We start from the raw sequence: 288,358 nt of genomic DNA, 5'->3' as shown, positions 1-288,358 counted from the left end.
CCAAAAGGAGCAGAACAACAGAAAAAAATCTGTGCATCTAGTTGTAGACGCAATTGTAAAAGTTTGGTTTTTATTGGTTTTTGGGGTTTGTTTTTCTAGCCATGGTTGATTGAATCCTCAGACACAGACCAGCAGTTAGAGAAGATTCACTGTATTGTCTTTTAAAAGGGTGTGTGTGTGTGTGTGTGTGTGTGTGTGTGTGTGTTCTCTAAAGGCAGCAATCTTCATTGTTATTTGACAGGACATATAAAAAGTAGTCTGAGTCATTTTTATCACTTTTTTCCTTTACTAAATGAGGACAAGATTCCTAGAGACAAGCAAGAACCTTCAACCAAACCAAACCCTTGCTGATGTCTTTCCACAGGCTATTCCCTCTTCCTAAATGCTGCTCCCCACTTTTCTCCTCATGTAGGGTCCTTAGATCATTCCAAATGACACCCGATATTCCATTGCAGAAAGCAGCTTTATTCTCAAGAAAAATTAGCATGCTGGGGCCCACCCAAAATGGCTTTGACCCTGGTGGAGGGTAAGGCAGCCCCTTTTAAGCCTGCCCAGGGGAAATCCAGCAGTGGTTAAGTGTACTTTGAAGTGATTGGGTATAGACCCTTATTGATACAGGAATCATTTTATGATTGGCTCACAACATCTGGTCAGCAAAGGTGGTTGCCATGTCAGGGGTCCGTCTGACAGAAAATAGCAAGAACAGTTCCTGCTTGTGGCTACCAGACTGGACATACTTCCTGAAGGTCTGGTTGAAGCCAGACAGGGGTCAACATAGGATGGTGGGGTAATATAGGGCAGAGGTCTTAGCACACTAGCCCCAGAAAAGAAAAAATATTGTCCCTGGTCCCTTCACTTACTAATTCCTATGAGTGATCAGCTTAAGTATCCTTGATGCAGAGACGTAGCCAGTGAACGTTCAAGAGAATTTTAGCTCTACTTTGTTATTTTCAGAGTTCTCTGTTCCTCTTCCCTCTTGCAGTGTTTCAGATGTTAGCTACACATGTCCCTGGGTCTTTTAGTTTAACACCAGTCTTTCCCACACAGCCCCTAAGTTCCTCGAGGGTACGGACCATATCTGTTTATTCACTGGCTAATGCCTGCCATGATGCTGAACCCTCAGAAACTGTGGAAAGAACAGGCGGGTGAGCAAAGGATGGAGAGGCTGCTGTGTAACGAGCGTTGGTCCAGAAGCCACACAAAACCCCACCTCTAGGTATCAATCTGTATAATGTAGCTCAAACAGCCAACTTCTCTCCCAGAGTCTGGATTTAGACTAACCCAATGTGGCTGACGACTTATTTAATCTTAGTTTCAGAGTGCACAGCTGTAAGGAATAATGCGCTCTATTTGAATCTTCATTGTGAGAAAAATAAAATAAAATCGATGCCAAAGGCCTGGTACTACTAGAATAGCAAAGGCCAATCTCTCTATTACTCTAAAATCTTATGTCTGGATGGGGTCAGTTGACAGTGTTCTCCTGGGGTGCCACCCTGAGGATTGTGGGTCTGCTCAGGTTCATTGCAAGCTTGTCATAACTCATCAGTAATGTCTGCCAAGGGCAAAGAAAAGAAAACAGGGAGAGGTATGCCCTGTACATGCCAGCTGGGGACTAGAAGATACAGACATTTAACAATTATTAGTTATTTTTCTTCTCTGCTATGTATTCTAGGTAAACCTGAAATGATTATTTCCACAAAAATATCTCAGGATCTAAAGCAAAGAAAAGGTGTTTGGTTTTGTTATTGCTGTTATTAAGATAAAATGAAAACATGCCTTGTAGAAGACAACTGTTTGTGAATTAAAACAAGATGAATTTGCAGAAGTCCAGGTACAATTCCGCCCAAGATGCCTGAATCCCTGAGAGTCAGCCTCCCTCACGCTCTGGACTGGTACAAATGACTCACAGGCGTTAGCACCCTCATTGTAAACAGCATCAATCTGGGCAGATGTCTTGTGACAAATAGAGCACAAAATCCCAAGGCTTTTAAGGGATTCTGCTTCCAAGAAGATAAGTGATGGGTTTTCCTAAGTAGGTTGGTAAGCAGCATGTTTGAACATGGCACAGGTGTTCTGTAAGGGTAGCAACTGAGCAGGCAGGAAAGGTCAGGAGAAAGGTATCGTTAGAAACACACACTCAGCCTGCTCGACAAAGAGCAGCCGAACACTGAGCCAGCATGAAGGACAAAGGCAGCTCACCGGAAGCCACAATGCCACAGCTTTCAAGGTGTTCCAGAGGGTTCCCAAAGGACCCCCGAACTGCACCAAGTTCCAGTGTGTTAAAACATTCTTACTTTTAGAAGTATGCTCTTCTAAAAAACTCAGTGTGAAAGAGGAGGGCTTTATTTGTCTCCCCTGAATCGCTCTGAGTATTTCCTGGGTTAATCACTAGGAAGCTGTGTCGTGACTGAGTGAGAACAATCACTGGGTTGTTTTGTTCCACGGGGAGAGCAGTACACAGCCACCCGAAGAAGACTCAGTCCACCCCACCATACTCAGGCAGCCCTGCCACCCTGTCTCTGTCCCAACACCACCCTCTGGAAAGCGGTTTTGGTGACTGAACCCTGCCCTTGATGACAGTGTCAGCACGGCAATCCAGTGCTCACTGTAACATTCTTACAGTGGCGGATGTAGACATGAGCTGAGGGAAAGTTGGTGAACAGCACCTCTACACCAAGCTGCTGATCTCCACTTGGTGAATGCATGAGGTCCCCACTCAGAAAATCCAACAGGGCTCTTCTCCACACCCGAGGTCTATCTAGCCGTGACTGAGTTTCTTGTCGCATTAACTTTACCTGGGGAGACATGAGCAAGCGTCTGCTCACCCTACGGAAGTCACCAACGACAGACCACAGAAAGGAGTCTGTCTACCAGCCTAGCTTGGTAGACCACTGAGTTTATTGGAGTTAGTTACAGGAACACGAGTAAGGGGTGGCCCAATTGGAGCATGGGGGAGATTATGGACAGATACATCATGGAAGAAAATGCTCCTTTCTAGAAATGGTGACAGCTTGTATATTCTTGGGGAGGGATGGTCTCACGTGATGTCTTGTGATTCCAATTCCCTCCACAAAAGCACGTTCATGGGTCATTTTTGTGAGAGTGTTCTGGGGGTAATCAGAGCCACTACTATTTCAAGGTAGCACTGGTCATATCGTGCCAGAGGGACAGAGTTCCACAACAGACCTCAGCACAAGATATCCCCCGCCCCATTCTACCCTCCTGCCACAATTGAGTTAGGAGGAGCAGGCAGCCTGCGGCTTCCAAGGAGCCACCTGCATTTCCAGCCCCACACTGCCATTGTCTAGACTGTCCCACACAAGTCGCTTCATCTCTCTGTTAATGAAAAGGTTAGGACAAGTTGATGTCCTAATGTCCCCTTGAAATGAGACACTCTCTATTCGATGAAGATTGATCCGGGTCTTCTGCTTCTTTCTTAACCTTTGAAGCATTCCCCAGCTTCCAGGAACTCAAGCTCGCTGCTATGTGTGTTCCTTAAAAGGCCACCCCTGACATGCTCCTAACTGGGTACCTTGGAAGAAACAACTCTGAATTTTTGGGGTGTGTGTGGCTTGGATTCCCGTCACTATAAGTATATCCAGAACCTTAGGGGGCTGTTCAGTAAACATGGAGAGGCTCTATCGTGCCTGATCTGCAAGCGTTCTTCCCAGGTCCCTGGCTTCGTACCTGTGCAGCATGCCGTCTTCGCATTAGAAGCTCCTATAACGTTCCTAAACATGCAGGGTTGCTGGGTTGATGACTAATGTCACTGAAAGGCCTTCTGAAAGGTCCCTTTGGGTTCAAGACACTCTAAAGACTTTATGAAGGTATCCCACATTGCATTAGTTTAGTGACCTGTGATAGAGCGATTTTAGTCCTAAACAAAGCTATAGTCTTAATGATTGTGTGGTCCACAATCCTATATACTACCCAAGGTCTTTCCCAATGGAAAACCAGAGGGAGGAACGACTGTGTGCTGTGTCTAGGTCCTAAGTGGCATCAGGTTCAGACAACATATGTATCAATTATACTTTGATATAGCCTAGCACCCTATGACACACAGATAGCAAATTAAGCACCCTTTAATTCCAAGATGGAGAGAATTGGTAAATAGTAGATTTCGTTTGCAATGATGGCTGGACATGGTGAGCTGCTTAAATTTGCTGCCGTTCCGATTCCCAGAAAGTTGCCGCACTAAGAAATGCATTCACATCCTGTTCCCAAACGCCTCAAGACAGGCAAATATTGAATCATCACATCTGACTGCGTGCACAGGAATCACAGCGCAGCCCTAGACAGCAGGAGGGCAGTAGTGTGGTGTAACCGCCGTGAAGAATGAAAGACGGTGGCCACTCAGCAGTATTTTCACAAGGCGGTCATTCTGCAGACGGGGCCAGGGTTCAGCAGTTGTCTCGTACTTTATGATGTCCTCACTTGAGAGCTGAAGATGTTCTCAACTGCTGAAGGGCTGTGCTGACCTCATCATGGCCTTTCTTGAATCTGCACACAGGTGTGTGTCTGGCTTCTGCTATTGATTGTCTTGGCGGACGTTCCTTTCTCAAGCCCTGTAGGAAGAGAAGCAGTGGTTGGCAGGAGTGAAGATGTGTGAGCCCGACCACCACCATGATCTGGTGATGACAGTGGTCACCGTGGCTGTTGTTTGATCTCCCTTCGCTTCAGGGACTCCTAAATCTTTGTCATATCCACACTGGCTGCGTGCTACATCTGTATTCCCGCGGCTTATGGGCTTTGCCCATGTCCTGCAGTCACACTGAAGCCGAGTCCTCTCTCCTAACCTGGATCTATCCTCCGGGCCAGTCATCATGGACTGTGCCATCGTGACTAGGCAGCTCAGTCGGCTCCCCCTCTCTCCTGACGTCACATCCAGTGAGTCACCACACCTGCAATCTGTCTGCAGCCTCTCCTCTAGCTGCCCCGCCCAGCCAGCCAGCCCTGCTGCAGCTGCATTCATCCTGACCACGTTCTTGCCTCTGATATAATCATTCTACCTCTGAGCTTATCTTTATTCGAGGATGACCTTTCTGGAATGCAGGTCTAATTCACCACCACTCCTCTGCTAGAAAATTCTCCCTGGTGGTCCATGTTGGATCAGCTCAACACTATTGAATTCGTCCATTGCTGACTCCTTCTATCAGCTCCTGCTCCCACACACTGCTGTAGTGTAGAAAGTGAAGAGCTTCACTTGACACATCGCTCCCAAACAAGGGGAAGAATTCATCCAGAGCTGCAACGCTACAGTGAATCTAAGAGGCTGGAGGTGCTGTTTCAAAGCCCAGGATGGGGTTTTTTATTTAATTATTTATTTTTGCATACCAACCACAGCTCCCTCCCCCCTCCTCCTATTCCTTCCCTCCAGCTTCCCACTGCCCCCCACCCCCACCCCACGTGCGTGCCAAATCCACCTCTCCTCCGTATTCACTCAGAAAGAGACAGGCCTCCCATGAGCATCAACAAAGCATGGCCTATCAAGCTCCCCTAAGACTAAGCAGCTCCCCCTGTGTTGGGGCTGGGCAAGGCAAACCAGAATGAGGAATAGGTTCCCAAGAGCCAGCCAAAGCACCAGGGACAGCCCCTGCTCCCACTGCCAGGAGTCCCACAAGTAGACCAAGCTACACAACTGTCACATATATGTAGAAGGCCTAGGTCAGTCCCATGTAGGCTCCCTCGTTGTTGGTTCAGACTCTGAGTTCCCAAGAGCCAGACTAGCCATTTCTGTGGGTTTTTCTGCAATATCCATGACCCTCCTGGCTCCTACAATCCCTCCTCCCCTCCACAGCTGGACTCCCTGAGCTCAGCCCAGTGTTTGCCCATGGGTCTCTGAATCTGCCTCCACCAGTCACTGGCTGAAGGCTTTCCAATGACAACCTGGGTAGTCAGCAATCCAGTCACAGGGGATGGCCAGCTCAGGCTGTGCACCAGCATGGAAGGTTTAAAGCTCTTCTCCTATTCATTGCCACTGGCCACCGGTGCTTAGTCAGTCTTCAGCTCTGGGAGCTAGTCATTCTGCCCTGTCCTCGAGGAATTTTCCACTAAGGAGGAGCAGAGGAAACAGCTGGGCTTGAAGGTCCCAGGCTGTGAAGGGTAGGAAGCTCTTATCACTGTGTGTGCTCACCCAAATGCAAATGCTATTGCCTCCAATAACAGCAGCTGATCGGGAGGGGTTTGCTCAAGGCTTCCTCTTTAATACTAACCTCTGCTGTGCTCACCCCCCACATTCTCTCTCTTACCCTGTATTTCCTGTTTCCCTACTCTACTCTCCAGAAGTACATCTGGAATCTTCCAGGTTTGGGATCAGCCTACACAATTAAATTAAGAAGCCCGTTGTTCATGCATTAACACTGGAATAAGGGATTCTAGGAAGGAAGGATGACATTGTGAGGGACAGATGGGTCACTCCAAACCCTTGGTACTGACATTTCCCCTTCTCTGGGAAAAACACACCCTATACCCTGTGGGCTAGCCAAGTCTTCAGCAGCCATTCTGAATCCAAGACTTTTACAACTGCCGGTAGCAGTGGGGCTTAGGAAGGCAGGAGGAGCCACCAGTCTCTCTCCTAGTCATGGTCAGACCTATTATTCTCTTCTTTTAAAAAACCACAAGTGGAGGTCAGGCTGAGGGTCAGCCCTGCGGCCACGCGCATGGCCAGACCTGACAGGGTCCATTTGCTAACACAACACACCTGCTATTTTGTTTCATCAGAGTTTGAACTCGAGAATCAAAACCCAAGCCATTAGTCATCTAGAATAGAAATGGAATTTCATGTTCCCATGACTGATTGGTCTTAATTTATGAAAACATAGGGACTCTGTGAGGACAAACAACAAGAATCAAATATATACCCTTGCCAGGGCTCATAAAGTGGGCTGTAATTGGTCTGGGCTTCTGCTCTCTCGGTGCTCTGAGCAATCTTAATATCTTTAAGAAACTAAAAGCTTCTTTTCTAAACCTGTTTGGGCTTAATTGATGATCTCAAGGTCAAATACAATGTATTTAGGTTTCATTTTTCCCTTTTGCAGACCAAACATCAATGTAAGCTCAAGCGCTCACACATATATTTAATGCCAGATTTATATATATATATCAATGTGTGACTGGGCAAAAGTCAAGTTCTCTGACATACACGTGCTCAGCAAAATGGGTCTAGGGCATTCACGTACGTAAATATGCATTTTCAATGTATTATTAAAATTGTCCTTAAACAAATGCGTCACAGAAATACGGTGTATCATCACTGAATCTGTAAAATGTATTTTCAAAATAGAAAATTAATATCAGTGCTAGGCAGTACCATGTGTACCAGAAAGACTATGTAGGTAAAAATAATCAACCTCCAGAAAATTATAGCTCCTTTCTACTCCATTTGGCTCCTCTTCACTACTCAGGAAATTGCTAGTGAGTGTCTTTATAGGTGAAGCACCAGCCAGCTAGAACAGTAGACAAAGCCATGTGACTGCTATTGCTGTGGAACTTCCATTCAAGTTACTACAATAGTGTGTGTGGGGGGGGGACTTAAAAAAAAAGCTTAAAAGAGCAAACAAATAGTCTCAGGTTATGACAGGTGCCTCAAAGAAATGGCTCAGACACCAGAAGCAACTTAAACATCACCCAGCCCTTCCCTAAGATCCGACAAAGAAACAGATCTCTAATGGTGATATGACTCTCCCAAGGACACACAGTGACCATCTTTTAGCAGATAAGGAAATGAATCAAAGCTATATTCCACTCAAATTCAGAATTTCAGCACAAACTCCTAGTCTTGATTTCTTTACACTGACATTCTTACATGAGTGTGACTACAGGACCAGAAATTCAGTCAGAGTCCTGGGCACTGCCATTGACTGCCTTTTAGGCCAATAGGCAGCTCCAGGCTTCTGCTTGTGGAAGTAAAAACCTGGTCTCCATAATGACCATCAAAAGTGTCAGACCTGACTAAGTGTGGTGGAGCTTATCTGTAATCCCTGCACTTAAAGTGGCAAGTTCAAGGCCAGTCTAGGTACAGAGAGACTCTGATTCAGAAAAATGAACAACAGAAAGACTAAAAGACCCTGAATACATCTAGCTGGTATGCGCAAGCACAGGCAGGCCCCACCCCTGCTGAGGATTTGAAAGAATCATCTGCAGCTGTAGAGTATCGATAACAGGAGGTACATGCCTACTATTTGTATATTGTTTTACAGTTCACATGTCACTTTCATACATCACTTCACAAGGACAGTGTTATCATTCCCAATTTACAGATGTGTAAGTAGATGCTCAGAATTGTTAACTAATTTACCCAAGTCAACAAATAAACAAGAGCCCAGGTCAGGATTAGAAACTAGAGCTTTAGATCTGTGTTTTCTCAGTACCAGTTACCCCTCAATAGTGGTTGTCTGGGGAACTGCCTCTAATACGACCTTAAAGAAAATTATTGTCATTAACTAGAGGTTGGGTTTTAGTCTAGGCTAGCTATCTTGCAGGTTGAAGGAGTGGATGACTGATAAAAATCAACATGAGAAACAGCAGCCAGAGGGAGCAATAGCAGTTAGAAGCTACCTGACTACATGTCCAGCATGGTGACCATGTGGTGTGGTAGGGACAGCATGCATGCAGGGTGAATGTCCATAATAATGGACCATTAGAAAGCATCTTTTTGTTAGCCCCCCTTCATTTCACATGCATTAATTCAAGTCTCTAGTACATATTCTTTACAGATGGAGAAAGGGAGGAATGCACAATTATCAGGTGCGTGGCTTCAGATATTTAAAGTGGGTTTTTTTCTTCCAGAGTCCTGATCTCAGTGGCTATCCTGCACGACTGTGGCACCACTACGTGAGAGGGTACCTCTTGGCCTCACTCCTCTGTAGCCATCTGTAGCTAGAGTTTTCCTGCCTTGCCCACGGTCAGGACAAATCTTTGTCACCCGCCAGTCCCACAGCCGCTCAGACCCAATCAAATAAACACAGAGACTTATATTGCATACAAACTGTATGGCCGTGGCAGGCTTCTTACTAACTGTTCTTACAGCTTAAATTAATCCATTTCCATAAATCTATACCTTGCTACCGGTGGCTGGTGGCTTACCGGCATCTTCACATGCTACTGGTCATGGTGGCAGCTGGCAGTGTCTCTCTGCCTCAGCCTTCTGCTTCCCAGAACTCTCCTCTCTCCTTGTCCCACCTACTTCCTGCCTGGCCACTGGCCAATCAGTGTTTTATTTATTGACCAATCAGAGCAACAGATTTGACATACAGACCATCCCACAGCACTTCCCCTTTTCTTTTTTTTTTTAAAAAGGAAGGTTTTAACTTTTATACATCTCCAAAGCCAGCTTGGTATATTTGGGAATTTGGGCGTAGCTTCTCTTACTACTTCCTGCTGGAGGGGGGCGCCATATCTTATGGGGACACAAAGAAAATTTTAGGATCATGGAGTAGTCCGTGAGACTGTATCGTCTGAGCCAGTTGCCTTGAAACAATTCTGGATTTTGGATCATCTGGGCCATGGTGTCATCGGAGACCTTTCAGGGGGTCTTGGCTGGTCAAACCTGATGTATCTTAATCTGGAACAAATCCATAGCCTCTGGCTTTCTGTAGAAACAAAAGCAGAGCCTCTTTTCCAAAGCAACATATCCTTATAGCCAAATTTTGAAGTCAAGGTACCTTTAAAATATACGTTTTGGCATAACTCAACAGCTTTTGCAATCAAATATTTTTCTTCAGTTACGAATATCAAAGAGAATATAATCCAGATTTTCTGTGTGGTAGCCATCTTTACATGGCTTATTTTTTATATTACCTTGAGCCTATTGCTTTAAACTGTAGCCTTTTAAGCCTGAAACGGCGCTGTGGCTGCTGGCTCCACCCACTTCAGCTTCCCAACATGGCAGTGGTACATTTTCCGCCAGCTCTGGGAGCCATTAATTTTCAGAAATAGTGGGTCTATGCTTCTTATCAAAGCAGCATGTAGCCCAGAAACCTCTTTTTTTTGTTTTGTACTAGCAAAGGTTAAATCCATCACGCAGCTTAATGTGCCACTTGCAAGGGCCTCATTCCCGCCATACTGCAGGTCAAGCACACACGCCAGGAACCCGCCAGTAACTCAAACCGGCAGCTGCTGCTCATTTGAGAGAGACAATTAGGAAGCTGTTTTTAGCTCCGTTTTAGAATCTTTTCTCAGGTTTTAGGTGGAAACACTTGCCCTCTCGTTGGGCGCCATTTGTAGCTAGAGTTTTCCTGCCTTGCCCACGGTCAGGACAAATCTTTGTCACCCGCCAGTCCCACAGCCGCTCAGACCCAATCAAGTAAACACAGAGACTTATATTGCATACAAACTGTATGGCCGTGGCAGGCTTCTTACTAACTGTTCTTACAGCTTAAATTAATCCATTTCCATAAATCTATACCTTGCCACCGGTGGCTGGTGGCTTACCGGCGTCTTCACATGCTACTGATCATGGTGGCAGCTGGCAGTGTCTCTCTGCCTCAGCCTTCTGCTTCCCAGAACTCTCCTCTCTCCTTGTCCCACCTACTTCCTGCCTGGCCACTGGCCAATCAGTGTTTTATTTATTGACCAATCAGAGCAACAGATTTGACATACAGACCATCCCACAGCAGCCATCTGTCTTCTGAGAATGGCATCACTTTGAGAAAAATCGCCTCTTTCATGTCTCAGATAGTCTTGATGAGCTTCCTATCAAGTTGTCCTCTAAAACTGAGTCAGTCTACTCCTCTCTCCCAAGAACTGAGTGAGGGAAAAAATCTCACTCAGCTCCAACAAGGCTCTGAGGGCACTCTTCCTGCCGCCTAGATCCAGGATCCTTTAGTCCAGCTGTCTCAGCTTGAGTCCTCAGACTCCCCTTGCTTCCAAGACTTTACCTCTAGTATAGTCTCTGGGTAGAAGCGAGTCAGACCCATTTCTATTGCTCACCACCAAACTCCAACATACTGTCGTCAGTCCCTGACCTGCTGCCAACTTATGAAAGACTCAAGTCTACCCTCTCAGTGTCCCAACTGCCTCAGCTAAGTAATTAAATCGGAAAGATCTCCACTTTATAATGGTTCCAAAAGTCTTTAATTTTATTCTATGACTCATGGGTCTCCCTGATTCTCACTGTGTCTATAACGCCCAGCCCCATGTGTAGGCAAAGACTTCTCTGCTTTCTCCTTCAGGCCCCAGAATGCTTTCCATAAAGACCTGATCCATCTGTGCTCACTTCTCTAGCCTCCAGGGTTGCTTTCCACAATAGCTACTCAGACTTTGTTCTTTCTCTTAACATTCCCACTCTTTTCCCAAGGGACGTTCTTACTTCCTGCTTTAGTAAGAATATTGAAATGATTCATGGTTTAGCCCACAGCCCGTTGTGTATTTTCATTCTCTCCACCTTACTCTCCTGTCACTGCTTGTATTGGCTACCTTCCGATTGCTGTGATAAAACACTATGACCAAGGCAACTTGAAGAGTTTGTCTGGGCTTACGGTTCCAGGGTGAGCGTCCCTGAGTGAAGGCATGGCGGGCGGCGGGAACAGCAAGCTAAGGGCTCACATCTTGAACCACAAGCACAAAGCAGAGAGAGTGGACTGGGAATAGTGCATGGCTTTGAAACTTCAGAGTTGTAATGTAGTTGTAATGTAATGCAGTGATGTAACTTCTCCAGCAAGGCCCTGTCTCCTAAACCTACCCAAACAAAGCCACCAAGTAGGGACCAAGTATTCAAATGCCTAGCGACAGGGACGATCTCCTTCAAACCACCACACTGTTTTGACTTTTCCCCTCTAAAGTATACCTCTTCCTGAGGATGCAAAATATAATCCAACAAACCGTGGCTTTCTTCTAAAACAAAATTAACACGTTTTATTAAGGCCTACTTGACAAGGAATCACACATTCGGTGGGGGTGGGTGCAATTGGTTTGAACATATGCAAACACTTGTAACATCACCGCAGCCAAGGTCACACACATATCCAACACCCTCCTAAGTAACCTTGTAGCTTTTCATTTTGATTTTTGATACCCCCCCCTCTCTCTCTCTGTGTGTGTGTGTGTGTGTGTGTGTGTGTGTGTGTGTGTGTGTACATGTGCAAAGGTATGTGGGTGCAATTGGTTTGAACATATGCAAACACTTGTGGTAACATCACCTCAATCAAGGTCACACACATATCCAACACCCTCCTAAGTAACCTTGTAGCTTTTTACTTTGATTTTTGAACTCTCTCTCTCTCTCTGTCTCTCTCTGTCTCTCTCTCGTGTGTGTACATGTGTGAAGGTATGTGGCATATGTACGCATATGTGTGCATGGGGGTGGGGTGCAGAGACCTCTGCAGCCTGAAAGCGGAAGAGGGAGGAAGGGGACCAGCAAGAGAAGTCAAGGGAGACCGGGAGGGTACAAAGTATACCGGGATACATGTACGGGAATGTCCTGATTAGGCCCATGATTTCGTTGACCTGAACTTCTTTACAAGCAGTTCAATTTTCCGAACGATTTCCTGTATGGTGTGCTGACATCAGGGACCACGTGTGTGCTTCTCGCCACTTTCTTCCTCCCTACACTCTTCGCTCTTGGTGCTGTTCACCAGCTGCCGTCTTCGTCTCTTTGTTCAGCCTCCTCGGAATAACACTGGTCCTTGGGTCATGATGGCTGTTTCTGCCTCTAACCCCCTAACCCATCCGATCCCGTGTTGTCAACTTCCCCTTTACGCGTGGGAAGTTTCCACACTGGTCCATGGTAATCATCACATTTCTACTCCAGCCCCCAATCTACTGCCTGCTGAGTACTCAACAGCTTAAAAAAAATGTATTTCATCCATGTCCAGTAGTTCATCCATCTCTGTTTCATGAGAGCAAAACAACAAAAAAACCATTGTGTTAATTTAGATTGTTTTCCTTTATAGCTTTTGTGTGGCATAAATATTTATAATCAATATATTTGCTTTTAATATTTGTTCAGGAGCTATTTTCATTTTTTAAAGGACTTTAAGTCTTATCACTGAGGGATTTACACATCTCTGCTCACTGTCGCATGATTCACAAAAGCCAGGAACTGGAAGTGTCTAGCTGTCTATCAGCAGATGAACGGATAAAGAAAAGATGGCACATATACACACTGAAGTTTTGCTCAGAAAAGGGAAAAATGAAACCACGACATTTGCAGGGGAATGAATGGACCTGGAAGTTATTAAGCAGGTTACCGAGGCTCAGAAAGACAAATACTGCATGTTTTTCCTCATGTGAAGACCATAGATTTTAGTTTTCAGACATGTATATATGTGTGGGTGGGTATGGATATAAGTTGTGAAACTAGAAAGGACCTGGACAAAGAAAAAGGATTCTTAATGAACGAAAGGGGGATGATAGAACATATGTAACAAGGCTACTTGGGTGGGGGAAGAGAAGCAGAGGAAGGGCAGAGGTGAGGGGAGTGGACGGCAGGGGGATCAAAGGAAGCACAGTATTCATGGAAATGCAATGATGAAACCCATTACTTTATATGCTAATTTAAAAAATAATCAATAGCAATGCCATATTTATTACCTTCCAACCAAAGTGACCTCCATCCTCCCATCCATGGGCTCTGAACGTTAGTTGTCTTCAAAGCCTGTTTCTCCTACATAATCACAGTCGTGTCCGAAGCCCTGCAACCTCTGCAGGGGTTCCCTTAGATTCCTCTCCTGCTTCCCTTGCCTCCACCTGCACTTTTTTGCCTGGTTTGCTCACCCTTCACCATTGGTGTTTCAGCCAAGTTGGTCTGTGTTCTGCCACAGCCAGTACCTCAAACTCCCATTGGCACACAGCACGAAAGTCCTTCCCTGCTCTCATGTAATGGTTGGGATCTGTGCTCTGTGTCTATCCACTCAGGAGCTACTAAGACTGAGGAAGAAGTCAAATCTGAGCATTTTAGTCTCCAGGTTAAGGGATAAGAGCTGCCAAGGATCTGGGCAGACAGGTAGTCATTTTTACCTGTAAATGATAGGCATCTGCTCATCATTAACCAGGACGGCCCACACAGCCTCCCTCACTACACAAGGAGGAAGTAGGGGCGTATGATGTTCATTGGTAATGGTGGAAACTGGAAACTTGGCAACAAGAACTAATATGTCCCAAACTACCCAGGCCTCTCGGTCACTGGACTTCATGTCACAAAAATTGAGCCCTGGTCCTAGGCCCATCTATTAGTTCAGGAACCATGGTCATTTCATCTCCTCAGTCTCAATTTTAAACGCTCTGTTCCCTACCTAGACTCCCAAGAATATATGAAAAAGTTGAAAGGGACTGTCGCTCACATTTACACTAATGAGTGGAGTGAGCCCAGTGTGACACTAATTTGGTGGCTGATTTATGAAGCTGGGGCATTCATAATGTCATTTATTTGGAGACACCTAAGATGCGCATATGTGAGAGGTGGAGGGACAGGGTCTCCACGGGGACATCTGCAATGCCCTAAGGCTCTTCCAGTGCGCTATCACAGGGTGTGGCTCCGATCCTGGCTTGGTCTCTTCCCACATGGACCAGCTCTGTGCCTCCCGTGTTCTGTCAACACCTCAGTATATCCTTCAAGGCAACACCCCCAGTAGCTAGTGACCTTCACCTGACCCCACTTCTGCTACCTCCAAATAATGCCGCAGGTTGGCAACCAAACCTTCCGCACCATTGGAGGAAATTAATCCATGCCATACCAGTACCGAACACATCCTTTACCTTTCAAATTCTCCCCTCTGTCCTTTTCTTGGCCACCACAGTCCATGCTGGGAAGTCAATTCTTCTCCCGTTGATGCCTGCATTGGGGCACGTCTTGCCTCCTTCCACTACACACATGGCTATTTTGCGTTCTCTAACAATTTTGATAGCAATTTCTAGCACATCCCATTTCTGAAGGCTGCTTTAATCTCCCCTCAGATAGAGAGGTTGACTAAAAAGACTTATGCATAGTCTGAGAAAGGGAATAATTACTTCAGTCCCTGAGCACAAAAGAAAAACTATTCAGGGGACCAGGCTGCTCACCCCTACAGGCAAGAGCATTTTAAGCATCACGCGTCATCCTGAAACTTAACCCAATAGCCACATCAAGTGAGTCATCTTTGAAATTCAAAGGAAAAGGCTAAGTTACTTCATGGGGTGCCAAGACCTTTTAAGCTCCACAATGGTTCCCAAAGGTCCTGACTGGGAGCAGCTACTCCTCCTCACCATTTCAAAGTTAGGCTTAAGGGACCGTGCATGTAACCCAGAGGCAGAGCACGTCTTCAGCACGTACAAGGCCCTGGATTCAATCCCCTAAGTAAATAACAAACATGACCACCAAGCACCCGCTTTAGTGTCCAAGCCCAGCACGAACACACACCACTGGGGGATGCCCTTGACTGCAGCGGTGTCACGTGACTACAGCAGCAGGCAGCGTGCTCATCTCAGCTGGAACTTGTTTAACAGTCTTCACTAAGACGCTGCAGAGATAGACAGGACATGCCTGGGGCCGAAGTCCCCAGTGCAATCGGCTCAGCTGGAGGAGCCACAGAGAATCATTGAGACCCATAATCGGATGGCACACCGTAGCATAACCAACACCCAGAATGCTGGAGGGTTTTTGCAGTCACCCAAATGAAAAGATGGAATGTGGTGGGGCATTGGCAGGGCCTCAGAGACACGTGAGCTTGCAGACCTTGCAAAAGGGGTATTTGATGTCAACTTTAGAGGCATTGGGTCCTCCATCTGAGGCCGATGTGCAGAAACTCACTCCATGTAAGGGAAGAGGAGAAACACACTCTGGTGATGGCTGGTTGTTTGAGGGGAAATGGAGCCCCCCCCTTCACTCCTTCCTACTTAATTCCCACTTAGCATCTGTGAGGCTCTCTGTGTCAGAGAGGAGGAGGGTGCTAGCATCAGCTCTGTGCTTCCTGGGCCGACAGCCTCACCAGGGAACCAACACACAGACACACCTTCTCAACAGCTGCCATCTCGGCTCGAAGGAAACTAAATAAGATGCTCTCTTGGACCTGACTCGATAAAACTCTTGCCTTCTTGTTTTTGTTATGTTTGGGGACACATTAGCAGTTTTTATTGATTATAACTATTCTAAGAAATTTATTTTAGGAAAGATTCAAATTTGGAGAAATTGAACCCCTCCCACACCCCCCACACCCCCCCACACATAACCTTTTTATGGTATTCTTTGTTGTTTGTTTTGTTGTTGTTGTTGTTGTTGTCTTGGTAACTGTACTTGAATTTTCTTTTCTCTTTTAATGTGCTGAAGTGAATTATGAGTTCTATACAAATCACTCAGCAAATATGTGCTGCATTGTGGTTGGTGGTTCATTAAAGAGGAATCATCAAAGAGCAGATTGGGAGAAAGCTAAGTAGAGCAAGTCCACACTTTCAGTTTCTAATCTTTCTTAAGGTAAAGGTTTAAAAACAGCATCATAAAGAGTTTTTGCTTCATGAATCCATCTTTCCAGTTCTGGTCCTCCAATTCTTTCCTTCTGTCTTAGGGTTTCCATGGCAGTTATAAAACACTATGACAGGAACTCAAGCAGGGCAGGAACCTGGAGGCAGGAGCTGATGCAGAAGCCATGGAGGGGAGCTGCCTACTAGCTTGTGCTCCTGGTTTGCCCAGTCTGCTTCTTATAGAACTCAGGACCACCAGCCCAGAGATGACATCACCCACAGTGGCTTGGGTCTCTTTCATCTCATCTAATTGAAAGAATGCCTTACAGGTCTGCCTACAATCTGGTCTTAGGGAGGCATTTTCTTAATTGAGGTACCCTTCTTTCAGGTGACTTTAACTTGTGTCAAGTTGACATAAAACTATGCAGCACACCATCTCAACTCACAAGTCATAAACACCCGATACATTTAGGTGCATTGTGGAGAGACATTTATAGGTAATAACTGGGCTTCTCGCCCATGAGCCACAGAAACACATGCAACACACACAATCCCAGGAAGACTCTCAACACTGAGGTGCTGTCTGAAAGGCGAAGACTTATTTTAGAAACAGTCCATCTGGCTCCACTCTGAGCTTTTAGTACTGACAGACAGGGACAGGCAGGCAGATGGTAACACAGGTAGATTTCCAACATCGTGAATCTTCCTAATTAAATGAAAATTTTACAGAAGCAATTTTAAAACTTAATGTAATGGCACACAATTACCTTAGGAACTGCATGCATGTAATAGTCCCTGATGTTCATTTTCATGTGTTTTTGTGGTACGACATTATTAACCAAGATCATGGAACACTTTAGGTACAACCATATAGTTTGATAACGTTAACAGAATGTGAATTGTCTATTATATGATTATGATATAGAGAAAATGCAATATAATCAAAATATCCCAGGCTAGACAATCAGGTGAATTGTGTATATGAGAAAACCTTAAAAAGCAGTGCTTACAGAAGATAATTTTCATATAAGGACAAGAAATTCGGAGTTTGGTGCTCTAGAGTCACTTGAGGACCAAGGCTCCGGTGCCTTCATCCCTAGTGTGTGGCTCCTTCCTCAAAGATGGCTACATGGGCGGCCCTATGCTCCCAGCAGAGGATGATGGGCAGTGCTAAGGTGAACACTTTCCCTCTAGATCAGTGCCCTTCACAAGTTCCAACCTCATTAGCCATCCCTGCCAGCAAGGAAAACTGAGAACCTTCTTCATTTTACTCAAAAGCATTCTTGCCTTCCAAAAAACCAATGAGAAAGCAAAACAGAGAGTTTGGGTTCATAAGAAATAACAAGGAGAAAGGATATCAGGGAGGCGACTGAAAGTTTCTGTCACGGAGTCAAAGAATCCCACACAGAGACATGCGCGGGGGGGGGGGGGGGGGCAGGCGAGCAGGACGACAGCCTGGCTCGTGCAGAATGAACAGTAGAAAGTCCAGGCAAGACCTCAAACAGGAGAGCGAAGGATTCTGAAGCTGGAGGGTCAGAAGATGCCGCAAAGAGAAGAAAAGGGCCATTCACTAGTTACTTGCTGTCATCTTTGTGACATCTAGAAAAATAAACCCTGGTTGTTGATGCTTAATCAACATCCACATCAGTATACACAACAGTAAAAGCATGAAGTCTCTACACCGAGTTAGAAATGTCAGCCAAGCGGGAGGACTCGGCAGCCCCATGCCTTCTTGAGAAGGCAAACCTTACAGAGCACGTGAAAGCATCTAGAATGGCCTAAAACAGGCACCTACCATCACATCCCTGTCTCCTGTACAACCGTTAGGCCTGCAGGGCTTTGTGTAGAAAGCAGAGCCCCGAGTCTCCCTATCTAGCAGACTCCAGTGGGTGGGCCTCTGCCTTTAGCATGTGTAACTCAAGAGGCTGGCAGGGGTGAGGGCTGGGTACTGTGGGAGGGGGCTAGAATAAGTTCATTCTACCACCAAGGAAGTTATGTCCTTCCCTGGAGTTGCCTGATGCCCTCAGGAAATGGGCAGATGCCCAAGAGAGTTAAGAATTACAGCATCTCCTAGCCAAATCCAGCAAAGAGAAAGAGAGGCCTGGAGTATCTAGACCACTCAGCCTTCCAGATCACAAGATAGGAATAGATCCGTGGGGCTTCATCACCACAAGGTGTTCGTTCATACTCTGAGGGGGATCTGCAGGTTTCAATGCAGACAGTGATCTGTGAAGAGATGAGAATGAAAACCCAGTGCAGACTGACTTCATCAACCTGGATCAGACCCGCAGAGTCTAATGCCAGGCCGTTCATTGTCACCATATTTAAAACAGTACAAATTTGAGGAAGAGTTTTCAGGCAACAATCATCCCCATTCCAGACTCACCATAAAGCTTAAGGTGTGACTACACAGAAACTCCTTTGCAAAGTACACGTGACCATGAGGGTGGGTGCTGTGGATGGTCTTTCTGTGCGCTGTGAATTTGTGTTGCTACCATGGGTTAATAAAGAAGCTGCTATGGCCTATGGCAAAACAGGTTATAGCCAGGCAGGAAATCCAAGGAGAGATACAGGAGAAGGAAGGCAGAGTCAGGGAGATGCTGAGAGCCACCACGGGGACAAGATGTCATACAACACAGGCAAAGTCACGAGACATGTGGCAAAACACAGCTTAATAGCAATGGGTTAAATTAAGATGAAAGAGCTACTAGCAAAAAGCCTGGGCTATAGACCAAACAGTTGGTAATTAATATTAAGCCTCTAGTGATTATTTTATAAGCTGCTGTGGGTCGGGCTGGACAGAAAATTTTCCAGCTACAAGTGGGTTCTGGCCTAGAATCTAGTGAGGTCTCTGACTGAGACAGCAAAGTAGTCAGCAGGCCATAAAGTATTTGTGACATCCCCCCTAAGGTTAGGTTCTATTAACTCTGGAGCTAAAAGATAACAGTCTAGGGAAGGACAGTCTGGAATAATCATTCTGGGGAATTTGGGTGAGGTCTGTCTCCACAGATAGCAGAAAGTTCACCAGGTAGTTAACAAAATCCACTCCCAGCTTTCTAGGAGGGAAAATGGGTATTTTATCTCCTCCACTGTGAAGCGGTCCTTGTGTATTTAAACATTTCTGGTTTCCCTAGTGGGCCCAAGGACATCTGTGGCCCCATCAATACTTTCTGCTGTTTGCTGCCTTGTTTTTTGATTTTGGTCTTGTGTGGTCTAGCTTGGCCTCAAACTCCTAATCCTACCTACCTTCATCTCTGAAGTTCTGAGATTGCAGGCATACGTCCCTGGCCCTCACGTTCAGAGCAGGAAGCTGGCTGATCACATTACATTTGCACACAGGAAGCAGAGAACCATGGCAGAATGTAGAACAAGGCAATACACCCTCAAAGCCTGCCTACAATGACATACTTCGAGAAAGGCTGCACCTCCTCAACATTCTATAACCTCCTTAAACAGCGCCACCTACTGGGGACCAAGTGTTCAAATACAGGAGCCTGTAGGGGTCATTTCTCACTCAAACCACCACAGATGGAGTTCAGTTAGGTCAAAAATTAGCAACTTTTATTTCTTTTTAAATAGAGATTTTTTTCTTATGAAGTTGAAACATATTAAATAGTTATGACTAAACTTCAGTAAGTGTCTTAGGGTTTCTATTGCTATGAAGAGATACCGTAAGCACGGCAACTCTTATCAGGGAAAACATTTAAGTGAGGTGGTGGCTTACAGTTTCAGAGGTTTAGTCCATTATCATCATGGCGGGGAACATGGTGGCTGGGAGCATGGTGGCTGAGAGCATGGCAGCATGCAGGCCCACGTGGTGCTGGAGAAGTAGCTGAGAACCCTATATCTTGATCTGAAGGCAACAGGAAGTGGTCTGTCTCACTGGGTGTGGCTTGAGAATATATGAGACCTCAAAGCCCGCCTCCACAGTGACACACTTCCTCCAACAAGGCCACACCCACTCCAAGGCCACACCTCCTAATAGTGCCACTCCCCTTGGGGGCCATTTTCTTTCAAACCAGCACAGTAAGTATGGTTATCTACTGAAATTAATTAAACTTAAAAAAAAAAAAGCTTGTAAGCAGGCAGAGGAAATAGATAAAAATAATTGTGATGGAAAAATTTGCATATCAGTCTCATCTTCAACAAACCAGGGGGGAAAAAAAACGTGCATAGAAGAATCAAATAATTAGAATCTTTCAATTGATAAATGCCTAAGCTTGAAGCCTAAAGAGAGCAAACCATTTATTCTAGAGTAAATTAAATTTTGTTAAAAAGCATATACCTCAAATACTGAGTGCTAAGGGCTACCTCCTTAAATTCCAGAGTACAGCACATTTAAATCACCCTTTCTTGTCACAGTAAAAGAATACTATAAATTGTTCTTCAGGAATCAAAATAAAGCAATCAAAATGAGCCCTGACTTCTATAAAACTATTTTTAAACACCGTGTGTATAACTGTTGATTCAAAAAGGAGACAGAACCTGTCACAGCAAAGCACTGATCCTCTGTAGCTGGTGGCAGTGGCCCTCGGCTACTCTGTTTTCATGGTGGGAACACAGAAGCTTGGGAGCTATGGAGAGCTGCAATGACCATAAGAGGACTGGAGGGGCCACTCCGACCAGTTACCACGTGTGCCCGTCCTCCTCCAGTCCATCAAGTTGGCGAAGTAGTGGAGAGGGGGGATTTCTGAATACAGATCACTGGATGGCAATTACAGAGCAGTGTCTCGTGAGCTTTGGAAGTGTGCAGGGGAGCGAATGAGATTTATTGACTGCATTCAGGAAGGGTAGTAATTCACCCAAGACCCATGGAAAACGGTCAGCTAAATACAGGTAAGGCCAGAAAGTGTTCAGCAGACAGAGCAGCAAACCAGGAAGAAAAGCAGAGAGGTGTGGCACTTAAAGAAGCTGGAACCAACCAGAGAACAGCATCCAAAGGAATGCCAAGAACTGTGTTCCCTGAGAGTGACGATGGGTCACATTCCCAGGACTGCAGGGCCAACATCTAACCTCCATCTCGCCTCTCACTCAATAGGACCCTTTTCCCAGAGACGCTGCTCTCTGGGCAATTGCTTCGTCATCCACAATAAGAGAAAGGAGGCGAGAGTAAAATGGCTTGGTGGTGAGTGGCACTCGCTGCTCTTGGAGAGGACCTGGGTTCGGTTCCCAGCACCTCCACAGCAGCTCACAAACCCTCGGTAACCCCGGTTCTAAGGGATCACGTACCCTCCTCTGGCTTCTGGCTTCTTCGTACTCATAAATTAAAATAAATAAATCCTTTTTAGTTCCTAAAAAAAGTAAATAAGAGAGGGAAGAGGGAGTGGGAGCAGAAAAGCACAAACCTGGGGGTGTCAGCTGCGTGAGGAACTACAGTCCACTACAGCACATGCACCCCTTTGCTGTTGACTGAGAGACGCAGATCGAAGCATTTTTAATTCTAATGCCTGGTGGACAGTGTTTCTTAAACAAGAGCAGGAACTAATGAGCCCCAGCCCTCCCAAAGAATGTCAGTTATGGATATCGTCACACCAGAAGGTTTTCAAAGAGACTGTTTCATTATCTAAATTCACGCTCTCACATGAATATTTTTAGAGAGTTTAGATGTTTTTTGATTGCTCCTTTGAGATCATTCTCCTTGGCAGAATTTGGCTGGACAGTTCTCTCTGTTGCTTACATGACATCAAGCTCTGAATTTCCTGGCGCGTTGTTAGCATCCAGAGCAGTAGCTCTGCCCTGGCTTCCCGTCACCATTTGTCCTTGTTCCTGTCTCGTTCGTAACAGAGAAGACTGTACTGACCGTCACAGTCTTGTATAACCCTATTCTTGCTTTGCCCTTTTTAAATTGTCAAATGGAGCATCCTAACACCATGGTTCCCTCTCCCAAGAAGACTCTCTTGGCTACTGTTGCTCCTGCCACCGGCTTGAAACTGTGAGTCAGAGTATCTCATATCTGGTGCCAGCTGTTCATGATGATGTCGGAAGTTCTTCCAGATTCACACTTGCAGCGGCTGGCATCATCCCTTGTGTGGGGGAGTGTGTGTGTGTGTGTGTGTGTGTGTGTGTGTGTGTGTGTGTGTATGTGTGTGTGTGTGCCTGTCATGTGCACCTTTCCCCCACACTGCATCACACCTGGATGACTGCAGTTACTGGATGAATTATTTAATTCTCTAACTATCACATGAATCTTCAGCAAACATCCTTTCTTCACCCAGCCCTCTGTTTTGAGTCTTCATTGTATTTCACTTAGCGATTGAATGAAATCCAACCTCATTACCCTCTTTTATGTGAGGGACTTTTTCTGGGAGACACACACACACACACACACACACACACACACACACACACACACACACACCTCATCTCAGAAAGGGAGCCCATGACAGATCAAAGTAGCAATCTTACCAAAGTCCGATTTTGATGAACCAATGAGTTTTTAGTGGGGCTGCTAACAGTATGGGTGAGGGCTTACTCACAGAAATGACTCGAAAGCATCACCCAATCCCACCTAAACAAGGATGACTATCCACAAAGCATCATTCCTGGAACCCGCGGAACAACTTGCAGGCAGCTAGACAGGCGGAGAAGCCTTCCTCTCAGCAGATTGGCTGGTCAGAGTCCCCGCCCCAGCACTGTTTTCTGTGTCCAGAACCCTGCGGAGGGGAGGGATGCCCTCTTGTGAGTTTCAGCTTCCCCTGTGCATGAGTTTGTTTGCCCAAGTCTCATGAGCCTGGCCCGGCGCCGGTGCCTGGGATGCTTTCCTTGGGAGTAAACTGCTACATAACACCCTGTACGCCTTGTTCATCAGAATCATTGTCATCTATCTACAAATCCTTAGTTTTCACTCACACTAATAGATACCAGTTTTTTTTTTTTGGGGGGGGGGCTGCCCACTTCACTTGAGAGCTGAGGAAACATCTCGAGGCAGACTGGATGAGGTCTGAGCGCAGTATCTCTTCTATAAATTAGAAGAAATGTATTTCAGCTTTAAAAAGCTGTCATGTACTCTGAAAATGAATAAAATAGCTAATCACTTGCCTACATTATAGATGGTCTTTCTTTAGGAACCATTGGCTCCCCAAAAATGACACAGGGACTTCTTATTAATCATAAAATCTTGACCTTTAGCTTAGGCTTGTTCCCAACTAGCTCTTATAACTTAAATTAACCTGTTTCTATTAATCTGCATTCTGCCATGTGGCTTTTTACCTCTCCTCCATTCTGTATATCTGATTTTCTCTGTGTCCTGTGCACCTAGATTCATAACCTCTCAAGTTCCTCCCTCCCGGGAAGCCCAGTCTACCCTCTCCTGCCTAGCTATTGGCCACTCAGCTCTTTATTAAACCAATCAGAGGGTGTCTTAGAAACAAGGTAAAACCGCAACACATCTTCACACAGTTTGCTCAAGTATCCCACGGTAACGGTAACAGATATTGCAGAAGTACTTCCTATGAACAGGAAGTCAAGAGTTTTTCAGCAAACCGTGCTGTGTTCTTTACAGCATGTACGGGTCTTGCCTATCTGGGTCTCTTGTCTTGAGGCCAGTTAAAGGTGGGGGCATCTTAGAGACTCTTGGCCTCTGCCTACTCCGTCTGTGCATGGACATACGTGTTGGTAGGTTAGAAGAGGATAGGCTATAAGGAAGAGAAGGAGGAAGAACATGAGACTTCAGTAAAAGATCCTTGTCTAAGGCAGGTTTAACTGAGAACATTGCTCGATTCCACAGTTCACACTGGACCACATGGCCAATGAAAGTTGTTACAAGCCTGCCAGAGACTTCGGCCTCCATTTTCTGTTTGTTTTGTTTCCTCATAGGCCCTCAGAGGCCGTCTGTATAGGTTCACTTTATGAGGCTGGAAAGAAAGATGCTCTACTAGCTGTAAAAGTTGAGTTCAGAAATACAGCTGAGGGTGATGTCAGTCCCAAGTCCAGTCATGAAATCACCTCACGGGCTCTGTAACTTCATACCTCTTCCCTGACCTCTGATGACAGGGCAGATTTGCTGGTATGAACTCCCCGTGGTGGTTTCTTGACCCGTGACTGTGTTAGTCCTGTGTTTGTCTTATTTAGGTAGAATTTCCTGTCGATTTCTCCTTGTAATCAGCTGCCTTTTGGTAAAACTTTTAAGGACATTCGTTGCTTATAGACACACCCCAGGTAAATAGAATGCACAAAAAAGGCAACAAAACCTGTGTGATTTGCCTTTTTTTTTTTTTTTTTTTTGAGGAACAATAACAAATCATCCAGCACTCCACCTGACAACACCTACGAGAACCATTTCCAGAGCCACGGTTCTGTCTCCCTGTGCCTCGTTATAGATGTCCCGGTGCTGACATCTGAGGTTAGAGTATGATGGCAAAGGTATCACCTCTGAGTCTGCCCTCCTACTAATTGGGGTACCACTGTGAGCTGCCATCGCTGCAGGACAGAGTGAAGATTAACGAGGCACTCTTGGAAAATTGGCCTCCACATCTGAAAGACAGCGAAAGAGGGAAGAGGGAAAGCTAGCAGACCCTTGTCACCAAGGAAACCCTTAAAAAAACCAAGTCTCTGTAAGTCTAGGTCCTGAACTAGTTAAACATTGAATGCACCGGGCTGAGATCTGCACCTGAGTAGAAATCTAAAACCCTGAGACCATTTCCGTTCCTCTGAGGGGACACTGTAGTACACCCTGATGCCTGTTGTTACACATGTTTTTCGTTTCTTTCTGCTTCTTCCTTATTAGATGGGCCCAAGGCAATTTTTTTTTTTTTTTTTGCATTTTTTTTCTGCACTGTATAGTGTTAAATTGCTCAGGTCTGTACTTTGACCACACCTTGCAAGTGTCCTAGCTGATCACCTCCTGCTGTCTTCATTGAGCCCCCCTGTAAAGGTGACAATCTAGATGATGCCTGACGACATTATACTAAGCTAAAGAAGCCAGCATGGGCAGATGCTGCTTGACTCCACTCACATGAGGCATCTGCAAGGGTCAAATTCACAAATGTAGAGAGCACAATGGGGTTACCAGGAAAGGAGGGGGCGGGAGGGGGGTACACAACGTCAGTGATGCGAAAGGTGGACAGCATTGTGCCTGCAATTCACAGTATGGGTCCACACATTTAAAACCTGTGAGCGTGGATTTCATGTCCATCGTTCTTACCATAATAATCCATATAATTCGTTTTAGCAAATACCAGCCCCAGGCACAAAGCTATAATTACTATAGCCACACACTCTGCCTTTCCTCTGTAACTATCTGTTTTCCCATGCACTGTGGCCCGTCCCCCTGTGCCTTGGTCCCAACACTTCCAGCCCTCGTCTTTTTTTTTTTCAGACTGTCCACTTCTTCTCTGTTGCTCTCTGCTGCCAGTGTGCAGGTGCTTCTAGGAATGCCTGTCTGAGTGTGTCTCCTGAAGGTTCAGGTGCTGGAAATTTGAGCGGGGGGGGGGGGGGGGTTGCCCTGTGAAGCAGAGCACAGCAGGATGTGGTTACATCACTGGGAAGTCACTTTGGAAGGTTTTTATGCGGTTCCTGCAGGACCCCAATTAAGACCTGTAAAAGGGTATTGTTTAAAAAAAAAAAAAAAAAAATACATGTCTTAAAGGCACAAGCATGAAGCCTGACCCCAGAATCCTTAGCATCAATCTAGCCATGTGCTGTCTTCCATACACTTCCTGCCATTATGACGCCATCTGCTGTGTGGTTCTCACCGGAAGTCAAACTGATGAAGCCACCCAGCCTCCGGCTCGAAACAGAGAGTAAATGAACTCCTGTCCTTTGTAATGTACCAGCTTTAGTTGTTTTTATAGCAGAAGAACACAGACTGAAACACTTCCCCCGGCATCCACTCTGTACAACATGAAAAAGCTCTCCTTTGACCCCACATTCTCCAACGAGGACCTGGGGGCCCTGTTATTTTCACAGCAGACATTTGTGCAGATCCTCTGTTCCTATCATCACTTCCTCGGCACACTTCAGTGTGGATTTTCTGCACTGATGTGAGTATAGTCTGCTTTAAGCTCCAGTAGTGATATATACACTTTTCACATACCCTGCTCTGGAAGGCAAAAACTGAGGCTTTTTGCTTTGTGTCCTTTATAATTCCAAGGTCTTCATTAATTTAGTGTGCAATGCTAAGCCCATCATCATTTACGATTCTCTTTCATAACTTTTGAGTTCTTGTGCTCAAATTGCAATGCAACTCACACCTGCACCTGCCTATTGGTGTTACTGCTCTCTAGCATGACAATTTTTTTCTATTATCACTTGCGATTTCAATCATGTTCAGCTTTCAGTGAACTGATGGGTGTGACAAATATATTTTTCAGAAAGAATGTGTAGGTGGTACATTCTCTAAATCTTGAAAACATGCCCAGTTGCCACCTTCATACACAAACCTGAATAACATGATGGTTTATGTAATCATTTTGTTTGTCCTGCAAAGTTTTGTAGAATTTCAGATCTACAGAGGTCACATCATCCTGCTTTCTGGTTTGATTAGATTAGTCAAGAATGACACTTACTCTTCTGTGATTTTCACAACACTCCACAAGTGACTTTGGGGTGAGGACAGTGTTGGGGCATTGTCCTAAGCAAGCTTCTAATTTTCCGATGTTTCTGGTGACCAAAGGTCTAAGCACAGCTTGGAGCTGTATCCTCCAAGAGACAGCTTCTCTTCTTGTCTGACTTGCCTGGGTTTAGATCTAAACCCTACCACTTGGTGTTGTATTGTGTGAAGCAGATGGAGAACCAAACGGTTTACTTTTTGTCTAAGTTACTGTTCCACTTCTGGAAGAGACACCATGGCCAAGGTAACTCATACAAGAAAATGTTTACTTAGGGCTTACCATTTCAGAGGGTTAGAGCCCATGATTCTTGTGGCAGAAGAATAGCTCCAGGCAAGCAGGCATGTGCTGGAACAGTAGCTAAGAGCTTACATCTTCATCCAAAAGCTTGCATCAAGAGTCAGCTGGGAAACCTCAAAGCCCATCCCAAGGATAAACCTCCTCCAACAAGGCCACACCTCCCACTCCTTCCAAACAGTTCCCAACTGGGGACCAAGCATTCAAACATATGAACATATGGAAGCTATTCTTATTCAAATCACCACACTTCTGTTTTATTCTATTGTAGAGAGTGGTCATGTTTAGTATCCATAACAGAAGAAAGGAATAATAATTCTTATACTTCACAAATTTCAACCAGACATATCCAATCATAGATCTCTTACTCTTATCTGGAGTATAGTAGTTGTGTTGTTTTGTTTTAGTGTTGAGACTGGTCTCACTTCATAGCATAGGCTGGCCTCGAATCTACTGCCTCCCAAGTGTTGGGACTACAGACATGAACCACCACATTCAATTTCAATCTTTATTTTCAAATTGGTTTTTGTAAATAAGGAGTTTTCTTCTATTACATCTTATATCTCAAATTCATTCTATTTTAATTAATCATGCATTACTCTCTGTCAAATGCACCATTCAATGACTAGGTCTTTGTAGAGGCCATCTACATGTCTCACCTCTCTCCATTTTCAATAGTCTGTATTCCAGGAGGACCTCCTCAGCTTTAGTCTCGACTCAGTGCTTTACAGAACTCTAAAGAAACAACAATGGAGGTTCTGGAGAACCCCAAGCCCACCATTTGGACCAAGGATGTAAGTGCAACCGAGAGCTTTCCGACCAGAAGTCTTTGTACTGTCTGCCATAGCATTTCGCTGCTGTGTCTTGTTTACCTGACTCCCTGCTGTGAACTTGTTCTGCCTGTGATGTGAGTTTTCACTCGACAGTGATGTCGACATTTCAATAAGCCTCTTCCTATAACTATATTATATATTATATATAATATATATGTATATTAATAATAACCACAAACAAACATGTTCTTTCTTCTAATTTTTACGGTAAATCTGATTTGTGTTTCCTTCTCTCCCCCATCTTTAAAACATCACTTGCGTCTTTAAATCCTGTAAGGATGTTTTCAGTTATTTACTTACCTATCCTTACCCAGGCTCCATCCTGGTGACAAATTGGAAGATACACTGTTAGCTGCACTCAACATAACCGTTTATTGTCCCTTCTAGAACTGGGAGACTCACAGACAGCATGGCCAGAGTTCCCTTACCCAGTCCACCATCAAAGGAAACAGTAGAAATTCCCCGTGGACAAGGGAATATATAGCCAATTCTTGGTCCTAATTGTTAGAGCAATTGCAAATTAAGGCATGAGCAACTTAAGAGAAGATTATGCTGAAATACACATTCCTAAAAACAGAACCAGCCATTCTACAACCCAAATAATTATGTTATCCATGTGTGTTCATAGGTGCTTAACAAGTATTTGGGGAAATCCAGTCAGAATGAGACAGATTACAATGAATGTGCTTAAAACTTTAATTCAAATAAGGTTAGTGTAAGTAAAAGCCAGGAAGCATGGAGAACTGCTTTCATTTGAAACCTTTTAGCACTACCCCAAGAACTGTGTAGAGCCAGAACCAAAAAATACAGTTACTCTTGTTGTTGTTGTTGTTGTTTTCATCTGCAATTAAAAATACTCCCTCCTAAATGCCCTTGGCAGGAATTCTTAGTTATCTAGTTAATGTTTGTTCTCTAGTTCCATTTCTGTCGCTGTGGTAAAGTATCCTGACGAAAAGCAACTTCAAGGAGAAAGAAGCTTATTCCATTGTATGATTCCAGGTTACAAAATCCACTGTCACAGGAGAGTCAAGGCAGGAACTAGCTAGTCTCATCAGACTCACAGTCAAGAGCAGAGATAAGTGAATGCATGCATGCATGCATGCTTGCTTGCTTGCTTGCTTATGTTCAGCTCAATTCCTTAGAAAAGTCTGCTCCCCCTGCCCAGGGAATGATGCCACCCACAGTGGGCTGGGTCTTCTCACATCAATGACCTTAATTAAGACATCTCCAGAGGCCAATCAAATGTAGATAATCCCTCCTTGAGAGTCTTCTCCCAGGTGAGTCTAGATTGTATCAACTTAACAATTAAAGCTAACCACCACGATTTCCAACCCCAAAAGTCCAGCTATGTTATGGGACTCTTACATAAAGCTACTGCTAGTCATCTGAACTTTCTTAACAGAGACTCACAGTTATCTCAAAAGACGAGCTTTTACTTTGTGTGTGAGAACAAATTCATACACATCAAAAACCATTCTGTATGTTATGATGCAATTTATTTTGAGAGCTTATGAATTTGTGGTACCAAGTTGGATAAATGCTCTTCATTCATCCATACAGGTCAAATAGCAGAAAATACTTTTTGATATACCTAGCCACCTCTTGGACCTGTCAAGCTGACACATAAAACTAACCATCACAGAACTTGTCAGTCTAATTCAGGAAACTATTACAGCGAGAGCTCCATTTCCTTCTCTAACTCAGCAGTCCCAGTGAGGAGAGATGCCTGGAAGAGAACTTGCTGAGCAATGATGGGACCCGAGTTCAGATCCCAGCACACACTTAACAAGCCAGGCTTCTCACAGATGCTTACCTCCAACTCCGGGCATCTAGCACCCTCTTTGTGTGTGCATGTGCACACACACACAGACATGCATACACACACAAACCACATACACACAAATGAAGAATAAATAAATGTTTTTCCAAAATGCTACGTGACACTCCTTTCCTCTCCCTTTGGCAACTTTGTCTTTTAGTTGATTAAAACCCACAGTGAAGGATGGCTTGTAGAGTTATCAAATTCCCTAAGATTGGCTCCTGTAAACTTTTTGACATGATACTTTCTCAGATTTCCGTGGTCCTTCCTCTTCCTGTCTTAAGATCCAAAGGGGAAGGAGCCACCTTGTTTACTCTCCATCTATTTGAAACTTCTTTTCTCCATTGTAGCTAGAGTTTTCCTGCCTGGCCACGGTCAGGACAAATCTCTGTCACCCGCCAGTCCCAGCCGCTCGGACCCAACCAAACACACAGAGACTTATATTGCTTTCAAACTGTATGGCCGTGGCAGGCTTCTTGCTAACTGTTCTTATATCTTAAATTAACTGATTTCTATAATCTATATCTTGCCATGTGGATCATGGCTTACCTGCATCTTCACATGCTGCTTGTCATGGCAGCGGCTGGCAGTGTCTCACTCACTCAGCCTTCCACTTCCCAGAATTCTCCTCTCTCCTGGTCCCACCTACTTCCCACTGGCCACTGGCCAATCAGTGTTTTATTTATTAACATATTTGTCCTACAGAACATCCCACAGCTCTCCATGGCCTGGCTCAACTCCAGCTATGCTTTCTGGAACTGCGGTGGAAATAAACACACATCTGAACACTGAGATGACAACCCATGCGGAGCCGGAGATCCTGGCTTCCGGTTTTTAGCTTTCTGCCCTGCAGTCAAACAATAACAAAACTAGCTCTTTGGCTTAGGGCACTGAATACATTCCTATTTCTCTGCAGAATATTTTGTAAAAGACCTAGAAGAGTTAAAGCGATACAATTAAAATGCTTCTATTTAATATTCTTATCAAAAGTCTTAATCAGAACCATCAGTCAAGTCTCCAGGCATCCCATTTTCAGGAAATAAAAAGGGGCTGAGGGAACAAGCTAAACATTCCAGGAAGAAATAGACCCAAAATCTACAGGGTAATCAAGCTTGATTCTTCAAAGAGAGAAGAGGCACATCTGAAAAATTAATGAGAAATAACCACCAAATGCAGTGTGTGATGCTAGCCTAGAACCTAATTACAAACAAGACAAAAAACAAAAAATCAAAAATGGCGGCAGTAAGGGAGAAAGACACAGAGGAGCCGGCGGGCATAAACAGTAACTGCAGCAGCTCCAGGTTCCTTTAGAGATTCATTTGGAAACAGCAGTGGAACACTGGAGCCGAAACTGGAGCTTAGTAATATTACAAACTCACAGTTTTCTTCTTAAAGGTCATTGTAAGACTAAAGCCTTAGTTTTACGGTTAGCCTCATTCTTAGGAGAAATACATGGAAGCATTGGGAAAGGCTATCAACACTCAACACTGACAAAACACGGCACGGAAAGACAAAGCAAATGCGGGGGCCTGGTGTCAGTCAGGTGCTGGCTTCTCAGGCAGGGATATGAACATTCACGACATACTTTTTTTAAAGTTTCTAGGTGCTGCAATTTTTCATAATAAAGTATTCAGAAAATGCGTGAGATCCAATTTATTTTTTGTCTGAATGTTCTGATCACCTGCACAATACATTAAGGAGCCTAGCAGAGTGGTGAGCAGTGATGGTCCAAATGTGGCATCCCCCTGCCTCACACTCTACAAGGTTGCTTAAGGTGAGTCCCACTGACTCCACAGCGTGGTGCCTCAACCTCCTTCCCAGCTTTGCTGAAATCCTGCCCCAGGTACCAGGAGCTGTTTCTATATCTGTCCAGGCCTCTTCTGAGTGAAGACATCCTCCTTCATCTTTGATTTTCTCATGGCTTTGATTGTGGTCAGAGGTGTTCAATAAGTCGCTGTGAGATGAGTCAGTGGTGTCTCTTTTCTTTAAATATCTTTAAATGCCAATTTGGAACAAGAACAGTGGCTCATTATGACTTGGTAATATAATTTAGCCATTTCTAAAACGTTTAAAAATGAAATTTATGAGGAGTGTCCTCATTTCACAAGCAGCCCAGTGCTCCACTCAGACTATTACCATTGTCACGCTGGCTCTATGGTCACCTGGGGAGCAGGGAGAACAGAACATGGAGCCGCTGGGAAATCGCATCACGCATGTCTTACTCCCCAGCTTTCCGAATTGAACTGTTCTATCCACAAACTGACCTCAGAGTAGACTTCCAAATTAGAATCTCAGTGTGAATCAAGCATTTCTCAGCCCTTAGTCAGTGAGGTCTAAACTATTTCCCCTCATTTTCCCTGGTGATTCTGGTGCCAACCTTCTCAGTGAATCATAGCCCAACTCAGCTACGGTCATTCATGCACCAACACACACACACACACACACACACACACACACACACACGTCAGCGTTCACCTCTGGCTTGATAGTGCTCATTTCCCCCATACACCCACGTTCCTTTCATGCCTCAATTTTGATCCTTTAATCTAGTGGTCAGCATCGCCCTTCTGTGCGCTCTCCACATGTGGGACTTGGCCACATCTGGGGTTGGGTGACTTTCCTAATGCCTCTGGTTTTTTTCCCCCAGAACTGCAGAGCTCACTCCAGCCTTCTTGGCTCCTTGAAGCAAGACAGGTCTCAATCACCAGTTCTCCATCCAGGGAAGAAAGGCATTTTAGGTCAAAGCCCATCAATAGCCTCCCGAAACTCCAGTCCAACGCACTGGGCCACAGGCAATCTAAGGCAGCAGGGGATTGTGTCTATGAGACCGGAGAGGTCCCTCCAGACAAACACAGTCCCAATTCCACTTTCTTTTCATTGCACAGGTAACAAACAAAGGTGACCTCGTTGTAAAATAAGTTAAAATAATTCAGGTGAGCTAAAGCTGCAGCATCTGATCTCCAGTCTCCTCCTCAGAAGGAATGAATAGCAAATGCGTTTTATACGCAGTTTACAGTATCTTCTATGTACAGCAAGATAAGCCAGTGCTTTTCACACTAGAGGATTTTTGTCCCTTGGGGTACATTTGGTGATGACTTTGAGACAATTTTGGATGTGATAACTTTAGATGATACTAGAATCTAGTGTACAGAGGCCAGAAATGCTACTACATATCCTAAGAGCACAAGATACCACACATCCATATCCAAAGAGTTATCTGTCCCAAATGCAGGAGTCCCAAGATTGAGAAGCCCTGAGTTCAACTGCACGATGTCATCAATGACTGACCAGTTTGGAAATTTAAAAAGGCAGTTTCTAACGGCACAAGTAAATGTATTTGTATACACGTGGAGACACACCATTGTGTCTGTGGCTGTTTTACACCAGTGTGCTACAGCAGTCCATGACTTGTTAGAAGATTCTCCATGTCAGAGGCCGGAGTGCCATGTGGCTTTTCTAACTGCTCTACAAATACTCTTGCTGAGAAGCCTCCCTGGGCCCTCTGTCCACTCCTTAGGGGTGACGTTGGAGAATTCCGGTCCTTCACTAGTGTGTATGAAATGCAGTGAACATCTGGACCCATTCCCTTTTTTTCCTGTGGCTACGGCCTTGGATGAGTCAAAAGGTGCCGGTACTGAGGATGAGAGAAGAAAGGGCCTGTGCTTTTGAGGGAAGCAGAGAGTCCTCTGCCCTGTCACTTCCCTGGCCCTCCTCAAGCAGGGGTTGCCTCTAGGTCACATCACTGCCTGTCTCCTTGCCTGACAGAGAGACACCTCTTGCCACAAACATTTACAACAGAGCACTGTGAGCTCCGAACTCACTTGCTGGGTTTTATCTCTGATTATTCTCCCAGGTTCTCTCTCTCCAGGGGTGTTTCTGCCTGCCATCCAGGCCTCCCCAGGGGCTGCTGGGAGTTCTGGCACACCTCTGTGAACCCTTTCAAATTTGGACACATCAGCACTCAGCCAAACAAACCCCCATTCTCAGCATTCAATATTGTTACAGTCAAAGATACAAAGTAAGAGAAGCCTTAGCTTTCCCATAGATGGCTTCAGGGTTTCAATTATCATGGAAAGCGGCCTGTAGACAAACCTGAGACAAAAGGACACCCCTCCCACATGTTCTGGAACGACAGCATGTTATCATCTGAGAGAGTAATTTATTCCCACATAATTGACTCTATAACGGGTATCTTCGGTTTCTAATTCCCTAAATAACTCGGACCCACTATGGCCAACGCTGACCCCGTGAGAGGGAGGAGAGCGTAATTAATTGACTCATTTATGGTTAATGCATTCCTGCCCTCCTTTGCTGCCGGTCCCCAAAGAGAAAATTGTCTAGCCCTCTGACTCCACTTCCAAGGAACTGATTCATGTAAAAGAAAGAAAGAAATCTGGTTGACAAGCAAGGAGTCGTTGTCCAGAGAAACTCCTTGGGCCTCACCTCTCCTGTGTGCCTGTCCATCTCAGGAACTCAGCTGAGGAAGTGCTTGCGGCTCTCAGCTGCAGGCCCGTAGTACACACCAGAAAAGCCTTGCTTTTTAAGTCAAGTCTTGTTTTGATTTTAGTTTCTGTGTGTTTGACCCTGTAGGTACCCAAGAAGGTGCATGAATAGACGGGAATTGAAGTGGGGAGCAAAGGGAAATTGGAAGAAAAAGCCCACAGAGCCGCTACTTCCCTACGCATTGAAGTTAACCTGGGTGTCATCTGCTTTATCCGAACTGCTCCAAGTGAGTGCTGGGGTCTGAACTCAGCGTCTCATGATAGACCAGGAAATGCTTTGACTTTAACCGGCCCAGCCCCACTCTGTTTTTAATGCAGAAAGACCGCAATGGGACACCACTTACCAACATCTTTTTTTTTCTGTTTGTTCATGGTGATTTGTGAATATTTGTGAATATGCGCTTTTTGAAGTGATCTTGTTTGAATATAAATTCATAGCAGGGAGTGACTTAATAACTCGGAACCCAAATAGTTCTCCCTACACCCAATGCCATTCCATAAACGAGATGCATACAGAAATCATGCATCTTTATGTTTCTTTATCAAGCTGTCTTCTGACTCCACTCCTCCTGTCTTACTAGATAATAGAATCCATGTATGAAGAACTGTGCTGCCCACACCTCCCCAGAGATGATCTATCTGCCACTTGCAAGTTAGATGATTACAAAGAGAGATAACAACTCGGTGTCTTTAACAGGGCATTCCAACAAATCCCCTCCACACTTGCTTTTCTACCCCCAGCCCCATTCCATTCCTCTCCCAACCCTGTCCTTTCCACATCTCTGATGGCTGTGTTGAACTCCTTGCTGTTTTGACTTGTTATATCCTGGACCACTCCAGCATGACCACAGGATCCCAGAAGCAGCCTACAGGGTCTTCTGTGTCCAAGTACTGGTTAGAGAAGCCCTTACAATAATGACAAACTCCTGTAAATCGTGGTTCATGTCTCAACTCACACCTATAGTAGCCAGTGAGAAAAAAATTCCGTGGAGAGGTCACCTACAATCTCTTTCAAGAAGTCTGTTAGCACACAGGAACCCATGTCCTGTCAGTGACACAAATTCACTGTTCATTCATCATAAAATCTCTAATTCTGTTTTGTTAACACTGATTCAGTAATAAAAATTCAAACAGGTGTCTCTTCAAGTCAAGGACAGTCAGCAAGAGCTATACCTCAAAGCCACAAGCTCTAAACTGATGATGTTGGAAAAAAAAAAAAAAGAACAAAAAAAAAAAAAAACCACAACAATGCAGGCATTCTCTAGAAGTCACTTAGAGAAATCTTCAGTACGTGTGGTTTCAAAGACCCAGGATCCTAGCAGATGCGCCAAATCGCTGGCAAAGCCATTGCCATCTCTCCACAGCCAAGTTGCAAACCCAGGCTCTCACAGGAGAATCATCAAGGGAGCTTTAACAAATACAAGTGTCCAGTGTGCGAGAGAGTGTGGTTTAGTCTGGGGTCGGGCCAGGCATCCGGGTTAGTTCAAAGCCTTTGGGTGGTTCTCATGGTTACCAGGCTAGAGGCCTCCATGGCTCATAGGTACCATTAATGGTCAGGGATGCTGTTTCCTCTCTCTCTTTTGCCTCTCCTGGGGCCATCTTCTCACGTCCCTTTTGACAGTTCTATGAAAGCCTTCAAAATCACCTTCTCAATCAATCAATCTGAGCTTTGGGACATGGCATTGACAGGATTATGGACAAAGGTGAATTTTGCATTACTATTGATCACTGAAAGATTATTTAGCACACACAATTTGCTGAAATGAAAGATTTTGAGACTGCCTATCTGGCTTTCAGCTGCTATGAGCACAGTTAGTCATGTGGTTTTTAGATGCCTCTGTTTAACTGTCTGTGAAGTTAATAGGTAGATGCAGTGCTGGTTCAACTCTGAACTCAATATAAAGCTTCTAAAGAAAAGAGCAATTGTCGCCTCAAAGATTGCAAAAATCCAATTAAGTATCACTTTCCCCTGCTGCTAGATAGAGTTAGACCCTGGAAGTAACGTTAACGACACGGCGTGAACATCCAGGACAGTCACCATGCCCCTTTACTGAAATCACACCCCAGACAGCAATTAAAAAGAAAGCACAAGAATTTAATACAACCCCCTGGCTTTTGGTTGTCAAACAAAAATACTACGAAAGGCAGGCAGGGCATGAAGAGGAACAGGAAATAACTTTTTTATTAAAGAAATGTAGCATTATTCTGTTGCATGTGTGCGTGTGTGTTTTCTTCAAAGACGAGGTATTCAAGGTCAGAGAGACAGATTACCCAGAGATTTTCCAAAGATGTATTATCTTGAGTCACTGCCCTGGTCTCTGTGCCCCTCCATGTGCTCTCCGATGTAATTAAGATATATGTTTGTCTCTGGGCTCCCGGGGCTGCTGACAGACAGCTCCGCTGCCAACCAAGTGCGAGTTGCCAAAGGCAGATGCTCAATGTTAGATGGTGCCCCAGGCAATGCTGAGCCCCGCCACTACACCTGAGACCCGTGCAGACTACAAAGCAGGGTGTTAAATTAAACAGCTTCCGGACACACAAGGGCTGGCCGCCTGACTTAGACCCTGCCTTTCCTTTAAACGACGGGCAAGAAAGGGCTCTGTCAAGATGGGGCAACTTCATCTGATTCCTGCTTGTCCCTGAAGCCCTCTGCAGGGAGCTTCGTCCTCCCCATACTGAAAACTGGCTGCTTTCTCCTCTGCCAAGCCCGACGACACACTGGGAGCCAAGGGAAACAAGGCCCGTGATGGACTGAAATCCGGTACCTCAGAATGTGACTGTTTGGGGACAAAGCCTTTAAAAGGAATGTTTACATGGCCATGAGGCCATCCATGGGTCTAACCAATCTGATGGGTGCCCTTAGAAGAGGAGGCGATGTGGATATGCAAAAGACCTAAAAGATGGATGGCATGCGAGAGAAGGCAGGATGGGATCACTCAGAAGGCAGCATCAGCAAGCCAAGGAGAGAGGCTGCAGGGGAAACCAAAGCTGTGGGTCCCTGCATCTTGAACTTGAAGCCTCCAAAACTGCAAGGAGCCACCAAGTCTGTGAAATTGTTATGACATCCCTAGCAAACAACAGTGGCCTCTGTATCAGTGTGAGCGAATGCTGTATTCATATGCAAAACTGCCCTCCAACTAGAACAACTGGCCCTGCATCAGTTCTGCAGGAACAGACTCAGCCAATCTTGCATCGAAAATATCCACAAAAAAAATCCCGCGTCTCTAATAAACATACACAGGGGATATTTTTCTTGTCATTATTCCCTGAGCGATTATAATCATTAGTTACACAGCATCTATGTTTAGTGGGCATATGTCATCTAAGATTAAAGTATATAAAAGTATGTGTGTATTTATATGCAATGACTCCACTTGGGGTAAGAGATTTGAGCATGCAGCATCCTCAGGGGGTCCTGGAACCAATCATATGGGTACACTTTCATATTCAAAGCCAGGCTAAGCTCAGGAGATGCTTCTAAAGAGCAATGGATCTGAGGAGAGCCGGCCTTCCTCAGTGACTCCTTGAGACACACCTCCACCATGTGTAAGGAAACTCAGCCAGCCTTGAACTGTGATCCTGGGAGTTTGCCAGATCCTGAAGGACTCAGGCTTAATCAAACAAAGTGACAGCATCACACAGGACCGGGCCTTTGATCAGCTACGAGGCTAAGAAGGTACCCCATGAAACTCACCTCACTACTGGTGAAACAAGATGTAGCTGAGGACTCTATGGTGGGGAAGCACTGTCAGAAGTCCGCTGTTATCCTGTGCCCAGGAGCAGCTGTGTGGGGTGACTGCACTACAAAGCCAGCCTAGTGAACTGGCTCCCCTGCTCAGAGGCATCACCAGGGGGTCTGGAGGAGGGGCCTGCAAGAGACCTGGCACCTCCAAGCCTGCCCAGATCCTACCTCCAGAGGGTCTGTTTCCTTAGACTCTAACCTCGATTCTGCAACACTGAAAGTTTCTCAGGAGACACTGGTCCTAGGAAGCAGCGTCTGGCTTGAATTTGCTAATATTTACCACCCAGAAAATATGCTACAGTCAAATGTATGTTCTGGAGACCAACCTCTGCCTCAGAGTCGGAGAGGTGAGGTAGGCAGAGGAGAAACTCTAACTAACGTCAGCTGACAGTGATCTCCCAAAGGTCGCACTGTTAAATTTGCATAAGGACTTCCACAATGACTTCCATTGGCTACAAGAAGCAAAACCAAGAACCGACCAGGTTCCCAGCTGGACAGCATCCTGCCAGTCTTTGTCTCTTGAGGACGCTGTAAGGAAGGACTACAGGCCAGGGACAGTGGTGCAGGCCTGTGAGCCTAGTACCTGGAAGACTGAGGCAGGAGGAGAGCTGGGCTGCACAGGAGACTGAGGTCAGTTAAAGGTGGGAGCTTAAGGAGTGTGACTTGTAGATAGCATAATTAATTGGTCATAGTTCTGGAGGCTAAGAAGTGCAAAACCAAGGCTTTGGTGGATTCAGTATCTAGTAAGAATGCTGCCTGTGGAATGGAGAGATGGCTTAGTGGTTAAGAGCATTGGCTGTGCTTCCAGGGGTTCTGAGTTCAATTCCCAACACCCACATGGCATCTTATAAGCATCTGCAAGTGGAGCCCCACAGGATCCCTGCTCACTTTTGGTGTGTAGACATGCATGCAGACAAAATACCCATATACAAAAAATAAATAAATCTTTAAAACAAACAAAAAAAAGAATGCTTCCTGCTCCATCAGCATGCCTTCTGTGGGCTCCCTTGGGCCTCTCATAAGGGCCTGCCAAGTGCTTCTCAGTGATAACAACTAAGGATAAACAGCTCCTATTGCTTAGCCTTCCCTACTGAAGTTGCATTAAAATATAATGTTTTGCAATGATTTTTCTTTCCTTTTTCCTTGGCTTCTAAACAACTGTAAAGACGATTACTCTTGGGCCAGCGACAACTCAGTGGGTAAAGGCATTTGCTGCCAACCCTGACAACGTTGAGTTTGGTCCCCAAGACCTACCTGATGGAAAGAGATAATCAACTCATGCGAGTTACCTTCTGATTTCTACACATGGGCACACATGTGAGTGTGTGCGTGCATACACAAATACAAGCAATACCTGTATTTAAATATGTATTAAAAATACTACCACTCTGGCTGATATGTAGAACTGAATGGTATTGTAAAATAAAATAAAAAAAAAAAATACTACCACTCTTAGTTTTGTCCATGTCCTCTTTGTTTACTTCTAAACTTCGGTTTTCAGATTCTAAATTCACAATACTACCTACCCCTTAAATAAGAAGGAAACGAATCTTGGAATAAATCAGAGAGGTCCTATTGGAAGGGTCCTTATAACTTACATTAAAGGCATCTTGACTTGGGAGACAGCTCAGTGGGGAAAGCACTTGTGTGCAAGTTGAGGATCTGAGTTCAAGTCCCCAGAACACACACAGCAGATGCAGCAGCATGAGACGGTCTCAAACCAAGTAGAAGGTGAGGGCCAACACTTGAGGCTGATCAAATGCTCATGCGGCACATCCATGAATGCATGCAAGCACACACATGCACATATACACACACTCACAAAAAAATTGAAGATGAGATCTGACAAAGTGTTTGAAGCCGTCTTATACTATTTCTGTTTGCACACATGTAGCTAGAGTTTTCCTGCCTTGCCCACAGTCAGGACAAATCTTTGTCACCCGCCAGTCCCACAGCTGCTCAGATCCAACCAAGTAAACACAGAGACTTATATTGCTTACAAACTGTATGGCCGTGGCAGGCTTCTTGCTAACTGGGTTTTTTTTGTTTGTTTGTTTGTTTGTTGTTTGTTTTGTTTTTTGTTGTTTGTTTGTTTTTTGAGACAGAGTTTCTCTGTGTAGCTTTGTGCCTTTCCTGGAAACTCACTTTGTAGCCCAGGCTGGCCTCGAACTCACAGAGATCCGCCTGCTCTGCCTCCCGAGTGCTGGGATTAAAGGCGTGCGCCACCACCGCCCGGCCGGCTAACTGTTCTTATAGCTTAAATTAATCCATTTCCATAAATCTATACCTTGCCACGTGGCTTGTGGCTTACCGGTGTCTTCACATGCGGCTTGTCATAGTGGCAGCTGGCAGTTTCTCTCTGCCTCAGCCTTCCACTTCCCAGAATTCTTTTCTCTCCTTGTTCCACCTACTTCCTGCCTGGCCACTGGCCAATCAGTGTTTTATTTATTGACCAATCAGAGCAATTTGACATACAGACCATCCCACAGCACACACACCCTGAACCCTGTGTGCCTTATGCCTCAGATGGAAAGCTGGGCTTTCTGTATCTAAGGGGTAGTGGTTCTTCACTGTCGGCCTGCCTGGTTTGGAATCACATAACACACACACACACACACACACACACACACACACACACACACACACACACCCCTCTGGGCATGTTTGTGAGGGCATTTCCAGAGAGGTTCAGCTAAGGAGAGAAAACTAATATGGACAGCATCATCCCCTGAGCACTTGGGGGTGGGGGTGGGGATGTCCCAGACTGAATAGAAAAGACAAGGAGGAGGGAGCCAGATGAGCACCCTGTCCTGCTTCCTGACAAAGGATGTAATGTGACAGCCACCCCATCCCATCACCACGGCTAGAGTCACTTTCAACACCTTGTCTTTCTTGTAATCTATGTACCCTAGATCTCCCAAAGAGACCATTGGTTGTTTAAGTTGCATGTGCAGTGTATTTCTTTAAAGCAGTGAGGAGAAAAGTAACCCACTGGGCCCTTTACTGTAAGAACCGTGTTTCCTTTTCAGCCTTCTCAGAAATTTACTCTTCTGGGAATATCCCATTTGGAGGATGGATAGTGTGATGGTTTAGATCTAAATGTCTCAAAAGACATCTGTGCCAAGAGCTTGGTCCCCAGCATATGCCGCTACTAGTTGGTGAGGAAACCTTTAGTGGGTAGTGCTGTGGGATGGTCTGTATGTCAAATTGCTCTGATTGGTCAATAAATAAAACACTGATTGGCCAGTGGCCAGGCAGGAAGTAGGTGGGACAAGGAGAGAGGAGAATTCTGGGAAGTGGAAGGCTGAGGCAGAGAGACACTGCCAGCCGCCATGACCAGCAGCATGTGAAGACGCCGGTAAGCCACCAGCCACGTGGCAAGGTATAGATTTATGGAAATGGATTAATTTAAGCTGTAAGAACAGTTAGCAAGAAGCCTGCCATGGCCATACAGTTTGTAAGCAATATAAATCTCTGTGTTTACTTGGTTGGGTCTGAGCGGCTGTGGGACTGGCGGGTGACAGAGATTTGTCCTGACTGTGGGCAAGGCAGGAAAACTCTAGCTACAGGGTAGGGACCAGTAGGAGGTTGTGTCATTGAGGGTTGCCCTGGGAGGTGATGTTGAGATCTCAAGCTGTGTCCTCTGCCTGGTTTTGGACTGCTGTAGGGGAACAGCTTTGCTCCTCTATAAACTCCCTGCCATTACAAACCACTTCCCCACAGCCAGAAACCATAGTGTCAACTGACCATAGACTTAAACCTCTCAATCTGTGAGCCCAGATGGTTCTTTCCTTTGTTATTGTTACTGTTGTCTCACAGGCTCTCTCCGTTCTGGAACTGGCTATCTAAATGACCCTGGCCTCAGACTCACAGAGAGCCACCTGCTTCTGCCTCCCAAGTGCTGGGATCCAAGGCATGGATCGCCATGCCTGGAATTCTTTCCTTGAGTTGATCAACTCTGATATTTTGTTACAGGAAATAGAAAGCTAACTAACGTGGACAGGGGGCACCTAAGTTCTTTGAGAAGCTTTTGACAGGCTTATAACTTTTTTTCAGGTTTATAATTTTTAATTCAAGTTCCATTTGTTTGCTTGTGGGAGCCACAGTGTGACACCTGACCCCTGAGTACTTCCTGGTTTTATCATTACTAACATAAGGTCTGGTGGCAAAGAGAGAAATTAAAATGTCACATAGTAGTATTCATCACACACTTGATCCAACTTACTCTTTTCTCTCTTAGCAAGAATCCTGGCAAATACTTCTCAAAGTCAGATGGCTTTTCCTCACAGATTTGTCTTCAGTTTCTGAAAATCTGTCCTTGATCTCCTGACAGCCCATCATTCCACTCCAGACAAAGCTGTATCAACAACTGTAACATACCTTGTTGTTTTAAATTTACATATGTATGGTTTTTAATTTCTTGAACTTTATTATGTAGTGCTGAGACATACAGAGGACTCAGCTCCCCCTAAGGGCACATGGCAAGGAATTAATCATTGTTAAGTAATGTCAAAAATGCTAATGTTCAGCCAGGCATGGTGATACACACCTGCAATCCAGATGAGGCAAGAAGACTGTGAACTTGACATCACCCTGTGCTACACAGCAAGTTCCAGGCTGACGTTCTGAGTTAATAATAGTTCTTTATTTTTAAATTTCTTGAAGAAATATTTTCCGTCATAGGTGTGTGGCTGTTTTACCTGCACATGTGTATGCGCCCTGGGAGGATGCCTCACCCCTGAGGAGGCCGGAAGGCGGCATCAGAGTCCCTGGAACTGGAGTTGAGAATAGCTGAAAGTCACCAGATAGGTGTTGGGAGCCAAGCCCAGGTCCTTTGCAAGAGCAGCAAGTGCTCTTGACCGCTGAGCATCCCTCCAGCCCCCAAGCTTTTAGTTCTGAAGGAGCCTCCATCCTGACCTCCACAGTAGTTAGAGCACTCCGTGTGCCCACCAACAGGGCGGCAGGGTAGTTTCCAGCTGCCTCCCTGACTGCATCTGTTGCTCTCTGTTTGTTTTCTGATAACCGTTCTGACTGGAGCTAGATGGAATCTCCATGCAGTTGTGATGGCTAGGGATGCTGAGCAGTTTTTCATGTATTTGTGTTCCATTTTCATTTCTTCTTATGTATGTATTTCCCATTTGGTAATTCTGTTGCCTTTATTACGCTGACATATGATTCTTCTATTCCTAGTTTCTTCAGGATGAAGTAATCCTGAATTCTATTAGACTGTGTCTACATCTAATAAGATGTCATGTGATTTTTGTGCTTAATTTTAATTATGTGATGTACCGTACTTTTTTAGTTTATGTGCACTGAACGACCTTTGAATCTCTAAAATAAAACCGACTTGATTGTGGTGCATTTTTTAATGTGTTGCTTATTTCAGTTTGCAGGCATTTGATTGGGATATTTTATTTCTTTGCATCCAGGCTATAGTTTCTCTTATGTTATATCCATGTCTAATTTGGATATCAAGGTAACGGTGGCTTCATAAAGTGAGTTCCTCCCCTTCTACGATGGTTTGACTGATGGTTGTCAGACCCATCTCTTGTGCCCAGTTAGTCGCCTTACAGGGCATCTTTCAACTGAGCAGAGCAGTCCCCACTTTTATCAACCAACCAGACCGCTGTCGCCGCATCCGGCTGCCTTGACCACCACAAGGACGCTTGGAGAAAGCCGCAGTCCAGCTGTAAAGACCCCTGCAACCACAGCTGGTGCTGAGATGCAAACCTCTGCACGGGAGCTCATGCTCCAGTCCCACCTGCTCCACTCAGCACCAGGACTGGAGAACTTCAGTTCACCCCTACCCTCGTGATGACCCTGCCAACAGCTGCTCTGGGCCTGGGAACAGCAGTCCTTAGCAAGGTTGGCCAGGAGGGCGAACACCACCTCTGTGTCCGTGATTGACCGAAAGGGGGTTTGTACCTGTGTGAGGTTTGAAATTGATCTTTTGTGAGGATGGTGACGGGTGGAACTGGAAGCTAAACACACAAGGCTGTGACTGGTGGAGTTACAATCCCAACGCTCGTGTGCCGGGCCCCTCTTCCAGCTAGCTAAGATGTCTGCCGCTCCTTCAGGGTTGGATGGGAGGTCTCAATACCACCCACGCCCACTGATGTTGTACCTCTAGGCCCAATGAAGTCTTTCCCTGAATGGTTTATCAGCTTGTGCTCTCTATCACGGGCTTGCTTGGCTGCACAAAGAGCACACGGGAAGCCAGAGTTTCTAGTCCCAGCAAAAGGAGCGGTGGCGGCAGCCAAGGGAACAGCTAAGATTTACAGAGAAGAGCAAGAGCTAGGGACCCTGAGTCCTTAATGCCAAGAAGCAAGTAAGAGCTTCAGAAAGCCACCAAGCCAAAGACCCCAGTAGCTGAAGCTCTAAGTTATACCCCCAGGAGGTAGCTGGAGAGCGCCCGAGAATGCCTCGGGACAGACCACAGAGGCTAAGCCTAGGACGAACAGAGGGGCTGCGAATAAGCAAAGATGGGGGCCCAGGCGACAAGGACTGCAAGCCTCACTCCTGTCTTTGAGAGAAAAGTCAGGGGTTAAAGCGCTGAGAGGCCCAAAGCCCCAAACTCAGAAGCCAGGGCGTGTCAGAGCTCCAATACCCAAGCAATAAGCCCCTTGCTCTGAAGTGTGGAGCCATAAGCCTCTGACTCTGAAGGTGTGGCACTCTAAGGCACCATATTTAGAAACCCTGTTTGTAAACCACAGGAAGTCAGGAGCTGCCCTTTGTCTGTGTGTGATTTCGGTGTGGACAGAACAAGAGAATCCTCAGCCAGCTATTTGTGACAATAGCAACAGATTTCCTATTTATCCGAGATATAAAATACTTTTATTTTCCTAAATATTTCCCAGTTATGACAATTTAGGCAAATAACATTAAGAAAAGAAAAAAAAACACCACTGTTAGAATTAATCTAGATGAAGTAACTCCCGGCTCACAAAAGTGAATTGAAGTCAGAATTCAAATCCAGGCAGGGGTGGAAAGCTTGAGCTGAAAACCACCAGCCTGGGGACCACAATCAGGACAGCCAGGGACATTTAAATGAGTAGATCGAGTGACTCTCGATGTGAGTCTCAATTTAAGCATGTAAGGCACCATCCATCCAGTCAAGGTGACCCAAGAGAGGCATGGCTGGACAGTGACTAGACAGCGAAAGTGACACACAGTGATTGCTTTGGGCTTTGTGAAGAAAGAATGGGCAGATGAAAAGCAGGTTACTGAATCAGTGTTGTCTATGGTAAGAAGTCTAAGAGCAGAGCACTGTCAGTGTGCAGTTGGAGCAGTCAGTAAGAGATACCCAGGTCCAGATCCAGGAGCGCACAGATTCTAAACCCTCGACATTATAGAACAGGAGTGCAGCCGGCATGTGCCAAGTGTAGACGTGCATGCACACAGGCATTCCATGCTGGCCAGGAGACATCTCACACCAAGCCCAACTACTGCAGCACTGGCCCAGAGACAGGGCAGGGCTACTGTGAGTGTCCTCAGAAACCAAAGCCAGGCACAGCTGGATACATCAGCCATACCCTTTCCCAGAGCAGTCACTCAGACTATCTCAGAAGTATGACTATCTCTAAATTAGTATAGAATTACCTAAGCTCACACAGGCAGAGAAAGCAGAAACGTATATGAGGGGCACATGCTTTTTACCCCCAGTACTGAGAATTGAACCAGGGCCTTAAGCAGGTAGGTAAGCAAGGTACCACCACTCAGCTCTGTCCACAGACCTATGGTTTAGTTGAGTGGTGTGGTGCATGTGTGCATGCGTGTGTGTGTGTGTGTGTGTGTGTGTGTGTGTGTGTGTCTGTGTGTGTTGTGTGGCTGCTGCTGTTGTTTTGATTGGTTTTTTACACAAGACTATGTGTTGCTTTTGAGGGAAATGAAATGTAAAATCTATGCCTTATTACAAGTTTTGTTTTTGAACTCTAGGCTGACCATGGTAGTGCATGTATATATCAGCACTTGGGAAGCAGAGGCAGGACAATCAACAATTCAAGGTCATCCTCAGCTATACAGTGAGAACAAGTTTAGGCCAGCCTGGGCTACATGAGACTCTAGCTCAAAAAAACTGAGAGGAGGCAAACAAAGAAACATTGTGTATTTTTGACATAACTCTTAAACTACTGTATTTCCTGTGGTGGTATTGTGTTCCCCAAAATATTGTGCACTCTAATAAACTTATCTGGGTCAGAGAATAGAAGAGCCACAATATTAACATAGAGGTTAGGCAGTGGTAGCACACACCTTTTAATCCTAGCATTCCAGAGGCAGAGATCTGTCTGGATTTCTGTGAGTTCAAGGCCACACTGAAAACATCCAGGCATTGTGACTCACGCTTTAATCCCAGGAAGTGATGGCAAGGAAGCAGAAAGGTATATAAGACATGAGATGAGGAACTAGAGCCTGGTTTAAGTTTTTAGGCTTTTGAGCAACAGTTTCAGCTGAGATTCATTCTAGATGAGGAACTGAGAGGCTTCCAGTCTGAGGAAACAGGATCAGCTGAGGAATTGGCAGGGTAAGGGAAGCTGTGGCTTGTAATGCTTCTCTGATCTTCCAGCGTTCACCCCAATACCTGGCTTCAGGTTTGATTTTATTAAGACCTTTTAAGATTTGTGCTACATCAGTGCTGTGGATATCACTCTGTATAAATAAAATGCTGATTGGCCAGTAGCCAGGCAGGAAGTATAGGTGGAACAAGCAAAGAAGAGAATTCTGGGAACAGGAAGGATGAGTGAGGAGATGCTGCCAGCCGCTGCATGAGTACCAACATGTAAGATACGGTAAGCCATGAGCCATGTGGTATAGATTTATAGAAATGGGTTTAATTTAAGATACAGTTTAAGAACAGCTAATTAGAAGCCTGAGTCATTAGGCGAAACAGTTTAAATAATATAAGAGTCTGTGTGTTTTATTTTATAAGTGGGCTGCGGGACTGCCAGGGCTTGGCAGGAGCTGGAGAGAAACTCTCCAGCTACTGTTTCCCAACCTCTTTGCTTTGCTTTCTTGGGCTTACAGGTTGTATACAGACTTCCCTGACTACATACTGACTTCCTGTAGGAGGATGGGACACCTGAGCTGTGTTTCTCAGATACTGTGGAGTTCTCTCTAAGCAGCTTTGGAGAGACAGGATTCTCCATTTCTTTGGTGCAGATTCACATCTAAAAAAACAATGTTTTGCCGGGCGGTGGTGGTTGCACGCCTTTAATTCCAGCACCCAGGAAGCAGAGACAGGCAGATCTCTGTGAGTTCAAGGCCAGCCTGGTCTACAAAGTGAGTTCCAGGAAAGGCACAAAACACAGAGAAACCCTGTCTCGAAAAAAAAAAGATAGATAGATAGATAGATAGATAGATAGATAGATAGATAGATAGAAGATAGATAGATAGATAGATAGATAGATAGATAGATAGATAGATAGATAGATAAAAATGTTATATCCAGTGTCATGGTGTCCTGTCCGGAGGACTGAACTCCTTGAAACCCAAAATGTTCCCTGAGAGCTTGGACTCTGGAGTCAAGGTCTCACCTGACCCAGCTGGTGAAGGAACCTTTTCTGTGCTTAAGTTCCTAAAAGTGTGAAGGAGGGTTGAGAAGAAAAGCCCCAGGCAGAGATAAGTCCCAGCAAGTTCAGTGGCTCTCACGGGAAGCTGTGTGATCAGGGACATATCTCAGCCTCTCGGAGCCTCAGTTGCCCTCAGTCCACCTCCGTCCTACAACTGAGGACTCAGAAACCTACCCTCTCCATTCCCGGTTAGGAAGACCAGCCAAGATGGTATGTGGAAACTCCAGGGGCTGTGCAAATGGCACTTCTTATGTTTACTGCGCTTTCTATTTTGTTCTGCAGGCCCAGGGCAGGGTTGTGCTGCCTCATTTTTAGGGAAGCAAAGAGGTTCAGAGCTTCCAACTACTTTTGACATTGTCAAAACCAAAGAGTGACTCTGGCAGCATTTCAGCCCCATGGTGTGTACTGAGCCCGAGAACTTGGCAAGGCACAGCCATCTGGGCTTGCCCCTGCCATGACTGCTGAACTCTGTGACCAGGCTGCAGCTGTAGGCTGGATGTAACTCCAAAACACTTGAGAGTTTTAAAATGCCATATTTTTACAGTTCTGGATCGAATAGAAACTGCTCTGCACATTCCCCCACCAGGTGTGAGCAGAAAAATGCCATCTCCGTCACCACAGCGACACCCTGCTTCCCTCCGTGGGTCTCACAAGATTCCCCGCTGGTGGAGCATCAACACATAGGTCACCTGCCCTGGTCCAAAGTAACTGTTGCTCTCTGCTGCTGCCATTAAGGCTGGCCCTCCAGCCTCCTGATGCCTGCTGTTCCGGGCAGCCTCAGAGAGTCCATGGCCTGGTGATGACGAACATAAGCCCACGGACTCAGAACTGTAAACAAACTTTGTTTTCTAAAACAAGCTGTACAGGGAAGACAGGAAATATTGGAGCCTTGATAGCAAAAGGCCAGGCAGCCACTACAAAGGGTTCCCTAGTAGACAGCACAGGAGCTGTCCTCAGTGCCAACCAGTATCAAGATTAAACTGAAAATGTGAACGACCCACCCTCCCGCCCTCCGACCTTACAAGTTAGCAAAGAAATGAACAGAAAACATAGTGCTTTCGAATATGATAAGTACCATACAAGGCCTGTAAGCATGCAACAAGGTAGTCAGTCTGGTCAGGTTGGATGTAAGCACCAGGATGGGGATACTTCATTTGGAGAGGTGTTTACTCCTGCAAAGACCTGAAATAAGTAGAGAAATGGACTCAGGGATCAGGATAGAAGAGGCCACTCCAGGAAAGGCAGCTGTATGCTCAGAGGGAGCCCACCTTGCCGGATCCAGAGGCAGCAGGTACACCAGGCAAGCAGGGCTCTGTCCATTATGGCTAAGATTTGAGGCATCATCCTAGGTGCAGTAGGAAGTCTCTAGAAGGGTTCATATGAGTGGGGTGTCTTTGAAAGAGCATTCCACCGCAGTAGAGAAGAGAACAGGATTAGAGCAGCACAGAGGACCAGCAGGTAAGAGGTTAAATATTCCAGTGAAGGCCAGGCCTGGCCAGGGCCACAGGAATGGGATGGAGAGAAGCAGGGGATTCAAGAGAACCTCAGGAAGAAGAATGAGTGCACACGGCTTGGTGACTGGCAGGCTAAAAGAAACAACAGGGACAAAGGCAGCTTGAGTTATTCTTTCCCTGTGCAAAACAATATTGTTATTTACTGAGAGCAGATACGTGAGCCAGCTTGAAGAGCATATGGTAAATTCTGTTTGGGCCATTTTCATAACCCATCCACGTAGAGAAGCCAAATACAGAAACTGGTAAACAAGGCTGGAGCTCACAATAGAGATCTGGACTCCACTGTTTCCTGGATGGTAAAGATAATCTATTTCAGGGATTCCAAGAGTGGTATTAATTGAACAGTCAGCATTTTGCTTTTAACTCAAGGTGGAGAGGTACAAAGGGCAAAGGGACTTAAAAAACACTGTGTCATCCCATATGCCCAACGACAAGCAGACAGTTCTCTGCTAACCCGGGGTCTCTACAGAAAATGCCTATGAAGCCAAATGCCAATGATTCATTTGGAGAACTGAATTGTGGCAGGCTGCCTTTGTTGCAGGCTCTTTTCAGTTACCTAGTGATCAACTCTGATCTAAAAATATTAAATGGAAAATTCCAGAAATAAACAATTCATATGTTAAATTGCAAGCTATTCTGAGTAGTGAATTGAAGTCTCATGTCGCTCATGACTCTCATCCAGGATGTGACCCTCCCTTAGTCCATGGTAAACACACTCCATACACTACCTCCCCATTAGTTACATAACAACAGTCTTGCTTCACCAACTATCCCAGAATATTGCAGTATTTTGTATTCAAGTGACCTTGATTTGTCTCATTATGGTCCCAAGGCACAGGCGTAGTGATGCTGGCAGGTCTAAAATGTCAGAGAAGCTATAAGGGAGCTCCTTTAAGGAAACAGATACAGGGCCATGACTTGATAAGAAAGAAAGCAAGGATGTGATGAATTTATAAATAATATGACAAAGAGTCCATATATGGAATTGTGAAGGGAAAAAATGATCTCATTTCCCTGCGGTACTTCAAATTGCAAAAGCCACACAGCGTGAGCGGTGCTAAGGAATGGCATTGTGAGTGGTGTACGTATTTACACACAAGTCAGTAATCGAAGGGGTTTTAGGAATCCACTGGGGCCATGGAAAATGGAGAGACAGTACTCAACAGCTTCTACATTTTGAAGCAATCGTATATAAAAGCCCCACGCATGCTACTGGTGATATCAGGACCACCATTGCCAGTAGCTGTGGATCAGCCTGCAGTTCAAGAGACTTATTTTCTGTTGTTATTGCTGTGTGTGACTTCACTCAATCCTCAAAAACAAGTCTAGGGATTAGACAGGATAATCATCCCATTTTTACACACAAAAACACTAAGCGTCAGAAATATGGAACACCAGCGCGGGTGTGGTGCTACATACTTTTAATCCCAGCAGAGCAGGTGGATCTCTGTGAGTTTGAGGTCAGCCTGAGCTACACAGCCTTCCAGACCGGCCAGGACTACATAGTGAGATCCTGTCTCAAAGGGGAAAAATCACCAATCCCAAGATCAACTGAGCAGGGAATGCCCTGATGCAAACCCAGGCTGTTTGGCTCCAAAATCCCACTTCCAATCTCCAGGCAGTGAGTTTCTAGGAAGTGACCACAACCTTTTCTTCCTGAGGTTTGGGAAGTAGGTTCCCAAGCAAAACAACTAATCACTCTGGCAAGGGCCCCATGATTCTGCCAATACTGTCAACTCATACTAAGAGATGGGGTCTAGAGAGATGCCATTCACAGAGAAAGTCTACTTTATGACTAGAGGGTAAAAGTGCCAAAAATTGCAATTTCTCCAGCACACTCTGCACACTGTGGAGCCCAGGCCAAAGACAAATCCATATGGTGCATCTTTCACACTTGCCCACATAGGAGCCGTTGTAGGACAACAGACAGTAGTCTCGGTTACCATAATGCGGGAAGTGGGAGAGTGCCCCTTCTTTGGTGTGTGTCCTGAGGCAGAGGACTTCATTTAAACCTTTGATTTTGTCGTTTGGCCAATGGGTCATTAGTGCTGTCACTCTGTACCAATAATGGTTGCCACGGGCCATACCATAAACTGGGGACGGCAGCAAAAGTGTTGCAGATAGTAATGCATTTCCCTCCTCGTGCCGCCTTGGCTGCACAGTAACTATGACGAGCCCATTTGACAGATCATTTCCCGTTCAACAACTTGCCCAAGGTCAAAACAGCCTGTAAAGGCAGAACTGAGACTCAAGTTGAAGCCATCTGAGAACAACTCACCCAGCGAACCTCCCCGCTTCTGTGTGGAGTGAGAATTAAAGGTGATGTATGCAAAGCCTGCCAGCACAGTGAGCGCATTCAGTTAATGCTATGGCATTAGTTTTATTATAGGTACCATTATCTAAACACTGAAGAAGATGATGACATTTAAAACCAAAGCACAACAGTACCACTCCGAAGAGTAGACTTCTGACCTTTTTTAGAACTGTCTCGTGAAAAAAAAACCCTATTTAGAAGACAGGATCTTACAGCTCAGCCGGCAGGATGGCGCCTTTTAAGCATCCATTGACGCAAGCAGCTCTGTAAATGCAAAGGGAGCTGAATGGCCTTGTAGACCAGCTGCTGAGGGAATTCCCATAAAAGTCCCTCACACCATTTAGATGCCGCCTCCAGGCTCCCTGGTACACGAATCCATGAGGTCTCTGCCTTCCTAGCAGATGAACTTAAATGCTACATCTTTTTGCAAAAGAGAAGAAAATAAATTTAATTAGAAAACTCACATTGCAATGTGAGTCCTACTTTTAATGCTAGAACCAGTCAGAAGAGGAAGGCAGGGCACAGAGACCATGGGTGGGGTTTTGGATGCTCGGTCCACCTCAGGCTCCCCCTCAAAACACAATCCCTAATTATCTCATGGAATTTATTTCAACACACACACACATACACATACACACACACACACACACACACACACACACACACACACACACACACCTCTATAGAAAAGCAAACGTCTTCATGAATCTAAGAGGCTCTAACGATACTCATAGATAAGACAAAAAATCATATACTTGGCAATTTATTTCCACAGTTCTCAAGGCTGAGAAGTTTAAGACCAAGGCATTGGCAACTCATGGTGAGGGTTTGATTCTCAGGGGTCATAGCCAGCCCCTCCTCTCTGTGTCCACACATGATAGAAAGGACAAAGCACTCCTTTCTGCTCTTCTCAAGGACACTGGTCATTCGCTAACGACATCTTCTCCCAATACCATCACCCTGGGGATGGGGATCTCAGCGCATGAATTGTGAAGAACATAAGCATTCAGACTACAATATCAAAGGTTCTATCTTGTTAATCATCATATCACACCACCCTAGATTCTCAATAAACACTGTTTGGATAAAAGAAAGACAGTGTCATCTCTATTAATAGCTTATCTAGAAAATCACCACCCTCTCTCTCTTTCACTGTCTCTACCCAGAAAGTCTACTCCTTTTTCAAGGTACCTTGTCATGTTCATGTCCCCAGTCTGCCTCATTTCTTGTATGTCTGTAGTTTAAGAGTTGTTACATTCCATTAGAAGAGAAGTCCTTGAGACAAAGACCCAAGGTCTTATAATAGCTGGCATATTATGGGCGCAGGGATCATGAATGAGCCAATGAGTGAGCCATTAGTACCACCCCTTCATTCATTGGACTGTCCTCCTAGAGGACAGAGACATACTCCACCAAGTGATCTCTACTACCTTCCCAAATTACGCAATAGTGGTAGGAGCACGTGGTGACCTCTGAGGGTCAAACCACAGGCTACGGAAATGTTTGTAACCTTCACAGAGGACTCAGTCCTAAGTGCTGCTGATGTACTCTTTTATCATTGAGGAAATTCTACATCTCAGTCAGAGAACACAAAGAAGAGGGCTCCTCACTCAACAAACTTCCCAGCTGCCCCTGAACTCTGTCCTTGGCATTTCCAGACCTCAGTTAAGAATCGCTCCTTCAGTGTGAGAATCCAGCCTCTCAACCTTGCTCCCTGTGAAGGTCTGAGAAGTTGGCAGAAGGCACATCAGTGTTCCTTTCCTGTCGCAGTCTGGGATGGGGAGGGCAGGTACCTCAAGGTTTGACATTCTATCCAGGCATCGTACACAAAAGGAAAAAGCATGTGCATCAGACGCACACCAGTTGGGCTCCATCATTTCCTAGCTCCATGATCTGTGCAAATATCAGCCTCACTGAACTCAAATGAACCTGTAAGAAAAGACAAAACTTCTGCATGACATCCTGGCTACAGGTCATGAATTTACCCAACCCTAGGGGCCACATACGCACTCAGTGCCGGTTACCTGCATGGCTGCCGTTTCTACCCACCCATCTCTGCCTCACCCACCTACTCTAACTACAGCTCCAGCCCCAGCAGTACTCCATACTAAAGTCCCCACATTTTCTAATGTTGGTTTCTTCCATCTCTGCTCCATACTCAGGCTTCTTCTGGGCTCGGCCAGCCCACAGACCCAGAGAGAAAAGGCTGGAATCACCCAAGCCTGAGTGGGCATGCAGATCTGCCAACAGGTGAGGCTGATCAGGTTGTCTCTGCCTCTGAGCTTCCCATTAACACAATCAGTACAGGCCTCTCTCTCAGTGCCACAGGGAGAATTGAGCAGACACATCCTTCTGTACAACCGCTGGTAGTTGTCTTCCTCAGACGTCTCTTCAGATGGAAATAAATGACCAAGGAAGGCATCACAGGAAAAGCCAACACTGAAAGAGAAAGAAACAGAGCAAGGGGCACGCTTTGTCACAAACAGCACTTTCTCCTTTCCTAGTTTTATTTCCTCCTAACAAACACCTATGTTTGAAACAATGAGATTTCCCAAAAAGCAGAGAATAAATGTTCTGTCCCATAGCCATGAGGTCCAATTGCTGGTGAGCTGGATTGCTGCCACTGCTTTGGAAAGAAAGAGGGGTCTTGAATGATCTGAAGGCCTTCCTGAGCATGTGACCTTCCTGGGCAATGTGGCCTCTCTGAGCAGTCCTGAAACCCAAGTGGGGTTTTGTGAGATTTTTAAAATTGTTTCCATAAAGAGAGACTGGGCCTCATAACTGTGACTGTCCTCCAACACACAGCCATCTCCTCAAAAGCTCCCCTCCTGCGGATCAGCGGTGCATTCTGGGACAAGAGAGGCCTTGGAATCAGCCAGCTCAGTCACTTGCCACCTGGATGGACTTCAACAGATCGATTTTTCTTTGAGCCTCAATCTTCCACATCGGTAAAAGAGAATTCTAACCGGGGGATTCTAAGGACCAGAAAGCCAATAGACCAAGCACCAGACACACAGGAGGGCCCTGCTAACACACAGGGGTTGTTATTTACCGCGGACCACAAAGTTGAGAGGAGGGGATGCCATCCGAAGAGGAAGATGCAAAGAAAGATGAAGCCACAAGCAAGAGAAGAAATCCAAAGGATGCCCTGCCTGCCAGGGAGATTTCAGCTTGTGCAGCACTGCCGTGAAGCGGATGGTGATGTGGAGATAATTAGAAGGTAATTTCATGTAATACAAAACCAACAGCTCCGTTTTTACAGAGCAGAGGGTGAGAGGTGACTTGCATGGGAGGCCAAATACAGTCATCACCCCAACTACTAGCAACAGCCTCTCCTCAGTCTCAGGGTATGACAACCCCAACACCTGGCTCACCAAGAGCCTCAGGCAGGGAAAGAAAGTCTGCTGGCCCATAAAGGCGACAATCAAAATGCCAGAGAAGAGGATGTCTCTTTGGTTATCAGGTTATTTAATTTTTCAATTTCCCTTCCCTGCCTTTTATGACCCAAACAGCCCCTACCTCAGCACAGACAGAATCCATTCATTGTTCATTAGCTGACCCATTTCTAAGTTCTATTTCCTGTATAGATGTGAATACGAGGCTGAGACACCAGTGGCAAGGGGAGGTCTGGTTTTGCTCTCGTGCTCCATCCAGGAGGCTCTTCTCCCTGAAGATACTAACAATAACCAGGTGTGTTCTGCCCACTCCTCACAGCCTGGTCCTCTCACCGTACACACTCCTTGTCTCCTCCCAGATAGCTAAGATGCCTATAGGGGCTCTGAGGAAACCAGACCTGTGGCCTCTAGAAACCGTGAAAGGGAAATATCGATGTGACACCAGTCTAGATCCTCAGGAAAGGGTGGCCCCTGGGTGTCCTTGCTGAACACCAGGCTCACGTGGCCCTAGCCTCATCTCTTGTCTCTTTTGCTCCATCCCTCAGAGCGGCACCCAGAGTTCCAGGCCCAGGTCTTCCTGTAGCTGTGTGATGTATCTGAGAATGTGGGCAAAGCGGAGCTTGAGTCATCACTGTGTGCTGTGACTTGGGCGATTCTGTCGTCTTCTCCGGCACTTAGTTTCCTAATGAGCAAATAAGACTTTCAGGGGATCACAGGGAGAGGAAAGGAGATGACAAATGTCCAGTGTCCTAATACCTGCCACCTGAATGAGGATAACTTCCACCAGATGCCCACACTGCCCACTAGGCTAGATGTGGGCAATAACAAGGGAGAAAGGGAGATACTCCAGCTTCAAAACATTTTTCTCCCGTGTTAATATACCAATAACAGATTCGCTTGTGTCAACAAGCGCTTATTACAAATGCAAATCACCCTGCAGCGTGCTTATCAATTCTCACCTAGTATGAATTATTTAAGTCAGATGAATGCTTTCAAGCCCGAGGTTTTCAGTCTTGTGATTATAGTGTAGAGAAAGGTTATTCAACGCCCTTTCTAGGAAGGAAGAGTTTCAGGGAGAAACACTGAGCAGCCAGAGCTTGGTAACTGGCAGGCTAGAAGTCAGTCCTGGGCTGCAGAGGGAGCAGAAGGGGAGAGGGAGGGGAAGAGCCCCAGGAAGTGAAGCAGAAGGCACTACATGCACTCAAGACCCACTCTGTCACTGTGCCTTTGGCTCTGGTGGCAGATGAAATGCCACTGACAACCAGCAGGCCAGCTGCCTTTGGCACATTGGCTCTGGACTGAGGCATCAAGGCACATTTGTCAGGCTGGCCTGTCAGACTTGCCTGGTTCAGCCAGATGTCTCAGTCTCAGACAGCCTCTTTCTGTCCCCATCCAGAGCAGGTACCTTCCCTACAGAATCCTGCTCTGTCCCCTGCTGAGATGACATAAAAAAAGGGACGAAAAGGAAGAGAGGGAAGGATCTAGTGAGATGAAGACATATCAAAGCAGGTCAGACTCCTATTCATTTCCTCCCACTCAGCCATCCTGCACCCACCCACCCCCCCCCGACTGACCGTATTTCACAGCCAGGGATGGTACGCTCACTCACCATTGCTATTTCCTCAGCATCCTGCATGGATGTGGCATTTGCTCTGTCTTCTTCCGAAAGCCATGGGATTTGAAACAACAGATGTATGGGCAGATTTCAAGCAGAACAGGCAGGGCCAACCCCAACTAGTACAATGAAGAGACAACGATCACAAAGAGTTTCACCCATCACAGATTCCAGTGGCTAGTGAGGACCCAGGCCTTAAGAACCAAAGTTCTCATCCTTCAATCCCAAGGCAGTGTGTTAGAACTCAAACCTTTTGAATTGTGTTTGTTTCTTTGTTGTGACAGTATCCTACTATGTAGTCCAGGACTGCAGAGATTCACAATCCCTGCCTCCCTATTTAAATGCAGAGATTACAAAGAATTGAGCCATCACAGGACTCAGATCTTACAACAAAACTTTAAGCGACTGTGGCAAATGTACTCCAAGCTGCGGGCAAGGATGCAGGAACGATGCTCGCAGCCCAGCCACTGCCAGTGACTCCTCAGGACGTTATTTTTTAGAACCATCCCTCTGTGTCCCTCTATTACCCCACTGTCAAACCAGGGGTGCGTGGACAGTCTTCCAACACATTGAGTGTATGTGTGCATGTGTGTGGCATGGAGGAAAGTTAGTGGGGAGGGGTGCCGGGGGGTAGGGGAGAATCCCTGAACCATCTCAGTCATCCACCGAAACATCCATCAAACGTCTGAGTCTCTGCGGACCCAAATAACTCCACTATGAGCTTTGCTGCTAGAAAACCTCGGGGAGGCCCTTCCTTCCTCATCCTAATCAGTGCTCTGTTTCCTGAGGATCAGTTCCTCCACTCTTAAAGGGCAAGTATCCCTGGCCACACTCAGCCATGGTACAGGCAAGCAGATGCCAACAGCAAGAGTCAAATACAAGGATGCCTTGGTGATTGGCTCAGGACCTCTTCTTGCAAGAATTTGGGCCTCAGAGTGCACAACTTAGCCTCAGAAGAAATGTATTCTCTAGGCAGGCACATAAGAAGAATTATTGCAGGAGGACCAGAGTGGGCCTTGAGAGCTGAGGCCAAGACTGCTGCTCAGGACCAAAGAGCTGTTTTGACTAAGATCCTTCTCTTCCTCTAAGCATCTGCTCTCTGTTCCTGATGCTGAGCATCAGGAACAGAGACTTCTTCACATAAAGTCCAAAATTAAAAAAGGCATGCATCATGTGACAATGATTCTCAAGCTGGTTGTTGTGAGCATTTCTTCCATTGCCTTAGAAGAAAAGGCATGGTTACAGGACATGGCCTGTTCTGGCTCCATAGCCTCCATTACAGGAGTCCTTGCCAGGGCCACCCTCATAGGTCCCAGGAAGTTGCCACTGCACTAGGTCTGCACAATGTCCCCCAGTTCTAGTTGTTTCTCCCCATACTCCCTCCCTCTGTCCCTCCCTCCTTCACCTGACCCCTCCTGTTCCCAACCCACCCATCACCAGTCCACCTGCAAAATCTATTTTATTTCCCTTCCCAGGGAGATCCATGTGTCCCCCCATTGTTGATGTAACCAACCATCTTATTAAATAAGAAACACAGAAACAATGTAAAAGAGAAAGCCAAGAGGTCAGAGCTCAGAGCTAAGATCTCACCCTTCCTCCTGCTGTGTCCCAGCTTTCCCAAAGAGAGCTATTTCCTTGTATGTCAGTCGTTTCAAAGTCATTCTGCCTTCTCATTGGCTGTAAACCAAACACGTGACTGCCTCGTCACTGTCTGTATGTACAGCCCTCTAGGTCTTAAAGGTATATGTCTCCAATGCTGGCTGTATCCCTGAACACACAGAGATCTATGGGATTAAAGGCGTGTGCCACCACTGCCATGCTCTTTCTATGGCTCTAATAGCTCTGACCCTGGGCAACTTTATTTATTAACTATACAATCAAAATCACATTTCAGTACAATTAGAATACTACCACATTTCCCCTTTTCTATTTTAATAAAAGAAAAAAAAAGCAAAAGGTTATAACTAACAAAAGAAAAACTATATACAAAAGTACAATAACTATATACAATATATACAAGTAATGAATACCTAAACAGGTATTGGACAAATCAGAGAAAGTAATTCCATTATCTATCCTATTTTGGGTAAATCCAAGATGTATCTAATGCACTTTCTATCCTAATTAATTTTCACTATAACTAACTAATTTTCAACCATAACTAACTAATCTTCAACTCCTCAGAGACCAAGAAGGAAATAATATTAGCTAACAAAAATAAAACAGGAAGTGCATGCAAGAAATTTCCAAAAATTTTGTGAGTTGACAGAAACAGCCAGCTGCCTGGGCAGTCACCTGAGGTTTTCTCCGCAGTGTTGGGGCATCATCTTCAGCTATAGGCTTAGCGTATCTGACAGACTCATTTGTGAAGTAGGATGTACACAGGTCAACAGTTCAACCTCACATTGGGTGAGAGCAGTCCATGTACCAGAAACGCCTGAATTCCACTAGTGTCCTGTCATGATTCAGGATTTTAAATTCTGGAAATTGTTGGCAGTTTTTGAGTTCAGCTGTCCATTCTTCTTGGCTGTGTATATATGGCTTCATCTCAGCATCCCTTCTTCTCCACATCCTCTATTAAATGCCAGTCTACTTTTGAGAGGCATGAGCTTTCAGCTGCTGTTCATTGCACACAGAAGCCATTGGCCTCTGCTGTTAAGCTGCCTTCGAGGAAAAGGGCACTGTACCTTTTCCGGATTGCGAAGGCACTTCAGGGATGGGGCCATATTGTCCTGGCCTCAGAAGATGCCTTTCGATAAAGCCATAAACCACGCTTGTTTTGGCAAGAATCAGTAGTCCTTTGTTTCGTGTTCTGTCTGTCCATTTTGTACTGTTGATTCAAGGATACTTTGTTGTCCAGTGGCTAACTTTTGCCACAATGAAGTTGACTCCATATGCAGTTTCTTCAATGCCATATTTCTCTGAAGTAGATTGGTACTGCCAGGAGCCAACATGTCTCAAAAAAGAAAAATTTTCTAAGTTATTAAAACATTTTAAATGCCATATTCTGTAGATCTCTGAAGGGTTTGAAGATGACCTGTCTAAAACATCTCTGCTCAATTTTTAAAACATATCTAATATGACTACAAGTTCCATTGTAATGTCTAACTACTAACTTTCATTTCTTTATATCCTAATAGTTGGTAATAATAACATTTCAAGGATCAGAAAATTGCATTACATTGTTAAATGAATGGTATAAATACAATTAGAAATATACATAAAGCATTTTCTAACAATATCAATTTCAAATTTGTTTACAATATAAAACAATCCAATCCAATGTAAAGTATTTAAAACTAGTTAATTGTCTTTTTCTTCTCTGAGCTCTGACTCTTGGCTTTCTCTTTCACATTGTTCTGTGTTTCTTATTTAATAAGACAGTTGGTTACATCAACAAATGGCGCCCAACGGCTCGAGTTTCCACCTTAAATCTGAGAATATTTAATAACCAATTCTAAACAGAGCAAAACCAGGTTCCTGCTTCTTGTCTCATACGGCAGCTAGACGCTGCAAAACGCGTGTTTGAACACTGGCGGGTTCTGGCGTGTGCATTTGACCAGCAGTATGGTGGAAATGACGTGTCTGCCAGCGGTACATTAAGCTGTGTGGTAGAGTTAGTCTTTAATAGTATTTAAAAAAAAAAAAAAAAAAAGAGGTTTCTGGGCTACACACTGCTTTGATAAAAGCTTAGACCCACTATTTCTGAGACTTGATGACTCCAGAGCTGGCGGAAAACGTACCACTGCCATGTTGGGAAGCTGAAGTGGGCGGAGCAGCAGCCACAGCACCTTTTCAGTCTTAGAATGGTGCAGTTTAAAGCAATAGGCTCAAGTAATATAAAAAGTAAGCCACGTAAAGATGGCTACCACACAGAGAATCTGGATTATGTTGTCTTTGATATTCGTAATTGAAGAAAAACATTTGATTACAAAAGCTGTTGAGTTATGCCAAAATGTATATTTTAAAGGTACCTTGACTTCAAAATTTGGATTTAAGGATATGTTGCTTTGGAAAAGAGGTTCTGCTTTTGTTTCCACAGAAAGCCAGAGGCTGTGGATTTGTTCAGATTAAGATACATGAGGTTTCACCAGCAAGACCCCCTGAAAGGTCTCCGATGATACCATGGCCCAGATGATCCAACATCCAGAGCGGTTTCAAGGCAACTGGTTCACACAATACAGCCCCACGGACTACCCCATAGGCCTAAAATTTTCTTTGCGTCCCATAAGATACAGCGCCCCCCTCCAGCAGGAAGTAGTAAGAGATGCTACGCCCAAATTCCCAAATATACCAAGCTGGCTTTAGAGATGGAATTGGCTCACTCCCCTCTAAACCCAGACATATTGCTTTAAAAAAAAAATGGTTAAGAGATCCTTGTGTCCCAAATCAGAAGAGCCCTCTGGTGTGGGACAGAGAAAAACCAATATTTTTATTTAAAACAGGTTGATTATAAATGTGATCTCTTTCTAAAAAAGAAAAGGGGATATGATATAGATATATAGGAGGATATGGAGATGATAAGATAAAAGGTAGATTAATGAACCTACTTTTAAAGAACAACTTGTTTAAAATGTTTTGCATTGTATAGATTTTAGTTTATGTTTAAAATGTTTTACATTGGTATAAATTTTAGTTTATTGATACAAACTTGAAGTTAATTTTGTTATACTGTACATATATATTTCTATTCTTGTTTGAGGTATTATGTTTATGTAACTCATTTAAAATTGTAATGGATAATTAAAAATAAATTAATAATTAGTCACCTATGATAATCATATCTGTAGCCATGTTAGTTAAGTCTTCTAGGTATACATAGATATATTTTAGATAGAAGAGGTAATCTTCAAACACTTCATAGACCTAGAGAATATGGCATTTAAATAACTTAAAATTCTGTTGACGTGAGACACAATTGCTCCTGGCTGCACCAATTGATCCCGAGAGAATGTTGGGCTTCTAAGACATTTCCATTTGGAAGTTTGTCTTTTTGGGCACAAAATGGCCTACTGGGCAAAGAACTGCCCTTGCCTTGACAGCTGACAGGACAAATGCAATGCTGTCCTTTCTGGACAAGCGGGACACAAGGAAAGTGACCACTGTATTCTGCCAAGACAGGGTAAGATGGTCTTTCAGAATTCCTGCTTCTGAAAAATGGTCTGTCAGATACTCTAGGCCTGTAGCCAATTTGTATGCACCAACAATGCTGAGAAACATGAGGTGACTGTCCAGGCTGCCAGCTGTCTTGGTCTTCTCTTGCAAGATTCCCGAAAGTTGCTTGCATCCATCTACCATTTCTCAGGTACCATTATGTTCCTTCTCAGGTCTTTGATGTGGCTAAAGACTAGATAGTTGTAATTTCCTCAGTTATGATAAAAGATAAGTTAGATATAAAACCTTAAACTCACAATATAAGATAGATAGGACATCTTTAATATTGTAACTATAATTCTTGCTCGGTAATTGTTTGTTATACGTAATTTTACCATGTTAAAGTTAAAACTTCCTTTTAAAAAAAAAAGAAAAAAAGGGGAAGTACTGTGGATATTGCTCTATATAAATAAAACACTGATGGCCAGTGACCAGGCAGGAAGTAGGTTGCAGGCAGGAAGTAGGTGAGACAAGGAGAGAGGAGAATTCTGGGAACGAAGGCTGAGGAGAGAGACACTGCAGCCACCGCCAGGATAAGCAGCATGTAGAGACTCTGGTAGCACCAGCCACGTGGCAAGGTATAGTTTTATAAAAATGGGTTAATTTAAGATAAAAGAACAGTTAGCAAGAAGCCTGCCACGGCCATACAGTTTATAAGTGATATAAGCGTCTGAGTGATTATTTTATAAGTGGATTGTGGGACTGCGGGCTTGGGGAACCTGGAGAGAAGCCTCCAGCAACACCCCATAGCTCTCCTTGTTACTTAGCCTCTCTGGGTCTGTGGATTGTAGTGTGATTATCCTTTACTTAACAGCTAATGTCCACTTATAAGTGAGTACATATCCATGTTTTTCTTTCTGGGTCTAGGTTGAACTCTCTCAGAATGATATTTTTCTAGTTCCATCCATTTGCCTGCAAATTTCATGATGTCATTTTTAAAAAAACAGCCAGATAATATTCTGTTGTGTAAATGTACTCTTTTTTAATCCATTCCTCATGCTGTGGTGGGTCTGGGAAACCAACTCAACCACAAAACCTTTGATCCAAAACCTGTCCTGCCTACAAGATGTGTTGAGGCAATGGTGGCTCAGAGCTTGTGGGAGTGGCCAACTAATGACTGGTCTAACTTTAGGTCCATACCATGAGGATCCATGTCCAGCACTGCCTGGATGGCCAGGAACAGGAAGCTGGATGGACCAGAGGCCTAGGGTAGAATCAAACATGACTGGCAGAAATAAAAAAAGTCAATGAAATTATTCCTAGTAATATTGTGCTATAATCATCATCAGAGAGGTTTCCCCAGCAGCTGATGGAGGCAGATGCAGAGGTCCACAGCCAATCCTTAGCGGAGCTCAGTGGACTTCACAGAGGACGGGGAGGGAGGATTGTAGGTGCCAGATGTCAGGTGTTCTGTGTTGTGTGGGTCAGTTAAAGAAAGAAGGTCATCCAAGACGAATTTTAGGATCTCTGTGGCAGCAGAGAGCCTCTGATGGACTGAACTGGAACAGCCATTCAAAGGCGTATTTATTGACGGTTACACAATGTTATTTTTTGGATAAACAAGTTCCTCATACCAAAGCCCTGTTCTAATCCGTATGTTCTTCTGAAGGAAAGCGCCACATGCCACCACTTTAGTCTTACTGGTACTGTTCAGTACTTACTGGGTACTGTTTGCAGTACCAGTGATTCAAGAGCTCCAGGTGTGCCAGGACCATCTTTATGACAAAAGTGTTAAAAAGGCTGAAAAGCTGCTTCAGAAAAAACAACTCTACAAATCACAGAAAATGATCACTGATCTCCACCATGATTTCTTCAAGGTCAAAATAATTCTAGAAATCAACTATTCATTCTGATGTTCACCTTAGATACAGTGAAAAGCACTATTCTGTTCTAGTGTTTCCCCTAGATACACTGCTCTGCTAGGTTCCTGTAACAACCACAGCATCAACTAAGCAGGGCTCACAGAGATGGAAGCGGCAACCACCAGCCTGTGTGGGTCTGCGCTAGGTCCTCTGCATGTATGTTTTGGTTGTGTATCTTGGTGTGCTTGTCCTGGACACTGACACTCCAAACAATGGGAGTGGGGGTGTCTCTGACTCTTCTGCCTGCACTTGGGACTCTTTTCCTCCTACTGGGTTGCCTCATCCAGCCTTGATATGAGGGCTTGTGCCTTGTCTTATTAAAACTTGTTATGCCATGTTGGGTTGATATCCCTGGGAGGCCTGCTTTTTTTTTTTAAGGGAGAAATGGAGGAGGAGCAGATCTAGGGGAGAGGAGAGGTGGGAGGGATACAGGGAAGAGAGGAGGGAGGGGAAACTGCAGTCAGTATGTAATGTATGAGATAAGAATAAATAAAAGAAAAATAAAATAAAATAAAGAAGAAAGGCATGTAATTCTCAAACATCATTTTTACAAATTTCAACCACAATTTAAAAGATAACTCACTTATAAACAATAGACAAAAGGTTGGGAGCAACTCAAATACAATAGATGAATGGATGAGCAAAATGAGGTATTATACACAATGAGATGGATACCCAAGCATGAAAAGGACTGTCATTCAGAACCTCTGGCTAAACCTTGAGAATATTATGCTAAGTGAAATAAACAGACACAAAGGATGAGTATGCTGTGATTCATTCAGACGAGTGACTAGGACAGGCAAAGTCAGGAACAGGAGTGGAAACTTCAGGAGGGAGAGTGCAGAAGTTGTTTAACAACGTGGTTTCTGCTCATGACACGGAAAAAGTTCTGGAATGCGATAGGTGATGGTAACACAATGGTGGTGTTCTGCCTGATGTCCTGAATGCACACTTAAATGACGAAAATGCTACCACTGTGTTATATGTGTTATGTGACTACAAACAATGAAGTGTCTGCAGCATTCCCAGGGCTTTATGGAGAAGAGTGATAAAGAAGAGAAGCAGGAGCCTGGCATCAAATCTCCAGGAACAGGGGCACTCCCAAAGTCTAGGGCACCTCTCTACGGGAAGTGGGACAGCATTCATTATTGCCAGAAGTCACTACTGTTCTCTGCCCTCCTCAATTGTACCATGTCTGTTCCAAAGGAGTCTGCATTTTAAATAAATTTGTAAGTCCTTCCTTTCTTCCTCCTTCATTCCATTCATTCATTTATGTATGTTATGTATGTATTATTGCTTTAGGGACAAGGTTTCACTGTGTAGTAGCCTTAGATGTCCTGGAACTCACACTGTAGACCAGGCTGGCTCAATCTCAGAGATCTGTCTGCTTCTGCCTCCGAGTGCTGGGATTAAAGGTGTGTGTCAGCATGGCCTGCAGTTCTTCTTTCTTGATCTGCACCCACAATACTCCAAGTAGAAGACAGATGCCAAATTAATTATCATCCCAAGGCAAGGTTAAACTAAGATTGGTTTCTAAGTCAGTCTGGACCACTGACACTCCTGGCTAGCAACTGAGCATTAAAACTGACCTTGGCGGGGAGGTTCTTTTTGGATTTCCAGATGTCATGGCTTCTGAACTGAACCTGACGTGCCACACTCATTGGCATCAGGTGCAGACTTTCCTCTGACTCTCAGAAATGACGACATTACAGATGGGGCTGCTGAGGCGGATGTCCTTGGCTGCTTTGAAACCGTCTCACATGACTTTTACCTAGGTCTTAACAGCTTGCAGCAGGGGAAATGAGGAGCTCGTCCAATTAATTTTTATCTCACTTATCTAGGCAGCCGCCTGAATTTCTAATCTTCCTTTGTCCGGGGAGATGCTCTGTGATTGGAGAAATCAGACATGGCAAGAAGAGGCTCCAGAACCTTCGTGAAATTGTCTGATCTGCTTCAGTAGCACCTGTGCCGTCTCCATGTCTGACTCTCACACTGTTCCCCAGAGTGTGTCATCTTCAGACCCACAGGACAGTGCCACCCGAGAAGTCACGGTGTGAGGTACCCCACAGTGTCTGAGACCCAGCTCAGACCACTGAGTCAACATCTCTCTTGCACACCCCCTCCCTGGAGATGTGTGTGTATCTCCCCCGAGGCTGCTGTAACAGGTTTCTACAAATTTGGTGGACATTTTAGAAGTCCAAAATCTGTCTCCCTGGGCCAGAATCAACAGAGGTGCTGAGCCACGGGCCTGGCTCTGTCTCTAAGGGAGAAGGTGACTCTCTTCTCCCCAGGGCTGCCGGAGCTTCATGCTCTGGCCGGATTCTGCCCTCAGTCACACACTAGCTTCTCTCTAAACTGACGGGTCTCAGCGCTTCTCTCTCTCTCTCTCTCTCTCTCTCTCTCTCCTCTTTCTCTCTCTCTCTCTCTCTCTCTCTCTCTGTGTCTGTCTGTCTCTCTCACTCCCCTTCCCCTCCCTCCCCCTCCTCTCTTCCTACTCAGGCCCCCCATTAAGCACTTTAGTGACTATATTTAGGACCCACCCAGTTAATCCAAAATAACCTGCTCACGATGGCCTTTATTCAAATCACATCAGCAAAGACCCTTTAGACGGCAGTAACTCGTCAGGTTGCAGGGCTTAGGGTGGGACCTTCCAGGCAGCCTTGCTCCTGTTGGTCACAGCTAGGCCTCTTAAAGGAAAGGAAGCCTGCTTTCACACACTGATCAGGAGATGACCAGTCTACACGGATGATCCCTATAGACACTACCTCCAGGAATGAATCAACCGGGACAAAACTGTCCTCCAAGACCTATTTTCAGCAAAGGAGCACTGACATTTCTGGCTGCTGTGTGAGCCAAAGCCTGTGGAGTTTTATACCACACTGACCCAGAAACACGCGAGCAGTCAAACATTCCGTTCTACTTCACCAGACGCTTGCACAGCGGTCTCAAAGGGTGTGTTGATCCATCTGATCCATTCCTCAAAAAAGGCAACTCCACTGAGATCACCCACATTGCGGAAGTGCCACCAAGGCCAATCATCCCCCCCCGCCGTGCCCCACCCCAATATACACTGTGATCATTCAAAGAAGTTTTTGAGAAGTACTCAGGCACAGATCCACCAGAACAATTCAATCCGATCCTCTGCTCGGCAGCCTTGAGAACTGTGCCCAGGGAAGTGAGCTACGAGGACATAACAGAGCGGGGTAAGCCACTCATTACACTCAGCCTGCCCTCACTGCTGCCCCGTTCACAGTGTGCTCAAGAGCCCCTTCACAGGATGGACCGCACCTGCAAAGCACCAGGTAATTATAAAAGGGTTGTGGAAAAACTGTCTCAAAAGAGTTCCAGTCCCCAACTGTGAGCACCCACACACAATCACAGCCTCTCATCCATGAGCATCTGCCACAGAGAACAAAGCCATGCTCCAGCCACCGCATCCGCCGCCACAAATCACATCCTGCCTCCTGAAGGCACACGCACTCTTCTTCTCTACCTTCAGCTCTGTTAGTACGCACCACACGTTTCCTTCAAGACCTGTAACTTCAAAGTAATAAAGTGGAAAGGGAAGAAAATCCAATGTATTTAATAAACTGAAATACTCGCTATTTCCTTGGCTTTAAATATTAAAAGGTTTGGGCATTTCCTCCGTGGCCTTGTCCCATGGTGATTAGGTTTTAGCTCAGAAGCCCAGAGGTGAAGTGGACACAAATCAACAGCTCTGCAGGAAAGAATAAGGGGCAGGCCCCACAAGAGGGGGGCCTTTCTCACTCAGGGAAATCGTGTTCCATGGAAATTACATCATCTATAGCATTATCAGATTCCGAACTACACAAGCTATTCTTCAGCTCTGCAAATAGCAGCTAACTGATAGCAATACAAAATAACCCTTGTCAAAGAGTAGACAAATTCTGTCCTGGTCATTAAAGACTCAAATTACTTTCCTTCCACTTAGTCGAAATGGGGGTTTGCCTTCATTTGCATATTGCCAACTTTACTCCATATAAATTTGTGCTTTTTAATTTTTTCTAAACCAGTTATAACATCATAATAAAATGTGAACCATATGCTCATTCTACAATGGTTCAAAATGTCATGACTTATGCTTTCAAAAGACGGTGACCGCTCTAATCCTCAACACCAGGAGTGACAGGTCAGAACAGACAGGTCTTCCAAAGCATCCCAGGTACCTATACCTGATTGTTCCTGGTTCCTTCCTCTCCCAAGGAAGCAGTTCAGTCCCTAAGACTCTAACTGCCTTGTGTCCACAAAGCTGAATTCAGATGCAGAATGTGTTAAGGGAGACAAATTCTCCTCCCTGGAACCCTGACTGAGAAGAGATCTGACTCCTCGAACCGATCTCTTCTACTAGGGCCTGTGGAGCCATTTATAAGCGCCCAGCACATCTGTGGGTTCAGGAAGGGCTGTCAGGAACAGCTGCAGTGACACTTTACGCAGAACCCCCAAAGACAATGAAAGTAACAGAGCAAAGGGAGGGCTCCCCAAATGAGAGGACAATGAACTATAGAGGAATTACAGAATTAACCTAAGTACGAACAATCACCTAGGTAAATTATAATGAAAACCTTTTGTTTATTAGCACCAATCTCTTGCCACTGAACTGTTTTATTATACATCTTTAATTAAAAGCTATATATGGGGCTGGGGCGATGGCTCAGAGGTTAAGAGCACTGACTGCTCTTCCAGAGCTCCTGAGTTCAATTCCCAGCACCCACATGGTGGCTCACAACCATCTATAATGAGATCTGGCACCTTCTTTCGTATAAATATAAAATAAATAAATCTTAAAAAAAAAAGCTATATATGTAACTCCACTGTTAGCACGTCTCTGCTACCATTTCCTTAAGGTGTTGAGCTTTTACTCTGTTCATGCTGGCTCAGTGACATGGTAGGTAGTATGGTTGTGGACCTGTTCACTTTAACATTGTAAAAAGCCTGAGTCAGATTTTAATATTGTAAAACCTTGGGTCAAATAATTCAAAGCCTTAATGCAGATGCAGTAGAATAAAGAAATGATAAAGAGCTGTTTGCATTTAAAACAACAAAAACTTGTGAAAATTGTAGAAGACCAGAATCATGTTCCAAGCTTGTTTGCCATAATTTTATTGAAAACATTATTCACTGCTGTTTTGAAGTATGGAAAATATCGGCCACTTAGGATTTCAGTTGGGGTGGTCAGAGCCTATACATCTGTGTCTGCTTCTTACACCACTGTTCTCTCGATGTTTGCATAATCATAAGGACCTCACACTTGAATACATAGTCTACAAATTATAGAGTAAAGCTGGTAGCCTGAAAATGTCAATGTGATATGTATCTGTAGATAAATATATATAGTGGTCTTTCAGGACTGTCACAGTTACACTTTATTTACAGAGTAATGTTTGTTCTAAATTTTCAGAACCTAGAGAGAGCTTTATACAATTACTGATTTGATTTCTCTAAAGTGTAATGTTTTTTGTATCTAGTTATATTATTTTAAAAGTGTTACTTTGTAAAATTGTACATAAAGTATTGTATAGTTTATACTGTTTTCATCTTGTGTGTGTTACTGCTAATGCTTTTCAAACTTGGAGCATTCACTATGATTAAATAAGGTCTCAAATGTAATTTTCTGTTAATAAAATTAAATATTTTAATGATTTTTTTTCTTAAAAAACTTGGTTCTATCAATCTTCTAATCACCAAAACTATAAGTAATTCATCAAATTAAAAGCGTTCAAAATTACTGTCTTGTCAAAACTATCTGTGCTCCTACACACTGTGTTTTAATTCTGTTTGTATGGTTGTGTTGACTTAATTCTCCGCCCTCTCTGAAGTTACTCTTACTGCTTTCATGACATGAGTTCTAGCCACGGCCTGGCCATCACTAACACAGTCAGCCCTGCAGCCAGCTAGTTCTTCAGTCTTTACCCCTCTTTCTGGTAAGAAGGAGAGAGGAGAGGAGAGAGGATTTAAGTTTAAGTAACACCACAGCACCTCCTTCAACACCCTCGGAATATCTACCATCTAGCTCTCTGCTTTCTCCTCAGTTATCACCTCCTTCCTGTCTGCCCGTCATCCCTTCCTTTTTATTATAGTTGTTTTATAAGAGTTTTCTTATGTTAATGGTGCTATGGTACCACAAAGCCAGTACCACCAAACCCTAATTTTTTTTAATCTTTGTGTGTTTATATACTCGTCTGGGCAGATGTTCTTGCCAGAAAGCTACATCAAGTGTCCTCCTCCTCTATCTATCCCCACCTAGTTTTTCAAACACCTCTCACTGAGCTTACAGATTCAGTCAGACTGCCTGGACAACAGGCCTTCAGGATCTGCCTGTCTGCTCCCCTCTTCTATAGTGGAATTACAGACACCCTCACCGTGAACAGCAGTGGAATTACAGACACACTCACCGTGAACAGCAGTGGAATTACAGACACTCTCACCATGACAGCAGTGGAATTACAGACACACTCACCGTGAACAGTAGTGGGTGAACAGCAGTGGAATTACAGACACACTCACCGTGAACAGCAGTGGAATTAACAGACACACTCACCGTGAACAGCAGTGGAATTACAGACACACTCACCGTGAACAGCAGTGGAATTACAGACACACTCACCGTGAACAGCAGTGGAATTACAACACACTCACCGTGACAGCAGTGGAATTACACACTCACCATGAACAGCAGTGAATTACAGACACACTCACATGAACAGCAGTGGAATTACAGACACACACGTGAACAGCACTAACAATCAAAACACAGGCCTTGTGTTTACACAGCAAACACTCTACCATTAAAGCCATCCCCTGTAGCTGGAGTTTTTCCTGTGTCCCACCTGGCCTGTAATCAGGACAAATCTCTCTCACCTGCCAGTCCTGCAGCCGCTTGGACCAAGTAAATACAGAGGCTTGTATTAATTAAAACTACTCGGCCATTAGCTCAGGCCTACCACTGACTAGCTCTACATTTAAACTAACCCATAATTCTTATTTATGTCTAACCACGTGGCTTGGTACCTTTTTTAGTTTTGCTTTCACATCTTGCTTCCTCTGTGTCTGGCTGGAGACTCCTGACTCAGCTTCCTGTTCCTCCCAATCCATTATTACTACTTTTAAAAAAACAGTTTTAAAACCATCCAATACTCCCTGCCCTCTGTCTTTTAATGCAATTATCTGGCAAAATTCACAACCCAGATGAACCTAATTAGCATTTTCTGCAGACTTACTTGGCTGACAGGAAAAGCCCAGACATAGCTGGACCAATTGATATCATCAAAAATCAGTGAAAGCCAGGCTCAAGGAGATGTTGGCTCCAGCTCTGTCAGCTTTACAGTATTTAGAACCATCGAAGAAACCAACCTCTGGACCTGTCTGTGAGGGCTTTATCTAGATTAGGTTGAGGTGGGGGAACTACTCTGTATGTGGGTGCTACTGTTGCATGGACTGACTCCCGGAGTGGATAAAAGAAGACAACTGGTTGCGTGCAGCATTTATCAGTAGCTGCTCCCTCACTGCAAAGGCAACGTGGCCAGCTGCCTTCTGCTTGGACCACCGTGCCTTCTGCCATGCCTTCAAAGAGCAGGCCAAAGTAAATCCTTCCTTCGTTATGTTGCTTCTTGTCAAGTATTTTGCCACAGAAGCAATACTGTTAGCTAATACGAGCCATAACCCATCCAGTGATAGTAGAAATTCCCTCCAGTTCTCATTCACTCAAATTTTCTCTCCTGTCACCTCTGACTCCACAACCTGCTGCTTGTTCTAAAAAGCCAATCACGTCCTTGAGGAAGCAGCTCTCTTCAGGTGGGAATGTCCTTACCTTCACACTCCCGAGTCTTCTTACTCACAGAGCTTTGTAGATTGCCTGCTCGTCTCTAAAGGCAATCACTGCACTGCTCCCGACTCCTGGCTCACTGAGGGCTGAGAACCAACAGTCAATGCTCTGTGCATCTGCATCTTTGACATCCTCAGATCCACCATGTCCTCCCGACAGTGAACAAACTTTCTTATGTTTTCTTATCTACTTAGACAGAGAAACAGGAGGGGCTGAAGAAATGACTCAATGGCTAAGGAAGGGAACTTGCTGCCCTTTCAGAAGACCTGGGTTCATTTCCCAAGACCTCAGGGCAGCTTCACAAGCACCTGTAATTTCAACTCAAAGCATCACTTTCTTTCTGACCTCTCGATACCGGACATGCACATGATCTACAAACATACATGCAGGCATTCCCGCTACACATAAAAATAAAGGTAAATAGTTTTAAACCGAAACAAGGAACTAGAATAGGGTCATCATGAAGTGTTTGCTGTGCAAACCTGACAGCCAGTGTTCAGAACCCAGCACCTGAGTAAAAACCACGTACAGTGGCCCCATCTTTAATCCCAGCACTGGGAGCCAGACTGAGGCAGATCCCTGGAGCTCAGTGACTAGACAGCCTACCTGAATTCATGGGTTCCAGTTCACTGAGACACCCTGGCTCAAAACATAAGGTGGAGAGCAATCAACGGAGACACCGGCATTGACTCAGCCCTCTACACACACACACACACACACACACACACACACACACACCACACACACACTCACACACACACACACACATACATATAAATAACAAAACAAAACCCTCATCACTCCGTCCTTCATCACTCCTCTTCCTAGCACAATCTGTTCCAATTCTCTTTTCTTGACTTGCCCAAGACGTCAATTTACCTAATTTCCTTCTCAGCTCATGGAGCTCCTCATCTCTCTCTTGGTCCTTATCTGTGAAATGTTCTCAGGGCTTCATGTCAAGCGATCTCCTTTCTCCTTTCTATTCCTTATCAATCCGTGACTCTGGCTCTGTCTACTCACACACTGATGACTCCTCAGTTTAGACTCCAGCTCTGACTGACCACCTCAAAGCTCTACTTCCAGCACCACCTCTGATCACTCTCCTTAAAATACCTTAGTCTCTGCTGGATATAGCTCAGTGGTAGAACACTTGCCTAGCATACTCATGGCCTAGGTTCCATCCCCTGCACCACACACAAATACAATAAAGGTGGCTTCCGGTCCCATATTAATGTGTCACAATCAATCTAGTTAAACAAAATAGAAAGTTTAAAGCTATCCCTGATACTTCCCTTCCTTCGATCTATTGATTTCATCCTGTATTTTCTTCCTCTTTATATGTCAAGTTAACCCACATATTTATATATTTATTGCCACTCATAGTCCAAGCTACAACCATGCCTTGCCTCAACTCTTTATGGATGGCCAAAGACTACACATCAATGCAAATAGCTCGTGTACAGTCACTGTACATGACAAATCATTCAAATATGAAATAAGGTGAGACCTCCTGGGTGGCCACTGTAAAAAGTCCATTCACTCAACAAATCTTCTAGTCTAGGCAGTGAACTGAGTATGGGAGAAGACTAAGGAATCCTTCCAAACCTGACGGTCTAGAAGGTGTTCACTCATCAACAACAATAATATGCAGCAGAAGGCAGAGCTCTATAAGCCAAGTTCCTGGGCAGAGAGATGATGGGTGTAATCCAAAGAGAGGATAAACCTCGTCCAGTTAGATGCCTGGGGAGAGCTTCCTGAGGGAGGCAGTGCCAATATCTGGAGACAGAGCCTCCGAGCATAAGTACTTCTAGGAGGAGGCAAGCTTCTAAGCAAAGAAATGACAGCCCCAGGATGTAGGGAGAAAAGAATCCCATCCCATTAGTTATGGACTAATGAGAGAAGGTGCTAGATGGAAGATTTATGAAATACATGAGAAGTTCACTGGAGATGGAGACGGCTTCAGATATACAGGATTCTCCTGCACAGCTTTGCTTTGTTGGTGATTTTCCTTTCAGGGCTTGCTACGGTTTAGAGATTGTTTGGATGTAATGTGTTCACCAAGGCTTTGTGTATTCAAGTTAACTTTTATTGTGAGATATTAATACAGTAGAGAAACCTACAACAATGTTGAGAAATAAGGATTTGAGAGATAGCTAGAAGTGAATAAAGCCATAAGGCAAAGGCCCTCATGGTTAAACCCTGACGATACTATGAGAAGGGGAGAAATCAGAACAACACACATTGCCTGGCTCCTGCCAGGTAACACCATGCTCCACCTGAGGAGTCTGCCAGCAAAAAGCTAATCACTGAATGTATCCTCTTGTCGTTGTAACCAAAAAGCTGGAAGTTCAAAAAATCCACTTTGTTTTGTAAATTTAGCTTGCCTAAAGTATTTCATTATTGTAATGAGAAATGGACCAACACAGTGACTTACCTTGAATGAGGGGGTACTTTAGGTCTCTACCTCTCCATGAAGATTTTGGAATGAATAGAGAAAAGGCCATTGTGGTGGTTTGAATAGAAATCCCCCCACCAAACATGCTGGGTCATTAGGGAGTGGTCCTACTTGACAGGAATTAGGAGTGACTTTCTTAGAGAAAGTGTGTCACTGGGGGTGGGCTTTGGGTGTTTGGATGCTCAAGCCAGGCCCAGTGGCTCTCTCTCTCTCTTCCTGCTGCCTGCTGATGGATGCAGAACTCTCAGTTGCCTCTCCAGCACATGTCTGTCTGCATGCTGCCATGTTTTCTGCCATGTCAATAATGGACTGAACCTCTGAAACTGTAAGCCAGTCCCAATTCAATGCTTTCCTTTATAAGAGTTGCCGTGGCCATGGTGTCTCTTCACAGCAATAGAACATTGACGAAGGCGGCCATATTGATGGCAACTAAGCAACCAATTCCTATCATTTCTCACAGTGCTCTTAAGGATATGCCTACAAAGACTGCCTTGCAGTCAGATTTACACACTGCTTGGTCTGCCCCCAAGCATCCGTTTATAATACCAAACAGGTCAGCATTACCTTTACATAAATAACTGTTACTGGCTTCTGTTATTGCTCTTTCTCAGACAGAAGAAAACACATTAAATTTCTCCATTAAAATGTCACAGACACACACTTGTTTAGCTGTCTATGTCACTGCAGAAAAGATATCCATCACAAGATCCAGACAGGAAAAGACAACAGGGTTAGCTGCACAGACGGTATTACTTGTGAGCTCACTCTCTGATCCAAACAGAGAATACAAAGAAAGGATTGCCACACAATACAGGGAGAAGGGCAGGGGATGGGAAGTACTTTATCATGTGACTTTTCTTAGCGAGACATAAATGCATGTCCACTCACTCCAGGTAGGGCATTAATGGCAGAAAAAGCAATCCCATCCAAATCTAGCTTGGAAAAGCCGTAGATCTACTGGAGTCACTTTCCAGGAAAGAGTCTGAGTGATTCAAGGCACCTGCATCTGAAAAGTTCACCCAGAACCAGTGTTAGCTCCGGCATCCCCAGAGCTCCATTTGAGACTTGCCATCAGCTCACCAGTCCCCTCCTCTCCTGAAATTGCTTACCGCATCTATGACTTCAGGTGGAGCCTTCTCAATTTTGTGAGTTTCCTGTGCTTTGTAAGCTTTGTTAGCTTCCTGCATGTTATGGGTCTCTTTCTCCATGAGGAATGTTTCATTTGAGGAAGTAGTTACACACAACTGAACAGCATTGCGCTACCACATCTACCCTGTGTCAGTGACGAATCATCAACCCTAACATCATTTCCTAAGAGCCCATATGGTCTCAAACTATTTCTCAATGTACCACGCCAAGTCCTAATGATAATCAATCAAAATTGGTCCTTCGAAAAACTATCTTTTTTTACTCTAGAATAATGATTTTAAAAAGAAGAAAGAAAGAAACCTAGAGTCTGTAGACCCGGGTTTAAGCCACAGAGCTATTAGCAAATTCCCAACTCTTGCCACAACCTTCAAGGCTGTGACTGGAGACCACGTCACTCCAACCACCTGCCAGGGTTGTACCAAGGCCAAAATGTGATAATCTGTAGAATTCTTTGAAACAACAGGACTCTGTTTGGTGGGTGGGGCTCTCTGGGTGGGGAAGCACACCAGGGTGCCCTGACCAGACTTCCCTTGCATGGGTTAATTGCCTCAGCATCACATGGGAAGAGAGGTAGCAGGAGGAACTCCGAAGCTCTCTGCTGATCCTGTGTCCTTTTTATCCACCTTTCTCCATCCAGGAGCAGAGAGCTCGGGCCCAGCAGTCTTGCCGCCTTCAGCACAATCCCCTGGCAACCCCGTATGGCCTCTGTCCAATCCTGTGTTTCCAGGAGCTAATACCAGCAGCTGTCTGGCTGAAGCCTGTCACTCCTTAGGGGTTTTATGACACAAATACAAAATGCAACCACAGCTATAGTGAAAGGAAACAATTTATAGTACATTAAACAATTAACATTTAGCTTCTGAATGTGCTTTTATAGATATATATATCTTGTAATGGTGCGGGAGCGATGGATGTTCTGGGCAGATAGCACCAGGGATCAGTCTAAAAGACAGTTTGTCTAGAACTGCTGAGGTTTTCCTTAGCAAGCTAGAGTCCAATGCCGTCAAAAGGCAGATGCTGGAATAATGTGCAGGAGCAGCCTTAGGAGATGCTGCCAGAGCACCCAAGGAGCCGCACCCGGAAGGCAGGGCCTGACTCTGCTCCCAGCACGGCAATATGCAGCTTCTTGCCATTTTGTCCTGTGGCGTGGAGAACGAACTATAGGGGAACTGAGGAAGCAGCCTGGTTAGATTACGAATGATTTGAATGATCCCAGTACGTGACAATGGTAGCTTCCACCAGAGCAGCAAAGGACAGGCATGGCTGGATCAGGGTGATTCTGGAAGCAGAACTGACCAGATTTAATGACGGTCTGATGCAGGAGGTGACTAGGAGGAAGGAGTGGAGAACTGCTCTAAGGCTTTCTTTGCTCGGATGGCTAGTCGGGTCCAGGTGGCGTGTTTGGTGGGACACGGGGAGCGTGCTGAGGAGCCCTGGTGCTGCCCAGTGTGGAGAAGCTTTTTCAGCCTGGTGGCAAATGTGTGGCGTCTTTTCTGACGCCACCTCTCCAGGCCCCCAATACAACCGAGTACCCTACAACTCAGCTCCATTCTGACAGTGACAGCGCAGGCTGGTAGACTCCCCAGATTAAGGCTCGCTCGGTTCCAGGAGGCCGCCCTCACTTCTGACGTCATCACCAGTGTCAGGTTGCCAGGGCTTCCGGGGATCAGGTTGTGAATCAGGGAGTCCCATTACTGCCTCCCGGATTCAATTTTTCCTTACATTTTCCATATATATTGTCAAGGATACAAATGCACAAGCAGGTAAAGAGGTGTGGACAACAGGCCTAAAAGAGTCTTCTGCCCGCTGTGCAGTCAGGGTGTGCCAAGCCCTACCTGGCACGTGGAAACTTTCACCGTCTCAGAAGCTCTGTGGACTGCTGTCATTCAGGGGATTTCACAGAAGACTCGTTAGGTAGGCGTGACTGATTAAGTCGTTACCATTGGTGTGGTGGTATTGTGTTCCCAAAATATTGTGTACTCTAATAAATTTATCTGGGGTCAGAGAACAGACAGCCACTAGATACAAAGGCTAGAAAATGGTGGCACTCACACCTTTAATCCTAGCATTCCAGAGATAGAAATCCCTCTGGAATCTCTGTGAGTTCAAGGCCACATTGGAAACAGCCAAGCATGGTGACACACGCCTTTAATCCAGAAAGCTAGCCTTTAATCCAGGGAGTGGTGGTAGAAAGCAGAAAGATATATAAGGCGTGAGGACCAGAAACTAGAAGCTTTTGGCTGGTTAAGCATTTGGCCTGGTTAAGCTTCAGGCTTTTGAGCAGTAATTCAGCTGAGACCCATTCCGGATGAGGACTCAGAGGCCTCCAGTCTGAGGAGACAAGACCAGTTGAGGATCGGCTAGGTGAGATAGCTGTGGCTTGTTCTGTCTCTCTGATCTACCAGCATGGACCCCAATAACTCGCCTCAGGTTTGATTTTATTAATAAGAACTTTTAAGATTCCTGCTACACATTGGGGCTGGCTCAGAGGTTAAAAGCACTTGCTGCTGCTCTTCCAGGGGATCTGAGTTCAGTTTCTAGTAACCACGTCAGGGGCTCACAACAACCTGTAACTCCATCTCCTGGGGGGATCTGATGCTCTCTTCTGGCTTCCACAGGGTGTTCTCTCTCTCTTAAATAAAAAACAAAAAATAAATACTATTTAAAAATTTGCCCATAAATAATTAACCAGTCTCTAGCTCCTCGTCCCTTGCAAAGCTGGGAACATTAGATAAATGTCCTAAGTTTATAATCAAGGTATGGTCTTTCTGGTGACTAACCCCACCCTGAAATTACCTAGGGCCTTGCCAAGAGTCACTCCATCAGAAAAAAGATGGTCTAAAATCATTGCTGCTCAAGACATTCAAGGGTTTGAGAAGCTATGTGCCAGGAGTCAGAGACAAGGACCAGGAACCTCTCAAGGATCTCATGGCCGTGTGCTATAGAAGCCATCACCACATCCCCTCAGGCAGGCTTTCCCACACAGAACCAGGGCGCAGGTGAGCCTGGGGTCTGAGTCAAGTCCTGTCTCTGCCACTATCTGGCTTCTATTAATCCCCCTCTCAATGCAAATGTGAATTGGATTGGTTTGCAGGCTCTCTAAAAATGAACATAATTAAAGTTACCAGTCAGTGGACAAATCTCCATTGTGCTCCTACTGTGTGCCAGGAAGACAGGGACAGAAGACGCAAACCTCCAGCCTGTGTAAATCAGCAGCTGCTGGAGAAGATGGCACTCAATAAAGAGGGAGAGAAAGCCCTGTCTTGTGGCTGATAGGAAAGTCTACAAAAAAAATTATCAGGAAAGAAAAGCGGTGTCTGTTGTCATTTTAAATAAAATGGTCCGAGAAAGCCTCACTAAATCAAAGACATGCGAGATCTAAGCAGGTAAGGGGCAGACCTCCGATGAAGAGCAATCCAGGGATCAGAATAACAAGAGCCTAGCCCGAGGGAAGTGTCCTGCCTTGTATGCCAAGTCCACCAAGGAGATAAGTATGGCCAGAAATGAACCTCTACACTGTGTGACTTTTCCTGCAGAGAAGTGGACAAATACTTATTCACCCCAGGTAGGTCGCTGACTGTGGTGGGGTGAATAAGAATGGCCCTATAGGTTCATAGACTTGAATGACTGACTGGTCATTAGGGAGTGGCCCTACTTGACAGGGATTAGGAGGCATGGCGGTGAGAAAGTGTGTCATTGGGGGGGGGAGGGCTTTGGGGTTTCAAATGCTCAAGCCAGGCCAGTCTCTCTCTCTCTCTCTCTCTCTCTCTCTCTCTCTCTCTCTCCCTCCCTCCCTCCATCCTCCCTCCTTCCTTTATCTCTTTCTCCCTCCCTTCCTCTCTCTGCTGCCTGAGGATACAAGTACAAAACTCTCAAGCTCCTTCTCCAGCACCACGTCTGCCTGCATGCCGCCATGCTTCCTGGCATGATGACAATGGACTAAACCTCTGAACTCTCAGCCAGGCCCAATTCAATGGTTTCTGTAAAGAGTTGCTGTGGTCATGGTGTCTCTTCACAGCCATAGAATAGTGACTAAGACACTGACAGAAGGAAAAGAAACCATCGCACCCAGCTTGTGGGTCACTGCGCAGGAGCAGGGGTGGTTCTGAAGCCGCCGTATCACCTAGAAACCCACCCAAACATCAGGGCAGCTCACCAAAGAGTCCCTTCTCCCCCTGCCCCCATTAACCATGTATATAACCTCCGTGAGGGGGTCTCGTAAACCTCTAAGTTCTGTGAGCATCCTTGGGAGCCTCCTTTCTCTAGGAGGGAATTCTGAACAAGTGGCTACACAACACCTCTGGAAACTACCAGCCCCGCTCCGGGCCCCAGCAGTACTTGCTCCCTGTCCGTCTCGCCTTCCGGCTGCACCTAAGGCTCCTACTTTTCAGATGTAGAAAGTGTAAGCTCCACATTTTTCCTGCATTACTCTACACTTGTTTGTCTTCATTTTTTTAAATGAATATTAAAATGAAACCCTAAAATACTTTCATATTGATATTACTGCTCCTCAGTCAAGTCCTTCAGATGCAGATCAATTATCAGCTAGAACTTACACATGCATGCATGCATGCGTGCATGCGTGCGTGCGTGCGTGCGTGCGTATGCACGTGCACACACACACACACACACACACACACACACAGAGAGAGAGAGAGAGAGAGAGAGAGAAGAGAGAGAGAGAGAGAATAATCAAATCACCAGCTCATCCAATTTGCTGAACTATTTGTCTCTTTGCATTAGTTTCCTCATCTCTTAGTGGATTAAATCATTTAAATTTATTATTATTGAAGACTCCTTGAGAAGGTACTCTTTATGCAGCAATCTTAATGAAGCCTGACTTTTCAGAAATTCCTTCAACATGGATTCTGTTTGTTTATGCTGCCTCACTGGCTGGCATAAACCCAATCAGAGTGAACCCAAGTCCCAGACACCTGAAGGCATTAGCAACGGTTCCTGTGTTGATCAGAAACATCTGTTGTCCCGGGGACTCCAATTAGAGGAGCAGGTTTCCAGAGGGCTAGAAATGCATGTAGAGAAAGAGCGTTTTAAAGCAGAAATTTGTCTTCACCATCGCTCGATGAGCGAAGAGCAGGCACCCCCAAAGAAAACCACCACTGCTACCCACTGCACACTTACTACTATTGGCCACACACTGGCTTAAAAGCTTTACTTGCCTGAGACAACCAAGTTAAACCCTCCCCAGTACTCTGCAAGGTAGGTATCTACACGTATTACCAGTATCACACTGCCGCTGAGCACCCAGAATTGGCAATAGCAAATGAAATGGAGAAGCAATGTAGATACAACAAGAGCTCTCTTAGGAGACTCGGGAGCCTTTTCCTGCAGGAGTGGAAGGCTTATCCTTACAGGTGGCCATGGAAAGCTATTGTGCCCAGTGCCCAGAATGTTAAGGACAAACATCCTGAAGGTCTGGCCCTTTCCACGGGACTGAATGAACAAAAAAGGGAGACTTCATTCCACCACCCTGAGCCCTTCCCCACACATTTCTGAGTGCCCCAAGTGGATGACAGAGAGCAATTTCATTGCTCACAGAAGATGACAGCATATGGGACAGCCAGATGAGCAATGTCATAGCAGCAGGGTTCGTAGACACGACTTAGAAGACGTTGTCAAGCAGTGGTTAGAACATTAGCAGAGGAATGGGCTGAAATTAGCATTGTTAAGTCAATCATTTCCTTTTTTGTTTTTAAACCTTTATCCAGTGGCCATTGCTACAGCTTCTTGATAGACAAATTGGGTGTTAGAGTTTGGATCTGATCGTGTGTTTCTATAGTTGGTCCCACAGGCTCATCAAGTGTTTGAATACTTGGTCCAGCTGCTGGTGCCATTTGGGAGAGGTTACAGAACCACTGGGGTAGGAAGTACAGCTGGCAGGGGTGCCTCATTAGGAAGGGGACTCTGAGGATTATTCCCCGGTCCTGGTTCCAGCCCAGCCTGCGTCCTGTCCACCATGATGTGAAAAAGTCACACTACATGGTCCCCCACCATGGACACAGCTGCTCCCACCTCATGCCTTCCCTGCCATGAAACGGTGAGCCCAAAACAAACATCTCTTAAGCTGCTTCTGTCAGGCGTTTCTGCCACGATGAATGAGAAAAGAAGCCAATATACAAAATCAGTATGAAAAACATGGTCACTGTTGTGAAAAGCCTAATGTGTGGCTCATAGGCCTGGCTTGTGGAGAAATGAGGAAGGTTTTGGAGGTGCAGACAGGCGAAGCATTCCAACTCAACAGAGAAAATGGGCCATTCTGCTGATTGTTCAGGAGACCAGATGACTATGAAGTTGAAGATAATGAAGGGCCAGCTCATGGAGTTCCAAAGGAGAATAAGGAATCTTTGGGAAATTAGGCTAAAGGTCAGTTTGCACTCTGGCAAAGAATCTTGTTATTTTTTCTCTCCATATCCTGAAACTTTGAGTGTAGCTGGATTCACACATAATGGTGGTGTGACTGGTAGAAGAAAACCATGATATTCAGGCTGTTGCATGGCTATAGCACACTGCTTTGAGACAAATTTATAGTGGGAATGCAGAGAAAAGGGGGTATAGAAGAAAGATGAGAAAATGTGTGGTTTGGTGAGAGAAGAGTCAGGGAAGAATTCAAAGTTGTAGGTAGATAGAAGTGAAGCCCATTAACTGTTAACGAGGCCAATGCCTGAGAAACTGGAGGCTTTGCACTGAGACAATGTGAAAGGTGCTTAAGAGCAGGATCTCACCCACCAAAGGCTTCAGGGTGTAAAAATAGAAAACAATATTTGAAAAATTTACCTTTCAAAAGAAAATGCTTTGGAAGATGGAGACTCTAGGTCACCCAGTTCAAGCAGGGCCACCTAGGAAAGCGCGCGCGCGCGCGCGCGCACACACACACACACACACACACACACACACACACACACACACACACAGTTCAGTTATGCAGCTGCCTGAAACCCCCTGAAGCTGGGGTACAGAGGCCAGTCAACATCTCCACCCGTTAACATCTATGTGATGCAGGTTGTGCATGCATGTGCCTGTTTCTGTGCTGTGTGCATGCATGCATGTTCATGTGACTCTGGAGACCAGAGGTAGATGTTGGTGTCTTCTGCTGCCCCTCCACACCTTATTTTTGGGGACAAATTCTCTCATTAAACCTGGATCTCACCAATTGAGTAGGCTAGCTGGGACTAGAGGTCTGAGGATCTCGATGTCTCTGTCTCACACCCTACCTACCCCAGCACTTGATTTATAGGCATGCACAACTACACCCATGTGCTGGGTAGTCTTATGTCAACTGGACACAGCTGGAGCATCTGAGAGGAGGGAACCTTGACTGGGAAAATGCCTCCATGAGACGGGGCTGTAGGCAGAACAACAGGGCATTTTCTTAAGTGGTGGTTGACGACACAGCGCCCAATCTATTGCAGGTGGGGTCACTCCTGGACTGGTGATCCTGAGCTACATAAGAAAGAAGGCAGCCGGGCGTTGGTGGCGCACGCCTTTAATCCCAGCACTCGGGAGGCAGAGCCAGGCAGATCTCTGTGAGTTCGAGGCCAGCCTGGGCTACCAAGTGAGCTCCAGGAAAGGCGCAAAGCTACACAGAGAAACCCTGTCTCAAAAAAAAAAAAAAAAAAAAAGAAGGCTAAGCCAGCCAGTAAGCAGCACTCCTCCATGGCCTCTGCATCACTTCCTGCATCCTGGTTCCTGCCTGTTCGAGTTCCTGTCCTGACTTCCTTTGATGATGAAGAGCAGAGAATGTAAGCCAATAAATCCTCCCTAAGTTGCTTTGGTCATGGTGTTTCATCACAGCAACAGTAACCCTAACTAGGACAACCCAGCTTTTATGTGGGTACTGGAAACCAAAATCCAGGTCCGCATGCTTATGTGGCAGGCCCTTCATTAACTGAGCCGTCTCTCCAGCCCATGATGAAAGTTTTACAGGATGCAGAATGGAGGAAGTCACTGAAACTTGCACCATGGTTCAGGAATAAGGCCCAGGCAATGTGTAGCAGGGCTGAAAGGATTCTCTGCATGGGGCTCCTGAGAGAGCTGTGCATGAGGCTGTGCAGGTGAATCCTAAATTTCTGTGGAGACTCGGGACTGGGAGATGCCAGGAAGATGAGTTATCTTCTGAGGAAAGGGCGGGCATCAAGTAGAGCGAGCCCAAGAAAGAGAGCACATGCTCCAGGCAACTGGGCCATGAGGAATTGGCTAACGCAGCCCATTGGATCCCAGAAGCCCATTGGATCCCAGATGGTGCTGCTCCAACTCCCAAGCAGACACAATCAAACCACTAAACTATACCAACCAAAAGAATAAATATCCTTGTGGTGGTCTGAAAGAAAATGGCCCCCAAAGGGAGTTGCACTGTTAGGAGGTGTGGTCTTGTGGAAGGAAGTGTGTTACTGTGGGGGCGGGCTTTAGGTCTCTTTTGCTCAAGTTTCCCTCAGTGTGACTGTCAGTTGACTTCCTGTTACCTGCAGATGTAGCACTCACAGCTCTAGCACCACATCTGCCTGCGTGTCACCATGCTCCCGTCATGATGATAATGGACTGGACCTCTGAAACTGTAAGTGACCCAGCCCCAGTTAAATGTTTTCTTTATAGAAATTGCTGTGGTCGTGGTATCTCTTTTTTGTTTGTTTGTTTGTTTTTTTTCCATCACAGGCAATTTATTTTGTTCTATTCATTCACAGTTAATACAGAAAATTCTTGGAAACATTTCCATATAATGTTTGACACAGAAATCATCAAATAGAAGTATACAATGTTGACAGGAGGCAGTACATTTATAATTTATAACCCCAAATATATTTATAAATTAGAGATGGAAAGATCTACAAATGAAATTATGAAGGTTCACCAAAGTCATTTAATCTGCCAGTTTCTCATTCATTTTTATGTCTTAATAATATTCTATTGTATTAATAAGCCACATTTTATTTCTCTCCAGTATTTGATAGCTATTTGAGTTATTTTAACTTTTTTACTATTAGCAACACACTGCTGTAAACCTTCATGTACATGTTTCATAGGTGCACATTTTCAGTAGTTTGAGGATATATTCCTAGGGGTAGAATTGTTGAGTAACAGAGTAACAATGTTTTGCATTTTGACCAACCACCAAACTGTTTTGCCAAAGTGGCACACCATTTTACAATCTCACCAGATCCTTGTTTTTAAGGCTCTGATTTTTGTACAAAAGCATTCAATCATTCTGTCAGACCAAACCAGGAAAAGTAAGCTATAGTTCAGAGCTGTTCTATTCCATTTACTATGCAAAGCCATTCTTGGCGTTTGCAACTCTCAGCCCTTTTGAGTATTCTTGCAGTGTTCACCTTTTCCTCCACCACTTTTTTTTTCTTCTTTTTTTCTGGTTTATTTCTATCTATTACAAATGTATAAAAGATCCTCCATCAACGCTGCTGATAGCAGCAGAACCTTGAGAAATATACCTTTGGTTTGCCTCAGAAAAGGAACACATATTGTACTGTAAAGTTTATAAAATTGGCGCAAAACATTGTGATAATGTTACAATACCAGTTTTAAGAGTTCAGTGACTAATGGGGAGCTGATGGGATACATGCAGAACTGTGAAAGCGATCTCACTTAGCCAGCTGTACACATAGACTGTAAATCTACATTCAGATCATTTCTGAACTAAGACTATCATCTCAGTTTATCTGTTGAGGTCAACCAGGAAACCCTAGAATATACCTTGATTTTTGCAAAAAACAAAATAGGGGAGGGTTTTCTTCAGCATTTCAGTCCACGAGTAACAGTATCCTAACAGGCAAAGTGTTCTCTCACTGTCAACATAGAATGAACTGCTGCTGGAGGTCAACTTGGGCTTTAATTTGCATTAGCACTTACATGCATAGTAGTCCAAGTTGTTGACCTCATGACTTTAAAAAGTAACTCTAAAAAAGTAAAATGGCCCTTCTTGGAAGACTAAAGAAAGACATCCAGCCATAGTTGTAAAAAGTCTCATCAAAACAATATACCCTTTTATGAATTACACCTCAATTAAAAAAAAAAGTAGCCCCAAATAAGAAGCAGCTCTGAAAAAGAAAATATAACTTAAGATATTTGAAAAAAACAAGGTGAATACAGGTTCAAAAATAATTAAGATACATTTTCTTAAGGCTACCTAGAATTAGGCTTTAAAGAATTCTACCATTTCAAGTTTACCACTAGTTACTAAATACCTATTTACAAACAAGATGTTCACCTTTTTTGTTCCTTTATCAAGAGAAAAATCTACCTTCAGACTATGAGGGTGGTGATGGGGAGGGACTAGAAAACTAGATTCAAACAATCCCATGCAAATGTCACATTTTTCAAATGGAAGAACTCCAAACTGCACTAGAAGATCCAATCACTAAGACACTTTCCATTGAAATGATTTAAGTACAACTACATGGCACCAAGGTTTAGGCCTAATATAGGCCTGACAACCAAGTCCTTGTTTTCTGGAAGAAAGACCTCAAAAGTCCCACTCAATTCCATATAACAATACTTCAAAGATCAATTAGGTTTTCCTTTCCTTAATATTTTTGTTTTTGACTTCTAATCTTAAAGACTAGATTAAAACTTAGCTCATTTCCCAGAAGGCATTGCTTCCCTTTGCTCTATGAAAGAGTCCACCAAGACCTCTTCCTCAAAACCATCTAGCCCCAGCCTCCAGCCTGTGCTTGTGATGCATCTTTCTCAACATTCTGAAAAGGTAATGTAGGTAAAATATGCTCATAAACATTAAAACTAGTTGTTAGAAAGACGTAACTAGCTTTATAATTTAAGTTTTAGAACATAAATACTTGCAGCTTAATCTGCACTGACAATGATTGTCGAAGCCTAGAATTCAACATTTACAAATTCTCATTCACACACACAAAACACACTATTATCACACAACTTGTGTCTTGAGAGAATCTTCTGCTTTTTAAATCTTTGGCCTCCCAGTCAATCCCAAGTTCAACCAACTTTTCCGAGTTCTGGTAGTTACCTGGACCACTGAGGCATTGCCACAGGACTTCTTCTCTTTTGAAACATCCTTTTTCTCTAGATATTAGGATAGCTACACCAGCTTGTTTCTTCTGTGGTGTATGTTGGTGTGGGATTATCTATTGCTTGATTTTTCATGGATGTGTTTAGCTTCTTTGGGTTGAATTTTCCCTTCTAGTGCTTTCTGTAGGGCTGGGTTTGTAGACAGGTATTGATTAAATCTGGTTTTATCCTGGAATATTTTGTTTACTCCGCCTATGGTGATTAAGAGTTTTGCTGGGTATAATAGTCTGGGTTGGCATCCGTGTTCTCTTAGTGTCTGCATGAGATTTGTCCATGATCTTCTCGCTTTCATAGTCTCTATTGAGTAGTCTGGTGTTATTCTGATGGGTTTACCTTTATATGTTACTTGGTCTTTTTCCTTTGCGGCTCTTAATATTTTTTCTTTGTTCTGTGTGTTTAGTGTTTTGATTATTATGTGGCGAGGGGACTTTTTTTTTTTGGATCCAGCCTATTCGGTGTTCTGTAAGCTTCTTGTATCTTCATAGGTATTTCTTTCTTTAGGTTAGAAAAGTTTTCTTCTATGATTTTGTTGAATATATTTTCTGTGCCTTTGAGTTGGTATTCTTCTCCTTCTTCTATCCCTATTATTCTTAGGTTTGGTCTTTTCATGGTGTCCCAAATTTCCTGGACGTTTTGTGTTACAACTTTTTTGTCTTTAGTATTTTCTTTGACTGATGAATCTATTTTCTCTATCGTGTCTTCAGTGTGAGAGATTCTCTGTTCCATCTCTTGCAATCGGTTGGTTATGCTTGTTTCTGTAGTTCCTGTTCATTTTGTCAGGATTTCTATTTCCAGCATTCCTCAGCATGTGTTTTCTTTATTGTCTCAAATTCATTTTTCAGATCTTGGAATGTTTCTTTCATCTGTTTAATTGCTTTTTCTTGGCTTGATTTGATTTCTTCCCATTTTTTGTTCGTTTTTTCTTCCATTTCTTTAAGGGAGTTTTTTATTTCCTCTTTAATGGAGTTTTTCATTTCCTCTTTAAGGGAAGTTTTTATATCCTCTTTAAGAGAGTTTTTCATTTCCTCTTTAAGGAAAGTTTTTATTTCCTCTTTAAGGTAGTTTTTCATTTCCTCTTTAAGGAAAGTTTTTATTTCCTCATTGAGGGAATGTTTTATTTCTTCTTTAAGGGCCTCTATCATCTTCTTAAAGTCATTTTTAGGGTTGATCTCTTCTGTTTCTTCTGTCATGGTATGTTTAGGTCTTGCAGGTATAGAATCACTAGGTTCTGATGTTGCCATATAGGTCTTTATGTTGTTGCCTGTATTTTTGCACTGGCGTTTACTCATCTTTTCCTCTGTGCGGTGCAGGTGGTGTCTGTGTCTGAGAGTGCCTCTCTTGTTCTAATTTTTAGTCTTGGTTTAGTAGGGGTTCTTGGTTAAATTGGTGCTATTGGGCTGTTTCTTCAGGGACAGCTGATTTCAGTCAGTGAATTATATACTTATGATTCTGGTGATCTGGTTTGGTGACTGGGTAGCGCCTTCTTCTGTGTTCCCAGGTCACGTTTTGTTCATTTGTCAACTCCTCAGCTGATCTTGTTTCTTCAGACTTCAAACTGTAGGCATCTGAATCCTCTCCCAGATGGGTTTCAGCTGAGCAGGGTAGTCTCACCAACACCTCCAAGTTGTTGGGTTTCACAGGATCAGCAGTTGGGCCCTGGGTTGTCCCCAGACGGAGTGCCCAGATTCGCCCTGGTTCTGACCCACGGAGATAGCCTCTTCCCCAGGTGTTGGGGCTAGGGGCGTCCCCGTTCCAAGCTGCGTCCGCCTGTCTCCGTCCCTGGGCCTGTCCACCCCTGTGGCCTGCTGCCACAGGCCCACCTGAGTCCACTTGTCTCCGCCGCCGGGCCTGTATGTCCCCCGTCAGCTGCCGCTGGGTCTGTCTGCCTCTGCAGGCAGCCAAAGGGCCTGTATATCTCTGCCGGCTGCCACCGCGGGCCTACCTACCTCTGCTTGTCACTGCTGCCGGGCCCATCCACCTCTGCGAACTGCCACCAGGCCTGTATGTCTCTGCCGGTTGCCGCTGGGCCTGTATGTCCCTGTCGGCCGCTGCCACCGGGCCCTTCCACCTTCGCGAGTCGCCGACTTGCGTCCGCCCGTCTCCGCCCCGGGGCCTGTCTACTTCTGTGGGCCGCCGCCGGGCCTGAATGTCTCTATCAACCGCCGCCGCCGGGCCCGTCCACCTCCGTCTGCTTATCTCCACCGCAGTGCCTGTCCACCTCTGTGGACCGCCGCTGGGCCTGAATGTCTCTGCCAGCTGCCACCGGGCCTAAATGTCCCTGTCGGCCACTGCCGCCGGACCCGTCTACCTCCGCGGGCCACTGCCACAGGCCTACCTGTGTCTGCTTGTCTCTGCCATCTTGTGGTATCTCTTCACAGCAATAAAAACCCAAACTAAGACAATCCTATTTCAGCCAAGCAAAGACAACTTTCACAGTTTATTGGCAACATTCACTTCAAGTGGAAGAGTTTGACTTCGGGTTGCATTAAACTTCCCTGCTTGCTTTAGAATAGCGCCCTGCCTGTGTCCTTGCGTAAGCAAAGGCCTACTGAAGAGCTGTGTGTGTTGTTACAGTGTTAGTCTGCCCTAAAAAGTCAGGACTGACTTCTGTCTCCGAGGGCCAGAAGAACTGCTGGCAGTTTGAATAACTCTTACCCACTGCCACTCCGGCTTCTCCCGGAGCTCCCTGCACAAATCCCGTTCCAGTCTCCAAGCAGGGAACAGACACAGAAGCTCCACGTGCCCTTCTGACAGTAACTGGATCTTTCCCTTCTAGGGTTCTGACAATATTTATTCATTTCCAATATACCCAAGAAGGTAACAGATTATGTTAGTATATATACCTTATAGATTCCACCTGAGAGCTTGATTCTGGAGAATATAAAAGACACAGAAAACATGGAGTTTGTAGACACATGGCAGGCTTTAACATTTGTATGTCTGAAATGCCTTTTATCTCTCGCTATGCAATACCTTACCTTAGTCCATTCTGGCTGCCGTCACAGACTGAACCATTTGTAAACAGAAGCAATGTATTGCTGACAGTTCAAGAGGTCAGGAAGCCCAGGAGTGCTTGTTGAGAGAGTCCTGGTCCTCATATATCACACCTTCTATGCCTCTTCACGTGGTGGGAAGGGTGAAAAGCCCCTTGGACTGATTTCACAGGGGTTCTGATCCCTAACCACCTCTGAAGGACCCTGTCGGTAAGCACTCTTGTGTTAGAGATGAGGTTTCAGCATCCACTTCAGGAGGGAACACATGGAGACGATACCTTCCACTGTCTATGGTACCTCCACCCTCACCTTCCAAAACAAGAAAATACTCTCTTAGGCCTGGAAAGAGAGGTAAAAAGACTCAAGAGGACCTGAGTTCAATCCCCAGAACCAACTTTGAAAAACCACATATGGCAATGTGTGCTTGCAATCCCAGCACTAGCAAGGTAGACCAGATCTCCAGCCTGAACCAGCTTGGTGAATTCCAGACCACTGAGAGACCCCGTCTCAAAGAACAAGATGGGAGGGATTGGTTCCTAAGGAATGACATCAGTGAATGTCCTCTGGCCTCTATATATACATACGCACTCACATGTGTACACAGAGACCCTAATGTGCCTATTTTCTTACTGATTATTATTCAGCTGCATGTGTCAGTGTCTGTTTCTAACTCCAGTCATATGTCACACTAAAATCTGCTTCTATTCTCCCCATTTGTCTCTCTACATTGGTTATATTCTACAGTTTGGGAGGAGCCATACGAAGAAGCCTAATGCTCGTTTCATTGACTGACTTAAAGAGCAGAAACACTGCCTTAAGTCACAGTGATTTCTGATCCTTGATGGGTTCTCGTTTGCTCTGTGCACAGTTGGGGTCAAGAGAGGCATCACCACACTATACACAAAATCCTTCCCCATAAATTCACTAGCCCTCCTGTAAGGGTTAGTTTTAGTTTTTTGTTTTTATCAGCTTTACACAAGCTAGAGCCATCTGAGAAGAAGAAACAACAACAACTGAGAACATGCCTCAGAATGAGCCACGGGCAAGCCTGGAGGGCATTTTCTTGATTCGTGATGTATATTTATTCATTCTATCAGTTCTGTCTCTCTAGAGAACTCTAACCACTACACCTTCCCAAGTTGCTTTTGATCATGGTGCTCATCACCACAGTAGAAAGCCAACTCGGACTCCTTCGCTATCAAGTCTATACATCTATGCACCACATGCATGCATACTTCAGTGTAGAGAAAATCTGAAAACCATGGGGAGCCAGGCATAGTGGCATACATCTTCAATCCCAGCACTGACTCAGACCTCTGAGTTCAAGGCCAGAGTGTTCTACAGAGTGAGTTCCAGGACAACATAGGGAAAGCCTGTCTTGAAAAATAAAAAAAAGGAAAGAAAAACTGTGTGCATATATATAGCACATATGCAGTTTCTGGCTATCATTTTGATACCTGCTGGAAAGAAAAAAAACACCTCAGTTTTCTATAATGCAAGCTGGTAGACTGCCTGCCTAGCATACATAAAGCCCTGGGTTTGGTCCTCAGAACTGTATAAACCAGATATGGTTTATCTATGCATACCTATAACACCTGCGCTCAAGAGGCAGAAAACAGGATCAGAAGTTCAAGGTCATCCTCAGCTACACAGGGAATTTGAGGCCAGCCTGGAATATATGAGACCCTGTCTCAAAACAGTAGGGGGGGGGAGTTTAAATCTTCAGAATAAATACTTATAGGTGTCTTATTTGGTGGGTCAGGAATTAATTAAACAGTTAGAAATTAAGCTGCCATTTTGTCTGGTATCAACAAGTCCTGTACCCTATCTGAAGTCTCCCTCCCAGAGAAGCAGCTATGCAGGGTCAGAAGTGGAGGGCTAAGAAAGACATGTCCAGGCTGAAAGTGAGCGAGTCACGTGTTTTGTGATTGTGTTCACGTGTGACAACCCAGATAGACAAACACTGGGGGAAACTGCAGGTAGAGAAAAGAAATTGCCATTTGGCGTTTTTTTATGCCTGGCACCCTCAAGGAGAAAAAGAGTCCATCCTTATTCCACACGCACTCCTGCTGCGGGCTCTTTATTTAGTTCTCTCTAAAGTTCAGCAGCATTCTAATTCTTTCTCAGATTCGCCAAAACTCTAAACCACTCCGTACGTGACAGATTTTTGAATTAGTCCTCAAGTTCTCAAAATATAAATAAACTCCCAAGCCCCAGCAGAAGCCCCAGCAGCTTTGACGGGAGCCCTTTCTCCTTGGCCTGTACCGAGTGAGACCCGAACACTGTTCTGGCAAAGTCAAAAGGTCACCAAGTGTGGAGTCACGGGACGTGGGGGCACATGCCTCTAATTCTAGCACTTAGGAGGCTGAGGCCAGAGAGTGCGAGTGCTAGGCCCAGCCAGGATGACAGTATGAGCCTGGTTCAGAATAAATATAAATAAATAAATAAATAAATAAATAAATAAATAAATAAATAAATAAAAATAAATAAATATAATAAATATAATAAATAAATATAAATAAATGAATATAATAAATAAATAAATAAATAAATAAATAAATAAATAAATAGTAAGTAATAAAATGCAAGAAGCCTTAGATCTGTGAGAAACTCTCGCAAACCTACTTCCCCGGGTCAGATGCAATGACACAGGAACCTAACAGATGTCATCTCTTCAAAGTATTTATATTAATGAGTTACTGAGAGCAACATAAAGTCATCAAGGCTAACCCAAACTAAAGCTTCCTGCTAATACAGATACCACGGTTATTTGGGGTAAAAATACAAAAGGCCTCAGTTACAACCGCTGGGAGGGACCTGGAATTTGGGGTCACCTTCTCAGTATGGATGGGTCCCCCCTACTCCTGCATGGCAGGGTCTTCAGCTGGAGACTGGATCAAAAAGCAGGGCTCTCGCTGAAGCAATGTCAAAATCATCTCTCCAGGGCTGAGGAAGGGGGTGACTCAGTCAATAAAGCTCTTACCTTGCAAGCATGAGTACCTAAGTTCAGGCCCCAAGATGCATGTTTTAAAGCCCGACAGCCCTCCCTGTTAACCAGTCTCTCGGGGTCTGTGGATGGTAGCATAGCTATCCTTTATTTAACAGCTGATATCCACTTATAAGTGAGTACACACCATGTTCGCCTTTCTGGGTCTGGGTTACCTCACTCAGGATGATTCTTTTCTAGTTCCATCCTAACAGAGTGACTATCTATTAAAAGAAGATTATTATATTGGCTTACAGGGTGCCATCAGGGTAGGCCAACAACGGCTGTCTCCTACTGGAGAGACTGAGAATTAATTCCATAGCTGCCCCATCCACACGGCTGGACATCATTCCTGGTCTAAAGAATTCCTGGAGAGAGCCGCTGGTCTTCAGTCTGGGTTGGAATTCTGAAGAGGATGTAGGGAAGGCAGGGGGACCAGATCAAGGCACAAACGCAGTGAGTCTCCTTAACGCCTGTTTTACTTGGAGCGCTGGAGGATAAAATCATGTTATGACTTGCTTTAGATGAAACCACAGTCAAGCAGCTCGGCTGTGGTGGTGGGGTGCTTGCTTAGGAAAGGTTCAGCTCTGGTGATGGAGTGCGCACTTAATAACGCGCTCAGCTTTGGGGACGGAGTGCGTGCTAAGTATCATTTGGGGATCTAAGGCTGATCCCTTGCACTAGAGCCGGAAAAACCAGAGTTGACAATCTGGTTTAGACAATCTCGTATAGGAAAAAACAGACAAATTGCAGCATGCCTTTCCTGCTCCTTCTTCTCACTTCCATATTGACAGATTTTGATATTTTTATTACTTCCACTTGTTATTTGGCAGTTTCCTACATTAATATAATGCATTCTGATTAGTAGCTAATTGTTCAATGAAAAAGTTGTCAGCTAGGAAGCGAGTCCATAACCTCCCAAATTTAATATGCTTTTAGTTTTAAAAAGTCACTTTATTTAATGGTTAACATGTAACCTAGAATCTTATTAGGATATGAAGGTTAAAGATCTACTTGAGGATATCCCAATTCTGGAGTGTTCCCATCATCAGCTCATCCCACAGACACCTGCTAGCAAGCTTGGCTTACTCCTTCAGATGGATGTATTATTATTATTATTATTATTATCATCATCATTATCATTATCACTATTATTTTGGGTTAATGCCTGCTTTGTGTGCTGCATGCTCTGAACAAGGGCATGGAACACTGGAAGTGGAATATGAACCTTCATGTCTGAAACCAAACTCCTCATCACCTAACTCAAACACACATCAGGCGTTCCTGGCCATTTATCTGTTTTCTGCTTGTAATGCCCCCTTACCTATGCAGCCCACATTTGAAACTGCAACGTCACCCTTGCCTCCTTCTCTGTCGTTGTTAAATCATAAGACGTTTTGGTTTTGACTATACCGCTGGACATTTGGAGCAAGGGAGGAAAAGACTTCTCATACACCCCAACAAATACGACAAATCAAACTTCCAAACGGAGACATATAAAACTGAATGGAGGGGGGCTGGAGAGATGGCTCGGTGGTTAAGAGCACAGGCTGTCCTTCCAGAGAACCTGGGTTCAATTCTGAGCACCTACATGGAGGCTTACAGCTGTCTGTACTCCAGTTCCAGGGGCTCTGACACCCCTTCGTGGCCTCTTTGGGCACCAGGCACACACGTGGTACACAGACATACAGGTTACACACCCATACACACAAGTCGTTTGTTTTAACTACAGGGTTTTATATAATCTGTTCTTAATATTTGAAAAAAAAAAAACCTTAAGATGATTTAAAAAATCAAAGTTGAATACATAACGATGTTCAGTGACACGTTTTGTTTTGTTTTTTTAATTAAATAAAAAATCTTTGAGGCTGAGGCAAGAGGCCTGCTGTCAAGTTTGAGGCTAGCCAGAGCTACATAAAGAATTTGAGACCAGCCCAAAAGGCAAACAAAAAATTAAATTAAGAACTTTTTAAAATATGGATTTATCACTGGCGGTTTCATGGTCTGACCCACTGCCCCTACCCAACCCTGGCTTGCAGTCACCTCCCTTTGCCTTGAGGAACTTTCCAGTGGACACTTTCAAGAAGGATGATTAACTCCTCGGTGTAGATTTTCAAAAATGCTGAATGACAGTATAAACAAAGGGGATCTCTGTGTGTTGTGTGAAATAGATTAAAAAAAAAAAAAAAAAAAAAAAAAAAAAAAACTCCAGCTCATCAAAACAGCATCCCCATGCTATAGTCTGTGCCCACAGCTTCCCACAACACGTCTGCAAAAGGAAACCCACATGCATATTCGCACAGAAGCACGCATGGCAAGTCAGCACGGCTTTGTGTGAGCTGATGATAAAGTGTGTCACCCACAGATGATGCGTGTGTCCTGGCTCACTGCAGCAAGCACCTCCGAGGATACGAAGATAAGTGAAATGTTATCCTCCCCTAGAGAAATCTGCCCGCGTGTAAGGCTCCACATACCAATTTCAAGTGACTTTCTACTGTGATAAATGCCTTAATCATGCCCCAGGAGCACAGACAGAAGCGAGTCCCTGCTCCTCCAGAGAAGGGTGATGAGGAGGCATCTCACATGAGACAGCGCGGGGCTCTCCATCCTCGGGATCTTAACGGCAAAGGGCCCTCCTTGGTGGAATCCAGATGTGCTCGCTAGCATTCCTTCGCTAAGCTAGCTCCTTCAAGCCTCTCCTCTGCCTGGACCCAAGTGTGTGAGCGCACGCATGCATGCACAGTCACTGTACCAAGCATTTATTGAACATCTATCCTGTGAAATCTTTCCCTTGCACAGTACTTAGCAAGAAATGTATTTTTCTATCCCTCCTCCATGATGTAGTCATGGCTATAGTCCAGGATGACAAGTTCCTGGCCCACGTCACAGCCAGGATGTGGTTGTGCTGAGTTTCTACTCCACACCCCTGCATCCACTCTGCCCTCTTAGAGAGCCAGCCGCCTGCAAGCGTCTGATACTGTGTCCATTCTTGTGCACGAAATATCAGTATCTACTCTGGCTAGTAAGATAACAGAGAAGAAAATCATTTCCTGATGATAGAATTGAGTGCTTTATACATTTCTCTTTCCACTTTTACATGTTTAAAATTGTTTTAGTGTGAACATGTATTATGTATAAAATGGGAACTGCAAATTCTTTATTTCTACTGAAAAAGCATACAGAAAAATGCATGCACCAGAGCAGTCAATGCAGACTCACAGCTGGCCAAAGTGCCCGAGACTAAGTGACTGTCGAATGCTTAGACACAAATGGGAAATTTATATTAATTCTTCACCCCCACAACTCAGGGAACATCCCAGAAAAAAACAGAACATGGGGCAGAAAGACTGTAAGAGCTGGAGGATGGGGAGGAATGCCGTGAAACATCATCTTCTGGACGTGATACAGCCATGGCTCTCATGACCTCACAGCGGTGTGGCTGTCTGCATAAGATCAAGACTCTCAACATTCTAACATTGATGGATAAGGGGAGGGGCTAGTGAGGTGCCACTCCTACCCGAGAAGTTATTAGCAGTTGATGGATGCTGACAAGGGTTAGGGCTGAAGTTATATTTATACTGGGGTGTGGCCCCCTGTTCCAATGTTCCTATGTAGGTTTCCCATATTCCAGGAGATGGCCTCTGTGGTGGTTTGAATGAAAATGGCCCCCTTAGGCTCATAGAGAGTGGCACTATTAGGAGGTGGAGCCTATTAGGAGGTGTAGCCTCGTTGGAGTAGGTGTGGCCTTGTTAGAGGAAGTGTGTCACTGGGGGGTGGGCTTTGAGGTTACAGATGCTCAAGCCAGGCCCAGTGTCTCTCTCTGCCTCACTGCCTGTGGATCATGATAGAAAATTCTTTGCTCCTTCTCCAGCACCATATCTGCCTGTGTGCCACCTTGCTTCCCACCATGACAATAACAGACTAAACCTCTGAACTGTAAGCCAGCCCCCATTAACTGTTTTCCTTTATAAAAGTTGCTATGGTCATGGCATCCCTTCACAGTAATAGAAATTCTAACTAAGACATCCCCACAGCCATGTGCATGCAAATAGCATTGTTTGGACCCTATGAGTTATAAAAGAGGAGGAGGAGGAGGAAGAGGAGGAGGAAGAGAGCCGACTTGTACACCCACTGCTCTCCCTGTACCTGGAGGCCCAGGGTGAGATTGGCCTTGACTTGTAAAGCTCGTATACAACTTTAGGCCAAAGTGGTGTGCCTGAAGCCAAGAACCAGGAAGCCATATCAAACCACCTTCCCCGGGCTAGATGCTTGCTCTGTACTGTGTGCCTAGAGGATGACAAGAGGCAGAACTTCCTGCCACTCTATCAAGGGGTGCTTCTCGGGGAGGAGCTGTCAGACTTTTCTTCAGAGTGCCCCTCCTCCAACCAGGAAGCTATCAGACACCATCTCAAGCTACAGGACCAGGAAACTCTGTCTGCAGTTTGCACCTCCCCCTTCGATTCCCACTCTATTTCTAAGTGCTCCTTTTCAAAACCTATGTGAGTTCATCAAATACTCTAGGACTATTCGAATTTGAAGAGGAAAGAAAAATCAGTAACTTGAGCAGGCAGTGGCATTCCTTTCTTATGCAATTGCCCCTTCAAAGGGCTGAGGTTTGGTCTTCCTCATCGTTTCCTGAGAGCTGGCTCTCACAAAGGAGAAGGATCTTATTTAAGGTGAAAAAATAAAATCCGGTAAACAGAGCAGTTTATGTTCCTAAGAAGCAGCAAATGCCAGAGGCAGCGTGCAGATAAGATTAGCTGAAGTAAGCGGGGTAGCTGTCCCCCCCCCCACCGGGCCACTTCGAACATTCTATCTGCTGATAAAGGACTGCGGTGACCGAGGACCTCAAGCTTGTGCATGCGCAGGAGGGAGGGTCAGTGGTGGGCTGACCCACAGGTGAGAGGGTAATTCAACATCCCAGGAAACAGCTGAAGAGAAAAAGCAGACGCTGTATCCACAAACAGGCGGCCACCAGCCAGCCCTGGGGCAGGGTGAAGCCCTCTGCCGAGCAGACTACAGCCTGAGCCTCAGGGGCTGGCAAAGTGGGTCCAACTCCCCATTCCCACCATGACGATCATGATGAGACACACCTCAGGAAGGAAGCACTGCACACAGGACTGTCTGTGTTCCTCTTCAATGACAGAGTTCAGTACCCACATTTCTAAAACATATTCTGGTTTTGTCGGGAGCAGGAAGGTGTATGTATGTGTTCATGGGGGTCATGAATATGTGCCTGTGCATGTGGAGGTATATGTATGTGTTCATGGGGGTCATGAATATGTGCCTGTGCATGTGGAGGTGTATGTATGTGTTCATGGGGGTCATGAATATGTGCCTGTGCATGTGGAGGTGTATGTATGTGTTCATGAGGGTCATGAGCATGTGCCTGTGCATGTGGAGGTGTATGTATGTGTTCATGGGGATCATGAATATGTGCCTGCGCATGTGGAGGTGTATGTATGTGTTCATGGGGGTCATGAATATGTGTCTGTGCATGTGGAGGTGTATGTATGTGTTCATGGGGGTCATGAATATGTGCCTGTGAATGTGGAGGTGTATGTATGTGTTCGTGGGGTACATGAATATGTGCCTGTGCATGTGGAGGTGTATGTATGTGTTCGTGGGGTACATGAATATGTGCCTGTGCATGTGGAGGTGTATGTATGTGTTCATGGGGATCATGAATATGTGCCTGCGTATGTGAGGGTATGTGTATGTGTTCATGGGGGTCATGAATATGTGCCTGTGCATGTGGAGGTGTATGTATGTGTTCATGGGGTACATGAATATGTGCCTGTGCATGTGGAGGTGTATGTATGTGTTCGTGGGGTACATGAATATATGCCTGTGCCTGTGGAGGCCAGCGGTGGACATCAAGTGACTTCAGCACTCTCCACCTAATTTTTTTTTGAGACAGGGTCTCTCACTGAACCTAAAGCTCACTGATTGGCTATAGTGTTGGCCAATGAGCTCCAGGGATCTGTCTGTCTGGGCCCCAAGCAGATCTGGGATTACAGACTGTACTGTCCCCAAGGACCAGTCATCACTCTGCTGTGTGGGACCTTGAAGCAGACAGAACGACAGCCCATGGACAGTTCCCATGAGCTCATGGTTGTGGGTGGCCCTGATAGCTCAAGCTGGCCCACAGAGAGGGGTGTGTTTCACCTTCAGCAGAGAAAAGCATTCCTATCTGGCTAGGGAGGCAGTTCACTCAAAATGGTGCTCACTGTGGAAGTATGAGGACCGGCATTCTGGTGCCCAGAGCCCATATAAAAAGGTGGGCATAGCAGTGCAAGCCTGTAACCCCAGCTCTGCTTGGGGTCCAGACTTGTCTTCCAGTTTTCTAACGTCTCTGTCTAGATCCCTCTTTTCTGCCTCTCCAGGTGGATATGCTGTCAAAAAGTGACCATATGGACAAATCTCACTGTGATGTGGCCTTTCTTCCAGGAAGCAGGTCTCCCATCACAGGAGACCATCTATGCACAACTCAAAACAGGGTACAATGCTTATGTGCCATGATTCCAAAGTTTTACCCATGCTGACTCAAAGTGGAGCAGAATGTGAAATCTGGCAATTGTGAGGTTTTCTACAACATGCACAGTCAAATGCATTTTATAAGAAAAAAAATCTGCAGCTAGAGAACAGCTGAACCGCTCACGTGGTCATTAGAGTGGCCAATTCATTCTCTGGGCTGTGCTTGATGACTGTGTGGGAGTCCAGCAGAGAAGCAAACAAGAAAATCTCAGGACTTCTATCACATCCCAGAAGACTGGAGCTCCATCCAGTTTCTCTCAGCTGACCAGTGTCCATGCTCAGAGATCCACAAAATAGAGCTGGAAGAATCCTTACAGGCAACATCAACTGTAAGTCTTGCGTATAAGTATGGAAATTGGACCCTCTTCACCCTTGCTGGCCCTTGGTCCCTTATTTCTGGCCTTCCTAAAAAAATCTTCAATTTCCTCCCAGCTACTCCCTCCAATCCCTTCTTCTTCTCTCTAGGATCTAGTCTCCCTTTTAGCAGAAGTGGACTGAGTTACTATTTATATCTTTATATTTATGTAAATTTGTATATTTATGTCACACAGTGTCTTCTCAGATGGATTTCAAGTGAATTACGCAAATCTTACAGGGCTGGGAAATGTGTTGACGCAAATCTTACAGGGCTTTTTTTTGGGGGGGTGGGGAGGCTCCTCCTTGGCTTTATCAAGAGCTCTAGGGCAGGACTCCAAACAAGGCTGTCACAGAAGTGTCCCAACAGGCCTGTCCATCCCCAGGTTCCACTGCCACCTCTGGACTAACGCACAGCAGCTTCAACAATGAACTTGTCTGCAACCTTCAGACTCTCTACTGTCTCTTGACTTCTTTCCGGAGTTCAGTGGGGTCTCTGGCCTGCGCCTCTTGTTCTGTCTCTACCTCTTGAGAGCAGCTGCTGTCTCCTCCATTGGCACCAGGTCCTCGTTCCTCACACTCATCACTGTCCTCCCCAGTCAGTGGGTAAAATACATGCCATACAAGTGAAAGGACATGAGTTCAAATCCCAGGACCTATTGAAAAGCCAAACACAGTAACACACACCTGCAATCCCAGTATTCCTACAGTGAGAATGTGGGGTGGTAGGGAGAAACAGGAGGATTCCTGGAAGCTCGGGGACCAGCTAGCCTGGAACATACATGAGCGAACAGCCAAGAGACCCTTGTGCTCCCATACATGAACAGGCACAAACACCAAGGTGAGGAAAAACTGGCAGATAACATTTCCTTGTTTCCACCAAGCTCATGAAAGTCAGTGTGGAAACATGGCGGAGAGTAAGACTGTAACAATCAACTGATGAAAGACTGATTGTTCCTTCTGATTGAAGAGACTTGGACAGAGCCGACCTTGAGACTGCAAAACTTAGGAGTCAGAAACAATTACCCTCAAGGCCTGGCAAGTTGTTTGATCTTTCTTAGCTTCCATTCCCTCATCTCTAAAATGGGAATAGTGATATATCTTTCAGAGTTATAAATGAAGCAATGAATATAAAGGAATGTAGCAAAAAATTTTTTTAAAGTTCTCTCTCCTTTCTTCCTCCTGATCAAAATACCAAGAGTTCTTCTGGTTTTGAAAGCAGAGAGATCCGCCTTTCACTGGGTATCCAAGACTCTGGGACTTTGCACACCAGCGTGACTTACTGTGTGGACAGTGGGTCCTAAGGCTATAGCGAGAGGACATGATGTGTAAGGAGGACAGAGAACCAGGTGAAAATGCCCACTCAGAATGGCTTACACCTCTTGCTGTCTGTGTTGATAGAAAAGCCCACTGGAACATTTAAAATCATCTCCTCTCTGAGGCAGTACATGAACTCTCCTCCCCTCTGATTCACTCATTTAAAAATAGTAATTAAGTGGCCTGTGAGACTTAAGGATGAAATGTTGGGAACACAGATCTGATCCCATCCTCCAGGAGTGCTCATGTGTCACTAGACACCAGAGTCAGGGACACCTCATTTGTCTCAAGCTCAGCTAGGAAGGATGAAAGAATGAATGGATGGATGGATGGATGGATGGATGCATGCATGCATGCATGCATGCATGCATGGTCAGTTTCAGTACTATGTAGACCTTGTGTTTTCCTAAAACAGACAAATCAGGTCTGACTTAACATTTTTTTCTTTTAAAAACTAACATGTTTGTTGCTAATACATCCCAGTGACTGACTCAGGCTGCTGTAACAAAATACCAGACTGGATGGCTGTTGACAGCATGATCTTCCTTCTCATTCTTCTGGAGGCCATGAAATAGAAACTCAAAGTTCGGTGTGGATCTGGTTTCCTCTTCCTGGTTTGACACGGAGCCTTCCCAGTGCCCCCTTCACTGTGGGGAGCCGGGGAGCTCTGGTCTGTCCTCCTCCTCAGGACTCTAATTAAATCACGAGTGTCCACCAATCCATCCTATCCTCTCATCTAAGCTCAAACACCTTCCAGAGACTCGGCATCCAAGCATCACACTGGAAGTTACAGCTTCTGTGTATAAATTTGGGGGGAACCCAGTCCTCGGCACAATGGCTCGTTACTCAATAAAGGACAAACTAAAAACCCCAGGGGAGTTTTTCTAATGATTGCATCACTTAGAATACTTTAGAAAAGAAAGGCTCCCAAAGGCAAAAAACTAAGCGAAAATGAGAGGAAGTTTCATGGAGAACTCAGAGCCAGGAGTGGCAAGTCCTAATAGCCGGCTCGAAGCAAACTCTGCTGGACCGGGGTCAGCACCTCAGGCCCTTGTTTCCGCCATGCCTGCATCCTCACGGCAGTAACCGCCGTGTGTTTTGAACAGAGGAGCAACGGGTCTGTGGCTCTGCCTGACAGAATCCCACACACACTGGGATGGGCGGGGCGGCCGGTTCACTCAAGGCTGCCCCGCCCATCCCGGAAGCCACGGTCCCCCCTCTGCCCCACCTCTGTCCTCTTCGCATAGGTGACCAGGACTGACTGACGCCTGCAGAGGTCTACTGTCGGCAACCTGTGCTCACCCCCGGTGATGGAAAGAAAAAAACAGAAATCAAACCCAAACTCTTCCATGGGGTACTTTGAGCTTGGAGGGGGGGGCGGGAAGCTAGCTACACTTATGTGGGGGGGGGGGGGGCTCCGGCGGGGTTTGCAAAGCCTTGGGCTAGAGAGGCGGCTCAGCAGTTAAGAGCACTGGCTGCTCTTCCTGAGGACCCGAGTTCAATTCCCATGGCCTACATGGTGGCTCACAACTGGCTCCAACTCCAGTTCCAGGAAATCCGATACCCACTTCTGGCCTCTGTGGGCACTGCGTGCATACTTTGCATAGACATGCATGCAGACAAAACACCCGAACATAAAGTACAAGCTGAAAGAAACTGAAAAAAAAAATTGTAGAGACTTATATTCAAGTCCAGAATGCAAGATGATAGCCCTCACGATCCAAACACTCCAACTTCTCAGTGTCTAACAAGACGGGCTGCTGTGGTGCTGCTCTTGATATACTCTGGGTTTTCTAGTTGGAATTCTGCAACCGAGTGTCTGCAGTCAGAGAGATGCACCCGCAGAATCCAGAGAACAGAAAGCCCTAGCGGGAGAATGTCTTTGTGGGATGTGTAGCGGCTGGCCCTGGTTCCTCTCTGTGCTGGTTGCAGATAACCTTGATCTCAGCCGGGGTTTTAATGGAGGTAGGCTGGTAATGGAGAGGAAAATAACTTCTCTTCCTCCCCCTGCTGTTTCCTATTAGCTGTGCATGAGGTTTTGTTACTCTCCGATGTTTACTTAAAAGAGATCGTAAATGTTAGCTGGAGACCAAAGCTAGCAAGAATGGCAGCCACAAGATAACGAAGAAGAGCCGGGATTAGACATCTGAGCAAAACAGTTTACCTAGGCCCATAGGCCAGTGCACACAGCAGCCAGCACCTTCCACTGCAAGGTGTACCAGGAAAGCATTGGGGATGCGAAGCCTTTTCCCTCTCGCTGTGAGGGCTACCGATGGTTCCTTTTTGCTAGTGTGTGAGAAACCTGTGAGTGGAGACTGTAGACCCAAAGGCAAAATTACAAGTGGCCTGCAAAGTGCAACCCTATAAAGCTGCCCATTCTTGAGCATCTACCACCCAGCACAGTCAGGCCTGGAGGCGCTACATGCCATCTCCTGCCACTCTCCTGGCACTGTGAAGGGCAGGCCGACCTCCAGCTTACAGGCCAGAGATCTCAGAGAGGTTAGGGTGTCTCTCCAAAGTCACTGCGTTGGTCTGCAACAGACACCAGGTGCTGATGGATTTCACGTTTGTCTCTCTACCCTGTAAACAGGGAGCCTAGGTACCGGCATAGATGCTGAGAGGCAGGAAGACAACCTCTGCTGGGTTCCGATTTGTGTATCCCCGACCCAATCCATACACTGAATCCCTAACCTCAGTGTGACTGTATATGGATACCAGGCTTTTGTGGAGGTAGGGTGGACTAACATGGAATAAGGGTACGTCTTAGTTAGGGTTTCTATTGCTGTGAAGAGACACCATGACCACGGCAACTCTTATAAAGAAAAACATTTAACTGGGGCTGGCTTAGAGTTCAGAGGTTTAGTCCATTACTGTCATGATGGGAAGCAAGGAGGCACACAGGCAGACATGGTGCTGGAGAAGGAGCAGAGAGTTCTACACTCTGATCCACAGGCAGCCGGGGGATACAGGGACACTGGGCCTGGCTTGAGCATTTGAAACCTCAAGGCTCACTCCCACTGACACACTTCTTCCAGCAAGGCCACCCCTCCTAATAGTGCCACTCCCTGTGAGCCTATGGGGGTCGTTTCAGTCAAAGTGCCACAGGGTGGCTGGGTCCAACAGGACCAGTGCCTTCACAAGAAGAGACACCAGGAGACACCAGAGAGTTTTGTATGGTCTCTGAGAGGAACACAAAGCAGAGATGGCATGAAGGCACTGAGGGAGGGCCACCAGCAGGCCAGGAAGACGGCCCTAACAGGAAACTGCTATCTCTGAGCAGACTATGCTCGGGCTCAAACACACACCAAGGTTGCTTACTTGCCGTCTCCCTGGCATGGCCTTGGGCTGCAGCTGTGTGCATCCAGATGCTGCAAGGAAAGCATGCACGTCACCCCGAAGTCTCAGATCATGAAGCAGCCTGCAACAGGAGTCTATCCACTGCCATGCCTATGGGATGCTCTTTTTTTATCTTATTTGGTTCCATGGCTGTGTATTAATTGTTTTTCTCTTCCATTTGCATATATTAATTACATATGATAAAGGCTTTCTTAGGAGTTTTCAAGAATACGGTATAATGCATTTTGATCAATCCACCTCCTGTCACCCTGTCTTGTCCCCCACCCATTCCTGCTGCCCCATTTCCTCTGCCCAGATACTCCCCTTTCCTATTTTCATGAGGGTGTTTTTTCTTTTGGGGTTTTCTTTTTGGTTTGGTTTGGTTTGGGTGGCCAATTGCATTTTTTTTTCTTTTTTCCATGTGCATGTGTATGAGGCACATATGAATCTGTGTATTCATGTTCACAGGTGTGTGTAGGGGCCATGCCCAAAGTTGACGTCAGAGGTCTTTCTCCATTGTTCTCCACTTTCAGTGAGGCAGGGTCCCTCTTCGAACCCAGACAATTCCTGGCTAGTCCTGACTTGTCCCCGGGAATTCCCCTTGTCTCTGTCTCCAGAGTTCTGAGGTTACAGGTGGCCACCACACTTGCCCAAAGTTACTTCTGGGGGAGATCCAAACTCGGGGCACAAACTTGTGCAAGGAGTGCTTTATCCACGGATCCACCTCCCCAGCCCCCTCTCCCCGCTGTGTTTTGTTAGGGTTTCTTACAAGATCCTGGCGAGGGATTGTTTACAAAAGCATAGGACTCTATGGATGGTATTCCACTGAAGAATTTGTTTCTCCCTCCTTAGCAATCATTTCAACTGCCCATTTAGACTCAGGGAGGGGTGGGGCTTCACGAGCCCTTCCTGCCTAGCTACCATTATCTACTTAGAACTTCTCAGGGAGGGGTTCAGGCCTCATGGGCCCATTTCCTCATTCCCACCCTCACATCAAGATACTGACATGCCTACTCGGTGCTAGTGAGACCTACTCTGTGCTAGTAAACAGACCCACTGTAAGATCCAGAAAGCAGCAGTACTGCCTAGCTCCTAAGACAGCATCCCACCTCACTCCACCCCTTCCCTCACTTCTTACATCCTTCTTGTCCCCTCCTCAGTGATGTCCCTGAGCCTTGGTAGAGGTGATGTCGACTCCCAAAGAGTTCCCCAAGCTAGAGATGGCTGAGATCATCCAAGCCCAGGCAATGCAGACATCTCCTTCCTGAGGTGGCTTGTGCACCATTGAGGGCGGGTGTGCCGTCACCAGGCACCATTCCCTGGTTCCTGGCTGGAGCACCAAGGTCAATCCCTGGTGCAGTGGTTGGAGGGCCCCTTCAATAAGACCGCTAGTGATGCAGTTTCTGTGGGAGATTCCTTGGAAGAGACACTCAAGGCTGGCCTCCTTAAAGCAAGGTCTAAGGGGCCTCCACAGCCAGCACCATGAGCAAAGGGCTTTCACTAAGCACACCTCAGATAATGTGCCATAGACAGGGAAGTCTCCCCCTTCCCCTCAGGTTTACTATCTCAGATGTGACACCTCCATTCTCCCTGTTGGTTTTCACTCCACTAAATAATCAGGAACACCATCAATTGTGGAGACCCACAGAGGTTTCCTACTGAGATCTGAGCTTGCTTTACCCAGCAGGGCTGCATTAGAGGATTGCTTGACCATGTGCGTGGTTGCCAGGTATTTGGAAAGGGTCTGCACTTGGCTGTGCTATGGGAAGGTCTTTTGCTCCTCCCCTTGGTATTCCAATAAAAATCCCTTTTGAAGAGACAGAAGGGGCCAGTGGATATTGATCCAGGCCTTCCTGGGGCTGTCAATATTTCTCCCTCCTCCCTCAAGAGTACCCTGGGGGAAAAGTGGGAGTGGTCTCCCGCAGAGAAATGGGTGGACCTCCCACAATCAGTTCCTTCCCTCTTTTTCTGATCCTAACCACCAGCAAGTTCTGTTGGCATTGCCTCCAAAATATATCCCGAACCTTCCCAACACCCCCACCACTTCTACTATCCTAGTGCCAAGTCACTCAGCAAAGTCCCGTTTACCTGCTGCTGCCCTACAAATAAATGGTGCCGTCTCCATAGAACAGGCGGAGGAATCTTTGCAATCACAGACAGGCTGTTGTCACTCCTCCATTTAAAACTTCAGTGTGTCTGTCTGTCACACAAAGAACAAAATTTAACCCCCTTTCCTTAACCACAGGTACTGCGGCGTCCAACCCCTTGCTACACAAAGTATAGCCAGAGCACCATTACAGGGAGCTATGTAGAAAGAAAGACACCTCCCCAGGCCGCCTCATAAGCCTAGAGAACTAGATTCTGTGTTTTAGAGAGACCCCAAGATGGCTGATGTGCACGGGAGTTTGGAAAGCAATGATAGCGCCCACCTCCGTGTTCTTCCCCAGTCCCGACCCCGGATGTTCCACTTCACTTGTCCTAGCTGGTCCCCAACAGGCCAACCACTTCCAGCTCTGTGCTCTTTTACTTAAAACCGTCCCTCCCTCCGAGACCTTTGCATGTTGACTCCGTGTCCCAGTTCTGGTCTTTTCTCTTTGTTACCCCCTCAAGACTTCTCTGGGTACCCCAAACGGCTCCCCACTCTCCTACCTAAGGCACACACTTATGGTGGTAATCTAATTGTACAGAATTATTATTTTGATTGTATGTTAATAAATAAAGTTGTCTGGGGGTCAGAGCTATTAGAGCCATAGCAAGAGTGTGGCGGTGGTGGCACACGCCTTTAATCCCATAGATATCTGTGTGTTCAGGGTCAGAGCTATTAGAGCCATAGCAAGAGTGTGGCGGTGGTGGCACACGCCTTTAATCCCATAAGATCTCTGTGTGTTCAGGGATACAGTCAGCATTGGAGACATATACCTTTAAGACCTAGGGGGCTGTACATTCAGACAGTGACGAGGCAGTCATGTGTTTGGGTTTACAACCAATGAGAAGGCAGAACAACATACTTTAAAAAAACTAACCGACAGGAAGTAGGTCTCTCTTTTTTCACGAAGCTGGGACAGCAGAAGGAAGGGTGAGATTTAGCTCTGAGCTCTGACCTCTCGACTTTCTCTTTTACATTGTTTCTGTGTTTCTTATTTAATAAGACGGTTGGTTACATCAATATCTGGCGCCCAACGTGACAAGAATCCATTAAAAACTGCTTGGCTTGGCGGCAGGTCCGCTTTCCCGCAAGGGCGGCAGGCGGCCCGCGGCGGCGGTGGCAGCGGCGGCGGCACGTGGCGGTTGGCGGCGATCGGCTTCTTAGTCCTTAGCCTGGGTCTAGTTCTGCTTGACCTCAGGCTGGACTATCGGTGAGCTGCTTGCTTAAATCCTGCTTGCTTAAAACCGGTGCTACAAACAACTCAGAGTTGCCCTGCCGAACAGGGCCCTGCCTGTAAAGCCAACGCACGTGGTCGGAGCTTAAGGAAGCCAGACCCAAGCCTTGACTCGGCACAAGAGGGAACACGTGGCTGCATTTAAACTTTAGCCAGCTACGCTTTCTTGCTCTCTCTCTCTCTCTCTCTCTCTCTCTCTCTCTCTCTCTCTCTCTTTCTCTTTGGATTTACACCTGGGACACTAGGTGGCTGTTTTGAAAATCCCCTCGGATTTCTACTGTTCTACGCAGATTTGGTAAGTCATAATATATCAGATATTTTAAAGGAAACTATCTAAAAGAGAATTTTTTTCCACATTAAAAAACAAATGGGTTTTATGTGTACATTGGAAGAAAATTGGTTTTTGTTCGAAATTTTAGGCAGTCTGGCAATGGAACAACTATATAATATTAGTATTGGTGGAATTATGCACCTTATCACTATAATAATCCACATTTTAATATTTAAAAAGATAGTCAATTTAAGTGCCAGGATAACAGCTTTAGAAGAACTTGTTAAACCTGTAAAAATTCAGACAGAAGAAATTAACAGTGAAGTTGTTTCAAGTCGGGATCATAAGGTTGCAGAAAGAAAGCCTGTTTTCACACAGTCACCCTTAATTTATCCTGTAACCGTACAGCAGATGCCTGATCAAATGGCTACACAAAATACTTGGGCTCCAATTGAAATGTTGGATTTAAAAAGGTTTAAGGAGGCAATAGTATCTTATGGCATGCATTCCCCATATGTAAAGCAAATGTTAAACTCTTGGTCAACATATAATAGGATAGTACCACAGGACTGGCGGGACCTCGCACAAGGTGTTCTGGAACCCAGCCAGAGACTTCAATTTCTGACTTGGTTTAAGGAGGAGGCTAAAAAACATAGAAAAACAATGGAGGGATAAAGGAATACAAGTTTGCCAGGATCAGCTTATGGGCGAAGGCCAATATGCTTCAGCACAAACACAATGTTTATATGATGTCCAAACCCTAATTTTATGTCGAACGGCAGCCTTGAATGCATGGGACAAAGTTGAGGAACCAGGAAAAAAATCTGAGTCATTTACAAAGGTGAGGCAAGGCCCAAAAGAGTCTTTTACAGATTTTTTACAAAGACTGGCTTCAGCAGTAAAGAGAATGGTCTCAGATTCAGAAGCTGGTAAGGCAATAATTGAATCTTTGGCCTTTGAGAATGCGAATGCAGCATGCAAAAGAATAATCAGGCCATTAAGGGCAAGATCTGCACCTATGGAAGATTGGATTAGAGAAACAATTAATGTTGAAGCTGATGAGCATGATGATACATGGGTAGGAGAAGTAATTTCAAAAGGTTTGAGGAGTGTTAGATGTTTTGGATGTGGAAAGCAAGGACATTTGAAAAGGGACTGTAGACAGGTCATTCCCAGAAACAATGTTTCTTCAAGGAACAATGGCAACAGAAGGCCCCTTCCTTCTGGAGTATGCAGAAGGTGTGGTAAGGGAAAACACTGGACCAACGAATGTAGATCAACAAAGGACAGACAGGGTAATCCTTTGCCTCAGTCTTCGGGAAACTCCCAGAGGGGCCTCGCGCAGGCCCCAGTGCAAATCCAGTTCAAACCTTTCCTGCAGCCATAGAGGAAATGCCTGCTCTGGAGAGCGATTAAATAACCAAATGCCTATTGGAATAAATCATGCTGGTCAGGATGATGAAACAGAGAGAATAGAAAATTCAGGAGAAAACATAAAGAAAATTTTTTGGCAAACTTCTATTAATGAACAAAGACCAAAATTAACGATAAAAATAAATGGTGTTTTGTTGTCTGGTCTGGTAGACACAGGTGCGGACGTTACCATAATTGCACCAGAATTTTGGCATCCAACTTGGCCTCTTCAGGAGGTAAACGTTCAACTGTTAGGAATTGGGACATTATCTCAGGTGAAACAGAGTGCAAGATGGCTCGAATGTATAGGTCCAGAAGGACAGAGAGGAAAATTAAAACCATATGTGGCTAACATAACTATGAACCTGTGGGGTCGAGACTTGTTGCAACAATGGAATACTCAGATTAACATCCCTCCAATCTCAGAAACAAATCATAAACTAGCACATGTTACTGAGAGAAATATTAGAAGATATTGTTCTAATGAGTGGTCACCAGCCATCCATATTATACAAGAACAGGGCACAATAACTGATGATCTTACAAAGACACCAACAGCTCTACCTTTAAAATGGTTAACAGACAAGCCTGTATGGGTCCAGCAATGGCCTTTAACAACAGAGAAACTCCAGGCTTTAGAAGAGCTGGTAGAAGAACAGTTAAATGCTCAGCATATTGAAGAATCAACCAGCCCTTGGAATTCTCCTGTATTTGTTATTAAAAAGAAATCTGGTAAATGGAGAATGGTAACAGACCTTAGAGCAATTAACAAAGTAATTCAGCCAATGGGCTCTCTACAATCTGGGATGCCTTTGCCTACTCTGTTACCAAAAGGATGGCCTCTCATAGTTATTGATTTAAAAGACTGTTTCTTTTCAATACCCTTACAAGAAAAAGACAAAGAAAGATTTGCTTTTACAGTGCCTACTTATAATAATTCTCAACCGGTTAAAAGATTTCAATGGAGGGTCCTCCCACAGGGAATGTTGAATAGCCCAACTCTGTGCCAATATTTTGTGCAACAGCCATTGGAAGTGATACGTAAAAAATTTTCTAAATCTATAATTTATCATTATATGGACGATATTTTACTAGCTGACTCAAATGCAGATACTTTAGAAATAATATTTGAAGAAGTAAAGAAAATATTGCCTTGCTGGGGATTACAAATTGCTCCTGAAAAGATACAAAGAGGAGATTCTATTAATTATTTAGGATATAAAATAGAGCTACAAAAAATTAGACCCCAAAAGGTGCAAATTCGGAGAGATAGACTACAGACTCTTAATGACTTTCAAAGATTATTTGGAGATATTTCTCATCTACGAACTATTGTTGGGGTAAAAAATGATGAACTGACTAATTTGTTCAGAACCTTAGAAGGTGACAAGGACTTAAATAGTCCAAGAGAATTATCACCTGAAGCTGAGAAAGAATTGGCCTTGGTAGAAAAGAAAGTGCATGAAGGACACGTGGATCGTATTGATCCAAAGCTGGATTGCATTTTGGTTATTTTACCTTCTAGGCGTTCTCCTACTGGAATATTAATGCAGAGGGAAGATATTATATTGGAATGGATATTTTTACCAAATAAACCAAATAAAAAATTAAAAACTTATGTGGAAAAAATCTCTGACTTGATTTACAAGGGAAAATTGAGACTTCGTCAATTAGCAGGCATAGACCCAGCAGAAATTGTCGTACCATTAACTAAGGAGGACATTGAAAAATTATGGACAGAAAGTGAACCTTGGCAAAGAGCTTGCAGTAATTTTTTGGGAGAAATTAACAGCAAATATCCCAAAAGCAATAGAATTGATCTTATAAAGAGAGCTGAATGGATCTTGCCTCGAATTGTACGGCAAAAACCCATATCTGGAGTTCGTACATTTTATACAGATGCCAACAAAGAAGGAAAGGCAGGTTACAAATCAGAAAATTTAAGTAAAGTGGTTCAAAGTCCGTATAATTCAGTTCAAAAATCAGAATTGTATGCTATTCTGTTGGTATTAATGGATTTTTCAGAACCTCTCAACATAGTAACTGACTCTCAGTATGCTGAAAGAGTGGTGTTACATATTGAGACTGCAGAATTTATCCCTGATGCTTCAGAATTAACTTCACTATTTATTCAATTACAAGATACAATCAGGAAAAGGGATCATCCTTTATATATAACTCACATTCGATCCCATACTGGTCTGCCAGGCCCTCTAGCACAAGGCAATGATGAGATTGATAAATTATTGATAGGAAATGTGCTGGAAGCCTCAGAATTTCATAAAAAACATCACGTCAATAGTAAAGGTTTAAAAAAGGATTTTTCCATAACCTGGCAACAAGCCAAAGAAATAGTAAAGAAATGTCCTACTTGTTCCGTCTACAATCAAATGCCATTACCAGCAGGATGTAACCCAAAGGGTACTCAGAGAAATGAAATCTGGCAGATGGACGTGTTTCACTTTGCAGAATTTGGAAAATTGAAATATGTACACCACACTATCGATACTTATTCAGGATTTCAATGGGCAACTGCTTTGAGTTCTGAAAAAGCTGATTCTGTAATCACTCATTTGCTAGAAGTTATGGCCATCATGGGTATACCTGCACAAATCAAAACTGACAATGCTCCATCATATGTCTCTGTTAAAATGAAACAGTTTTTTGCTTATTACAATATAAAGCATATTACAGGCATACCACATAATCCTACAGGTCAAGCAGTTATAGAAAGATCAAACAGAACTCTAAAGGATATGCTAAATAAACAGAAATGGGTAACAAAAACCCCCAGAAATAGACTGCATAATGCTCTTCTAACTTTGAATTTTCTGAATGCCAATGAGAAAGGAACAACAGCTGCAGAGAGACATTGGATAATAGAAAAAACTACAGAATTAAATCAGCCTATATACTTTAAGGATGTGCTGACCTCAGAATGGAAACCAGGGTATGTATTACATTGGGGACGTGGTTTTGCTTTTGTTTCTACAGGAGAAGATAAGCTGTGGGTACCATCAAAATTGATAAAGGTTCGATTTGAACAAGAGAGACCTCTTAATTGAGGAGGTGATAGTTCATCAACCAGCATGAACATCCAATTTAAACTAACTTGTATCAATAAAACATGCCTTTTCATTTAATCAGATAATAACTTGCCAAAAAGGAACATCCCCAAAATTAGTCTTGGGAAAGGTTTTTGTTTTTGTCTTTTAGGAAAATGAAGGTTAAGGAATCTGAAGAACACTGGACAAATGAGACAACTGAAGAAAAGGGACAAATCATCTATCCCAAGAAACAGAATGAAACGGTGTATGGGTATATATTATCTAAAAAATTTTATGTCTTCCTAAATGTTTGTTTCTGCTTTTCTCTAAAGATTTAACACTATTGGTTTTCTAATAGTCCCAGTTCAATTAAAATTTAAAGCTGACTTTGGAGTTGGAGAATGGCTCTCTCCTTCTTTAAAATCAAGCATGTTGTTAAAAGGTAAATGCAAACTCCCTGTATCATGCCAGAATAAGAGCCATCTTCTGCTATGGTACAGGACAAAAGCAAAATTAATTAAGGGACTATTCTATTACTAATCTCAACTCTTTGATTCTATTCTGATTCTTTAAACTTTTCTCAAAGTATAAATTTTATATCAAAATTTATAAGATTAATATATATATATACATTTTAAACTTTGTTAAGATATGAATGGTCACATAGAGTACTAACTAATTCTAGGAAAAAAGGCTAGCTGCATATATATGTTTTTGTGTTCGAGTCTCTTATCAGTTTTCTGCAGGAAATCACGGCCAGGCCTAACATCAACTGAAGTCTACAGAAAGAAGATGGGGCCCCACAACAACAAAAATTCCACGTGGACAATAATAATATCATTAAGCTGACAAACATCATCCACAGATCAGCTTTGAACTACAAGGTGCTCAGAGCAAATTTGAGATGACTAGCTGAGATGATCCAGTCTCAAAGACTACTTGAATAAGGACTTGAGATAAACCCTGAACTTTGGCATTATACACAGACTGGATAATGAAGGATATAGTTACCTCTCCTAGAATTTGACAATTAACCTAAAATCTTTCTTTCAGGATAAAGAAAACTTCGCCCATACCCAGCAGGAAGCAATTTTAAGAATACGACGCCCACATTCCCAAAGAGGTGGTGTGGGGCGGGTGGTTTTTTGGTCTTTTTAATGGGTTTTGGGTCTGGGATAATTTTCAGTATTTAGGGGGTTGGTTACAAGTTATTGTCAAGGGTTAGGAAAAAGGCTAAGCAAAGGAGATTAGAGTTAAGGTTCTTGTTTAAAAAAAAAAAAAAAAGAGAGAGAAAGAAAGAAAGAAAGAAAAGAAAAAGACAATTACTAATTTTAAATACTTTACATTGGATTGGATTGTTTTATATTGTATACAAATTTGAAACTGATATTGTTAGAAAATGCTATATGTATATTTCTAATTGTATTTATTCCATCCATTTAACAATGTAATGCAAATTTCTGATCCTTGAATGTTATTATTATCAACTATTAGGATATAAAGAAATGAAAGCTAGTAGTTAGACATTATCATAGAACTTGTAGTCAGATTAGATATGTTTTAAAAAATTAAGCAGAGATGTTTTAGACAGGTCATCTTCAAACCCTTCAGAGATCTACAGAATATGGCATTTAAAATGTTTTAATAACTTAGAAAATTTTTCTTTTTTGAGACATGTCAGCTCCTGGCAGTACTAATCTACTTCAGAGAAAATATGGGCATTGAAGAAACTGCATAAGGAGTCAACTTTCCTTGTGGCAAAAGTTAGCCACTGGACAACAAAGTATCCTCGAATCAACAGGACAAAATGGACAGACAGAACACGAAACAAGGGACTACTGATTCTTGCCAAAACAAGTGTGGTTATGGCTTTATCAAAAGGCATCTTCTGAGGCCAGGACAATACGGCCCCATCCCTGAAATGGCCTTCGCATCCGGAAAAGGTACGGTGCCCTTTTCTTCAAAGCAGCTTAACAGGCAGAGGGCCAATGGATTCTGTTGTACAATGGAACAGCAGCTGAAAGCTCATGCCTCTCGAAAGTAGACTGGCATTTAATAGAGGGATGTGGAGAAGAAGGGGATGCTGAGATGAAGCCATATATACACAGCCAAGAAGAATGGACAGCTGAATTAAAAAACTGTCAACAATTTCCAGAATTTAAAATCCTGAATCATGACAGGACACTAGTGGAATTCAGGTGTTTCTGGTACGTGGACTGCTCTCACCCAATGTGAGGTTGAACTGTTGACCTTGTGTACATCCTACTTCACAAATGAGTCTGTCAGATACACTAAGCCTATAGGCTGAAGATGATGCCCCAACACTGCGGAGAAACCTCAGGTGACTGCCCAGGCAGCTGGCTGTTTCTGTCAACTCACAAAATTTTTTGGAAGTTGCTTGCATGCACTTCCTGTTTTTATTTTTGTTAGCTAATATTATTCCCTTCTTGGGTCTCTGAGGGAGTTGAAGATTAGTTAGTTATGGTTGAAGATTAGTTAGTTATAGTTGAAAATTAATTAGGATAGAAAGTGCATTAGATACATCTTGGATTTACCAAAATAGGATAAATAATGGAATTATTTTCTCTGATTTGTCAAATACCTGTTTAGGTATTTATTACTTGTATATATTGTATATAGTTATTGTACTTTTGTATATAGTTTTTCTTTTGTTAGTTATAACCTTTTGCTTTCTTTTTCTTTTTATTAAAATAGAAAAGGGGAAATATGGTGGTAATCTAATTGTACAGAATTATTATTTTGATTGTATGTTAATAAATAAAGTTGTCTGGGGGTCAGAGCTATTAGAGCCATAGCAAGAGTGTGGCGGTGGTGGCACACGCCTTTAATCCCATAGATATCTGTGTGTTCAGGGTCAGAGCTATTAGAGCCATAGCAAGAGTGTGGCGGTGGTGGCACACGCCTTTAATCCCATAAGATCTCTGTGTGTTCAGGGATACAGTCAGCATTGGAGACATATACCTTTAAGACCTAGGGGGCTGTACATTCAGACAGTGACGAGGCAGTCATGTGTTTGGGTTTACAACCAATGAGAAGGCAGAACAACATACTTTAAAAAAACTAACCGACAGGAAGTAGGTCTCTCTTTTTTCACGAAGCTGGGACAGCAGAAGGAAGGGTGAGATTTAGCTCTGAGCTCTGACCTCTCGACTTTCTCTTTTACATTGTTTCTGTGTTTCTTATTTAATAAGACGGTTGGTTACATCAATACACACTGTCCTCACTTCCTGCTTTATTCTCTTAATGGTGTCTACAAGTTTCTGGATTTTTATTTATGTATGCATTGCCTGTTTTGCAAATAGGATATAAACTCCATATGGAAATGGTTTCATTCACTGTTATAATCCGGGTGCTTTAGAGCGTGCGGAGGTTACGGTAGGTACTGGATATTCTCTGAGTGAACCAGTGAGTGAAAAGATGAGATCATCAGGGAGCGTGCATCCCCTTCCTACTGAAACGGGCCGCTTTATCAGAAGTCAGCAACTCTGCAGAGACAACTCCAGCTTGCTCTACAACCAACGCTCTCTGCAAACACAGACCGAGGCGCCTCCGCCACGACTGCACACTTTTTCCCTCTCTCAGTTCGATAAAGTACACACCCAAACAGGCTGTAAGTTTGAAGAACCACCATAATTGGGAGGAAGAATCCTGAGCAAACTTTTACATATTGAGCTTCTACATTTCTCAACAAAATCTCCACCTTCTCATCCAACCTAGGTATCGATCTCAGGTCACAGCTTAAGTTTTTTCATCTTTAACAATTACCTTCGTTATTTGAGCAGCCATAGAATTGAAAATAATAGAGATATAAAAGGCATATAAATTAAAAAAAAATCTCCTCCTGGTTGCCCTCCCTGATTACACCCAATGCTATGCAGTTCTCAGAGAGACAGATGTTCCACAGAAGCACCTGTGTACACACGCATATGGTTTTATTCATTTTCTTACACAAACGGTAGAATACTGTAAGTCCACATCTGCATCTTAAGTTTCTTTTACTTTACGAGTTAACATGAAAGCCACTCAAAATCAGTAATAAAGAACAGTCGCCTTTTTAGCAGGTGTTGTGGTTTTTAAATGCATAGGTCTATCATGATTATTTACCAGTCAGTCCCCCTTTGTCAAACACTGTTGATCGAAGGACTTTTCGATTACAAACACAGCCTCAGCAAAAAGTCTTCGGTGGCATCTTCGTACGGCACTTACCGTCCACTGCATAAGGAGGGTGTCGGCGTGTTACACATCTTGTAGCCTTCCAAAGTCTTCCAGCCAGCCACCATTCTCCCCCTGTGTCCGTTTTCTTGTCATGTCACTGTTTTCCCTTGGCTTTCAGCCCCTCAGAGGCGGGCCTGCTTTGCCCAGCGCTGCCCACATCCCGGTTTGCACTGAGGAAGCATGCTGAGGGCTCCATTGCTCACATACAGCTTCAAAGCTATGGCTTAAAAAAAAAAAAAAAAAAAATACCAGCACAGTGAAGTGGGGAGCCTGAAGTGATGCGCACCCCGCTACTGTCTTCTGTCTGCTGAGGGAGGGCCCAGATCGAATGCAGCTTCGCCCCTGATCTGTGACATTTGGGGAGAAACGTGGGCAGAGGAGGTTCTATAACAGGAAAGACCTGCCTTCTCCTCAGAGAGGCCTGTGTTCTCAGAGCCTGGCGACAAGCGGATCGCAGCTGAATCAAATGAGTGGCATCCCTGGTTACTCCTCCCAGAAATGTATGGCTAACGTGTAATACAAACTAGAACCGGGCTTGAGTGCATCCCAACTATAAAAGCACAAATAACTCAAAGACCATTTGCTATAAAAGGACCAGCCTTAGGCAAGTAAAATGCCCCCGAGGGGGCCCCCCCGGCCAATACTACATACAGCACAGGGGGCTGAGGAACCAGAGTCCCTGAAATAGCAGCTTATACTTTCTCGATTCTTTTCAAGAAGGCAGAAAGCAATAACAACAGAAGTTCTTTGAGAACTTTGACTTTCCGGTCTTTTGACACTGCAACATGAGGTGGTCTACAAGTGCATCGGGCCACATTCGTAGCTCTCCTGGGGTACATGCAGCCTAGGAGAGGCAGCTTGGATCTGCTTTACACCTTCTCGTTTAATTAGCCAGCCTTTGGGTGGAGATTTTCATCCTCACGTCAGAGTTGAGAGCAGAGACCTTCAGCTATATGTCCAGGATTACAGCTAATCAAAGCCAGGCCTGAAGGATCCCCAAGTCCTCATTTCTTAGACCAGAGCACACACTCACTCTCTCTCTCCTGCCCCACTCCCTCCTACATTGTGATTAAACTGCTGAGCACTGAACTGGGAACCTAACTCCTGCTTTAGCATTATTTCCGCAGGAAGAGTAAGTGACCTGTGTCAAATAACTTATGTAGGAATCTGTAAAACCCGATCTGTTCGTTCCTTTTATAAAGCTGCTATCTCCTGATGTTTCTATTTTGGGCAGTGCTGAGGATCAAACCCATGGCCTTGCACATGCTAGACAAGGGCTCCAGCAACATCTCTAGCCCTCTGCTGCCTCTTAACAACCTGTGGAGCACTGTGCCAATTAAGAGGAAGGATTCTGTGGATATTTGTTGGATGTTAAGCCACTCTCCGTGTCTTGTCACGGTCCACGGCACTGTTGTCTTAGTCAGTGTTCTGTTGCTGTGAAGAGTCACCATGAGCACAGCAACTCTTGTAAAGGAAAGCATTGAATTGGAGTCTTTTCTACAGTTCAGAGGTTTAGTCCACTATCATCATGGCAGGGAGCATGGCAGCATGCAAGCAGACATGGTACTGGAGAGGCAGCTGAGAGTTCTACATCCAGCTCAAAGGCAGCAGGAAGAGAGAGTGTAGCTGAAGTTTTCCTGGTCCTGCCTGGCTCCTGTGGCCCTGCGGCCTCTTGGACCCAAGTAAACACAGAGAGGCTTATATTAATTAAAATTGCTCAGCCATTAGCTCAGGCTAACTAATGACTAGCTCTTACACTTAAATCAACCCATAATTCTTATTTATGTTTAGCCACTTGGCTTGGTACCTTTTCTCAGTTCTGCCTTCACCTCTTGCTTCCTCTTTGTCTGGCTGGCGACTCCTGACTCAGCCTTCCTGTTCCCAGAATTCTCCTCTCTGCTTATCCTGCCTATGCTATGCTTCCTGCCTGGCTACTGGCCAATCAGCATTTTATTTATCAACCAAACCAGAGCAACACACATTCACAGCATTCAGAAAGACATCCCCAACACTGGGCCTGACTTGAGAACTTGAACCTCAAAATCTACCCCCAGGGACACACTTCCTCCAACAATGCCACACCTCCTAATCCCTGCCAAGTAGCACACTTCCTAATGACCAAGTATTCAAATATATGAGCCTATGTGGGGCATCCCTATTCAAATCACCACAACCGTCTTACTACTCATTAGACTCCCATTTGGAGTAGATCCTTACGAATCAAGGCATCTTTGTCAATTATGTATCACTGAGAGCATTTTCTTCTACAACTCCGCTGGCAGAAGCTTCTGCTGCAGACGGGGCCAGACACACAGTAAGTACCGAAATGTCTGTCAACGAAAGAATGTGTAAATTAATGCATGTAGAATGTGGCTTACAAAAAGAACCACTCAACTTTGGCAAACCCATTTGCCCAGGGAATCAGAATTTGGAAACAGATCAATTTTTTAAAAGATAGTTTGACTCAATGAGCAATTTGCCAATACTATGGCGAACTGAAACAAGCTGGTGAATTTGGTCAATGGATGTGAATGAATCGGTTTATTAGGTAAATTGGTCACATTTTTTTTGAAAGCGCTCCTTGCGTAACAACTGGAACTTGATTCTAAAAGCAAGGATCCAGCCTGGACTCCCTCCGTACCTGCATCCCTCAGATGGAGTATGTGTCGAGGCCCATCTATTTACGTTGCCCTCATGCCCGCCGAGGTGGCCCTTCTCTTCCCTTCCTGCCCCTCTCCTCCTCAAGCTACTGCCTCCTGTCTGGACAAATCAGCCTCTCCCTCAGCTCTGGTATCCATCTCCATCATTCCTGTCAGGCCTACAGCTCTGGGCATAAACACTGAATATTCATGTGCTCTATGCCCAGCTTCTCACCCTGGTGGAGCCTCAGCCACCATCTATGTCATGAATTATCTGGGACAAATAATTGCATAGAGGAAAACTGTATATTTCAATATAAAACTGTGTGGTCTAGAGGATACCCCCAAGCCATCTGATTCTTCCCTTGCTAAGCAGTATCTACAGATGGCACACTCTGCCACACTATCTATTTCCAGCTCGGATCATTGTCGAAGAGTTGTCGAAGAACATGTGTTAGGATGTCTATTCTTTGAATTCTCTTTTGAACTAGTTAGAACATTTGCCAGTTTCCTTCACTTCGTAAGTGAAGTAAAGTCTTTAATACATATTCATTGTAACTGCATGAGAATCATGATTTACTCTTTTTAAAACATTGTGATTTAACACATTCTCTTCCCATAGCCTCCTTCCATCGCACAGTGCCATAAAAGGCAGTGCCTGGGTGCTGTCCATGACAGCCAGCATGCCTTGGCTCACTACTGTCTTTGACCAATGGCTTCTGGCACTCATGGTTTTTCTTTGTTCTTACTTTTCATCATAGTGAAAACACATATCTTTGTGAATTGTTGAACCATTAGTTATTTTAACAATTTTATATGTAATTTAATACGTAAGTTCACAAAACTTACCCATTAAAGTCATGACTCTTGGTTTTCAACATATTCACAGAGTTGTGCAGCCACCACTACAACCAGCTCTATAAGATTCTCATTCACAGCTGGGCGGTGGTGGCGCACGCCTTTAATCCCAGCACTCGGGAGGCAGAGGCAGGTGGATCTCAGTGAGTTCAAGGCCAGCCTGGTCTACAGAGCAAGTTCCAGGAAAGGCGCAGAACTACACAGAGAAACCCTGTCTTGAAAAACAAAAACAAAACAAAAAAATTCTCATTCACCCCAAAAGAAAGTCCTTTTAAATCTCTCCTCTGAGAACACACTTACCACCACCTACCCAGTCCTTGGAATGCACTAATCTACTTCCTGTCTCTAGGGAGCTCCTTATTATAGAGATGTCATACAAGGTGAATTATTCACGTCTTTAATTTAACATATTTTCAAAGTTAGTCCATGTTGTTATAAGTATGTGCCCCTCATTTCTTTTTATAACCAATTTAATCCCACTTATGGATATACTGCATTATTTAGTCACTAATCAATTGATGACTACTTGGGGTTTTCCACTATTTAGCCACTATGAGTAATGCTGATGTGGATATTCATACACAAATTTTTCTACAAATACTTTATTTCGCTTGGACATGTAGCTTCACTGCCAGGCTGCTTTCCAGGGTTACTGTTTATCTTTATTTTCACCACAAAAAAACGAGGGTTCTAATTTATCCATGTCTTTGTCAACACTTGTGATTATCTGCCTTTTTTATTACAGTCATTTTGGAGTTTTGTTGTGACTGGTGTTTTACAGTTTACATGACCAATTGAGTTTTCTTCCAACCATGACTTGTAAGCACAATTTTTGAACGCCTTCTGGAACATTTTGGGAAGGAAGTTGAAGGTGTTCTGGCACTCTTTGTGGTCATCCATGCTAGTGTCTGTCTTCCTTCCTTCCTGGCTTTTCATGAAGATGCCACCCTTAGTGATCGCACAGACTGGACCCTCCTTACACTCAGTCATAGCTTTCTATTATTTTTCTATTATTTGATGCAGTAACTTTCACTAAGGCAAATTTACTTCTTGTCTTGGTTGAAGCGTTTCGTGGATATTTTTCTTTCATGAGGACTTCCTTCAAAAGTGTTTTCCTATCTTCCAACATGACTAACAAACAAAATGACAGTAGTTTGGACACTGAGTGACCTAGCATATGTACTTGTTCGATTGGTTTCCTTGAGCCAGGGTCTTGCCTTGGATGATCTGGTACTAGATATGTAGACCATACATCACTTATGTGTACTGATAAATAAGATAGGAAGTCCTAGCAATCCTCCTGCCTTAGCCTCCAGAGAGCTCAATTTTCTGATGTGTGACACACACACTACACACACAAACACTACACACACGTGCACTACATATACACACATACTACACATTCACTACACACACACATACATATATGAGAAACCAACAAAGAGCAAGTCTAACATAATTTAATACCTCTTATTTGTCAATGTTTAAAGCAATATATAAATTACCAAATTTTCCTTTGTTGATTCTGTCAGCATCCTAACATTATCAAAAGTTCTATCTAGAAGTTCATTCTCAAATTCTAGGCTATGATGGTCTCCAGTGTCTCAGCTTCTTAAGTCACTGGGGGGTCAGTTGTCTCTGGTTTTCTTTTTTAGTATCAAGTCTCTCCACTCTCATAATGTTGGATTGTTTTAACAAAGGGCACACATCATTAGTGCCCCAAGTCCCTTCATAGCTGAGTAGCCATACATATAAAATGTATTTTCCCTACAGGTATACATGGACACACAATGTTAGAGTAAGACATTAGATTGGTGGGCTCTGTGGAAGATGAGCTCAAAGAAGATATAGCTTGCTCTAACTATCATGAGAAAACTGGGATGGAGCATCTAGCCAGTGACAAAAGTCACAGTCCATAATTGCTACACTGCATGATGGCCGATGCTCTCAAGTATGTAAACACAAAACATGTGATGCAGACAAAACCGTCGACAGTCCAATGGTATTGGTGAGGACTATGGTAATTACGGTACATATTTTCTACTTTTAACACTTTTTTAAAGATCTATTATTTATGCGTGTGTGTATATTGTGTGTGTGTGTGTGTGTGTGTGTGTGTGTGTGAGTTGTGTGTGTGCACATGTGAGTGCAAGTGTCTACGAAGGCCAGAAGGAGGCATCAGGTCCCTAGGAGACAGAGTCACAGGCAGTTGTGAGCTACTCAAAATGGGTGCTGGAAACCGAACTCCGATCCTCTGAAAGGGCAGCCAGTGCTCTTACCCACTGACCCTCCAGGACTACATTTGAAAACTTTTCTTTAAAACAAAACAAAACAAATTACACCCTTCAAATGTTCTGTCAAAATATTCCTCTTTTCAAAAGTTTCTGTCAAACACGAAGAACTAGGTAGCATGGGGTAAGACCCCTTTGGCCCCTGCATGTAACGATCCTTCTGTCCGTCCCTTTCCCTCGGCTCTGATAATGAAGAGTGTGAGAGAAAGCTAACGAACAGAATGGCAGTCCCCACTGTCCCTTGAATTGATGTAAGGGTTAATTGACTCGCTTTGGTTTTTTCCTCAGCCAGAACTGGAAAGTCCGTATTCCACGTTAAATTTATTTACTAGCTCTACAGAAATGGACCTAGCAACGGCCTTGGCCTGAAAAACTAGCTTCAGTTAGAAACTACTTCCATTAAAAGGACCATGTCTCCTAAATGCAGTATGTTAGCTTTGTGAAAATTAAACATGCACATATAAATTAACATTTATTTCCTCAAATGTGTAGTGAATATGCCAGTGATTCAAAACAAAAAAAAAAAAAAAAAAAAAAAAAAAAAAAAAACATCTTCCCAACTAAAAATAGCAGCATCTCACTTACCGAAGCAGCCAAACGGTCTGAGAGCCGAGACAGGAACAATCTGGGGTGCGGAGACGGGCCTTCCACACCACTTCAAAGCCTGGGGAAGTCTACATTTTCATCCTCACGGTCAGTCAACAGGCTTATACAGAAAGAGAGGAATCACACTTCACGGTGGACTCGCCCTCAACTGAGAAAGCTTCGGGGCGGGCTGATAGCTCCGAACCGCTCAGATTTCTGAGAGCGGCTGCTTGGGCACTGGCACACTTAGAAAGCAATGCCTGTGCCTTGTCTAGCATCACGCTGAAGGCTTCCCAGGATGAAGATCCATGAGCTTTGAGACTTCAGCATCCATCCTTATTCTATACATTATATTTTTTAAAGAAAGACTGTTTAAAATTTCTGTATTGTGTGTGTGCATGTGTGTGTGTGTGTGTGTGTGTGTGTGTGTGTGTGTGTGTATTCATGTATATGTGCCCATGTGTTCAAGTGCCATGGAGGACATAGAGGGAGCTGGATTTCTGGAAACAGAGTTATAGACAGTTAAAAGTCACCCAGTGTGGATTTCCTATATATACGTTGAATTATATACATAATTCCCAACATAACAAATGTGATCCATCCCAAGATTCTCTTATCTCAGGGCTGGAGAGATGGCTCAGCTGTTAAGATCCCTTGCTGCTCTTGCAGAGGACCCAGGTTCAGTTCCCAGCACCCACATGGTGGCTCACAACCATCTCTAGCTCCAGTTCGAGGGGATCCGATGTCCTCCCGGCCTCTGCAGGCCTGCACATGCATGGCACACTTACGTGCAATGGAGGCAAGACACATACACATAAAATAAACAGGTCTTAGAAGAGTCTTGTGTCTTATGCCTCGCTCCTCTTCCTCCGTGTAATAGAGAGCAGCAGTGGCACCTTGCTGAGCTGTTGTGACAAGTAGGTGACAAACTGCATGGGAAAGCCTGGTGTCCACCCCGTCTTGTACACCGGGCCACTCGAGTCTGTGCAACCTCAATTGGGAAGTAGAGAACAGCACAGACTTCATAAAGTTCTGACACTGAACGCACGAGACTAGGAGGAGACAGCTGACCAGAGGTGCCCTGTCCTTGACTCTGCCATGGATAGGAGCCAGGGAAGCAAAGGAAAAAGAACTCCAAGAAGAGCCCTGGGAGGAGTTGCTGAGATGAGCAAGTCAAGAGAGACAGCGTGAAGAGGCAGAAGGGCAGCCTAGAGAAGGAGCTTCGGCTAACCTCCTCAGCAGTCCATCCTGCCAGGAAAGGCTAAGCGAAAAGGCCACAGGGAACCCGCATCCAAGCAGCCGAGTCCAGGGGTGTGCCCTGGTCCTCACGGGCCTTCCGTCCACTTTGGGGACTGTCTGGTCTAGGAGTGACAGCCCTGCTGTAAACAAGGAACTCACACTGTGCTGCCCCCATTCCCACAAATCCAATCTGCAACAACAGCCACTGACAGACGGCACCTTACCTTAGGGGCCGGCGGCTGACCCTCCGATGTCATCAGAAGCCTTGGGGCAGTACGTGCCTCGCATGCAGAAGACACCCTTCCGCTTCCGGGACAAAGGCTACCATCACCATAAGCCTGAGTCATGCCTGCCCTTGTCCATTTGGAAGTAAGTGTCATCCCCCGGCCTCAGCTGGAACTGTAGTGGCCAGTGAAAGTCCCAGTTTCACTTGTACTTATCCATCAGGAGCTGGAGAAAGTCCCAGTTGTGTCCCACAGCCTGAGGGTGGTAACTGTCAACACTGCAAGCTTTGGCCCATCAGTGATTTCTTCTGTACATTCCCACCCACGCCAAAGGCACAGGACACAGCACGACCCACCCCCAAGGACCCCTGTCAAGCCTTGAAGAATGAAGAAGCTCCGGTGTAAGGTGGAATTTCTTCATAGAATTTCTATTCACCACCACCCCCTAGTGCCCTCTCCATGTCCTGGCCTCTCTGGCTGGTTACCTTCTCCGTGTGTGTGTGTGTGTGTGTGTGTGTGTGTGTGTGTGTGTGTGTGTGTATTAGCCTCTTTCCCCATCTCCCTTAAGATCGCTTCCTACCTCTCATGAGCCCCTGTCTAATTTTATGACCTATACACATGTATAAATATACACTTCTATATTCATGTACATATATAATTTTAACCCAGGTTCTGTACAGAAGAGAAAAGACTCCATATTTACCTGTGTCTGGTTTAACATGATGGAACTGCTGGCTGCCCTATTTAATTATTACAGATTATATACATGTATCAAGTTACCATAATGTAACCCACAAAGGTGCAGATATCATGTTCCTAAGTGGCTAAACTAACACCCTGGTTGATATATTTGCTTTGATTTTGTTTGTAGTTTGGCTGTCTGGTATGAGGATCAAACCCAGTTCTTTAAACATCCTAGACAAAGTACCACTGAGCATATCCCCAGCCTCCAGAGCACACTTTACAATCCGATATTGTATCAGAGCCCAGAGTCACTTCAGTCAAAGCTACCAATGGCTACCTGGGTTCAGATCCCCAGGGTATAAACTTTCCCAACTTGTAAAAATTCAATGAAATATTGTCAAGATCAGTAGTTAGTAATCAACTTGATAAACCCTCTAAGCATAACTTTAAACAAGTTGTAAAAACAGGGCAAAAGCAATTAATTAATGCAAGGATTATTGTTTAAAGTTTTCAGAATATTTCATAGCTGTCACCGGAAATTACTTAGGTTTTCTACTAAAACGAAGCATCATTCCATATTTATCACCATAGCCAAAGCTTAGGTGGGAGGTTAGAGAGGATGCAGTGGAAATAAGGTTTTGTGAATCACAAATCAGATTGCAGTTGATGAGGCACAAGCTGTGACTCAGGCGAGTGCCAGCATCACCACCAAGACCGCGCCTGCACTTCTCATATGCGGCTCGTCAAAGCAATTGTGATAGGCAGATACCAGCTGATTGCCATAAATGGAGCCGGTATCAGATAAAAGTGAATCAGGATGCTCACGGAAGGAAAAGCAAATAAATATCAAAACATTAATCTGCACCGTATCTGGAGAGTTATGAAAGCACGCTGCTAGTAAATGAAACTATATATCTCAGCATGAAGGTTTTCAAGAAATACTTTATGTCCCCAGAATACACGTTGTAACCAAAAATATTTTTCGGCAGCAATTTTCTCTAAAATAAGAAGATGACGTAGAAAGAGAGGAGGAGGAGGAGGAGGAGGAGGAGGAGGAGGAGGAGGGAGAGAGAATCCAGGAAGTGGAGACCCCGGATTCAGGAGGCAGGGACGGCAAACAGGCGATGCCTGACTCTGAAGGAAAGAGAATGCCTTCCCCACCACAGCCCTGCAGGCCATGTCTCTAGAGCCACAAACGCTGTAACTGCAGCAAAGCCGGGCAGGAATCCCGAGAGTCTCCAGGACTCTGAACTCACTGTCCACAGTTCTCTTCTGCAGAGCAGGAGAACTCCGGTGTGAGCTACTGTCTTCACCCCTGTCCTCTCACACACCACACTCTTCGGGAAAAGGATTTCTTCACCTTGGGCCCAAATCCCAAGAATGTTCACTGTGAGCTGCTCCATGCCACAGGAAACCCATTTCCATATACACCTGATCAAACATTTCTTCTTTAAACATGCCTGAAATTGGGCATTTCCCCCTCACAGTCATTCTAGTAGGTAGTCTTATTAACTGACCATACTGTTGGATTTTTCTCTGTTATTTTATTTTCCAAAAAGTAGGGGAAATTGAAAGATGGTGATATTCTAGTGTCAACTTTCTTTTAAAGGGAAAGAAAAAATGTTTTATTAAATTAGATTTTAAATGGCTAAATTCTACCTCCTTTAAAAAACAAAAACAAAACAACAACAAAAAACCTTTTTGTTTTTAAACATCCTGCTTGCACTGGTCCAATCTGGTGATCCCATCTGCTGTTCTCAACATCCAGCCTAGCCCGAGTTGCACATCCTGTGCTCTGGTCCAGAAAGATGATAAGTGTTGCTCTCACCCCTCATCAAGGAAACTTTTTTGGTGGCAGATGGGAACTATTCCAGAAAACCCCAACTGGTCAAAACACAGAGGACTACTGAGTGCGGTGTGCCTAACCCCACTGGATCCACGTGCAACAGAAGCCCTGACCTAAGGCTCTAGGAACACCGCACTTGAGGGAGTGAAAAGACTCTAAGAGGCAGAGGACCAGGACGTCTTCTGATACTGTTGTCTTCTACCTGTGACAGAGAAGCTGTGAAATCTCAACAGTACAGTTGCCTAAATAAGACCTAAACAAGGCTGACCCCAGCTGATGTGCTGACGTGACAAGATGGATGTGGAATCTCAAAGGGCCGAAGTCCTAGATGAAGAGTTACAGGCAGTAATGACCGGTCAAAGAGGGAGGATTAGTCTCCTTCAGAGACAAGCACCTCATTTGTTATCCAACCCCACGGTCAGCCCTAAAAACACATATATGCAGAAGACACTGGATGAACCCAGCAGGTTGTATTTATGTATTTATTTGTTCATATATAAAAAACAATATAATTAAAAGAGGCCATGAATTTTATGGGGAGGGGGAAACTATGAAAATACAATGCGCATATATGAAATTTTTAAATAAAATAAAAATAAAAACAACTATTTTTCACAACTAAAATAAAAAAATAAGTCTAAGGCCTATTTTTAAAGCATTAGCTTTATTAATTTGATGGTATAATCATTAAAATAAAATAAAGAAGGGACAAGATCATTCTTAAGGGCATTTACCAACTATTACAAAATAGTCTTTAGTCAAAGTCTCAAGTTATTCTTCCCACTTACTCATTAAAAAAAAAAAACTGTTACTGAATGCCTTCTTACAAACAGGCTCAACATCTTAACAGGCTTCACACTTACAGAGAGGGGGTTAATCATATAATCACACTAAAGAAAACTTAGTTGTAATGAGTTTTGAGTGTATAGAAAAATCTGAAACCTGCATGTCCATAACTAACCTAAATCTTCCTGAAAGTTTTAAAAACCTTTCTAAACAGTTACTAGCATACACGTGTTGCTGTATAACTTTTTAACCTTTCAGTAAGAAAGTCACCGTCAAGGCAAGAAACAGTCGTAGTGATTTTTGGACAATAAAGAAAATAGATAACCAATGAATGAATCCTTAGAGAGTCTTCCCAGGCACAGCATTTGATTCTGTATTCCTTTAGATCTTAATGAAGATCTAAAGTTTACTGCACTTGTCCTCCAACAAATAGATCAAGTCAGCTTTCACTCAAAAACCAGCTGCTTAAACACTCCCAGCCAGTACCAGGCACAGATACTACAGGTTTAGAGCGACATCTCGTGGCCGTGTGCAAACTCACACACACCCGTTCCACACCTCAACAAATGCTGTTGAGCAAAAATCTCTCAAAGAGATTAGCACATTAGAACTGAAGACATGGAGTAGCATTGAAGAACGGACGGCCAGTCTCTAGAGAATAATCTGCAGAAAGCTGGTAAGAGCTACCAGGAAAGCAATGGACACTCAAAAAAGAAAAAAAAAGTGGTGATGGTGCACTGTGTGTGTGTGTGTGTGTGTGTGTGTGTGTGTGTGTGTGTGTTGGGGGGGTGATGGCAGAGTAACTAGGGCAACACTGGCAATAGCAAAAGCTGGGAAAAACCCTTTCCACTTGGCCCCAGGTGCTCAGCACTGGCGAGCAACAGAAAAGATGCAAGACACCATTTCAAAAACATGGACGATATGTACCAAAGCCTGGTAAACAGATCTTGAGAGACTGCAGAAAAGCAACTCTGTAAGTTGAAAACCTGGTGGGAACCAAAATATAGATAGTAGCTCTCACAAGGACTCCAACAGCAAGCAAGACACGTGCTGCGTGGGCCCGCAGCAACCCAGTCTTTTAATTTTTTATGAATTTTATCTATATTTTATGTAAAAGTGCTCTACATGTATCCCTGCAGGCCAGAACAGGGCACCAGATCTCATTACAGATGGTTGTGAGCCACCATGTGACTGCTGGGAATTGAACTCAGGACCTCTGGAAGAGCAGCCAGTGCTCTTAACCACTGAGCCATCTCTTTGGTGGTCTAGTGGTTTGATTCGGAGCTCTCACTACAGCGCCCTGGGTTCAATACCCAGGCAACAACCCAATCTTAAAGGAAACCGCAAAGGCATGACCAGCAGCTGAGACTGCCTGCCAAGCACTGCCCATGAGCAAACACAGCACTGGTTTGTGCGTTTGTGTGTTTGTTTGTTTGTTTGTTTGTTTTCTGAGACAGGGTTTCTCTGGGTAGCCCTGGCTGTCCTGGAACAGCTTTGTAGACCAAGCTGGTCTCAAACTCATCGAGATCCGCCTGCCTCTGCCTCCCAAGTCCTGGGATAAAGGCGTGCGCCATCGCTGGTATCTGAACTAGGGAAGACACGGAGGGGAGAGCGGGACTCTGAGGAAGAGCCAGAGTTCTAGGAGGTTGGTTGGAATATGGGAGTCAGAAAAGAATGCAGCGACCAGGCCAGTCAGTTCCCATATCCTGCATCTCCACCCAGCTGTCTCCATCTGCACTTTATAGCCATTTCAGTAAGCTGCTTAGCGCTCTTATCACTCTATATTGCTCTTGCTTTCTTTTCCGGAAGAACGCAGTCTGGCCTGGCTTGCAGGGTCCTTTGCTGCGTTATCTGCTGGAACACCTTTACCTCTCTTTCAGTCTACCTTTAGCCTTGTCGTCCTGCTCTCTCCATAGATCAGAACTAATCATCAGTCTTCCTGTGTGGTCATCTCTCCACTCACACTCACAACTACTAATGCATCAGTGCACACGGTCCTATCAGTGTCCCTGTCCTGGCTGCAGTGGTCAGCACCGAAGGGGCACTGTCGTGGAGTTGACTGCCGCTCTTTTGCATAGTGGTTCAGCTTACTCCAGGATAGTGACTACTGCTGTTGCACGGCATTCTGCTCCCAGAGGAGGGCGGCGGATAGTGCCTCTGACCGGAACATCATCAGTTCAAGAGGAAAACGGAACCTCAACCCCATGACAGCCTAGTCCTTCCTGAACACTATAAATGTATCCACCAAGAGAGAGGCGACCTGTCTTAGGGTTTCTATTGCTGTGATGAAACACCATGACCAAAAGGCAAGTTGGAGAGGAAAGGGTTGATTTGGCTTACACTTCCATAATGCTGTTCATTACAGGGTAGGAACCCAAACAGGGCAGGAACCCAAAGGCAGGAGTTGATGCAGAGGCCATGAAGGGGAGCTGCTCACTGGCTTGCTCCTCATGGCTTGCTCAGCCCACCTTCTTATAGAACCCAGGACCAGCAGCCCAGAGATGGCACCACCTACCATGGGCTGGGCCCTCCCTCAATGATCACTAAATGAGAAAAAGCCTCACAGCTGGATCTCGTGGAGGCCTTTCCTCAGCTGATGCTCCTTCCTCTCTGACGACTCTAGCTTGTGTCAAGTTGACACACAAAACCAGCAGCACATGACCTACACACTTTTATCTTTTTAAAAGTCAACACACAGTCTCCGTCCTGATGTGCAAGCCCCAACAACAACAACAACAACAAAATGTAAGAAACATGTCTCCTTAAGAAGCTACTGATCCCATGGACTGAAGAGATGGGTTAAGCTCTGTGGCTAAGAACATAGACTGCTCTTGCAGAGGACCTAGGTTTGATTCCCAGCACCCTAACATGACAATTCACAACCTTCTGCAACTCCAATTTCAAGGGATCCGATGTTCTCATCTGGTCTTCCCAGGATCCAGGCACAGGCATGATCCACAGACGAACCGGCAGGTATAGACTCATACACATAAAATAGGAATTTTTCAAAACAAAAAGAAACTACTGATCCCAGAGTAATGATTCTCAATAAAAGGAAACTAGATGAAACTCTGAACCAAGAATTTAAAAGAATGGATATAAATATGTTAAAAAGAAAGAACACAAAACTTGAATGAATGCCATAAAAACACACACAGCTGAATGAAATAAGGGAGTCAGCCAGGCGACGGCGGCACACCTTTAATCCCAACACTTGGGAGACAGAATCAGGCAGATCTCTGTGAGTTCAAGGCCAGCCTGGTCTACAGAGTGAGATCCAGGACAGCCAAGGCTACACACAGAGAAACCCTGTCACAAAACCCACCCCCTGCAAAAGGTGTGGGGGGGGGGTAGTCAACACAGGAGATGAAAATAAATTCAATGAAGAGATAAAATACTGAGGGGAAAACAAACGGAAACGATGCAGGACATGAAAGTGTCACTGAGTCAAATAAAAAGCTCAGTGGGCAGCCTCATCAATAGAATGGATGTTCAGGACGGAACCCGGGCTTGAAAGGACAGGAAGAGGCACATTGGTTGAGGACCATGTTAACGTTTTTTTTAAAAGTACAAAGAGAATATGCAAAATCTTTGAGAAACAACTCAAGACCAAATCTTAGGAGTCAAAGACATAGACAATATTTTCAATGTAATCACAGCAGAAATTCCACCAAGTATAGGGACAGAGACACCAATCCAAATACAAGAAACACACAGAATATTAAATAGGACCAGGAAAGAAAATTCCCATTTCATCTTATAGTTAAAACATTACATACACAGAACAAAGACAAGGTGCTAACAGCTACAAGAGAGAAACGACAAGTCCCATCCCAGGGCAGGCCACCAGAGCCACCAGAGGAACAGATGATTTCACAGCAGATATGTGAAAAGCCAGAAGGGCATTCATGAAGTATTTCAAGTTCTGGAAGACTGTAACTACCAACCTGCACTGTTATACTCAGAAAAAAATGTCGTAACTGGTGGAGGAAGAAAAAAGTGTTTCATGATAAAATCAGACTAAAGCATTTATGACCACTAACACATTCCATAGAGGATGCTGGAAGGAATTCTTTGGACTCAAGAAAATAAGAAACACACCTAAGAGGGTACAGGGGGAAAAAAACAGTAGTCAAGCAAATACTACAAAATCAATTAAATGATAACAGTTAATAGACACTTTTCAATGTTCACTCTGAGCATTAATGGTCTCAATTCTGACATGGAAAGGCTCAGAAGAGCAGACCAGATTCAGAAACAGGATCCATCTATTTGCAGCTTCCAGAAAGCAGACTTCAATATCACCCTATCTTGGGATGAAAGGGCAAAAAAGGAGGTTAAAATAAAATGGAACTAGGGCACAAGATAAGACAGACTTCAAAACAAGTCAAAAGAGAAACAGAATGCCACTTCAGGCTTATTAGGGAAGCATCATCAAGAGGACACTACAAATCCCAACATAACATGTCTCCAATTCCATAAAACAAATACTGCATTTATAGACACAGATTAATCCCAATGCAGTAATAGTAGGTGACTTAAATATTTCACTTTGACCAACATACAGGTCATCCCAGCCAAAATATAAACAGAAAAACCTTGGAGTTAAATAACATCACAGGTCAAACAGACTGGACAGACCACTACAGAACATTTCACCCAAACACTGCAGAATACATGTTCTTCTCACAGCCCAAAGAACTTTCTCTAAAACGTATCATACATTAAGACACAAAGAAAGTCTCAGAAAACACAAGAAAGTTGGAATGTGTTACTGTATTCTGTCCAGCTATCGGCCAATCATCTTTTTATTAGCAAATGAGAATAATACATATTCATAGTGTAGAAAAGGATTGTTCCACAGCAATAGATATTAAGCATTTTTCATGTATCTGTTGTCCACATGTAAGTCTTTTGAACTGTGTCTGTTCAGATAATTTGTCCACTTTTAATTGGATTTTTGGGTTAAGTTTGAGTTCCTCCTAAGCCCTAGATATTAGTCTTGTGTCAGATACGTGGCAAATATTGTCTGTTATTTTGTAAGCTGTCGCTTCTACTTCAAGAGCTGTGCAGAAGATTTTTAGTTCAATATTGTTCACTTCTCGATTTGTGCTTTTGTTTACTGTGCATTAGGTCATGGCCAAGAAATCACTGCCTATAATAATAGAGCAAAGTGCTTCAAATATCTCTTTTCTTCTACTAATTTCATAGTTTCAAGTATTACACTTAGGTCTTCAACCCATTTTGAGTTCATTTGGTACAGCTGAGAAGGAACAGGTTTCAATCATTTACGTGTGGACATTTATTAGTTTTTCCAACACCACTGATTAAAGAGGCTAGTCATTCTTTGATGTATACTTCTGGATACTCTGTTACTGATCAGTTTGGTTATTTTTAAAATATTATTTCTATCAGCATGTATTAATTGTAAAAATTGACGGGTTTCACTATGACATTCTATGTGTATAAATAACATTTATACCATCTTCATTCACATACCCTACACATTATTAATCCCTATTCTTTCTTCTAGATTCCATACATGAGCAAAATTATGTAATATTTGTAAAAGTCTGACAAATTTTATTTTGCACAATCTTTGGATCCATCTATTTTCCTACAAATGACGTGTTTGTTCTTCCTATGGCTAAATAATGTTGCATACGCCTCATTTTCTTTATCTCTCGTCTATTGATGGGTATTGAGGCCGAGCCCATAACGTGGTGGCTGTGTTGATTACTGCTGAGAAAACATGAGTGTGCAGGCATTCCTATACACTGGCAGTCCTTCCAGTGTGCATCCATGAGTGGTGTAGCTGGAAGATCTGTCAGCTCTGTTCTAGATTCTCAGGAACCTGCATATGGGTTTCCATGGCGACTATACCACCATTCCCACCCAGAGCATTAAGGCTCCCTCCCTCACATGCACATTCTGGCCAGAATTTGTTGTTTTCCTTTATGACAGCCATCTTGTCTGAAGTTAGGGAATCTCAGCCTACTTTTGATTTACAGGCACTTCTTGGCTAAGGATGTGCAGCTGTTTTCCATACATTGATTGGCCATTTGTACTTTTTTTGAGAAACTTCTGTTTAATTCATCATTCCATTTTATTTATTGTCTTCTGGTATTATTATCAGGTTCTTTATATGCTCTGGGTATTACCCATCACGTGACTAGCTAGCTGGCAGGGGTAGTTTCCTGTTCTGTAAACTATCTCTTCACTCTGATTGTTTGCGTTGCTGAGCAGAAGCAAATCCTATCTGTTAGTTCTTGCCACTATTAGCTGTGCCTTTAAAGTCAAACAAACAACAGAAATTTCAAAAATCATTCAATAAATTGGGTTAAAAACAAACAAATGGATAAACAAAAAATAGTTGAAAATATCACCTATAAACTGGATCAAGTAGAAGAAAGAGTATCAGGTTGAAGATCTGGTTGAGAAGTATTATGTTCAAACAAGCAAAAACATGACCACAGCCTTAAAGACCTAGGACATGATCAAAAGACTAACTTTATAAATCTATAATGTAAGCCAGACATACTTTTAATCCCAGTACTTGTGAGTCATAGGTAGGTGTCTCTATGAGTTTGATGCCAGCCTGATCCACAATAGTGAGTTCTAGGCCATCTGGGGTTACATAGTAAAACTCTGTCAATAATAATAATAATAATAATAATAATAATAATAATAATAGTAAAGAAATTTATGGAGTAAAGAAGGAGCTGAGAAACTAAAGGAATAAAGACCTATTCAATGAAATAATAGCAGGGAATTTCTCAAATCTAGAAAAAGATATAGACACCAAAGTACCAAAGGTATTTAGAATGCCAAAGAAGATATGTCCAAAGAAGCTTCCCACATTATATTATATTATATTTAAAATACTAAGACTGCAAACCAAAGAAAGAATATTAGCTACAAAAGAAATATACCAACTGGTTTACAAAGGCAAGCTCATCAGAATGGCAAGAGACCTTTCAAAATAAATCCGAAAGCCAGGAAATGCACTGATGTGGTTCAAGCTCTCAAAGTAAATACCTGCCAGACAGTGTGGGAGCCCGTTCTCGGGTTCCTCATGGCTTTACCCAGCAGGTCCGCATAGAGAGGATGATTAGGACCACGGGCCTGAGTGCAGGTGTCTGAGATGGTCTGCACTTGGCTGTGCTGGGGGAGGAGGTCTTTTGCTCCACCCCCTTGGCGTCTCTATAAAAACCCTAGGGCAGAGACAGTCAGGGCTGGAAAAGGTTCCAGGCCCTCTCGAGGCTATCCTTTATTTTCTATCTGTTTATCTCTGCAATATAAATCCTTCTATCTAATATTTCCTGCTGCTCGCACTCAAAAAAACTCTGGGGAACTGTGGGGCTGGTGGGTAAATGCCCCACAGGCAAGATTTCTTTCTTTCTTTCTTTTTTTTTTTTTTTAAGACAAGGTTTCTCTGTATAGCTCTGGCTGTTCTGGAGCTCACTCTGTAGACCAGGCTGGCCTCAAACTCACAGAGATCCACCTGCCTCTGCCTCCCAAGTGTGCTGGAATTAAAGGCATATGCCACCACTGCCTGGCCAAAATTTCTATATTTAATTAAAAAAAATCTTTTAAAACCAGTAAAGATATAAGACCCTTCAAAGATAGAGGCAAGATAAAAACTAAAGCAATTCATGACCACAAGGCCAGCGATTGAGAACATGCCGAAAGAAATCCTGACACTCACAGGAGGGTGAAAGTCACAGACACAAGAGCTCAGGAAAGAAACCATTTCAGGAGAGGAAGAGGTGAACAAAATGAGGAATAGGAAAAGACCAGATGCGCTCACTTCAGTGAGGGAGGCCATTCTTAATGATGATGATTAAGGATGAAAAAGGAAAAGTACTCTTTGAATAACCACAAGAAAATCGCAAAAATCAGAACCCAAAATAACTGAATATGCACCATAGATGTTAATGGTCCACCTTTACTATTAACAGCGCTATTAACTAATAGGTTGGAAAACAAAGTCCAACTGTTTGTTGTTGGTGAGAAATCACCTTGTGACAAAGACACACACAGACGGAAAGAAGCACTAAGTAAAACGGTTTAACAAGGAGGTGGAGGTTGAAAGTGGTCAGAAGCTGACTCGTCTCTCACAAGGTAGACTTCAACCCAAAATTAGTCAAAAGAGATAAAGAGGGCTGCTACATACTGAGAAAAGGAACAATCCATATATGTTTACAATTTTTATATATTCTTGATGGGAAGACCCAGAAGTAAGCACACAATGTTACATCCTTATTATTCTTTTCTTTCCTGTGTCTACTTTATTTTTAATAGTTTCTTTTCCTTTTTTTTTTTTTTTTACATTTATTCTGTGTATGGGGACACATGCACGCTATCATGCACGTCTGGAGGCCAGAGGACAACTCTGGGCAATCAGTTCTCTCATTCCACTCTTAGAGTCACAGGCTGGCACTCAGGTGGCGAGCATCCTTCCCTCTGAGTTACCTCACCAGCCTCACTGTATCTACTCATTTCTTTGCAATGGTCAAAGCAAGTTTGGGAAAGGGGCTGGGCATGTCTCACACAGTAATTCCAGCACTGTGGCATCCATCCTACTCTTGAGAAAGGAGCCAAAACATACATTGGAGAAAAGACAACCTCTTGACAAACAATGCTGATAAAACTGGATATCCACGTGTAAAATAATGAAACTATATCCCTGTCTCTCGTCCTGTGCAAACATCAGTTCAAAGGGGATCAAAGTACTTGAAGTCAGAAACTTTGAAACGACTGATGGAAAGCGTAAGAAAAACACCTCGAATGTATACAAAGGTGATAACTTTCTGAAGAGGACTTTAATTGCTCAGGAAATACCAGCAAGAATTGGCAAACGGGGCTGTAACAGATTAAAAAGCACAGCACAAGAAACAATTACCAGAGTGAAGAGTCAGCCTGAAGAATGAGAGGGAAGCTTCGCCAGCTATTCATCTGAAAAAGGATCGATATCCAGAGCATACAAAGAACTCAAAACCAAACACCAAAACAAATAACTGAGCCAACAAATGAGCAAACGGATTAAAGCGACGGTTCTCAAAAGAAAAATAAGTGGGGCCTGAGGAAATGGCTCCCTCAGTGCAGTGGTTACTTCCTGTTGCTGGGATTAAAATGCCGGCGCCAAGGCAACTTATAGAGGGAAGCGTTTATCGAGGCTCACAGTGCAGAATGCTCAAAGTGCATCAAAGCAGGGAGGCACGCAGGCTGCAGGCATGGTGGCTGGAGCAGGAAGCCGGGCGATCACATCTTCCTCTTCAAACACCAAGCAAAGAGTGAGCCACAAGTCGGGCAAAGCTATGGACTCTCGAAGCCTCCTCCTCCAGTGGTGTGGTTCCTCCAGCAGGACCGTACCTCCTAGACCTCCCCAAATGGCATCAAAACTGTGGACCAAGGGTTGCCATGTGAGTTGTGTAAACATCTCTCATTCAAACCACCAGTTAGTAAAGCACCGGCCGGTCATGCAAGCAGGAGACAGACCGTGAGTCTGAATTCTCCGCACCTACGTAAAAAGCCAGGGGTAGGGAATATACTCCTGCAACCTCCACACAGGGGAAATGGAGGACAGAAGCCTGGAGCTCTCTGGCTAGCCAGCCTGAGCAAGTCAATGAGCATCAGGTTTAGTGAGTGACCCTGCCTCAAAAGTAAGTAAACAAAGAAATAAAGAAAGCAATTGAGGGGCTGGAGAGATGGCTCAGAGGTTAAGAGCACTGGCTGTTCTTCCAGAGGTCCTGAGTTCAATTCCCAGCAACCACATGGTGGCTCACAACCATCTGTAATGAGGTCTGGTGCCCTCTTCTGGCCAGAAGGGACACATCAAGCAGAACACTGTATACATAAATAAATAAATAAATAAATAAATCTTTAAAAAAAAAAAGAAAGAAAGCAATTGAGGAAGTACACCAGCTGTGAATGAACCTCAGGGTCTCCACACTTACAGGCAAATAGATAACACACACACACACACACACACACACACACACACACTACAAATGGCTAATAAACACATCTAAAATCTTTATCCATTAGCATATTCAAGTCACTTAAATTCCATCTTGCCACAGTCAGTATGGAAATCAATAAGCACTAACTCCACATTCTGGCCAAGATACTGGCGAAAGAAGCCTTCATACACAGTATTGGTGGGGATGTAAGCAGTCACTGTGGAAATCAGTATGGTGGTCCTTTAAAGCAAAAATAGAGCTTGCATGCAGTCTGCCTATACCAATGTACGCTGTATAGGCGGAGGATTCAAAGTGAGTATTTGGGGAAGGCCAAGAAATTAGCTGGGAGCCGAGCGGTGGTGGAGGACGCCTTTCTTTAATCCCAGCACTCAGGAGGCAGAGGCAGGCAGATCTCTGTGAGTTCAAGGCCAGCCTGGGCTACAGAGTAAGTTCAGGAAAGGCACAAAGCTACACAGAGAAACCCTGTCTCGAAAAACCAAAGAAAAAAGAAAAAGAAAGAAAAGAAAAAGAAATTCGCTGGGGCTGGGAAGAGGGTTCAGCTGTACAAGCCTAAGGACCTGAGATCAAACAGCCAGATCATAAGTAAAAAGTCAGTTGTGGCCTCATGTGTCTATGACCTATGACCTCTGTGTGGGGGAGACAGGAGAGTCACTAGAGCTTGATCCAGGTTCAGTGAGAGACCCCGGCTCAAGAAAATAGGACAATAGTATAGAGTAGGGCACCACAGGTCTGTCTCTTGCATCTACTACATGTGTGCATTGGTGTGTATACCCACACATATGTGCACATACACCACACACACAAACACATTTTAAATGAAAGAAATGCATATTTTTAAAACAAGTAAGTATAAAAAAAGAAATGTTTCCGAGGTTGACATTAAAACACATGCTAAGATGACGTAGTGGTGGCGCTATGATGTGGGCCAGAGGTTTCCCTTTGACGTAGTCAAAGATGTTTCAGAGTCTTAGTCCTCTCAGTGTCAAGACCCTGACCCCAAACTCTTGAACATTTCATCAATGATTTTAATAAAGTCTTCACGTTGAGTTTTCTTTATTTCTCCTTTTCTTCCAGCTTCCAACCAGCAGAATTTCACTGTGCTTCCCCATGGAGCACAATGTCTTTCCTTAACCTCTGATCCCTCTTCCGTGACTCCTCTGCTGGTGTCCTTACTGTGGAGGATTACACGCTCCGCCACACACAGACCACCCACATGAGAGTGGACACATCTGTTCACCTTTGCAGTGACAGACATTTGTGTCATAAAACAGGTGACTTCAAACCCAGCTTTCTTTCCACTACTCACTAATGCTGCCATTTTAAACATGAGATTAAGGACTGCAGAACTCAGTATCCCCCAAAAACTGATCTCCACCCTGATTTCACAGGGATAAGTTGCTAAATATTATGTGGGGAAACTCACACTTGGGCAAGCGTGAGCTAAGTAACATTGAACAAGCCTCTGTCCTGTGGCCCTTTTCATACTCTGTTCTGTCTGATGCTCAGTCTCAAGTTAACATTCGCTATTTCACATCTAACCCAAGGGTCCTGTGCTGTGCATTCCAAGGAACAGGTGTTCATGAAAACACACTGAGGAGATGACACTCCGGTTCTTTAAGTAGTAAGTACACATGAAGTGGTCTATTCTCACTCCATTTAACTGCCCAGCTTTGCTTTAAGTCTGTCTCCAGTTCCATTAGTAACAAATCAACTTAATTTAAAGTCAACTAAATAAAAATATCAAAAGTAGAAATGGCCCAAGTGTGTACCAATGGATCCCTTTTCTCATTTTCAGCTGATACCTTAAAAAGTTACGTCCTTATGGATGTCATGTACAGTGCTGCCCCAGGTCAACTTCAGGTCTATGAAGCTGCAGAAAGGGAGACACCATGCTGGGCCAGGCACGCAGGAGCTATTCTACTGCTTTACTCTACCTGTACTTGGTCACCAAGTCCAGAGCATGGCCCTTACTAATCTCACAAACACTCCCACAGGCTCCAGTCCACGACCACGACCCTACGATGGGCTTCTGCATCTCCCGACTCCTTTTCTCAGCCTCCCTATCCTCATGGGAAGGTAGAAATGGGTTTTCAGGGAGCTCAAGCTGCTGAAAATTCTTCAGTGAGTCCATGTTTCCCCCAAAGAAATTAGTTAAAGACATTTGACTTTATACAAAATTCTCCCCTACCATTCATCCCCTGCCTGGAACCTTATACTAAATAAAGCAGACCTTTTCTGTCCTCAGTGCGCTCAGGCTTTCCCTACTAAAGGTGCCCTTGCCTGGCTCCTCAGTGTTGCTCCCCATCCTTCCAGATGTGCTCAGGGCACAAGCAGGGGAAGGTGGGGTTGGCCAACATCCTTCAATGGTCCTCTCCCCTCATGGACACCAAGCTAGTCACACATCGGATTACCCTCACAAGAACTGAAGAAACCAGGTGGAAACCACAGTTCCTGCTCTAGTGTAACAGAATGAAAAGGCGAACTGAAGCATGCAGGAGAGTTGCCAGCACTGCCCCTCCCCCAACTCTGTGGACACACCTCCTGCTTGGGGAAGGGAAGATTGTGACTAGTCTGAAACCTGAAACCTGTTAGGAGGCCCAACAGGGTTAAATGTGGTGCGTGGCCAAGTCTCTGTCTGTTGTTGGTTTTTATTTTTACTCTTTATTTTTTTGGCTCTTTGTTCTTTGGGGGACCTGCCACCCAGCTCCCAAATAAACACACACAAAGATTTATTATTATTTATGAATGCCTGGCCTTAGCTTGGCTTATTTCTAGCCAGCTTTTCTTAACTTAAATTACCCCATCTACCTTTTGCCTCTGGGCTTTTATCTTTCTCTCTTCCTGTATACCTTTCTTTACTTCTTACTCTGTGGCATGCTGTGTAGCTGGTTGGTTGGCCCCTGATGTCCTCCTCTCCTCCTTTTTTTGCTCTCTAATCTTCTTTTCCCATATTTCTCCTCCTATTTATTCTCTCTGCCTGCCAGTCCCACTTAACGTTTCTCCTGCCTACCTATTGGCTGTTCAGCTCTTTACTAGACCAATCAAGTGTTTTAGGCAGGCAAAGTAACACAGCTTCACAGAGTTTAACAAATGCAACATAAAAGAATGCAACACATCTTTGCATCATTAGACAAATGTCCCACAGAACAAACAAATGTAACTCATCTTAAAATAATATCCCACAACACCTACCTACTTGGCCAATACCTAACACCAGAACTGTGCTATACAAAGTGGCTGTTTCTATCACCTTCCTCTAACCTTGGGCTGCAGAATCAGGAATAAAACCCTACCCACTCAAGAGCTGGACACAAAAACCAGAAAAGCATTCTGTCTGAAGAGCACAGTGGCAGGACTACCTTTCAGAGACCAAGCAACCAATAGGACCAAAGACCACATACACAGGTAAGAGCTAATATCGTAACCTCTCAGAGTTCCTCAGTGCAGGAAGACTGTCATAAACAGGGGACACTGTTTTATTCTAGTTCTCTGTGACCTCTGCCTCTTAAAATCTTTCCACTCTCTATCGCAGAATGGTCTCCCAGACTCAGAGGAGGTGTAATATAAACACCACATATGTGCCTGAGAACTCCATTGACACTTAGTCTCCAATGTTGACAGTTTAGAGTGTTCAGCACAACTCGCCACACTAAGTGACTTCTCTGATGAGGTCTGAGAGCTCAGTAACCTACGAGCATAGAGATGTGAATTCAGAGGGCAGTTCGATATGATCGTTTAACTAGTGATTGTGGTAGGATCACCCTGGCGGTCTGTGAGTTTGCCAGCCACAGATTATAGTCCAGATTTACAGTATGAAGCATGCTTTTACCCCTGTGGGTTGGATCTCATACCAATCAGAAAGTGTTTGGTTACTCTAATTTTTGTTTTGTTTTGTTTTTATGAGCAGGGGCCCATAAGATCAGATGCTTAAGAATTAGGTCACCAATTGGGCAATAGGATCTTACCATCAAGTTCTGTTGCACCATCAAATCAATGGCAATAGTCTGTAACAATGACCTTATGAAGTCGATAGCTACAGCACTAAAATTGTATTAATGTGGTTTCTCAAATTAATACCCACCTGAAGTAAGAAAATGAAGTAAAAATCTGGAGACAAAGGTGATATTACTTTTGTCCTCTACACCAAGTCAGAATAAAGTTATAGAACTGTATGTGATGAGTATGCATTTCAATGGAGTATCATAGACTAAGAAATCAACCAGAAGAAAAGGAAATAAGAAATAAATGTACTTTCTCAGTTCTGCAGGTGGAAAGATGAAGAGCCAGATGCCAGATCTGGAATCTCGTTTCTCACACACCTTGCTGTCGTCCTCTCACCTGGTGCATTGTAGAACAGTAGTGACCAATAAACACCATGTTGTCACATGGTACAAGGGAGCCAATTCATTCCAGCAGGCCCTTACTCTGGTGACGCCAGTCCTCCATGATGATGACAACACGAACATCTTCCCAGATGTTTGCTTCTCAATAGGACTGCCCTGGTGATCAAATGACCACCACATTTCTAACTGTGGGTACACGGAGGCCAGGGGTCCGGCACGGAAACACACACACGGATCTATAAGACACTTCAAAACCATGAAGGTTTGCACCTGGCCTCCAGCCTCCTACATTTACAGATCAGATGTTCCTGAAAGGAACTGAGGCACCCTGGCAGCCACCCCCAAGCCACTGGCCCTGGATCTCAGACCCTGGTGATTTCTGCTTAGAGGGCTGTGAGGGTGGTGCTCCCATGAGTGCTCCCTCCCTGGAGTTCACCAAGTGTCTCCAGGCTCCTCATCCCAGGGACTAACTGAACACATGTGGGCTGCAAAAAACGAGATGACCCAGGCCAGCGGCTTCTCTTGAACAGAAATTGTTTTCTCTCAGATCTGAAGGCTATTAGTCCAAGTTCAAGACCCTAAGTTTCCTGTCTGCTGAGAGCTTGTTCCTGGCTCGTGAGGGGAACACTCCAGGGGTGTTACTTTATCAGATCATTTATCATATTCATGATAGTGACCCCCCCAGAATGTGAATACCCCTAAAGAACCCAATTCAACATCTCTGGAGTTAGATCACAGCGTGTTTTCAAATAGAGCACAGGCCCAGTGTTTTAGAAACCATGAGTACAGCCTTTGCTCCTCTCCCTGGTTACTCTGTCCAGCAAACCTCAAGTTGTAAGAAACAGAGTAGTTTGCACCCTTCTAGATGGGGGACAAAGATGGGCCTCCTCAACCATAGATCTGAAGGGAGCTACAACCAGCACCACCTCACACTCTGTGGGAAACGAAATGGAGGAGAAACATACAACATACTGCAAGCCTCCTCTAATTTGCCTGGCTTTTTTCTCATATCAACCCAGGACAGCATGAAGAAGCCAGGGCTAGATTTGAAGCCTCCCATAGAAATGCTCTCTGGGAAACACTTGTGTGTGTAGACTCCAAGGTTGACCGCCAGCACACAGAGGTTTCAATAGACTAGACAAAATCCCCAGTACCAAGGAAAAGTTGCTGAGGGGCTAAACACCAGCTGATTAGGATTTGTGCCTGAAAAGTGAGTGTGGCCCAGATTAATGGCCAGAGTTCTCATATTCAAGAGAAGTCCCAGGTACCACCCAGGAGGTCAGACATGAACCCAGGATCCACTGGGCCAAAAACAACATGAACATATAGTAATGGAGAACTCCACAGTCCAGTGGGTGAGGTCAGGACTGTCAACGTTGTTTAAAAAAAAAAAAACCAACAACAACTCAAACTCAACAGAGTCTGAGCAGTGATCTGCTCACAGACTGGGCAAGGTCAGAGCTGGTCCTGGCCCCTGGCCCAGAGTGATCAGGAACAGCTGGAAGTGGGAGGAAAGCGAGGGTTAGAGGCTGGCTCCCTGGATGCTGGGGCTTCAGCTGGGCTAGCTCGACTCCACCTGCTGTTCATCACAACCTGGCCGAGTGGCTTCTCTCAGGTTCTGGACTATTAGGCTGCAGTTCACAGCTAAAGTCTGTGGATGCAGAAACAGCCGCAGGCCAGTTTGTTACACTCATCAGTGCCAGGGAATCTGAACAAGTCTCTTTTTCAACCTTTGTTTCAATTCAGTTGATTATATTTTAATTTATTACTGAGGATTTCCTAAAATGTATTTTGACCTATTTACTCCACATACCGCCCCCCTAACTCCTTCCAGGTCAACCATCAGCCACCTACCTCCCAGCTTTGTTTGTTCATTAGAAAGAAAAGAGCCAACCCATTGACTCTGGCTGGAGCCGCAGATACACTGCTGGGTTTGGGCCTCCCACTGAGCCACAGTAGATCTGCCTGGAGCTGCACCCTTACAGGAAACTGACTGCTTCAGCTGAAGCATCTACCTACAGCTCTTCAGACAGTGATTAGGACACTTGAGACCCTGGATCCTCTGTGCTGGAATGGTGACTGGCTTGATCTTGTACAGGTCTTGTACAGGCAGGTACAGCTGCTGGGAGTTCCTGACTGCAGCAGTCTGCTCATGTCCAGAAGATGCTGTTTCACTCTGGTCCTCTCTGACCTCTGGCTCTTACAACCTCTCTGCTCTTCTTTCCTGGTGGCCTCTGCTCATGGAGAAGGGAGGATAATAGAGATGTCCCTTTTATGGCTGTGCATTCCACTGGCATTTACTCTCAGCATTTTAAAATGTTGAGTTTCTCTGTTAACCACCCTGCACTGTACAAAAAAACTGATTAGGTTGGAACGCTGCACTAATTTATAGGAGTAAACATAGGAATTTGGAGGCAGTTTAATACTCTGTCCCTTTACATAATAGTAGCAGTTGCACACATCAAGAATGGAGCTTTTTAGTCGGGCAGTGGTGGCACACACCTTTAATCCCAGCACTTGGGAGGCAGAGGCAGGCAGATCTTGTGAGTTCGAGGCCAGCCTGGTCTACAAAGTGAGATCCTGGTCTACACAGCAAGATCCAGGAAAGGCACAAAGCTACACAGAGAAACCCTGTCTCAAAAAAAAAAAAAAAAAAAATGGAGCTTTTCCACAGGGACAAATAGCCAAACGAATGGAAACACATGAACTATGAACCAATAGCTGAGGAGCCCCCAACTGGATCAGGCCCTCTGGATAAGTGAGACAGTTGATTGGCTTGATCTGTTTGGGAGGCATCCAGGCAGTGGGACTGGGTCCTGTACTCAGTGAATGAGTTGGCTGTTTGAAACCTGGGGCTTATACAGGGACACTTGGCTCAGCCTGGGAGCAGGGGACTGGACCTGCCTGGACTGAGTCTACCAGGTTGATCACAGTCCTTGGGGGAGGCTTTGTCCTGGAGGAGATGGGGATGGGGGGCGGTGGGCTGGGGGAAGGGGGGCGGGAGGGGGAAGAACAAGGGAATTCGTGGCTGATATGTAAAATTAAATTAAATTATAAAATAAAATAAAATAAAATAAAAACAAAGAATGGAGCTTTTCAACATTGGACTCACTACCAGATTTATGGTACTTTATTTAACTTGAATTAATTTTCACTGATGACAGTAACAAAAATTGTATACATGAATGTACTGATATTTTTGAAAACAACATGGAAGCCCTTCAGAAAACAGACATAGTCACCATGAGATCCAGCTGTCACACTCTTGGGTACAGATCCAAAGGATACAGAGCCAGTGTGTCAGAAGTGTGCTCACATGCTCTCAGTAATGCCATTGACAATAGCCAAGAAATGGGAACCACCCAGTGCCTGTCAGCTGGTGAATAGGAAAGACATGGAACAGACACAGTGGGGAACTCCTCAGTCATCTCAACCTCCAGTTCCAAAATTAGACACAGGGCTGCATTTCAGCAACTACTGAACATTGGATATACATGAATAGCACTAAATTATAACTTATACTGTGCTTTCCAGTGATGTCCCTCTTATTCCTGTTCACCACAGTGATAACTATGCTGCATCTTCTGTCGGTTTTAATGCAGACGTGTGGGGTAAAATCTGGGTTCTTAATGAGATGGAAAAAGGTAGTGGGAGAGCTGAATCCCCACTAGGAACCAGAGTGCAAGGCTCACACTGTTGCTACTGTCAGAGACACAAAGCTACAGATCCTGGGACACATTAGGCTGGAGGAAGGATGACACTCATGTTCAGCTCACTAAGAAGCAGACTTACAGCAGTCATTTAACCCCAACCCACTTAAGTGTGAGCTTCAACATACAATTTACACACAAGTGTACCTTTTAATGCTAGTGCGGGTGACTTGAAAATGAACTCCACTCTAAGTTCTCATTCCAGGATTTTAATCAGGAATGGCCCACAAGAGATGGTGATACTTTGAAGAGAGGGGACAACTTCTCACAATAATGAATGACACAGGTCTCTCTGTGCCCAAATACTCTCAGATATAACTGGTGTTCCATCTCAGATGGCCAGCTACAGCCACGACGAGCCTGTGCAGGAGGGAGCCACATGGTGAGATTCAGGACCCAACTATGGCTACTCCTTCATCTGTTATAGAAGAAGCGTGTCCTTCCATCAGGTGATCTGACTTCACAAAATCTCCAAAAGACACCCAGAGATCCTCATGCTCATGAGTCATGCTACACAGGACACTATTTGAATGCAAATACACACAATGGGACTTCCTTAAAACGTCCTCATGCCAGAAGCTGGACATTCTGTCTCCAAAGATAGAGCCAGGCTAATTCAGGAAAAGATTTAAAGCTTTGCGTGATTATCCACTCAACTTTACAACATTCTGATTAACTACAGAGATTGCACAGTGGTCCCACATGTATGAGAGTCCAGCAATCTCCAGTGGTGGGTGTAAGTCTTGTTCTACATCCACCGTCCCTTCATGAGAAACACTGGAAACCTGGTGGTTGAGAGACTGCAGCTCCAGCGCAAGAAAATCATAAACTTGACAAAGAGTCCCTGGCCAGAGAAGGGCTAACAGAACTTGCTCCCAACACTGCATAACCTGCAAGGACTTGGAAGCAGTGGCTTAAAAGATACCTGGACAGAATGATCATTTACAGAGGTTTTCGGGTAGAAGGTCCACTGAGGATGGGACAAGTAAGAACATATGCTCCCAGGATTCTCTGCACCTCAAGCTGGGCTCTGCCGGTAATGGATTCTATTGTGATTCATGGATGCTCTTTATTTATTCATTATTTATCTATATATTTTCATACTGTTCCCTCTAAAACTAAGAGCCACTGGCCTTTCAGGCAAACACTCATCTAATAACCCACAGAGCACCTCAAGCTAGAAGCAATGGTGAACAGAGCTAAGGCAGGAAACAAGGTATGGTTACTTTTGGGGCCAGATCCCAGGGACAGAACGTGGCATATTGCAGGTGAGTGCCAGCAATAGACCATGATGCCTATGGAGAATCTGAGACAATGAGGCAGAGTGTGAGCTCAGACATTTAAGATGAGGAAGCAGCACTGTCAACTGTGTGCCTCCTCACAAGGATGAAGTTACCACAGAAAAGACTGAGGGCTGACACAAGATGTATGTCGGTGATTCCCAGGGAGCTGTCTCTGGAAAACACTTCTGTAAATGTAACCAACCATCTTATTAAATAAGAAACACAGAAACAATGTAAAAGAGAAAGCCAAGAGGTCAGAGCTCAGAGCTAAAATCTCACCCTTCCTCCTGCGGTGTCCCAGCTTCCCAAAAGAGAGCTATTTCCCTGTGTGTACGTCATTTCATAGTCATTCTGCCTTCTCATTGGTTGTAAACCCAAACACGTGACTGCCTCATCACTGTCTGTATGTACAGCCCTCTAGGTCTTAAAGGCATATGTCTCCAATGCTGGCTGTATCCCTGAACACACAGAGATCTATGGGATTAAAGGCGTGCACCACCACCACACTCTGTCTATGGCTCTAATAGTTCTGACCCCTGGGCAACTTTATTTATTAACATACAATCAAAATCACATTTCAGTACAATTAGAATACCACCACACACTTCCAGCTATTTCCCCAAATCTAAGGGTTTCCCAAAGATGCTTGACAGAGTATGGGAAAGAAGAAGGATGGACCAAGCTGGGAGGCCAGGATGCCCTTTAGGATTCTAAAAGTAAAGTGAGGTGAGGTCTCTTTGAACTCACAGGTAAATCCCTACCCCAGGAACAGCAGTGTTCTTTCTCTGAGAACCACACAGAGTCCACTAAGGAGGGTGGGAGTCAAAGCAGACCCAAGCGTCTGGCTAAGTTTGGACTGTTTTCTGGAAGGGACACTACCTGACATTCATCATGTAAGTAACTCACTCAGTGGGAGGCACTTCTTCATTGGGAACTTAAAAGGGGAGACTGAAACATAGTGAGGGACTTAAGATGCTCCTGACTGAGGACAGCTCATCCTAAAAAGAACTAGAAAGAGCAGGGATCTGATGACTCATAGCAGTGGGACTGGTCCCTCAAGACCACATGGAGAGAACCCCATCTTCAAAACAGGAAGAGAGGTCTTGGAATGAAGCAGGACAAGTATCTCTGGACCAGGACTCACCTTCCAGCCTAGGTAAGAAAGGACCATTGCTGATTGCACGTCCACATTAGACCATCACTCATAAACTTGTCCAGGGAAGGTAGGAAAGGCATCTGGGTACTAAGGTCTGCTTCCCCAAGGACTCCAGTCCCTGAAGTAGCAATGTTTTCATTTGTATTCAGATAGCTGACACAATAGGGGAACACACATAAATGTCACCATCAGAGGAAACACCATGACATCACTCTACCCTCTCATTCTGTATATATGCATGTTTTTACTTTGTGTGTGTGCTCCTATCTGCAGGTCCATGTCATATGTATGAAAGTGTATACAGATGACGCTGAATACTGTTACATATCTCCCCTAACAATATACACATTGTTATTGAGACAGGGTAATTTCATATTCAGGCGTTGTTAATAAAATGTTAACATCACCACATATACAACCTCCCATTTTGCTGAGACAGTGTGCTCAGCACAGTGTGGGAAAGCATCGTTGTTCCTCAAGCTACACTCAGATACTGAGGGAGAAGCTGGACAGATGTGTGGTCAGGCCTCTGTTACCTCATATAAGGTATCGCTAAGGTAAAGGTGTTAATGTGAGGGAATTCAGCGTCTACTGGGGTGGACTGGGATTCAGGAGGAATTGCAGGTAGGCAGTGAGGTTGGGCTATGTGCAGGGAGAAATACATACAGGATACCTGGGATGAAGGCCAAACTAGACCTCAGTGTGTTTTACTGGGAAGTTGGGATGATAAAGGATGTGAGGTACAATGTGGTCTCTGAGGTGCCCACTAACAGGTCCTAAAAAAAAATCAGTAAGTATTGTTGGGGTGTATGCCAAGGAACTTTCCAAACAAAGATTCAGGGGGATGACACCCACAACTCACCAGAGAATGTGGCCAAGGGCTGACCACACTCAAACTGTAACACTGACTAGTGCAGGATGAAGCTGTTGTGCCCTAAGCCTTGGTCAACAGTCAGGTATGGCAGCCCATAGTGTCCAGGGCAGGTAGGAAATGCTTCACAGACTCCTACTGTAGGGGTTCTGAAGAGCCTTTGCTTTTTCACTTCATTAATCTTGTCTTTCTACCTATTGGTTGTGCCCAGAATGAAGGACATTAGGGACACAATATGAAACAGAACTAAAGCCACCTTCCTAACAATGCACACTACCCACATTTAAATCTAAATGGTCTGGTGCATACCATGCATGATCTGGGTATATAAATACGTATGTGCATGTGCCTTCAGGTATTACAGCCATCCCAGTAGGTGTAGGAACAAAGCCCTGAATGCTGGTGGTGACGGGGCTCAAGGCAGTTCTTGAGGTATTCCTAATCTAACACAGCAGGAGTCCTGGTAAGGAGTCAAAAGAGCAGTAAAAACAAGCATGTCTGCAGAGTGACATGCCACACCACATCTTCAGGACAGGACACTAGACACATGTCAAGAAGAGACTCAGCAAGAAGACACTGCCAAGGAAACACCTAGTCTAAGACTCAAGGTTAGAACTTCTGTAGAAGTTAAAGATCCACAGCTTTCAGCAACAACCTATGGCAATCCCTTGGGGGCACAGTCAGCACAGGGGAGGTAGGAGGTGCTTCCCTGGGACTTTCTCTTGGGCTTCTCAAGACAAGAACCTTCCTGAAAACAACCATCCTTATTCAGCTCCTCCCTCCTCAGCCATACACAGTGATGTCACACTCTCCACATCGACTTTATAGACTGTATTTTATTTATGAACCTTGTGTTACTCTATCTGTGGGTGAATCTCTACATACATGTGCATGTGTGAGGGGATCCTGCCAGTTGTTTACTTCTACTAATTTCCACATGGATTTGTGAGAAAGTGTGACAACAGCTGAGGCAGAGCCACACCTGTCCCCTCAGGACTCCTGCTTCCAAACTTCCACATGAGGAAACTCTGTTGCTACTCTGTTCTCTGGTGAGTGACATCCTCAGAAGTCTTTGACTACCATGGCAGGGCTGGGTTGGGGAACGTCATGTCCTTCCAGCTGTGTTAATGGTGGTGAAGGGACAGGTTGCAGGACAAATTTAACAATCAGCTTGGTACCCAGGATCCAGCAGATGACACACTACAATTCAGATGTCTATACAAACTTGCTGATAATCTGAGCATCAGAAATGATAGTCCATGAATTACACTTGGCACATTGGGGCTGACTTTGGCTCATCCCCACTGGGATTGCTCTTCCCAGAGTGAAGTTCCCTAGAGGAGGAGGAGGACTAGATCTGAGCTTCTTCTCACTAAATGGTCATAAAAGGAGCCCTTCGATACTTCCCCTAAGTACCAGCTCAAAGGACAGCTGGGTGGGACAAGAAGGGCCTCCCCAGCTGTCTTTTTACTACACTTTCCATCATTCTATTGGTATAATGTATAATTTGTATCATCTTGAAAGTGGGGAACAGATGCCTGTGTCTGTGCATGTTTCCAATGACATGCCAGGAAAGAGCACCATTATTTTCCTCTACAAACTATCCATAAGTCTATTGTTTTGATGGTTCTCTTTTTCTTTTCAGAAATGCTGACCACATATGAACACTAATGTAAAAGTATCTTTTGACCTACAAGAACTCAAAATGATTCACTAGTTTAACTGTAAAGAAACTGGTATGTTTACCCTGAGGTTGGTCATACCCAAAGTGAGAAGATATGTAGGCATATCCCAGTGGCTCAATGATAGATGCCCTGGGAAATTCAAGAAAAGTGTGTGCCTGGGCTAAAACCTGACCCTGAAAGGCCAGGCACAATACAAAAAGCAATGTGGTACTGAGACAATCCCTAACAATGAAGAAGCCCATGCCTAAAATAAGAAGAGATGTGGGCCTGGGCCAATTCCTAATTCTGAAGAGGCCCAGGCCAAAAAAAAGAGGAGGACTGGACCTGGACCACTCCCTGACCCTGATAAAGCCCCAACCCAAATGGAGAAGACACGTGGCAGAGGTTAATTACCTCATCTGAAGATTCACCATTCTAAACAAGAAGAGATGTGGGCCTGAGCCTATCCCTGAAACTGAAGAGGCAAAGAGCCCCAGGAACGTTAAAAGAAGAGATGTGGGCCTGGGCCTATCCAGAACCACACAGAGGCTCAGGACAAAACAAGAAGGCATGTGGACCTGGGCCATTATGTAAACATGAAGAGGTATAGGTCCAGAGAAGAGATGTGGGCACCAGCCTATATCTTACCCTGAAGAGGGCTGGGCCCAATGAAGAAGAGATGTGGGCCTGCCTAACCATTATCTTGAAGAGGACTGGGTCCAATGAAGAAGAGATGTGGGCCTGGGCCTAAACCTTACCCTGAAGAGGCCTGGGCCCAATTAAGGAGAGATGTGGGCCTGGGCCTAACATTTATCCTGAAGAAGCCTAGGCCCAAATAAAGAAGAGATGTGGGCCTGGGCCAATCCCTTACCCTGAAGAGGCCTGGGCCCAATGAAGAACGAATGTGGTCCCAGGCATAACATTCATCCTGAAGAGGCCTGGGCCCAAATAAAGAAGAGATGTGGGCTTGGGCCAATCCCTTACCCTGAAGAGGCCTGGGCCCAATGAAGAACAAATGTGGTCCCAGGCATAACATTTATCCTGAAGAGGCCTGGGCCCAAATAAAGAAGAGATGTGGGCTTGGGCCAATCCCTTACCCTGAAGAGATAGGACCCTGGGAACAATCCCTGACCATGAAAGGCCTGGGCCCTAAGAAGGAAGAGATGTGGGCCTGAGTCTGTCACTAACCCTGAAGAGGCCCACACCAGAAAAAGAAGAGATATGGGCCTGGGCCAGTTCCTTACCTTGAGAAGTCCTGGAGCCAATGAAGACTAGATGTCAGCCTAGGACTGAAGAGGCTTTAACACAACAGAGAAGTAATGTGGGCCTCAGCCATTCCATAACCCTGCATAGCCCAGGCCCTAGGAAAGAGATGGGGGCCCGGGCCGGCCCCTTACCCTGAAGAGGCCTGGGCCCAAACAAGAGATATGGGCCTCGGCATATCCTTGATCCTAAAGAGTCCCAGGCCAAAACAAAGAGATATATGGACCTGGGCCAGTCCCTAAAAATGAAATAAACTGGGCTGGAAGAAAAAGAGAGATGTGGGTCTGGTCCTATCCCTAAACCCAGAGGCCCAGGCCAAAACAAGATGTGGGACTGGGCCTATCCCAGATCCTAAAGAGCCCACAGGCCAAACAAGAAGAAATGTGGGCCTAGGTCATTCCTGTCCCTGAAGATACTTGGGCCCAAAGAAGGGATGTGGGCCTGGGCCTATATGAGACACTGAAGAAGCCTGGGCTCTAAGAAGAAATGTAGACCTGGTCCATACCTTATCTGAAGGGGCTTGGGCTCACAGAAAGGAGAGATGTGGGCCTAGGCCTATTTCTAACACTGAAGAGGCCTTGGTCCTAAGAAGAAAAGATGTAGGCCTGTGCCTATCCCTAAAACTAGAGTCTCAGATCAAAAGAATAAGAGATGTGGGCCTGTATCATTCACTAACCCTGAAGAAGCCTGGGCCTGAATAAAAGAGAGACATGGGAGTGGGCATATCTGTGAAGAGGCCTGGGCTCAAACATGTAGAGATGTGAGCTTGGGCAAATCCCTAACCCTGAGGAGGCTTGGGCCCAAAGAAAATGGAGAGATGGTGGACCTGAGTCTATCCCTAACACTGCAGAGTCCTGGACTCAAAGCAAGAAGAGATGAGGTATAGGCCTATCCTTGAACTTGGAAAGGCATGGGCCCAAAAAAGAAGAGATGGTGGACCTGAGTCTATCCCTAACACTGCAGAGTCCTGGACTCAAAACAAGAAGAGATGAGGTATAGGCCTATCCTTGAACTTGGAAAGGCACGGGCCCAAAAAAGAAGAGATGTGGGCCTGGGCCTATCCCTGACCCTGAACGAGCCTGGGCCCAAAGCACAAAGACATGTGGGAAAGTAGAGAATGAGACAGGGCCAGGACAAACCAAACAAAAAGGAGTGTGTCAGGATATATCAGAACCTGAAATATCGGGGTCCTAGAACAAAAAGAGCTCTGGCCTGGGGCTTACTCCAATACTCAAGATGCCAGGGTCCAAAATGAGACCTGAAATGGGTCCAGGATAAACCAGGAAAAGGATTGTTCCTGGGCCAAACCCTGACACTCAGGAAGTCCATAACAAAATGCTACTGTACAATTAGCCAGATTCACTCTCACCCAAGAGCCCTGGGCCCAAACAAAGAAGAGTGCCCAAGACAAAACTAGTGTTTCAACATTGTGTTTAGACTGTGGACCAAGAGGAACTTGGATCCAAAGCCTTACTTTGAGTTTTAAAACCAATCAAGACTTCAATGCAGACTCATCCCAGCTTGTTGATCCATAATCTATGACCCGACTGCAATACTCCCTACGTGACCACTAATGTAAGCTGACATTCTGAGTAATAGGTATATGGATCACACATACATACTTCATTCAATGCAGACCACATGAACACATGTGAGCAAGGATGACACCATCTTCATAATGTGCCAAGGCCTCATTGAAATGTCCTAACTATGTAGACATATCCTACCATAAAGGATGTCATAATGTACCCTTTAGCTGTCTGAGACACAACTAATCTGGATTAAACTGATTTCTTTAGGAACAAACAGTGTTCAACTGTAACTCAGGCTACAGCCTGTTCTCCAAGAATCCAGGACTAACCCAGATTTGGGCTTATTCTAAATAACTGACATCAGGACAGATATATCCTCCAAGATTCAAATCTTGATGATGACCTAAAAACTTATGACCAGGGGCAAAACCACAAAAGAATCTTAAAGGAAACCTGGCAGCTCCTTAAACCCCAAGTAGCCTGACATCCTATCTTCAAGGGAGTGTGGGCCACACCCTCTTTCTATGCATCCCAGGACAAAATGCTACCAAAAAGGGGCCAGGCCCTGAAGGGACCAAACCTCACCTTAATGATCAAAGGAAACGGACACCCCAATAACCATGACCTGTTCTGAAACCAAGCATTATCTTTACATCAATATATTTTGTTGGACAAACCATAGCCTCATTTGTTACCCAGGCCATGCCAAGATCACCAAGACAATTGGAATCCTCACCAGAGAGTGACATTAGATCATAGGCCATGAACTCCAGTCACTAAAGAGTTGATCTGGAAGCTCCTCTTGGTTCCACTCTTGTTTGTGGGCTGTACCTGTGATTCTCCCAACACAGGCAACTATCTCACAACACATGTGTCAAGGCAATGCCATGGCTTTCAAGTAACCTGCACCATACATGATGTCAAATGACAGGGATAATAGCCTGGGATGAAGGATGTGTAAGCCGCACCCAGGTAACCCTCTGTGTCCAGGTCAAGAACAACAATTTGACCTTGGGTCTGACCCAGGTCATACACTCCTTCACTAAGGTTCTACACACTGTGACGCCATGAGGTGGTGGTCTGAGGAATTAACAAGGGCAAAGGCTAGAAAGTGACATCAATGGGGCCCTGCCAGCTCCCTGATTACCAGTACCCTGGGTCCAGCATAAATTCAAAGGTGTGTAGGCCACACCCTTTCTTCACATGACCCTGTACTTGCTCACACTAAGGGATTCAGGACCACAAACTATGGCTGTAAATAGGAGAAGGACCTACTCTGGTTAATGACTGGAAACATGGTCATGCCTTAATGTCAAGAATATTTCCATGGCACATGGCCCTCTAGTGACTTCACCTGATTTTTTTTTATCAGGCTTGACTCTATTCACCAAACATCTTAAATACATAAAGAAGCCTTCCTAAGCTGATGACTGACTGGAATCAATTGCAATATGAACTTGGCTCCCTTTCCACCAAGAAGCCTGGGTCAAATTTAAATTCAAGGGTTATGGGCCACATACTCTCTTCATGAAATGCAGGAAAGATGCTCACCACAAAGACCCATGACCCCAAAACATGGTCTTCATCATGTATGGGACACACCAGAGAAACAACTTGGGCAGATTTGGCATGATAGGTATGCGGGCTGCACCCAGGAGCTATTATATGCCCAAATGTCTTCAATAGCTCCAGGACAAGTGGTCTTGTATGAGTTGGCCAACACTACAGCCTCAGAAGCACCTGGAATCACCACAAGGATCAGGGCTGGTGTTCTGGTATGTGACATCACCCTCACAAATGTCCAGACTGTGGTCCAAACACACATGTCCTGATATCTCAGGTTCCTCACCCTCTCTTGGTGACTTAGGCCCTCAACCTGACCTGATTAGAAACATCATGGAACCCACTGGACTAAGAATGTTATGACCCAGGAATACAGACACAACTTTAATAAAAATGTGTAATAGAAACCCCAGGACTTCCTCCTCTGGAGGTATGTTTGTTGGCATGTTCAAAGACTAGACATGGGTTCCTAGGTTTCCTTAAACCCTCACAGGAGCCTATCTACAAGAAGCCAGAATTATAACCTGATTTCTATGGATCTCTTACAATGCAGATGTAAAGCCTTGCAGTGATCAGTCTTACTGTACATGTTTTGCCCTAACATTGTGTATATAATTGTTAATAAAATGACTGATCTACTACCATGGTTTCTCCTGGAATGTGCCCTGTCCCTATATTTCTAACATTGAACTACTTAAGAACAGGCTGTGATAGTTACTCACAAACAGGGAAGATAGGTAGGTTCAAGTATAGGGCACATGTCTGTATACACAGACCTCATCCTGAAGATCGGTGCACCTCTGTCCATAGTTTGTATCTTTGCCATTTTCTGGAATCTCTTATAAAGCAAAACAAAAAAAAAAAGTGAAAGGTGCCAAGTAGGCAGGAGCCCTCACCCAGTTGTAAAATCACTGGGATAAAACTTCAAAATTGGACAGACAGCTCCCAACCCCATGCAGTGAGAAAATCCTATTAGCACCAATCTTAGAGAGCTGTTGATGAAGGCTGAGAGGCAGAGGAGCAAAGGGAGGCTCAGTGGATCACTGACACCAGGCATTGGAAACTGTCTTCCAGTGAGACTCCACATGAGGATGAATGGACCTCCACTATTATCCTATATACGGTACCACAACAGTCAGGAACAGATTCATGTCCAAGGAAGAGTGAAATGTGCTGTGCTCCTTCACTTAGAGGAACTAGAGACTGACATGTTGCAACTCTGGTCTTTCCCCTCTTGATCCTGGGAAGCAGAGGTGGCAGTTTGTTGGTGTGTTCCATATTGATCCTCATAGCCACAGGGAGGATGTCTCCAAAAAGGACACGGAAGCTATACCCCTGAAACGACAAAATATGGAGCCAAAGTGGGACAGAAGCAAGGACAATACCATTAGCCATGCTCTTGTCAGTAAGGGAAACCCATGGAGGCAAAGAGCTACAGGTAACTAAGCACTGCTGATAGAGGGAGAATTAATGTAGATGAGTCCCCTACCTGGTTATCCAATACTTAGTATTCAGACCTAGTGTGTGTGTGTGTGTGTGTGTGTGTGTGTGTGTGTGTGTGTGTGTGTGTGATCATCACTGAGCAGTGCAGCCTATGGTCAGCATATATTTAGGCATTTATCTATAAGTGTGTATCAATAATAAAAACATGCCATGAATCTGAGAGAGGGAGTGAAAAGGAAAATAATGAGCTAGAGATGGAAGGATAATGCAAATGGTGAGCGTTTTTTTAATTCTACAAATTATAAATGTAAAATTTAAGAACCATTTAATGGAAGATTTTGTTCAGTTAGATATTCATATTATAATATGTATGAAGTGAATCACATTTCCTGTGTTTGTATTGTATTTCAACACTCCTGTCTCCACACCTAGATCTCTCTTCTCATAAGGAGACATGAACACAGACATTACAATATCATGTTCGACATGTAGTTTCCATGGTGACACTGAGCCCATACCTTGAGCCTTTATATCAGCAGACATCCCAGGGTATAATGCTCTATCCTGTCTTACAACCCCGTTCCGCCCACACGTTTCCCAAGCCCCGTCTCTCATATTAAATCCGTCCCTACTGTGCTGCCCTCATCTGGAAGGAGAGAAACACAGAAGAGAGGACTGTAAACATGCTCACTTCTCATGGGAGTAGCAGAACCCTGGGCGGCCTTTTGTTTCAGATTTATACAGGTACCTGAGTGTGTCAGACCCCAGAAAGTCAGGAATTAGCCTATAAATACTTTTTTAAATTTCCTATTTATATTTAGATACAAACTCAACATTTCCCCACACCTCAAATGTACTTACAATGCTTTTGTATCATCTCCATAAATATTAAAGCATTGTCCCTTTTTTTGGAATAACATGGATAGTTGAGTCAGGAACAAAGCTTTTGATATGTATGTAATTCTCTATGGAAAAACCAATGAAATGAGAGCTATGGCTACATAAAGAACTGGTTTATATTGTTACATCTTAAGTGTCATCTATTACTTTGAGTACCCAAATCAAGTAAGAGTTTTTAGTATGTAGTTTTCAATATCCAGAATATCCAACTCTTCCTTCAATCATTATCATGTCCAGTTCTAATATCTGGTTGGATTTTTGAGACCCCTTACTTCATGGGCAGGCTTGGTCTTGAACTCACATCACTCGTCTTTTCTCTGCCCTCAAATGATGAGACTCTGGGACCACCATCCTGGCTCTGTTCCTACCATCTGCAGCTAGAGCCACAGCTACAGATGGAAACACCTTAGCACAGAGGAATGCAATCTTCACACCTGATCTCAACGTGGAGGCTGGGAAAAGGTTCTGCAGTGACAGCAAGGTCAAGAATAAGTGGGACACACATCAATACATCCGGAACCAAGCTCCTCTGCCTATCGACCTAAAGGTTACACTGTGAGTGTTACCAATGTTGGACACTCCAGAAGGGTCAAACAGCAAGAATATTCATTACAATTTCATACAAAAATCGATGAAAATTAATACCTTATTCAGTTCTACCTAACACAGAAAAGAGCTTTTAAAATCATTTTGTAAAATTCATCTTCATTTTGCCTATATTTTCAGTAACTATACTGATTCTACAAGGAAGGCGGTCTCTATTTCTAATTTTGTGAATCTCATCACTCGGGGATATGGATGGTATTAGGACACTGTGGTGTAGGCTTTCTGCTCTCGCTGTGCCAAGAAGGTTTCACCTGAACAAATACAGGTGTCATTAGCACATGTGAGTGCTGTCAATAAGGACCACAGGGCAGAGAGAAGTAATAACAAATCTTAACTCTAAGTAACTGAGTCCCAAGACTTTCTATTATTCATGTTTTATTTAGGTATCAGGTACTGCATAGTTAAGGTATTTACTCTGAAAAATAGAAAATGAACGGGAAATTAACATTATTTTTTCTGCAAAGATGATGAAACATTTGTCCTAGGCCTTATTAATACACAAGGCAGTAAACATGATTGAAAAGCGTAATTGAGTGAACTGAGCCCACCCATCACCTGCCTCTGCAGCCAAAATCGTCTCCTCCAAAGCACATAGAGCTGAATTGCAGTGACAGTGACTTCCATTGCATATTCAGTGGCAGTGAATTCTCACACTTTCCCTTAAAACATAAAGTCTTCATAGAGATTTTAGCAGCATTAAACAATGCACTTTTAAATAATACAATTTAATTGATTCTTTGAGAGATAGTGAATTTTAAACATAGTCTCCTTTATTTTGCCAAATCCTCCATGATCTCACACTTAACTGCACCAATTTGGTGGTGTGTGTGTGTGTGTGTGTGTGTGTGTGTGTGTGTGTCCTATCTAAGGCAACATTTCATGCTCATATTCTCACGTGTGTAGGGCTATTCACCAAGTTTTGCTCAACCTACCGTTACATCATCACCATAAGAAAAACTGACTCTTCCTTCTCTAGAAGCCACCAACTGTCAACAGTTTTTCAGTTAGGGGCGGGGCCAGTGAGCTCCTTTCCCTTCCATGCTAGAATACTGACTGGCTTCATCATAGAGTTCCTAAAAAAAGCAGGACTCTCATGTCCAGAAGACAGTGCTTTATTGAAAATACCGTGACCTTTGGGTCTTAAAAATCTTCCCACCCCTCTTCTGGAAAGGGTTCTGAGACTCAGAGGAAGGTGTGATATAAATATCGCATTTATGACTACAAATTCCACAGATATTTCATCTCTGACTTTTCAGTTTCTAGTGTGAAACACAGATTCCTGCATTAAGAGACTTCTCTGATGAGGACTGAGAGCTCACTAACCTATGAGTAGAGAGCTGTGAATTCCAAGGTAGAGAGTTGTGAATTCAGAGGACAGTGTGATCTGATCATTTAACATAGTAATTGTGGTAGGATCACCTTGGGAGCCTGTGAGTTTGCCAGCCACAGGTTCTAGTCTAGATTTACAGTGTGAGCATGCTTTTAATCTTGTGGGTTGGATTTTAATTCCAATGAGAATGTGGCTCATTATGGCAGTGTTTGTTTTTCATGAGAATGGGCCCATAAGCTCCTATGCTTGAATAATTAGGTCACAGATTGCAAAACTCTGTGGGAAGGATTGGGAGGTGCGGCATTGTCAGAAGAGGTATGTTACTAGAGATGAACTTTCTCTCTGACCCATGCTGTTATCCCAAGATGTGGGCTCTCAACTGCTGCTCCAGCACCATGCCTGCCAGTCGGCTGTCATGATCTCTGCCTTGATGGCCATGGATTCATCCTCTGAATCTGTAAGGCCCTAATAACTTCTGCTTCTATTAATTTCCTTGGTCATTGTGTCTCTTTACAGCATATAAGACAGTCCCTCCCATGACATCCATCCACTATTACACCAACAGGTCTATCTTGTCACGCTGGTTGTCATTTATAGCTCACAGGAATACAGCTGGAGGAGACTCCTACTGGTCCCATCCATCAACCTCAATAGAACATTTCTGTACTATAACTCTAGTCAATATGGAGAAAACATCTTTTCATGACACCTTTGATTTCTCTGTGTCCTGTGAAGAATGCCTGTAGTGTTTCCAGTAGTGGGGTCTTAACCTCAAGTTCTGGTGCACCACCACCAAGACCAATGGCAATAGGTTATAACAATGAACTTGTAATGACAATAGCTATAGTAGTAAAATTCCATGCATGTAGTATAGACAAATATCAGCTTAACTCGGAACATAAAGGCTCTTCCTCTTAGAATAAGTTGGAGACAAATATGAAAGCTATTTTCTACCCTCTACCCCAGGTCAATATTTCAGAATAATGTTATGAGATTATATATGGTTGAGTATGTGTTTCAATAAATCATCATACATAGAAAAATTACAAAAAAAAAAGAACAAGAGGAAAGAGAGAAAAAGGAAGATGTACTTTCTCAGTTCTGCAGGTAGCAAGATGAAGAGCAAGACCCCAGCTCTTCTGGGAATGTGACTTCTCAGATAACTTGCTGTTGTCCTCTCACACGGTGAATGAAGAACAGAAGAGAGTGATAAACACCATATTTTTCCATGACACCCAGGTTGCATATTCACTGCAACAGGCCCTTATTGCAATGACACTATTCCTCCATGAGGATGAGAACATGCATTTCTCCCTGAAAGTTCACCTCCCAGTGCAAATGCCCTGGAGCAAACTGCAACTGCTGCCATACTGTGGATGCACGGAGGACATATTGTAAAGACTGGAACACACACAGGGATCTATAAAATGCCTTGAAATTTCAGAAGATTGCCACCTGCTGTGGTGATATTGTGTTCCCCAATATATTGTGAACACTAATAAACTTATCTGGGGTCAGAGAACAGAACAACCACTAGATACAGAGGCCAGAAAATGGTGGCACTCACACTTTTAATCCTAGCATTCCAGAGACAGAGATCCATTTGGATCTCTGTGAGTTCAAAGACACACTGGAAACAGCCAGGCATGGTGACACAGGCCTTTAATCCCGGGAAGTGATGGCAGGAAGCAGAAAGGTATATAAAGCATGAGGACCAGGAACTAGAGCCTGGTTAAGGTTTTAGGCTTTTGAGCAGCAGTTCAGCTGAGACCCATTCAGATGAGGACACAGAGGCTTCCGGTTTGAGGAAATGGGATCAGCTGAGGAATTGGCGAGGTGAGGTAGCTGTGGCTTGTTCTGCTTCTCTGATCTTTCAGCATTCACCCCAATATCTAGCTCTGGGTTTGTTTTCATTTATAAGACCGTTTAGCAATTCATCTACATCTGGAGTCCAACATGGGGTTCAACTTCGAGGAAAAGCTACTTGCATGTGGCCTTGCAGGCCCCAGTTCAGACCCAAGATACATGTTGCCGGTTGTGGTGGCACACTAGTTGGATTTACTAAAGGAGGCAGAGGCAGGAGGATCCCAAGTTTGAGGCCGGCCTAGGAGGCTTGCTAAGGAGAAGCTTCGGCCAGGGCTGAGCCACAAATGGTGGTGGTGGGACCATGGAGGCAGCAGCTGGTGCTCCCAGTTGCTGGCTGCCGGGAGGACGGCGGTGTAGATATGATAAGATAAAAAGGGGGATTATTGAATCTACCTTTAGAAGACAATTACCAGTTTTAAATACTTTACATTGGATTGGAGAGAGATCTAGGAGCCAGTGAAGGAGCAGCCAGAGAAGGAGGAGGACTCCAGGGGCCAGCCACCCAGCTACACACCAACAAGCTATGGAGTAGGAGTAAGATTAATGGAAGTAAGAGAACCAGAAAAGCTCAGAAGAAAAAGGAAAGCTGGCAAGAAACGAAGCCAAGATAAGGCTGGGAATTCATAAGCAGACTAAACCTCCAAGTGCGAATTTATTTGGGAGCTGGGTGGTGGGCTCCCCACAAAAGAAAAAAAAAACAAGTAACAACAACCTGGCTCCTGCTTCCTCTATCTCCAGGGTCAGTTGTTCCTGAAAGGGACTGAAGCTTACTGACATTCACCTCTAAGCATCATGGCTCTGGGGGCAAAGAAACCTGCTTGGTTTTGCCTTGAGAGCTGCAAAAGTGGTGCTTTCCTTCCCTGGGATTCTCAAAGCATCTCTTGTGATGCTGTTTTCTGGAACTATCTGAGCCCATGTGATTAAGCTCAACTTAATCAACGCTGGAGCTATAAGATCACAGCATGGGAATTAGGGGCCCATCATTTTCAAAGAGACCACCAGCCCATTGACTTAGAACCCAGAAACATGGCTTTTGCTCTTTGCAGGGTTACTCTACCCATGAAACCTCCACTTCTCAGTAACAGATACTCTGCACTGTGCTACAAGGAGGAAAAGATGAGCCTCCTCAAATCACAGAGATGTGAAGGGAGCTACAGCCGACACCACCTCTAACACTAAAGGGACAGACATACAACAAACTCCAAGCCTCCTCAAATTAGCCTGACTTTTGTCTCCTATAAACCAAGAAAGCAGGAAGGCTTCAGGGCTGGTGTTAGAATCTTTCCTTATAAGTGCTCCCTGAGATACACTTGGATGAATAGACACCTATGTTGACTATCAGCACACAGAGGATTCATTAGTCTAGACCAAACCTCCAAGTACCACAGAAAGACTGTCAGGAAAATAAACATGTAGAAGATGTTATTAGTTAAATGTGAAGTGGGCTGGGTGGCAGGTCCACACCTCTACTTCTGCCTCTCCAGATCTAAATTTCCCCAGTCTCATGCCCACCTCTGTCATCTGTGGTCTCCCTTTCCTCTCTCATCCCATTCCCAATGAATCACAAAGATCTTCTCCAACTCATCCCATTATCCTAGCTTCCAACACCGGCAGGCATAACCTGAGAAAACACCAGCTGAGCAGGACACAGACAATTTCCTACCAGACAACACACAGCCACTGCACTCCCTGCAAGTCCAGGGAAAAAGCAGAAACCAAGGAACAAAGCATTCATCCAACAGAGACAAACCAGCAGTGGACAGGTGCGGTGCCAGAATTAAGAGTGCTACAGCTTGCAGGCAACAGGAAGTCGACTGACTTACGGGGTGGTATCCTGAGCATAGGAAACCCCAAAGTCTGCCCCCAAAGTGACACAGGTCCTCTAACAAGGCCACACCCACTCCAACAAAGCCATACCTCCTAACAGTGCCACGCCCTATGAGAACATGAGATCCAATTACATTCAAGCTACCACAATTAGTAAGAAATCAACCTAATTTAAGCTCTACTAATAAAAATATAAAAAAGTAGCAATGGTTTGAATATGTACCAATGAATTTCCTTTTTTTATTTAACTGGTGTCTAAAATTTTACATATTTATTGATTTCATATTTTGACAAAACATACAAATTCTGTTAGGTTCAAGTGTGACTGTATCTGCTGAGATATTTATCATATCTTTACAATCAAACTTCCAAAATGCTCTTTATACTAGTGCAAGAGAGTTCTTAATTAACACAAACTAGAGTAAGCTAGGAAGAAGGACCCTCCCTAGAGGAACTGCCTCCATCAGGTTGACTTGTGGACATATTTGGGGGGATAGTTAATTAACTGATTAATTAATTAACTGTTACTTATGTGGGAGGGCATAGCCCACTGTATCTAGTGCTACCCCTGGGTAAGCCTGAGTAGCATAAAAAAGCAAGCTGAGTAAGCCGGTTTGCAGCTTTCCTCCATGGGTCCTGCCCTGAATTCACTCACTAACAGATAAAGTCCTGACAGTTGTGAGATGAAAAACCCCTTGCCTCACCTGAGTCGGTTTTGATCTGTGTTTTGTCACAGCAATAGAAAAGCAAGGCAGGACAAAACCTGTAAAGGAAATGATCGGTACATTATGTATAGCAATCCCACAGTTCAAGAGACACATAACTCCTAACCTTAACTTAATACCATTCACCACCCTCTTCCCGGCTCTTCCACTGTGTCCTTTACTATTCATCAGAGTCTTTAAAGGGCTTGTTAAAACTGACTGCTGGACTCACTGTCCAGACATTCTAATTCTTAGAAATTAGATGTCACAGATAAAACAAGTGCCTAAGTGAAGCTGATATCACTGGGACAAGAACTCTGCTTTAATGGGGGGACTTGGTCTCAAAAAAAAAAAGAAAAGAAAAGAAAAGAAAAGGGGAAGAAAAGAAAAGGAAAGGAAAAACAGAGTAGAAGAGAGCTTACAAAATGTTTATAGACACCACTTATAAATTATCATTTCAGTATCCTGATCCTTGAATACATTAGATGGCTTCCTGGCAGCAAGGAGGCAGCAAAGCCATGAGCCTCTCTCCCAGCCTCATTCCAGCTATTTATAAGCAGAATTGTGTGCACTCAGTCCAAACTCCTACCTCAATAGGAGCTATAATGAACTGTCTGAGAACTGGGCAGCCCCATGTCCACTGCTGAGGTCTATTAAGAATGCAGAAGGAAGGTAAGATCTTGGGAGCCTGGGCCCAGCATGCAGAAGCTGCTCTACTGTGGGATTCTCCTGCACTGTCACCCAGTCCAGAGCACGGCTCTGACCACTCAGAAACTCTTCCCCCAGGCTTCAGCTCCTTGTCCATTTCCCTACTACGTGCTCCAGGGTCTTCTTGCCTCTTTTCCTTTAGCCTCCCTACCCAGGCACTGGGTAGAAATGGGTTTTCAGGGAGCTCAAGCTGCTGAAAATTCTTCAGTGAGTCCATGTTTCCCCCAAAGAAATTAGTTAAAAACATTTGACTTTATACAAAATTCTCCCCTACCATTCATCTCCTGCCTGGAATCTTATACTAAATAAAACAGACCTTTTCTATCCTCAGTGCGCTCAGGCTTTCCCTACTAAAGGTGCCCTTGCCTGGCTCTTCAGTGTTGCTCCTCATCCTTCCAGATGTGCTCAGGGCACAAGCAGGGAAAGGTGGGGTTGGCAAACATCCTTCAATGGTCCTCTCCCCTCATGGACACCAAGCTAGTCACACATCGGATTACCCTCACAAGAACTGAAGAAACCAGGTGGAAACCACAGTTCCTGCTCTAGTGTAACAGAATGAAAAGGCGAACTGAAGCATGCAGGAGAGTTGCCAGCACTGCCCCTCCCCCAACTCTGTGGACACACCTCCTGCTTGGGGAAGGGAAGATTGTGACTAGTCTGAAACCTGAAACCTGTTAGTAGGCCCAACAGGGTTAAATGTGGTGCATGGCCAAGTCTCTGTCTTTTAAGTCAATAACTATGCACTGGTCCACCAGAACTACGTTAGACCAAATGGCTCTTTCTACCAATCTCTTCTAAGCTTGGGCTACAGACTCAGAAAAAAAGACCCATCCACTGAGGAGCAGGATGTGAGGATCACAAGTGTACAGTGGCAGGACCAATTTGCAGAGACCAAGTAACCAATAGGACCAAAGATCTTGTCCACATGTAAAAGCTAATAATCCTAAAACTCTAACCAGTGTGATCACCTGGATACTTTTCTGCTCCCCCCCCCTTCGTTTCTTTGTTTTCTTTTTCTATTGGTGAAATTATTTATATATTTATTATTTAGTTATTTAGTGTTGGGGAATATTACTTTAAGGTTGTATTACTTTTGTTTATGTTGCATTTGTTTAACTTGGTGAAGCTGGTGACTGTGTCTAAAACACCTGATGGTCTAATAAAAAGCTGAGCAGCCAATAGTGAGGCAGCAGAGAAAATCGGCAGGGCTGGCAGGCAGAGAAACTATATAGAAGGAGAAATCTGGGAGGAGAAAAGATCGAAGAAGTAGCCAGAGAAGGAGGGGGACACCAGAGGCCAACCACCCAGCTACACAGCAAGCCACAGAGTAAGACTAAGATTTACAGAAGTAAGAGAATGGGAAAAGCCCAGTGGCAAAAGGTAGACGGGATATTTTAAGTTAAGGAAAGCTGGCTAGAAACAAGAACAGCTGAGGCCAAGTATCTATAAGTAAGAATAAGTCTCCATGTATGACTTATTTGGGAGCTGGGCGGTGGGCACCACAAAAGAGAAAACAACAACAATTTAGTTATTTCTTTTTCATTGCAAATAGATTCCCTTCTCATACAGTAATTCCAGAGCATAGATTCCCCTCCCTCCACTCCTTCCAGTCTCCCCCATCCACTCTCCTTCTCCAGCACATCCACTCCCACTGTCTCCCTTCAGAAAAGAACAAACCTCCAAGAAACACCCAAACACGACAGAACAAATTCAATAATACACTCCAAATGCTCTTCTTACACAGAAGCTCAACAAGGTACCCCAACAGGAGGAAATTAGTGCAAACAGCAGGGGGAAAATTCAAAGATAAACCCCCTCCCACCCTTAGAGCCCTACAAAAACACCGAGTTAACAGTAACAGCATTGACATGGAGGTGGAGATCCGTAAAGTCCCCTCACGTCAGTCTCTCTGAGCCCATAGATGCTATGATTCAGTGAGGCTGTGTTCTCCTGCTGCCCTACAATCTTCCTACCCTCTCTTCTCTGGTATTCAATGAACCTGAGGGGAGGGATCCAGTGAAGAACTCCAATTTAGACTCTCTCTCCCCCTACGTCTGGCTGTAAGTATCTGATTCTGCTCCAATACAATGCCAGAGAAAGCCTCTATAATGACAATTGGACAGGACATGATCTGTAAGTATACAGAATTTCATTAGGAATCATTTCATTGCTTTTTTAAGACCAGTTGTATTTTATTCTACCCTAGAACTCTGGGGTATCCAGTCTCTAGTTCCTGGCCATCCAAGCACTGTTGAGTATGGTCTCCCACTCTTGGAGGGGCCTCAAGTGACATCAGACATTGGCTGTCCACTCACACAAGTTCTGAGCCTCCAGGCACAATTGTCCCAGCACATGCAGACAGGACAGATTCTAAGTCAAAGGTTTGGGGCTGGGTTGGTGTCCATGTTCCTCTCTCAGTAGTCTACAGAATACTTTCTTTCACCAAAGACATTAGGACATGGGGTGAAGGTTCCATGCAAGCATAAGCTTCACCTCTCCATGTTTAACAAGCCCAGTGGATGTTGTCCTCTTCAAGGGAGACACACTGTCACTGTACAGAGAGCAACCCTCAGTCTTAGCATCAGCCTGGGGTGTTTGGGCATATCCAGGGGACCCCCTCAGCCAACAACCGAAGCAAATGCAGTTCAGTCCCACTTCTGGGAGCCTTGACCAGCTACAAGAGATGGCCAGTTCAGACTCCATGTCCCCCATTACCAGGGTTTCTCAGGAGGATCACCCTCATAGAGATTCTTAAGGGAAAAAATAGCCAGCAGAATTGAAAACACAATAGGATGTATCATTGACAAACAAATGACACAAAAGAGTGAATATTTAGGTACCAGAGAACTTCATAGTTAAAGCATTGACTCCCCAAAATACAAAGAAAATGAAATGACAATTAACACTACCTTTCCTGCAAAGATGAAGAAACTTTTGTCAAAGGCTTCATTAAGATACATCAGGCAGCAGTTCACATTTCCTAAGAAAAAGAAAATTGTTGAAAAGCATAAATTGAGTGAACTGAGCCCACCCATCACCTGCCTCTACAACCAAAATCTTTTCCTCCAAAGCACATAGAGCTGAATTGCAGTACAGTGACTTCCATTGCATATTCAGTGACAGTGAATTCTCACACTTTCCCTTTAAAACATAAAAAGTCTTCATAGAGACTTTAGCAGCATTAAAACATGAAGTATTCAATATTTTAATTAATTCTTTGAGAATTTCATACATAAGTAGCTTATTTTTAACATAGTCCTCTTCATTCTTCCTATCATCCCTGATCTCAAACTCAACTGTACCAATTTTCTCTCTCCCTCTCCCTCTCCCTCTCCCTCCTCTCCCTCTCCCTCTCCCTCTCCCTCCTCTCCCTCTCCCTCTCCCTCTCCCTCTCCCTCTCCCTCTCCCTCTCCCTCTCTCTCTCTCTCTCTCTCTCTCTCTCTCTCTCTCTCTCTGTCTCCTATCTAAGGCAACATTTCATGCTCATTTTCTCACGTGTGTAGGGCTATTCACCAAGTTTTGCTCAACCTACTGTCACATCATCACCATAAGAAAAACTGACTCTTCCTTCTCTAGAAGCCACCACCAACTGTCAACAGCTTTTCAGTTAGGGGCGGGGCCAGTGAGCTCCTTTCCCTTCCATGTTAGAATACTGACTGGCTTCATCATAGAGTTCCTAAATGCAGCAGGACTCTCATGTCCAGAAGACAGTGCTTTATTGAAAATACCATGACCTCTGGATCTTAAAAATCTTCCCACCCCTCTTCTGGAAAGGGCTCTGAGACTCAGTGGAAGGTGTTGTAGAAATATCACAATTTTCTCGTGAACTCCTAAGACACTTCATCTCCTAAGACACTTCATCTGAGTTTTCACAGTTTCTAATGTGAAACACAGATTCCTGCATTAAGAGACTTCTCTGATGAGGACTGAGAGCTCACTAACCTATGAGTAAAGAGATATGAATTCCAAGGTATATAAATGTGAATTCAGAGGGCAGTGTGATCTGATCATTTAACATAGTAATTGTGGTAGGTTCACCCTGGGGCCTATGAGTTTGCCAGCCACTGGTTCTAGATTTACACTGTGACACATGGCTTTATTCTTGTGGGTTGGTAGCAGGAGCCAGCCCCAGTGGTGGGTGGGTCCCACAGAGGATGTAAGGAGTCCGCGGGAGAAGGAAGTGAACCAGGCCATGGTGGTCAGGATAATCTTGCAGCCTGAATGACTAGCAGCCAGTGTTTCTTATTTATACAGAATTTAGTTAGCAGGGATACATTCATGATGTTCCAAAACATAGATCATATCATTTTTGTTTCTAGACATGTGTTTCACTTCCTTTTGCTCATCTTTTAGTCATCATTAATAAACTATGACAGAACAGAGTTATCATCTCCAATCATTTTTCCTCAAGTTTTGACATCATTAATAAACAGAGTTATCATTCTTACTCATAAACCCCATAACCCAATTTTTGAGACTCTAGTGGCATATGACAGCCTGTGCTTTGGTTGCTTCAAGGACACTAGACCAAAACAAAATCTTCAACCACCCTGGACATTTTGCCATGTCTCAAGCAATGTATTATTAACTCTTAGTGGCCAGAGTGCCCAGGAAAAATCCTCAGGCTAAAGCTGCTGTAGTTATTATTCAAATTCAGACATAATATAATCAATGTTCACATTTATATCTTCATAGAATTTGTCTATATGTCCAATCCTGGCATTCTGCTGTTCCTTGGTCATATGACATTATAGTGGCTCTACATGAGCTAACTTCTAAGAGAGGGAGGTCTTAACACCTCATATTTTCATCATCTTTGCACTCCATACTTTGCTCACCATATGTCTTTATGTACGGCAGAGTTGTATGGCACGTAATTTTCTGACTGTACAATGGGAAGAGCTTGTAATCTGAACTGTGCCCAACTCCTCTAGCCCACCAGATCTTGTTGACCTTTTTAATTTTACTTTGTTTTGAATATCTTGTCCCTGTGTAAGTAGAGGGACAGATGTTTCAAGAATGTCTCATAGCCTCATAAAGAGACCTCTGGTTTCTTTATGTGTCACAACCTCCAAGGCATAAGGAAGACCTTCAAGTAGATAAGCATATCTCCCTCAAAGTGGGGGCCGGGAAACAGTATGTTCAGGACTATCCTGGATAAGCTTAGAAGTAGCATTCCTGGAAGAAGGCATAAATGATTCATAAGGAATTTTCCATCAATCCAATATTCTCAAATTGTACAAGTATTAAAAGTTCCTCAAGTATGCAACAGGTGGAGATGAAAAGGTGGCATGGCAGCCGTCATGTGACTCAGCTTTGCTGGATCTTTGTCAAGCAGCTTTGCTGGCTTTATGACTTCTGCCATTCCATTCAGTTATGGCTGTGCCAAGTTGGATTTTAATTACAAGGAGAATGTGGTTCATCACTGTGTTTTTTCATGAGAATGGGCTCATAAGCTCCTATGCTTGAATAATTAGGTCACAGATGGTAAAACTGTGGGCAAAGGTTTAGGAGGTGTGACATTGTAGGAAGAGGTGTGTCACTAGAGATAACTTTGAGGTTTCTCTCTGACTCATGCTGTTATCCCAAGATGTGGGCTCTCAACTGCCAGTTAGTTGTCATGATCTCTACCATGATGGCCATGGACTCATCCTCTGAATCTGTAAGGCCCTAATAACTTCTGCTTCTATTAATTTCCTTGGTCATTGTGTCTCTTTACAGCATATAAGACAGTCCCTCCCATGACATCCATCCACTATTACACCAACAGGTCTATCTTGTCACGCTGGTTGTCATTTATAGCTCACAGGAATACAGCTGGAGGAGACTCCTACTGGTCCCATCCATCAACCTCAATAGAACATTTCTGTACTATAACTCTAGTCAATATGGAGAAAACATCTTTTCATGACACCTTTGATTTCTCTGTGTCCTGTGAAGAATGCCTGTAGTGTTTCCAGTAGTGGGGTCTTAACCTCAAGTTCTGGTGCACCACCACCAAGACCAATGGCAATAGGCTATAACAATGAACTTGTAATGACAATAGCTATAGTAGTAAAATTCCATGCATGTAGTATAGACAAATATCAGCTTAACTCGGAACATAAAGGCTCTTCCTCTTAGAATAAGTTGGAGACAAATATGAAAGCTATTTTCTACCCTCTACCCCAGGTCAATATTTCAGAATAATGTTATGAGATTATATATGGTTGAGTATGTGTTTCAATAAATCATCATACATAGAAAAATTACAAAAAAAAAGAACAAGAGGAAAGAGAGAAAAAGGAAGATGTACTTTCTCAGTTCTGCAAGTAGCAAGATGAAGAGCAAGACCCCAGCTCTTCTGGGAATGTGACTTCTCAGATAACTTGCTGTTGTCCTCTCACACGGTGAATGAAGAACAGAAGAGAGTGATAAACACCATATTTTTACATGGCACTCAGGTTGCATATTCACTGCAACAGGCCCTTATTGCAATGACACTATTCCTCCATGAGGATGAGAACATGCATTTCTCCCTGAAAGTTCACCTCCCAGTGCGAATGCCCTGGAGCAAACTGCAACTGCTGCCATACTGTGGATGCACGGAGGACATATTGTAAAGACTGGAACACACACAAGGATCTATAAAATGCCTTGAAATCTCAGAAGATTGCCACCTGGCTCCTGCCTCCTCTATTTCCAGGGTCAGTTGTTCCTGAAAGGGACTGAAGCACACTGATAGTCACCTCCAAGCACCATTTGCTGCTGGGGCAAAGAAGCCTGCTTATTTTTGTATGGACAGCTGCTAAAGTGGTGCTTTCCTTCAGTTTTCCTTCCCTGGAATTCTCAAACTATCTCCTGTGATCCTTTTCTGGGAGGGTCTAGGCCCATGTGGGGCTGCTATAAAAAGACATTCCATCAATGGCAGTTTCCATGTCCGCTGAGGGCAACTTCCTATTTCATGATGGGAGCCTATCCAAGGTGTCCTTTTACCTGATCATTTATGATCTTCATGAGGATACTACCTTCATGATGTGATTACCTCCCAAAGCCTCAACTTCATCATCTCTGGAGGTATAAAATCACAGCATGGGAATCAGGGGCCTGCCATTTTCAAAAAGAGTAGGGGCCCACATCTTAGAAACCAGAAACATGGCTTTTGTTCTTCTGCAGGGTTACCACCCTTCAACCCTCCGGCTGTCAGAACAGATACTCTGCACTGTGCTACAAGGAGGGAAAGATGGGCCTCCTCAAATCACAGAGATGTGAAGGGAGCTGAAGCCGCCACCACCTCTAACACTATAGGGACAGACAGGAGGAGCTACATACAACAAACTCCAAACCTCCTCAAATCAGCCTGACTTTTGTCTCCTATAAACCAGGAAAGCATGAAGGCTCCAGGGCTGGTTTTAGACTCCTTCCTCATATGTGCTCCCATAGAAACACTTGGATGAATAGACACCTAGGTTGACCATCAGCACACAGAGGTTTAATTAGAGTACACAAAATCCCCATGTACCTAGGAAAAACTTCAGGGCAAATAAACATGTAGAAGATGTTATTAGTCAAATATGAAGGATTTCTGCCTGAGAAGTGATTGTGGCCCACATGAAAGTGGCCCACATGGCCAGACTTTCCACATTCCAGAGAAATCCCAGGCACCTCCCACGAGGTCAATACTGGAACCTGGGACACACTAGGCCCAAAGACAAGATACATCATAATATTGGTGACCTTCACAGTCCAGTGGGGAAGGTATCACCAAACATGTGTTAAAAGAACCAACTATTTAAACTTGAAAGAGTCTGTGCACCGATCTCACAGATGAGACAACCTTCAAAGCAGGTCCTGGACCCTGGCCTACAGTGAGTAGATTAGCAGTGGGAATGAAAAGGGAAGGATGTTGAGAAGCAGTCTCCCTCTCACTGGAGCTCAGATGGACTAACTGTGGTCCCGACAGCTCTTTATCACACATCCTAATGGATTCTGTCAGCCTCTGGACTATTACCCTGCAGTTCACATGTAAAGTACGTAAATGCAAAAGCAGCCACAGGCTAGTTGCTTATACTGAATCATTCATTCAATCTGAGCGTGTCTCTATTTCAAGTTTCTATTCAATTAAACTGATTTTTCAAAAATGTTATTATTAGCTCTCTATCCCTTAAGATGTAATTCCCTGGTCTCATCTCCACTTCCACAGTAGAACTCCTGTGGCAGCTGTCTGGGCCCCAGCACTCTCATTTCCTGTGGATCACACAGATCTTCCCCCTCTTACCTCCCTCTGACTCCTTGATTTGTCCCAGACCCCAACACCCCTGCTAACACAAAGGCCCCTCCTGCCAGGGTAACAAGTAGGCTGATGGCAGATCCACCCCTCTACTTCTGCTTTCCAGATCCAATTCTCCCCAGGCTCACGCCCACCTCTGTAGTCTCTGCTCTCCCTTTCCCAACTGATCACAAAGCTCTCTTCCAACCTTCCTTCCCTCAACTCATCCAATTATCCCAGTTTCCAACACTAGCAAGCATACCTGGAAAAACACCAGCTGAGCAGGACAAGGAAACAGATCCACAGAAAATTTCCTAACAGACAGCACACAGCCACCATACTCTCTGAAAGTTCAGGGAGGATCAGAAAACAAGGAACAAAACACTTACCCAAAAGAGACAAAACCAGGTATCATCACCCAGACCTGTACTCGTCCCAATTCCAGATACCTTGACATCAGCTTTAAAACACAATAACAGACAGGACAATGTCTCCACTGGAGCCCAGTAATTGTAACACAGCAGGCACTGAATATTCCAACATATTTAGGAAAAAGAACTAAATACAGCACGTATGAAGATCAGAGAGGCACTTAAAAAAGAAATGAAAAAAATCTCATTAAGAAATCCAGGAAAATACACACACCATGTAAGGGTATGAATAAACCCCTTTTTAAAAAATCCAAGAAAACACAAAGAGTGCAGGGAAGTCAATAAACTGTTCATTTCTGATAACAAAAGTAGAATTGATGAAGAAGATCCAAACTGAGGCAAATCAGAAAATTAAAAAAAAAATTGGGTTATTTGAACAGGAACTACAAAGGCAACTGTCACCAAGAGAATACAAGAGATAAATAAAAGAATCTGAGACATTGAGAAATATATACACTTGTCAAATGAAATGGTAAATCTAAAAATTTTCTGACACAAATGCTGTGGATATTGCTCTATATAAATAAAACACTGATGGCCAGTGACCAGGCAGGAAGTAGGTTGCCAGGCAGGAAGTAGGTGGGACAAGGAGAGAGGAGAATTCTGGAAAGCAGAAGGCTGAGGAGGGAGACACTGCAGCCACCGCCAGGACAAGCAGCATGTAAAGACTCTGGTAAGCCACCAGCCACGTGGCAAGGTATAGATTTATAAAAATGGGTTAATTTAAGATAAAAGAACAGTTAGCAAGAAGCCTGCCACGGCCATACAGTTTATAAGTGATATAAGCGTCTGAGTGATTATTTTATAAGTGGATTGTGGGACTGCGGGGCTTGGGGAACCTGGAGAGAAGCCCTCCAGCAACACACAAAACTTCCTGGAACTCTAGGCCATTATGAAAAGACCAAATCTAAGAAAACTGGAATAAAGGAAGCAGCAGAAACCAAGCTAAAGGACCAGAAAGTATCTTCAACAAAATCACGGAAGAAAATTATCCTAACCTAAAGATAGAGATGCCTGTAAAGGTACAAGGAGTATTCAGAATGTCAATCAATTGGACCAGAAACAAAGTCCCCTCGGCACACGATAATCAAAACACTAAATGTACAGAACAAAGAAAGAAGATTAAAAGTGGCAAGTAACGCCAGGCGGTGGTGGCGCACGCCTTTAATCCCAGCACTCGGGAGGCAGAGGCAGGCGATTCTCTGTGAGTTCGAGGCCAGCCTTGGCTACCAAGTGAGTTCCAGGAAATGCACAAAGCTACACGGAGAAACCCTGTCTCGAAAAACCAAAAAAAAAAAAAAAAGTGGCAAGTAACATGTAAAGGCAGACCTATTAGAATTACCTAAATTCTCAATGGAGACTGTAAAAGCCAGAAAGTCCTAGACAGATGTGCTAAAGACCCTAAGATACCACAGGTGGCAACCCATACTACTCTACTCCAGTCTCTAGTTCCTGGCTATCCAAGCACTGTTGAGTATGGTCTCCCACTCTTGGAGGGGCCTCAAGTGACATCAGACATTGGCTGTCCACTCACACAAGTTCTGAGCCTCCAGGCACAATTGTCCCAGCACATGCAGACAGGACAGATTCTAAGTCAAAGGTTTGGGGCTGGGTTGGTGTCCATGTTCCTCTCTCAGTAGTCTACAGAATACTTTCTTTCACCAAAGACATTAGGACATGGGGTGAAGGTTCCATGCAAGCATAAGCTTCACCTCTCCGTGTTTAACAAGCCCAGTGGATGTTGTCCTCTTCAAGGGAGACACACTGTCACTGTACAGAGAGCAACCCTCAGTCTTAGCATCAGCCTGGGGTGTTTGAGCATATCCAGGGGACCCCCTCAGCCAACAATTGAAGCAAATTCAGTTCAGTCCCACTTCTGGGAGCCTTGACCTGCTACAAGACATGGCCAGTTCAGACTCCATATCCCCCATTACCAGGGTTTCTCAGGAGGATCACCCTCATAGAGATTCTTAAGGGAAAAAATAGCCAGCAGAATTGAAAACACAATAGGATGTATCACTGACAAACAAATGACACAAAAGAGTGAGTTCAAAACCTGCCTGTTTGAAAATGCACAACTTGCCGGGCAGTGGTGGCGCACGCCTTGAATCCCAGCACTCGGGAGGCAGAGCCAGGCGGATCTCTGTGAGTTCGAGGCCAGCCTGGGCTACCAAGTGAGCTCCAGGAAAGGCGCAAAGCTACGCAGAGAAACCCCGTCTCGAAAAACCAAAAAAAAAGAAAATGCACAACTTGAATAGAGAGATAAATGAAGTGAGGAAAGCTGTCTTTTGGATGATACTAAAAGATCAAATATCCAGAATATTGCAACTTGAAAATGAAAGTAAAAATAACAGAAAACTTCCCACAACTGAAAATGGATACAAGTATCCAGTTACAGAAAGTGCAAAAGTTACCATTCAGACTATGCCAAGACACCTTCTGGCCCAACTCTCAAAGGTAAAACATAAAAGGTTCTCTGGGCCCCATGATAAAAGGAACAACCAATAAGAATGTCTCAACTTGACAACAACACATTTCTCAGCAATAACTTTATAGAGAGGAGTGGATAGCATTAGATTTTCACAGCTTTAAAGAAATTGTATCAAAACTTGGCAAAACAAGGCAGGACAGTCCTTCAAAATTCCTGCTTCATAAAAATATCTGCCAGACATTCTGCAGGACACACATTGAATTTTGCCAACATTAGGTGCGACAGTCCATCACAATTCCTGCTTTACTGAAATTCTACCAGAAATTCTAGGCACGTAGACAAAAGATTGGATGCCCCAACGTTACAGATGAATCTTGAGTGACTGTCCAGGCAGCCAGTTTCTCTGTCGTTTCTACAGTTTTAGAAGTGGTTTTACTGTATGTACTTCCTGCTTCTTCATATAATATCCTATCATTCTGGGGGTCTTTGATGGAGTTGAAGATTATATAGTCATAGTTATAGATTTCCTTAGTTATGATATAAAGTAAATTAGGTACAAAACTTTGGACTCATGAACATAGGATTAATAATGGAGTATTTTCTCTGAATTTGCCAAATACAAATGGACTGGATATTGTAAATGTAATTCTTACTTGATAACTGTTCTTATTATATATAGTATAACTATGTTAAAGTTAAAACCCCTTCTTTTGATTTAGACAAAAAGGGGGAAATGTTGTAAAATATTATAACTATGTAAAGGTGTGCTACATTAGTTTGTGCTACAGAATATTACTTTAACTGTGTATAGGTGAGTTTCTTTGGTTTTTGCTGCCTTTGTTAACGATTTAAAGATGTGTTACCTTTGTTTATTCTGCATTTCTTTAATTATGTAAAGATGTGCTACATTTGTTTCACCTTGCCTGCCTAAGGCACCTGATTGATATAATAAAAATCAGGATGGCCAATAGCTAGGCATGAGAGAGATAGGCAGAGCTGGCAGCAGAGAGAATACATGGGAGGAGAAATGAAGGCTTGAGAGAAGAGAGAAGAAGAGAATGGGGGAGAAAGAGAGCAACACACCCAGGGCCAGAAAGCAAGCAACTGTCAGCCAGACATGGAGACAGAATGAAATTAAGATATACAGAGTGGAAAAAGGAAGAAGCCCCAAGGCAAACATAGACAAAGAAATACAGATTAAACTAAGAACCAAGCTAAGGCCCAGCATTCAAAACTAATAATAAATCTCTGTGTCATGATTTTGGAGCTGGATGTTGGCCCAAGAGAAAGCCTGGAACAACCTTCAGTCTGGAGGCTGGGGCTCAGGAGCCAGGCATGAGAACCTACCCCTCTCCCAACACCTTTGGCCATCCCCCAGCCTCATGATGGTGACTTATCACCTAGACCTAGGAAAGTATTCCCCAAACCATGTGCTAGCCCTGTCAGTGGTCAGACATAGCAGAGGATGCAACAGGAGGGTTTAAGTGTAATATAAATTATGGTGATATTTTATTTGTACTGAAATGTGATTTTATTCGTATGTTAATAAGTAAAGTTGCCTGGGGGTCAGAGTTAATAGCAAGCCATAGCAGAAGTCTGGCAGTGGTACAACACACCCTTAATCCCGATCACATGACAAGCAGATCTCTGTGTGTTCAAGGATACAGCCAGCGTGGAGGCACATGCCTTTAATCTCAATACCAACCATAGAAGACCTGGAGGTCTGTATAGATGGGCAGTGATGAGGAGGTCATGTGGTTGGGTTTACAACCAATGAGAAGGCAGAACAGAAAGTCTATATAAAGACAGATAGATACACAGGAAGTAGCGCACTTGCTGAGGAGGATTGCTGCAGCAGTGAAGGGTAAGGTTTTTAGTGCTTAGCTATTACTCTGACCTCTTGGGCTTTCATCTCTGCATTGGCTCTGTTTCTTATTTAACAAGATGGTTACATCTACAATAAACTGTATTGGTTGTATCTGTTGTGGCTTAGCTTTGTATTCAAATAGCAAACAAAAAAGGAACTAAACTTGAAACTTCTTTGTTATCATAAAAATAATGCAACAAAATTAAAATATTTATTGCCATGCTAAAAGAGAGGGGGGGAGAATGAAAGTGAGAGAAAGACATTCTCAGATCAGCAAAAGCTGAAAGAATAAATTTCTACAAGATATATTCTACAAGAAACATGAAGGGTAACCTCACTAGCCACACTGGCCAGAGAAGCATGTAGGCTAACTGCAGATCTTCACCACTCTCTCCTTTCTCCAAATCCAATGACCCAAACTCACACCCAGTTCTGTAGCACAGCACCTGCTGAGGCCTCCCCTTCCTCTCTGCTCCCATCTCCAGCGGACCATGCAGATCTACCCCTCCAATCATCCTCTCCAATCATGCCCTTGTCTCAGGCCATAACTCCAGGAGGCATTTCCTGGACCTGCCAGCTCAGCCTGCCAGAGAAGCAAGGAGGCCAGTGAGCAGGTAGACAAGCTTCAAATCTTCACTCTCCCTCCTCTCCTCCAATCCAGGTCTCCAGTCTCATGTCCAGCTCTATAACAGTCACTTGTTGTGGCCTCTCCTCACTCTCTGCCCCAATTCTCAGGGGACAACGTAGATTCTGGTGAGTCCTCTGTTTTCCTACCTCCTGGAGATAACCTAACCACCCCCCAAACCTCTGCCTCTAGCTCATCCCCAATTCTAAGTGTCAGCTCCCAATTCCAAGAGGGACATTCTTGTCAGAAACCCTAGTCACCATTTCTAGCAGGATCCCAAAACAATTCCCTACCTGGCAATACCCATCTACCACATCCTTCTAAGAACCACAGAAGACAACAAAACATACACCCCCTCAAAGACAAGATAATAGCATCTAGAAGCTGAATCATCCCGAACCCAGATGCCACTGAAAAAACACACTCAGTAGCAACCAAAACAAGATGTCTCCACTAGAGCCCAGAACTCTACTATAGTTGGCCCTAACAAATGCACCATATATGAAACACAAGACAAGAATCTTCAAATAGCCTTTTTGAATAGGATAGAAGTGCTTAAAGAGGAAATGAATTAACATCTTAAAGAAATCTATAACACAGAAACAAGCAGTGGAAGGAAATGAATCAAAAGTGGAAATAGAATCCATAAAGAAAACTCAAACTCAAGGGAACCTGGAAATGATATTTTTAGGAACTCAGTAAGAACTGCAGAGGCAATCCTCTCAAACAGAATACATATGATGAGAGAAAGGAAATCTCAGACATTGAAGGCAAGACAGAAGTAATGGATACCTTGTCCAAAGAAAATGTTAAATCTAAAAAAAACTGGGCACAAAACTTCAACCTGAAGAGCTAACCACAACTAGGAAAGCAAAGGAATAAATAATCCTAGACAAACAAATCAGAAGTAGGGAAACACACACACACACACACACACAGTGATATTTTATTTGTGCTGAAATGTGATTTCATTTGTATGTTAATAAATAAAAGTGCTTGGAGGACAGAACTAATAGCAAGCCATAGCAGAAGTCTGGCAGTGGTAGCACACGCCCTTAATCCTGATCACATGATAGGCAGATCTCTGTGTGTTCAAGGACATAGTCAGCATGGAGACACATGCCTTTAATCTCAATATCAACCATAGAAGACCGAGAGGTCTGTATAGACAGGCAGTGACAAGGAGGTTATGTGGTTGGGTTTACAACCAATGAGAAGGCAGAACAGAAAGTCAATAAAAAGACAGATACACAGGAAGTAGGTCTCTTTCTGAGGGGAAGGACAGCAGCGGCAACAAAGGGTAAGAAGGCAGTTTTAAGTCTAGCTCTTAGCTACTGCTCTGACCTCTTGGGCTTTTAACTCTGCATTTGGCTCTGTGTTCCTTATTTAATAAGACCATTACATCTACACACACACACACACACACACACACAAAGAGCATTCTGAAGTTGTTCGTCAGGCATAGAGATGCCAAAAAAATATATAGGCTATTATTGTCTTTGCCCTTGGGTGCTCACCAGAACTTGATATTAAGATGCTATTATGGAAATTACAACACATCTTAGTTGCAGGACATGAAGAAATCAAGTTGGTACTAACCAGGAAGCTTCCTTCTTGCTATCTCTGGATATTTCTGTACTGCATTATCAAGATCTCTCTAAACTTTGAAATTTTTCAAACTGTGGGCCATATAAGTATAAAGGACATTTTAATTTATCTTTATGTTGCCAGAACTAGATACAAAACAGATGCCAAATATCCTTTGTTTCTAAAAACCTCAGCCTTTATCACTACCAACTAGCATATGTCAATAGACTTGTACTAACACTCTAATGACTTAATTTCAGTAAGTCCAAACAGAAACCCTTTCCATAACAATGCTAAGTTTGGCAAAATTTCAAAGAATATGAGTGATTTTCAGGCACAACCAAAACATTTTTTATTTTTTACAATCCAAATACAAAGATGCAATACAACTAGTTCTGGAACATTTACACACCTTTTTGTCTAGCAAACAAACAGAACAATGTTTTCAAAGGGACATGTACAGCAATAATAGAGAACTACTTGTCAGTCAAGGGTTGGTGTCAGCATTTCTTGTCTTTCTATGTATCTATCCAAGCTCTCCATCTTTGATTCATCTTCTTTGTTATGCTGAGCATACTCAATCTCTTTTTCTGGGTTTGGAATTGATTTCCCTTTTGAAAGCAAGAAACATTCAGCATTCAAAACCTGCTCAGCAGTCATTGAACTTCTGAAATATATCAAGCTACAGAGGAGGGATTTGACATTATCATCCTGCAAGGAAAGAGAAACATTTTTTAAAAGAATCCAAAACAAAACTAAGGGTAAAAAAAACAAATCTGTAATGATAAAAGATTCAATTTTTAAAAACCACTTTTCGTTACTGATATAGGCTAACATTAGTTTTTTATTTGGATTTTTATTGATTCTTTCCTAGCTCAGCTACATTTCATTGGAAAGAGATATCTACAGTAATAAATTTATTTACTGGGGAAATACCATCTCTATTTGCAAATGGTACAGAGCTATGTTAAAGCATTAAGAAATCCACTAAAATTATTAGAACTAATAGTTAAGAATAATTAAAATAGTTTCAAAGCATATACTTTGAAGACTACAAGATACAGTTGCAGGAAATCAAAGGTCTAGATAAATGAGAAAACATCCAACGTTTAATGGCTCAGAGGTTAAGAGCACTGACTGCTCTTCCAAAGGTCCTGAGTTCAATTCCCAGCAACCACATGGTGGCTCACAACCATCTGTAATGAGATCTGGCGCCCTCTTCTGTGTACATAATAAATAAATAAATCTGATAAATAAACACTGATAAGGGGCCAAAGCTTGAAAACAATCCTTATTGGATAATCAACTTCTTTGTAGACATTGACAAACTATCTCTGAATTTTACGAATCATAATAATAATCCTGACCCTCTTTAAAAAGAACAAAGTGTAACAATTCACATTTCCCAATTTCAAATCTCTATAGCAGTAATCAAGATAACATGATACCAGCAAAGGAACAGACACAAGCAGTCAGTCCTTGACTCCTGATGGTAGGACTTGTATTTTAGCAATACGTAGTATAACACTCTCATGGATGCTGGACATCCTCAGTGATCTGCACTCTAAATCAGTATGTGATCACTAAATCAGCTTGATCAAGATAATCAAACAATGTTCTGCAGTGCACTGTATACTAAGCTGTAAATTCTGCAGGTAATGTGGACCATATGCATTTTAAACTTACAATGGGTTTATAAGGACATAATCCTATCATAATTGAGGAGCATCTTTAAGACAGTGGCAGAAAATTCAGCATCTAGAAAGAAACCCACACAACAATCTACTGGTTTTGACAAGAATGACATGACCATTTAATGATTACAAAACAGTCTTTTCCACAAATGGTGCTGGGATAGATAGGCACAGGCAGAAGACTGAAACTGGAATATTACCTCTTAAAATAGACAACAATTTAATTCAAAATAGATCAAAGATCTAAATATAAAACCTTAAATTATATAAATGTAAGAAGAAAATATAGAGGTAAATCTTTACAATTTTATACTTGGCAAAGAACTCTTGAAAATAATCCCCAAAGTACAAGCAACAATAGAGAAAGTTGTACTTCATGAAAATTACAAACTCTTATGCTTCAAATGACACTATCAAGAAAATAAGAATACCACTCACAGGATGAGTTAAAATATTTGCAAACCACGTGCCCAACAAGTTATTTATTTCTAGAATACATAAGCAACCATTAATTTTTAAAAATCAAAGGGCAACCCAATTTTTAAAATGTAAAAAACAAAGTAAGAGTCTGCATAGGCAATTCTCTGAGGAAGATACCACAAATCTAAATGAAGACTGTGAGATAGTACTCCCATTATGATGGCTAGAATCAAAAAGTCTTATAGCCAGTGTTAATATAGAAAAACTGAAGCTCTCATATACTGCTACTACAAATGTAAAATAACTGCTTTGGAATCTAGGAAGTCTTCAAACTACTAAATAAACAGTTGCTACAAGACCCAGTAATTCTACTACTAGGTATATACCCAAGAGAAATGAAACATGTGCTCAAATGTTTATATATAAATATTTGTATCATTTTCTATAATAACCAAAAGGCATATATAACTCAATGTTCATAAATAGGAAGGTATCAATAAACTGTGGTAAATCTATCACTGGAATATTACTTATCCATGAAAGGGATGAAATACTAATATTAGAACGTGTATGAACCTTAAAAGCATGCTAAGTGAAAGCAAAGCACACTATACCCATTAATTATGATTCCATTAATATGAATGCCTAGAATAGCATAGTGGTTGATTAAGACTAAAGTCAAGAAATGCAGATACTTAGAGGTAGCACATACAATGTAGTGAGTTTATGGTGCTGGTCAGACACATAAGACTATACTAAAAACCATTAAGTTATACTCAGTGGATAAACTGTAAGGTTTGTTATCTCTTTTTAAAGCCATTTTTAAGTTTTTTAAAGTTTTAGTGGAAGATATGCCATATCTGCCTAAATCTGAAGACGCATCAAAAATTTAAGAAGATTTTTTGCCAACTATGAACGAACCATGATAAAAAAGACTTCAACTGAAAAATACCTCCTGAACCTTTCCTTTCTTAAATTGCTTCTTGGCATGTATTTGCTCACAGCAATGAAAAAGAGTAAAAAAGAAAATCAGTCCTGAAATCAGGAGCAATGCTGTGATAAACCTGACCCTGTGGTTCCTGGGTCTCTGGAACTGGTTCACAGGAAGGATGTGGAAGAGTTTAGAACTTGGTGTTTAAATCCCCTCGAGTGCTGAAAGCAGAGCATGCTGGGCTTCTAGTGGAGTTAAGAAGATAAGGAAAAGGAAATTGGACAGTGGCAGCTGGTCCGTGAGGTTTCAGAGGGGAACAGGATTCTTACTGTGAAGTGGGCTAGATGCCTGTGGTGGTTTGAAAGGAAATGGCCCCCAATAAGGAGTGGCACTATTAGAAGGTGTGGCTTTGTTAGAGTAGGTGTAGCCTTGTTAGAGGAAGTGTGTCACTGGGGGGAAGGCATGGAGGTCTCCTTTGCTCAAGCTATATCCAGTGTGGACACAGCTGCTTTTGCTGCCTGCGGATCAACATGTAGAATTCTCAGCTCCTTCTCCAGTACCATGTCTGGCTTCATGCCACCCACCATGATGACAATGAACTAAAGCTCTGGAACTGTAGGCCAGCCCCAATTAAATGGTTTCCTTTATAAGAATTGTCATGGTCACCGTGTCTCTTCACAGCAATAGAAACCCTAAGACAATGCCATCTATGTGACAGTCTAATAATAATAATAATCTGATACTTTCTGCCCATATCCTGAGAACCTGAGTGCAAGGAGAGTCCGAAATACAGGAGTGATGCACTAATGTATTTGGTGGAGGAAATCTCAAGAGAGAAGAGCATTCAAGCTGTGTGGAATGGCTACTGGTAACTTTTTTCATCCAGATCTACAATGCAAGAGAGCAAAAAAGCAAAGCAGAAAGATACCAAAAAAACAATTGTAGTTAGTCAAGAAAAAGAGCCTTGGCAAGATTACATTCACTTCCTGCTCCAATCTTGGTAGCCCTAGTAACTAGTTCAATTCCTGGTACCAGACAAGTGCTCAAAATAAGTTGGCTGAAAACATATATGGATGACAAAGCCCTATCAATGACATATATGAATTTCAAAGAAAAGATATAATTAGGCACTTACAAAAAAAGAGTAAAACACTCATTTCAAAACAAAATATCCTTGAAATATATAATAAGCACTATATTTTCTTATTATATAAATGATTTGTTAATTATCTGGCAGTAGCATAAGTAGGGTACTTAAATTTTCTTCAACACCTCATTACTAATGTTAATTTAAATTTTTGTAAAAATTGAGAACACTTTCAATCAAATACTTATAAATTTATATTATTACACATTTTAAATGAGTAAATAGCCAATGGAAACCTACCAAATGAAATTGATCCACTTTTGGGACTCCATCTTCATTTGTCTCAAACTCCTGACTTTGAACAGAAAGCTACAAAAGAACACAAAAGTAAGTAGACTCTAGAAGTATCTAAATCAGTGATTCTTAACCAAGGTTGAATATTAGATATTCTGCATATCAGATATTTACATTACAATTCCTAACAGTAGCAAATTTACAGTTATAAAGTAGCAACAAAATAATTTTATGGTTGGGGTTACCACAACATGAGGAAACCGTATTAAAGGGTCACAGCCTTAGGGAGGTTTAATTAGTGTTAAATACTAATCCTAGAGAGTCTACGCTGGATCACTTTCATATATAATCAACCAATAGCCCATTGCATATACCTTGGGATAACCAGGAATAAAATCCAACACTTTGTAGATTATAACATCATACCACAATGTCTAAAAACTAGATGCCACTAGATTCTGGTGAATAGAGAAAAGTTCATAAAAAAGCATATTTCTCATGTGGGATAAAAACACTTAGTAAAATTACTTGCAAAAATAACCAAATAGCTCCTGAGGCACCTACAATGTTGATTAGTTGATAGACATACCATAAATAAACACTGTAATACTTCCTTGCTTTCTAAGAAAATGTTCTAGGAGCTAGATGGGATCTATTCCCAGGACCCATATAGTGGTTCACACTCTAACTACAGTTCCAGCAAGCAGTGCCCTCTTCTGACTTCTACAGGACCACACACACACGGTGCATATCATACATGCAGGCAAAATACTCACTTGAAACAAAATGAGTAAGACTACTTTTTTTTTTTAACTTTTATCGGTTCTTTGTGGGTTTCACACCATGCGTTCCAATCCCATTTATCTCCCTGCCCCCTTGCATCTGCCCCCTGCCCTTGTAAACTCTCCCCAAAACAAAACCAAATTTAAAAGAAAAAACAAAAACAAAACAAAGATACAAAACAAAAAGAAAAAAAGAAAAGCAGAATCTTGTGGAAGCTGTAGTGGGGCCCATTGAGACACACAGTTTACCATTTAGTCCATTCATCTTTACTTGTAAGTTTTCATTGCACCACGTCTTTGGTCTGGCTGGAGCCCTCTGGTTTCTCCCACACCACCAATAATTTGCTCTCACTGGGGTTCCTCCCAGACATCCTGTCATTGTCCTGTGTCATGGAGATCCTGCTGTTTTGGATCTGTAGGTTGATCCCCTTCACATGCTCCAACAGTTCACAGATGGGGTGGATGTTGGGGTGGCCAACATCTACCCCATCTGGTTCTGGGCCTGGGTGGTAGTTGGGTTGGTCAGCTCTCTAGTTTTTACTCATCATCACTACCCTTTTTAATTTCTTGAGAGATCTAAAATAAATAAATTAATGATACACATTAAGGCCTTGGTGGGGAAAAAAAAAAAAAGAGCAAACTAAACCCAAAGTCAGTAATGTAAAGAAATAAAATCAAGCTAGGTGTGATGGTATTGCACACCTTTAATACCAGTACCTAGGAGGCAGAGGTAGGTGGAGCTCTGTGAGTTCTGGCCAGTATGGTCTAAATAGCAAGTTCCAGGCCAGACATGGCTACAAAGTGAGACCCTATCTCAAAAAAAAAAAGAAAGAGAGAGAGAGAGAGAGAGAGAGAGAGAGAGAGAAAGAAAGAAAGAAAGAAAGAAAGAAAGAAAGAAAGAAAGAAAGAAAAAGAAAGAGAGAGGAATAAGATCAAGTCTAAATGGAAACAAACAAAAAGCAATATAAATAATCAATGAAACAAAGAATTGGTTCTTTAAAACAATAAGTAAAAAAAAAAAACCCTCAACCAAACTAAAAGATAGAGAAGACCCAAATTAAGAAAATCAGAGATAAAAAGGGAACCATTACTAAAATTACTAATGAAATTCTTTAAAAATCATTAGACCATAATTTATGAACTTAAATTTCACCAAGTTGGAAAATCTCAAAGAAATCAATTTCTAGACACAAATTACCTACCAAAATTAAACCAAGATGACATAAATAATTTAAGCAGAACTATGATAACAAGAGTGAAGCCATAAAAAAAAAAAAAAAAAAAAAAAAAAAAAAAAAAACCCTCAGAACTCAAAGGGTCCAAACCCAGATGCATTCAGCACTGAAATCTACTTGTACACTTGGTTGTTGCCCACGGACAGAAGCACTTCTGGAGGACCTTCAAAAGGCTGATATCAATGCTTCTCAAACTATTCCATTAAAAATAAATGGAAGAGGTGATACACATTCTATTCATGAAGCTAGGATTAGCTGTACCCAAACCAAACAAGGCCACAACAACAAAAAAGAAAATTACACACCTAAAGAACATACATGCAAAAGTTAACGAAATATTTGCAAACCAAATTCAAGAATACATCAAGATCATTCACCATAGCTTTATTCCAGACATGCTAGCATGGTTCATCACTTTCAAATCAATAAATGTAATAAAAAGACTTAGACAGAAAACATATGATCATCTCAATGAATGCAGAAAAGGCTTCTGACAAAAACCCAACATTCTTTCAGGATAAAAGCCCTAAAGAGACTAAGAAGTAATATATGCCAACACAATTAAAGTGATATATGATAAGCCGATATTCAATATCATACTGAGGAAAAACGAAATGCATTTCCACTAAAATCAGAACAACACCAAGTATCCACTTCACCCACTCTTATTCAATACGGTGCTTAAGTCTTAGCAAGAGCACTATAAACAAAAGGGATACAAGTTGGAAAGGAAAAATACAAAGTGTATTTGCAGGCGATATGATTCTATACATACTAAAGAGACTCCAAATAATCCCCTAGAAAATTCTTAGATGTGATAAACACTGTCAACTAAGAGGCAGGATTTAAAAATTAACATGTAAGCCCAGTGGTGGTGACACACACCTGTAATCCCAGCACTCAAGAAGCAGAGGCAGACAGATCTCTGTGAGTTCGAGATCAGCCTGGTTTACAGAGAAAATTCCAGGACAGCCAGAGCTGTTACACAGAGAAACACTGTCTTGAAAAACAAACAAACAAACAAACATATAAACCCCTATATGCCTTTCATTCATATGTGTGTATGTATGTGTGAATAACAAGATAAGAAATAAGTCAAAAGATACAAATTTCATTCATAATTGAAAAAAAATCCTCTTTGGAGTAAACTGAACCAAAGAAGTAAATGAACTGTATAAAAATGTTAACTCTACAGAACACTCCCACACCTAAGGTTCAGTTAATATTGCAGAAGAGGGGCAATACAGCCTTGCCCAGCTATGACACCCTGAAGGTGCAATAGTGACACACACACACACACACACACATACACACACACACACACACACACACAAACAGCTCTCTAATTGAATTTAAGACCCACTCAACAAGGAACCATGCTTAGTATTGGAAACCTAGCTAACGACTCAGTGCTAGTACAGTCGCAACTGTTGGGAGAATCTACAGCTACTACTTAACTAGACCAGCATAATCCCCAACAACAACAATCTATACATATTTGTCCTTATACACACAGATAAGGTAGTCTTCACCCTCATCAAAAACAACTTCTGTTTGTAACAGATGGAGATCATTACAGAAAACCAGTGAATCAAAATGTAGAGTTGTAGAGCCCAATCCCAACAAATACATCTATCTACAAAACACTCCCATACCCAAGGCTCAGTTAATATTGCAAAAGAGGGGGCAAAAAGATCTAAGAGCCAAAGGATCAGAGAGTTTGCTGAGAGACTGTGTCTCTAGTAATGTCAGAAGCTACATCCAAAAAGTCTCACCAACATGACGACCCAAACATAAGCTGAACAAGGATAACACTAATGGGCGTGCCAAAGTAGGTAGGGAAAGTCCACAAGGCCTCTACCCTAAACAAAGAACTATAGGCAACTGAGGAAAGCTGTGAATAGGAGAGATGGTCTTCCCCAGGGAAAAGTACACCAAACTGGTTATCCAGTGCAAATGGCCAACCCTGAAAACACACATTTATAAGTAGCATTATATGGACTGAACAGGTTATATTTAAGAGAATATGTGTATACATGAATATACATATCTGCATGCAATAAGTAGTGAAGAAAGGAAGCCATGGATTTGAAGGAGAGTGTGAAGGGATAAGTGGGAGGGTTTGTAGAGTGGAAAGGGAATAGAGACATGCTGGAATTATAATCTCAAAAATAAAATAAGTAAGAATTTTAAAAAAGAAAATGTCATGTGCCAATTTTTGTTGGAAATCAGCTTTATAAAAAGTCTGTAGCTGGTTGTTGGTGGTACACGCCTTTAATCCCAGCACTCGGGAGGCAGAGGCAGGAGGTTCTCTGTGAGTTTGAGGCTAGCCTGGTCTACAGAGGGAGTTCCAGGACAAAGTTACACAAAGGGAAAGCCTGCATCAAGAAAAAAAAAAAAACCAAGAAGTCTGTAATAACTACATTAAAAATTTATATAAAATCAATTCAAGACAAACATGAAGACCAGAAACAAAAATAGTACAATTTTATAGGACAGAAATGCAGAAAACACTAAGCAGGGTTTGGTTTGGTTTTTAATCTAAAAAAAAAAATTATCATTCTTTATTGGTGAAAACATAAATCTAGGAATGCTCAGTCATACCACAAGGACACATGCTCAACTGTGTTCATAGCAGCATTATTCATAATAACCAGAACCTGGAAACAACCTAGATGCCCGTCAACTGAAGAATAGATAAAGAAAATGTGGTACATATACACAATCGAGTACTACTCAGCAGAGAAAAACAATGACAGCATGAAATTTGCAGGCAAATGGATGGAACTAGGAAATATCATCCTGAGTGAGGTAACCCAGACTCAGAAGGACAAACATGGTATGTACTCAATTATAAGTGGATACTAGATGTAAAGCAAAGGATAACCAGATTGCAATCCACAGCTCTAGGGAAGCTAGCAGGGAGGACCCTAGGAAGGACACATGGATTGCCCAGTGAAGGAGAAATAGATGAGATCTACATGAGCAAACTGGGGGTGAGGGGTGTAATGGAGGGCAAGGAATGGAGGTTAAGAACATAGGGGAATAAGAGGTTCAAGCTGGAACAGGGACAGAGTGGGAGATCAAGAAAAGAGATGCCATGATAAATGAGGACATCATGGGAATAGGGAGAAACAGAGTTCTAGGGAAGTTCCCAGGAATCCAAAGGATGAATCCACCATAGACTACTGGCAATAGTCGAGAGGTGCCACACCAACTCCAGTGTCGTCCGTGTGACATGAACAATTATGTCAATAATATTGGATGGGAGATACGTGTCCCACGGGACTAAGCTCCCTGGAGGTCCCTGGCGGAGTGCCCGCATTATACTTCCTTCTCAGAGATGTGCTTCACAGATCATGAGCTCCCTTGGCTATGGATTCTGTATATAATGTTCTAATTAATCTATGAAGCACAGCCAAAATTAATAAACGCTTGAGTTGTGAACTATGGAGGAAAAGGGGAAGCTGGATACGGATCTTAATCAGATATAGCAGAATGAGCTATTTCTTAAATACCCCAAGCCACTAGATAAAAAAAGTATAAAGGTTCAGGCACTTCTAGGGAATAAACATTCACCCACTAGGAATCCTTTAGGAATCCCAAGTAAAGTGATTTATGGTGGAAAAAAAAAAGTTATCTCATAGGAAACAGATGGTGGGCCCCTCTGTTGAGGAAGTTCAACATGGGAAACTTAAAGACAACAACAAAACCCCTTCCCCTTACAGGCGTAAAAGTACAAGAGTCCATATACCAACAGGTAAAAAGGTTTTATATTAAAAAAAGATATGTGGTAAAAAACTAAAGACTTAGAGAGGGTCTACAGCATCCAAATTGGCTAAGTGGGCCATGGGAACCAAAAAAGTAAAAATGTATAATAAACTAAAAAACTGCTGAGATAAGATAAAAGACACAGCTACAACCACAAGAAGTCTACACAAGTCTAGGGACTGTATTAAGTTTAAAAATCACAGACTGCTCTTTGGGTCATAAGTTCTTGTGGGTAAAGGGATATGTCTAGCGCCGATTAATTGTGTGCTTGCTGTTTTTTAAAGATGATGTAATTAAATTATTGCCAAGTTCTTGTTGTTCCTTGTATGACGCGAGTTTTCTTTTCTGTATATAAAATACTGATTTACAAAAGTAAAATTGCAGCAGATTCAAACCACTTCTGAGTGTGTTGTCTGTCTGTCATTCGCCAAACCCTTGCCTTCCTGACTACCCAAGGCCTGGTTCTCCTACGGTCGTGGTACCCCCAGTGGGCCAGTCCATGACAGAGAGGGTGTCTGAACTGGCCTACTCTGTTTATCAGGGGGCCTAATACCCTAACTGTCATCATAGAGCCCTCATCCAGTGACTGATGGAAGCAGATGCAGAGATACACGGCTGGATGTCAGGCCGAGCTCCAGGAGTCCAATCGATGAGAGAAAGGAGGGATTCTATGAGAAAGGGACATCAAGACCATGATGGGAAAAAGTACAGAGACAACTAGCCAAACTAGCGGAAACACATGAACTGTGGACCAGTAGCTGAGAAGCCACCATGGTACTGGACTAGGCTCTCTGGCTGGGCAAGACAATTGTTTAGCTTGAACTGTTTAGGGGGCCCCCAGGCAGTGGGAATGGGACCTGTCCCTAGTGCATGAGCCAGCATTTTGGAGCCTAGTGCCTATGGTGGGACACTCTGTGTAGCCTTGGTGCAGGGAGGAGGGGCTTGGGCCTGCCTCAACTGAATGTACCAGGCTCTGCTGACTCCCCATGGGAGACCTTGCTTTGGAGGAGGTGGAAATGGGAGGTAGATTGGGAGGGGAACACTGGGGGGCTGAAGGAGGGAGGACAGGGGAATCTGTGGTTGGTATGTAAAATGAATAGAAAAACTCTTAATAATAGTAATAAAATTAAAACAAATAAAGAATAATAAAAAATTATTCTTTAGTGATGAAAACATAAATCTAGGTATGACTGTTCTGCTGTCTATAGTAAGTGACTATATGTATATTCTTCTTTAAGAGTTTAGAAATGGAAAAGTATAAACAAATTTGACTATTTCTTGTAATCTATCATTGCTGCTTGTCATCAACACACCAGAATTTAAGACAAATACAACTGTTATCATCTGGAGTTCTTCATTTATTTTCACTGTACTTCATTTAGATTAGAAATACTCACTGCAGGTTTTTCCCTTTGGGGGAGGGGTGATTTGCCTATGTCTCCATGAATAATGAAATAAAGTATCAGGTTTATGGTTGCAAGGAGGGCAAGAGCATGGAAAGCACAGCAGTGCAGCATCGACAGCAGCTAGAAAGCAGGTCTGAAGAAGAAACAGGAACTCTAACACTGGGCACCAGGCAAGGCAGTGAGAAGAGAAAGGGAGACTGATCTTCAGTAGGGCTTTAAGCACAAAGGAAAAGGAAAGCTATGACAAGCTCCATGGGTACTCCATTTGGCCTTCTGTGAAATACAGATTAAAACAGGAGGTCAGTGACCTGTACAACAGACACTGGGCAAGAGCCTGTGTATTTTCTAAATTGCTCATCAGTGGTGTGGCTGGGTATTTATATTTTCAAGCCACAAAGGCCTTCCTCCATCTCCACTGCCTGAATAAGCAATCACAATGAGAAGTTGGGGACTCAGTAAACTGGTTTGGACTTGACAGACCTGGAACTCAGGTTTATGTGGTAGGAAATGTAATCATGCTGAAAGAAAAGCTGCCCAACCTCTGAGGAGGAGCCAAAGTGGCTTCTAAGACTGAGCAGGAAGGCTGAGGCAGAGAGCACACAGGACCACTCACTGTCTATGCCTTCCCTCTCAGCAGAGACTACTTTGGCCTGACTGTTTCCTACACTCCCAGAGTCCCAGGAACAACTGTAAAGGCCTATCCCCAGCATCTCCCACACCTACACATGCAGGGGGTAGAATGCTTCTGTTGACAGTGGATGTACACTGAGTGAATACACACTCAGCAAGTAGGAGCTAGAGGGTAGTTTCTACATTCAAAGAGTTCCAAATCTAACTGGGAAAAGCTGGCAAGAATTCAGCCTGGCAGTTGTCACCGAAGCCCTGGTAGGAAGGGCAGAGAAGAGCTCAGCTTGGCCATCGGAGAGAAAAATGGCTCACCAGTCAATCTCATAGCAAATAAACTGAAAATGACATGCCTGAGGAAAAGGCAGTGTCTCCATCCTCTACCTCCTCAGCAATGAGGATATAGTTAGACTGTTGTTTTTGTTGTTTTGTCTTCTACTGAATTTGCTTTGTTTTATTCTTTGTTTCTAGTTTTGTTTTTCTAAAAATAGGGTCTGACTGTGTAGCCCAGGCTGGTCTGGAGAGTCTGGCCAGAGTCTCTTGTATCTCCCTCCTAAGTGCTTACAACTTGCATGCACATACACACTCCATTTTTATATAATTTTCTGTACTTAGAGTTGTAAGTATACAACTCTTCAGCAAGCAGGCATGGGCTGATGTGGAACTGAAGTCCCACTCCAGCAATTCACCCTGATAGCAACATCAAAGAGAAATAACACAAAAGCTATGGGGCAAACCTAAGAGGAAATCTGTTACAGTAGGTTAAATAGTGAGATCATGTCACATGCATGAAAACTGATGGGACTTGGAAGATATTATTTGTTTGAAATCTTCTCAAATGAATGGACAAAGTTTCACAGGGTGGTGGAAGAATGTGTATTCTGTAGCTATTAGAATAGTCTATACTTATCTGAATATTTTGTACTTCTATATTTTATCTGATGTAATATTAAATCATTTTCTCTAAAATCAAGAAATAAGGATGTCTACTCACAACACTTTTATTCAATATAATGCTAAATTTGTAGTCAAAGAAAAAAAAGAAATAAAAGGGATACAAAAAAAAAACAGAGAAGTTAAATTATCCATTGGCAGATGATATGACCCCATATTTGAAAGCTCCTAAAGAACTCACTTGAAGACTCCAAGATCTGATCAAAGATTCAGCAAAGTATCAGGTTGAAAAATCACAAAAGAATCATAACATTGCTATACACCAATAAAACATTTACTGAATAAGATATTAGAAAAACAATCCCATTCATACTAGCTTAATACTTAGGTATACATATAACCAAAGATTATTAAGCATGTCTACAGGAGATTTTAAATGCTTTTTAAAAAAAATATTTGGAACACAACCCATTTAAAAACAGACAAAAGATATGAAGACACTTCATCAAGTATATAGAAAACAAATAAAATATGTTCATAATAATTATCCATTATGGAGATAAAAACTTAAACCATGATATGTCTACACTTCTAAGACCATGGTTAAAATAGAAGATAACAATACCAAGTGGTGACAATGATGTAGACAACTGAAACTCATTTATATGAGCAGAGTGAAAAAGGATGCTCACTCTGCAAAGTAGTTTGGCAGTTCTTTATAAAAATTATTCACGCCGGGCGGTGGTGGCGCACGCCTTTAATCCCAGCACTCGGGAGGCAGAGGCAGGCGTATCTTTGTGAGTTCGAGGCCAGCCTGGTCTACAGAGCGAGATCCAGGAAAGGCGCAAAGCTACACAGAGAAACCCTGTCTCAAAAAAGAAAAAAAATTATTCACACAATTATAATCTGACCCATTAGTCTCACTCAGAGATATTCACCCTAAAAAGACAATTTGTTTATAACAAAACCACACACAAAGCTGTTACAAGCAGCTTTACTTGTAATAACCAAAAGCTAGAACCATCCAAATATCCTTTAATGTGAACAAATTAACTTGGTACACTCATACAAAAACTACATTAGACAATATGCATGGGTTTTGAAAGCATTATACTGAAAGAAGATAGTCTCAAAAAGTCATTGTTTATTGTTTATTGTTTGTATGGTTGTGGTAGTTTGAATGAAATTGGTCCCCTTAAACTCACAGAGAGTGGCACTATTAGGAGGTATGGCTTTGTTGGTGTAGGTATGACCTTGGTGGAGGAAGTGTGTCACTGTGGGGGCAGGCTTTGAGGCTTCCTAATACCCAGTGTCTCAGTCCATTTCCTGTTGCCTACAAGATGTAGGACTCTCAGTTACCTCTCTAGTTCTGTGTCTGCCTGCACGCCATAATGCTTCCCACCATGATGATAATGGACTGAACCTCTAAAACTGTAAGTGAGCCACCTCAATTAAATGTTTTCTTTATAAGAGATGCCATGCTCATGGTGTCTCTTCACAGCAGTAAAAACCATAAACAGGATAGTGGCCTTCTTCAATAGACAAAATACAGGTGTTTTTAAAAAGAACAATGTTTATTAAGGGTGGAAGGATTACTCCTACACATGTGTCCAAACTAGGGCCACATGCCAATAATATCTATAAATTAGCGCAAAAATCACAGATTTACTTAAATCATTGTGAGATTCTGTGTGTGGTTTTGTTGCTGTTATTAACGAGACTGATGACAATGTCTTCCACAATGTAAAAAGGATGGACACATTTGAGTCAGAAAGAACTTGGCTACAAAAGGACAACACACATATATTTGAAGGGATTACAACATTGTTCTGGCTTAACAGTGGCAGCAGTTACTACACTGATGAATGATAATTGAATAACTGAAGAAATTAAGAAGGAAATAAAAAATTCCTCCTCCTGAATGAAAATGAAAATGTAACATACAAAATCCACAGACTGATATACACTGAAGGCATTCCTAAGAGGGAAGTCTACAGCACTAAGTATCAACGTCTAAAACTATAAGATCTCTAGTAATCTATGGATGCAGCTGAGGCCTTGGAAAAATAATAACAAATTAAATTAAATCCAAAGAGCAAACAGGAAAACACTAACAAAAATTAGGGCTAAAAATAATGAAATAGAGCCGGGCGTTGGTGGCGCACACCTTTAATCCCAGCACTCGGGAGGCAGAGCCAGGCGGATCTCTGTGAGTTCGAGGCCAGCCTGGGCTACCAAGTGAGCTCCAGGAAAGGCGCAAAGCTACACAGAGAAACCCTGTCTCGAAAAACCAAAAAAAAAAAAAAAAAAAAAAAAAAAAATGAAATAGAAATAAACAAAAAACCAAAAGCAATACAGAGAATCAAAGAAAGGAAGATTTGTTTCTCTAAAAAGCTACATGAAATTGACAAAGCTTTATCCAAATTAACCAAGAGAAGACCCAAACTAATAAAAATAGAAATAAAAAGGGAGACATTGGGCTGGAGAGATGGCTCAGAGGTTAAGAGCACTGACTGCTCTTCCAGAGGTCCTGAGTTCAATCCCCAGCAACCACATGGTGGCTCACAACCATCTATAATGAGATCTGATGCCCTCTTCTGGTGTGCAGACATACATACAAACAGAGCACTTTATACATAATAAATAAATCTTTAAAAAAAAAGGGGGGGGGGAGACATTACAACAGATACAAATGAAATTCAGAAAACCCTAAGAATATACTTTTAAAACCTCTGTTCCAAGAAATTTTAAAAAAAATCTAAAAAATGGATTTTCTCCTGTGTTTTCTACTTGAAGCTTTAGAGTTTTACACTTGGATCTAATAAACATTTCTTTTAATTTTTGAGCATAGTACAAGGAATTAATCAGAGTTTATTCTCCATATATGGATATCCATTGTTCCAGTACTCCATTCACTCAAATAACTAACTGCCTTGTCAAGAATCAACTGGTCATACATGAATAAGCTCTATTTCTACTACTGTCTCTACCATTGCTTTTCAACCTGTGGGTCACAACCCTACAGGGGTTGCATATCAGATATTTATGGTTTAATACAGTAGCAAAATTAGTTATGACGTGGCAACAAAATAATTTTATTGCTGGGGGTCACCACAATATGAGGAACTATATTAAAGGGTCACAGCTTTAAAAAGGTTAAGAACCACTGCTCTATACCATTCTCATCTCTTGTACGATAATTTTGTTTGTGTGCTGACAAATAAAGCTTGCCTGGAGATCAGAGGGCAGATCTAACCACTAGTTAACTATAGAACCAGGTGGTGGTGGCACAAGCCTTTGATGCCAGCACTTAGGAGGCACAAGCCTTTGATGCCAGCACTTGGAAGGATCATGCCTTTAATCCTAGCACTAGGGAGGTGGAGACAGGAATATAAGGTGGGTAGACAGGATCTTGACCCCATTTGGTCTGAGATTTCAAAGAGGCAAGAAGACTTTAGTGCCTGGCTGCTCTGATTCTCTGATCTCCAGGCAAGCTTTATTTGTCAGAATACAAACAAAATATCACATAACACTGGTTATTTGTATGTCTAACTTCACAATAATATCAGTCTGGTTTCATAAACTATGATTTTATTGTCTTGAAATCAGATCCTACAAGCCTTCCAATTTTTGCTTTCACAAAACTCTCTTGCTATCAATCCTATACATTTTATGCAAACTGTAACATTTATTATAATGCCTGATTATTGATTTCCACACACAAAAACAACTACCAGCATTTCAGCTGAAAGTGTTTTGAGTAGAACTTTCATAAAACATCAGGTTTTCCAGTCCATAAATATAGTGTATTTTTCTATCTGTAGCTTTAATTTTTCTTAGAAATGCTTTATAGTTTTCTATTTGTCTCATATATGTTTTTATTAAACTTGTCCAAAGTTTCATATATTGGTATTTTCGTGATTTTCTATGAGTGTGTAAGGGATTGCACAGGCCCATGTGCATATATTCATCAGGTGTCTTCCTCTATTCCTCTCTTCCTTATTCCCTGAACTAGAAGCTCCCCATTCTAGCTGGAGAACCAATGATGCTGGATTTACAGGCATAGCATGAAGCCATGCTTGGCTTTTTCATGGTTCTGGGGCTTCAAACCCAAGTCCTCATTTTCCACAGTAAGCCCTCACCCTCACTGAGCTATCTCCCCAGCTACTTTCATGACTTTGTCAATTCTTTCATGGGTTTTTTTTTTCCTGCGTGCATGTATGCATGTGTAAAATGTATGCCTGGTGCCTACTGAAGTCAAAATACAAGGTCAGATCCCCTAGAATATGAGTTATTCGTGGTTTGTGAGCCAACATATGGTTTCTTGGAACCAAACTCAGGTTCTCTGCAAGAGCAAGTGTTCTTAAGCACTGAACCCTGAACCATCTCTCTGAGCCTTTTTTTTTTTTTTTTTTTTTTTGGTTTTTCATGACAGATTTTCTCTATGTAATTTTGAAGCCTGTCCTGGATCTCACTCTGTAGACCAGGCTGGCCTCAAACTCACAGAGATCCACCTGGCTCTGCCTCCCGAGTGCTGAGATTAAAGGCGTGCACCACCACCACCTGGCAAGGGCCATATTTTTATAATTTTAAATTTCCTATTTTCTACTAGTAAACAAGAAAGATAATTACATTGCAATTAAAACTGTTACTTTGATAAATACATATTAGTTCTAGAAGATTTTATGTACATTCTTGAAAATACTCTACATTGTTAATCACGTTATCTGCAAATAAACACAGCTTCCTTTCTTTGCTTTTAAATTGAATGATTCTTCCTTTTGTTCATCTGTATGGCTAGAACAGGAATTAGCAAACTATGACCTCTGTACCAAATCAATGTTGCTATCTGCTTCTGTACAAACTGTAAGCCAAAAATTGTTCTCATGTTTTTAAGTATTTAAAGGAAAATCATAGAAATGCTATTTAATAAGATATGAAAGCTACATAAAATTCAAATTCAGTGTCCATTAATAAACTATTATTGGAACAGGTCACATTCACTTGTTTATGCTTTGGTGCTACAGCAGTAGAACTCTGTACCAAGAACACATACCATGCCATAGAACCTAAGAACACAATGAGCTGACACCTTATTGTGGTGATATAGTGTACCCTAATAAAATTTACCTGAAGATCAGAGAACAAAACAAGCCACTAGATTAAACATAGAGGCCAGGCAGTGATCGAACACACCTTTAATCCTAGCACTCAGGAGGCAGAGATCTAGACTGATCCCTGTGAGGTCAAAGCCACCCTGCACTACATGAGATTGACTCAGTCTAGGAGAGAAAACAGAGCCAGACAGTGGTGGCGCACACCTTTAATCCTAGTACTTGGGAATCACAGGCCTTTAATCCCAGGAAGTGATGGCTGGGCAGAGACAGGTATATAAGGCGTGAGGAGACAGGAACTAAAGGCTTTTCGGCAGAAGCGTCCCTTTCAGCTAGAGGCTTTTTCAGCTGGAGCCTTTTGGGTGAGGGCTCAGAGGATTTCAGTCCGAGGATTCATGGAGTTGATGAGGTGAGACACAGCATTGGCTTGTTCTTTTGTCTCTCTGATCTTTCAGCATTTACCCCAATATCTGGGTGTAATTAAGTGCTTGCCACCCACGCATGAGCTCCTGAGTTATATCCACAAAACCCATGTAAAAAAGGGGGAGGTGGGGACCTGCGCCTGGTTGCACATGCCTATCATCCCAGTGTGGGGAAGGCAGACAAGCAGAACTCTGTAACTCACTGGCCAGCCAGCCTGGCCTACTTGGTAAGCTCCAGGACAATGACAGACTCTGTCTCTACAAGCCAAGTAGATGACTCCTAAGTAACTCATCCAAAGTTGGTCTCTGGCCTCTACATGCATACACACAGGTGCATGTACACGTCCACACAAACACAATACACACACATCCACACACAAATTCTACTTTTAAAAAGTACACCATTATTCTTCATCAAGAAAAATGGCTGAAAATCACTACAATCATCCCTTTACATTCTGAAACATTTGTAAATTATTGATGATTTTTTAAAAAACAACATACCCATAATAAAAGGCAGCCATAAGCATATAAGTCTGAACTTGGAGAAGGAGGTTTTCCAATTTTCAATTCAGGTGATGTCAAACTTAATCCACCAACCATCATGTTCACTGAGGCTCGCTGACTCTACAAAAACAGTATTGTAAGCATTTTAGAGACAAAACAGTTAAGGGTTTTGTGCGAGAGCCTCTATTCTCAATTTAAAGGTCTTCTGAAATATTTCATTGTCTACCTCTCAAGTATCTAATTTTCTACTCTTACAAATTTTACTTTTGTTATACTCGGATTGTAGGTGTGGACTGAAAATGAATGACTCTGGATTCTTTGATCATGGACATTGTTTTGTGTATCTTAATTTTAATCTTACATGTACACATGCATATGCATGTTGGTGGGCATGTATGCTTGTGGATGGATGGATGAGCATGTGTGCCACTGAGCATATGTGGAGGTCAGAGAACAACTTCCTGAAGAAAACCTTCACCTTCCGCCTTGCTGAAACAGGGCCTTTCTTGCTCTTTCTGCTGCTATACTACCTACTCCAGGCAAACTGCCCAGAAAGCTTCGGATTCTCCTATCCCTACCTCCCATGTCACTGAAGAAGTGCTGGGATTACAGGTGTGTGCCACTGCATCAGGCTTCCTTGACTTTTTACATGGGTTCCAGGAATCAAACTCAGGTTATCAGGCTTACATGGATAGTACTTCACCCATAAAGCCATCCTGACTACTCCTGTTTGTGTATTTTAATAAACTCACAAAGCAGTACTATTTTCTAATTCTGAGCATTCTAAATACTTTAAATTAAATTGTACAAATCACTTTCTTTTCCTCATGACCATTTTCTAAATATACCATATTCTAAGAAATCAAAGGGCAATCAATGACAAATCATGACACCTAAATTCAGTCTGCTATTAGCTGCAATTCCAACTCTCACATTTATTTGCTGTGTGGTCTTAAATTTTAAGTTTTTCATGTCTAAACTAACTTTTAAAGTGGATAAAATATCTATATTATAGAGTTGTTATAAAGATAATGTTAGTTAGCACAGTCCCTACTACATATCCCTAAGTATTAATTATACATTTTCTCCATTTACTATCTTTAACCCAACTTCTCTAAGTATAATCTAAAACCCAGCAGCTAAGGCATCAACTGGGAATGTTAAATGAAAGATTAAAATAGCATTTTGGGGAAGAGTATCAGATGACAAATTAATATAAAAAGGAGTGATTCTCAGAACAGTCACATCTACAATTGTACCAATGATATGCTCAAAAATAAACTGACAGGAATCCTTAAAATTGAGGTTAGAAGTCCTTATTTTCTTGTGTTACCTTAGTTCTCAGATAAATTAATATGGGACAATAAATGTTTCAAAAAATTAGTCAATATAAAAATCCTGTACAATCCAAGTTTGTATTAGTTTCATATTCACTTTTTCATTCTTTTGAGCTATCATATGAAATCCACAAAGACTATATATGTACAGCATTATTCTAAAACTTGTAAACAACCAAATGACCGAAGTAGCAGTGATTGACAAGGATGTATGTGAAGAAACTGAATCCTTACATAAGGCTTATGAAGATGGAAAATAGTAGGTACTTCGAAAGTTTCTCAAGAAAGGCAAACAGTAGACTTGATATATTTATTGTAAACCTACCAGAATCAATAAAATTTTCTTAAATTTTTCATGTTTTTCACTGCTAGAAATAATTTAAAATCTGATTTTTAAAAATGGCCTAAGTTTGTCTCTTGAGAAAAGAATAGTATTCTTGTTCGCAGAATCCATGGTACCTTGAATAGATTTTTCATATAGCCAAAAACAAATTTCATTTTCTTTTTTTCTTTGTTTTAGGTTTTGTTGTTGGTGGTGTTGTTTTCTTTTTTTTTTTTTTTTTGAGACAAGGTTTCTCAGAATAACCCTGGCTGTCCTGGAACTCTGTAGACGAGGCTGGCCTCAACCTCACAGAGATCCACCTGCGTTTGCCTCTGAGTGCTAGGATTAAAGGTGTGAGCCACCACCACCCAGCTACAAGTTCCATTTTCCAACAGTTTTTGGCAATAAAAACTCCAGAAGTAGTGATCCTTAAAGATTTAGATTCTCTATACTGGAGCCCTTGAAATTTAGATGGAAAAAATTCAAGCAGAATTATCTACATTAGACGTAATCTTGCATGGTAGTTGATCAAAAATTCTTGCCACTTAAGACATTTTATGACTTTTTTCTAAGCCAGTTTTGTTTGCTTACAATGTGTTTTGAGATTGTGTGAACACCAATTATAATATAAACTATCACACATCCCTATTCATGACTGTGTTACTTGTTAAGTGCTCTATCAAACACTAAGAATTTTCAATAGGAAGGAAACCGAATTATATGACTCAGTAATTCCATTCCCCAAGGCAATGAGAATGTCTGTACAAAGAACTTGTATACTAATATTCATGAAAACCTAATTCATAATAACTGAAAAAACATAAGCCTAGAGCTAGACTTGAGAATACATACTTGTAATCTCAGCATGTCAAAGGCTGAGGCAGAAGGGCACTAGGAGTTCGAGACCTGTGCTACAAACAAAGTTCAAAGCCAGCATTTACTACCCAGTGAGAGACCCTGTCTCAAGTAAACAAAAAAAATGTAAATCCAAGTATCTATCCACTGATGGAAACACACACTAAAGTTTCACATATACATATAATTAAATACATTTGGTCATAAAAAAGAATTATGTCCTTAAACATTCAACAACATACATTAACTCTGCCAACTATTTGCATAATTTTACTTTTGGGAGATTACAGAATAAGAAAATCCAGGCCGGGCGGTGGTGGCGCACGCCTTTAATCCCAGCACTCGGGAGGCAGAGCCAGGCGGATCTCTGTGAGTTCGAGGCCAGCCTGGGCTACCAAGTGAGCTCAAGGAAAGGCACAAAGCTACGCAGAGAAACCCTGTCTCGAAAAACCAAAAAAAAAAAAAAAAGAAAAAGAAAATCCAGAAGTACAAAGTATATTTCTAGTTTCCAAGGCCTGAACAGAAGCAGAAATGAAAAGTAATGGCTAATCAGTGACTACTTTGGGATGTGATAAAAATTATCTCAATTAGATAGTGGTGATCAATACACCACTTTATGAACATGCTAAAAATGTATGAACTCTATCTCAATAAAGCTGTTGTATTTTAAATGAGAATTGTTCATAGAGCCACTTATATTATATACATATTTCAAAACAACAGGCTATATATGATAAACATATACATCTTTTTTGTAAATTAAAATAAACAAAGAGGAAATTTCTCCCTTGTGATCCATCTATAATCCTAGACTGCCTACTCCACAAATACACATAAAAATATCACATTCTCTTAATTGTCTAGACTTTGTCATCTCTCTCCTATTGGGAGACAATGAAGCACCAAGTTAAAAGTCATGTAGTTGAACCTAGTTAAAACAAAAACACCCATGGTTCTCAGGCTTCTAAAAAATGTACTATATTAATAATAGCAAAGCATATATATTTAAATTTAATCTATGAAAGAAAAGAGTACAGCAGAGGGAGGTTCTTACATGTTTCCTAGCAACTGTTTCCTAATGAGAAAAATAATGATCAATATTGTCAATGCCATTCAGTAAGTCAGATTGTTTCTGTACTTACAACAAAACCACACAATGCTCATCACAATCTAGATTGTTACGGATACTATTTGTACTACATGACCCCCTTAACTAAAAGTACAGATCTTCCAATAAATTACTATATTGTGTGGAAGTGCTGAACTACTTTATTAAGTGGTTTCTGTCCAGTAAAGCTATGATATTTTACCTCAGATTTGGTGAAGTCAAAATCTCCAACAATTCCTTGTTCACGATTTAAGGCAAATACGTTGTTCTGATGAAGTGATCCATGAATTATGTTAGCACTGTGCAATGTATGCAGTCCTTGGGCAACACCTTTCATGACTTTTAAAGCTTCCTACAAATAAGTACATGTGAAAGAGATGGAGTTTCAAAAACCGACAACTCATTTTAATGGATAAATTTTGTCTCCATTAAAAGACTGTCCCAGAACTGAAGTAAAGCTTCCTTCAAATTAAGGATATATCACAGACAGAGAATTAAAGGCTAGATAAAGCTTAACTATGTGTGGTTGTTTAAATAAGAATGGCCTCAATAGGCTGATGTTTGAATACTCATCCCTATTCAGTAGACCTATGTGGGAAGGATTAGGAGGACTGACTGACCTTATTGGAAGAGGTGTGTCACCCTGGGCAGACTTGCAGGTTTCAGAAGTCATTCCCCAGTGTGCTCTCTGACTCCTCCCTTCCTTTGAAGATAGGAGCTCTCAAACTGTTCCCAACACCACGCCTTACTCTGTCATCATGTACTCTCTGGAATTTTAAGTCCAATTAAATGCTTTCTTTTATGAATTGCCTTAGTCATGGTATTCTATGACAGCAATAGAAAGTTAAGTAATATTCTATGTAACTGGTAACATCATAAGTGCTCTTTGCACATGTGCAGGCACATAAGCACGCACGCGAACACGCGCGTGCGCACACACACACACACACACCCCTCTCTAAGGCAACTTAAATAACCACCACGTAAAGCAACTAGATAAGAATAAAATAATGTTACTAACTGGGAAGAATCAGAACCTCTTTTATTACTAATTCTAAATTTATAATGATAAAAGCTAAAACTACCACTTAAAATATCGACTATTAGGCCGGGCGTTGGTGGCGCACACCTTTATCCCAGCACTTGGGAGGCAGAGCCAGGCGGATCTCTGTGAGTTCGAGGCCAGCCTGGGCTACCAAGTGAGCTCCAGGAAAGGCGCAAAGCTACACAGAGAAACCCTGTCTCGAAAAACCAAAAAAAAAAAAAAATATCAACTATTATCACAGGCAGTTACATACAGCATAGTTTAATGGTGTAAGTCTGGGCTCTGGAACCAGAAAGACCTAATTTCAAGTTTCAGTTCTATTGGATGAAAAGGTTCTGTGCAAGTCACTTAATCCTTCTCAGCCTTGTTTTCTCATATGCACAGAGCTGATGCAACAATAAAACAGAATAACACAGACCAAATATTTGTACAGGACAGCATGTAGTATTGGGTGTTTACATATTAGATGTTAGCTTCTCGTGTAATACATCCCTGAAAATGATTTTTACTTACTTCTGAAGTTAAAGGCATACTGGCTTGAATTGAGCTCAGGTTTGCCTTAGGATAGTATGGGACCATCAGGTAGGCAACAGGATCAGACTAAGAAGCAAAATAGAAAATGTAACTCAAAGTGAAAAATTCACCAATATATTTGTATTGCACAGTGATTCTATAAGGTAACTGTTGTTTTATATTAAGAAGAAAAAATTACTACTTTAAAACTTACTTGCAATAAATAATTTCTACAATAGATTAGCTTGGGAACTTTACCTTACACAGAAACAGGAATATCAATGGCAGTAATCCAGACTCTTCCTTAGCATCTCCACAAGCTCTATGATAGGAGGCTGCTCTCTGAATCACCCTGCCTTCTGTGTCAACATCCACAGAATAGCCCTGAACAACAACAAAGGTATTGGTAATTTCAACTTTAAAAATTCCATTCTAATTTATTGTTCCAACTTAAATATAAGTTATTGTAAGTTAAATTACATTTATTTTTCTATTTTAAGTACTTCATCTGCATTGAATATATTCCCAAATATGTGGCAACTAAGGCCAACTTAACTAACCTCTCAAGTTCATTCAGTTTCAGCTCATAAGAAGAAATTAAGGGGCTAGAGAGATGATTAGTGGTTAAGAGCACTTGGTGCTCTTGTGAAAGATAGGAGTTTGGCTCCCAGCACCCACATGGCGTCTCACAACTGTATGAACTCCAGTTCCATGGGATCCAGTGCTCTCTTCTAACCTCCACAGGTACCAGACATGCATATGGAACAAAGATACATATGCAGACAAAACACATAAAATGAAATTTTTAAAAATTTCAAAGAAATTAAGGAGTACAAGCTTGTGTTGGCAACATAGCTAAGCTTTCAAGAAACATCTAGAAAAACAAGAATTTTTAAAGGCTATTGAACAAAATGTAGTAAGTGTACCCAAGAAAGAAAGTCAAGTAACCCTAGTACAGGCAGTACTCTTTAGGAAAATGAGAGAAACTTTAAAGTCAAAATTAGCTCAAACACAATCACCATGCCAGTCAACTTACATATTTTAGAAAGAGTGGGTTTGTTTTATTCCCTGAAAAATAACATCACTTTCTTTTTACTTCTGAAGCTTCCATAAATCAGAACTGAAAATTACCTTTAAGAGAACCGGCTGCCCGTTAACCTCAGAGCACACCAGAGGACGCTTGCTGCTAAGTTCCTTCATGGGTTCAGTGTCAAGAAGGTCTCGCTCTAAGCTCATAGTAAGAAGACCACCAGAATTCTAGGCACAAATTTTTACTATGTTTAGACAGTCAAAAAATTCCTTAGGGCTTTCAAATCACCAACATGATTAGGGGCATACTATAAAATGCAATGAAGATCATCAACCTAACTGAAAAATACAACAAAAATGTTTAAAGTTTGGATTCTTTTTAATCCCTCGCTCTTGACTTTCTCCTGCCTACTTTGCAATTACCAGACAGTCACTGCTGTGAATTTACAACAGACTGTAGAAGTGACTGAGGTTAATAAGAAGATATGCTTGCAAGAAACTCCAATACTTACTTGAAAAACCTCATATATGCCCTAAAAAATAAAATGAAGAAGTCAAAGTGGTTAGAGAACACTAATGAAAAAATCTAAAAATTATGACTGTTGCAAAGTAATCCTGACACCTCTATTCCTACTTAGTGTTCCTAAATATGAAAATGATTTTCAAAAATTTTAATTCTACCTTTTTTTATATTTTTATATTAAAACTAGATTTTGTTTTCTTTAGTAGATTTGTTTCCTTCCTTCCTTTCTTTGATTTTTGAGACAGGGTTTCTCTGTGTAGACCTGGCTGTTCTGGAACTTGCTCTGCAGACCAGGCTGGCCTTGAATTCGGAGATCTGCCTGCCCCTGCCTCCCAGTGCTGGGATTAAAGGCATGTACCACCACCACAGAGCTTGATTTTTTTATTTTTTAATTTCATAAATGTGTACTATATTTACAGCATGCCCCCTCCCTCCAAGCCTTCCCATATCTCCCCACTCTCAAATCCATGGCCTCATTAATTTTTGTTACACACACACACAAATACAACCTGCTGAGTTCATTTAGTGTTGCTCACATATATATGTTCTTAGTGCTGAGCAGTTGATAGTGAATAACAAATTAAGGGGCTTATCCCTAGGGAAGACTAATTTTCCCTAACTTACCAGCCTTTAATTACCTGTAGCTTTTTATCTAGGGAGGGGCCTTGTGAGATTTCCTCTAGCCACATTATGATGAAACTACTACTGCCACTTTCCAAACCATTCTAATTTGTAACTGTATTCTTAGTACTTATCCTTAAACCCACCAAAGAATAAGTGTAACTCTCGTCCTTCATTAACGGGTCTTCTTTGTGCAGCAGATGAAGACCATTACAGGCACCACAACTGGTCAAATGCAAAGAGCCACTGACCATGGGGTGCCCAGCTCTAGTAGATACATCTACAACACATTTCATACACCTGAGGCTCAGGGAACAACACGGAAAGTGGGGCAGAAATTTCCTAAGAGCCCAGAGGACCAGGAAGTTTGATGCAATATGGCTTAGTCTACATATGACAGTAGCTGACCTTCCCATGAACTCTCAACAATATAGATGCCTAAACAAGACCCAAACAATGACCAAGTTTTATTGCAGTGTAGTTTTAGGAGGCAAGGTTTTAGGATTGCTTTCTAGGTCTTGTGTTGTTAATAAATTTCAGCAATACGTAATCAGTTTACAAAGGATTTCTAGGATTATACCTCAAAATCATCTTAAACATAGTAAAGTCATTGGGAGACATCCACAAACCATGATCTGAATGTCTTATACTCTTCTACAATAAATAAAATAATTTCAACTTCATATAGCTATACACACACTCAGTCACCAGACACAAGACAGTCTCTAAAGCTAGAGCTACTAGCTTCAAGGAGGAATAAACTTTTTTTTTTTTTTTTTTTTTTTTTTTTACAGTTTTGGTTTTACCATGCCTTGGTGTTTGGGGGGTTGTTGTTATTGTTTTCTCTGGGATTTGTTTTTTCGGGTTTTTTGAGACAGGATTTCTCTGTGTAGCCTTGGCTGTCCTGGAACAAGCTCTGTAGATCAGGCTGGCCTCAAACTCACAAAGATCCACCTGACTCTGCCTCTCTAGTGCTAGGATTAGTGTCGACACCACCGGCCAGCTCGTGTTTGGGTTTTTAAGACAGGCTCTCACTTGGTATCCCAGGCTATCCTGGAACTCAGTACCCAAGTCAGGCTGGCCTCAAACTGAAAGCAATCCTCATGCCTCAGGTTCCTATTATAGGAAACTATAATAGTAAGTTGTGATACCCAATTCACACAGCATTTTTAAATACAGTATGAGAAGACTTTATAATAATTATTTGAAGAACTTTTTTTTATTTTTGTGGCACAGGGAATGGAACCCACGAAACTACACTACCAACTGTGATTCACAGAAATTTAATCTTATATATTTATGAAAATAAATTCACATATTTATACAAACATTTCTTTATAGATTATGTTTTAGCTATTATCATAACTTACTAACACTTTTTTTTGAGACTGAGTCTCATGTAGCCCAGGCTGGCCTTGAACTCTGATCCTCCTGCCTCCACCTCCAAAGTACTGAGACTGCAGATGTATGCCATTACATGTATGTTATGCACTGCTGGAAAACTGAAAGAATGGTTTATGCATGCCAAGTAAGCACTATACCTACTGAATTAAATCCCTGGCTATGCATTAATGACAATCTCAATAACTAAACACAATTGGCTTCTGTATCTGTGGATTCTGCTTCCTTGTATTCAATCGTTAAGCAGAAATATTCAAAATAAAATATCTGTGCCCAAAAAAGCATATTTTTGTTATGCATTTCCCTAAACATTGTATACTGATTATTATGTAACACTTATATTTTACTAGGTATTACAAGTATTCTAGATATGATTTAAAAGTATACTGGGAAAGCAGGATATGGTCACTCAAACATGTAATCCTAGACCTCACACCAGAGTTGAAGGAGAATGACAAGTTCAAGGTTATCCCAGACTGTGTCACAAGACCCCTTCTCAAAAACAAAAAACACATATTCAAATATTCCGCCACTGTTTTTTTTTTTTAAGATTTTATTATGTATACCGTGTTCTGACTGCATATATGCCTGTACAACAGAAGAGGGCACCAGATCTCATTATAGATGGTTGCGAGCCACCACCTAAGAGCCATCTCTCCAGTTCTATTCTGCCACTTTATGTTAGGAACTTGTACATGTGGACTGTGGAACCTAAGGGGTCTGGAAAGCAATTCTAAAACCCAGAAAACAATGGTGTTTCACCTAGCTCTCTATTGCCACCAGGCAATCTAAAACACTGGGGTATAAAGACTCTCCCCAGAGAGTCAATTTCCCAATTCCTCTTTGAGTCTGAAAGCCACAGTGGTAAAATGAAGGTGAAGGGCCCACCTGGGGACCCAAGGTGGGATCCTGAGGCCTCTCCAGTCTGCCAATGGTGCACTACCAGCCCATCTCGCCATAGTGCATGTGTTAGGACCTGAAAGATGGTGAACTATGCCTGGGCAGGGCAAAGCCAGAGGAAACTCTGGTGGAAGTCCTGATGTGCATATCAGTTGTCCGACCTGGGTATAAGGGTGAAAGACTAATCCAACTATATAGTAGCTGGTTGTGATCAATTAGTTGTAAACACCACTACCCTTGGAGTCCTGCTTGCCAAGAAAACCAAACTCACATCAATATCTCTACTCTAAACTACTTGGTTTAAGATAGTCCTAAGAAAAGGTTCTAATAATCCTTTTAAATATTTATCTGGAGTATTTTCATAAAAAAGATACTACAGATGTGACATGGATATGATCTGAACATCACTGTTTTTACAGTCTCTGCATGGTGGCAACTTTCAGAGGAAACAAAGCTTACCATGTATTTAAGTAATCCGATTTCAGGGTACAGCAGAGGCAGTTCAGGGAACCATTTCTGTGTCAAGCTATTCAGCTTCTCCTAGTTAAAGAGTATTTTTATTGTAGATCAATATGTATTCAATTGTAGCATGTTGCTCTTCAGGAAATATATTACCATCTGTTTCTTATATCTAATAAGATACATAATCCTTAATTTCTACTTCTACTTCAAGAACTATGAAGCAAAACATGAGTCACTTCATATTCAAAGTAAAATAAAAATATTGTAATAATAAACTGTCATTTCTCAACTTATTAAGAACATAGTAACGTTTTAAAATAATAATTTAACTTAGGAAGAAAATCATAAAAGTCAATCCTAGAAGCCTTATTTTTATTCAAAGATTCAAAGGTATACTATAGTTACATAAATTTAGTAAATAAGTTTGACACTTAAAATATCTATTATTTGCATAATATTTTTGCTTTAAACTGTCCCTTAAACTAACTCTTCCTTAATATCTCTCAGACACAAAATGAAACTGTCTTTCCATTGTGAAAAACAGTAGACTGGCTGATTTTTCTATGGCCACAGAATTTAGGAGTAGAGTGAAAACAAAGGTACAACTACTTTCTGGCTACATCCCTCAGGTGGATCAAGCTGCTCCATTCATGTTTTTATTGCTTGGTAAGCAAAAGGGTGTTTGTGTTAATCTGTGACAATCTTTATGCCTTAAATAAACAAACAAAAAAAACTATGCAGAACTGTGTGTAATCAAGCTCAATTCTAAAAACAAGCAGGAAAAAAAACTATAAAGAAGTTGAATTTAACTTACTACTTTTACCATTGAGAACATTGTGATTTTTTTTCTTCTTTATAATAATCTGAAATTTCCATATTGGCATAACTGTCATGAATGTTGTCATATTTTATTAATTTGCAAATTCATGTAAACATTACTGTGCCAATGATACCTCTAGTATATGATTATATTAAGTCTGTGTTTTTAAATTCAAATTCCTGAGTAAAATCTAATTTAAAATTTCAGAGAGTCAAATACTTACATATTCCTCCCTCTCATGATAAATCTCCTGAAAGACACTATTGCGCAACTGAGTTATTTCTTGCTTTATTTTCTCAATTTCCGTTCCATCGTGGTCATCAGACTTTATTGGAGAGAAAGAGTGGTCAACAGGCTTACTGCACTAGATGAAAACAAGTCTTCCTCTAAAAACTAGTGTGGTTTCCGTAGTAAACCATTCTGTGTGGTTCTCATGCATCCTTCAGGACCTAGTAGTATACCCACTACACAGCAGGTCTTCTAACATTAAATAAATCAGTTTATTCTAACACTAACTTTTCCCCAAAACTAAAAAAAAGGTATTTAAATATAAAAATGTACTGCATTTGTTTTAAGTTCCTATACATTTTCATGAATGTAAAAACAACTAACTTCAATCTTTTTTTAAGAACTTTTTTTTTAACTTTATTTTATGGGTATGGGTGTGAAGATGTCAGATCCCCTGGAACTGGAATTACAGACAGTTGTGAGCAGCCATGTGGGCGCTGGGAATTGAACCTCGGACCTCTGGAAGAGCAGCCAATGCTCTTAACCACTGAGCCATCTCTTCAGCCCCTAACTTTAATCTTAAAATAAACATTAAGAACAGCAATTGAATTGAAGTCTGTGAAATGTTTACTTGAAATCAGGTTTTTAAAAGCACATACAACAAAAAGATGAGTGAATATCTAAATTATCTACTATAAGAGAAGCTATGATTCAGAAATACTCCATTATGACTTAAATGGAGTTCTAGTAAATAAGGTGCCTTAAAAGGTATGACTACATTAAAAAGCTGCATCTACAATGTCTACAGTCCTACTACAATGAACGTGCCCAATCTCGTCAGATACATTTCTCCAGAAGTTGAAAAGACTGAAAAAGACTACCTTCTCCACAGCCTAGAATACAATAAAATTAGAAACCTCTTAAACTGAAATTAGTTCTAAAACAGCTCCCATTTTGCTTCCCATTTCATGTTAAGAAGAAGAGAGAGAATCACGTTGGATGAAGACATACTTTAGATCTCTTCTGTACATAAATCAAATCCTCAAGAAAGTTCAGAGAATTATTAGTTTATTCACAAAGTTTCAAGCCTAAGAAAGTGTAGTCAAAATTAGAAAATCCTAATCCTTCCAGTTCTATTAGCATGTGAAAACAATTTTTAAAACTTGCAAGAAATATTATAATCAGTGTTAAATTAAGTTTACAAAAGAGAGTATGATCTTTAAAAATACTTTGTCACAAAATTTGACCTTTGGAAATAGGAAGACGGCTCAGTCAGTAACATGCTTGCCTTGTAAGTAAAGGACCTAAATTTAATGTCCAGGAAAAAAAAAGCTTACAGTGTGAACCTTTAATTCCTATTCTAGGGAGGCAGAAACAGGGAGTCCTTGGAGCTCAGCCTAACTGCTCCAAGCCAGTAACATACTCTCTCCAAAAACACAAAAATAAAGGTGGACAGTGCCTGAGGAATAACACCCAAGGTTGTCCTCTGACCATCATGTGCATGTGAACACACATACACATGTGTGCACACACCAAAAAAAGAGATGGAGAGAGGGAGGGAAGGAGGGAGGGAGGGAGGGAGGGAGGGAGGGAGAGAAAGAGAAAGAAAGAAAGAAAGAAAGAAAGAAAGAAAGAAAGAAAGAAAGAAAGAAAGAAAGAAAGAAAGAAAGAAAGAAAGAGAAAAGAAACCCAACCATGGGAGAATATTCTACTACCTAAATGTACAGGTTTGTATAACAAGCATTATTAACTATTCATAGGGGAAGAAGGAGTTTTAAAATTTATTCTACAACTTTTGTTACTAAAAATCAAGGCAGCAATGTAAAACATTTAATTTTTTAAATACTTAATTACATGGGACACATGTTTTCAGTATGAATGTCATTTCAAATTTATGTCCATATACACAGATAAAAAGATTAAGTACTGGGGCCTGTGAGCCAAGTTCAGTTCTTGAGACCCACATGGTAGAAAGACCTAACTCTTAAAAGTTTTTTTTTCTGACAGTGGTATAGGCACATTCATATATACATACACATACACTAAATAATGTAATGAAAGTAAGTAAATTTTTTAAAAGATAAATGTATGTAACAAAAAATATGAATACAACAGTTCTCTGGTTTTAGAGAGTATTTATATATAGCTTTATGAAAGAGTTCAACCAAAACGAGAAACAAAAACATGTTAGCTACAAGCAAATTTTTCCTTACTTCTTCCAAATTACTCTTCTCAACCAATTTCCATCTCAGTTGAGCTTTTAAGCCTTTCAAAGTCTTCTTAATGGACAGCAAGTAATCCACACTGGGGCTCTTATTTAAGCAGTCAATGATCTGATTTTTAAACTATATGAGAGAAAGAATTACCATATTTTCAAACACAGAAGACAACAGTCACTGAACATCATTATTTTGCAAGTACCTGGGTTCAGAGTAAATATTAAGAAAATTCCATAACTTTCCACAAGGCAATGCTACCAACTGATTTCCTAATTGTTCACATTTCTGTTTAGAAGAATCTCAGGTTCAGTGCTCAAAGTACCAACGCAAACTCTTCAATTCAACAGAGACATTAAATTAGACACACAGTGCCAACATGATTACAAACAAATTTTTGCTAAGGGTCTAAGCTGAAATGATCCTTCTCAAAAGTGGTTTGACAATATGTATCAAGTTTCAATAATGTTCATTCCTTTTAACTTAAAAATTATAAATTATAGGAATCTGAAAAGATACATAAAGTTATGTTTCAAAGATATGTAAAGTATTACTTCTATGGTAAAAAAAAAAGTAACTTCAACATCCAACATATGATAAGGTTAAATAACATTATATATTTATGCAATAATGAAAATCATTCAAAAGGACAGTAAAGAATCATTGATCATATGGGAAAATGTTCATAACACACTAGAAAATTATGAAAATGCCTTCAAAAATGCTCACAAGACAATGAGATGCAAAGCACATGTGTATTATAGTGGATGAATATGCCTATTCACAGGGAATACTGTGTAACTATCTCTTACACTGATAGTATTAAAAACAATGTTTTTACTTCATAACTTTCTATATATAACAAATTTCCTACAGTAAATCTGCTGCACAGAAAATGATGACAAAGGTATCTTTATATTCATAAGAAATTCAATCATTCCAAGACTCACTGAAATACATATTATCAACAAAAATCACCATTCATATTTCATAGTGAAGTCAATTATACACCAAGCAATAATGGCTATACCATTTTTCTAGAAGTACTAATAAACACACTGAATATTAAACTACTTGAGAAAAATTCAACAAATAAAAAATACAAAGTAACAATTCCTAAGACCAATAAGAAAAAGCAAAATCCAACCTCAACACTGTCCTTGTACTTGGACAGTAGGGTGGCAATGAACCTTTCCTCAGAATGGATCTTCTGCAGCACTTGACTGTAGGTACTTAAAATAATCTCCTTGTCTACAACACCTTGCTCCTAGATGAAAGAATATGGTTAAAACCTTTCATAACAATGGATAGACTTCAAAATGAAAATGTCTTTGGAAACTGCTATATCCATTTCAAATTATTTCTCAAATCTTTTTCTAGACAGAATACTGGCATCAAAGATGCTCATAGGCAAAATACTATCCTAATTATGCTATAAATTATTTCTGAAGCTGTCTGAAAGGATATCAGGGCAAGCAATATTCTAAAGTAAAAGAACAAACTTTAACAACAAACTCAACACTGTAAGTTACTTTTAGAAACTATCTCTCACCAACAACTTCTAAAATCAAGTCTTATAAAGCCAACAAAATCTATTTAATAATAAAGAACTATAGTAAATCCTAACTTATTTTAATGCATTATCAATACAATTTCAAAAAAGAAAGAAAATGGAAAGCATTACCACTGAGACTGGAAAGCAGGCTGAAAAACTGGGTAAGTATCCTAGTACACAAAGCTGAAAGGTCTAGATTACAACACCTATGCTTACTGACATGGCAATTACAGACTGGGTAAAATAAGAGGGTCCTAGTGTATGTCTGTCCAGAGTTTGCCCAGATTTTACTTCATTTTCACAATATTTAATGAGTATTTTATTAAACACACTAGGTATGTTATACTCAGAAATCAGAAAGACAATCCATGTAAAGTAGTGAGAGGTCTCCTAGAATTAAACATTAGTCTTTCTTAGTGTGAAATGTCCTATTCAAATGAAAAAAGTATCCTGTGGAAGAATCAAGACACTGAATTTTAATGGATTGGACCTTGACAGTATAACTTATTCAAGCAGGCCTATAAAGAGGAAAGGGAAGGTCAGTCTTAATTCTATCTAACAAGAGAAATCATACTATTTTTTAACACAATCCAGCTAGCAAATGAAACTGCTGTCTCAAAGGAAACAACAGCAACATCATTACTCACAATGAGAGATATCTCCAGTTCTTTGCAAACACATGACTCAGTCTTCTCTAAAATTTCATCAATATTGTCAATCATGTCTTCTGAAGTTAGTGATTCACCCAAAGATAGATCAAAAACCTTATTTGCAAAAATAAAACCATAGTGCATCTCAATTAATTTACTTAGCATTCTTTGTACCTATATACCTGAAGTAAAGCATGAGGCTATACCATGGATGAAATAGAAAAAATAAAATTCAAGGAAAAGAACAAATGTAAAACTTACATAACAAAGATAAAAAACCTAAGCATAGTATGCTTAAAGAAAACTGGTGGTTAGCCGGGCGTGGTGGCGCACGCCTTTAATCCCAGCACTCGGGAGGCAGAGCCAGGCGGATCTCTGTGAGTTCGAGGCCAGCCTGGGCTACCAAGTGAGTTCCAGGAAAGGCGCAAAGCTACACAGAGAAACCCTGTCTCGAAAAGACAAAAAAAAAAAAAAAAAAAAAAAAAAAAAAAAAAAGAAAACTGGTGGTTAAGACAAATGATCAATTCAAATGAAAAGAGAAAAACAGAAACCATATCAACATGATTTTTAATATAATAAAACAGTTTAAGTCCAAAGTGGTGAAAAATCCTGACTGCTCAGTCTTAACTCTGAGAGCTACAAGTAGAAAATGTCAGCTATAGAACGACAAAAAGACAGAATGAGAACAAACACACAACCTCATTTCCTTCCACAAACAATCCTAATTGGGAGCTCGGCTTACCTTCTGACTGCTCTGGAACCACGCCACAAGATGCTGCAGAGAAGCCTCTGTCTCACTCCTAATACTGGCGAATTCTTCTCTTTTGCTACACTGCCAGTCATAAAACTTTCTAAGTATTTCTTCAGAGTCAGTTCCTTCTTTGGCCTTTCCATACACTTCTTCTAAAGAAGTTGATAAGTCCTAAAGACAGAAATATCCATTTGCTGACATAACTGACCAAATGTTAGGATTTAAGCACTGTGCTAGGATGCAAGAATCAGAATACCATAATGTTGAATCTCTACTCTTAAAAATAGTATAAATATAACTAAAAAGCAGAGAGAAAATATCCAAATTAACAAAACCAGAAATAAAAGGGGGGACATAACAACAGACACCAAGAAAATCCAGAGAATCAAAAGAACATACTTTAGAAATCTATACTTCACCAAATTGGAAAATGAAAAACAATAGATAATTTTCTCAATATGTACCACCTACTAATCAAGATCAGATAAGCAACTGAAACAGACTTATATCCCTAGGGAAATAGAAGCAGTCATTAAAAGTCTCCTAACCAAAAAATTCCCAAGGCCAGATGATTTTAGCATAGACCAGACTTTCAAAGAGTTAATGCCAATACTCCTAAAATTATTCCACAAAATAGAAACAGAAGGAACACTGCCCAACCCATTTTTATGAGGCCACAGTTACCCTCATGCCTAAACCACATGAAGACACAACAAAGAAAGAGTTACAGAGCAATTTCCCTTATGAACATAGATACAAAAATACTCAACAAAATCCTTGCAAACTGAATGAAAGAACACATAAAAAAAGTTATTTCACCATGATCATGTAAGGCTTCATCCCACAGATGCAGAAATAGTTCAACATATATAAATCAATAAAAGTAATCCACTATATAAACAAAACAGAAAGAAAAAAGTCATACGATCATTTCATTAGATGCAGAAAAGGCTTTTGACAAAATCCAACAGCCCTTCATGATAAAAAGTTCTGGAGATTAGGGATAAAAGAGACATACCTCAACATAATAAGGCAGTTTGCAGCAAGCCCATGACCAACATCAACTTAAATGGAAAGAAACTAAAGCAATTCCACTAAAATCAGGAACAAGACAAAGTCATCCACTATCTCCATACTTATTCAATATAGCACTTTAAGTCTTAGCTAGAGGATTAAGACAACTGAAGGAGATCAAGGAGGTACAAAAGAGAAAGGAAGAACTCAAAATATCTTTATTTACAGATAATATGATAGTATATACAAGCCACCCTAAAAATTCCACCAGGAAACACTTACAACTGATAAAAACTTTCAGCAAAGTGGCTAGGTACAAAATTAACTCACAAAAACCAGTAGCCCTCCTATATACAAATGACAAACAGACTGAAAAAGAAATCAGGAAATAACACCGTTTGCAAAAGCCTCAGATAATTTAAAACATCTTGGGCTCACTCTATTCAAACAAATGAAAGACTTTTATGATAAAAACTTTAAAACACTGGAGAAAGAAACTGAAGAAGGTATCAGAAGATGGAAAGATCTCCCACACTCATGGATTAGTAAGATTAGTATAGTAAAATGGCCATCCTACCAAAAGCAATATACAGATTCAATGCAATCCCCATCAAAATTCCAAGACAATTCTTCACAGATCTTAAAGAGACAGTTTTCAGCTTCATATGGAAACACACACACACACACAAACACACACACACAAAAAAAAAACAATCTGTATAATAAAAAAACTGCAGGAGGTAGCACTATCCCTTAGTATGAGAGAGCTATAGTAATAAAAAAACGCATATTATTGGCACAAAAACAGACACATTGATGAATAGAATAGAATTGAAGACAAAGACATAAGTATACACGGCTGCAGACATCTGATTTTTGACAAAGAAGCCAAAAATACACAATGAAGGAAAGATAGTGTGCTGATCAAACCACACAGTTGCATGTAGAAGAATGAAAATAGAACCACATTTATCACCTTCTATAAAATTCAACCTATGGACCAACCTATGAATCTGCCAGAATAAAGTAGAGAATAGACTGAGCTCATTGGTACAGGAAAAGACTTTCTGAACAGGACCAAGACTTCGGGAATAAAGGCCAAGAATTAATGAATAAAACTTCATCTAGCTTTTAAAAAAACTGTACACTAAGGGACACCTTCTAACAAAGCTTTACCTAAAAAAAAAATGGGAAAATATATTTACCAATTATAATCTGATAGAAATTTGTATCTAAAACATATAAAAAAGTAACACTGAATATCAATAAAACAAATAACCCAATTAGAAATGGGATATAGAACTTAACAGTTCGCAGAAAATGAAATGGCTGAGAAATACTTAAACAAAATGTTCAATGTCCTTAGACATAAGGGAAATACAAATTAAACGTGGCAAGGTATAGACTTATGGAAATGGATTAATTTAAGCTATAAGAAGAGTTAGCAAGAAGCCTGCCATGGCCATACAGTTTGTAAGCAATATAAGTCTCTGTGTTTACTTGGTTGGGTCTGAGTGGCTGTGGGACTGGCAGGTGACAAAGATTTGTCCTGACTGTGGGCAAGGCAGGGAAACTCTAGCTACAAATGGCGCCCAACGAGAGGGCAAGAGTTTCCACCTAAAACCTGAGAAAAGATTCTAAAATGGAGCTAAAAACAGCTTCCTAATTGTCTCTCTCAAATGAGCAGCAGCTGCCGGTTTGAGCTACTGGCGGGTTCCTAGCGTGTGAGCTCGGTCTGCAGTATGGCGGGAATGAGGCCTCTGCAAGTGGCACATTAAGCTGCATGGTGGATTTAGCCTTTGCTAGTAGAAAACAAAAAGAGGTTTCTGGGCTACACGCTGCTTTGATAAGAAGCATAGACCCACTATTTCTGAGAGTTGATGGCTCCCAGAGCTGGCGGAAAACGTACCACCGCCATGTTGGGAAGCTGAAGTGGGCGGAGCCAGCAGCCACAGTGCTAAGAAGGCTGCAGTTTAAAGCAATAGGCTCAAGGTAATATAAAACATAAGCCACATAAAGATGGCTACCACACAGAGAATCTGGATTATGTTCTCTTTGATATTTGTAACTGAAGAAAAACATTTGATTACAAAAGCTGTTGAGTTATGCCAAAATGTATATTTTAAAGGTACCTTGACTTCAAAATGTGGATGTAAGGATATGTTGCTTTGGAAAGGAGGCTCTGCTTTTGTTTCTACAGAAAGCCAGAGGCTATGGATTTGTTCCAGATTAAGATACATCAGGTTTGACCAGCCAAGACCACCTGAAAGGTCTCCGATGACACCATGGCCCAGATGATCCAACATCCAGAATCGTTTCAAGTCACGGACTACTCCATGATCCTAAAATTTTCTTTGTGTCCCCATAAGATACAGCGCCCCCCTCCAGCAGGAAGTAGTAAGAGAAGCTACGCCCAAATTCCCAAATATACCAAGCTGACTTTGGAGATGTGTAAAAGTTAAAACCTTCCTTTTAAAAAAAAAAAGAAAGGGGAAGTGCTGTGGGACGGTCTATATGTCAAATTGCTCTGATTGGTCAATAAATAAAACACTGGTTGGCCAGTGGCCAGGCAGGAAGTAGGTGGGACAAGGAGAGAGGAGAATTCTGGGAAGCAGAAGGCTGAGGCGGAGAGACACTGCAGCCGCCGCCATGACCAGCAGCATGTGAAGATGCCAGCAAGCCACCAGCCACGTGGCAAGGTATAGACTTATGGAAATGGATTAATTTAAGCTATAAGAAGAGTTAGCAAGAAGCCTGCCACGGCCATACAGTTTGTAAGCAAAAAAAAAAAAAAAAAAAAAAAAAAAAAACAACTTTGAAATTCCATCTTACCACAGTCAGAATAGCTAAAGTTAATAAAACAAATGACAGCAAATGCTGGTGAGGATGTGGGGAAAGAGGAACACTTCTCCACTGCTGACGGAAGAGCAAACTGGTATAAGCCACTATGGAAATAAGTGTGGAAGTTCCTCAAAAGGATGAAACAGATTTATTGTAAGATCCAAGGATACTACTCTTAGGCAAATACTCAAAAGACTCTGTTTCTTATCACAGAGATACTTGCTCAGCCATATTCCCTGCTGCTCTATTCATAATAGCCAGAAATTGGTAACAGCCTAGATGTCCATCAGCTGATGAATGGATGAGACTAGTTCATTTACGCAATGGAATATTATTCAACTGTTAAGAAAAATGAAATCAGCAGGACAGTGGTGGTGCACATCTCTAATCCCAGCACTCAGGAAGCAGAGGCAAGCACATCTCTGTGAGTTCGAGGCCCACCTGGGCTACAGAGTGAGTTCCAGGAAAGGTACAAAGCTACACAGAGAAACCCTGTCTCAAAAAACCAAAAAGAGAAAAAGAAAAAGAAAAATGAAGTCAGAGGAGGGAGGGGAAACTGTGGTCAAGATATAAAAGCAAAAAAGGGGGGGCTAATTATGGAATTTGCAGGTAAATTGATGAAGCTAGAATCAGTCATCTTGAGTGTGGTAATCCAGACCCAGAGAGACAAATAGTGCATGTTTTATCTTATATTTGGATGTTAGCTTTTAAGCTTTAGATATTTCATTTAGAACATCCACAGAGATTGGGTAGACCAATAACAAGAGGGGAGAAGGGGACCTTCCAAGGAAGGAAATTTAGAATATAATGTCATACAGGTATAAAGAGGAAACTAAATGGGAGGATTAAATATGAGGGAGAAGGATGGCAGGATAAAGGAGAGAATATGGACAGGAATAAAGGCCCTTTGAAAAGCCGTAAGTACTATTTCAGAAGCTTCCTAAAATATATGAAAGGAAATTTAATGGTGTTACCATATAATGGAAAAGGCAATGCCCCAACTCGGTATCATTATACCAAGTAAAACCCCTAATACCAGAATGTGTTACATCTTGCAGTCATTGGCCAAAGTGGTCCCACAGACCCCACAAGCATTATAGGCTATTGTTAATGTTATTGGTTGCCCTCCACAACATAATGGTAAGACCCTATTGCTGAAGATACCACTTACTTATGACATCAAACAGAGAGAAATCAAGATAGTGCCCAACTAGAAGCTTGACCACTACTAACTAGCATTCATGATACTGGAAGGTGTTATACATGCTACCAGACAAGGAAAATCATCACTAATCTCACCCAACAATGAACCCTATAACAGCAACTGGCCTGCAAGTTACACTGGTGCAACAATGGCACAATTGTGATGGGAATCATCAACTACTTTTTAGTTGTATTGAAGGCCTTCTCCGTAAGTGGAACTCACAGATGACACTGTTAATTAATGAAGCCAAGAACCAGAAACCAGAAAGAGCATGCATCCTGGGGAAAAACCTACTACATTCTACTAAATGAACATAACCATAAAGCAACTACTAATGACATATTTCTATCCCCATAGTTCATTGAATCATTCAACCCTCATTAGAGAAGCCTCTTCTTGCAGTAGATAGTTAACAGAGGCTCACAACTAGATAGTGTGCAGAAAGTGAGAGACCTTGGAACACTCAGCCCTAAATGGGATGTCTTATCAAACCCCTTACCTCAAGGCTCAATGATCTATTGAGAAGAAGCAAAAGACTGTAAGAGCCAGAGATGGTAAGTTACTTCAAGAAAACAGCATTTTCCAGACACAACAGGGCTGGTATACAATAGGAAGTCACAGAGACTGTGGCAGCATGCACAAGGCCTGCATAAATTCAAATCAGACAAAAATCCCAGCAGAGGAAGAGTGGGCACAAAATCCCACCTCTAACCAGTAAGTTACTTGCAACTGATACCTGCTGAGAGATAGAAAAGCAGTTTTCTCCAATGAAGTGACACTGCATATATGAACCACACTTCAGAGCAGGCCTCATGCTTAGGGACAGCTGACCAACATAAAACAATCTACATATATTCGTGTGTGCTTTTTTGGCTATGGTCTGTGGAGTTCTATCTTTTTTTAATTAACTTATTGTGCATTGTTGTTTTGCCTGTATAAGGGTGTTGAATCCCCTGAAACTGGAGTTGTAGACAGTTGTGAGATGAGAGGTGGGTGCTGGAAATTGAACCTGCGTCCTCCGGAAGACAGACAGTGCTCTTAACTGCTGAGCCATCTCTCCAGGCCTGTTTTTTTTTTTTTTTTTCTTTTTTTCAAGAGAAAAAACATTAAATTGAGTAGGGAGGGAGGGAGGGATCTGGGAGGACAGAGTGAGGGAGAATATGGATCAAAATGTATTGTGTAGAAAAAAAATAATAATAAAACAAGTTAATTTAAATTTTAATGCCATTAAAAACTGGAAATCAGCGAAGGAAAAGTTTTTACAATTATCAGTACTATCTAAAATCTCAATGTTAATACTGATTTAACCTCTCAAAGAATAAACTTAATTTTAGTGTATATTTAATATATTTTAATTCCAACCTGTAATGTTTTTAAGCGTTTATCAAGTGGTAATTCATCTACTTCCAGAATAAAAACATCTACAGCCACAAACAGCTTTTGTTGTACTTCATTTCTTTTGGCGATCAAAAGACTACCTTCATTCTGAAGAAAGGAAAATAGAATGGTCACTATTAGACACCAGGTATTTTCACACATTTACCTCTATGGACAATAGTAATTTCTAAAGCTTAATACCACACTTCAAATACACCATTTAAGCTCAACAATCCTGCTAAGCTCACTTTCCCTATTATCTCTGCCTTGATGAACGTGTTCCTTTGAACTTCCATCTTCATGCTCCTCCTTTCTTCACAGCCTCTCACACTGAGTCCAACTGTAGTAACATAAACATGTTACTCAGACCAAAACACGAGGTCCAGGTTAGCAGGTTTACAAGTTGCCCTAGTTAAAGCTTCATATGAGACCCTCAAAGCCAGTATTTCTGTTAACTCCTCTACAGGTTTAGCTTCTAGTAGCCCTGCAGGACATACCCAGTTGTAAGAATACTCATTAGGTGTTTTATAGTTCTTCCTAATGCAGATACAATTTACCATTCAGGAATATTTACCATAAACAATCTTGACTATTAACATGGTTGAAACATTTTATCAGATTTTCAGGGGAATAGAAAATTAGTTGAATATTAAATATGCACACTGAAGAGGAAAAGATTTTTGTTAACCATGTATCTAGTTGCCAATTACCTATCCTAACTTTCTCTTAAAGTATGACTAGAGTAGCAGACCCATTGCTTTCTCAAAAAATTCAACAGATTAAAATAAATAAATAAATAAATAAGTAAGTAAGTAAATAAACCAACACAGGAGAGAAAATTCTTAACCCACCTCATTGTGACAAGTTTGGATCTTCTCCTGAGCCACATTATATTCGGCCCAAATTTTTTCTAACTCATTCAAAGATTCTAGAGTAGTAAAGGAGCCTTCCTCCAGCACTTGCATAGCATCTGAAAGGTCATTACCAAAACGAATACTGATGTTAATGTGCCTATTTAAAAAAACAGAAAAAGAAGATGGGGAAACATCAAGAAATTGCAAAGTTCATATGAGGAAAATTCATTTAAAACATCTAAAAGTTACTATTTACAGCACTGGCCTATGACTAGGTACTTTTTAAAACTTTATGGAAAATCATATGTAACTACAGTACAAAGTTCTAATTAAAAATAAGAGAACTGGAGGGATGGCTCAATGGTTAAAAGACTTGCTTTTGTGAAGGACACGGGTTCAGTTCCTATTGGCACCCATATGGCAGGCAGCTCATAACTATCTGTAATGCCAGTTCTAGGGGAAGAGATGCCTTCTGACCTCCACAGGCATCATCACACTTGCAGGTGGTGCACATACATACATGCAGGCAAAACATCCATATGCATAACAAGTAAACCATTTAAAATGCATGGAACAAATAATTTCATATATATTTTGAGGTAAAATATTGCTGTCAGTCAGGTGTGGTGGTACATATCTTTAATCCCAGTACTCAAACAAAACGAAAACAAAAGATATTGCTGTGTTGCCCAGCTTGGCCTCAGAATTTCTAGGTCCAAGCATCTTCCTGCCTCAGCCTCCAATAGAACTGTTGCTGCTGACACATGCTACCATATCTAACAGAAAGAAACATTTTTTTAAACTTTGTATAGAAAGATGACTTCCAAAATCTGCAGAATTTAAAATGTCAAAAGGACCTTTAACTTAAATTCTATAATGAGATGTATAAATACTTATTTAAAAAATTTAGACATAGGCTGTCTCATTTATCAGAGCCATAGGCATTTATCAGAGCCATAGGCAAAGTCCTTCTACCTAGTATATGCTGCATTTTTTTAAATCTGTAAGCAAAGCAATCAGAGAGGTTAGGTAATAAACAAAACTAACAGGTTTCATCTATATTTTTTTCTAGCTCCCAACTAGACTGCCACCATTCTATTAGCACATTTTTTCCTCAAGAATGAATTAAAGTATATTGCCATTTTGGCTCAAGTCTGGCTCAGAGCTTTGCCAACGCAGCCACATGATTTTTAGTATTGTATCTAAAGTTAATTAGGCTCTGGGAGTCCAAATTACCCAACTCTTAAAAGATTTACAGACCAACCAGGCAGTGGTGGCACACGCCTTTAATCCCAACACTTGGAAGGCAGAGGCAGGCAGATCTCTGTGAGTTCGAAGCCAGCTTGGTCTACAGAGTGAGTTCCAGGACAGGCACCAAAACTACACAGAGAAACGCTGTCTCGAAAAACAAAACACAAAACCAAAAAACAAACAAACAAAAAAGATTTACAGATCACATACTGTGTGAGGATTTATACTGGAGAATATCAATTTCCACTGGGGGAAAGAAATCAACATGCAATGTATGCATCCATGATGACATCAAAGTATGGGTTAAAATGAGTCATTAAAGTCCAGAACATAGCATGAAAAAAGAATTAGGTTGTTTAACAACTAATTAATCCATGCATTAGAAAAGAGGGACAAGCTGGGCGGTGGTGGCGCACGCCTTTAATCCCAGCACTCGGGAGGCAGAGCCAGGCAGATCTCTGTGAGTTCGAGGCCAGCCTGGGCTACCAAGTGAGCTCCAGGAAAGGCGCAAAGCTACACAGAGAAATCCTGTCTCGAAAAACCAAAAAAAAAAGATTTGCTAATTAATTCCTTTTCTTCTTATTTTACAAATAAAATGTTTTAGAAAGAATATAATAAAAAAATTCCTATTAACAAAACGTCCAATGCACTCCTCTGGGCTCCACACTAGGACCCACAACCCTGGCAGACTTGTGTGCACGCGCGCGCGCACACACACACACACACACACACACACACACACACACACACACACACTGGCTCCATATCCTGGCCTACAACTACAGGAAAAGATTTCTGCTTTATTAGAGGCCAGGCCAGATTTAGGGACCTCAAACTGCACTCTCTCCCCGGGCTCCATATTCTGATTTACAACTTTGGAATAAGACTTCAGTTTTACCAGATGCCAGGCCAGATCTAGGGACCCTAAACCCCAAAAATCCCAGAAGAGACACCGTAGTGGACCAGAAGAATCACTAGTCACCAGAACTGTTGGTATTTAAACCAGAAGACCAGAGGAAAGATAAACCAAGGAACAAAACACCCATCCAACAAAGACAAACACAGGAATCAACACCTATACCTATAATCATCCCAAACCCAGATGCCTAAACGCCAGTATAAGAAACAATCAATAATAGAAAGGGCAACACAGTATCACCAAAGCCCAGTTATCCTGTGACAGCAGGAGCTGAACAATCCAGCACAGATGAATCATAAGAAAATGACCTTAAAAATTACTATGAAGATGATATAGGTCCTTAAAGAGGAAATGAAAAAACAAAAAAACCCTTAGAGAAACTGAGAAAAAGACAAAAAATTGGAAGAACTCAATAAATCCCTAAAAGAAAGTTAAAAAAAAATAGAACTGAGAATCAATCTACCATAAGACCCAGCTATGTCATTTTACTCTTGGGACTCTCAGGCGTATACCCAAAGGATGCTCAATCATGCCACCAGGACACTTGCTCAACTATGTAATAGCCAGAACCTGGAAACAACCTAGATGTCCCTCAACTGAGGAATGGATAAAGAACATGTGGCACATTTACACGATGGAGTATTACTCAGCTGTTAAAAACAAAGACACAGGGGTGGGGGGACTGGAAAGATGGCTCAGCAGTTAAAGAGCACTGGCTGCTTGCTCTTCCAGAGGACCTGGGTTCAAATCCTAGCACCCATATGGCAGCTCACAACTATCTGTGACTCCAATATCTGACATCCTCACACAGACATACATGCAGGCAAAACATCAATGCACATAAAATAATATAAATAAATAAATTTAAAAAAAAAAAGGACACCAGGATATTTGAAGGCAAATGGATGGAACTAGGAAAGAAGTCATCCTGAGTGAGGTAACCCAGACTGAGAAAGACAAACATGGTATGTACACACTTATAAATGGTTGTAAGCTGTAAAATAAAGGATAACTATTCTACAATCCACAGACCCCAAGAGACTGGTTAACAAGGAGGGTTCATGGAAAGACACCCAGATATCCCCAAGAACGGGAAAGAGAGATTTTGTGAATGGACTGAGGGCAGGTGGGGATGGAACATGAGCAATCAGGTTGGAGAGGCAGAGAGGGAGAATAATGAAAGAGATTATTGGAAAGGGGGGGGCATTTTGGGATCAGGTAAAAACCTGGCACAAGGGAATCTCCCAGGTATCTACAAGGATGACCCCAGCTAAGACTCTTAACAATAGCTGACACATAGCCTAAACTGGCCATCTCCTGTGACCAGGCAAGACATCAAGTGGAGGGAGTGGGAAACCAACCCAACCACACAACCTTTGACCTACAGTCTGTCTGGCCTATAGGATATGCTGGGGTAAGGATGGTCTGGAGATTGAGGGAGTGGCCAACCAATGAGCAGTCTAGCCTAAAAGCCATGCCACGAGAGTAAGTCCACTCCTGACACTGCCTGGAACACCAGGACCCATAGGCTAGATGAGCCAAAGACCTAGGATAGAACCAAACAGGACTGGAGGGGAAAAATGTCAATATAACGATGCTAAACATATCCGGCTATACACATACATAGATTGGTGCCTAGCCCAACTGTCATCAGAGAAGCTTCATCCAGCAACTGATAGAAACAGATGCAGACCCACAGCCAAACATCAGTCAGAGCTCGAGGAATCCTGAAGAAGAGGGGGAGAAAGGATTGTAGGAGCCAGAGGGGTCAAGGACACCACAAGAAAACTCAGAATCAACTAACCTGGGCTCACAGGGGCTCACAGAGACTGAACTGACAACCAGGGAGCCTGCATGGGACTGACCTAGGCACTCTGCACGTATGTGACAGTTGTGTAGCTTGGTCCTCTTGTGGGACTCCTAACAGTGGGAACAGGGGCTGTCTTTCTTTTACTGGCTTTTGGAACCCTACTCCTCATACTGAGTCTCCTTGTCCAGCCTTAATACACGGGGAAGAGCTTAGTCTTCCTGCAACTTGATACACTGTGTTTTGTTGATACTCGTGGAGAGCTGCCCTTTCCTAAACTGAAACAGAGGGGTAGTGGATTGGGGGGTGGGAACAGAGAGGGGTGGGGGAGGACTGGGAAGAGAGGAGGGAGGGAAACTGCGACTGGGATATAAAATAAATAAAATTAAAAAAAAAAACCTTCAGTTTCAGTAAACTGGAAAAAAAACCCTCAGATAGTACAGTTAAACATGCCGATTCCCCATCAAACCACCACTTAGAAGCTGAAGTGGGTAGGGGGTTGTTTCTAATTTCACTCTCAAATACGAACTTAAGACACTATGGCTTTAAGTACAAATAGAAAACTGACCAAAAGATTCTGTAAAATTAATCCTAGGTTTGGAACTTTCTCTTTTAAGTCATCAAAAGCCAAAGACTAAACTGAGAGAGTCAAACAAACACCATGACAGGCTCCTATGGCCTATCAGAAACCAGGCCTCAGTTTCAGTTTACTGGAACTGGACAGGCAGTTCTTGGAAAAACCACAACCCCATGGCAACCAATCAGCAAACACCCTTCTGCTAGCTAAAGACAGTTTCCCCCACCCTGCTCCTAGAAAGTCTCTAACCACTGGAGCCACCAACCAATCCTACAGCAACCCGAAAGCTTTTTGTTTAAACCCATCAATCAACCCCTAGACTAACCTCCCTCCCTGACGCTCCCCTTGCTATGCTCAAAAGGAGCCTGCGCGCTTCTCCCAGGGTCAACACTCTGTATGAATGGTAGACCCCTACATGCTGGAATTGTTCTGCTCTTGAAAAATAAACATTCATGCTGATTGCATATGTGTCTTGTGGTCTCTGGAGCGATTCACAGACCCTAACATAAATCTCAAAAGCAAAAACAGTATACACACAATTTTAGCAAAGCACCAACTAATTAGCAATTTTTACATTTATACACACACACACACACACACACACACACACACACACAATTGAAGGGGAGGGTCTGAAGAGATCAGTTGGGAAAGTGCTTGCCACAAAAGCATGGCGACCCAACTTGGATCCCCAGAACCCACATTGAAAGGCTAGGCCTAGGGGTGTACCATGTAATTAATCCCAGTGCTAAGGAGGTAGAGACTGGTGCATCCCTGGATCTAGGTGGCCAGACAGAACAGCCTACCTGGTGAGTACAGGATAGTGAGAAACTGTCTCAAGAAACAAGGAATGCACCTGGGGAATGATCTTGAAGTTGTGCTCTGGCCTCCACACATGCACCCACGCCCATGTATGCATACAAATACCATATATATATCCACATATAAAACATTCTTTGAAGCTGAAATTTTTGCTCAGTAGTAAAGAATCTGCCACAAGATTCTGGGTTCAATAACCAGAACTATATAAAAAAAAACACATATAATTTTTCTGTAAAGTACCTAATTTCTTTCAATAGCTCCACTTTAGCTGCCAGATTCTTCAGCCTGGTTCCTACACACGTTTTCAGAGTGTTTTCTAAGTGCTTAGTCAGATCCATGGTGGTAGTTTTCTCTTTCTGAAACATAAAAAGTAGACCTAAGATAGTGAGAACTAATTATGACAACATACTTCTAGCATTCAAATGACTTTTGGTTAGACTCAAGCAAAATGTTAAGAGTTTATATATATATATATATTTATATATATATATATATACACATATATGTGTGTGTGTGTATGTATGTATGTATGTTAGTGTCAGAACTGAACTGAATTGTTGGACATCTAGCTAATACCAGGTCTAGGACCCTAGTTGGAAGGGATAACTTTTAAGGACTCCATGAAGCAATATGGAAAATATGATATAAATGGCATTATGCAATTACTGCTTATTTTACTATGAACTACGTAGTATGATATAGTTTGGTTGGTTTTCAGTTGGGGAGGTTAGTTGGCTTTCAGTTGGGGAGGGCTGAGATCTAACCCAGGACACCTGTGCCTAGTAGTTGTTTGAAGAAGTGGAGGAGGTGGAGGTGATAGTGGTGGTGGAGGTGGTGGTACTGGTGGTGGTAGTGACAGGGTCTCACTGTGTAACCCTGGCCAGCCTAGAACTCACTATGTAGACCAGGCTGACCTCAAACTCATAGAGATCCACCCATATCTGCCTCCTGGGTGCTGGGATTAAAAATGCATGCACCACCATACTCAACTCTAGTTTCTTTAACATTTTCTTCTATTAGCAATATATATATTCATTTTTGTAGCCTTGGCTGGCCTGGAGATTGCCATATAGGCCAGGCTGGCATCAGACTCACTGACATCTGCCTGCCTTAGCCTCTCCAGTGCTGGAATTAAAGGTGTGAATGTACCACTATGCACAGAAATAGATGCATTCTTTTTTTTTAATAGATGCATTCTTAAGAATATGAAATACTATTAATGATGCTTGTTTTGAAACATTACATGATGTATAGATTTAACAAAGGACTAAAAAAAAACCAAAGACTGTAAAAAAATGGTTATGAACAATATAGGGATTAACTATGAACTCTCTCTTTCTGCAATGTTTTGAGATTTTTCCATAATTTACAAGCTTTAGGGGCTGTAAGTAAATGCTTGCCAAACAAGCATGAGGACCTGAGTGAGGTCCACACCTCCACATTAAAAAGCTAAGCACAGCAGTGGCACACATCTGTAATGCAGCAGTGGAGAGACAGAAAAAAGAAGGATCTTTGGGGCTTGCTGTCCAGGCAGTCCAGCCAAATTAGCATGCTCCAGGTTCAGTGAAAGACCTGCCTCAAAAACTAAAGTGGAAATGAGGAAAATATCTGACATCGACCTCTGGCCTCCACACACATGTTCAAACACAAGAAAATGCACCTGCACACAATGAACACGCACGCACACATACATACACACACACAAAATTAAAGAACATAAGATAAAATATAAATGAAAAATAATTATATTTCAAACAGCCAATGGAATATAAACATGGTTAGCTTGAAATATAAGAAAAAAATTCTCACATAAATATCAAGAGAGACTGGATGGACACAGCGTGACAAAATAACATGAAGGATCAGTAAGAGCAGAGATTTCACAGTGTAACTTTCTTTACCACAAGCCACTGACATACCTGCAGCTCTTGGGCAGTCTGTTCAACTTTCAATTCCAACGCCTTATAATTTTCTAGGAGGACCTCTTTCTCTGTTTTAAGCTTTTCATTCTCTTCTATAAGTTTCTGGTCCTGTTTAATTTTTGCCAAGCTGACATTAGACCCTAAATTAAAGTCACCAGCAGCCAAACTTTCCCTATTAAAAACAAATTCATTAATTTTTAAAAATATGCTAAGGTTGTTGGAACCCACAAAATGTAATTACCATAGGCTTTTTATAATACACTTTATAATTAATTGTGGCCACTAAAACTATGCCCTAGTTTAACATTAAAAATAATTTAAGCTGAGCATGTTAGCACAGGCCTGAAATCCCAGAATTTGGAAGGCCAAAGTAGCTGCACACAAAATCTGAGGCCACTTTCAGTGGAACAGACTACAAGAGCAGTCTGGGCTACAGTCAGACTGTATCAAAACATGAAAAACAGATTATTTTAATGCAAACTATGTTGTTTTAACTGGGGTACACATCAAAAACAATGCCTTCACTTTCTTATATTCCAAATTCCTCTTAACACTATCAACTCCAAAGAACAACATGAATAATAAATAAATAGTGCTGTATCAGTTTTTTCTATTCCCTCCTCCCTTACACCTTATTTGTTTAGTTCTTAAACCACCAGTAAAAATCGATCAAACTGCCATGATATCAATGCTTGGATCACCATAGATGAGAGAGAATACACTGGAGCTAGAGCACTGATTCTCAACTTGTGGGTTGCAATCCCTTGAGGATTCAACAACCCTTTCACAGGGGTCACCTAAGACATTATGATTCAAAACAGTAGCAAAATTAGTTATGAAGTAGCAACAAAAATAATTTTATCATTGGGAGTCAACACAACAAAAGGAACTGTATTAAACAGTTATAGCATTAGAAGGGCTGAGAACCACTGACCTAGAGAGATGCTCAGTGTTTAAGAGCACTGGCTGCTCTTGTAGAGGACCCTGGTTCAACTCCCTCCCAGAACCCACATGGCAGCTCACAACCTTCTGTAACTCCAGGTCCAGGATATCAAATGCTCTCTTCTGACCTCTGAGGGCACCAGACAATCATATGGTACAGAGACACACATGTAAACAAAATGCCAAACATAAAATAATGTTTTTAAATAATGTATTGGTATACATGAGTATCTAGTCTGGCTTTCTGCCTTGAGTAGATAATTGAAAATTATCTAAAAGGGTAGCTCAAATACATATACCTGAGGTGAGAGATATCTCACTTCCTCTGATCTTTTAGTTATATGGAATACATGAATCGAAACAACATACCATACATCAGAAGTATAAACAATTATTTGATCAGTTGAGAATTAAAAATATAGGTTGAGGGTGGAGATCAATTAGTAAAGTATATGGCTTGCAAGCATCAGGCCTTGGGTTTTACTTCCAGCACACACACACAAAAAAAAAAAGCCAAAAGAGTGTTTTTAAAGAAATGAAGTCCTTACAGAGCAAATAAATCTCACTACAAGCTTTCACACACAAAAATTCCTTAAACATGTGAAAATTTTTCTTATAGCTTTCACACACAAAAAATCCTTAAACATGTGAAAATTTTTCTTATAGCCAGAGGAAAAACATTCAATCTTTTTTCCCTTAAGAGGATGGGGATTATATCCAGAGCCTCATGTACGCCACTGAGCTAAACTCCAGCCCCAATTTCAAATCTTATTGTAAGTTCTGGGCTTTGTCTGAATAATTTCAATACTAGGGTATGTTTTTATTTTTTATAAAGACATTCAAAAGAATTGGAATGAAAAGTTGGCAAGGGAATTTTAATCAATTCAAGAACAATTTTATTTTCAAGGTTTTTAAGGAAAATATCCCTGCTAAAGATGAGAGACAGAAATTATGTAAGATCACAAAGTCATAGGTACAGTTAAGGATTCCAAAGTCCTAAGAACTGAGTTCTATAAAGGCTACTACCATAAATTTGAAATCAATTAAAATTTTAAAACAGCAGTTGCATTGGATGTTTTTGTGTCAACCTGACACAAGCTAGAATCATCAGAGAGAAAGGAGCCTCAGTTGAAGAAATGCCTCCATGAGATCCAACTGTAAGGCATTTTCTCAATTAGTAATCAATGGGGGAGGGCCCGGGGCCCAGCCCATTGTGGGTGATGGTCCTGGGTTCTCTAAGAAAGCAGGCTGAGCAAGCTGTGAGGAGCAGGCCAGTAGGCAGCACCCCTCCATGGCCTCTGCATCAGCTCCTGCCTCTGGGATCCTGCCCTGTTTGAGTTCCTGCCCTAACTTCCTCCCATAATGAATAGCAATATGGAAGTGGAAGCCAAATAAATCTTTCCTCCCCAACTTGCTTTTTGATCATGGTGTTTCATTGCAGCTATAGAAACCCTAAGTCAACCCCGTCTTACTTTGGAAATGTCACGTGATTTCCTGCATTAGTCTCATACTTCACATCAAGAGTCAACCTCCCGTTAAAATGCCCCTTTGGCCTGCTGAAAGTTGACTGGTTTGATCTGCGCCCCCACAAGGGGATAGGATTCTTGAGGTTCCTGAGAGCAAGCTGACTGGAGTCTGGTTTCTTTGCCTCACAGACGTCAACGCCAGAGGTCAGTCTGCACTTTTCTGCAAATCCTTTCTTTGCCACTTCTTCCCCTATATCGACAGTGCCATACTCAGCCTGAGCAATAACTGTTCCATCTTGATAGGTTGCTTTAATTCTCATTTTTATTTCTTTTTCAAAAATCAAGCTCCCCAAAAATGTTCTGCCCTAAGAAAGATAGGGGGAAAAAAACAAAATATAAACCATCCACATTAACATTTTCCTCTCTTACTTTGCTTCCACTCATATTTCTTTTTCCTAAAATCTGTATACATATATATTATATATTGACTTATGAAAATATATCTCTGCATGTGCATGAATTATTCCAATGTCTGTGAAAACCTTCTTTTCCAGAAGTAAAGTTCGTATTCAACCATATTTATAAATGGTTTTTTTTCTTTTTAAAAATGTATTTTTATTTTATGTGCATTAGTGTTTTGCCTGCATGTATGTCTATGTGAGGGTGTTGGGTACCCTGGAAATGGAGTTACAGACAGTTCTGAGCTGCCATGTGGGTGCTGGGAATAGAACCCAGGTCCTTTTGGAGAGAGTAGTCAGTGTTCTTAACCACTGAGCCATCTCTCCAGCACCATATTTATAAAATTTTAATGAATACTAATTATTTAATTACTGAATTAATAATTGAATTAATGAATACTAAATATTTAATAATCCTAGAATAATTTTTTAACCTAGCATATTGTTTTGTCTGTCTTGACTCCAACTAAATGTAATGATGTTTGTTTGGTTTTGGTTTGGTTGATTGAGACAGTGTTTCTCTGAGTAGCCCTGGCTGTCCTCAAAGTCTGCTCTGTAGACCAGGCTGGCCTCTGACTACCAAGGCCTGGGACTAAAGGCGTGAGCCAACACCACAGCTGTCATGATGTTCTAGTGAGCCCACCACAGCTGTAATGATGTTCAAAGGAGCTTTATTTTCAAAAAGGATTTCTGGTACCTATAAAAGGTACCATCAGCAACACTTAAAAATTATTTTAAAGGCAAAATCAGATACTTTGATTTTGAACTAAGACAAGAACAAAGACTAAAATAGAATCTCAAAGCACAAAACAGATGTTCACAATAACTCAGTGGGTTCAAGCCACATGGTGGAAGGAGAAAAATTCCCACAAGTTGTCCTCTGACTTCCACATATGCTACATGCATGCCCACACATGCACATATACACACAATAAATGTAAAAGAATTTCAAAGCACAAAATACCAGAGTCTTTTTTAAAATCAACAATTTTAAATTATAGACTATGAGACACTAGTAACTGTTTATTCAAAACTTAAAACTACCTTAAACAGAACTTTAAGGAGGCCATATCAGCACCATCATATGAGAGAAACCACACAAGAAACTAGGTACTTGCTAACTTTTAATTATTACCAACCCACCACACTGAGAAAAGATATAATAAAATATATTTGAGATTGCAAAGTATCTTAAGACTTCATTTTACCAGGAACTTTATTGCTGCTAAGAATTTTAATTCCTAAAACTACTTTGATACAATCTAAGTACTCTTTTCTTCTAGATGTCTCTAAATTCCTTTCCTGATTTTTCAGCCTACACTATAAATGAAATTACTAATTTTTCAGAATATATAAAGCATGAATTAAAAAGGTAAAATGAGTGATTACTGCTCTTTACAAGAAAAGTTTGGGTCTGTTATGTGGGTTTTATTTCTGTCCTCTATACTGTTACAGAGTTAGAGAAATAAAATAATTATCTGTACTAGTTTCATACAATTTTTTTGGATTTTGACTTTTTTTTAAGTGAGGTTAACTTATATTTTAGTTTTTGGTTTGGCTTTTGCATCCTCATTTTTATGATAGTTATTGACATAATTCTTACTTTGGTGGTGAGTGTTATGTAACAATTTCCTGAGAGATGGAAACATTCCATTCTGCAAGAAGATGCTCCTTAGGTAGAAAGGTAAACAACTCAAAAAGCTTCAGGATGTCCCTGAAACTGACCAGATTCTCTAAGCCCCCTCCCCCCTTCCAGAGTAAGCAATAAAAGCTGTAAGTCTCTCTCAGAAAAGCAAAGACTCTGAGATGAGATGAGCTGGCACGAAGACTCAGACAAGCTGAGCTACAAAGACGACTCTCAAGAGGGGGAAAAGGCTGCAAAATAGACTCTGACACCCCAACAGCTCCCTAGAAGCGGCAAAAACCAGCAAGCTGACTCAAAGAGGTTTAGACCAACTGAGGCACCTGGAAAGGACAGTCTCTAACCTGTTGAGCTGCCTGCAGGGTGTGCAGGTTCCCAGCTTTGTGAACTGTCACCCAGGCTGGGGTGGGCTTTGATAATGCAGCTGTCTTTGCGCCATTTCTGCTCCTGTAAGTAACCCCAATAAAATCCACTGGTTCATCAAGTTGGGTTTTAGTGGTATCCATACTTTGGTCTGTCATGGGATTCCTATCTGGCATGAGTAGACATATGGGCTGCATCTCCCCAGGAAAAGTAAACATGTGTTGCATCTCCCAGAAAAACAGGAGAGAAAAGGTTTATTTGCCTTACAAGTGCAAGTTACATTCATCACTGCAGGGAAGTTACACAGGCTGAAACAGCCAGCCACACCACATCCATGCTTAAAAGGAGAAAGAAACAAACATACCCATGCTGCCTGCTTGCTCTTCTCACCCAGCCATCTCCTGTACTATCTATATCATTCAAGAGACCCTGGCCAAGGAATGGTACTGCCCACAATGAATTGAGCCTTCCCAGGTCAATTAGCAATCAAAACAAGCCCTCACATACATGCCCACAGGCCAACCTTATCTAGATAATTCCTCATTTGAGATTTTCTTCCCAGGTTATTCTAGTTTGTGTCCAGCTACATTTAAAACTAGTCATCACATTGCCTAAAACATAAATCTGATTATTTCTAATACTAAAAATTTCAAACTACTGATATTTACAGACAAGGTTAAAGAGGGGTGCTCTAGAATCAATCCCCAGTACTGCCAAAACAGAAACAAACCCAATACTTTCACAAAAACAATGTTAACAGAATTTTTTATCATATAAAAGTCCCTTTAAATTTTTACAGAAGAAACCATTCACATTTACTTACTTATGTATATAAAATCACCTATTTGATCATTAAGAATGATTACCTACCAAATATGAGAACAAATATATAATTTTTTTATGTGTTTATGCTCATTTGTCTGTCTGTTGGGTAAGTTCGGTAAGATCAACCCCAGGGTCTGATTATACTAGGTAAGTGTTCTACCATAAACTGTATCATAACCCTGAATTATTTTATAATTCATATTTTCTACCAAAATATATAAGCTTTTACATTAAACAAAGCTAATGACATTTAACAGTGCATACGCCTTCATGTATATAGTTTCAAGTATAATACATTAAGAATTTAAATGTGTGACTTGCCTGGTCAAACTGGGTAACTTCTTGGCCAGAAGGAATCTGTAGTCCCCAAAGTCTATACTTCTTGGCAATACTAGAAAATTGCAGCTCTGGGGGAATTTCTACTATATCAGATCGGTTTAGAATTTCAGTATTTCCATAGTCAATGTACCTCACCAGGCACTAGAAAAAAATTGAAGGCAAACAGTAGTACTGAACCTAGATTATAAAATCTGTTAACTAACAAGAGCTATAAATGTTGCTTCAGATAACAAACGCCTTTAGAAACAGTTCTAATGACAACCTCAAAGTAAAGAAAATTCTGCATTTGGGAATAATTTCCAATAGTACCATTTGTCATTTGTCTTTTTTTTTTTTTTTTTTTTTTTTTTTTTTTTTTTTTTTTTGAGACAGGGTTTCTCTGTGTAGCTTTGCGCCTTTCCTGGAACTCGCTTTGGAGATCCGCCTGCCTATGCCTCCCCAGTGCTGGGATTAAAGGCGTGCGCCACCACCGCCCCGCATCATTTGTCTTTTTTAACCACTAGTATTTTTATACCAACATGAGTTTATAGCACTGTGACCCTTTCTAACCTCTTAATATTAAAATCAATCTACAGTCTTAAATTCAAATTGAAAACAGTAAAGCCTATTTTTTTCCCCACAGGAAAAAAAATTTCTTGCTGAGTAGTGGTGGTGCGCGCCTTTAATCCCAGCACTTGGAAGGCAGAGGCAGGCGGATCTCTGTTGAGTTCGAGGCCAGCCTGGGCTACAAAGCAAGTTCCAGGAAAGGTGCAAAGCTACACAGAGAAACCCTGTCTCAAAAAAATAAATAAATAAATAAAAATTCTTTAACAAAATTAAACCCACTCTGGCTAGACCTTGAAATTGGCCAAATTCACCCTTACTTCCAGCCCTGTATCTATTGTTTTTAATCTTTCTGGGGGCTGTAGGGATAGTGATTAAGTGATTAGTGATTAAGAACACTGGCTGTTCTTCCAGAAGACTCAGGTTCAGTTCTTGGCATCCATATAGTAGCTCACAACCATCTGTAACTTCAGTTCCAAGAAATCCAACACCTTCTGGCCTCTGTGGGCACTGCATACACATGGCACACATCCATACAAGCAGGAAGAGCTCCCATACACATATTTTTTTTAATTTTTAAAAACTTTCTAAAAGTATATTACAAAGTCAATCATCATCTCATGCCTTAATTTAAAACCTTAGTCAATCCAAAAGGCAAGCGCAAAATATTCTTCAACTGTCAAATTATGGAAAAAGTTATATTAAAAAATTCAGTTTCACAAAGATAAAACATTATCTATAGCAATATTAAATGATATTTTTAAAACACAAACCAACCATAGATATCATTAAACTTTTCTACTTAGCATTTTATTAATAAAAAATATTTACCAAACATAAACATTATGAAATATATTTTAAGTCTAGAAAACAGATGTAAAAAAGTCACTTATGGAACACCTGCAGAGATGTTTCCATGGTCCCACAATGTACATTTGCCCCCAAACAGCTCTGCAGAAAAATCTCATCTCCCTTAGGAGGGACGTTTATTATGAGGGAAAAAATGGGGTTGGGAAGAATTGGGAAAGGGAATAAGACAGAGTATTGGGGGGGGTGAATATTAACAAAGTTCATTTTTATATATGCAAGAAATTGTGAAATAGAAATATGTAAATAAATCTTCCACAATCTTTCAATGTAAGAAATAAAACAGCTTGACACAAAAGAACGTAATCACATTTAACTTAAGGATTAAAAGTGGAAAACCAATCTTTATTGCCAACAATATTTGACACCAAATACAAAATACATCTAACTTCAAGATCAAATAAATGTTCTTTTTCTATTCATCAATCTTAATAAAATGAACTTTAAAAGTTACTTATAACTTTTAAAGAATCATTAAGAGATAGGGCAGAAAGAGCCAACTAATCAGCAAAAATAACCCACAAATTTTCTCTTCTATTTCTTAGTTGTATTATTATTTATGTGCCTGGGTATGTTGCCAGCATGTATGTACGTGTCACACCTGTGTGCATGCTGCCTGAGGAGGCCCAGCAAGGGCACTGCCCTGGAACTAAGGTCACAGATGGTGGTAAAGCCATAACGTGGGTGTTAGAAACTGAGCCCAGGTCTTCAGGAAAAGCACCAGTGCTCTTAACAACCGTGCCATCTCTCCATTTCATAAATGTTAAGTTTGCTAATCTAGTCATTATCACTATGAATAAGCAATAACAGATTCTATACGCATCCTTTTAGAAACAAGGGCCAGCAAGATGGCTTAGTAGATGAGGATGCTCACTGTTAAAGCTGATGACCTGAGTTCAATCCCAGGACCCAGATGGTGGCAGGACAGAACCAACTCCCTCAGGCTGTCCTCAGGCCTCACAAATGCTGTACACTGAGGCACTCTTGTGCCCACATACATATGTATGCAGATACAAAATAAATAATTGTAAAAAATTTTAAAGTACATTTTTAAAAGGTTTTGGAACCAAGATAAACATTCCTTAAGCCCAAAATATGAATACAATTTCCTGCCTTATCATCACTGATGGTTTTCAGCACTTTGCATCTGTACCAACACTTATCTTCAGAAAATAATCCACCATAAATCTGTAGAAGAAAGAGAAACATTTGTCATTGTAATGAAAAACACACTAAATAGGCCAGGATATAAGTTAGTATTGTATACTACTGTATGTTAATAAATACAGTAGCTTATCTAACCCTCCTAACATGCCTATGAGGCAAGTACTTTGTGTATACCACTATGTATCCAAAGTCATAGCCTTGTCTTTAGCAGAACCAAGATTCAGACTTTGATTCTAGAGTCCATTATACTAATCTACCTCTCAAAAAGTAAATTTTAAAAAAAAGACCACCTTCTGGTCTTCTGGGAGAGGACAGTACTCAGCTACCACAATCATGTACTTCCAACAACCACACATGACTGTAATGAGTCTGTACAAGCACAGGCCCATGAAAAGCCAGGCATACATTAAAGAGAGGACAAGGGAAGCCTATATCATTACTGAACAATCTCTATGGTTCTATCAAGGAACAGTCATTGCCTTTCAGTTAGTTGTGTACCTACTAGTGATAACACCAGGCTCCAATGCTCATACAGAGTTCCCTGGTTAAACTAACTGGGCCACAAAAAAAAAACAAAAAACAAAAAACAAAAAAACAAGTCATGAATCTGGGAAAGGAGCAGGTAGGAAAGAAGTTGATAGGGATAGTATAGATAGAAAGTGACCAGAATGCATTTAAATGTATATATGAAATTGCCAACGAACTAAGTGAAATTTTAGGGGAACCTGCAGGACAAGAAAGGCCATGAAGGAATGCAGAAATCCAAGGTAACTACCACTGAAAGGTCTTACAATCACTCCTCCCCCACATGCCAGAACCCCAAGAACACTGAGGTTGCAGAGACAGTTCCGACTTGCCCCTCACATACCTTGAAGCCTGCTAAAGTCAGAGGAATCAGAAGACATAACCTTCAACTCAGCACAGCTGTGCCAGCAACTCTGCATAAGTATTCCTTTTATTTCTTATTCTCTATTATTTAATCTCCACTCTTGCATACACGTCTCATGATTTCCTTTTGTTCGTATATTGTTCAATAGGCTTCAGGACTGTTGTCCACCAGTCTAATATAAAGCAGTTTCTATACACTTTTCTCCCACATCTCAAATAACATCTCCTCTTATCCCTACATCTTCCGTTCATCTTTATTACCTCTTCTTTTTACTTCTTACTTACAACATTCCATAGATATAACAACCTCTATTATCTGTGGACCCTAACAGTACTCCAATTTTCACTTCCTAGTTACTTTACACACCTTGACTTTTTTTCTTTTCAAAATAAATCTAATACTGTGCTGACTAGATTTGTGTCAACTTGCCACAAACTGTAGTCATCTGGAGGAGGGAACCTCAATTGAGAAAATGTCTCCATAAGACAGTGGTTCTCAACCTTCCTTTGGTCCTTTGATAAAGTTCTTCATGCTTTGGTAACCCCTAACCATAAAATTATTTTCATTGCTACTTAATTTTGCTGTTATTAATCATATGTAAACATATGATATTTCCAATGGTCTTAGGTGATCCCTGTGAAAGGGTCGTTTGATCCCAAAGGAGTCGCAAACCACAGGCTGACCACTGCCATAAGATCAGGCTGTGGGCCAGCCACAGAGCTTTTTCTTAATTAATGATTGTGGGTGGTGCCAACCGTTGGCTGGTGTCCTAGGTTCTGTAAGAAAGCAGACTGATCAAGCCATGGTAAATAAACCAGTAAGCAGCACTCTTCCATGGCTTCTGCATCAGCTCCTGCCTCTGAGTTCCTACCACATTTGAGTTCTTGTCCTGACTCCTTTCAATGATGAATATGGAAGTATAAGCAGAATAAACTCTTTCCTCCCCATCTTTTTGGTCATGGTGTTTCATTACAGCAATAGAAACCCTAAGACAAATAATGAGTGTTTATCCTTACCCACTCTACCTCCCTACCACTACTAATTTTAATAACTAAAATCTGAGTACATTCCACACTACCCTTAGTTATTTATCCTCCAGCAATTATGGAAGCCAAAGGGACCACTGTCATTAACTAGCTAGTATAGTATTTCCATAATGATAATATCAAGTAGCTGTGATGATCTCAAAGTTGATATCCTGCTAAGAATATAAATACATAATTTATACCTAGCACACTGAGCTCTTAACTGAAGAACTATTTTTCTGAACTACACACTCAACTCTACCACATCCAAGTCCCACAGAAACATTGCAAATAGTTCAATTGAAAGAATACAGCTGATAAAAAATTATACCAAATGAAGAAATAACACTACATGCATAAATTCTAACCCAGTGACATAAGAAACACACACACACACACCATAATTCCTCCAAATTTTACTAATCCTACAGTAATGGTATCTAGTGAAAATGAGTTAAATGAAATCACAGAGAAAGAACTCAAAATAATGATTGTAATTATATCCAAGGAAATAAAAAACAAGCTCCTGATTGAGAATGCAAAACAGCTGAATAAAATGAGGAAGTTATGAAGAGGAAATTCAACAAAGGGAAATATGGAGGGAAAAAAAACAATGAAATGTTGCAAATAAAAAACCTAGCAAAGTCAAATAAAAAGCTCTATGAAAAGTCTCACTAAACAGAACAGATCAAGGAAAAGATAGACTATCTGTGCTTAAGGCAAGATCGAGGAACTGGAACAATCAAACAAGGCAAAGTTAAAATAATAAGGTAACAGAAGGAATTCCAAGTTATACCTGGCATTCTAAAAAGACTCAATCTATGAGTAGGCAAGGAAGATGGAAAAGAATCTAGTTCTAAAGGCACAGAAAACAGTTTTAAGAATCATAACAGAAACTCTCCCAGAGTTAAGAAAGGAGATGCCAATCCAGATGCGAGAGGCATTAACACCAAGACCAGAAAAGAACCCACATCATCAATATGATTAAATATACAGGGCCAAGAAAGTATACTGAAAGCAGCAAGAGAGAAACACCACGTCATAAATAAAGGCAGGCCCATCGAAATAACAGATTATTCAATGAAACTTTAAAAGCCAGGATAGCCTGGACAGGTGTATTTCAAGTTCTGAAAAACAACTGCCAACCCAGACCACTATACCTAGCAAAGCTACCTAGCATACTAAAAGGAAAAATAGTCTTCCCATGATAAAAACAGGCTAAAGGAATTTCTGACCACCACATCAGCTCCACAGAAAATACTTTGAACTGCAGAGAAAAACAAACCCATCTACAACGCCACAGGAAAGGCTAAACTATGCTATGAAATAACACACTGTTGAAAAACAACTCCATCCTTGAAGAAATAAAGAAGTGAATGAAAATAAATTACTAGAATCAAATGAAAATGAAAGCACAACATGCCAAGACCTATGGGATATAATGAAAGCAATCCTAAGGAGGAAAGAACTGTAGAGCTCTAGGTGCCTACATAAGAAATCAGAGAAACCTCAAATAAATAAGTAAATTATTCGCCTTAGGACCCTGGAAAAAGAACAATACATCAAATCACAATTCAGTAGGTGAAAAGAAATCATTAGGACATAAAATAAAAAGGAAAATACAAAGAATCAATTAAACAAATACTTGGTTCTTTGAAAAGATAATAAAACTGACAGACTCTTAGTCAAACTAACCAAAAGAAAAAAAGAAGACCTCAATTAATAAAATAAGTGGCAATAAGGGAGTCATTACAGCAGCTACCAATGAAATCAGAAAATCATTAGGTCTTACCTTGAAAACGTACATTCACTAAGTTAGAAATACTAAAAGAAACTTACAAATTCCTAGATGCAAATGACCTAACAAATTAAGCCAAAACAAGATAATTATTTAAACACATCTGTAACAAACAGTGAGTCTGAAGCAGTATTTTAAAATTTCCTAACTAAAATTCCAGGCCTAGATGGATTCACTGGTGAATTTTACCAAACCTTTAAAGAAAAAACACCACTAATTCTTCACAAACCTTACCATTAAAGAAAGAAGTAACATCACCCAATGCTTTTTTACTAAGCTGTTATTACCCTGATACCAAAAGCAAATAAAGAAACAATAACAATAAAAAGAAAATTAGAGACTCCCATGGTGAAATTACACACAAAAAAAAATTCTCAACAAAATAATTGCAAATTAAAGAGCACATCAAAAAGATTATCCTGATAGTATACATAAGTGACCCCAAAAACTCTACCAGGGAACTTCTACAGCTGATAAACTCCTTCAGTAAAGTGGCAGGATACAAGATCAACTCAAAAAAATCAGTAGCCCTCCTATACACAAATGATAAAAGGGCTGAGAAAGAAGTCAGAGAAACATCACCCTTTACAATAGCCACAAATAATATAAAATACCTTGGGATAACACTAACTAAACAAGTGAAAGACCTTTTTGATAAGAACTTTAAATCTCTAAAGAAAGAAATTGAAGAAGATATCAGAAAATGGAAGGATCTCCCATGCTCATGGATAGGTAGGATTAACATAGTAAAAATGGCAATCTTACCAAAAGCAATCTACAGATTCAATGCAATCCCATCAAAATCCCAACACAATTCTTCACAGACTTGGAAAGAAAAATACTCAACTTTATATGGAAAAACAAAAGACCCAGGATAGCTAAAAGAATCCTGTACGATAAAGCAACCCTTGGAGGCATCACCATCCGGACCTCAAACTCTACTATAGAGCTATAGTAATAAAAACAGCTTGGTACTGGTATAAAAACCGACATACGGACCAATGGAATCGAATTGAAGACCCTGACATTAATCCATGCACATATGAACACCTGGTTTTTGACAAAGGAGCCAAAACTATACAATGGAACAAAGAAAGTATCTTCAACAAATGGTGCTGGCATAACTGGATGTCAATATGTAAAAGATTACAAATAGATCCATATCTATCACCATGCACAAAACTCAAGTCCAAGTGGATCAAAGACCTAAACATAAATCCAGTTACACTAAACTTAATAGAAAAGAAAATAGGAAGCACTCTTGAACGCATTGGCACTGGAGACCATTTCCTAAATAAAACACCGACAGCACAGACCCTGAGCACAACCATTAATAAATGGGACCTCTCAAAACTGAGAAGCTTTTGCAGGGCAAAAGACACAGTCAATAAGACAAAAAGACAGCCAACAGATTGGGAAAAGATCTTCACCAACCCCACATCTGACAGAGGATTGATCTCCACAATATATAAAGAACTCAAGAAACTAGACATCAAAGCACTGAAGAGTCCAATTAAAAAATGGGCTAAAGAGCTAAACAGAGAATTCACAAAACAAGAACTACAAATGGCTGAAAGACATTTAAAGAAATGCTCAACATCCTTAATCATCAGAGAAATGCAAATCAAAACGACTCTGAGATACCACCTTACACCTGTTAGAATGGCTAAGATCAAAAACACCAATGACAACCAATGTTGGAGAGGATGTGGAGCAAAGAGAACACTCCTCCACTGTTGGTGGGAATGTAAACTTGTACAACCACTGTGGAAATCAGTATGGCGGTTTCTCAGAAAATTAGGAATCGAACTACCTCAAGACCCAGCCATACCACTCTTGGGCATATACCCAAAGAATGCTGATACATACCATAAAGATACATGCTCAGCTATGTTCATAGCAGCACTATTTGTAATAGCCAGAACCTGGAAACAACCTAGATGCCCATCAACGGAAGAATGGATGAAAAAAATGTGGTACATATACACAATGGAGTACTACTCAGCAGAGAAAAACAATGAAAGCATGAAATTTGCAGGCAAATGGATGGAACTAGAAAAAATCATCCTGAGTGAGGTAACCCAAACCCAGAAAGACAGTTATGGTATGTACTCACTCATTGGTGGATTCTAGATATAAAATGAACAATCAGACCACAACCCATAGAACCATAAAGGCTATATATATATATAGCATGGAGGTCCCTAGGACGACTGTGGCATATAATAAATTTCAGTTTTACTCAATTATTGAAAAAAAATAGCCAAATGAATGGAAACACATGAACTATGAACCAAAGGCTGAGGGGCTCCCAGCTGGATCAGGCCCTCTGAATAGGTGAGACAGTTGATTGGCTTGATCAGTTTGGGAGGCATCTGGGCAGTGGGACCAAGTCCTGTGCTCATTGCATGAATTGGCTGTTTGAAACCAGGAACTTATGCAGGGACACTTGGCTCAGTCTGGGAGGAAGGGACTGGACCTCCCTGGACTGAGTCTACCAGGTTGATCGCAGTCCTCGGGGGAGGACTTGTCCTGGAGGAGGTGGGAATGGAGGGTGGGCTGGGGGTAAGGGGAGGGCGTGGGAAGGGGGAGAATAGGGGAACCCATGGCTGATATGTAGAACTGAATGGTATTGTAAAATAAAAAATATATATCACAAAAAAAAAGAAAAAAAAAAACAGATTATCCACCATCACTAAGTTGTCTTTATTCCAGAGATGAAGGGATGGCTTAATAAACATAAATCAACACCCTATGACTAATCGGTCAAGAAAGCCCCCCAAAAAGCAAGGGCTACTGCACTGCTCTTGGCTCGTAATCATAACTAGATGGTGAGACTCTACTGCTGAAGACCCAACATACTTTGGTGGCAGGACACAGAGAAATCAAACTGCAACTTCTCTGAAAACTTCCTCCTTGCTTACTATCTTTCACAGTGCCATAATGTGCTATATAGGCCACTGGGTAAGAAAAGCCATTCATGGTACTACCTAGAAGTAAACCCTGGATACTACAATACTGTCCTACCGTAGGGCAAGATGTACCTACCCACTGGTGCAATAATGGTAATAACCAACCACTTTCTGACTGGGGGTGAGGTCTGCTCCTTAGAAGGAAGTTCATGTCTGGCACTGTTAACCTGGTCAAAGGCTATAACTTGGAAGGTCATAGGCCATAGAGGAGAACCTACTACTGCTCTTTTGCTAAATGGGCATGTTGTCAAACTGCCTTCTAAATATGTATGTCCTGGTTAGTTTTTTGTCAACTTGATATAAGCTAGAGTAATTCTGGAAGAGAGAACCTCAATTGGGAAAATGCCCCCACCAGACTGGCCTGTGGACAAACCTGTAGAACATTTTCTTGACAGATGGTTGACGTGGGAGGGCCCAGCTCACTGGAGGTTGGGCCACCCCTAGGCAGGTAGTCCTGAGCTATGTAAGAAAGTAGGCTGAGCAAGCCAGAAAGCAGTGTTCCTCCATGGTCTCTACTTCAGTTCCTGTCTCCAGGCTCCTGTCTTGAGTTCCTGCCCTGACCTTCCTTGACGTGATAGACTACAACTTGCAAGGTGAAATAAACTTTTCTTCCCAAGTTGCTTTTGGTCGTGGTGTTTGGCACAGCAATGGAAAGCAAACTAAGACAACTTACATTTATACCAACAGATTAGAGCTGCTTTCAACTTTGGCTAGAGAAGTGGTTTTCTATAGTGGGCAGCATTTAATGCAGCAACTTTATTAGTCAAAGTGCTAAGAGTAAGTGACTCCTGAGTACTCAGCTCTAGACAGAAGATCTCTATCAACCTCTAAGTGCAGAAAACATCATGGTAGAGAGGGCAGAAAGACTCTAAGAGCTGGAAGGTAGGGACAAGTACTGGGAAATGCATTCTCCTGGACATAACAGGGCCCGTGCACTCACCAACTCACTCCAGCAGTTACCTGCATCAGACTTAGCCACAATCAGTCAACGTTCTAGTAGGGGACACTAACTGGGCTCAGTGGGTTACAAAAAGACACAGAGAGAAAAAGCATAAAAATGATAGGAGAATTATAGGCTGTCTGGGAGGAGTGGGTAAAAGGTTTTGGGGCTAGATAGGATCTAGATGTAATGAACATATATGAGATTGTCAAGGAATAAATAAAGATATTCCAAAAGGGAAAAGAAACACCAGTAAAACAAATGAGTTAAGAAATAAATTTTAAAAAGGAATAAAAGAGGATATAAAGAAACAGAGTTTAAAAAGTATCCTGTTTTAATGTTTCAAACAGGTAAAATTTTTTTTGGTTTTTTGTTTGTTTGTTTGTTTGTTTTTATAAACAGGGTTTCTCTGTGTAGCTTTGCGCCTTTCCTGGATTTCGCTCTATAGACCAGGCTGGCCTCGAACTCACAAAGATCCGCCTGCTGGGATTAAAGGCGTGCGCCACCACCTCCCGGCTAGGTAAAATATTTTTATACCTAAATATGCCAATGTTGTTTGAATCTTAGATGGTCTTTTAATTAAAAAAAAAAAAAAAAAAAAAAAAAAAAAAAAAAAAAAAACCAGTACTAGCTGAAAGATCTGAGAGGCAGAGCAAGCCACAGCTACCAACTATTACCACACCAACTCCATGAATCCTCAGACTGAAAGCCTCTGAATCCTCACCTGAAAGGGTCTCAGTTAAAGTGCTTTAGTTCCTGTTTCCTCACGCCTTATATACCTTTCTCCTCCTTGCCATCACTTCCTGGGATTAAAGCTGTGTGCCACCACTGCCTGGCTCTGTTTCCAGTGTGGCCTTGAACTCACAGAGATCCAGACAGATTTCTCTCTGCTTCCCGAGTAATAGGATTAAGGATGTGTGCCACCACTGCCTGACCTCTATGTCTAATCTAGTGCTGGCTCTGTCCTCTGATCCTCTGGCAAGCTTTATTGGAGTACATACTATATCACCACATGCAAAGAATATTCTACTTGAGTCTAATCTTGAACCTGGTGGAATCCATATTTCCTATGAGTCAAGAAAAATTTTTATACTTTTTACTTTATATAATAACATTAGAAACATTTTTACAGAAAAAAAAAAACGAAAACTCTCTAGTTTCTGTGTTCTTAGTTAACTTCAAAGCCACTAATAATTTTGGAGACCAATGCATTATCAGCTTTGCTGTGCATTTGCCTCTGTTGTGAGAGTATAAGTAACAGTCACTTGTCAAGGACTTGAAGGCCACTTTTGATGGAAGCACTGATTCTCCATTGGGCCTACAAATGTCTAATTCATGACCTGAACCAGAATGAAAGGCTTGACATCTCTGTCTGTATCTTTTAAGACTTTAACCTTTTAGTTATATGTGAAAATACCAGACCACAGAAGACACAGAAAAACATAACACCTAAGTTCTTCAAAGATTTGTACCTATTCACAGAAAAGACAAATACTTCTTCCTGGTCTCTCTTGCTCATTATTCCTGTACTGTAACTCCTCAGTTTCCTGGAGTTGAGAGGCTAAACTGCAAGCAGAGACTTCATTTCTCCATTTTTTTGGCCAATAAATAAAGTTCTCTTTTCGTTTATCACTGTCTCTTGAATCACTGTTTAATCAAGCAACAGCAAAATCAAATGTTTTTGGCTACATGATTAACTGATTTTAGACAGTATTATTAATACCAAATTTATACTTTAGTTTAATGACATTTGATAAAAGAACAAAAAATTACACTATGAATCCTGCTCCCGCCTCCGCTCTACTGACGTTTGTGACTGGTTCTTGATTTGGAGGTGAAGAGCTGCACAGGCTGTCTGCCATCCACATCTCTCAGCAGATGCCAGGACCCTTCCAGCTGTGCCAACCAAAAGCAAGCTCCTTCCATTGTTAAGTGTCGCTTAAAAGTTGAAATGGAAGACACAAAACTCACTCCAGGGTGATAACCACTTAAAAACATAACATCCTCAGTTGATACAATATTGTCTCCATGGAAACAAAAAGTAGATTTGGAGGAATGCAGTACTAGGAAATCTTAGTTATTACAATGATTCATGGCTCTGCTAAGTCCCACCCTACCTGACAACATATACAATTTATCAATAGTATGATATTATAATGTCTTGTTGGAGAAGCCCCACTAAGAAAAAGATTAGTCCAAAATGCTTCTTAGGAAGAAATAATGAAAAAAGCCAGCAAGCTCAACCAAAACAATTGAGCCCCAGCTTCAATGACAGACCCTGTCTCAAAGGAGTAAAGTGGAGAGCAGGAGAAAAAGACACAGCCTATCTCTGGCCTCCACAGCACAATCTCTCCCTTCCTCTCCCTTCCCCTCCCCCTCATTCCCTCATTCTCTCTCCCTCTCCCCCTCCTCTCCTTCCCTCTCCCTCACTCTCTCCCCCTTTCCTTCCCTCTCCCTCTATCCCCTTTTCCTCCTTCCTCTCCTCTTCTCTTCTATCCTCTCCTTCCTCCCTAATCCCCCCATCCCTCTGTAAGTGAAGAGTTGAAGCAGGAAAGAGAAATCACATACCAAAAAAGAAAATATTAATATAGATAAGATTTCAAATGATATCCAGAAGGTAATCAAGTTAGCCACAGACTAGGAGCAGGCATTAGCCATACATACATAAGACAAAAGACGTACATCAATCTAGAGGTATGAAGATGCAGCTCTGTCGGTAGACGGCTCACCTAACATGCGCTAGACCCCACACTTGATCTAAAGCCATCCATATTGTAGTTTACATCAGAATTACTGTCCACAGTTACTTTTTTTTTAAGTAAATTTATTTTACAACATTATTTAGTTCAACATAATAGCCACAGATTCCCCTGTTCTCCCACTCTCGCCTCCCCTCCCCCTCCCCCCGCCCCACCCCCCATTCCCACCTCCTCCAGATCAAGGTCTCCCCCGAGGACCGGATCGACCTGGTAGACTCAGTCCAGGCAGGTCCAGTCGCCCCCTCCCAGACCGAGCCAAGTGTCCCTGCATAGGTCCCAGGATTCAAACAGCCAACTCATGCAACAAGCCCAGGACCCGGCACCAACACACAGCTGCCTCCCAAACAGATCAAGCCAAATGACTGTCTCACCCGTTCAGGGGGCCTGATCCAGTTGGGAGCCCCTCAGCCTTTGGTTCATAAATCCTGTGCTTCCATTCATTTGGTTATTTGTCCCTGTGCTTTATCCAACCCTGGCTTCAACAATTCTCGCTCATATAAACCCTCTTCTTTCTCACTAATTAGACTCCCAGTGTTCCACCAGGGGCCCAGCCGTGGATGTCTGCATCCAGATTCCTCAGACCTTCCTTGGATGGGGTTTATGGCACAACTAACAGGGTATCTGGCCATCCCATCACCGGAGTAGGTCAGTTCCTGCCGTCTCTCGACCATTGCCAGCAGTCTTTTGTGGGGGTATCTTTGTGGATCTCCATGGGCCTCCCTAGCTCTCTGCTTCCTCCCCTTCTCATTACAGTTACTTTTAATAAATAAATTTACTATGACTGTAGTTTATAGAAATTCTAAAAATCTGTCTTTTCTGTTCAATAGGCCGCAAATTCCAAAATCTATAAATTCTAAAATGTAGAAAAGCAGACATGCAAGAAGAAATGATTATAACCAGGAATAAAGCTTACCTTCTTAGGATCAAGATTTCCAAAAACTGAATTAGCATGAGGACAAACTTCAGATAGTGAGCAACCGATCTTCATAATGTCCTTATTTTTACTAACATTCTAAGAAGAAAACAGAAAGAGTATGAGATTCAATAAATTCTGATGGTATTATATATAATTGAGGGTTCTACTAAGTGTAACACTTAAAGTACTTTGGTGTACTGGGAATTAGATCAAATTCTTGTGTTATGATTTCCATAATTCAAATGAGTTCTTAGAAGAAATTATAGTAAGCTACATGAAGCTTACGGTCACTTACATAGACTTCAAATAAAGTGCCAAATATTATTAAATTATACTAAGCAGGTTCCTTATAGACTGGGTAATTCCAGGGCTGGTGGTGACAGCAAATAAGAAAAAGAAGAAGAAGACATGTTTAGAAGACATGGAACTAACCTATCATTTTGGCCAATTTCTGTTCCATTGGCCAGAGATGAAGAATTCAAACAGCAAAAATAAATAATAACAGCAATGACTTACAACCTGTGACATATCCACTAGTCTATAGTCACATAAGTTAAATTACTGAACAATTAAGTGGCAGAGAAGAAACTCTTCCTTACAGAAGAACAATTAATAAATGCAGCAGGAATAAAAAAAGAAACTGAAAGGCCAGTACAATACCAGGAAAAAATTAAAAAATTACAAGTGAAAAGTTAAAAAAGGAACAAAACTAGTTAATCCAATGTATCTCTCTCTAAAGCATTTGTTAATTATAAAAGAAAAATATTATTTACATTTTTTAAAAAATGAACATCTCAACCAGGTAGATTAAAGCTAACATACCCAAAAAGACATAATATCAGGAACCCCAATATAATGCACAATGAACACACATCATCTTTTGGGTATTTTGGCCAATTTATGAGAAATCATCATATAAACCCTTTTTTTTTTTTTTTTTTTTTTTTTTGGTTTTTCAAGACAGGGTTTCTCTGTGTAGCTTTGCGCCTTTCCTGGAACTCACTTGGTAGCCCAGGCTGGCCTTGAACTCACAGAGATCCGCCTGGCTCTGCCTCCCGAGTGCTGGGATTAAAGGCATGCGCCACCACTGCCCCCGGCCTTTATAAACCCTTATTAAAGATACTCTATAAAAATACTAGGATTCAGCCAGGTGGTGGTGGCACACACCTTTAATCCCAGCACTTGGGAGGCAGAGCCAGGCAGATCTCTGTGAATTCGAGGCCAGTCTGGTCTACAGAGCAAGATCCAGAAAAGGCACCAAAAAAAAAAAAAAAGGATTTGCCCAGCAATGGCGGTGCATGCCTTTAATACCAGCACGGGGGGGGGGTGGGGGGGGTGGGGGGGGTGGGGGGGGGTGGGAGGGGGAGCAGAGGAAGGCAGATCTCTGCTGAGTTTGAGGCCAGCCTGGTCTACAGAGTGAGTTTCAGGACAATCAGGACTGTTACATAAAGAAAACCTTGTCTCAAAAAACTAAAAACAAAACAACAACAAAAAAAAAATAGAAAAGAAACAAAAAGAACCCTAGGATTCTTCCAGAATATCTAAAGTCAGGATATCTGACAAAGTATCAAAGGTTAGAGGACTCTTAAAGATACAATGGGGATCTTAGAATGGATGCTGGAGCAGCAGGGGGGTGGGGTGGGTAAAATTTGAAATAAAGGCTAATACATAGTTCAATTAACAGTACTGTGCCAATATTAATTTCCGGGCTTTTGTCACTGTGCTATGGTTATACAAGAAATTAGCATTAATAGAAGCTGAGTGAGAAGTACATAAAAAGCCTTTCTACTATTTCAAAGTAGAAGAAATGAAATATGAGCCGGGAGTGGCACTGCACACCTGCAACCCCGGCACTTGAGAGGCAGGAATGCAGGGCATCGTGAGTTTGAAGCCGGCCTGACGCTATGGGTGACACTCCACCTCAACAACAAAATAAAATCAAGTATCACCAGACACGCCAACCTTTATAGAAACACAAGAATAAAATAGTCAATGAACCCATAATGTCTGGAGATAGAAAACCTCTCAAAGAGCAGTTCTAAGACATCATGATGAATGCCAATGTCATCATTCAAAAAAAAATGGGAAATAAGAGCTTTGGTAATAGCACAGCTGGTAGAACATTTGCCTAGTCTGCATGAGGCCCTGGGTACAAAAGAAAACACTAAATTTAAACTGATCCCAGGAAGTATTTGAAGCAGTCCTTGAAATCTGTAAATAAAATTCAGAGTACATCAAAATATTCCAGTTATTCCTGTCAATACACAGACTACATAATGGAAGTTCCTTTCAAAGAAAAAAAAAAAAAACAAGTAGGTGTGGGAAATGACAGCACACATCTTTAATTCCAGCACTCAGAGGCAGAGGTTAGGCAGTCTACATAGTGAGTTCCAAGTCAGCCAGCACTACACAATGAGACCCTGTCTCAAAAATACACACACACACACACACACACACACACACACACACACACATACACACCACGACCAACACCACCACCACCACAAAAAGAAGGAAGGAAAGAGTTGCCATTCAGCTAAGAATACCAACAATCCTGAAGTATTCTCTTTTAAGTGACTTATCTGGCAGAAATCAGGCAGGGGAAGCCAACAATAGATCTTCACTCTGGCTTGCCTCTGTTTCCAAATCTCTACTTACACGTCTCTGACCTCATCTCACCTTATGATTTACATCTTGGAATAGGCATTAGATGTATAGAAATAGCACCCGTAGTTTTAATCTTCTTAATGTATTCATCTAAGGAATATTTCCTAACTTTTTATACTTTGTGTTTCTGAAGGAGCCTCAAGTTGATGACTGAAGAAAGAAGTGGGTAAATTAACCGACCTGTTTCGGTGAACAGACTTTATTGGGTCACAACTACATACTTTCTTTCACACGCTTTTATACTGCAATGGTAGAGTTACAGATTAAGAGTTACAACAGAGAATGTATGACCCATTAATTGTGCAATATTTACTATCTGGTCATTACACAAAGTTCTCTGACTCCAAATTTAGATAATAGCTCATTTTTAATTTTTTTAATTTATTTTATTCGTGTGTATGTGTCTCTGTCTGTTAGTGTTAGCAGGAGCCAGAAGAGGCTATTAGATCCCCTGAAGCTAGAGTTAGAGGCAACTGTGAGCTGCCTGACATGGGATTTGAACTAGCATCCTCTGGAGAGCAACAAGAGTAATAATTTTAACCACTAAGCCATCTCTCCAGTCCAAAATTATTTTTGTTTTACGGCTATGAGGGTTCTGCCTGCACGTATCTCTGTGCACCATATGTGCTCGGTGCCAAGGAGGCCAAAAGGAGGCATCGAATACCCTGGAACTGGAATTATAGAGGGTGTAAGCGGTCACACAGGTGCTAGATATAGACTACAGGTCCTCTGGAAGAAGAACAAGCGCTCTTAACCCCTAAGCCATATCTCTAGCCCCATAACTCCAAATTTAACCAACTAATGACTAAGAGCAATGGAAATCAAAGTCTAGAAGTAAATTAACAGATAAATAGCAATACTCACTTGAAATGTGACAAGTCTGACTCAGTGCATAGTATAAACCTACACACTGGGATTCCAAAGATGTAATAAGGCTGAGGGGTACACAACTTTACTAATCCTAGCACTCGGGAGGCAGAGGCAATCTCTTGAGTTTAAGGCCAGCCTGGTCTATAGAGAGCTAGTTCCAGGACAGCTAGAGCTACACAAAGAAAAAAAAAACATAAAAGATGTAATATAAAAAGAGGAATACAAAGTATCTTGCTCATATTTTATACCAATTGTGAGTGTACTTTCTTCTGGCATTGGAAATGGAAGCCATGGTCTTCCCTCACATATACTAGGCAAATACTATACAACTAAACCACAAACCCAGCCCTTATTTTATTGCACAGGAGCTAACTAAATTTTTCAAGCCAGCTGCAAACTCAAGGTCCTCTTGGTTCAGCCCTACAAGTAGCTGAGATTACTATGCCTACCTTGCTGACTAGATTTTGAAACAATATTTTGGATATATTACATTAAATAAAAACATATATTAAAATTAATTTTTACCTATTCCTTTTACTTGCGCCAATGTGGCTGCTGAAACTAGAAATAATTACTCATAGGGTTCACATTGCATTTCTACAGTGACAGCACTGATCTAGGAAGTATTATTTAATTTAGTACATATATAATTTGTCATTCAGTGTCAGGCACCAAGTGGCACACAAACCCACAACATGTGAACACCATTTAAAAAGTATGTACAATTAATTGGAAAGATGGCTCAGCTGTTAAGCGCTTCCAAAAGAACCAGGTTCAATTCCTAGTACCTACAGGGCAACTCACAATTGTCTGTAACTCTAGTTCCAGGAATCCAATGCCCTCTTCTGACCACGATGGACACCAGGTACACAAGTTGTGGACAGACACAAATACAGGCAAAACACATATACACATGACATTAAAAAATAAAAAGGTTGTGCTTAAGTATACAATTTACCACAAATTCAAACTTTTCTATGGTTTATAAGAACTTTTTGTTAAAGATTCGTTTATTTATTTATTATGTATACAATGTTCAGGCTGCATGTATACCTGCATGCCAGAAGGCACCAGATCTCATTATAGACAGTTGTGAGCTGCCATGTAGGTGCTGGGAATTGAACTCAGGACCTCTGGAAGAACAGCCAGTGCTCTTAACCTCTGAGCCATCCCTCCAGCCTTGTTTTTAAGAACTTTAAATCACATTCTTCTGTAGCTCCTTATAACTTCTATTTACACACTGTACACTTCATCAAGAAAGAGTTCCCAAGTCCTGGGAAGTGTATGTAAATGCAATTTTCTTCCCTCCTTTATCATGTATAGTTTGCAAAATCAAAAAATCATTAGTAATGGTACATTAGAGAGTCACCTCTTAAAATCTGAAACCCAAGAACTTTGGTGCTTAATTTTGTTTTGCTGAGAAAAGGTCTCTGGGCATAGGCCTAGCTGTCCATGGACTGAGATCTGCCTGCTTGTGCCTCTCAAGTGCTGGGATAAAAGGGGTATACCACCACGCCCTGTTTAACTTTGTATTTAAAACTGAATATACTTACCTAATTTTCAATCTATCATTGAAATCAGAAATATTTCATTAATCTCCAAATTTCATAATTACATAAACACTTATCTTACATTAAAATGTAGGCCATTAGAAAAAAAATGAACAGAGTTTTCTTTTTCATCTCCCAGTGTCTATAGAGTATGGAGCTTATCCTCTCCCTATCTTTATTATCTACTGCCATATGATATGCAAGAAGCTTTCAAGAAATTTTTTTGAAATGGCACGAGTATTCAGAATGTTTGACATATCATCTGAGCTTCCCCACAATGTAACTTCTAACAAAACAATGCAGTCCCAAATCCCAACTTGGAAGAGTGGTGTCAACGTGAAAGTCCCACCCCTGGCAAAGAAGCTACTCAAAATTGATAGCTTCTGGGAAAGAGGAAATCAGTAATTTTAATGGAGTGATACTGGATACATCAATTACATTCCTAAGCATGCCTCATGCTCAGGAGTACTCAACCAATACAAATTGAATACAAGGGGCTTTTGTTTTGTTTTTAAGAAAGAGAAAGAACATGAAATTCCGTAGGTATTTAGTAATAAGGAAAAAATGCTTGTTTTCAGGAAACAATCTTACAAAAGACCTCTAGATGGGGCTATAACTTCACAAATAAAACAGTGTTTGGCTTCCTGATCCTATTGAACATAATTTTGAAGTCCTAATCTTGATACTTTTCATGTTGCATTCAGCTGTATTGCAAGTATATTATTCAACTTAGGAAAACTTCAAGTTGTGGTCATCTGTCTTTTAATTATGTCTGTGCTACATGATTTCATCAAGATTAGGTACTGAGAATGACAACAAAACTATATTCTTAGATTTTTATTTGGTTTTTGTTGGGAAAGGCTCAGGTTAGGAAACCAGAAGGTAGAAAAGGGAAACCAACCAAGCTTCCATTTACCTGGGCCCAAAACGTTACGGCATCTTCTACATGACTTCCAACAACATCTTCAACTAAAATAAAATCACGATGCAAAAAGAAATTAGGATTTAATCAGTATCATTAAGCTCTTACCACCCCCCAATAATATTTAACACCAGTACCTTTATTGTAATGTGTATCTTCATCCATTTGGACAAGTTCTGAAAAACTAACAATTCAACACCTTGAATTAGGTTTTATATCTATTAACAATGAAAAAAATCTAAACCACATTATGTTCAAATTCTTAAAAGTGTTTGTCCTAATGGGGTTATCAAAACTCAAACTCTATACTAAAAATTGCCTTCCATGTATTTTCTCATGATTGTTTCTTCTATCTGTTCTGAAGAGATTGTGGTTTTCAATGTCAAAATGTATCATCTCTATCCCTATCATTATCTTTAGCCAAACTTTTACAGATTTACATGTAAGATAACTCACACACATTTTGACCACCTTTATAAATCAACACTTTGGAACTACATGCATATTCTTGTGCATGCGAGGGAGCGAGTGTATGGCTGTTTTGCCTGCATGTATGTCTGTGGAGCACATGCATGCAGTGCATGCTGAGGCCATAAGTGGGCTTCAGATCCCCTGGGATTGGCGTTACAGCCGGTTATAAACTGCCAAGTTAGTGCTTCTAGAGAACTAAGGTCCAACTTCTAACAAAACCACACCATCCCAAAACTCAGCATGGAGGAGGGGAAGTGAACCCCGGTCCTCTAGAAAAGCAATCAGTGCTCTTAACTGCTGAGCTCTCTAGCCCTCATGTTCTTAAAAAAAGAATACCCTCTCAAACAAGAGAAATTACTCCACAATAAAACAAAGAGAAATGCTACAAATGTCTGAGACTGGCTATCTTTAGTTTTGTTTTTAATACTCTGAAATTAAAAACTAAAATATATCAAAATTTTTACTTCAAAAATCATTTCATTACATAATATTTTAACTGAAAAATATTTCAAAAGAAGTCTACTACTTTACAATTTTATGCTCAACACACCAGAAATCACACTTTCCACTCGTGAATTTATGTAAATTCACGTAAAAGTAGTAAAAGTGTATTTCACTATTCAATTCCAACTGATTTTATTTCTTTCTCAAAAAGGCACAGAAGGTATATATCAACAGCCTCCACCCTCCAAAGCTGCTGGGTTTGAGGGGGCAGTGGGAGCAAGATTAGTTTGTCCTTCAACTTAAGATAAACCTTCTATACATTATAATACACAGGGAAATTTTTTTCACAAAATTGCCTTTAAAACATAGGGTACATGTCATATTTTGAAGCACATTTTTTGAGAGCTTTTTAATTTTTCAAGAACACCTACATCAAAGTTTCAAATGCTCCCAACTATGAAAAGAGAAATTAACTCATCACAGAAAATAATGGGGCTTATTTATAAAAATTTAAAACTTTCCATTTTTGTCTAGCTTAAGTTTTTTTTTTTTTTTTTTTTCCAAATAGTATCACAGAAACATCTTCAAATCCGGGATCCTTTACTATAAGTCAAAGGGAGTGTTAAAATTCAACTTAACTGTTCTGAGTAGCTGTAAAACAAAATTGGAATCTGTTTAGGGATTCTCTGGAAAATACTGCCGTATTTTGTTTTGCTTGGTTTTTGTTGTTAATTGTGAGTTTTCTTTTGGTTCTTCGAGACAGGGTTTCTCTGTGTAGCCCTAGCTGTCCTAGAACTCACAGAGATCCGCCTGCCTCTGCCTCCCGAGTGCTGGGATTAAAGGCGTGTGCCACCACCACCGCCGCCTGGCCACTGCCATGTTCTTCGTAAAAATTAAAAGTTTACTTTGAAAATTCTGGCACTTGTTTCAAGAAACTGTTTCCTAGAACTATTTTAAACTGGTTTTTAGTCGGGCGGTGGTGGCGCACACCTTTAATCCCAGCACTCGGGAGGCAGAGGCAGGAGGATCTCTGTGAGTTCGAGGCCAGCCTGGGCTACAGAGCGAGTTCCAGGAAAGGCGCAAAGCTACACAGAGAAACCCTGTCTCGAAAAACCTAAATAAATAAATAAATATTAATAAACAAATAGTTTTTAGCGGAGGTGGATGGCCGCATGGTGGGGATAACTCGCGCCTCGAAAGGAGACCAGGAAGAAACGGAAGGAAGCCCCTCCACGCCTGCTTCCTGGGTGGGGGGGGGCGGAGGCGTGGAAGGCTAACCCACACAACCCACCAGAAGGGGAAGACCGACTCCACGCAGCCGGGGGTGCCGTCGAGCTCGCTGCGGCAGGCGGCTCGAGGGCGGCGGGAGGCCGGAGGGTGGGGGGTGGGAAATAGGCCTCAGCCAGGACCACGAACCCTCGAAGTGCGAGCTGCGTGGACGCCGGACGACGACGCCCTGGAGACGGCTGCCCCCTCCCGCTCCCCGCCAGGCCGGAGACTAACCTCACACTTTCCGCCTCCGCCATACCAGCAAAAAGCCGCTGGCCCCACATGCCCGGGGCTCCGCCCGCCCAGCCGCCGCCCTCGCAGCCCGGCCCTCCCTCGGCGGCCGCCGCCCAGGCGCACTTGCAGACGCTTACCGCGCGAGCTTCCGCACCTCGGGGCCCGCACTGCGCCTGCGCGCCGCCGGGCGCTGCGCCATGGCGGCTGCCGCGCGTGCGCAGTCGTCACGTGGCCGGGCCGCCGCGAGGCCTCGAGCGCCGCGAGGCCTTCGAGGCCGCGCACTCCGCCCGCCCTGCATGCGGGCTCCGGAGAAGAATGCGGCGCGGCCCGCGCTGGGAATTTATAGGACGGCTCCCCTCCGCCCCCGTCGGCCAATGGCCGCCTCCTTTCCCCGGGCGTCAGTGACGTAAGGCCGTGGCGTGGGGTCGCGTGGGGCCTCCTCGTTTATGCACGAGGGGATTTAAACTACAAAAGAAAGAGAAAAAAAAAGCCCAAAATTGGGAGAAACCGGATGTCCTTTTCCCAAGGTGGACAAAGAGAATAACTTGCTAAGGGACGGTGTCTTTTTGGAGATCTGTCCATTGCTTTACGCACCTCTCTCCCCGAACCTTCGCGGCCACGGCTAACATGGTGGGGGAGCGGGAGAGTCTTTTTTTTTTTTCCTCAGGACATCAAGAGGGGAAGGGAATGGATGTGGCTGAGTTATCCGGTTACGGGCAAGTAATCCATGTGGCACAAATTGTGCACAGCTGAAAACCATCTCTAGTTGATTTGTTTTGCCAACCTGGGAATTAAACCCAAATCCTCCCGCAAGATCAAACCACTGAGCTACCCCCCCCCCAGCCCTCCAACTAATTGCTAAAGTTTGAAGTAGAATTAGCATAAACTATAGGTATCAGTATTTAATGTTAATAGTTTTGTGTATCGTTGAAGTCATCCCCACGATGAAACATTTCCTTCAGCTTCGAAAGTTTCCTCAAGCCCATTTACAGTAACTTGGCTCTCCTTCCTGTGTCTGGATACTGGTTTCGTTTTCTGAAAGTGTTAACTGGATCATATATAATGATCATTTTATCTGCCTCCTTCAAATGGCATGAGTATTTTAGGGTAATTTCATCTGTTTTCTTCTATGTATCACTAGGTTGTAACATTTTATTCCCATGTACTGGTCTACTGTGGATGCATAACAGTTTTTCTACATTTCTGTGGCTGTAGGGATTGTTTCCACTTTAGAATTGTTTCAGACAAAGTTGCTATGGTCTGCAAGTCTTTGTGTGGACATATGTTTTTCATTTCTTTTGGGTTAATGTCCCCTAGGGGATGTCTAAACGGAATAAGTGTGTAGAAGACATTGCCAGACTGTTTAACAAAGAAGCCACACTAATTTATAATACCACCATCAAAGCGTGATGGCCCCTGTCACAAGTTCCTCTTCCTGCCCTGCTCTGACTGTGACCTCATAAGGATTTTCGAGGGATAGTGAGGATCCTTCCTGTACTGGGTGGTTTTGCATGTCAACCCGACACCAGCTGTAAGGCATTTTCTCATTTAGTGATCAATGGGGGAGGGCCCAGCCTATCTATGGTGGGTGGTGCCATCCCTGGGCTGCTGGTCCTGGGTTCTATAAAAAAGGTGAGCTGAACAAGCCATGGGAAGCAAGCCAGTAAGCAGCTCCCCTCCATGGCCTCAGCATCAGCTCCTGCCTCCAGGCCTGCCCTGTTTGAGTTCCTGTCCTGGCTTCCTTCAGTGGTGGACTGCCATGTGGAAGTGTAAGCCAAATAAATACTTTCCTCCCGGACTTGCTTTATGGTCATGGTGTTTTGTCACAGCAATAGGAACCCTAACTAAGACACTTCCTGTAAGGGATCTGGAATCTCCCTTCCTCCTAGAACCAAGACTGAACTGCCTTGAAACTGGTAAGTAGGTAAGAAACTGTGGAGGTTGGTTGGTTGGTTGGTTGGTTGGTTGTTGTTTTTTCTGTATTCGTTACCAGGACTTATGTGAGCTTTCTGCATGCCATTTACCACAGTTTGGGATTTGGGTTTGTTGTATTATATTTGTTGTGTTTGAGAGATGAGGCAGGAGTAGTTACAAACCTCAAACATCTTGTCTTTCTGTCTTTCCCTTTGGATCATGAACTTAAATTTAATCAGACTCATTCATGCCTTGTTGCCCATTTAGTACTTTAAGCCTCTTGCAGTCAAATTCCACAACTTGATATTCCATTATCAATCTGCTCTGACAGAGTCTAGGACAATGGCTGTATCTTCCACTAATTCTAAATCTGTAGTGGTCAGACCCGATGAGTTCTGTTTCCAGGACATTCTTGGCCATTGCTTGTCTTAAGACCTTAGTGATATCATCCAGGCCTTCCTAGGGAAAATGCAGACTATAGCTTCTCCAGAATTTTTTTTCCAACATACTATTTTTATTATTTGGGAATTTCACACAATGCATCCCAATCACACTTACTTCCCAGTCCCCCTAGACTCACCCTCCCACCCTTGGGCCCTCCCCAATAAAAGAAAAAATACACCAAGTCCAATTTGTGTTGCCCATATACTCATTGGAAAATGTTCAAACTCCCAGTGGCCAGCCCCTTAAAGATAACTGAGTCCTTCCCCAGCCCCAACCCACCCCCACCAGAAATCATCAGCTGTGAAGAGCTATACTTCAGGATCCCTATCACAATTTCTAAGAACTCTCTTCAATGGCTTCCTGTCTAGATGGTGGTGGTGGTGTTGGGTTGGGGTTTTGTTTGTTTGTTCTTTTGGTGGGGGGAGCTGTCACAGAAGCCTTTAATGTCTCTCATTCTCAAGCCTTCTTCAGTCATTGATACCACTGCAAAAGAAGCTTCCTTGCCCATAACAGCCAGCAGCAGCAACATGGACCACAGACAACTCAGCCTCCAGCAGCAGCACAAACCATGGAGGTCTTTCCAGGAGACCCAGTCCAGAAAAGAACCATTCTCCATCTCAGACATCCTGCCATTCCTTGCTCGGAGCCAGGGAAATGGTGTGACTGGGCAGCACTTGCCTGAGCTCCAGGCTGCTGCACACCACCCTGCCAGCTAGCGCTACTCAGCACCAGCGTGCCATGTTCCCACACCTGAGGCCACCGCTGTGTCTGTAGTGCTGCCTCTTCCCACCTGGCATCTTTTCCACCTCCCCATCCATCATTTATTCACTGAAGTGGAACTGCAAAGTGCAGTGTGTCACACAGTGTATATATTTACCCAAAGAACTGTACATGCAAATACTTACTGCAGTGAGTCATTGGTCTGGTTCCAGGTTTCTGGTTTCCGAAGCACCATGTATACTGGACTATCACTGAGACTCATCTCAGATATCCTGTTCTTGCCCAGAGTCAGGGTGACCTTGCAGGGTCAGCACCTTGAGGTTGGTTGGTCCTTGCCTCCTGGCAGGCAGAGAACTGGCCTTACTCAGCAGTGACAAGTTCTTTGTCCACAACAGCCATGCTGCTCCTCCTGTTTTTAACACTCTCCCACCCCTGAGTTTCTGACCCCTTTATTCGGTATTATGCCAAATAACTTCTGGAACTCCATACAGATATTCTATATCCTCTGCACACCATCCCTACAGTCTCTTAGGACCAGTTGCAGGCACTTTTGTCAGAGTTCAGATGGCGTATCGGTATGAGAGCTTCCACCTCATCCTTTCCTACCAAACTTCATGTTCCTTTTTCCTCCTACTCTTTGATCCAGCATAGTCTCAAGATCTGCTCTCAGACATGTTTCCTGGGTTCCAGCCAACATCCTTAGACCAGAATCTGCAGTCCATTCAGGCCGTAACTACTCTCCTGTGGAAAGACTATTTCCTGGTGGGGTATACTAAGACCTGATCCTGATTATTAATTTGGAGTCAGTGAAAGGTAGCAGGAGTGGATTTTGAGAATGACAAGTGTCACTTTGTCATGCAACTGCCTTGGGTTATTTTTTAATTAAATTTTTACTACATTTAGGTGTATGTATGTATGTGTATATATGTGCTATAACAGTAGGTGTCCAATACATTTATACACAATGGGCAACTTGGTAAGACAATGTAAAAAAATCAAGTGATTTTATTAGAAAGAGGCTTATAATTTTAAAATATAATTTTTAGTTAAAAACATAAGTTAACATTCCAAAGCTTAAAAAGTAAAAACTAATGGTTTTAACTTTCCATTTTGAATGAAAATCTGACCCATATGTATTTGTTTAAAGCCTATAATAATACCCTTAATTTTTAAGATAGCCTATGAAAGTTAAATTATGATAAACTAAAAATATCTATTGTACTTTCAGGGTTTTAATCATATGAAAATAACATTATAACTCACTGAGAGAGAGGAAAGGCGTACACATGCTGAGGCAGCAGGACTATGACTTCAAAGCCAGGCTAGGCTACACGGTGGACTATTTAAAAAGCATTGAAAGTGCTAAGTCGTGAATTCTGACAAATTTCATTTCACTTGTTTCAATAAGCTAAGCAAAATTCAAAAGACATATGTATACATTAGAAATTGCATAGGCTGAGAGAAAATAAATTTAAATAAGTAGAAGATGCGTCCGGATGGCGGCTTCAATCTGTCCGACAGTCTTCAAGAAGGCTTTGTACCTGCTGGCGACAGAGCTTTTCCTTTCCGCTTAGCAGCTTTTTCCATTTTTAGCTGTAAATTTAAAACATTTACTGATGAAATTTTTAAATTATCCTAAATAAAGGCTGTACATACCTCATTAGTCATGCCTTATTTAGCATAGCCACACCAAAGTTATTAACTGCTGAACACTAACGCATTCTTTAAATGATTGGCTTTAGCTTTTCAGGAGTTTGATAAGAGGAATATTATATAAGTGAATATTGCCTTGGATAAAAATAAATTTGAATGTCACTGAAGTATTTCTAAATGCTTAAAATCTTGATGGTACTTCCGGCCTATGCTTCTTCCCTGCAGTTACAGAATAAACCTAATTCAGCAGGATCATCTGTCAACACCAGCACCGTTAAGGGTGAGTTCCTAGGATTCCAAAGCAGGGGACCATAAGTGGCAGCTGTCTAACTTGGAGAAACACGAGCCTTTCCATGACAGTAGGAACTCTGGGACTCCCCATAACACAGGCACACCTACTTCTTCGTCATCACCATTCACAACAACTCCCAGGCACAATATCTGCCTCAAACTTTCAAGGAGACAAAAAATAAAGGGCCCAAAGTGGAAACAGGACCTTGAGCTTAAGTGACAGAAGTCATATCAAGAAGCCAAGGGGAAATGGAACAGGGATAAATATGGTCAAGTAAATTATATACATGTATGAAATTCTCAAAGAATAAAAAAATTAAGGAAACCAGAAAAAAAGTCAGGAAGAAGGTGTTGCTGAGCGGCACAGCATGGGGCTAGCAAGTACCAAGACTTGGGTATGATTTCCAGCAGAAAGGAGGGGACGAGAAAGAGCAGAACAGAACAGGAGGTACAGAAGGGGAGGAGGAAGGAGGGAAGAAAAGGGGCGTGAGGGAGAGAAACTAGCTGGAACCCAGTGAAACCAGTTTACCGTATCTGTCAAATTACAAGTGATAAATTGCCAGTAGTAAAGTCCAGGTAACCCATCTTCCCTTTCCCCTTCATCCTCTTTGGTTGACACCTCACTCAGACACCACACCCTCTTATCACTCACACCATCAGGTCATTTGAAGGGCTCTGAAGAATGCCCCATTCAAAGGCAACATTATAGGAACTTTTCAGTGGGGGGGGGGCAGTAAGAAGGAGTTGGTTTGGTTTGGTTTGGATTTGGGTTTTCAAGACAGGGTTTCTCTAGCAGCCCTGGCTGTCCTGTCCTGGAACTCACTCTGCAGCCCAGGCTTGCCGAGAACTCAGATATCCGCCCGCCTCTGCCTCCCAAATTCTGAGATTAAAGGCTAGTTTTGGTTGGTTGGTTGGTTTTTAATTCTCAAAGTCATAGGCTTCATAATGGCGTTTTGCATGTGTATTTTGTTTATCCTTCTCCCCATCCCTGTCTCCCCTCCTGCTGGGCCCCTTCCTCCCCAGTAACCCCTCTGCTTTAATGTCACCTGTATTCACCCTCTTTCTGGTTCTCTTGTTCTAAACAGAACATTTGAATCCTACCTCTTTCTTTTCATTTGTTTTGTTTCTTTAACCACAGTACAGATACTTCTCAGGATTCTTCAAAGGTTTAAGTAAAATCAAATATATAGATGAGTATTTCCTAAGCACTCGGTAAGGTAGGTGTGGTGGTTTGAATGAAAGTTCCCAGGAGTCTCAGGCATTTGAGTCCTGTTTGGGGAAGATTAGGAGGTGTGGCCTTGCTTGTGGAAGTGTGTCACTGGGGACGGGCTTTAAGGATTCACAGCATTTTGCGTTAGCTCTCTCTGCCCCCTGCTCGCAGTTGGCGGTGTGAGCTCTCAGCTGCTCCTGCCACCCTGCCTTCACTCCCTATAATGGGCGCCACCCTCTAGAACTCAGGTGAGCCCAGTTACTTTCTGTTAAATCGCCTTGGTCATGATGTTTTATCACAGCAATAAAAAGAATGATACTACACGAGGCATGTGGCATATACCTACAGTTCCAGAACTTGGGGAACGGAGGCAGGAGGATGGCAGTTCAAGGTCAGTCTCTCAAATGTACTGAGTTTGATGTCACACTGAGCTACCTAATACCCTGGTCCTCCACCCCTCCCCAAAAATCAATCTGTAGATAAGTGCTCAACAACTGCTAGACTTTTTTTTTTCATTTCATTTAAGGCTAAGTGTTCGATTCTTAGTGATATGGGGGTGGGGGCTCATTTGAAATACTATTTCACAAAGCCAGGCAAAGTGGCACACACAGAACTCCCAGCACACTAGAGGCTGAGGCCAGATGACTCTAAGTTCACAGCATTAGCATGTAGAAGACGCTGCTCAAAACAAATTAAACTTAAGAAAGTTGTTGAAAGACAAACAGTACTTATCAGCTATCCATGCAGTAAGCTAAAAGGCAAGCTATCTCTTTCCCAGACCCTGCCCTGCTTTTCTAAATGCCCCAACACGAACAAAGTGTCTTGCCCCTAGCAGACTTTGGTACTAGTTTCCTAAGTAAAATTCTTTCTTGGGGAAAAGAGACCAAGTCTTATCAAAACAGAAGAAAATGATTTAACCTGATGCATAAAGTAAATACCTTACCAATAATCTCCAAAAGCAGGCAGTAAACCATGTTCGCACAAAAGCTTCGACTGTCAAAGCCAACTCCTACTAACCATTAAGAGTCCCCATATCAGTGTTGCAAATAGCGAAGGACAGAGGCAACACATAGCCTTGCCCTTGAACGAGGCCCTGAAACATCCAACCCAGCTTCCTACTCATCCCTTTTGTTCAGTGGTTTTGGAGTACAGAGTAAGTACTAACCACATGCATGGTTCATGCCAGCTCAAAGGAAAGCATTCAATGTGGACTTCTTACTTTCATTATTCCATTAATTACATTGCAAAGTGTTTAAAAACTGTGTCAGGAAACAATTCATCACATGGGCTTAGAGAACTCCATCTCTACCTGCCAGCAAACAAATACCACTGGCATGCTTTCAACACAGCCAACACTATTCAGGCCCATTTGGGGGGGTGGGGCACAAAAGGAGTTTTAGAACCCAGAAAAACTAAAATTAACCTGTAAGTGTGGGTCCCCATAATGAAGACTGATTGGATTGTAAGTCCTGCCCCTAATGGTACTACAAAAGCCGCCTTTTAATTCCAACTCGCCTCTCAGGGCTTCAGCTATGTGTTTCCCTTTGCTATGCCCCCAAGTGTTTGAACCCCTGCCCAACTCACGTGCTGAACCCGGTCACTGATGACAGCGGGGGAGTGTGAACTTGCGGCGGTAGGCTGGTTATGAAGGTAAGTACTCAGGAGCACAGTTGGTGTCAGTGAAAACGATGCCAGAGAGCTGCCTTACCTCGTTCACGGCCACACGGCAAGAAGGTACCAACTATGGACCAGAAGGCAGCCCTCACAGGACACCCAATCTGCAAGCACCTTGATCTCAGACTTCCTGGCCTCAAAAACTTGGTAAGCTTCTACTGTTTAGAAGCTACTTAGTTTATGGCATTTTGTTAAAGCAGCACGAACAGAGCTTTCCAAAAGGACTTTCTACAATGACGAAAAGGATTTATTTCTTTGCAGTCCAGGTAGAGGTTGCCAGACACTGGTTACTGAGCACGTAAGCCATGGCTAGTGTGACTGAGGAACATTTAAACTTACACAGTCACGTGTGGTTAAGTGATTATGGCACAGACAGAGACAGTTTCTGTCACTACACAATGTCCCACCATTTACCTCTGCCTTCACTGTGTCCAGGACACCCCTTCCCAACTTCAGAGGCTACACTGTGTCCAGAGTGCCCCTTCCCAACTTCAGAGGCCTACACTGTGTCCAGGACACCCCTTCCCGACTTCAGAGGCTACACTGTGTCCAGGACACCCCTTCCCGACTTCAGAGGCTACACTGTGTCCAGGATACCCTTTCCCGACTTCAGAGGCTACACTGTGTCCAGGACACCCCTTCCCCGACTTCAGAGGCCTACACTGTGTCCAGAGTGCCCCTTCCCAACTTCAGAGGCTACACTGTGTCCAGAGTGCCCCTTCCCAACTTCAGAGGCTACACTGTGTCCAGGACACCCCTTCCCGACTTCAGAGGCTACACTGTGTCCAGGGTGCCCCTTCCCGACTTCAGAACCCCCCATCCCCATCTTCAGGATTCCTCATGGGCCAGCTGAGATAATCCTGTTTCTCTTTTCACTTCCTGTGCTCTTGCATGGAGAATTTGTTGACCATTCTACTTCTACATCCTCCCTTACACAGTGAGCTTAGCGAGGCGTCACGTGAGGGACAAGAGAAAGGCAAAGGAGAGTCTTACCTCTGTGCAGTTTCAGTATACTGTGTACACTGACGAGGTACAGTGTGGGTCACCATCAGCCTGAGACGCACGATGATTCCACTAAGGAGTTAGCATATCTATCACCTGTACCATCTACCACTTCTTTGTTTTAAAGCCCTTCAAATCCTCTCTGCTCGCCTCTTCGAAGTACCCTGGTGTGCTACAGAGCATCAGAATGTGTCCCTCCTAACCAGCTGCACTCCTGCACCCATTAACCAGCCTCTCCCCTGACAATTACTTCTTTAAAAAATCCTTAAATCGTGTATAAAAAATTCAAGATACACATACCTTAAAAATATACAGATGGTTGATGTTTATTTTACTTCTGTATTTAATCAATATTTATGAATTTCATGAATCAAATGGTAGATTAGTCCTATTTACCTATCAGTGCTATTTCTATCTGAATTGTTCTAAGGACACTTCAAAGCCTGATACCAGCTATGAGTTAAACCTTTACAGACTATTTTCAGGATGCTGCACATACAAGATCTAATCTTTCAGTGGTGTCGATGCTTCAAGTAAAACCTGATGCAAGTAAATTTCCGCAAACACTTACCTTTTCCTGGTATCGCCTTTCAAAGTAGGCCATATCATCCTCGTCAGGTTTCCTTAAGGAAGAATTCTGAGTGCTTGGACCTGCTAATATGAGGGGAAAAAAATCCAAGTTGTGCATTTAAAACATTACATGTCCCCCAAAAGAAGGTGGAGAGGAGGCAGAACTCCTTTATACCTAGTTTATTATTCAAGTAATAATAGTTTATTATTCAAACCAGAAATGACCTAATGGTCCTCATATTAAATTCTTTCTTAGCAAGAATTCCATCACAAAACAAAAGTAATTTCCAGTGGCAAACATTCTCCAAATATTCAACTGGCTCTTATTAAATAAAACCACACAGGTATTCCATATGAGTAACCTAGAGTTAAGCACTGAGAGGCAGAGGTAGGAAGAGTTAAAACTGGAGGCAAGCCTAGGCTACCTATATAGCAAGTTCCAGGCTAGCCTAGGCTACAACACAGTATCAGAAAGTAAAACAAAGGGACAACAGATGGTTTGATCCTCCACATACACACACACACACACACACACACACACACACACACACACAGAGCAAGTAGTCCTCTGACCTCCAAATCTACAACTACCACTACTACCACACAAACACACACACAGGCATGTACGCACACACCCAAGCACACAAATACACTTATTTCCCAACTATTTTTTAGAATGTAACTAGAAATCCATGTTATACTTTATGAGATAATATACAGGACTGTACACTATTGAGGCTGTCTATAGGCAACCATAGAAATGATACTAACTGCTTTGGAAAGTTCCAGAACTAAAATAGTTTTAGCCATCTCTCATCGTGTTTATTTTGTAAAATTAACCAATAGCTGCTTTATGTTCTGAAAGGAATTTAAACTTGTTTTTGTGTATGTCTGGGCGATCGCTAGGGGTTGGGTGGGACTCTCTGCACAGCCCCCAGGTTCCTCAGAATTGCAACATTCCCTCCAAATTGAAACATTGCCGGTAGGAGGGAGGGGGAGGCTTTTCCTCTACACCCTCAGAGGAAAATAAGAGGTAAACAAAAGGTCACCAGTGGGGGAAAATAAGAATTCCCAAGACTCTCCCAGCAGTGGAAAAAAGGAGGAAACAGTTGCTCCGGACAGAGGCAGGCCAGCTGTGGAAAGAGATTCCCGGGTGTGTGCAGCTTTTCAGAGCTGAGGTCTCTCTGGAAATGCAACTGCTTCTGAGTTATCCCTGCTCCTCACCACAATCCTGTTAGTAACCCCAGTAAAAACTCATGAGTTCACTAAATTGGACACTGGTGCAATCCTTACTCTGGTCTGTTGCCTGGGTAGCAAATCAAAGTTCTATATTGTTACTACACCCAAAAATACTTGTTGTAACTTCATTACCATCTGTTAGTGTTTCTGGAGAAGAAGTAGATGGCATTTGCCAGGCTCTTAGGAATGGGTGGTCCATGGCTGAAACTGGAGCATTCAAAACTTCAGCTGAGGGTGCACCTGGAAACAGAGGATATGGAGAATGGAGATCAAATCTCTATTCATGAGGATACAAGCAATTCATCTCTTCTACTGTGAAGTAGATCAGAACATCAGCAGATTTGTTAGGGAAAAGTCCGGTGCATTTTAGCTGGCTACAGTAGTACACGCCTATAATCCCATACTTAGGTAGTGAGACATTAGACCTGTTTGAAGAGCACATTGAGACCTCAACTCAAAAACAAAAAAACAAACAAACAAACAAAAAAAAGCAACACCACCAAATGCAAATAAGTAAACAAACAGGAATCTTTATTTTAAATTATTTTTATTTTCAGTGTATGGGTGTTTTGCTTGCATGTACGTCTGTCTAATGTGTATGCCTGGTGCCCAGGCGTTACAAACAGTTGTGAGCTGCCATGTGGATTCTGGGAATCAAACCCAGGTCCTCTGAAAGAGCAACCAGTGCTCTTAAACACTCAGCCATTTCTCCAGACGAAGGAATTTTTATTTTAAAATTTTTATTTGCCACACAAAGAAAAACATCGCTTTAAAAAAGTGTTTTTGCATTTCTCAGAAATTTTTGCCCTGAAGGAAAAAATGTTAGTTGCTACTGTAACTATATCAGGAAAGAAGTATCAGACCTAATGCAGTCATGAAACACTAAACCAAAGCTGAGCTTCTGACCCACTCCTGGCTAGAGAACCAGTGAGCTGCCCAGTGTTTGTCAACTGGACACAAACCAGAGTCCTCGAGAAGAGGGAGCATCTCCTGAGGATTGCCTCCATCACACTGTCCTGGGGGCACGTCTGCGCAATGCTTCCTAATTAGAATGATTGATGGGGCTGGAGAGATGGCTCAGTGCTTATGAGCATTGCTCTTCCAGAGGATAAGCTCAATTCCCAGAACCCATATCAGGTAGTTCATAAAAGCCTGCTAACACCAGCTCCAGGGAATCTAAGGCCCTCTCCTGGCCTCCAAAGGTACCTGTATGCTGACACACACATACACCAAAAATTTTTTTTTTTTTTTGGTTTTTTGAGACAGGGTTTCTCTGTGTAGCTTTGCGCCTTTCCTGGAACTCACTCTGTAGCCCAGGCTGGCCTCGAACTCACAGAGATCCGCCTGCCTCTGCCTCCCAAGTGCTGGGATTAAAGGTGTGCGCCACCATCACCTGGCTTACCAGCTTAAATTTATTTTTTAAAAAAAAGAAATGATTGGCTGGGCAGTGGTGATGCTCACCTTCAATTCCAGCACTCGGAACGGAGAGGCAGGTGAATCTCTGAGTTCAAGGCTAGCCTGGTCTACAGAGCAAGTTCCAGGACAGCCAGAGATGCAGAGAAATCTTGTCTCAAAAAGAGAGAAATAAAAAATGATTGGTGTGCGAGAGCCCAGCCCACTGTGGGTGGTGTCACCCCTGGGCAATGTCCTGGGTTGGTTATGTATTTGGAGGTTTTTTGGTTTGATTTTGTTAAATGGGGGGGGGGTGTCTATGTAGTCCTGGCTGTCCTGGAACTCACTATGGAGATTAGGTTGTCCTCAAACTCACAGAGATCCCCCTGCCTCTTCCACTCCAGTGCTAGGATTAAAGGCGTGCATCCTCCTACTCGAAGGTCCTGGGTTGTAAAAGGTAGATCGAGCCATGGGAAGCAAGCCAGGAAGGCATTCTTCCAGCCTCCGCTTCAGTTCCTGCCTCGAGGTTCCAGGGTGGCCTCATTCGAGGATGGATTATCACCTGCAGCCCTTCCCTCCCCAAGTTGTTTGGGGGCAATGTTTTGTGAGAGTTGACAGAAAAGCAAAGCAGGACAACCAAGTATGAAAAAGGAAGGAAGTTCTTTCTTCAATGAACAAGGAAACATACACTACCCTCAAACTACAAAGACCAACTGCTAAGGGCATTAACTCTTCAACCAAAAAGAAGGAAGCTACAGAGAAATATATAAAACCATCCTATCTCCCTCACAAACCACCTCCTTGGAAATGAACTTTCAATCTAACTGGCTGACAAGCTAGTCTTAATCTCCTCAAGTGCACAGCACAGAAAAACTGCTCATTCTTCCAATTCCTTCCCCTGCCTGTCTCCACCACTGCCTCCTGCGACTCTGGGGACACGAGAGGCTTAGTCGAGTTGGGCCTGTCCATCCTCAATGGCTGCATGGGTTCCTGGTCTCCAGCATTAATGGCTGGCCTCGTTGGTAATTTGGTCTGGTCCTGGTGGTCTCCCATTTGCTCTCATTGCAAGTGCAGATTCTACCATGCTCCGACACCTGTCGCTTCCCATCCCGAATCCACCTCCAGCTATGCTCAGGGTCACCTGAGTCCCACTACAATAGACTGCATGGCAGACCCATCTCACAGCTCAGCTGTCTGCCAAGCCCTCCTGAGAGCTGGAAATTATGGACTGCTTCCACATCATAAAGGAATCAAGTCCCAGCCAGAGAGCGGCGTTATCTAGAACTCTACATGGCTCAGAGCAGAAGCCTCTCTATCCCTGGGTTCTCCTTCAAACAGGACAGAACCTTCTGCATCTCCTCTCCTCACACACCTCTCCTTACCACCCCCTTCCCTCATGGGGTCTGGGGGTTTGAGTAAGAATGGATCATGTTTGAACATGTGTCCCCGGTTGATGAAACTGTTTGGGAAATATTAGGAGGTGTGATCTTATTGGAAGAGGTCTGTCACTGGGAATGGGCTTTGAGGTTTCAAAAGGCCATGACATCCCCAGTTAGCTCTCTGCCTCCTAGCTGTGGCTCTAGATGTGAGCGCTCATCTATTCCTACAGCCAGGCCTTTACTCCCCCACCATGGACTCTAACCCTCTGGAACCATAAGCCTGAATTAAACTTTCTTTCGTAAGTTGCCTAGGAAATCGTGTTGTATCACAGCAACAGAAAAGTAGGACAAGGGCCAAGATGAAAGGTTTTCTTTCTTTACACTGCAGTGACTTGAGGGGTAAATATTAGAAAGGCCAAGATGCCAGTTCACCACCACTATTCAGATGGTTGGAAAACTACTAATAAAAGGATTGGAAACAGTTGGGCGGGGGGCGGGGGGGGGGGATCATTATTTGCACACTATACTGAAAATCTATCTAAAACTCCCAAGTTTGGGATCCCACAGGATAGTAGGACTCCAAAAAGTTGTCTGGGCTCCACATGTGCTCTCATACAAAAACACACATGCCTACATATACATACACACAATACATAAATGTAATTGTTAAAAATTTTTAAAGATTAAATAGAAATCATAAGAATCGTGTGGGCCTTTTAAAAAGTAATTTCAGAATTCCACTTGTCTGTAAAGAAAGGCAAAAATAAATGAAGATAAAATATTATAAATTACCAGTTCTTTCTATAGTAATCTGCACATTCAATGTGCTATTAATTAAAATATTGCAATGTTTTTATTTTAAAAATTGGGCCAAATTTCTGAAAAATTTTAAAATTAGGCCAGGAATATTCTGAAATAGTAAGATTAAATCATAGATGAATTCATTTATTTACTGGGCCTACAATAACGGAGATAATATGGTCATACAGAAAGAGACAAGAATGAGGCAGACCTAGGAGTACAGAGCAATCACAAGGCTGCACCCAGTCCTCGCTGGTGAGGAAGAGCAGCAGATGTAACGTCTCCACTCCTCACGCGGATGACGGGAAAGGCCGCTTTCCCCCACCCCCAGCCCTGCTATAACAGAACACATGGGATCCTGAGAAGTGGTTGGGACAACGCAGAGCCGTGCAAAGAAAGCGTCAACCTTCATCATCGTCGTTGCTGCACTTGCAGTTGGGTTTTCTGAAGCTGTTACAGGAACCTAAGAAAATCCTGTACGTTCAATCTACAGAAAAATTATGACTATATAAAATAAAAAATACATAAAAGGATCATAATTTTGACAGATGAACACAAACAGGAGGAATGTTAAATATCAAAGCCTACCGTGACACAATAAAAAACTGAGTATACATGATACAGGCACACAACAAGTACGGACAGACTATGACAGCATCTCTGATCATTTGAGGAAGAATGGCAGCCATCAATTTGAACAAAAACTGAGTTAGCACCGGAGACCATTTCCTAAATAAAACACCGACAGCACAGACCCTGAGCACAACCATTAATAAATGGGACCTCTCGAAACTGAGAAGCTTTTGCAGGGCAAAAGACACAGTCAATAAGACAAAAAGACAGCCAACAGATTGGAAAAAGATCTTCACCAACCCCACATCTGACAGAGGATTGATCTCCACAATATATAAAGAACTCAAGAAACTAGACATCAAAACACTGAACAGTCCAATTAAAAAATGGGCTAAAGAGCTAAACAGAGAATTCACAAAACAAGAACTACAAATGGCTGAAAGACATTTAAAGAAATGCTCAACATCCTTAATCATCAGAGAAATGCAAATCAAAACGACTCTGAGATACCACCTTACACCTGTTAGAATGGCTACAATCAAAAACACCAATGACAACCAATGTTGGAGAGGATGTGGAGCAAAGGGAACACTCCTCCACTGTTGGTGGGAATGTAAACTTGTACAACCACTGTGGAAATCAGTATGGCCGTTTCTCAGAAAATTAGGAATCGAACTACCTCAAGACCCAGCCATCCCACTCTTGGGCATCTACCCAAGGAATGCTGATTTATACCATAAAGATACATGCTCAGCTATGTTCATAGCAGCACTATTTGTAATAGCCAGAACCTGGAAACAACCTAGATGCCCATCAACGGAAGAATGGATGAAAAAAATGTGGTACATATACACAATGGAGTACTACTCAGCAGAGAAAAACAATGAAAGCATGAAATTTGCAGGCAAATGGATGGAACTAGAAAAAATCATCCTGAGTGAGGTAACCCAAACCCAGAAAGACAGTAATGGTATGTACTCACTCATTGGTGGATTCTAGATATAAAATAAAGAACAATCAGACCACAACCCATAGAACCATAGAGGCTATATATATATATATATATAGCATGGAGGTCCCTAGGACGACTGTGGCATATAATAAATTTCAGTTTTACTCAATTATTGAAAAAAATAGCCAAATGAATGGAAACACATGAACTATGAACCAAAGGCTGAGGGCTCCCAGCTGGATCAGGCCCTCTGAATAGGTGAGACAGTTGATTGGCTTGATCAGTTTGGGAGGCAACTAGGCAGTGGGACCAAGTCCTGTGCTCATTGCATGAGTTGGCTGTCTGAAACCTGGAACTTATGCAGGGACACTTGGCTTAGTCTGGGAGGAAGGGACTGGACCTCCCTGGACTGAGTCTACCAAGTTGATCACAGTCCTCGGGGGAGGACTTGTCCTGGAGGAGGTGGGAATGGAGGGTGGGCTGGGGTAAGGGGAGGGCGTGGGAGGGGGAGAATAGGGGAACCCATGGCTGATATGTAGGACTGAATGATATTGTAAAATAAAAAATATATATCCAAAAAAAAAAACTGAGTTAGATGTAATATCTCACATGTTCATAAGAAGAAATTCCAGATTCATGAAAAAAAGAAACTATACATTAAGATAAAGTGAAGAGATGTACATTTATAAAAATCAAAATGAGGCCAGGCGGCGGTGGCGCACGCCTTTAATCCCAGCACTTGGGAAGCAGAGGTGGGCAGATCTCTGAGTTTGAGGCCAGCCTGGTCTACAGAGCGAGACCCAGGACAGGCTCCAAAGCTACACAGAGAAACTCTGTCTCAGAAAATAATAATAATAATAAAAATAAAAATGGGGAAAAATGGAACAGGAAAACCTAGTTACAAGCTTTAAAAAAAAATCTTAACATCAGGAGCTGGGGAGATGGTTCCTGTCAGAGAGCAAGAGCCTACTGCTCTTCCAAAGGATGTGAGCCCTGTCCCCAACACCAAGTCAGCTGGCTCACAGCTGCCTGTGACTGCAGCTCCCGGGGATCTGTCACCTTCTTCTGGCCCCCACAGGCACGCTCACGGACATATACACACAAACACACCAACACATAAATAAGAATAAAATCATATCCTTAATGTGGAAATCAAATGGTAAATGACAGTGGAGAAAAATATCGGCAGAATAAATAAAAGATTATTAGTGACATTAACATTTAAAGGACTTGATGTAGGTCAGTGAGAGAAGATGGAAAAGGAAAGAGAAGGAAAAATGGAGCAGGGAGAGGAGAAAGAGCAGGAGCGTTACAATAGCAGGTCGAACACAACAGAGTAACAAGTAACTGTATCATATCAAACAAGTGTCATCCAGCTACTTCAGTAAATAGGGGCATGGACTCAGGTTTGGATTAAGTATTGCACACACAATCATCTTTTCTTTGATGCTGTATAGGTTTTTTATATAACAATATGTTGTATAGTGCAACAGATTTTTAAAAATAAAAACCAAATAAGGGAACTTTTTCTGGAAAAACAAAAAACAAAAAATATGACTATAAAATGCTAACTAAGGCCCAGCAACTGTGGCCCAGGCCTTTAATCCCAGCCCTCGGGAGGTTCAAGTCCAGCATGGTCTACTGAGTGAGTTCCAGGACAGCCAGAGCTGTTACACAGAGAAACCCCGTCTCAAAAAACCAAAACAAAGGGGTATCGTTACTGTTGGCATGTGCACCTCGTGCCAAGCTCACACTCCAGTGTTTTCACTTACCAATGCCGCTGTCATCCAAGCGCATGTAGCCTTCTGCCAATGAGCTGAAACCCGTCAGGCCTCCCATGGCTGCGTAAGGAACATCCTGCCCCACTGGTTTTCCCTGAGCCAGCCTTTCTTGCCGGGTTTCCACCACCGTGTCATGGGCGTACGCGGGCTGGCCACAGGGGCAAGTGAAGCAGCTGCGGAAGCCTGAACACTTGAAGCCTGAATTAAGGCACAAAGGGGCACAATGTCAAGAATAAACGCTAAACCGCCCACCCTGAGACATTCATCTTAGCCAAAGCCAGCCAAGGGTAGGTCCTCGGACCCTGGACCTCTTATCTCGGGCCACTGCTACTGTTACAGATGCTGCAGTGGTCCAGGGGGTGCACACTGAAGCGGGGGGGGGGTGTCAAAAACCAACTGGGCCCAAAGGACACTGAGGTTAAAAACTGGAGTGCCAGAAAATACAGACCCTCTCCTCAAAAGCTACATTAGAGCTGAGCACTGTGGTAAATTCCTGGAAGCTAAGCACCCTGAAGGCTGAGACAGGAGGATCACAACTCTCAGGCCAGACTAGTCTACACAGCAAAACCCTGCCTCTAAAAAAATGAAATAAATAAAGGCTGGAGAGATGGTTCAGTGGATTAAAAGCACATACTGTTCTTGCAGAAGACCTGGGTTCAGTTCTCAAGACCTATATGGTGGCTCACAACTGCCTGTAACTCCAATTCCAGGGAATCAAATGCCCTCTTCTGGCTTTTACCAGCACCAGGTGCATGCATACACACACACACACACACACACACACACACACACACACAATTTTTTAAAGCAGCCACATAGAAATGGAGACCAGAATATATAATACAAAATCTTTACCTGCTCATACCACTTATACCTGTGTACAGGACCAAAGCTCCTAAATTTTATACAACTAATTCCATCCATACTTGGCAGATGAAACACATTTACTCCTGCTATTGTCAGTAAAAATGTTTCTCCAGTTGAGTATCCTTTATCCAGAATGCTCAAAGTCAGAAATGCTCCAAATCTGTTTTTGGATTTGGAATTGCAACATGTAGAATTTACTGGCTGAGCACACATAGTCAGAAAATCTGAAATGTTTGTCAGGTTGTTGCATCTTTTTTACTTATAAAATCCCTCTTTTAAAAGTCTGTAAAGAATAAATTTAGGGCCGTGGGTGTCGCTCTGTGGTAGAGGGCTTGCCTGGCATTCATGTGAACTTAGGGTCAATCCCCAACACCAAAACCCACCGCAAAAAGGCACCAGGTTGATTAAACTCTCGTTATTAAAAACACTTTTATCATCTCTAGGTTCATTTATTTTATTTTTTGTGTGTGAGTGCTTTGCCTGAATGCATGAATGTGCACAGTGTCTGTGCCTAGAAATGGCTGTAAGCCCTCACGGAGGAGCCGGACCTGAACCTGGGACCTCTACAAAAACAGCCAGTGTTTTCCCTGCGGAGCCATCTCTCCTGTTCCTGACACTTTTAATCAGAGCTGGAGAGACTGGCTGCTCTTCTGGAGGACCTGGGTTTAATTCCCAGCACCCACACGGCAGCTCACAACCACCTATAACTGCAGTTCCAGCAATCTGGCACCCTCCTCTGGCCTCCACACACACCAAGCACACGTGTGGTGCACAGACGTGCATGCAGACAAAACACCCATACACCTTAAATTAAACTTAATTTAAAAACTTTAAAATAAAGTGGTGTCTAGTAACTCTTTAAAAATCTATCCCTATTACTTAAATTATTTAAATTCTATAACACTGAAGTTTATTATTATAAATCATACCAAGGACTGAGTATCTACCCATTGAATTTTGCTTTGTAGCTAACTAAACTGTGCATGCTGGAACTCACAGGCATTGCATATGAAGCCAAGCGCAGGGCTGTGCTGGTCAGCGAAGTGTTTGCAGCTGCAGCGAACAGGCTGGGTACCATTCTGAGGGACGTACTGGTAAGCCTTGCACCGGCACCCGGGCACCCGGCAAGGCAGGTCAATGGGGCGCTGCTGGGGAAGCGTTTCAAAGTCCGTTTTATGCTGTTTATACCTTTAAAAAATAGAAACACAAACACAATTTGGAGAGTGTCGAACATTACATAACTGTCTATTAAATGCACATGTAATTATTTTGATTCTGTTTTTATCTTTTGTTATTTGTACTAATAAGGTAAAAGTAACGGCTTCCACACTCAGCATTTCTATCCACTTTGGACAGTAGTATTCACTTCTTCCGATTTTAATTTTGGGCTATTTAAGAAGTTTCACAATCGTATAAAGAAATCTAATTCCCTTAAAATACTGGTCATTGCAGTTCTTTGGTCTGGATTAAAAAGTTCCTTTTGTGGGGACTACTGGAGATCAAACCCAAGGCATCATGTATGTTCAGCAAATGTTCCACTACTAAAATAGAACCAGTCACACAAAACAGCTCTTTATTTAAAAAAAAAAAAAAAGCTTTCTTTTTTTAAATGCTTTCTATCAAGTCAGGTGTAGTGTAGTGGTATACACTCGTAATTTCAGCATTCAGAAAGTGGAGGCAGGAGGATCATGAGTTCGAGGCCAGCCTGGACTGTACAACAAGACGCTGTCCAAAGACTCGGGTGTGAGGGGAGTGGTGAGATGACTCGGAAGGAAAAGCTGTCTGCTGCCAAGACCGACGACCTCATTCTGATAACCGCGCCCCTCAGGTTGTCCTCTGCAGCACACCCACGCTGTGTCGTGGCATGCCTGTGTGCTGGGCGTCCCCTCCCCGCCCTCTCACACACAGACAGACACACACACACACACAGACAGACACACACACACACACACAGACACACACACACACACACACACACACACACACACACACACGGTAAAATGATATAAAATTCCTAAAGCTAGGTAGAGCGCTCACCTACTATGTACAAGGCAGTGAGTATCCTAGCACACCAAGGAAACTACAGAGGCCTGTGAGATGCCTCAGTGGATGAGGGACCTGCTGCCAAGCCGGATGTCTTGAGTGTGATCTTCTGGACCCACTGACCTCCACAAGTGTCACACACAAACATGCAAGCATACATACATACTGGACAAATATAAATGTAAGGTTTTTTAAAAGAATGGTTTTCATCAAAAGGCATCAATTAAATTTATTTTTATGCCTTGCTATCTAAACCTGAAATAAGTTTAATAAAATTTTAATATTATTTCCTTAACTATAATTTAATTTTTAACTTTCAATAACAATATGAACTAATGATATTGATAAAATATTTTAAGTTGTATGTTTTTACTTTTGCATACACATAAAATAATCTTTTAATTTTTGAAAAGAGTACTACAAAACAACCAATTCCATTTGATATTTCAAAAAACTTTTAAAATTCCATCTTTTCACCCTAGAAATTCATTTTGGAAAATACACCCTAAGTTAATAACTGCACATATATATATAAGGGCTTGGCATAAAGGCAGTGTTAGCAACAGTATATGTACAAGTAGATATTGATTATAAATAGGCATATTTATAAGCATAAAAGAATGGATAAATCCATTACTTGAGAGCAGTCTTTTTATCTAAAGAGAGTGGAACTCTTTAGATTAAAAAAAAAAAACCTTCATAGAATCACAGTTCTACATACAAAATATTTAGAAGTTGGGCTGGTTAAAGCCAAGGGAAGGACAGGACTGGAGTCCCCACTTCTGTAACCTGCCCTTCTGCCTGGCACACCTGAGTCTCACTCACAGCTTCAAGAACACCAGAGAACATCTCTGGACGAGCTGAGACATGGAGGAATTATTAAAAACCTGCCTGAGATTACTAATAGCCACACGCACACACATTTCCTGTGATTCAGTCATGGGAAAAAAATAGTGCTATGTCTTATGCATGCACAGAATATACAACCAAATGAACAATGCAAAGAGAAAAAATTATACAGACAAAATAGAAAGTACTAACAGCAGCAGGCTTTGGGTGGTGAGCGTTCTACTCTCTATATATTCCTTAATAACTATGTTTCACTTTAGTAACAGAAAAACATAAACATACGTTGGTAGGAATTTCATTAAGTGATGAATACCACAGAGAAATTTCTTCATCGTAATTGGGTTGGATTTTAAGGGTCATTTACAGTGGCACAAATTCCACATAGAAACTGGCATTAGATGTTCACAAGCATAAATTATAAGGCAGCACAAATATGCCCAACCCCTTCAGTTTTGACAGATACCAACATGTGCCCATCATCCTCCAGTCCTCCACAGTGCTTTTAGTTATGGTGTCTAGGTAAATCTGAAGCCAATCTATACACATTACTCACCCTAGCAACTGCCTAACAACTTCTGGCAAACTGCAACTCTGTAAATAGCAACTAGACAAAGAGTCTCTCAGAAGGAGCCTCGGGAGTTGCTGTTGAAGCAGGGGCAGTTCCCCTTCAGTGGATCCCTTAGAACAAAAGGTAAAACCTGGTCCCTAAGAACAGCTACCAGGTGCGGTGGTTTCTTCGCGTTGTGCTTTTTACAAAACAGTTTGGTCATTTTGATAATTACAGCTGTGACGTGACAGAAAAATCCGAAGGAATGCACATGCACAGCAATACAAACAACACACATCTGGCTGGCCCCTCAAGTCCCTTCTCTCAGGGATACTGGTCGTGAACACAACCATCTGAAGTCAAAAGAATTTGTATTTTTCATTTGTTCAAGGTATGGGGCCAGGTATGGTGGTCACACCTGTCAACACTGAGGAGAAAAGAGAGCATGAGTTTGAGACTCCTTAGGATGACACAGAAAGTTCCAGGCCAGCCTGGGCTATATATTGGGACCCTCTCACAAAGAAATGAGCAAACAAATATTAATGAAAAACACCAACCCAGCACTCCCTGAGGGTGTGAAGAGTAATTCGTAACCCTGAGGAGAAGTTGGTCTACTGGAGGATGAGTAGCCTGACCAGCACGGGTCAGTGTGACCACCCAGTTCCTACCTGTCTAATAATGGGGCCACACTGAAAGACCCCTGGGAAAACATCACTCTGTTTCTCCCAGCGGCAAGACAAGAGGTGCTCATGGTGACAGACTCTGTGACAGTTTTAACACAGTATGAAAGTTTATTACCCACTTCGAAACCTTTGCATAGTCCTAGTGCGTTATGAAAATGCCAACATCACTGGGCGGTGGTGGCGCACGCCTTTAATCCCAGCACTCGGGAGGCAGAGCCAGGCGGATCTCTGTGAGTTCGAGGCCAGCCTGGGCTACCAAGTGAGTTCCAGGAAAGGCGCAAAGCTACACAGAGAAACCCTGTCTTGAAAAACCAAAAAAGAAAAAAGAAAATGTCAACATCAAATGTTTCTTAATCATCACACTATTAATTCTAGGAGGAAGGTATGTTTTTGCTCTAGCTTTCATTCTCTAGCCATCAGCAAATCAGCCATGAGGTGGGCTGGAGAGATGGTTCACCAGTAAAGGTGCACTCTGCTCCTGCACTCTGCTTCCCCACACCTACCTCAGGTGGCTCAGAACCATGTGTAACCACAGCTCCAGGCAGATCTGATGCCTCTGGCTGGGCAGTCACGGACACATACCCACCCAGAGACACACTCACATACGCAACTAAAACTAAAATTCTTAACAAGTAAACGATACAATATCTTACCTATGTGTACAAAAACACGGTGTCTCTGGGCCAACCAGTTTACAGTCCATTCCTGTTGGTGACCGCCAGCTCACAAATAACCTGTTCTGTAAACGCGTGGGTAAGACTTTTTTCTTGTATTCTTCATACTCTTCAGGAGTAAAAGGTTTCCCTCCATCGTCCTCACCAACAATTCTACAACAACAAGAATTGCTTTTAGCCCTTGAGTATTTTCCAGGCCCAAAATATTCAACTCTAATTAAATTATTCTTGTATATTTAAATGAAAAGTGGCTTTGACTTTGGGTTTTTTTACTTTCAACACAAATCATAGCCCAACTGCAAACAGTAATGACAAAACTTTCGCTTCTGATGGAGTTCAGGCTGTGCCGCCCATCCCCCACCCCCAGATTTGGCAAGCACCTTCTTAACAAACAGCCAAAGCAGGAATGCCACTCCCACCATCCCCAATATTCTTCCCTGAAACAGGTCCCTCACTCCAGGAGGAGCCTTCCTCTACCTACATACATACATAGCCTCCGAAGACACAACAGCACTGAGAAGCATCTAGACCAACAGGCCTTGCTGAGTTCCCTAGTTCACTGCGGTTAGGTCCCACCCTGCTGTCCTCCGGTCCTTTCACCCTGCTGTCCTCCGGTCCTTTCACCCTGCTGTCCTCCGGTCCTTTCTCTCTGGCTGCCCACCATCCCACAGACCTAAGCGTAACAGCACAGGATTTCCCGTGTGTTTCTTTTCTTTCACTGCCATGCCACATAGCATTTGACTCTGTGCGCGTTTCCCTTGTCAACCTTCCTTTTATTTTAGGTACTTTAGCCATGAACCCTGTGATGTCTGAGCAAAGAAGTCTTTTCTCCATTCTCTTCCCATATAAAAGATTGGAGGTGACCGTGTTTAAGCATGGCTTTCCTGATTATGGTGTCTGACTGAGAAATGTCCCCCACAGGTTCTTGCATCTGAACACATAGTCCCCAGTTGGTGGCGGTGTTTGGTGAAGTCATGCAACCTTTAGGAGATGCAGCCACGCTGGAGAAAATGCATGGCTCAAGGCCAGCTTTGAGAGATTGTAGCTTTTCCCCACTTCCTGTTCTGTCTCTCTCTGCTTCCTGTGTACAGACAAAAACTGACCAGCCATCTTCCTGCTCCTGCTACCACGCCATGCCAGGCCATGGCATCCCTGCCTTAAGGGACCCATAAGCCCAAATAAATCCTTCCTCCTTGAACTTCTTTTGACCATGGTATTTTATCACAGCAACAGAAAAGTAACTATACAGTGATCAAGGTTTATCAGTGGATTACCACATACTCATCTCAATCTCTACTTTAGTTCTGAAGCAAGCATCCATTCCTCTCATTAAAAGCTAGAGCCTAAACCAGATGTGGAGCCCTCCTGCAATCCCATCCAAAATGGCTAAGGCAGGAAGATGAATTAGAGGCCAGTCTGGAATACACAGCAAGACCCTGTCTCGAGAAAATAAAAATCTTGAGCTTAAACTGCTAAAAATTTATGTTTTTATCCTTTTAAAACAGTACCTAAAGCTGGGCACTAGTGGTTCACATCTTTAACCCCAGCACTCAGGAGGCAGAGGCAGGGAGACCTCTATGAGTTCGAGGCCAGCCTGGGCTACAGAGTGAGTTCCAGGACAGCCAGAGCTACACGAGAAATCCTGTGTAAACCAACCAAACATACAAAACAGTACCTAAAATCAAACCTCTATCAGTGCAGAAGCCAGCATAACTTCTTGGCATAGCTGACCTCTGGGCAAGCTGAAGGTCATGTAAGCTCTGAAAAGATGCTTTGATTACACAAGCTCAAACTCATGGTATGTAATAGATGATCAGATGTTTTGAGGTTTCATAAGATTCCAAAATCTTATGGAAAAAAAAATCAGCCTGCACTATGTCTATGGGGAAAAATTACTTTGCTAGAAGAAAGAAAAAATACAATTAAAAACAATTTTAACGTTGTTCAAAGTGGAAGAAATTTCTATTTGAAAACATCTCTCTTTAATTTCTTTTTTTCTAAATAAATTTATTTATCTACTTATTTTATAACCTGGCTGAAGTGTTTACAGAATGTCTATATGATTTTTTGAACATTACATACTTTTTCATGTTTTGAAATACCTGGTTGCAGCAGAAAATAGAAATCCAGCCTTTACTCCCAGCACTCAAGAGGCAGAAGCAGGTGGCAGAGTCTGAGTTCAAGACCAGCCTGATCTACAGAGCGAGTTCCAGTACAGCCTGAGCTACACAGAAAAACCCTGTCTGGAAAAACTAAAGAAAAAAAAGAAAGAAAAGAAAATAGAAACCTAATTCATAAGCTATACAATCAGCCCAATCTCCCTTGTTTTTTAATAAGCTTTTTAAAACTTGCAAATAAAATTTCACACACTAAAATTAACTAGCCCCAAAGCCTATGTATCTCGGATTTCTACAGTGTTAGAATGGCCATTCAGAAGCTGTGTAGCTTCACATTAGATTTTATACTTACACCATGGAATATATTTCTGTGCACTTACCTACCAAGAAAACAGAAAACCCACAACAGAGTTAGAACTAGAAAAACAGCTTTCTACCCTCCTTCACTCAGTTCTTCCTCTTCCCTAATGCTTACCCTTTCTGGTTCTCTCCTTTATCTGCTTGGATTTTTCTCTCCTTTGCTTAAACATTCTAGATACACAATAGTTTTTAAAAATGAACTTATTCTGAGATAAGGTTTTATTATAGCCATCAAAAAATATCAATAGTACCAAAAAGATCTTAGGTCAAATGCAGATCTTTCAAGTAAGAGAGTATTAGTATTTAAACTCAAACTTTATTGTATATCCCTCATCTCCAGGGTGCCTTGTTCACCTGCTAATTCGAGTCAGTGAGTCTGAGTGAGTCTGAGGTCCTGCTTCCCTAGTAAGCCCCAGGTGAGGTGGTTGCCAGGGGCCCCACCTTCTGAAACTTTGAGTAGAAAGACTGTATATTCCCTCCAGATGCCTCCCACCCAAGGCAAGTCAAAATTAAAGAAAACTTAGGAAGAAGCTTTTTGTTTGGCATTTTGTGTGTGTTTGCAGAACCCAGGGCCTTGCACTCATTAGGGAATGGTTCCGCCACTGAGCTACATTTCAGTCCTTAGTTTTTCAGCAGGTTCTCCATATGTGGTTTAGACTGACCTTGAACTCACTGCCCTCCTAGACATTTCCCGGGGCTGAAATTACAAGCCTGGGCCGCTGACAGTAGGAAAGTTCGTTTCTGATGGAGATCATTTGGTGGAGCCGTCTCCAAATAATCCTCTTATATCTAGTAGCCCAAGTCTTCGTGTTTCTCAAAGCTTGTTGATGGTAAAGGATATAATAATCTCTCTTAAAGGGATATGACCCATGACATTTAGGCTTGCAAAAATAATTTCCCATAAGCCTGTCCCTAGCATTTTCACTTGACAAGAGTCAAGTGAAAGTCCATTCCATTATTTGTAAATAGGTAAGTCTTCAGTCAACCTCAGGATCAAGTGGCTTCCTCCCAGAGAAGAGCCAGAAAGCCAAAACAAAATGACGCCTGCTATGGGTAAGAGGGTTAAGTATGTGATGGGTGAACCTGCCATGACGACTGTGTGCTGGCTAGTTTTATGCCAACTTGACACAAACTGAAGTCATATAGAAATATAAAATCTCAGTTGAGAAAATGCCCATGACTAGATTGGCCTGTGGGCAACCCCGCAGTTTGACTGCTGATTGACGTGGGAAGACCCAGCTCACTGTGGGTGGTGCCACTCCTGGCGGTATCTAGGGTGCTCTAAGAAAGCAGGCTGAGCAAGCCATGAGCTTCAAAGAGGTAAAGAGCACCCTTCCATGGGCGCTGCATTAGTTCCTGCCCTGACTTCCCTGGATGATAGACTACAAGCTGTAAGATGAAATAAATCCTTTCCTCCCCAAGTTGCTTTTGATTGTGGTGTTTTATCACAGCAATAGAAACCTAAGACAGATGTAATCAAGCTGTTACATCTCACATTTCCTGTTCAAAATCTCCAGAAAGTTCTAAACATTACCCAAAACTACACTAATGGGGCAGTATGCTGGGAAACCCAACCGCCTAGATGGCCCCCAAATGACTCGGGAAAGCTCCATACATGTGGGCTTTTCCTTTGTTCGCACATATCCTCCTGCCATGACGTCTACAATCCCCAGTTTCCCAGTTTCCCAACTGTCAAAAGGAAACCTTTCTTAGGAGGCGGGGATTTGGAGGCAGACGTATCAGCCTTTGTGCGTCCTAGAGGCAAAGAAGCAAGCATGTGTGTCTCCAGCTGTGGGAAAGGAGCCTCGGAAACAAGTCCTAAAACCATCGCCCTGGGCTGGGGAGTGCATTCGGCAGTTCGCTCCTTACCTATCACTGAATAAATGTGCTAACTGATGTCTACTAACTTTTATAGGTCTCGAGTGCTCAATATGTAATTCTTCAATTGTCACTAAGAGAAACAAAAAAGGACCCACTATAAAAGTAGTTAATCATCCCTCTTGTCAGGGGAGACTCCAGTGGTCTCGGAAGAGACTCATTACAGACTAGAACCGTGTGTCCGCATATTTAATTACAGAAGATGAAATGTGAAATTAATCCAGGCCTCTCGAACAGCCCAGGAACGGACTCCCGAGCCCTAAAGCGCTCGCCTGCCGGGTCCCACTGCTCGCCCCACTGGGCTCCGACGACGAGACCCAGCCAGGAACCGGAGTCCGCTCGAGGAGCAGAGTCAAGGCCTCACCTCTTGTACTCCAGGTACTCGTCTACCGCCTCCGCGCCGCCGGGAGGCAACGTCAGCCGCTCCATGGCCGCGGGAAGGGAAAGGAGCCCTAGCCTCGAGCCCTGAGCCCGCCCTGCAGCAGCCAGGTAGGATCCGCCCGACCTGCGCGCGAGCACCAGCCTCGCCGTCAGAAACAGCCTGGCCCCGCCCCTCTTAGCTCCGCCCCCGTCCTAGGCCCCGCCCCTACACCCCTGCTCGCGCCTAGCTCCTCCCCTTAGTTCCGCCCTCGTCCCTGCGGCTCCTCTCGCTTAGCACCGCCCTCTCCCCTCAGCTCCTCCCCCACCAACCTCGCCCTCTCCCCTGGGCTCCGCCCCACTTAGTTCCGCCCTCCCCGCCAGAGGTGCACCCCTTTTCCTAGCGCCACGCCCTCCCCTTGCACCCTACCCGTTCTAGCGCCACGCCCCTACCTGATCCCCGCGCCCTCCCCAGCCACGCCCCAGTTTGACCCGCCTCGCCCTCCTGCTCCACCCCTGGACTGACCAGGCCAAACCTCCCCACCAGCCCTCGAGATTCCCCTTGTGGCCCACTCGTCTACCTGGAACACCTCTTTGGTTCTTGAGCCTAACTTGGTTTGACCACCATCGCCCTACCCGGTACCTGAGCCCTTACAAGCTGGCTTCTCCTGCATAAGCCCAGGCTGCAAAAGAGACGCTCCCTTCCTCAAACTTGATGCTTGTCACTGCTGCGTTCCCAGAGACTCCTTAAGAACAAGGAAGTCCAATGCCTAGCTGGATATAATGGGTTCACAAAACAGGGCTTTGTACACCTCTTTTCATTTCTTCTGTCTCTTGAAATCTAAGTGGTCCAGGAGAGGTGGCCACTTGGAGCGTTTAGGCTAAGAGCAATCTTAAGTTAGGCTGAGCAATCCTAAGTACCGGAGTTCAGAACCCAGCACCCACCCACATAACGAACCAGGCATCTCACAGATGCTTTATACCCCAGTTTCAAGGTGGGCAGAGACAGGAAAATCAAAGAGGCTTGGGGGCTTTCAACCTAGCCAAGAAAACTCCAACCCTAGGTTCAGGAAGTGACTATCTAAAAGGACTAGATGGAGAGTGGTAGAGGGAAACGCCAAACACCCTCCTCTCTGTGCTTAGAACATGTGACAAGAAAAACTGTTCTCTGAAGAAAGTAAGTAACAGGTCTGAGAAAGAACAAATGGGAACAATTCAGTCACGTTCTTGCCGCCTGGGTTGGAACCCGGTGCCTTTCAGGTGCTACCTAAGTAAGCACTGTACCACCAAACTGTGCACCTGGCTCCGAGCGAAGTCTGTTTAACATTTTAAAAGAAACTTCATGCGTTTTACATAAAGATGGAATTATCATCCATTAGTAATTTAGCCATAAGTTGCTCTGGCTAGCTGGAAAGGGGTGAGAAATCCACCATTAGTCAGGAGAGAAGAATTCTTGAACATTGTAAGCTCTCTGGGGACCAGATTTAGCATCCTTTGTTAATCATCTTGCTTAACAGACAATTGCATTTTTACAGATTCAAGGTTCACAGCAACTTGCATGCCCCAGGTCAGTTGTAGCTGTTTCCCAACAGTGTGTTTCCACTTCAGCGCGCTATCAACTGAGCTATGTCTTGGGACCAGGATGATAATGATTTTGAGAAAAGGTCTCACCATAAAATTATGGCTGATTTAGAACTCACTATGCTATCCAGGCTGGTTCACACTTGTATTCCTCCTTCCTCTGCTTCCCAGGTGCTGGGAATGGAGATGTTCTTAATGTTAAATTTCTTTTTTTTTTTTTTTTGTTTTTTTTTTTGTTTTTTTCGAGACAGGGTTTCTCTGTGTAGCTTTGCGCCTTTTCCTGGAACTCACTTGGTAGCCCAGGCTGGCCTCGAACTCACAGAGATCCGCCTGGCTCTGCCTCCCGAGTGCTGGGATTAAAAGGCGTGCGCCACCACCGCCCGGCAATGTTAAATTTCTTAATGTTCTTAATGTTGTTAGCCTTTCATTCAAACCTTTTTTTAAATTATTTTTAATTAACATACAGTTTATTGGATTTCCATAAGGCTTTTTAATACACCACTAGTTTTGTTAATTCACCCCTACCCCTACCCTGGTCCCTACTGGAACCTTTAACTTCCAGTATCCCCACACACGCACTTTCATATCACGTGTTCTACTATCCCCTCTCCACATTGAGGCTCCTTTCCCTCCCCCTCTTACAGGATCTTTCTGGCTTACTGACCTCTACAGACACTCCACATTAAATACATAAATATGCAAGTTTGAAACTCAGATCCACATTGAGAAATAACATGTGGCATTTGTCTTTCTGGATTACCTCACTTAGTTCAATATTTTACTGTTCATTTTCCTGCAAATTTCATTTTTCTTCCCAGATGAATAAAATCCCATTGTATATATACGCCACATTTTCATTGTCCGTGCAACAGCTGATGGACATCTACTCCGACTCCATTTCCTGGCTGCTTTGCATAGAACCACAATAAATATGGGTGTGCAAGTGTGTCTATAGTAGGAGATGGAATCCTTAGGATCTGTGTCCAGAAATAGTATAGCCCGGTCATATCAGAGTTCTGTTTTCAGCTTTTTGAGAAATCTCCACACTACTTTCCCTAGTGGGTGCAGCAGTTTACACTCACATCAAGAGCAGAATGGGCTCCTCTTCCCCACATCCTTGCCAATATTTGTAGTTTGTTTTCTTCACAAACAGCAATTCTGAGTGGGGTGAAAAGGAATCTCAAAGTTGTTTTAGTTTCCATTTCCCTGGTGACTGAGGAGATTAAGCGCTTTTCAGAGTATTTAGTGTGTGTGTGTGTGTGTGTGTATGTGTGTGTGTGTGTGTGTGTGTGTGTGTTTGGATTTTCAAGACAGGGTTTCTCTGTGTAGTCCTGGCTGTCCTAGAACTCGCTC

At 42.6% G+C, this 288,358-nt stretch overlaps 2 protein-coding genes and 1 long non-coding RNA gene across 4 annotated transcripts; all 3 read right to left on the bottom strand.

The window, feature by feature from the left end:
- Positions 1–154,809: 154,809 nt before the first annotated feature.
- On the bottom strand, positions 154,810–166,803 carry LOC119087611. Its single transcript, XR_005091091.1, has 3 exons — positions 166,732–166,803; positions 163,115–163,173; positions 154,810–155,773 (listed from the first exon to the last, which is right to left on the bottom strand). It is a non-coding gene; the product is annotated as an uncharacterized LOC119087611 (long non-coding RNA).
- Positions 166,804–179,338: 12,535 nt separating this feature from the next.
- Stk31 (serine/threonine kinase 31) lies at positions 179,339–257,565 on the bottom strand. The gene is given in 25 exon segments (XM_028864228.2): positions 179,339–179,533; positions 179,536–179,722; positions 183,444–183,512; positions 198,190–198,312; positions 202,017–202,166; positions 203,373–203,459; positions 203,631–203,756; positions 204,504–204,629; positions 208,306–208,386; positions 209,352–209,453; positions 211,570–211,701; positions 212,720–212,839; positions 213,775–213,891; positions 214,520–214,699; positions 220,950–221,072; positions 221,816–221,975; positions 227,435–227,550; positions 229,114–229,288; positions 231,531–231,889; positions 235,134–235,292; positions 237,675–237,749; positions 249,025–249,123; positions 255,031–255,083; positions 255,174–255,220; positions 257,455–257,565. Coding segments are annotated over 25 exon segments (3,051 nt in total). The 5' UTR covers positions 257,505–257,565; the 3' UTR covers positions 179,339–179,498.
- Positions 257,566–261,519: 3,954 nt separating this feature from the next.
- On the bottom strand, positions 261,520–285,607 carry Fam221a (family with sequence similarity 221 member A). Of its 2 annotated transcripts, none has more exons than XM_037203745.1 (7): positions 285,432–285,607; positions 280,692–280,865; positions 276,914–277,104; positions 275,041–275,247; positions 268,304–268,411; positions 266,934–267,013; positions 261,520–262,125 (listed from the first exon to the last, which is right to left on the bottom strand). In XM_037203745.1, the coding sequence occupies exons 1-7, from the start codon at positions 285,494–285,496 to the stop codon at positions 262,057–262,059; spliced, it is 894 nt and encodes a 297-aa protein (XP_037059640.1). In that variant the 5' UTR covers positions 285,497–285,607; the 3' UTR covers positions 261,520–262,056. The 2 variants fall into 2 exon arrangements, with proteins under 2 accessions (XP_037059640.1, XP_028720062.1); XM_028864229.2 differs by having other exon boundaries at positions 261,553–262,125; positions 266,934–267,016.
- Positions 285,608–288,358: the final 2,751 nt, after the last annotated feature.

Source organism: Peromyscus leucopus, chromosome 3, assembly GCF_004664715.2.
Source record: "Peromyscus leucopus breed LL Stock chromosome 3, UCI_PerLeu_2.1, whole genome shotgun sequence".
Taxonomy (NCBI): domain Eukaryota; kingdom Metazoa; phylum Chordata; class Mammalia; order Rodentia; family Cricetidae; genus Peromyscus; species Peromyscus leucopus.
This window is presented reverse-complemented; position numbering and strand designations above follow the sequence as displayed.

Excerpts from the sequence above, each read along its gene's own strand:
- Fam221a (XM_028864229.2), bottom strand. The coding sequence starts at position 285,496 with ATGGAGCGGCTGACGTTGCCTCCCGGCGGCGCGGAGGCGGTAGACGAG. Across the intron at positions 277,105-280,691 it reads CCGTGTTTTTGTACACATAG|GTATAAACAGCATAAAACGG; the intron begins GTAAGATATTGT and ends TATTTTTTAAAG. Across the intron at positions 262,126-266,933 it reads AAAGGCGATACCAGGAAAAG|CTAAAAATGGAAAAAGCTGC; the intron begins GTAAGTGTTTGC and ends TTAAATTTACAG.